Source organism: Hemicordylus capensis, chromosome 2, assembly GCF_027244095.1.
Source record: "Hemicordylus capensis ecotype Gifberg chromosome 2, rHemCap1.1.pri, whole genome shotgun sequence".
Taxonomy (NCBI): domain Eukaryota; kingdom Metazoa; phylum Chordata; class Lepidosauria; order Squamata; family Cordylidae; genus Hemicordylus; species Hemicordylus capensis.
The window spans coordinates 89,774,253-90,062,610 of record NC_069658.1 but is presented as its reverse complement, the minus strand read 5'-3'; the positions used below and the strand labels follow the sequence as shown (position 1 = coordinate 90,062,610).

Sequence of the window (288,358 nt, the reverse complement as noted above, 5' to 3'; positions counted from 1 at the left end):
ATAATGAAACATGCCCAAGCGTATTGTGCCTGCAGATTATTGCTTCTGTTTATTGACAGAAAGCAAGCTGTTACTTTTCCTACCTAACCCATGCCTTTTTAAAACTTAATTTATTAAAGTTTGTGTTTTTCACAAATGATTTTTGTTTGTAGTAACCCAACACTGAAAAGGTAGATTTCAGTTCCATTTTAATTTTTTCCAGCTCAGATTTTAATCTAAGCCAGAGAAGAACTCAGCTCCTTCCCCATCCTCATCCCCTTCCCCAACCCACCCATCATCCCCCAAGCACCCTCCCTCCTATGTAATGACTGCTGCTTCTCCAGCAACCGTGGTGAGCAGAAGGAAAGAAAAAGCTACTAATGACTACAAACATTTATATACTGTTTTTCAACAGTTCTCAAAGCAGTTTACATGGAATAATAAATAAGATGGTTCCCTCATCCAAAAGGGCTTCACAATCTAAAAAGAAACACAAGGTAGACACCAGCAACCGCTACTGGAAAGAAGCTGGCATTGGATAGGAACAGTTGCTCTCTAAATTTATTATCTCTCTCTCTGTCTCTCTCTCTCTCTCTTTTAAAAGTGCCTCTTGGTCAGTGAGCTGGGGTCTCTCCCATGTCTAGAGCCAGCGACCCAGGCATTAGGGAAACTCATTTTGGGGGGCTACTAGTACCTAGGTTATTGGAACAGCAGTGCTCCATGTGCTGGAAGGGAAGAGACCTTTCTTCCTCCTGCCCACCCACCCCCACTGGAGCAGCAACAGCAGTCTGGTAAGCAGGTGAGAGAGGATATTGGGACAGGGTCTGTTGTTCTCCCAAGGATATCATTGTGGGACATAATGGAGTTTGATTTGACTTATTTTTAGGCTCAGAAAGCTATTTCATAATATTTGGGAGAATTTGCCAAGACCAAGACCAAACAGAAGCAGGAAGGGTTCATAACATCTCTAGAAATAACTGATGCAGAGGTTGGGGTAGGAACATTGAAATAACTTGTGGTCCGAGAAGCAGAAAAGGGGGAAAGATACCTATGACTAAGCTCCTTTAGCAAATTGTACAGAAATCTGTCCTCTAGGTAAGCCCTAATTCAAAGAGGAATTGTTTAAGCTGAGGAACAATCCCAGCATTGGTGGCTGGAACCCAGCTTAACTGAAGCAGGGATGCATGCTCGAAGGTTTGGAGAATTTGGTCAGCATCTTGCTCACATGACAGGCTACAGAGGTGAACTACAGTGGAAAAGAATTAAGGGAAGTAGAAAAGGAGGCAACTGAGGTAGGCGTACAGACTGAGCAGTGAACTGAAGTAAGGACACAGTAGATGAGGCTAAGGTCCCAAGGAACTACAAAATGAAGGAAGGAGGAGTCGTCAAGGGAATGAAAGGTGGTCAAAACCAGCAGGTGAGGGAAGCTGGGGTATTTGCTCGCTCCTTTCCCTCAACCTAGCTGCATCAGAGGAAGAGGTGAGACAGCAAGGTCTACTCCCTCAGCTTGGCTAGGATCAACTGCAATTTGGCTTCTCCTCTCCCAGAACTATCTTCCTCAATGACTGTTCCACCTGGCCATGATAACACTTCTGTAACATGATATAAGAACTGATATTTGAATTTGCTTGTTGCTTGTTTTGCTTTTATATCATGTGTATTTCCTTGTAAGTTCCTGGCAGGATCTGTGTTCTGTACCTTCTGTACAAAGTCCAGAGCCTTTAGGCACTTCATTATGATAGGAGCCTCTCTTTATGCACAGATTTCCAGATGCATTCTCGCTATTTGGTGGCATCTCACTATTTTCTAATTATTGTTTTAGAATTAACACTTCAGTGTGCAACACATGAAATGAAGGAATGTTGAATTCTAAATAAACCCATTAGCAAAAAAATTAGGCCAAAATGCTCTTGAAAACAGGGAGTGAAGATGTCTCTGTTCTTCAATTCCTACAGTGGATAGAAAGGGCATAAAAATAAACCTGTCAAGGGCCTTTCAAATCCCTTCATTCATGTGCACTAATATTCACATTCACACACACACTCACACTCCCAGAACTTCAATAGGAATTAGAATAACCTAGACAGCTTTTCAAAATTCAGCTTTCATTTGTGTATTTCCTATGATCAGTCCGAATAAGCAAGTTGGCAAACCTCAATCACTGGTTTAGTCTAAGAAGCAGTTCCAGCTCTATACTAGGGATGTGCACAAACTGGTTCAGAGGCCCTTATACGGACTTCCAAACCGGTTTGAAAATCCGGCAGTTCAGCCAGTTTGAAGTGGAGGGGGATAACTTTAAGGAGAGCTGGTCTTGTGGTAACAAGCATGACTTGTCCTCTTAGCTAAGCAGGGTCTACCCTGGTTGCATATGAATGGGAGACTAGAAGTGTGAGCACTATAAGATATTCCCCTCAGGGGATGGAGCAGCTCTGGGAAGAGCAGAAGGTTTCAAGTTCCCTCCCTGGCACCTCCAAAACAGGACAAGATTTTTTTTTTTTTAAAATAGGACAAGATTTTTTTATTGAACCAACAATCTATCAAAGCATACAGTACATTGCCAAAGCACAATTATATACAAAGTGGTTGTTTGTACATCATATATCTACAAAGATTTACACACAAGGATTTGGAAACCCACAGGGTTATAAAGTATATGCAGGCAGTACTGTAACTCGGGGATGAGGGATTACAAGGCACATCAGGTAATCGGGGGGGGGGGAGGTTACGTCCAACGTCTATTTCCATAATTTGTCCCATTGCTGTTTAGAAGAGATACACTTGTCTTTTTGCACATAACCATACAAACTTTTCCAGAAGAGATTTACTGTCTCATCCACGTGAACCTCTTGGTTGCGTCTTCCCTCCCTATTCCTATGCAGGAGCATTGCATAAATGACATACAGGTTTACTAACCTGATTACGAGAAGGGGAACGTTCCAATTCCCTAGTATGACGGCAACTGTTCCGTCCCATTTCCTTGAAGGTTTCTTTCTGGGACCTCGAAAAGAGGTTCTGTCGCTCAAACCCGAGGTTAGTTCTTCCCAAGTCTGTTTTTCCAAATCAGGCCACTCTAACAGCTTGCTTACTCCCTGCCACACTCTTTTGGCTACCACACACTCTTTTAAGAAATGTGTCCCTGAATGTTTTGCCTAGCTCACTAGCTTTCTGTTTGCAGGTGATTTTAGGACACTCTTGCTGGTCCTCAGGGAGCCATGGCTTAGCCGCATTAAGCGGTAGTGCTTGGTGGTATAAACGCCACCTCGTTTCCCATAAATGGAAAGGGACCTTTTTCTCCTTAAAGAGAGCGATAGGGTGATCGGGTTGCAACCAGTACTGTGAAGTGCGGTGTTTGTAGCGTTTATGTTCTAAATCAGGTTTTAAAAACCCCACTTCTAGAATCTCTCCATAAATTGTTTTCCTTAGCTGCTTAACTGAAGAGGATCCTTTAAATAGATCCGGTTCAACCTTCCATTTTTAAAGTGTGAATAACGAATCTCTCAAGTAGTCCTGGAGTTCTCTTTTTAATACTTGTGTGATATTACCATTGAAAGATCCTTTCCCCCACCATGCTATGCCCCATGCTGACTTGCGCCAACGCAGAGCAAAAAGCGAGACCCAGGTTTTTTGCAGGAGGTTGGACATATTATGGTCATTCACGAAAATCCAGTTTCCAAAATTGTAGGACATGAATTCAGTTACAGGGCAGGTAGTGCCAGGCCTCCCCACTCAACCTGCTTAAATGCTACCGCACGGGCCAAAGGGAAGGACGCTGTGTGCCATACTAGACAGAAGATCTGGCTTTCAATTCTCCAAAGGAGATCGAGCGGAGGAGGGTAGACTACCACCAGGTTATGCACTGGGGGTATCAGGTAAGTCTGGATGTAAACCGCTTTCTGGTACATGGCAAGGCTCCATTTTTTCCACATGGTGATTTTAAGCATTACTTTTTCTTCCCAGTCTGTCCAATTTTGCCCCCAGACTTTTTCCTTAATCCCATATTCAATCCCCAAAATGTTTACTGTATCTACCCACTTCAGTTTGGACTCTGGGGCCCCTTCGTTTTTACATTCAGAGATGGGTAGGCACGAGAGTTGCTGGCGTCCGAGGTCCATTTTAACAAATACACTTTTGTCAGCATTTAATCCTGAGCCCGAGATCTTGCCATATTCCCAGAAGAGGTCTAGTATTACAGAGATTTCATTTTCATTCGATAACAGTAATGTAAGATCATCGCCATGAGCTACAAATTTTACCCTAAACTCAGAATGCAGTTCTGAGTGGACAGGTGGTTCGGCTATCCCATCACTCTCCCTCCTCCTCCCTCCTGAGAAGATCTCACAGGGCGGAGGGATAGAGACCGAGACCCCTCGCAGATGGGGTTCTCTCTGAATCCTGATCAGGATCGGATCGGATCCAGGGCAAAAACATAAAGTAATGGGCTCAGTGGGCATCCTTGGCGGACACCCAAATGCAAAGTGACCGGGTCGCCCCGCCATCCATTAATCTGCGGTGTTACCTTTGCATTCGCATAGAGCAGCTGTATCCAAGTAACGAAGAGGGGTGGTGTACCTTTAGCTTTCAACAATGTCCACAGATAATTGTGGTTCACTTTGTCAAAGGCCTTAACTTGATCCAATAAGAGGAGGTGACCTTTCCAACTTTCATTCTGTATATACATTCTGTATAGAGTAAAAAAGTTCTCTCAGCAGACACAATGAGTCTGTCATATTTCTTCCAATTTAGGGGCCACTTTCACCAATCTATTATTTAGGATTTTGGCAAAGATTCTGTAATCAATATTTGTGAGGGTTATCGGTCTCCAGTTTTGTGGTAAAGTGGTGTCACCTTTCTGGGGGGGGGGATTAAGAGGCCATCCCCAAAAGACCTATTTAAACTCCCATTGTCTAGGACAAAATTAAATAATTTTACTAAGACTGGTAGTAGCTGGTCTGCGTAAAACTTATAGAAAGGCCATGTCAGACCATCAGGCCCCGGGGCCGATGTATTCTTTCCCACTGAGATAACTGCTCTGACCTCTTCTATCATTACAGGATGGGTCAAAGAGCTTTTTCCCCCCTCAGTGAGGGAATAGCCGAGACCATATTCATTCAGACTGCAGAACCTATCTAGATAAGATTGAATGTCCTTCACAGAAATATCCTTCAATGCATACAAGTTTGTATAAAACTGGGCCATGATCTTTAATATATTGTGGGGGGCGGCCTTTATTGGGCTACTTCCATCCAATCGCAGGCCTTGGAATGTCAAACTAGATAGATAGGGCTGAGAGAGATTCTTGCCTGCAACATTGGAGAAGCCGCTGCCAGTCTGTGAAGACAATACTGAGCTAGATAGACCAATAGTCTGACTCAGTATATGGCAGCTTCCTATGTTCCTATGAGCAGGGAGGGTGCTCCTCCCCCACCCCCGCCATGTTTCCCCCACCAGCGCTGTGTTAAAAAATGTTCCCAAGGGGTGGAAGTGTACCTCCTTGCTGCCCCGCTGCACGCTGGACTGGGAGTACCCCTGAAAGTACCCGGTGTGTGTGTGCACGTCATGCTCGCACGCACACATTGCACGCATATGCACCAGGTATTTACGGGGCCCCTTCCAGTCAGTAACTGGATAACCTACTTGGACTTCCAAAAGCCTTTTGACAAATTTCCCCACCAAAGGTTCTTGAGTAAACTTAGCAGTCATGGGATAAAGGAACAAGTTCATGTATGGATCAGTAATTGGTTGAAGTACAGGAAACAGAGGGTGGGAATAAATTGATAGTTTTCACAATGGAGAGAAGTAGGGATGTGCACGGACCTGTTCGGAGGCCCTTTTAAGGGCCTCCGAACAGGTTTGAACACTGGGAGGTTTGAAGGCGGATGTGTGTATCTGACTTTAAGGGCGGGGGAGGGTGCACTTAACCCTCCCTCCGCTTTTCCCCTGCTGGCACTTGGTTTTTGTAAAATCCTTCGTACCTCCCTGCCGCCCCATCCCCTCTTCAGGGGTGGAAGTACCTGGTGCATGTGCACACGCATGTGCACCAGGTACTTCCAGCTGCTTCCGGCCAAAGAGGGGACGGGGAGGCAGGGAGGTACGCTGCCGTCCCGAAGGACTTTACAAAAACCGAGCACAGGTGGGGGGGAAGCGGAGAGAGGGGTAACTGCACCCTCCCCTGCCTTTGAACCACCCGCCACCCAGTTCTGTTTACATCCTCAGAGGGAAGTAGGAACATCCAGCAGGGCTGTTCTCTCTTTGTCCACATAAATCCTGTTGCATTCTTTGGCCAGTTTCTACCCACAAGCTTATAATCTGACGTGCAAGACAGAAAACGAAAAAGGATGAGGAGGAAATAAGAAAATAGCTAAATCGGGTATCAAAACTTGTAAGTTGCATACCGGTAGTGTAGTTAGTTTGGAAAATACCACCCAATTGCTGGCCCAATTATGCAATGATGCTTGTGTGCTCATGTGTCCTACCCCATTCACAAGATGCTGTCTAGCTGTCACGTAATTTTATGGGAGATTGGACCGTCTGAACCTCCCCTCATTGTGCAGGTTGAATATTACTTTTAAGAAGTATTTAAACTACATAGTGAGGAGCAATTTGGATATTCCTCCCTCCTTGTGATTATGTGGCAGCGAAGCAGCCTGCTGGGTGTAGGTGGAGGGATGTGTGTGCATATGTGCAAGTCTGCACACATCCCTTATTGCATCATTGGGTGGACTGGTCAGGTGGTATTGTTCAAATTTGCCCAAGTGGAATGGTCATTGGGGAAGATGTTTGAGCTGATGGAGTGGACCTTCCTCTCACCTCCTGAAGCCTGGTGAAATGGCTGCTAATAGTCCTGGGAAAGGAAAAGCCAAATGGCAGTTAGATCTAAAAGAGGGAAAACCTTTCCCTCTGCTGCATCCAGGTTGAATGGCTGCTAATAGAGAGTTGTGAGAGAAAACTAAATTACTCCTAGATCTTATAAGATGGGTTTGTCTTGCATTCTAGAAGGCTTTTAATCCCATATATTTTGGGTAACTTTGGCTGAGTTCAGCTGATTGATTTCTCTGCCCCCGCCCCCATTTGTTATTTTTGCTGCCACTGTGTTGGGGTTCCATGTAAAGCTTGATCATGCAAATAGGACCAGCATGCAGCTGGTTCTGTTGCTGTAGAGTGGATCTCCTGAATGAATCAGCTTTCCTATATTTTTCTGGGTAACTATGGTAGCTTTGAACCATAAGAGAAATTTGGAGATGCCCATATTGTCTTGCATTCCCAAGTATAAGAAAATGAAACATTTTGTGATGGAAAAAATCGAGCATTGGTCACTGGACACTGAAAGAGGCCATTCTTTTGCTCTATAGCCAGAGCCACGTTTCATTCCCTGATAACATTCACTGCAAACAAAAGGTGTTGCAATATTGAGGCTTCTTTAACTGTTGTCTTAGAACACTGTGTTCCATTCTGTAGTTAAAGAGTTCTCTGAGCTTTACAGCAACATGCCCTGCTGTTAGTTAGTAGTAATATACTCTTTCTTCCTTCCACCCACCCCACCATAGAATGACACTTCTAGGTAACAAAGAAAGCATTACAGAGAACTACATAATTAAACAGAAATTATATTAATTATAATCTGTGGTACAAATGTTTAATAGACTATTAATAATAAGCAAACTTTATTTGTTGCCCTATTTTCTATTAGCAACCTTTCATTCTGTCTCTGCCCTCCTTAATGATAGTGAACTTATTACCTAGTAAGCATCCTACACAGTGATCCTCTTAAATAATTAGCAGTAGCTTGTATCTGAGCCAAATCCAGGGAACCTTGAAAGCTGGGCAGAAGATACTCACCTGATGATTACATCTGTAGCTAAGAATGCAACTCGGAGATAGTTTATAAACCTGCATGTTTTTATTAACATAGCAAATCAACTAGGTGCCTGTCAAATTGGGGCTGACTGCATAGTGTTTTATTTGGGGACAGGATATATAATTTATAACCATATAAATATATGGTTTCTGTTTTAACTGTAAACTGCCCTGAGCCATTTTGGAAGGGTGGTATAAAAATCAATCAATCAATCAAATAAATAAATAACTGTGCACCTATAGTTGACACACCATAGTAGTCGATGTGGCTTTTAGCCTTTCTATGTGGCTGAGAAAGAGCTGATTGCACAGAGTTGCAGTTATTTCTGCAGTATTCCTAAGGTTGGTACAAGAACATAGAATTTTAGAGTTGGAAGGGACCTTGGAAATCATGTAGTCTAACTTCCTGCTCAGTGAAGGAATCAACTACAGCATCTTTGAACATGACAATCAAGCCTCTGTTTGAACAGCTCTAGCCTGAAGGGTTGTCCACCACTGGGCCACTATCAAACAGATCTTACATGAAATGATTCTTAATATCTAGCCTAAATGTGCTTCCCTGTAATTTTCAACCCATTGGTTCTAGTCCTGCCCTAAGAAACAACAGAGAACAATTCTGTTCTATCTTCTGTGTTACAGCACTGCTCATATTTGAAGGTGGCTATCCTATCTCCCCTCGAACTTTTCTTCACTAGGCTAAACAGGTCCAACACTACTTTTGCACAGGACACTATGAAACACATTTCTGGATGGGAGGGCAATGCATTTTTTGGGCCTGTGTAAGAACAGAGCATTGGGACATGATGCTAATATGTTTCACAGAAAAGTGTCTTCTGTTCGTGTGGGTGTGTGATTTGGTAGCCCAACGTTTCTTTCGGGGTGTATAGCACAAGTTCCTTATTCTGTTATTCATCTGATAGACATTTCTGAATTGGGGACAGTCAGCTGAACTTACTTCTGAGTAAGCATGTTTAGGTTACTCATTTGGCCTGGCCTTCCAAGATTTTTAAATTGTTTTTAACTCTTTTAATTGGTTTCAAATGGTTCTGAATTGTGTTTAAATTGTTTTTATATTGTTTTAAGCAGTGTGTATTAAATGGTGTTTGTTTTTATGCTGAGAGCCTTTGGATGGGGAAGTTTAGAAATGTAATAAATAAATAGGTTGACTATACAGTATACCCAAAGGGGGAAAGCATTAGGGCGTTCTGTAAGAATTATTCCAGAGTGAGTTCAAGAGTAGCCTTGTTCAGAGAAGTTGTCTCCTGTGCTCAGTAAACATGGGAGGGGAGACTGATGTGCCCGCTGATTGTGTCTGCTGATGTGCTTATTGGCCATCCCCCACAACCCCAGCACAAGTCAGTGAAGCTCTTCTCACGATCCGTAAGAAGAGCTTCTGTTGGGTCTGCGGGGAGAGTGGGCTTAGCCCGCTCTCCCCACAGACAAGTAGCCACTTGTAGCTGGGTGGCCGGATCAGCCGCCCACACAGCTGCTGGCTCCATCACGGAGTCAGTGGGAGCTGCAGGGATCGGGGGCCATGTGGCCTCTGGAAGGTCCAGGATGCATCACGCAAGCGTGTGGGGCATCCTGGAGAGACACCTGAGCCTAGGAGGCTGCTTGCAGTGTGGGTCCACACGCCACCGCGGCAAACAAGCAAAAAAACAAGGTTAATAGAGCGCTCGCAATTAACCTCATTTAAGGGGAAGGGGGATTAGGCGGGCTAGCTGCCTTGGGAGCAGCGGCTCGCCTGCGAGCCCAGTGGTTCCCACGATCCCTGGAAAGCAACGTGGCTCCTTGCAGACAAAGGCTGTGTGCATAGGTGTTGGGGTTTTGGCCAGTTGGTGCTATCCCACACCTTCCTAAAGTGTTTGGACAGTGCTTAAGGAAAGGATTATCTGAACAAAGCTAATGTGATGGGCTTCAGTATGCCGTTTTATTTTTAAAGAGGCACACTATCAGTTTTGTTTCTCACTTTCACTTCCTTTGTGGATGAAAGTTAGAAAAAAAATGTTAACCCACTGGCAACTGAGATATGCAAGCATGCATGTAAGACCCAGGCCACAGGATGCAACCACAGTGCTGAAGCTAAGCAGGCTTGGTTCTGGCAACTGCCTTGGCACCTGGTGTATTCTGCTTTGAGGTGTATATTAGAAGAAAAGCAGTATATAAATGGGATATAATAAGTGTATTCCAAGTTTTGCATTGGGGAAAGTTTAGATTTGAAATTTGCTTTTGCTACTCTTTCACAATAGTGGGCTTGATAGATTCTTTAACAATTGGAGAAGTAGAAAAATCAATGTATAGCGCAGATTAAGTCTTAGCCTGTCTGTCATTTACGATTTACTTGGTCTCCAGTATAGACTAGGGATGTGCACGGAACCGGCAACTGCCAGTTCAAAGGTGGGGGGATAGCTTTAAAGACTGGGGAAGGTGCTCTTACCCCCACCCCCACCGTTTAGTCTAAGAAGCAGTTGACGTTTAGTCTAAGAAGCAAGTAACTGGATCATCTTCATCCACATGCCAGTTGGCACTCTCAAACAACTCCAAAAGGTTAGTGAGGTAAGACTTGCCCTTGCAGAAGCCATGCTGAGTCTCCTTTTGCAAGGCCTTTTCTTCTATATGTTTAACAATTTCAACCTTTATACTTTCCATCAATTAACTGGCACCGAAATTAAGCTAACTGGCCTATAATTTCCCAGATCACCCCGGATCCCTTTTTGAAAATCGGAGTTACACTGTCTATGTTGGTAGACATAGATCGACGTTGGTCGGTCTATGCTGGTCAACGATGGGGTCCATTTGTTGGCAGACTGGCACGGATCTGAAGTGCTGAATGAACTAATCTAAGCTTCGGGGGGGGGGGACTATGTAGATGCATATCTTCACAGCTGGACATCCTGGAAGTTACACAAACCTGGACATCTGGAACCTTCTTTAATTTGGAAATTCACTCCAGGTGTGTTCTCCATAATAAAGAAAAGAAGCTGGTACTATGTCAGAATGATTTAATTCACCCTGAAGGTCAGGACAATAAAAGCACCTTGCAACCAAGAAAGTGGCATACTGTAAACTCATAAGGTTAGAACATTCTTCCCCTGCTGGACTGGGATCCACAAGTGGGTTGACCTAAGGTGCTACACCAGTGGCTTCGGTACACTTTTTTCTGTTTGTTTCTAACTTTCCTTTAAAAAAAAAAAGAGAGAGAGAGAAATAGAAAGTTAGGGACAGACCAGATGAAAAGGAGTCCAGACATCTTTACCTGTAATAGTTATGTAGAGGAGTACCTATGCCTGTCAATATTCCCTCTACTGTACAACTATTAAAGGTACAGGTCTCTTGTCCTCCTTTGCACATCACCACTCTTAAAGACAGGAGAAAGGATGAATAGGCAAAAAAATTAAATGGCACTCCAGGGTGCAGGTTAGGTAGGTCTTGGGTATGAAAAAGATGAAGACCACTGGACTAGGATGGATACTTCTGTCAAAGGGGAGAGCACAGGTGGCTGCACTCTTCAAAGAGGTAATGATAACAGAAATATGCATTGTAAAATAACAGGCTCCCAATAAGACACTAGCACCCCAGATTGTCTAAAAGCTACATAACATTCCTGCCACCTAGCAACATCAACGCAGAAACAGTGCATTTTAGGCACTCTCTTCAGAGCCACTTTGAGAAAAGTTCTCTTACTTTCTACCCATCCCAAAGCATAAAAGTGTTTATATTGTAACAGTAACCACATAATAAAACCCTTTTATCATGCATTCTTTTTATTGTGGTATAAAATACCATGTAATATTACTCTGCTTTGAGCACACCCATTGTTGATACACAAAGCCTCAACATGAAAGGTGCACTGCATCTTCAGACCACACTACCCCACCCCACCCCGCAAAAAACACAGAAGACAGCAGAGAAGCTTCCAATTTATAACTCGCTTGGAGCGAATTAAGAATGGTCAGACACCTGATGCCATTTCATACATGCCTTGTAACTTCAGCATCACTGCAAAGTATTTATTTTAAAGCCTATTAACATTAAAAGAGAATATATTGCAGCTTTTTAAAAAGCATAAAATGTAGTTTTAAATTAAATACATGTTTAAAAGACACATATACAGAATACAGCTTAAAATTAGAAATAGCCCCATTAAACTCTTTGCAGTTGTATGTTGATCAAAAGGAGGGAGGAAAAGTCAGCTCACATATCTTCTACATGTTTATCCTGGCAATAAGCAGAGCCCAACTCAGGACATAACAGGTGCCGTCTAGTCCTACTCAACATCCTCTTCTCTGTTTGGAATGGCAAATTCCACAACACAGAGGTTGCGGCCTGAAAAATCTACAGAAGACATTCCTTGTCTTAACCCACCTCAGTTCCTGCGGATATTACTCTACTAGTCCAAATATACCTGCTCCCATAGATCAAAATGTACCACATTCTCCTGTCTCAGTGAAGCAGTGCTCCGAGGGAACAGCCAATATGGAGAAGAAACCTGTCAACCACCAATAATTAGTTTATTACTGCCCTCCACAGAATATCCAGAGCAGTGTTAATTATCTCCACTGAAGGAACCCATAGATATTTGAAGCAGTCTAGTTTACACCCATAACTACTGGCTGGTTTTATTCTTTTACCAGTGGTAGGATTTCTAGATCTGCATAAGCACAGGGTGAAGACAGCCAGAATCTGAGTCAGTGAGCAATACTGCATCGCTTTCAAGGGAAGAGAGTTTAATAGGCTTTTGACAGGTTCATTTCCCCCCCTTTCATATATTCATCTGATCACAGCAGTTGCACCATCAAAAGGTCCCTTCCCTCATGTTATACTCTTTATATAAAGTCTCACTGGGGAAGCAGAAAAGGTCTTTGAAACGTCTAAGGGCAGCCATGTGCAGGGTTCAGAAACACAGATAGCCCTTAAATCATGTCAGAGCCAGAGTGGAAACCCACCTCTTCCACTGAAGCTCGCACACAAAGAGGCCGCGTCGTCCAGATTAGAAAAGGGGCCGCAGCGGGGGTGGGGGAGTCGATTGCAGGTTTTCTGGGAGCAGGTGAACATATGCCCACCGGTTGCAAAGGAAGGCAGCTCGGGGCTCTGGAGCAGTGGCGTCCCTTCACAAGCTGTGACTGGGAAGGAGGCGGTGGCCGCTACTCTATTGAGGAGCGTCGTGATATCAACAGTGAAATGCAAAAGGCAAACTCCACAGCAATCAAAGCCGCCCACGAAGGAGCGACACCTACCCACCCCCAACTCTTTTTCTCACCATCAACACCACCCAAATAAATCTGAGGAGAGAGGCTTGTGTAATGGCTATTGCTCTCTCGTATCACAGTCCCCATTTTGAAAGAGAACTCGATTCCAGAATACCACAAGCTGCAAGCCACTCCACCATGGGGGGGGGGGGCACAGACACCCGCTACCACTCCAGTTTTCCTTTATGCTCGTCCCCGATTGCCAGGCGGTCACAGTTCCCTGAAACCCAGCAGACTGCCTTTGGGGAGAACATCGCAAACTAACAGTCGATATCGCGACAAGGTCCTTTTGGAAGCCTTTGATCCGAGAGCCCAGCACGTTATTTTTGATCCCGCGATCCTCCGGGGTGCTAACAGATAAAACCTCCAACACCTATACAGCCTCTACCAGCAGCCGCCACCGCCGTCCATAGATCTCCCTTTAAACACCCTCAGATCCACCAGCCAGCCCACTTCAAATTCCATCAGCTCTCACCACATGAAGCCAGCCGTCCCCTCTCTATTGCACCAACAGCAGCAACAAACCCGTTTCTGCAAATACAAACCTGGAAAGCGTCTCCCAATGCAAAATCCTCCCAAGGAGAGAATGAACTGAAGGGCTTGCAGCCCAAGAGGACTCCTCAGCGGCGCGTCTTCTCCCGCCCCCCCCAAACACAACTAGCTCCGCCGCGCTGCAGCAGGCTGAGCGAGGGAAGGAGGGAGGGTTGCATGGATCATGTGCATGCAAAGGCTCTTACCTGCGGCTATTGCTCTCTCCAGCTTCCCTATGCTTCCCCCCGCTTTCCCTCCTTCTCCAGAAGCAGGTTCACCGGCCCTTGCTGCGTGCTCAGCAGCAGCTGATAGGAATAGAAATGGGGGCGGCAGCAGCAAGAGGAGGAGTTCGTGCCAGTGTGTAACAAGTTTGGGTTGCCCTGCAGTATGGCGGCTGCTAGAGGGGGAGGAGAAAAAACTAGCAATGAATGCAACAGCGAGCTGCACAGAAGCGTTATTGCCCTGCAGCCAGCAGCTCCAGGGGGAGGGGATGCCTGGGCTGTGCTTGGGGGCGGGGAGATTCAAAAACCATCAGAGAGAAAAAATCACAGAGAGGATTTTCCCCCCTCCCTTTTATTAAAAGCCTGGGGTTCTCTCTGTTTGGTTTTTCCTCCTCCAGTTAATACAAAGAAGTCCCAGGAAGGCACTTTGCAAAAACCAACCACTTACCAGGAACGCGTCCAAGCTAGAAAGTACTAGAGGAGGCGCACATTAACTCCCCTGCCCCCCCCCGCCCCGTTTTCTGCTCACCCTAACTGCAGATTGCGCCAGACCTATTTGTACATAGAAACCGTGGAATTTTTCTGTCCATGTACTCCTGCTGCTTGCTGCTCCTTCTCGAAATAGAATGGAGAAATCATTTCTCAATTTCACTGTGCGAACAGTCAGATCTCCAGAATACCTTTTTCCTTTTTAGAGGTATTTTTACCTTTTTTAAAAAAATTGAATAATGGTCACCCATATGAAAAAAATAGTTTAAAAAAACAAAACATTTTGTGCTATTTCAGAAGCAGTACAAATCACTTTAGTTATTTACACTTATAAGAGAGAAGTAGACTTAGTTTAGAAGACATGTATTCTAAAACATCCTAATTTATTCCGCTTCTTGCAAATTGAAGAAAACTTACCACAAGGGGGGCAAGAACCATGGTAAGAGTAGTGAGAGTAGTGAATTAAGGAAATACAGTGAACATATTAATCTAATTTAAAAGAAGCATCTGCTCATTAAACTACCAGCATCAATGATAAGGCCAACTATCCCTTGCACCAGAATTGTGCTTTATGTATTTTTCAAGCTGAACTTAGTAAAAGCTTTATTTACACACAATTAAAGTCAATTACCACCCAGAGAGATAAGTTTTGGTATAAAAATATGTTTAATAATAATAATTACAGACTTGCAGAGTCAGTGGAATCTTGTGCAGACAATACATCATGTAAACCACAGTAATCCCATTAATTTCATCGGGTCTGTTCCACTGTAAGTGCTACAGTGGACTTCATCTTTATCCTTTATATTCTTATAGAGTAACTTTATCCCCTTATATTCAAGTTCTCTACCAAAGGAGAATTAAAGAAATGAAAATTTCACTTGTGAAATCCAAAGTCATTGCCCTTGTGCCATTTCAAATTACTGGAAACCACAAGTGAAATCCGCTATCTACATGACACATAACCTGCTGAGCAAAGATTTCCCCATGTTGTAGTCCAGTTCTTGACACTGCTCCTAAAGTCACTTTTACTTGCAGATTTCACTCTTTTCCTAGGACAAACAAGTTCACATTTGCGGAGGTTTAATGCTGACTATTTAGAAGTCTCCTGACAATTTGTAGTTAAGTTTCTGCCCCCTATGTCTGACACAATTATCATGCCAAGTAAGGCTCGCCATCCCCCTCCCCCACATTTATCTTCTTTTAGCAGCTGATGGGAAGAAATTTAACTGCTAAATCTTTTCCCAGCATGAAGTTGTAGTGATGGTAAGAAAAGTGCTTCACCTGCTGAGTTTTTCAGAGTTGCTGGGCCCAGACCTTGGGAGTTCTATACTTTCACAGTTACATATAAATGTGTATGTACTTAAGTGTGGCTTCCCCCCCCCCCCCATTACTGTATTGCAGTGATACACTACGAAAGGTAAAGTGTGCATTCAAGTCCATTTCGACTCCTGGCGCCCACAGAGCCCTGTGATTTTCTTTGGTTGAATACAGGAGGGGTTTACCATTGCCTCCTCCCGTGCAGTATGAGATGATGCCTTTCAGCATCTTCCTATATCGCTGCTGCTCAATAAAATACCAGCGGGGATTCAAATCAGCAACCTTCTGCTTGTTAGTCAAGCATTTCCCCGCTGCACCACTTAAGGAAATACACTAGGCCTTTATAAACCTATTCAAAGGTACATTGGCCCTGGCCATTCAGCAGTAAAAGGCACAGAAACCCTACTGGGGGGAACATAGGAAGCTGCCATATACTCTGTCAGAGCATAGGTCCATCTAGCTCAGTATTTTCTGCACAGACTGGCAGCAGCTTCTCCAAGGATGCCGGCAGGAATCTCTCTCAGCCCTATCTTGGAGATGCCAGGGAGGGAACTTGGAACCTAGATGCTCCTCAGGGAAATATCTTATAGTGCTCACACATCAAGTCTCCCATACATATACAACCCGGGTGGACCCTGCTTAGCTAAGGGAAGAAGTCATGCTTGCTACCACAAGACCAGCTCTCCTCAGGGAAAGCTGGCAACCCTATGCTGTCCTGGTATCGGCCCAAATTAGCATCTCTCCATTACTAACTCAGTAACTCAAGCCTTTGTTGACTCTCTAGTAATTTTCAATAATCCATCTCTTTTCTGTTCATGTGCTTTTTCCAGGGTAATGCAGAGAAAGGGAATATATCTGTCAAACCCAACTCTCTTTTCTCCCAGCCTAGAAAATAAACAGTTAAATGATGAAGCTAGCAACCTCTCTTGTGTGCAGCTGCTGGTAATTGTGTATATCAGTCAATGAATGATTACATGACTGTGTCAGTTGAGGATAACTGGCCATGCATTTGTATAAGCAGAACAGAGTTGGTGGTATCCTCATAAACTATAAAACCGTACAGATAATTGCCATAATAAATAAATCAGCCTGAGAGTTTATTTTGCTTGTTCCTTAATTTTTTATATCACTTATGACATCTTGTACTAAACTACCTGACTATGATTTGGTAGAAATCAACCGTTCATTTCTTATAGAAGCATAGGAGTGCCACTACACTTAAGGTGTAGAGGCACCTTAAGCTATTTTTACTGAAGTTTTTCACATTTTCTGGCTCATGAAATTGTCTTGAAATGTAGTCAAAATGAAGCTGGTAGGAGTTTTATAATCTTTTCAAAATGGATGGAGATTGTTAAAACAATGGTACAGAAATTTAAAACTTCAAACGATAGCTTAAATATGCAATCTAAAATCTGCCCAATTGTATGAACCCTTGTGGGTCCCCCCCATTTCCTTTATAATCAAAAATTCACATTTATTGTCTACTGCAGTACAGTATATAGGTTTGCTGTAGTAGTAAAATAATTATGTATTTCAACGCTTATTAGGCTTTGAAGTTCCCATTCTAAGTCCTTGTTTCAGTCTGAGCAAAATATTACACTACATAAAGAAAAGAGGTCTGAAGTTCATCTTATCATTGTGCCCATAACATGGTGCCTCTGTGTGTCTCATTGTGATTGGTTATTATGCAGATTTACTGGGAGGAGTTTCCCCTTTCTTATTAGCCCTACTATCATGAGTCTAAACCAAGGCTGCTCAACTTCAGCCCTCCTGCAAATGTTGGCCTACAACCCCCATAACCCCTGGCTATTGGCCACTGTGGCTGGGGATTATGTGAGTTGTAGTCCAAAAACAGCTGGGAGGAGACCAAAGTTGAGCAAGCCTGGTCTAAACTCAGCAATAGTGCTAGAGGAGACTGTGACAGCTGCTACTTACCAGACTCCTGTTGTAGTGGAGCAGCAGGAAGTGTGGAGGACTAATATGTGTTGGGTTTTGGGTTTTGTTTATTTTGTGGGGAAGGGCTGCTGAGACAAATATGAGCAAAAGAGAAAGCAAGAAAGCAAAGCCCAGCTACTTAGATGGTATTTTTAAATGGAAGATAATATGGCAGTGTATGAAGTTTGTCACAGTGATAGGAGGCATAAGTAAAGGTCGGCATCCGAATTCTGAATTTCCATAGCTTTTAGACTATGCTTAGAAGTGGGATTAACTTGTCATCTTAAGTTGAAACTTTTTAGATACTGAATGTCCTACTATGTAAAACAAAACAAAACCACAAGTTGTTCTAGTAAGAACTAATCAGCCTACTTTCCTTTCACTGTCTCTACAACTGGACTAAATTTGGTTCAAATTGGACTAAATCTGGTTCAAGTTAGATCTCTTGCACCTCAAATATTCATGCATCCACCATTTTGGATCAGGATGGATGACATTATTACAAACTATACCATTGAGGTGTCCCTTTGTGTCACTCAGTACAACTGTATCAAATTTGGTTCAAATGGGTTAGACATTCCTCAAGTTAGTGCACTTCTGCCTCAAATGTTTACATGTCCACCATCTTGAATTGGGTTGGATGACATTGTCACAATCTACGCCGTTGAGGTGTCCCTATGTGTCCCTACAGCTGCAGCAAATTTGGTTCAGATCAGTTAAGTGATTCACAAGTTAGCCCACTAGCGCCGCCAAAGTGAATGCATCCGCCATTTTGGAACGGGGTGGATGGCATCATCACAAATTATGCTATTGAGTTGTCCTTGTGTGTCACTCACTGCAACTGTAGGCAATTTGGTTTAAATCGGTTAGACAGTCCACAAATTAGACCTCGGATGTTCATGCAGCCGCCATCTTAAATTGGAGTGGATGACATCATCACACACCACGTCATTTGGGCTTCCCTATGTGTCTCTACGGCTGTAGCAAATTTGGTTCAAATCTGTGAATCAGTTCACAAGTTAGCCCACTTGCACCTCCAAAGTTTATGTGTCCTCCATCTTGGACTGGGGTGGATGACATCACAACAAACTATGCCATTGAGGTGTAACAGTGAGACACTCACTGCAACTGTACCTAATTTGGTTTAAATCATTTAAACAGTCCACAAACTAGCCCACTTGAGCCTCAGATCTCGCAGCTGCCATCTTGAATTGGAGTGGATGACATCATCATTCCTATGTGTCACTACAGCTGTAGCAAATTTGGTTCAAATCAGTTAAGCGGTTCACAAGTTAGCCCACTTGTGCCTCAAAAGTTTACCTGTCCGTCATCTTGGATCAGGGTGGATGACATCACCATAGACTACACTGTTGAGGTGTCCCTATGCGTCCCTACAACTGTACCCGATTTGGTTCAAATTGGTACAGGCATTGCAAAGTTGATAGTGGGGGACACACAGACACACACACAGAATGCCAGGTGATCTCATAAGCCTACTGGAAAGTAGGCTAAAAATAGGATGTGGACACTTACTTCAGACACTTATAAATCTCAATGCAATTTGAAATAATACCTGCTGTGCAAACAATGCCTGCAACTTTCTCCATGTGACGAAGTAGAAAACCAATCAGTAGGTCTTCTCTTCCTTCCCAATTTGCAAGTAGGTCAGAGCAAAGAGCAAACTATTCAGATGTGTCATTTTCTAGTAGAAATACTATCTACAGAACCTGAGTTTCATTTATCAGACAATTTGTAGGATCAGTTTGCATTTATGGCAGTGGTGTGGCAAGTCTAGCCTGCATTTATGACCCAAGGTGCTTTTGCTGTGTCACTGATGAGCTATTGATTACCATCATACTCTCATTGCAAGATTGTGGTGAACACTTACTTGCATTATAGATTACTTATTGGCTAACACACATCTGCACTTTTTTTTAATGAGAGTGGAATAAAATATCAGCATCAGTGATCGGTCTAGACTGACTATAAGAATTGAAGTTAGCATCTTTCAGTAACAGTGGAACCTATCTATCTATCTAATGCTCTAAGGCTTACCCGTGGCTAATCCTGTTTGTGGCAGATCTCACGAGAGTTCGCGAGCAGAAGCACTGTGGTTATTGGGCAGTGGAGATTCCATATGAAGATAGGCAGGAGGAGCCTGTGAGAGCAGAAGCACCATGGTGATTGGGCAGTGGGGAGTCCATATGCAGATAGGGAGGAGAAGCCTGTGATGGTTAAGGTCAGTTGGAATGCAACTGTTACTGGTCAGAAGATGTTCTTGATTGTAGAGGAGCAGAATCTACATATATATGGAGCGTGGGCAGGGGGGTCTGCAAAGAGAGGGGTCACGAGGGAGGAAATAGCCCCTTCAGGAGAAGGAGGTTGCCGTTGTGTGAAGGAAACAAGGTGAACAACATCTGATAAGTCAGGAAGGGAGAGAGAGAGAGCAAGAGAGAGAAAAGAAGGGAGGAGAAGAAAGACAGAGGGAAAGAGTGAGTGGAGGAGAGAGAAAGAGAGAAAAAGAAGGGAGGGGAAGAGAGAAAGGGCGAGGGATGGGCCTGAGCCTGTCACTGGCCTGAGGGGAACGAGCAGCCATGGCGGTGGTGGCAGCGAGGAAGGGCCTGGTCAACTGCTGCTGCTCCTGTGGGGAGGAGCAGGAGCGGGGCTCAGGTGAGGGTGGGGAGGTCTCTGGGGATAGGGGGCTGCAGCTTGACCAGTAGGCGCCAGCAGTGCTAAAGCCATGACCAAGAGGGGTGAAGGGGATGGAAGCAACGGGATGGAGGAGGAGGAGCAGGAGTGTGGCTCAGATGAGGGTGGAGAGATCTCTGAGGTGAGGGGGGCTGTGACGGGGTGAGGGGAGCAATGAAGTACTGGTGCACAGATGCTCTGTGTGGGTTAAGCTAGTTCTATAGAAAGCATGGTGATTATTTTTGCCCCAAATTTGATTTAAAACAGTCAAATGAAAAAGGTAGATCACAAACTGGGGGTAGGAGGCAATAAGAAATGGCTCCTGCCCTTCCACTCCCCCTCCCAGGCCACAAATTCACCCCAAGCAGAATTATTCATTAACTATTTTATTATTCAAATCAGGCAATCAGATGTGGTTTGCAATTTATTTAATTTAGTCCAGGTTACAAGTGGTGTGTTATCCCATTTTACCCTTACAAAAACTCTATGCAACAGTTTATATTGCGAGGGACATGCTCAGGATGAGCTCTTCAACTGAGTGAGGAAATTCTGCTGAGAATCCCATGTCTACTGTTGCACCACACAGGCTAAGAGAAGCACTAACTGGAATCAGCAGTGGTGATAACAGTTTACTTGAGATAACACAGGGCCCAACCTTGCTCATGTCCTTTGACTTAACTACTAAACAATGTTATTAGAGGGGGAAGATGACTAAGATACAGAGTTCCAAAAGAAAAGGGCGATTTGGGAGTGGAGACCATGGGGAGCTGTAAAAAGTGAAAAGGCCTGCCCCTTGGTAACTGCAAGCCTTTCATAAAACACAAAAAAGACAAGTACCTAATAGCTTTTAAAGTATTATAATATAATATAAAGTATTATGATATTATAATATCAATGGTAAGAGAATATATACATAAATAAGAGGCACATTTTTTTCTCACTTAACTCAGTGAGCAGCATTGCCTTGAGAACAAGAAGTTTGGAGATTTACTTAGTTCTTGTAATGGAATCTATCAGACATATGAGAGCTATTGGAGGTGCAAGACATTTCTGAGCTCTGCTCTTTAAATAGATAACAGAAGTCTATTTGAAAGTATTTGGAGATCTAGGGACACATTTCTAACTGAAGAAGCTTTCAAAACCTTGCATAAGTGCGGCAAGTCTCAGCCATTTGTCTCTTGCAGCGTTCTGATAACTGTAACTCATTGGGTTACTTTACATCATTCAGCTGTTGTCTGTTTCAGCACTCTGATTTTTGTGTTATTGCCCATTGGGATATTGTACATTGAATACTTATTCCTCATTTATGTATATATTCTCTTACCATTGGTGTAATAATACTCTTTAACATCTATTAGGTACTTCTCTTTTGTGTGTTTCGCAACTGGAAGGCTTTACCAGACCCTGTCTTATCTCCAGTCTTACTTCTGCAAATGGCTAGAAACTTGTACCATTCAAAAAACTGAAGCTTGAATTTTCAAGAAGTGGATAATGTAATACTATGCTAGAAGCCAAATTCAGCAGTTCAGTATAATGCCATCATGATCATACTGAACTGCTGGATTTGGCTTCTAGCCAAATCTCTTTTCAAGACTTCATGTAGCATTTGAAATAATTAGAGCAACCTCAGGTGGCTCCAACACACACCAGAATGTTGTGGGCAGCTGTTTCTGTTTGGTATGGAAGGGGAGACTCATCAAAGCATATTGTAAGAGCTGGAGTAGCATACAGAATATCTTCCAAGCGCTATTCACTTTGAAATCTGTCTTGATTAATTATTGGATAAGGAATGTGTAAATATGCTAGATAGGGTGTGCACGATCGAAAAATACCAGATAGGGTCAGATCCAGAACCACAGGTGTCAGGTCGGGTCCTTTTGGATCCTTCATAATTTGAGTTGGGAAAATCACCAATTTTTTTAAATTGTCAAGGATCCCCATAAGTCTATGGGGAAAGGAAAAAAATTTCCAGGGGAAAAAAGTGGTTAGCTCAGGATCTCTGAACTTTGGCACACAAGGATGGAGGGACTCACAGAGAACCGTGGAAGAAAAGTGATGTAAAATCAGAGAATCTCATGGGAAGTGATGTGAAATCCAGAAAACCAACTACTTAATTTTTTAAAACTCTGAGTAAAATAACTGGGTAAAACCCAGTTATTGAAGAAATAAGAAGAAATAAATGTGTGGGCAGGCAGGTGGGTGGGCAGATAGATGCCAGAAATGGCTTTTCCCCAGCAACAGTCTTAAGTGTGTGTGGTGGGGGTGAGGGAGGGGGGAATGTGTACTCCTGTCACCATTTGGAGCTCTGAAATGCTTTGAAGTTTCCTGAATGGCATAAGAGAAGTCCGACCCAAACAAGGCTTCCCTAGGTCAGGGTCAAAGTATCCCCAACATCCTCTAGCCTGGCTCTAGTTGGTCCCCGTCTGACTTCCTCAGTCTAACGTTGCACAGACCTAATGCTAGATGAGGTCCTGAGCAATTAATGTTGTACCTTTTATTATCTAGTGGAAGAATTGCATCAACTGATTCTTCAGGAGAAATATTATGACAATGATTCTGTGCTTCTACCCTCCCTCACTGATACAACTGATTCAATACAAACTTCATCTGGACCATTTAAAAGGCTTTCTGTCTATGATACATATTCTATCTATCAATACGTATTCTACTTTTGAACTGTTCAATATTTTAATGTAACAGAATTGTTTGGGGAAGAGAGACAGCTTAGTGAAGAGCACATGTGCATTCAGAAGGTCCCATGTTAAATCCCTGGCTTCTCCACGGAGGACAGGGCAAGATCCCTGCCTGAAACACTAGAAGGCCACTGTGAGGTGACCCAGATCATAAGTAACAGCCAGGACTTGGATCCTGAGGGGGAAGAAACAGGCAAATCCCAAGCAATACCACCAGCTGCTGAGGTGCAGGCCACAGGCCCAATCAGCAAAGATGAACCAGGCAATGAAGAGCCCCGGAAACCTGTGCCTGGACCCCCAGAGATGGTTCACCTATGCTGGATTCACTGGTCTGGTTGGCCCAGATGTATCGGGACCCTCTTGTCTCATCATTCAATGCCTGCTCACCAATGCAGGGAACACATCAAGCAAGAGGTGACTGAGAGACAGCGGAGTATTTGGCTCCAAGCCCAGGGACTTTCCCTTTAAAGATACATACTCTATAGCAGAATGATGGACACTGAGGGAAGTAGTCATGGCCAAGAGACATAACTGGGCTCAGTCTTCTTATGTGCAACCAGGATAGGACACATATTCAGAACAAATACAGAATGCTAGAATCAACTGCATTCAGTATTATTTAAATAATAGTTGGCCATTTCATTGTCGAATCACTGCTGGTATGTTTCCCAGACTATGGGAAATGGGCAGCAGCGATATAGGAAGATGCTGAAAGGCATTATCTCATAGTGCGTGGGAGATGGCAATGGTAAACCCCTCCTGTGTACTACCAAAGAAAAACCATAGGGCTCTGTGGTCTCCAGGAGTCGACACAGACTCGACGGCACACTTTATCTTTATTTCATTGTTGATCTTGCCGAAGATGACACACCATTGATACTAGAAATAATTGCTTCAATTAGACTACTGTATTTCAAGTTGTCCAACAATGTTGTAAAGTTTTCAGACCTGTCTAGAATCAGGAGATTCCGAAAGACTTAGATCCGGTCCAGTTTAGAATAGAAGCCTTTGCCCATCCTGCCTCTTTTATAAAATGTTCATTCAGACTTTGATTCCTAATAAATGGGGGATTGAAGAAGGGGAAACTGTTATATGGCTCTTCCTGGTTTAGACTGATCAGTCAGTGAAACATAGAAGTATTGCTAACAGGATAGTGGAGTTCATGGTGCATGCATGAGAGAAAATGCATGATGGAAATGAATATCATGGCTTAACAGCAGCCCTGCACAACATTCATCCAACATGGAGCCCACCAGCCAAGCACAGTAACTTGCCAGCCGATTTTAGGTTCCTAGACAGGCAGCAAAAACAGGTCTGTGTGCTTGATGCCTCACACTGTACATGGCTGGTGGTCTGCGTTCATCTTGGTGGGTCACAAGTTCTGCAGGCCTGCCTAAGCGACATAACAAGTTGGTATCACCTCAGTAGTAGTATATTAATTACGCTTCATATTTCCATAGCAAGAATTATTGGTCACAGTTAATGAAGGTTTGTATAAGATGCTGGACTCGCAACACACTCAGTCGAGCTCTGCCATTGCAACATCTCCATTCAGTGTCTGGTGAAGTGTGTTCTGAACATTGAACATTTTAACCTGCAAGACACTCTAATGTCAAAGCCAAACAGATTCAGAATTTTGCCCTTAATTCTGTTATAATTTTTTTTTAAAAAATGATTTCCATCTCAAAAGGAAATGGTGAAAGTTGACTTGCCGCACACATCAAATCCAAACATGCCTCTCCAGACCATCATATCCATGATTCAGCCAACCTGTGACTGTCTAGTGATAAGATCACTAATAACGTGTGATGTAGAACTGACTACCAACTTATTCTTTACAAACCACAATCCTTTACAGCATATTGGTGACTGAAGTCTGGACCAGACCAGTCAGACACAGGGAGAAGCAACCATAATTCATTGCTTTTCTGCTGAATCATCCAGACCCATGTTTTGAAAGTTAGCTTGGTTAATTTCAACTCTAGCAAGAGCTGCTATAGTGTGGTTTTCAGTTAGAAGCCTATGAGACATAATTAAGCACCATTATAAGCCATGTACATCCTTTTAAGTAGACATGAATAAGTGCCTCAAAGAAATATTCAAGTCTAGTTCAGTTTGAACATATCTTCTAATCTGATACCAGTTTCAGAGGAGTCTTACACCCCAAGGCATGGCAAAAAAGGTATTTTAATTAAACACTGTTGTTCAACAACATCAGAATGAAAATAAATTGAGTAGCAAACTGAATCAAATGATCTGTAAAGCCTGATTGTACTCTCACACAAAAATACTCACTCCCACTGTAACAACTGTTCAAAAAAAGTGAATAAAAAGGAAAGATTTGAGTGGATTTTGACATGTGGCTGTGAGGTTAAAACAGTGATAAAGTAAAAGGAAGTGCCCTTAACAAATGTAATCACCAGGAAATTTACATCATTATAGTTCTTCATCTTACTGATTTCTTGGAAGATGGTTTCAAAGAAGTTTGCATTTTCACCATTGACACAGATGTAGTAGTGATGGCAGGGTCCTTTCCCCAATAATTGTAAAGGAAAGGTCTGCAATCAATTTGGATTTATTTCAGGTCAAAAAGCACTACCAGAATTATACCTGTGTTGTGCAATTACCTAGGTGGTGAACAACATAAATACCAACAACAATCAATTAAAAAAATTATTAAAGGGCAAATGCCTGGCGAAACAGGTGGGTCTTAAGAAGCAACCAGGGAGGGGGCTAAACAAAGGGGGGGGGGAGAAATCTGGGGTTGAAACCCCTATAACATTTTTTAAAGTTGCTAATCAACCTTAAATTTCCTTGCAGTGTGAATTTCTTTAGCAGAGGCTATCAACCATTATAGATGGGCCATTCAGTCCTCTTAGTTTGAGCACTGATCAGTGTGTAGACTTCAAATGAAAATCATGCATGGCCTCTGATCAGTGCCTATACTAAGCTCTTTTAAAAGCACATAAAACATTTGAAATATGAAAGGACTGCTGCCCAATGACCTGGAGGTTATTTCTTTAGAAAACAGATGCAATAATTACATCATTTCTTGAGAAATCCTGCCAGTTCTTTGGTAGGCATCATTTTATTTTACCAGCCGTGAACCTCCAGAACCTCATATTGCTAGTGTGCTAAATATTGTACTAACTTCATTGCAGGTGTCCTACACAAGGTCTACTATTGGTTTATTTATTTAGTTAGCTTTTTATACTTCCTCACCCAGATGGCTCTAGGTGGTTCACAAATATAAAAAGAGATAAACAAATAACTCATTAAAACAAGTTTAAAATCATTTCAGTACTCACTAAAGGCCAAGCAAAGGCTAAAAAGATTTGTTTTAGGGCTCTTTTAAAGGCTGCTAAAACGCTTAAGCCTCTAATATCCATAGGGAGCACATTCCAGAGCCAAAGAGCAGCTACAGAGAGGCCCGATCCCAAGTTGCTGTTAAGCGACCTGGTGGCAGCCGGAGGTGGACCTCTCCTGGTGACTAAAGTGCAGTGGGGATCATATTGAAGAAGATGTTCTCACAAGTAACTGGTCCCTAAGCAGTTTAGGGCTTTGACGGTAATTACCAGCACTTTGTATCTTGCCCAGAAACACTGGCAGCCAGTGCCACAGTTTTAAAACACACATAATATGGTCTCTCCGAGAAACCTCAGAGACCAATCTGGCTGCTGCATTTTGAACTAACTGAAAAACATATAAAGGCAGTCCCATGTACATGCATTGCAGTAGTCAAGCCAAAAAGTTACCAGTGAGTGCACCAGTTTTTAGATCATTATCTGCAAGGAACAGACGCAGCTATCGTATCAGCTGAAGTTGATTTAAAGCGTTCCTGGCCATAGCCTCAACCCGAGACACCAGGGTGAGGCCTGGGTCCAGAAGCACTCCCAAGCACTGTTCTCTCTAACAGGGATTCCCAGATGTTGTTGACTACAACTCCCAGAATCACCAGTTGCAATGGCTTTTGCTTAGGAATGGGAGTTGTAGTCAACAACATCTGGGAATCCCTGTTAGAGGGAACACTGCTCCCAAGATATATGCCTGTTCCCTTAGGGGGAATGCAACCCCATCCAGAACAGGAAGTTATATTATATCCCTTGAATTATGACTCCTCACCGTTAGTACCTCTGTCTTGTCTGGATTCAGCTTCAGTTTATTATCCCTCTTCTATCCCATTACTGCCTGAAGGCAGGCATTTAGAAAAGCTATGCCATTTCCTGATAATTATGTCATGAAGAGATAGATTTGAGTATCATCAGCATACTGATAACATCCTGCTCCAAATCCCTTTATGATCTCACCCAGTGGTTTCATGTAGATGTTAAAAAGCATCAGGGATAGGATGGAGCCCTGAGGGACACTACAATCACTGTCGTTTCACAGAGCAACTATCCCCAAGTGACACCACCTGAATCTGCCTTAGAGATAGGAACGGAACCACTGCAAAGCAGTACCCCCATTCCCAAATCCCTCAGCCTATTCAGAAGGATACCATGGTAAAAGATATTGAAAGCTGCAGGGAGATCCAATAGAACCAGCAGAGTCGCAATCCCTCTGTTGATTCCTTGGTAGAGATCATCCATCAGGCTGACCAAGGCTGTCTCAACCCCATAGCCCACTCTAAAGCCAGTTTGGGTCTAGATAATTAGTAACCTTCAAAACTACCTGGAGCTGATCAGCCACTGCTCTCTCAATCACCTTGCCCAACCAAGGGAGATTGGAGACTGGCCTATAATCATCCATCACCAAGGGCTCTAGGCAGAATTCTTAAGTAAAGTTCTCACAATTGCTTCCTTCAAACATGGAGGCATCCTGCCCTCCCCCAGTGAGGCTTTATTTATTTATTTATTTATTTACACAGTCAGACAGGTGTTATTGACTGGTTTGTTTGATCCAGACATCGAGTCCTTCCCAAGGACCTGGGATGGCTGAATTTTATTGTCAATGTTGTTGCTGTTATAGATATCGTCACAGAATATAGGCTGTTCCCAGTAAAGTTGCTTTTTGTAATTGGCTGATGGTGATTTCTATGGCCCCTATGGTGTTGAGGTGCTCTTCAAGGTCTTTTGGAACTGCACCCAGAGCGCCAGTTACCACTGGGGTTATTTTGGTCTTTTTCTGCCACAGCCTTTCCATTTCAATTTGTAGATCTTTGTATTTGGTGATTTTTTCTTTTTCTTCTATTCTGCTATCCCCTGGTATTGCTATGTCAATTATTTTAACTTGTTTTTCTTTCTTCTCCACTACAGTTATAACTGGTATATTGTGTGGCAGATGTTTGTCTGTTTGTAGTCGGAAGTCCCATAATAGTTTTACATTTGCATTTTCTTCAATTTTTTCAATTGTATGGTCCCACCAATTCTTGGCTACAGGTAGCTTGTATTTTTTGCAGATGTTCCAGTGTATCATCCCTGCTACCTTGTCATGCCTTTGTTTGTAGTCAGTCTGTGCGATCTTTTTACAACAGCTGATTAGGTGGTCCACGGTTTCATCTGCTTCTTTACAAAGGTGGCACTTGATATTTGTTGTTGACTTTTCTACTTTTGCTCTTATTGCATTTGTTCTTAGTGCCTGTTCTTGTGCAGCCAGTATTAAACCCTCTGTTTCTTTCTTCAAGTTGCCATTCTTAAGCCATTTCCAGGTCTTGGTGATGTCTGATTTTCCACTTATATTGTGCAAATATTGACCATGCAGGGGCTTATTTCTCCATCTTTCTGCTCGGTTCTTGACTTGTTCTTTCTTGTAGACCTGCTTTGTTTCATTGGTGTTGAATAGTTTCGCATTATTGACCATTTGAAGTGCATCTTCTTCACTAGCAATAGCAATAACAATAGCACTTACATTTATATACCGCTTTATAGCCGGAGCTCTCTAAGCGGTTTTACAATGATTTAGCATATTGCCCCCAACATTCTGGGTACTCATTTTACCGACCTCGGAAGGATGGAAGGCTGAGTCAACCTTGAGCCCCTGGTCAGGATCGAACTTGTAACCTTCTGTTTATAGGGCGGCAGTTTTACCACTGCGCCACCAGGGGCTCTTTATATATTCTTCAAGGCCTCTTTTCTCCTCCTCTACTGTTTGATGGACTTGCAGCATTCCTCTTCCACCTGAGCTGCGAGGGAGGTATAGCCTATCTACATCATTGCGGGGGTGCAGAGCATGATTGATGGTCATTATTTCCCTGGTCTTACGATCTAGCATCTCTACCTCTGCCTGGGTCCAGTCTATTATTCCTGCAGTGTATCTGATAACAGGTATAGCCCAGGTGTTTATTGCTTGTATGGTGTTCCTGCCATTGTGTTTGGTCATGAGGATTTTTCTAACTCTCCTGATGTATTCATTTCCAATTTTTCTTTTAACTTCAGTGCGTGCAATGTTATCAGCCTGGAGAATGCCCAAGTATTTGTAACGTTCTTTCTCTTCCAGGTTCTTGATGTTGCTTCCATTGGGCAGTTCTTTTTTTGTTATTTTCCCTCTGTTCATTATTAATGCAGCACACTTGTCTAGTCCAAATTCCATTGCTATATCGCTACTGAATATACAGACAGTGTTTAGCAGTTATTCAATTTCTGACTGGGACTTTCCATATGACTTCAGATCGTCCATGTACAGCAGGTGGTTTATTTTACTTGATATTTTAGTAAACATTTACTTGATGTTTTAGTAAACATGATGTTTTATTATTATTATTTACATTTATATCCCACTCTTCCTCCAAGGAGCCCAGAGCGGTGTACTACATACTTAAGTTTCTCTTTCACAACAACCCTGTGAAGTAGGTTAGGCTGAAAGAGAAGTGACTGACCCAGAGTCACCCAGCTAGTATCATGGCTGAATGGGGATTTGAACTCGGGTCTCTCCGGTCCTAGTCCGGCACTCTAACCACTATACCACATCAACTAGGCCATCTCTAACAGCGTCCCTACTAGATGATATAAACCATGTTGGGCATGGATCCAGTAGGCCAAACACCTCCAAAAACCTGTCCACATTCTCAGGAGTCACAAACTGAAACAGATCAATTCTAATCAAACGACGAGGAATTACACCTCTACCACTGACTCTGCAGTAACGGTAGAGTCAAATTCAGCCCGAATCTGAGAGATTATAGCCTCAAAAAAGCTATTAAATGTATCACAGCAGGATGATGAAGACTCCAAATTCAAGTTCAGAGAGGAAGGGACCTGAATCAATCCCCTCACAATCCCCTCTGAACAACTCCATTGGACATGAACTTTTGGATGCAATACGTGCAGAATAGAATTGCTTCTTTGTTGCATGTATTGCCACAGTATAAGTTTTTAAATGGGTTTTGTGTTGTATCTTGTCAGATTCAAGTTAAGTTCTCCTCCACTTACACTCCAGTTTTCTCCCGTGCTGCTTCAGGTCCTGTAGCCGTACTGTATACCATGGGGCTGATGGGGAGGATGCTTAGGGGCGATTGTGTCTAAAGCCCTGGTAAGTTCCCTATTCCAGGTCTCCACCAGGACATCAGAAGAATCACCAGAAAACCAGCTCTAAAACTTTCCAAGGCCTATGGGATCCAATAGCTTTCTCAGGTGAACAGTCCTAATAGGTCCTGCACCCCTGCAGGGGTGGGTTGTGGCTATAAAACCAACCTTAACCAGATGGTGGTCTGTCCATGAAAATGGAGACACTCTAAGAGTCCCTACCCTTGGAACACCACCCTTTTCTGAGCAAAAATCCAAACTGAAGGTGTTACCAGTGTACCAATGTGTTGGTGCTATGACCAAATGGAATAAGCCCATAGTTGTCATGGCTGCTATGAACTCCTACGCTGCACCAGATAAGCTAGTCTCAAAGTGAACATTGAAGTCCCCCAGCAACAAAAGCCTGGGCAACTCCAACATCAACTCCACAACCAGTTCTGTCAGCTCAGTTCGGGATTATGTTGGGCAGCAGGGTTCTTGATACACCAACAGAATTCCCAGTCTATCTCCGATCCCCAGGCCAAGGTATCCGATCCCTAGGCCAAGGCATACACACTCAATATAGGCCATCTCTTTCACAGGAATACTGGTAAGGGAAGTGTTATTCCTATGGATCACAGCCACTCCATACATACACCCACACACACCACACACTTCACCATACCTGCTCCACAACTGAGTACCCAGCAGGGAGAAGCTGAGCCAAAATTGAGGCACTAGTCTTCCCCAAGCCAGGTATCTGTTATATAAGCCAGGCCAGCTCCCTCATCCATGATTTGACCATGGATTATTTCAATCTTATTTTGAACCGATCCTGCATTGCAGACGAGCAAGGTCAGGCTCTGTGGGTAGCTGGAACAATTCACAGAGGCCTGGAAACTGACAGGACAGCCAGAAGGGGAAACAGCTATTAAATTTCTGATGTCCCTTTCCCTGTAACATCCTGCCAACACCAAATCTTCTATTCCTTGCCACTGCTGAAATAGCTGCTCCTGACACACAGACAAACACATCCCTAGAGCCCAAACACATAATTATAACCAGCCCAGCACCAACCAGTGAGAGCTACAGGCCCTTTTTGCTTTCTACACTGACTGCTGTGTGCCTCCCTGCAAACAGCTGGAGAAAAAGTCACGCCTCACACCCATAGCTTCCTCCAGCAGGTGTAACACATTATCCAGTTAAAGATACGCAGTCAAAAAGGGTAAACTGAAGATAAATCTTCTTCTTCCCACAGCCAGAACAGACAGACGGCCAAATGGGAAAATGTTCAGCCTCACTTCCTCTTGCTCTTTGCAAGTTTCATTGCATGTTAGTTTACATTGGGCAACATCCAGAAGTTAATGAAACTGACCTTAGATAGATAGATAGATAGATAGATAGACAGACATTGTTTCATTGATTTCAATGGTGCTTAGTCTGGATGTTGCCTGGCAGTTCCAACATACTTCTCGAATAAGTTAAACTACTCTGAAAACTTTGCACAGACTTTGATTCCGAGATACAAATAGTCATTGGTCTGTCATATATTATGACATAATACTGACAAAGTTCCCCATGTTGAAAAGGCTCTGTATGGGATGGAGAATTAACTGGATTTAGGTCATTCATGCTCTTCATAGGTGTTGAATCAATTCCTCTTTGTTTTCAGTTTCTGTCTCATCATCCTTAGTTTGTGAAAGGACACAGAGCAGAAAATGTACCTTGTGCACTATGCAAAAGGATGTGTGACTTGTCTAAAAATAATAATAATAATTTTAAAAGAGCTCAGCTGACATATGCTTACTGCAGGTAGCTGGGAAGCGGGGGTGGGGGGACAAAAACAAAATGGTAACTGCACAGGCAGCCATACAGGATTTGGTGGACACTTTGGTTTTCTGTGGAAAAACCTAATTGACTCAATGTGAATTTGAAAGAGGCAGCCAGCATAGCATAGTGGTTAGTGTGTTGGACTAGGACCAGGAAGACCTGAGTTCAAATCCCCATTCAACCATGAAACTCACTGGGTGACTCTGGGCTTGGGATGTGCACGGAACCTGACTGGACCAATTCAGTCCGGCACCCCTTAGAACACCCCCCGGTTCGGTCTGGGGGGGTGTAGTGTTTTTTCTATGTTTTTTTAAACCTTTAGCTCCTTTGGGGGGTTTCCTCTAGGCCATGGGGGGTGTCTGAAAAGGTTCCCCCTCCCCTGCCAGCCTTGTTTATCACTGCTGTGGCCCATATAACCCTCTTTTCCTGCTCCGTAAATCGGTGCGGTGGCCATTTCCCCCACCGCCACACATGCGCAAATGGCCTCTGCGAAGCCTAGCATGGCCCAGGGCCTCGCAGAGGCCATTTGCGCATGCACGGCAGCCATTAATGGCCTCTGTGAGGCCCTGGACCATGCCAGGCTTTGCAGAGGCCATTTGCACATCCGTGGCCCCGGGGAAAATGTGCCAACTTACGGAAGCCTGAATGGGCCGGAAAAGAAGGTTATACGGGCTGTGGCAGTGATAAACAAGGCTGGTGGGGGGAGGGAGAACCTCCGCAGACCCCCGCCACCCCAACGAACTGCCCTAAAGGGGAGAAGGTAATTTAAAAATTAATGTGTTTACAAAATCGCAACCCCCCAAACCGTCAGTGGGGAGGTTTGATCTGAAGTCAGATCGAACTGGGGAGGGTTCAGTTCAACCCCAAAGGGTCGAACTGAACCGGTTCAACCTTGAATAGATTCAGGGTCAAACCTGTTTGCACGTCCCTAATCTGGGCCAGTCATGTATCTTGTTACCAGCTGAGCTTACTCTGCCTGCTCCTAGAAGACTCCCTGGTTGCAACTGCATCTCCAGGCTTGGAGACTGCACTTTTGCTATGCTCAGGAGCTGCACCACAATGTGAACTCCCAGTTTACATGAGGACAAGTCGCTTAGTTGGCAGTGGACTGGTTGCCCCTAGATTTGGGCTGCAAGTAACACAAATTGCAAAGGGGATTAGCTTCACCCTCTCCCTTCATGGGGGCCCAGTTAAGCAGACTTCAGAACTAGCTATTGCGAGTTATCTAGCATCCAATGTCATTTTGGACTTAGGATGAACTCTAAAACTCCCCCCCCCCCCATCTTCTCTCAAGAGAAGTAACACCTGTTGCAAATTGAGCAATTAGGCTAGGAAGGGAAAGCAGATAAAGACAAGTGCAGCAGCAGACTCCATCACAATAGGGATGAGTCAGTGAGGTAACTTTGAAAAGGTGCACATCAAAACCTTTGATAGAACTATTGGGAAGCAAGCTGCCTGGAGGCCCAGGAACAATGTTCCATGCCCCCCTTCATCTGCGAGGTCCCCCTTTGGTTTTTTGTGGGGGTGGTTACTCACTCCACTGCTACCCTCTGTGCCACCACTGCCCACCGCAGCCCCACCGCTCATACTGCCTATAATCTTCACTGCCAGAGGGAGCAGGACACCCACACGGCTGCAGCAGTGGTGGCAGGCGGGCTTCTCCCCCCACCCCGCTCCCTGCTGGCCCACGGCTTCTCTCCGGCCTGTGTGCCTGTGCACTCCAATTATGGATAGTGCCGCGTGTCGTGACGTTGGCGTGGAGGGTAGCAGCGGCGTGCAGGGCAGCAGCGGGCAACAGGGTAGCAAGGGCACCGATGGGGGCCCTTGTGGGCCCCCTGACCAGCCTAGGCCCAGGGACATTTGCACCCCTATGTCCAATGGATGCTACTCCCCTGTTGGGAAGCCCTTCTCAGCACAGGATACTCTTGGATGCTCCTGCACACTCCAATTGTCCTCAAAATCAGCCTTGAATAAAATAGGCAACTCACACCCTTTCCCACCCAGGAAGGACACAATGCATTCCAAAAAAGTCTGTCTAGACCCCCCTATTCAGCAGAGCATGACAACAGCAAAGTGCCCCCACGGCCAAGTATCCTTAACCTCATGACTCAGTGTTCTTCCTCATGTATTATACACCTGGGACTCCACTGCAACAAAAACTCCAGCAGACCACCTTGGTGTGCCCTTCTCTAGTGAGGCCACCTGAGCTGAAATCACTACCTGCATTGATTCGTGTACCAATGCAGCCAGCTTACCTAGCAGGTGCAGGAAGCTGTGTCCACCAAGAAGCCATTCTCGTGGACATCCTTCCAAACTAATTCCTACAACTCTCCTGCTTTCCACTTTACCTCCCTGGAGATATGATAGTCTCCAGCTGCCTGAGTCGGATCTTGGTGAGGACCGGTGATATAGCCGCTTGCCTGGCTTCTTCACGGCTGAATCTATCCCTTTCTCTAATTTCTTAAACCTTATTGCCCTATCTTAAAGTAAATCTCTCTATTCCACCTGGGAATTTACACATAATTTGGAACTTTAAGCTAACTATGCCTTACAATAGACTGTTTTAAAACATATTTGTAGTATATTTATGCTAGGGCCACCTAGTAGCTTAGTCTTATTGCTTTTATTTGTTTTTCTTACAATAAACTTTTGCTAATTAAAACCTCTCTCTCAAGCCAATTTTATTGAGTTCAGAAGCTTGTACAAATTAAGGCTGATTGGAACTGTCTCCCCTTTTGAGCTAAATTCCTCACATTCGCCTGAACTGGGCGTGTTGACCAATAATCCCTGAGGCAGTTCCATCAACAACCTTTCAGCCTAGCCTACCTCACAGGGTTGTTGTGAGGATAACAATAACCATGTACACTGCTCTGAGCTCTTCAGAGGAAGAGCAGGATATAAATGTAATAAATAAATAAATTTCTTCAGTACCATATTACCTATGTTATACTTGTTTTAAACAGTACACATTTCCTTGAGGATGCCACTCAACTATATTGTGTATGTGGCTAGATAAGGAGCTTAACATATAAGCTTCTAACAAGTGCAGAGTTCCAAATTCACCATGTGTTGAAATGCAAGGCTAGCAAAGCACCCTGAGCCATTTTTGGAAGAGCGGTATATGAGAGAGAGAGAGAGAGAGAGAGAGAGAGAGAGAGAGAGAGAGAGAGAGAGAGAGAGAATAAAATCATATGTGGCATGTTAGGTTGATTTCTTAAAAGGGCACAGTGAACTGAGAAGCAGAGTTGTCATTTTTTACCAGAGGATGTTAAGGGGAGAGAATAATACATATAGTTTGAGAATCTATAGTAGAGTTCACCTAGACTGCACCATTAAAAGCTTTGCTGGGGGAAAATCACATTTAAATGTTTGCCTGGATTTACAATGCAGATAGATAACTAGCATGGGTTGGAAGGATCAGCTAAAATTCTTGACCCAGAATATATCTGTGATATATTCAAGGAATATTATAGACATAAATGGTGATTCCCCATTTACAGTTCAAATAGTACAGCTTGCAAAGAGCTGGAGCACCACAACACTTCTGGCTGCTTGTTTTAGTTCTTATTCACATGTTTATATTGCATTTATCTTATATATATATATATATATATATATATATATATATATATATATATATGCCATAAAGGTAAAGTGTACTGTCAAGTCGATTTCAGCTCCTGGTGCCCACAGAGCCCTGTGGTTTTCTTTGGTAGAATACAGGAGGGGTTTGCCATTGCCATCTCCCGCGCAGTATGAGATGATGGCTTTCAGCATCTTCCTATATCACTGCTGCTCGATATAGGTGTTTCCTTTAGTCTGGGAAACATGCCAGTGGGGATTTGAACCAGCAACTTTCTGCTTGTTAGTCAAACATTTCCCCACTACCTGTTGCTAATCCCATGTGTGGCGAGCGTTTGCAATCAGCTGCCTGGATAGCAATTGGGACGGGGGAGAAAACAGCGATGGTGGCTGGCGGCAGGCCGGAGGAAGCGGCCGGGTGGCAGGCCAGCTGAAGGCGGCCAGCAGGAGGAAGTGGACCTGGCTGGCTGGCAGGGAAAATAAGCGAGGGGGAGGGGAGGGGAGAAAATGGCTATGGAAAACTAGAGGCACAGATGTTCTGTGCCCGGCCCAGCTAGTTTAAAATATTTGACCACTTTTTGACCAAGTTCACAAAGCAGCTTACATAGTTTAGAAATGGGGAAAAACTTAAGGTAGCACTGTATATGTATAGGCCAGTCCTATACATGCAGAAAAATGGAGTGGAAGAATTCTGATGGTACCATGTCAGATGGCAGGTAGGGATGCCATTTATGAATGCGTCTCTACATTATGTAGAGCATTATGTAGAGAAGCATTCATAAATGGCATCCCTACCTACCGTCTGACATGGTACCATCAGAATTCTTCCACTCCATTTTTCTGCATGTGTAATAGGACTGGCCTATACATATACATTGCTACCTTAAGTGGCGCAGCGGGGAAAAGCTTGACTAACAAGCAGAAGGTTGCTGGCTTGAATCCCTGCTGGTATGTTTCCCAGAAACAACTATATCAGGCAGCAGCGATATAGGAAGATGCTGAAAGGCATCATCTCACACTGTGTGGGAGGAGGCAATGGTAAACCCCTCCAGAATTCTACCAAAGAAAATCACAGAGCTCTGTGGGCACCAGGTTGATTTTGACAGCATACTTTACCTCTACCTATACAGCAGAATGAGATGGTAAAGTCCTGAATAAGCTGTACTACTTCAGTCTATAGGGGGAGTTCATATATTGGAATACTTGCCTACATTTTAAAGCACCTTGCTTTTCCCCTGATGTGCTTTTCCTTTTTCCTTGCAGGGAGGTTTTTACACAGGGGAATATTCAGAAGTGCTACACCTGACCTGCAGTATAAAATTGTGTAGTCCCCTCTATTGCCTGAGGATTCTAACCATACATTATGTTTTGTGTTGACCAGGCCATAGAAATTGAGTGGGTGGTGGGAGTTCCTGTGGGCATATAGTAAAACTCTTCGATATCATTTTTTCTTGTAGTTGCTTCTCACATGGCAGCAGTGCTTAAGCTGCTGAGTTCCTGTAAAAATCCATTCAGCCAACCACTCACCCACAAAGCAAAAAGTCATGGTCCAAAATAATCCTGTGAATTTAATAAGAAAGGAGACACTTCCTTTTCATCCATCCCCTCCTCTTAACCTGCTTTTGTTTTATTGGCAAGATTTCACTTGCCTGTGATCTTTGTCCTTCTCAGTCTAGAGGCATGCAAAGACCTGATGTAACTTGCTGCTCCATTAATTGAAATCCCTTTTGCCAGAGCAAAACCAGGTCATCATTCCCTGAAGTATGAAGTTACACAGGCTTCCTTTTCTTTCCTTTTTCCTTTTTCTTTTTCTCTCCCATGCAGGGAGATTTCAGTTTCCCTCCCTTTGCTCCTATTGGATTTCTGTTATTTCAAAAGGCAAATAATAGTGGGAGATCTGATTACTTCTCAAGCATCAATTAAACAAAAGGCTACGTGGTCGTGTGGTAAAGGGTGGGTTTTTCGAAGAAACATTTTCAACAAACAAGCCTTTTGGGAACACAGTTCTGCCTTCTAAAGAATGAGACATAGACTCATAAAGAATAGGCTGGGAAGGATAAAGATCAGGGACATCCTTTGATTATTAATCAAAGTCTATTAAAAACCATGAAAGAACATTTTATTGTGGCATAAAACTGAGAAAGGTAAATGTTGACTGAATGTCAGTCATGCATAAGAAATGCAGGGGGAAGAACAGGAGAATATATAGAATTTATGGGGCACATATTTTTATTTGTTCAAGATCACTTGTAGAAACAACATTTACCTTCCTCAGTGTGCCTTCAATTAGATTTGTCAGCTGTGGCAAACTAGGCTCGAATCCTGACCATAACCACTTGCCATTTTGGAGGGGGAATCTGACCAGACCCAAGTTATCTGGCCTGGAAGGGGTAGCATAGTATGTACATTTGGAGCTTTGTGATGCTCCCCTGTTTTCAGTCAGTGAAATGTTTGGATTATTTAGTTAGTTAGTTATTTTTATTTATTTAACATATTTTTATACCGCCCAAAACTTATGTCTCTGGGTGGTTACAACAAAGTCAAAACAGAAAAAGTAAAACATTAGTTAAAACAAAAAACCAAAAAGTTAAAATGTTACAATTAAAAATTTTTAAAATAATATTTTAAAACAGTATTAAAACTATTAAAACAATATTTAATTAAAAGTCTGGGTGAACAGATGTGTCTTTAAAGACTTTTTAAAAGCTATCAAGAGATGGGAGGATCTTATTTCAGTAGGGAGTGCATTCCAAAGCCTCGGGGCAGCAGGGAGAAAGCCTGTCCCCAAGTAGCCACCAGACAAGCTGGTGGCAACTGCAGACAGACCTCTCCTGATTATCTCAATGGGCAGTGGGGTTCATGACAAAGAAGACATTCTCTTAAATACCCAGGGCCCAAGCCGTTTAGGGCTTTATAGGTTATAACCAACACCTTGTATTTTGCCCGGAAACATATTGGCAGCCTAGTGTTGCTCCTTCAATACAGGAGTAATTTGGTCCCTCCTAGATGACCCAGAGACCAACCTGGCTGCCGCATTATGGACTAACTGTAGTTTCCGGACTACATACAAGGGCAGCCCCACATAGAGCACATTGCAGTAATCCAGTCTGGAGGTTACCAGCATATGTACCACTGTTCTGAGGTCGTTTATCTCAAGAAACAGATGCAGCTGGCATATCATCCATAGCTGATAGAAGGCACTTCTGGCCACTCCCTCAACCTGGGACACCAGGGAGAGGCTTGGATCCAGAAGCACCCCTAGACTGAGGAAATTAAAAATTCATTGGTTTGTGATAAAGTTTCCTATTTACTAAAAAACAGCTCCAGTCAATAATAATAATACCTAGCATTTGTATAGTGATTTTTGAGTGTTCAAAACAGATTCATATCTATTAGCTTCTTGTAACCCTTACAATAAGCCTTTTAGGTTAAAAAAAAAAGTGTTGTCACCCTCATATTGCAGCTGAGAACATGAGGCTAAGAGGAAGTTGCTTGCCTTCTGAGTTCATGGCAGATGAGAGATTTTGAACCAAGGGGTTCCTGATTCCGAGGTCACTCTTAACCACTATGCCAGGCTAGCTCTTATTTGTCCCATATTTAATCATTTTAATCAATAGATTATTTAACAAAAGCTTTAGTTGATCCACTGATGGCAGCCAGTTTTAATTGGCAGAGCTGGGAGTATGAACAGCATATTCTGTGTGTAGGCTATTGGCGTTCTATGTGTTGCTCTAGAGGGGAATGTAAATAAAAATACTGAAGATAACCTTTCCATCTAACAATATTTTATTATTTATAGATATTATTATATTATATTGTTACATTGTTACATTATGTTAACACTAATTCCTGTACTGCAAAAAAGGACATATATATTGAGCTTTGGAAATATGCAAATATTATTAGTTGATTATAAGATGGTGATTAAGTAATTAAATGTAATTGATTATAAGGCAATGATTAATCAACTAAAATTACTATTGACACATTTTAATTTGATCCAGGCAGGACACTTAGGTGATGCTCTCCCCAGGAGTACTTTGTATTACCACAACTAAACAATGTGCCAAATCAATTGGGGCACATCCCTACAATATGATAAGCTTCACACAACTATGCAATTCAATCAACCTTTTCTCCTCCTGCTTAGATCACTTAAAAGCTCTACTTGTTCCCAGCAAATTCAGTCAAAATAAAAACAATTACTTAATATATAAAAAAAAATCTCAATATTAAAGCTGAAAAGTCAAGTCTCAGAAGTTAGAGGGGAAAGACAATGAGAGGGAGAGAGGGAGACAAGGAGAGGGAGCAAGCGAGTGAGCGAGAATGCCTCTCAAAGAAGCTTCCCTTCATCCTGAAAAACTATTAGTCAAATACAAACCTAAAGGCCCTAAAAGGATTCCTCAGCATACTCAGCCTCCAGCCTTTATACCTTAGCCAAATTACCCCAACTTTTTCTGGTTGCATTCTCTTGGCAACCTAGCAATATTCATATTGATTAATAAAATCAGTTCTGTATCGAGTAGTGACAACTCAGGGTATTTTCAAATACTATCCTTTTTGTTCTCAAATTTTCCATTGTGGGTACACAAGCAAGCTCAGATCAAGCTCTATCAAGAAAGTTTGTTACCTGAACCCCATGATCCTCTGATGGTAGCTTATGAGGCAACAATGAGAAAGTCAAGGTCTTCCCACTGGCTTCTCTTGAAACATCCAAACACCAAACGTCCATTTGGATGGTGTTGACCCATCCAAAAGCAGCAAACTACTCCATCAAACTGCTTACTTGGCTTAAAAGCAAATAATGGGTGATAACTGTCAATCTTAACTCAGGCTACCTAAGATGGATCCTTGCAGGTCAAGTCTTATTTCAGGCACGCCTGAAATTGACACCTTATCTTCAGGGTCTGACCCTATATGGCATTTTATGCTGAGGGCCTCATAGCTCAGTCATAAGGATCTGTAGGATATTTTCCAGGGGTGGGACAGCATTCTTGGGCAGGAGGTAGGCAATACCTGGGGGAAGTCGCATGGCAATATCTGGGGGAAGGTGCCACAATTTGAATCTGAGGCCATCTGCATGCAAAACTATCTCAGATTAAATCTGTGGCATCTTCAGATGTCTTCAGATATTGGAAAATATCTGCTTGAATCCCTGGAGAATTGCTGCCACTCATTGCAGTCACTGTTGAGCTAGATGGACCAATGGTCTAACTTCGTATAAAGCAGCATCCTATGTAATTTAAAATAGTGAGTAATGTTCAGTTTTTCAGTGACTTCTTTGTACAATCTGCCATTCTCCTTTTGGGAATAAACCGGCCTTGATCTTTATCTTACTAGTTTTAAGTACTTTGGCTTACAAGACAATAAGAATGTAACAGTGCTTCCATCCTGATTAAGAAGGAATATAGGGTGATAGGATGCCACCTGCATCACAGCCTTTCCTGGTTGTGGTAGCACTAATTTGTGGGAGTGTTCCCTTTTTGCAACATCATTTTGAATAAAGTTGCAAGAGGTTGGGCTAGGCTTGTACTACATTTTCTACAGAACTCAACAGGATAGGCATCTCTGCCCAGTGCTGTGTTCATTGCTTTTGTGATGTTTGATGGTATCCTGCACCTCATGTAGTGCAACTGGTTTTTGCAATTATTGTTGTGTTTGTATTTATTTGTGTGGCACAAAACATTTATTGTAACATAGACTAACAAACAAAACTATTGGGATAAGGAAATGGATTAAGACAACAAGGTAGAAAAAAGATATTTATTATTATTATTATTATTATTATTATTATTAAATTTGATTTAAATAATAGAGATAGACTAATACACAAACTAACCAGTCTTGAAGACTACCAAAGAGTAAATACCACCATTTTCATAAGGATTAAAAATAAATGTGTGATTGTCTCCAGTTCTGGGCTTTCATCTATAATAAGTGTGTTTTGTATAACCCAGCTGCACTCTAACTAGCAAGCAACATTTGCCAACAATATAATAGCTGCCAGCCTCCCTTTTTAACTCTATACAAGTGAACAGTTGTTTTGGCTTCTTCAGCTATCTCCACTACTACCCATCCCCCCCCCATATACAAATGTCATTGCTTTTCAAAATGTCAACACAATAAAAACAACAATGGTAAATCTGGTTTCTTTAGCTTTCCCTCTTCCCCATTGTTTCTGGAAACCTAGCAGATCTTGTATTGCTTCCTAGTCCTCCCCTTCTTATTTTAGATTTGTGGCCTTTATAAATACATTGACTAGACAGTGAAACCTGTGGGCATTTTATATAATACCACATGCTGACAGTGGGTGCACTACTGCAATTTTACTCACAAAAAGTGATTTTATTCCTCAAACAAAGGTGCTGGTTAAACGTGGCACATTTCATCATGTTCCAGGGAAAGGCTGTGAATCAGCTGACCAGCTTGTTGCTTCTGTAAACATAAGTTTTGTGGGGTCAGTTTGTGCTTTGTTGAAAGTACTGTTTATCATTTAATGAAGCATCATAGGACCATACAGTCATTAAAATGGCTGGCTCTTGCCCCAAGGTCTATGGTGTGTAATGTCACTATAACATCCCATGTGCATCTGAGCAATTACTGTTTGAACCACATTGCTGGATGCTCAATTTGTTCCTAGCTCACCACAGCAGAGGCTAAACTGGTTGCTGAGGGGACAAAGGGCTGGATCCAAACTGCTAAGTCCTCAAGAGGCCCATCTACTGATCAATATGGTGGTGGGAAATGGAGTATATAGTTTTTCTGCTGTGCAAGCATTTTGCATCTCAGCACTTAAACCTTCATTTCCAAAACATTCTTTCATTTACTTTGGGTTTAGCCTCATACATACACACAAAAAAGCATTTAATTGTTGTTGTTATGTGAAGACAGCATGCTTCTTAAAAGTGTTCTGCATTTTCTTTCCAAAACGGTGTTGATTGACATTGGATCAAAAGAAAGGTTGCTTCTGTGGGTTGGCATCTTGACTGTCAACCAACCCTCACCCAAGCCCACTGGCAACTCCTTGAAAAGCATGCATCTCCAATTGCCTTGGACTATATCACCAACTGCCTTGGGCCAGAAGAGATTGCCATATGCACACCCACATAGGCCTAACATAACCTTTATGATGGATTTGAATTGTAAGCTGCTTTAGGACCCGATCTTGTCTTAAAGGCAAAGTATACATTTCATAAACAAAGAATATAGGAAGTAAAATCACATATTAATATTATCCCCGTAACTGCTAAGACGTTAAGGGTGATCTACTAAGAACCAGGGTAGTCTGAATACACAAAGTGGTTCCAAACGTAGCTCAGTTATAGGCCAGACTTGTAACCACCAAGCTGAATGCAGCTCATCAGCCATGTATGAAGGCTCGCCAGCATCTAGTAAAACTCTTGTTTTTGCTGCCCGCTAGAGAAGCAAAAATTAAAGTACAGTGTGCCATCAAGTTGATTTCGACTCCTGGCACTCAGAGAGCCCTGTGGTTTTCTTTGGTAGAATACAGGAGGGGTTTACCATTGCCTCCTCCTGGGCAGTATGAGATGATGCCTTTCAGCATCTTCCTATATTGCTGCTGCCCAATATAGGTGTTTTCCCATAGTCTGGGAAACATACCAGTGGGGATTTGAACTGGTAACTTTCTGCTTGTTAGTCAGCAAAAATTAGGGGACTGTAAAACTAGGTGTTTGCAAGCTACAATCCAACCCATGCAAGCTACAATCCATGACTGCATTCACATGGTGGGTAACAAATTGCGCAGGCCTGCTATAGATGTTAAGAGGTGGCCTTGGAAAAATTGCTATGTAACAACCACGACAGATATTTATATACCATTTTCCAACAGAAGTTTCTAAAGCAGTTTACATCGAGAAATAATGAATAATTAAATAAGATGGCTCCGTGTCCCCAAAGGGCTCACAATCTAAAAGGAAACATAAGATAGACACCAGCAACAGCTACTAGAGGGATGCTCTGCTGGGGGTGGATAGAGCCAGTTGCTCCCCTGCTGCTCAATTAAAGAGAATCACCACTTTCTTGGAAGGTGGGGAAGGAGAGGTTGCTACTGTGTTTGCTGATGGAGAGTGAGGCGAAGACATCACCACATCTCCTCAATAGAAGCTACCCCCTATGAAAGAGAAGGCCCATAGTTCTTACTAATGCCATGGGTCTCCATAGACCTGGAGGCTCTGATGATACTATCTCTTTAAGAAGGTTGGACTTGAAAGATTATTGCCAAGTAACCCAGCAACCCCTCAGTTAGAATTAAACAGGCAAACAGAGCAGACCTAGAATTTCTCTCTAAGTATAACATGGACTCCTTAACAATGTAAACAGTTAAATAAAGTTGTGTTGTTTATTTCATAACTGAGAAACTGGAAGTTATTCATACTAGGATATCACAGAAGCTAGAATTAGCCCTCCTGTTAACCTCACTTTGCCCATGCATTTCCTTGCACGATGGAAGGAACCCCAGGTTGGTGGAAGAGACCTGAAAGTGAATTTCCAGAGCTGTTCTAGCTCTGTAAAGTAATTGTAGTTTAAAAAGGGGCAAGGGAAAGATAGCTATGCTGTTCTATGAACTGTTAAATTGTGCATACTTTTGTAAATTTTATATTTCTGATAAGTTAAAAAAAAGATTACTAGGACAGCTTTCTTTGCTATAGTATATTTTTAGACACAGTGTCTGGTACTGGCAGAGAACCAAGCTAAATCAATGGACATGGAACCACTGCTCTTAGTCCACACTCTGGCTGCATTAGCACAAAATGTGAAACTGGAGGTTGCCGAACCCGCAGTTAATTTTTCAAACCATGAATCGCATTGCAGATGTCCGTCCAGCCGCAGTCCAGCAACTTCTGTTTTCAGGGCAGGGGCCCCCTCCCTCTTCCTGGTCTGCTGAGGCTGCATCCCAGCAAACTCTGTGGTGCTCGTGTCACAAGACTGTGGGCAAGGTGTCAGCATGTCACCAGGGCTGCAGCCATTGGCCATGATCTTCAAGGGGGCATGCAGAGCATGATATTGCCCTTTCAGAGCGGTCCACCCACCATCAGCAGGGAAAGGGCATTTAAATCTCTTTAAATGTCATGCCATGCCAGCCCATCTTCTGACAGTGATTGCACTGCTGCCCTCGTAAGAGCCCCCGAACAAAACTGTCTCACAGAAGCACAATTTCTGGTGCGTGTGGGGATCTTAGGGGGCACTATTTTCCTGTTTCTCAAGAAATGGAAGGGAACATGATGACTTCCTGGGAAGGGATACGGATATGAGAGAGGACAAACGATCCTGGGGTCTGGTCCACTGTGATCAAGGATGCACTTGTGATGGCTCAGCCTGGCAAAGCAGTCAATGGTGACCAAACTACACTCCCCCCCCCCCGCCCACGGTGGCTTGACAGGGGACCTTTAGTCTTCCATCTGATTGCATGCTCATGAATTGAGCTAACCCCCCAAAGGGGGCCCCACTTGTGTGGGTCCCCTGTTCTCTCTGGCTAATGATATAACTTTTGCACAGCAATCATGTGAGTTATAAATAAGTCAATCAGAACATTTTCAAGGTTTCTGAAGATTTCTAGATTAGCAGAGTACATCAACCAGAAACATAAAATGATTGGTTACAAATAAAATAAACAGTTTAATTGTTTAACAATGATAAAACTAACAAAATATCTAGCAAGATAAGAGATTGATATGCAATTCTGTCAATCAGCGCCAGGTTAATGATTACCCAATGTACAGCCAAGGTTGATGGTACAGGAGTGGTAGTACCATATTTTACGGACTATAAGATGCTACAGATTATAAGACACACCTTAAATTTTCATCCAGTTTTTGAGTTTTCGAGCTTTCCTTCTCCTCTCGCCTCCATCTCCCCTCCAAGCCCTCCCACCGAGCCCCGCTCTGTCCTTTCCCTCCTGCCAGCAGCAGTGAGCCCACGTTGGTGACCCACAGCAGCTGCTGCTAGTTGTTGCTCATCCGGGACCTCCTTCACCTTGTGCCTCCGGCAGCTCCTGCGGGCTGGCGCTCGCCTGCACGGGCTCGTGCCGCCCCTTTCCAGGTTTGGCTGCAAAAGGCTTTAAGAAGGCTTCTTAAAGCCTTTTGCAGCCAAGCCTGGAAAGGGGCGGCAGGGAGGTATCCTGCTGCCCGATTTCTAAAAGGAGCCCAGCGGGGAAGGGGGCGGCAGGGAAGTATCCTGCCGCCTGATTTGAACAGAACAAGGAGAAAGGGGCGGCAGGGAGGTATCCTGCCGCCCGATTTGTAAAGGAAATACGGCGACGGAGTGGGGAAAGCGCGGGAGGGGTAAGTAAACCCTCCCCCACCCTTAATGGAACCCCCCACCCCAATCCTTCCGAACCCTTCCTCCTCCTCCTCCTCCTTCTCCCCCTCTCTTTCCCGACAAGCGCTAAACTTTCAACTTCTCCCCGGCCAATTGGAGTATAAGACACACCTGAATTTGGGGGGATATTTTTCAAGGAAAAAAGTGCATCTTATACTCCATAAAATACGGTAACACAGGAAGCTGCCTTCTACCAAGTCAGACCATTGGTCCATCTAGCACAGTATTGTCTACACTGTCAGAAGCTTCTACAAAACTTTAGGCAGGAGTCTTTCCCAGTCCTACCTGGAGATGCCAGGGGTTGTACCTGGACCTTCTGCTCTGCCATTGAGTTATGGCCCCATCCTCAAAGATAGCATACATGGGCCTCCCATAGCACTGACCATTGGGTAGTTCAGAAATTATTACCTCATTATTATCTCTCCCATTCTTGGAAAGGGCATATCCACTGATTAGGGATTCATACTCTGCATGTAGATTTCACCTGATTTAGAAAATAGCCTTACATGCTTCCTACTCCAGTTCCAGAAGGAGTTCCAGAAGCAGCACCACTCAGATCTGGCTTGCTTGGTAGGAAAGATCACTGAAGACTTCCAGGTAATATTTGGGCTTTTTACAGGTATAAGGTTGAGCATCAGTAAGCAATAGGTACACTCTTATAAGTCAGAAATAGATTACATCAGATCAATAGCAAGACACCCTGAGCCCTACGGTGCCTCCAGCAGCTTTCAGCTCTGCCTCAGCTTCTGCCTCAATTCACGTTTTTGTCTCACACAGATGCTGCTACCAGGGGTGGCCTGAGACATTTTGCTACGTGAGGCAAATACGACCCCCTCCCCTGCAACTGTGGCAGATGTACCCATGATGGTGGGAGGGGCAGTGTTTGCCACTCCTGCACCACACCCATGCCTGAGGTAACTGCTTCACCCTGCCTCATGTATGGGCTGCCCCTGCTTACTTATTACATGTTCTTGGCTGTGGGGAAGGCAGGAAGGTCAAAGAGTTCTCTGCAAACTCTCAACCATTAACTCCCCTAACCCTAACCCTAACCCTAACCCTAACCCTAACCCTAACCCTAACCCTGCACCACACCCATGCCTGAGGTAACTGCTTCACCCTGCCTCATGTATGGGCTGCCCCTGCTTACTATTACACATGTTCTTGGCTGTGGGAAAGGCAGGAAGGTCAAAGAGTTCTCTGCAAACTCTCAACCATTAACTCCCCATTTAGGATACTCCAGAGCCATTTACTGTCCTGTCAGAGGCATCCATTGGCTTTCTGGTCAGCAAGCAATCTGTAAATAAAGAGATGACTAGCTAGCATTCATAGTCATAACCTCTGATTGGTCCAAATAGAGTTCCCCTAACCGGCCAAGGCTGGTTTTGTGGGTTTGATTACACTTGCTGCTTTATCAGCGTTAAACGGGGCTGGTGCTGGGAGTGAGACCAGCGTTTCTGGGGCAGCTATTACTGTTATGGTGGGGAATAGAAGAATTGGTGTTGGAAGAGCAGCTGGCTGTTACAGGGGAAGGGAAATTAGTAATTTAGTAACTGTTTCCACTTCCAACTGTTCTGTCAACTCTCAGGCCTTGGGGAGCTGCCCCAACGACTCACAGAGTCTGGTCTTGCTCCTCTGTAATGCCAGGTCAGTTCAGAATGAGACCGAAATTGTCCATATTTGATCGTGGATGAGGGAGCTGACCTGGCATGTATAACCGAGACCTAGTTGGGGGAGGCGAGTGGTCCTGTGTGGGTTCAGCTTCTCCCACCAGGTTATTCTGTTGTGGAGCAGGCTAGAGGATGTGGGCAGGGGGGGTGGAGTGGCTGTGGTCCATAAGAATACCATTTCCCTTACCAGGGCCCCTGTGAGACAGCTGACTTATATTGAGTGCATATTTTTGTGGATGGGAACTAGGGATAGATTGGGGATTCTGTTGGTGTACCGTCCACCCCGCTGCCCAACCAACTCCCTAACTCAGCTGACGGAGCTGGTCACGGAGTTGGTGTTGGAGTCTCCTAGACTTTTAGTGCTGGAGGACTTCAATATCCACTTTGGGACTGGCTTGTCTGGTGTGGCTCAGGAATTCATAGTGGCCATGACAACTATGGGCCTATCCCAGTTAGTTTCTGAACCAACTCATGTTGCCAGCCACACACTTGATTTGGTCTTTTGTTCAGATCAGGAGGGTGTTCCATGAGTGGGGGATCTTGTCATTTCCCCATTGTCATGGATGGACCACTACCTGGTTAAGGTTGGTCTCACAGCCACAATCCTCCCCTGCAAGGGTGGTGGACCTATTAGGATGGTCCGTCCAAAAAGGCTGCTGGACCCAGTGGGATTTCAAATGGCCTTGGAGGATTTTGACATTGGTGTGGCCGGTGATTCTGTTGATACCCTGGTGGGAACCTGGAACAGGGAACTCATCAGGGCAGTAGACATGATTGCTCCTAAGCATCCCTTTCGACCTGCTGCAAAAATGGCCCCTTGGTATACTGAGGAGTTGCGGGGGCTGCGGTTGGGTTGCGGTTGACTAGAGCTCAAGTGGAGGAGAACTTGGTTCAAATAGGATACAGCATGTGACCCATTTGAAGAGTTATGCGGTCGCAGTGCATGCGGCAAAAAAGAGCTTTTGGTCTGCGCGCATTGCAGCTGCAGGTTCGCACTCAGCAGAGTTATCCCGGGTTGTGAGGAGTTTGATTTCTGCTCCTTTTACTTCAAATTAGTTCCCGGGGTCGTTCTGCTGTGATGTTAATGGGTTTTTTGCAAACAAGATCTCCTGTATTCAGGCTGACATGGACTCCACTGTTTTTGCAGGATCTATGGAGGAGGTGTCCAGCAATTCCTCTTGCAGTATTAAATTGGATCAGTTTCAATCTGTGACTCCTGAGGATGTGGACAAGCTGCTTGGGGTGGTGAGGCCTACCACTTGCTCTCTGGATCCTTGCCCGACTTGGCTGCTTCTATCTAGCAGGGAGATTGTTGGAGATGGCCTAGTTAATATCATAAACACATCACTGAGGGAGGGTAGGGTGCCCCCTTGTTTGAAGGAGGGATTGATTAGACCACTCCTAAAGAAGCCTTCTCTGGATCCCTTAGTGATGGACAGTTACAGGCCAATCTCCAATCTCCCTTGGTTGGGCAAGGTGATTGAGAGGGTGGTGGCTGACCAGCTCCAGGCAGTCTTGGAGGAAACTGATTATCTAGATCCATTTCAAACTGGCTTTAGGGCTGGCTATGGGGTTGAGACAGCCTTGGTCGGCCTAATGGATGACCTTTACCAGGGAATTGACAGAGGGAGTGTGACTCTGCTGGTTCTTCTGGATCTCTTGGCGGTGTTCGATACCATCAACCATGGTATCCTTCTGGATCACCTGGGTGAGTTGGGGATAAGGGGCACTGCTTTGCAATGGTTCTGCTCCTATCTCTCGGGTGGATTCCAGATGGTGGAGCTTGGTGACAGTTGCTCCTCAAAACGGGAGCTGCTATATGGAGTTCCCCAGGGCTCCATTCTGTCACCAATGCTTTTTAATATCTACATGAAACCGCTGGGTGAGGTCATCAGGAGATTTGGTGCTGGGTGTTATCAGTATGCTGATGACACCCAAATCTACTTCTCCTTTTCATCTTCAGGAAATGACACTCATTCTCTAAATGCCTGCCTACAGGCAGTAATGGGCTAGATGAGGGATAACAAATTGAAGCTGAACCCAAGCAAGACAGAGGTGCTCATTGTGGGGGCTCAGAATCGGAGGGATGAGTTAGATCTCCTTGTGCTGGATGTGGTTACACTCCCCCAGAAGGAGCAGGTGCGCAGCTTGGGAGTATTTCTGGACCCAGGCTTCACCCTGGTATCTCAGGTGGAGGCGATGGCCAGGAGTGCTTTCTATCAGCTTTGGCTCATTCGACAGCTGTGCCCATTCCTTGGAGAGGATGACCTCAAAACAGTGGTGCATCAGCTGGTAACCTCCTGGCTTGACTACTGCAATGTGCTCTACGTGGGGCTGCCTTTGTACGTAGTCTGGAAACTTCAGTTAGTTCAGAATGTGGCAGCCAGGTTGGTCTCTGGAGCAACCCGGAGAGACCATATTATGCCTGTTTTGAAACAGTTACACTGGCTGCCGATATGTTTCAGGGGAAAATACAAAGTGCTGGTTATTACCTTTAAAGCCCTGAATGGCTTAGGTCCGAGTTATCTAAAAAAGCACCTTCTTTTACATGATCCCCACCATACCTTAAGATCATCTGAGGAGGTCCGTCTCCAGTTGTCACGGGTTCGTCTGGTGGTGACACAGAGGCGGGCCTTCTCTGTAGCTGCTCCTGGGCTGTGGAATGCACTCCGGGCAGAAATTCATAATTTGAGATCATTGCAGTCCTTCAGGAGAGCCCTTAAAACCTACCTATTTTGTCTGGCCTTCTAGGGTTTTAAATGATTAACTGTTTTAAATTGTTTTAAATTGTTGCCCTGATTTTCAGGGCTTTTAGTTGTTTTATTGGTTTTATTGTGTTTTAATCATTTGATTGTAATTGTTAATTTGTTTTAATTGTTTTTATCATGCTGTGAACTGCCCTGAGCCATTTTGGAAGGGCGGTATATAAATTTAATAAACAAACAAACAAACAAACAAACCTCTGCCCACTATAGATTAAGGCCTCTCTTTCCAATCTGCTGATGGGCATCCTTGACCCTGTTATTGATGTCCTTTCTGTCTGTCTCTCTGCTTGATATCTTGGTGTTGCATATAAGTGTAGATATAACATCACTTTTAACCAAATTTCAGGTAATATGTCAGTAAACTAGCTGTGGAACTTTAGTATGGTGATATTCAAAACCATTTCTCTCTTTTGAAAGGGAGTTGTTTCATATTCTGAAGTTAGATCTTTGTTTCTACCACCTGACTCATCAGCGTACTGTTATCCTCCATTTGAGGGCTAGATCTTTCATCATAGCAAAGCCACATACAGATTGGCAGCAATCAAATCGGCAGCATTGTTCTCCTCAGAATGGCTGAGATATCTCCAAGCAACAATCTGCATTTACACAGGTGTGTGTGTGTCTGTGTCTCTCTCTGTGTGTGTGTGTGTGTGTGTGTATATATATATATTCTATCTTGTGAAGTCTTCACTATACATCTGCAATATATAAGGGGTGAAGTTGAAGGGGGTAATTAAATGATCTATCAAATATAAAATCATATGATATGATTTTATCAATAAAAAAGTAGGTTGAGGCTTATGATGAGAATAAGACTATTTCAACACTCAATAGACAATTGCTGTTGTAATAGGAAGATGATATCTTTTATTGAACCATTGTCTTATATTTGCATTAAGAAATAAACTTGTGGCTGAGGACTGGCTGCTTTCCCATTCTGCCTGAAGAGTTCTGTGTACTTTGAAAGCTTGTATAATCATGTTTGAAAAGTTGCAATACACACACAAAGAAGGGTGCAATTTGAATAAGGGGAACTGGACTGAGTTTTCTTTTATGTTTTTCATCTGAATAACAGTGCTGTGGCTCAAGCCTCCCAGAATGCCGTTGTGAACCTACCCTTGACTCAGAAACCATGTTCTCTTATCACAGATGCTTGAGGATCAGCTGTGTGGTGACTCAGGTTCTTCAGGGAATAGCACACTGTTCTCTTGTCAGTCAAATGTGTGTAAAAAAAACCAGTGTCTGATATTGTTTAAGTATGGGAGAGAGTTGATGGAGAGTGGGTTCACATGTTCCTGGGATATGGACAAAAAAAGCAGTAAAATATAGATTATATTATTTTTTCCTGTATATCCCACTAAAGAATAGAAGGAACCATGAGGAAAAATGTGCTAACTGAGGTTAACATATCTCCTTATGCAATGCATATATGCTTCCATTACTTGGGCTTAAGCCCATTTGCCCTTACTCAGTGTAAGTCCTTTTTATAGAACAGAACCAACCCCTGGAAAATGAAGGGAAAGTTAAATTGTTATATTTGTTTCCTTGCCTTACTGTGAATGTCCACTCATCAGTCTTTGGTATGTATGTATTTCAATTTTATTTATTTATTTATTTATTACATTTTATATCCCGCTCCTCCTCTAAGGAGCCCAAGAGTGGTGTACTACATACTAAGGTTTCTCCTCACAACAACCCTGTGAAGTAGATTAGGCTAAAAGAGAAGTGACTGGCCCAGAGTCACCCAGCAAGTATCATGGCTGAAGGGGGATTTGAACTCTGGCCTCCCCAGTCCTAATCCAGCACTCTAACCACTACACCATGCTGGGTCTCGTAATGTACTTATTTACTTAAATAAATAAAATATAGGCTGCCTTTCCTGTTCTCAAGACAGTGCTCAATCACAAAAGAAAATCAATCAAAAGTCAATCCCACAGCACAAAAGAAAGTCAATCAAAGCAAACAAAACCAACACAATGCAGAAAACAATGTGTCGGCTAAGAACTGAAAAAGCTAGACTGCTGCACCAAATGCCAGTGATAAAGGTCCATTTACACCCCTATATAACAGTTTCAGTTTTCAGTACTGCAGAATTATTTGCATATGGAAACACGCTCGCTCTACTTCCAGCACTATTACTGAACACATGCTTCAGATACAAAGTGCAAAGCTCTAAAAGCATTATGTGAGAAAATAAAAGTCAAGTGAGTAAAATTGCATGTGACAGTGCAGGGAGACTGTAATACCAGAACTGCAGCAAAACAGCACAGAACAATTAAATAGCATTTATGGGAGACTCCCATGAATTCCATTAAAGAGATAGACCTGTTGTTTTGAGAGCTGAATGTTGGTTGTTTTCTTAATCACTGGTAGATATTATCACAGTTGCCAGTGCAAATTGGGAATTTCCATAAGCAGGTGGCTGGCTGTGAATCAAACTGACATGTGAAATGGCTCTGTATATGTTTCTATAGTAAATGATCTTGCAAATGAAGCCATTCACCCTTTTTTCACTAGGATGGTTCTGTTGCACAGAAAGGTCGATTGTCTAAGGGACAGATATGCTGCTACCTGCCTGTTTTGAGAACCTCAGTCTGAAGGCCTCCAGCCACGCTGGATTTATCCAGACAATCAGGGAGTGAGTGCCCCAACTGCATTTCATCCTTCGCCCAACAGTCTGTTCGTTGGAATTTGCAAACAGAAGATCAGTATCCACATAGTTTGTGGGCTGTTATACAATAATACACTGAAGCAAAAACAAAACAAGAGGTTTATGCAATAGCAGGACACCGTGGGGACAGAGTGCAGCTTGCTGGTATTGCCTTACCAAAAAAAAAAAGCTATATGAATGCTCCTACAATAGAGTGGTACAGTAGGAACATTGTTTTGGGATTTTTTAAAGTTACAAAATGGCACAGGTTTGGAGTTGGTGGGCGGAGGTGAGTGTTTACATTGCCTACATTCATGTCACAGACAATATCCGACAATTGCCTGGGACTCTCACACAAGAACACAACAATTACAATAACAGCTGCTACACCTTTTGAGAAAAGAATCAAATTTCCCCAAGAACAAAATATGATGTCCTGAACAAACAGAAAATATGATGTATCCCTGCAATAAAAGGTACCGGCTTTTGAAAGACATCTAGATCCTGTGGAACAAATGAGGGGAAGGGGGGAACCTTGCACATTTGTTATGTTAAAAACAGCACAAAGAAAATGTATACAAAAAGCCATGAAACTCACTGGATGACTCTGGGCCAGTCATGTATCTCTCAACCCAAACTATCTCACAGGGTTGTTGGGAGGATAAACAGAACCATGGGTCTTCCTCTGGACTCCTTGGAGGAAGAGCGGGATATAAAAGTAAAAACAAAACAAAACAAAACAAACAAACAAACCCCACACACAATGGTGCAGAAAGGCCCTTCATCTGACATGACCCAACTGAAATGTAAATAATTGTTCTCCAAATCACTTCAACATAATCAGAAATCTCAAGTTGCTTCTATTTCTGCCTATATTCTCTCTTCCTACTGTTTTGCTCTGCCATGTTGTAGTACAGTGGTTTGAACATTACTAGTATAAACAAAGATTTTGAAAGGAAAAGAAAAATGAATGAGAGAGCGAGAGAGCAAGCGAGCATGCACCCAGAAAAGCATGAGGAAGAAACTGTTTAAAGAAGAGGTCTAGAATATCGCGTATTTTTGTATTGTGTCCTTGAACCAAGGGCTTGCCTGTATGTCATGCAGTTTACCTCATGCCAATGCCAGGTTGAGGCATCTGTAACATGGTTTCTGTCACATACATGAAGAGCATTTGGGAATTGGTCGGACATAATGTTGTGCAGTGTTCCTATGCTGAAAATTGTACTGGTTCAAGAGGAACATGTTTCTCCACTTCATCTTACCATGCTAAAAAGCTATGGTAATGAAATTGCCTCTAATAATCAGACAGGGTCACAGCTATAATTGGTCAGGTGACACTTGCTCTTGCTCTTCACTGTTGATGTTGTGTGAATATATTATTATTATTTCTTGTTTACACAGTCAGACAGGTGTTATTGACTAGTTTGTTTTATCCAGACATCGAGTCCTTCCCAAGGACCTGGGATGGCTGAATTTTATTGTCAATGTTGTTAGATATTATAGATATCATCGCAAAATATAGGCTGTTCCCAGTAAAGTTGCTTTTTGTAATTGGCTGATAGTGATTTCTGTGGCCCCTATGGTGTTGAGGTGCTCTTCAGGTTGTTTTGGAATTGCACCTAGGGCGCCAATTACCACTGGGATTATTTTGGTCTTTTTCTGCCACAGCCTTTCAATTTCAATTTGTAGATCTTTGTATTTGGTGATTTTTTCTGTTTCTTTTTCTTCTCTTCTGCTATCCCCTGGTATTGCTATGTCGATTATTTTAACTTGTTTTTATTTCTTCTTCTTCTTCTTCTTAATAATAATAATAATAATAATAATAATAATTCGATTTCTATACCGCCCTTCCAAAAATGGCTCAGGGTGGTTTACACAGAGAAATAACAAATAAATAAGATGGATCCCTGTCCCCAAAGGGCTCACAATCTAAAAAGAAACATAAGATAGACACCAGCAACAGTCACTGGAGGTACTGTGCTGGGGGTGAATATATGAGCTAACTGTGGTACCTATATATTGTATTCTATCCAGTAATCTTTTGTATTTAGTTGTTTGGACACTTGTCCCAGTGGGGATCATGTAGAGTGTGGGAGAGGAGTCAGAAAGGAAAAAGGAGGGAAAGGAGAAGGAGAAAATGGAATTGTTGCTGAATAAACCGTTAGTTGAATCTACATAAGGACTGCATTTGCGTATAACACAGAACCGAGGTTCCAATGGGACTGTGCTTCCATCCCCATCCCCCCACTCTCCCATCTGAATTCAGACATACTGGAGAACGGTCTCTCTGTAGTCAGCAAGACTGCAGAGAGGAGGTGGAGCTGGCTGTGTGGGCTTCCTTCTTGACTGAAGGAAAGCCCACGTAGCCAATCACGCTTGAACGGCTTTTCAAAGGATTAGACAGAATTAGACAAATTCATTAGACAAATTTAGCCATGATAGCTAAAGGGAAACCCCATGTATGGAAGCAGTATACCATACCTCAAAACAATAGATGCTGGCAACAAACAGGAGAGGGAAGTTATTGCTGTTATTATTCCACTTTTCAACAAAAACCATCACAAAGTGTTTTGCATAGAAAAAGAAATAAGATGGCTCCTTGTTCAAAGAGGACTCACAACCCAAAGAGAAACTTAAGACATATAGGAGCAACTACCACTGGAAGGAGCCATCTAATGGTGCAATGGGGAAATGACTTGACTAGCAAGCCAGAGGTTGCTGGTTCAAATCCCCACTTGTATGTTTCCCAGACTATGGGAAACACCTCTATCGGCAGCAGCAATATAGGAAGGTTCTGAAAGGCATCATCTCATACTGTGTGGGAGATGGCAATGGTAAACTCCTCCTGTATTCTACTGTGGGCTCTGTGGTTGCCAGGAGTCAACATCGACTTGACGGCACACTTTACCTTACCACTGGAAGGATGCAGTGCTGGGGTTGGATAGGGACAGTTGCTCTCCTCCTGATAAATATAAGAGAGAGCCAACATGTTAAAAGGTGCGGCAACATTTCTAATTATAGATTTTGCTGAATTTGGGAGTTTTAAAAAGGTGTAAATGTATTTGGCAAGCTGGTAATACTATTGCCTTAAATTTCAGCAGCAACATGAAGATCTAAGGCATCCTTCAAAGTAAAATTTAAAAAGTGAAAAGAAAAATGTTGAGGATTAAAAAAGAACAATTTGAATTCTGAGATTGTACAAGATTGTAACTTTGCCCAAGATTCCATTTCAGCTCTGCTCTGGAAGGATTTGAACTTTAGGAAATACTAGAAGCCCAGTTAGATTGTATACCCAAAAGGAGGAAAGGTACCACTAAGTCCAGGAGAAGCCCAGTTAGATTGTATACCCAAAAGGAGGAAAGGTACCACTAAGTCCAGGAGGATGCCAGTATGTCTAACAGGTACCATCAAAGAAGCCGTAAAAGGGAAGAAGACTTCCTTCCGAAATTGGAAGGCCTGTCCAAACGAAGAGAACAGAAAGAAACACAAATTCTGGCAAAAGAAATGCAAGGTGACAATAAGGGAGGCAAAAAGAGAGATTGAGGAACATTAAGCCAAAAGTATCAAGGGGAATAACAAAAACTTCTTTAAATACATCAGAAGCAGGAAACCTGCCAGGGAGGCGGTTGGACCATTAGACAATGAGGGAGTGAAAGGGATTATTAAGGAGGATATGGAGGTTGTAGAGAAGCTGAATGAGTTCTTTGCGTCCGTCTTCATGGCAGAGGATACTGAGCATATACCTGTTCCTGAACCAGGCTTTTTAGGGATGGAGGCTAAAGAACTGAGACAGATAGAAGTGACAAGAGATGATGTTCTAAACTGTCTGGAAAAATTGACAACTAACAAATCACCAGGGCCGGAAGGCATCCATCCAAGAGTCCTCAAAGAACTCAAATGTGAAATTGCCAACCTCCTTGCTAAAATATATAACTTATCCCTGAAACTAGGCTCTGTACCAGAGGACTGGAGAGTAGCAAATGTAACACCAATTTTCAAAAAGGGATCCAGGGGTGATCCGGGAAATTACAGGCCGGTTAGCTTAACGTCCATTCCAGGCAAATTGATGGAAAGCATCCTCAAGGATAAAATTGTAAAGCACAAAGAAGAATAGGCCCTGTTGGAAGTGAACCAGCATGGCTTCTGCAAAGGTATATATTGTCTCACCAACCTTTTGGAGTTCTTTGAGAGTGTCAACAAGTGTGTGGATCAAGGTGATCCAGTTGACATAATATACCTGGACTTCCAAAAAACTTTTGACAAAGTTCCTCATCAAAGACTCCTGAGAAAACTTAGCAGTAATGGGATAAGGGGACAAGTACATGTGTGGATTGCTAACTGGTTGAAAGACAGGAAACAGAGAGTAGGTATAAATAGAGAGTTTTTGCAACTGAGGGAAGTAAGAAGTGGGGTCCCCCAGGGATCTGTACTAGGACCGGTGCTTTTTAATTTATTCATAAATGTTCTAGAACCAGGGGTAAGCAGTGAGGTGGCCAAATTTGCAGATGATACCAAACTCTTCCAGGTAGTGAAATCCAAAACGGATTGTGAGGAGCTCCAAAAGGATCTCTCCAAACTGAGGGAGTGGGCGACAAAGTGGCAAATACGGTTCAATGTTGGCAAGTGTAAAGTGATGCACATTAGGATGAAAAAACCCAACTTCAAGTATATGCTGATGGGATCCGAGCTGTCGGTGACTGACCAGCAGAAGGATCTTGGGGTCATGGTGGACAGCTCGTTGAAAGTGTCGACTCAATGTGCGGCAGTTGTGAAAAAGGCCAATTCCATGCTAGGGATCATTAGGAAGGGGAGTGAAAATAAAACTGCTAATATTATAATGCCCTTATACAAAACTATGGTGCGACCACACTTGGAGTACTGCGTACAGTTCTGGTCAGCACATCTAAAAAATGACATTGTAGAACTGGAAAAGGTGCAGAAGAGGGCAACCAAGAAGATCAGGGGCCTAGAGGACCTTTCTTATGAGGCAAGATTACAACACATGGGGCTATTTAGTTTAGAAAAAATACAACTGCGGGGAGACATGATAGAGGTCTATAAAATCATGCATGATGTGGAGTAAGTGAATAGAGATAAATTCTTCTCCCTCTCACATAACACTAGAACCAGGGGTCATCCCATGAAACTGATTGCCAGGAAATCTAGGACCAACAAATAGAAGTACTTTTTCACACAATGCATAATCTACTTGTGGAATTCTCTGCCACAAGATGTGGTGACAGCCAACAACATGGATGGCTTTAAGAAGGGTTTGGATAACTTCATGGAAGAGAGTTCTGTCAACGGCTACCAGTCAGAGGGCTGTGGACCACCCCCAGCCTCAAAGGCAGGATGCCTCTGAGTCCCAGTTGCAGGGGAGTAATGGCAGGAGAGAGGGCACACCCTCAACTTCTGCCTGTTTTCTTCCAGCAGCATCTGGTGGGCCACTGTGCGAAACAGGATGCTGGACTAGATGGGCCTTGGGCCTGATCCAGCAGGGCTGTTCTTATGTTTTCATGTTCTTAAAACATGCATAGGATGGCGCTATAAGGCAGTTTCCAGCTCCTGTGTTGCTGCAGGATACCTGGGGGCCAGTAAAATAGTCCTTGTGGGCCGAATCCAGCCCCAGGGCCTTATGTTGTGCAGGCCTGCTATAGATGCTGAAGCCTCCTCCTGTCCATCGGTCTTATGACCCAGGCAATCCCGCCATCACTCCCCACCACCCGCCTGCAGTTGGGTCCCAATCTAATTGGAAAGGTAAATCCAAATCTTATTTGCTGGGAGAAAAACTCCTAGAAAAGTGGCTGTGGTATCATCCACAGGGAGGCGGGGGAATGGTAGGCAGAGGAGGGTTCTACACACCAGGGCTGTTGTTAGAGAGCTCTGGCAGGGTGCAGGGCCCGGGACAAATCAGCCACTGCAGGGCCTCTTCCAGTTAATTTTAATGGGGTGTCAAAGAGTGGGGCCTGGGACAGTCACCCTTGCGTTAAGGACAGCCCTGCTACACATTCACCCCTTTGGTAGTTTAAATTGCATGCTCATATTGTCCCCTTTAGATGAGATTAGAGAAGATGCACATTTAAAGAAATGGATCTAGTTTGGCTTATAGGGAAGCACACATTCTTGGTGGAATTCTCTGAGGATTTCTTGAAGTAAACTACATATTTAAGTAAACTACATATTTCTACAGAAAATTAAACCAAATATCCCAAGGCTAGGGAAGCAACTGGATAAAGTCTGTAAGCAAGCCCTGGGTTAGCTTTTGTAATAAATAAAACAGAGGAGAAGAAACATTGCCTGTAAGTAAAAGACAAATATTAGATGTACAAGCCTTTGGGGGACAGTTAATGATCAGTTGTGGAACATACTCTCAGAGGAGTCCTGAAGAAGCATTAAAACTTAGGAAATCTGCATGTATTTGTCTCTTCTTCACAATCCATAGGAGGTACAGAATGGGTTGTGGTTGGTTTGCTTGCTATTATTTTGCAAACGCTCCTAATTTTATGGAGCTCTTGATTTTCCCCTGCCATCTAGAGTCTGCTACAGAAATCCATACATCTGCTAGATCAAGGGGTGGAGGGAATAACAGTATAGCTTGGAGAATGCCTTGTTTAGCATGAACATAGGAGGTAGTGAATTTTGGCTTGTGTTTCCCATGCTACTCACTCCATTTTTATCTCAGGCTAGAAATACTGGAACCTGTGAAACAGGAGCTGCAGCTGGGTGAGGAAAATTTGCAAACCCCATCATAGGCAGTGATGTCTTTGGATTAAAGCCAGTTAAAATATGTAAAATCAAAATTATTGAAATTAGGCAGCCAAATTGTATTGAAATGTACAGCAAAACACTTAGGAGCAAAATTTACAGGTAACTTCTCCAGCAAACCCCACCCTGCTCTTATTCATTCTAATGCTACCTGTGCAGGATAAGTTCTCTGTGTTTTAAACTCAACATTAACACAAAAGCCAAATGAGGGAGCCTCCCTTCAAGTGAGGAAGATCAGGATGGCTTGTAATTAAGGTTTTGTGTTGCTAAAATCCCAGTCCCCTTAGTCTGAAAAGGAATATCACACACAACAGATAACACTACAAAGGAACTTGGAAAGCAATTGACAAGTATTTGCTGAAAAATTCACTTCCTTTTCAGGTCCCCAGAGTTACAGAAGTGTTATCTTCAAAGCAATGGAGATAAACCAACACCTTCCTTAAAAGTCTATAAACATGTAGGAAAAGTGGGTGCTTACTCTTTATTCTGGTATCGTTTGTGGAATAGTCCTTTTAACCAAAATCTCTCTCTCTCTCTCTCACCAAAATATATGGTTCACTGTTGCAAACTGACAGCCTGAGGATAGATGGGCTCCCTTAGCCCCGTTTGTCTCCATTGTGAGGACAGCCTCAACGGCTGCCAACTTTTTTCCAGCCATTGTTCTCATGCCATTAACAGCAGCTTGATCTGCAGACATTAGCAGATTATAATGCTTACCTCTATGCCATGAAAAAATTTACCTGCTGATTTCTGCAGATCAAGCTGTTGTTAGGAGGACAGGATTAAGCCAAGCTTCCGCCACCCTCACCAATTGTTGACAACCTTAATCTCAATAGCATCCTTTATTTCTTCTCTGGTCCAGAGGTAACAGTCGGGGCTTTACAATTGAAACAATTCCCTCATTACCTCTGAGGGAATGTAAGCATAATTCAATGTTCTTCTTGTGGTATGCAAGGAAATGAGCTTGGTATTGTTAGCTCAGCCCCTGCGGATTTCACCAGATGGCACCAAGCACAGATTAGAAGCAGGAATGGGAGTGCCACTACAGCAAGCAGTTGTCTTTGCTGGGACTACATCATCTTTTTAAACATGATTATAAGCTGCACATGGGACCAAAATATATGCTAGGGGAGATAGTTGGTACTTTACAATGTTAAACAACTATGCTTTAACTCAGTCACTTCAGGGCTGTCATCTGGTCTGTAATAAGCACTTTGCTTTCCCCAGGGGAGGATGCAGTATTGGAAGGGAGGGATAGAGACCATCAGGTCTCTGGCAGTGCAGTAATTGGAGGAAGGGATAGAGGATGACCCATGGCTGCTCTCACTGCTGATGTGAAGCTTGCACAGACTGCAAATTCAGTAAATGGGGGATTTCAGCCCCTGCATTCTTTAAATATCACAAGCATAAATTATTCATTCAGAGGACATTAATCAAATAATAGATGTAATAGCAGATCAAAAGTGGGATGTCTGGAACTGCTAGAAATTAGCTGGTTGAAGCACAAAGCACTCGAGTGATACACTGGCCCCCGGGGATGGACCAGATGACCTAAGAGTCTATTAGTGTTCCTCTGATTCTATTAGCTTAATTGCAAGAAGGCAGATCTTTTGCTAATGGAAATCCATGTGACTCCATGCAAGCAAATCTGCAGTTATGTCAGCCAAGGCTCTGACCTTCAATCACACCTTAGTTTTTAGGAAATAAGCAGTTTTCCAGAAAGAGATTACCCTACACCTGCATTTCTTTCATACAGTATTCAAGGGTTGAAAGAAGCAGACAAAAGAAAAGAAAATGGAAATAAAATAAAAGAATTCATCAGCTACAAGACGGCTCTAAAATAACAACAGGATCCAGTACTCTATAATATAAAAGTTGTTGTTGGCTTCAGAGAAAACCTCCTTAGGCATTATAGTGCCCAAACATGGTCTTTAACTTTGTGGAATGAGGAAACAAAAGGCTGGATCAGAGGCTAAAAACAGGAGAGCAGTTGGGTTGTCTGGCTGAACTTGTCAATATTCTCCCATCTGACGGATAGCCCTTCTGGCCAAGTGTTAAAAACGGAAATATCAAAAGAGCTGAGCAATTCTATAGCGGATCACAAGGATGAGAGTTTTGCCACTAATTTCAATGGGACAACGATTTGACAGGGGGAACATTATGCTGAATGCACATAGAGCAGTACACATCTGATCTGTATCTGCGTTTAAGGGGGTTCGTACTCAGGTGCACTTTTAAAATGAACACATGTACAGTCATTCGCGGGGGGAGGAAATATTCATATGTGTACAAACATCTAGAGGCACATAAAACACAATGAGGCACTTCACAGAATTAGTGTGAAGCGCTGTCAGGGTTGGTGCAGGGAGAAACCCGCTCTTAATATTTTTCTTGCAACAGACTACCATGGCTACCTCTCTGGAGGTTTAACTTGGGTTTGAACCAGGCAGGCCTCTAAAACACAGGCCTCGTAGTACTCCAAGAGAAGGTGGAAGGAGAAAGAGTCTGGCGGTTGGGCTATACTTAAGGGGACAGGGCACAGTTAATCAGCTGTGCCTGAATACAACATACACCGATGCAATGCCTGTGGGAATCATGGTAAGTAATTTTCAAAAAAGTCTTTCTCAGTTTAGGAATCAGGCAGTGATCAGGAGGTGCAGTGAGGTCAAAGGCAGCTCTGGGATGAGATTTGGGGATGGCTGCCTGCCCTTGCAGCCCTGCAGCCAGCTCCTGCCACTTGCCTTCATGGCCCTGTGGTCCCCTCCCACCACCTGGCATCATGGTGCCACAGCTGCTGCCACCTACCCAGAAGCCACTGGCAACAATGTCTACCTTTGGGGGCTGAGCAGCACATTTGCCCCACCTTTGTGCCAGCTGCGCCAGTACAGTCGGATGATGTCGGCATGACCATGCTGCCACGGATTAAGTGCAGTGTGACAAAATCTGCTGGCCAGTGTCTCAGGGGTGCCACGGAAGGACACACAATGCAGCATGGGCCACAGGCAACCCCAGAATCTGGCAGCTGAGGGACATCTGCCTACAACCCATTCAGTTATACCTGCATGCCTGGAATACAAGTCTTGAGTGGAGCATGTAGCAGTAGTAGTAAGCTCTTATAAACTCCCCAAGTCCTTTATCTGACTTTGTTATGGCTCTGCCTGGGTGAGCAATTATAATGATTTTTTTTAGTTGCTAAAGAAGCATATACTAAAATAGGGAGCAGACAACTCATGTCCTGAATGCACACATTTTATCCTCTTGCTATGTAAACCTGTTTCTTTTCACTGTTGATGCACTTCTGCGCGGGGTGGGGTGGAATTAGCCCCTAACTTACTTTTAGTGCTCCCCTCTGCAAGGATGGATAAGCAACGGTCATGGAATATTCAAAGGAAATGCTTTTATTACATTGAACACCTCGGCTTTAAACCAGCACACAGTTATGTGTGAGTTTGAAGTCTAATCGATTTCAATAGCGCTGCTGTGTGCTGGTTTGTGGCTCTTCATTGTTGTTGTCCTTCTTTCCTAAGAACATCTATTGGGGCTATTCTCACGACCAACAAAAATCGGGCTAGCAGAGGCTAGCCCAATTTTTGTTGGTCGTCAGAACCACTGGCGCTTGTGCAGGGCATACTGGGGCTTGCGGGGGCCACACGGCCCCCTCTCCCCCCACCCCCACCGGCTCCGTCTCAGAGCCGGCCATCGTGTGGGCGGCCAATCCAGCCGCCCAGGGCTCCCTTCCCGCTCACTGGACAAAACCGGGTCTCACTGATCGTGAGACCCGGTCCATTTTTTATGAGAGCAGAAGTGTATATTGAGTTCAAAAATCAGCTTAAAATATATTGAAGTATTTCAAAAATCATGTATGCAGGTCGGCTCCACATTTTGCATATACAGTTATCCAGGTATTTCTTCTTTTTTAATCCCTAATGGACAGCAACAATAAAACAGAGTCACCAAAAAGGAGGAGATGGAAAATGCCCATTAAAGAATTTTCTTGATCCTCTGCCATTATGGGATTATTTTTACAGCATAATGCTGAGAGCTTTGTCTAGACTAGATTTACAGAACCCTATTAAAAATGGTGAGAGCTTGCATTTCAACCCATGATACATTTTCTCCTGTTCTGTTCAAGCTCTTCACTCCTTACTGTACTCACTTGTTCCACTAGACTCATTTCTCCCCGTTTCTCCTTCATAGTTGCCACATATTTCGTAAGGAGTCATTATACCCATTCTTTAATTACCACCCCACCAAATGATATCTGTGATGAAAGATGAGAACCTATTTCTGCTATATATTTGTGTACTGGCAGAATTGCTGTTAAGTTCAAAGAAAGCAGGACCAGTTTATTTGTTCCTATAACCTTTCCTCGTATATTATTTATTTAAGACACTTTAAGGCTTTATATCTTTTTTAAAAATATGCAAATTGGTGCACAATAAAAGCAAGACGGGGCAGAATCCCAACTAGCACTTCAACTTGTGGAAGATATTCTGCTCATGCAAGTGATTTTCACTGACCCCCCCTTCTCTTGGCAACCTGCTGTGACCCCAGAAAATGTATCCCTGAGGGTTGCGGGGAGGCTCGAGGCTAGAGAGCTCAGCAGAGAAAGTGGGAATCTGCAAATATTGCCCCTCTTTGTACAAATGGAAGTACTAGCTGGGATCCTGTCCATCAGTAGTTAAAATAACAAAAACACCAATATTAGACACAACAGTTTAAAACAGCACTAAAAACAACTGTTTCAAAAAGGCCTGGAACAACAGAAAGGTTTTAGCTTAGTAGTACCAGGAAGAATGAAGGTGCAGGGGCGTAGGGTGCAGGGGCGTAGGGTGCAGGGGCATAGCAAGGTTGGAGGCCCAGAGACAAGATTTTAAAATGCCCCCCCCCCCCACTGAAGCCCAGCTCATGAAGTAAAGACATCTTAAATGAGGCTGAATAGTGGTGATATGACTTCATGCTTTCTCATAAACTTTTGCACAAGTACTAGTGGAAGGCTACTTTCTAAGTTTGGCATTTTAATTCTCATAATGTTTTCAATTACTTCACTCATACAAAAATGATGGGGAGTTTATTTTTATTTCCAAAGATACATTTGAGCTGAACTTTAGTCTTGGGAGAAGTTTATATATTGGTCTAAGCCTCAATTAACATTCTTGCTTTGGATTTATCGAAATATTGAAAAATTTGTGAAAATAGTGAAAATTTTGGTCTGGTGCAGGTTTCGTACTCCCGTCATATCAGGGAGAGTGCTTTTTCATACCCTCATAAGAACATAAGACCAGCCCTGCTGGATCAGGCACAAGGCCCATCCACTCCAGCATCCTGTTTCACACAGTGGTCCACCAGATGCCTCTAGGGAGCCCACAGGCAAGAAGTATGTGCATGCCCTCTCTCCTCCAGTTGTTCCCCCACAACTGTATTGAGAGGCATTGTGCCTCTGAGGCTGGGGGAGGCTGGAAGTGGTGATGACCACCAGACTGGATGGCATTAAAAGAGGCTTAGACAGATTCATGGAGGAGAAGTCTACTATTGGTAGCCATTGATAGACTTCTCCTCCATGAATCTGTCTAAGCCTCTTTTAAAGCCATCCAAGATGGTGGCCATCTCCACACCCCATGGCAAAGAATTCCATAGATTAATTGTGCGCTGTGTGAAGAAGTACTTCCTCTAAATTTTCCGATATCGCTAACCAATATCACTAGTTAAAATAGGCACATGCCCCATATATACGGGGTGTAGCCAAGCAGCCTGGAAGGCACAGCATACAATACTGACCACAAGCATGCCACAAATGCAAGAAGGTGATACATTGCATGCAGAGCACATTATTTCAGATTGCCAAAGCCAAGCCCATACCCTCCACCATTTTGCAGATGAGCATAGGAATACACTTGGAACAACTACTTTACTAGTCCTCTACCCATTATTACACATTGCTAGAGACGAGAGTCCACCTGCTATATCCTGTGCACTGCGTAGTTCTGTACTGTTGTGCACCCATTTACATGCAGGTGAACTGGAGACATGATGTAGTCACCCACTCACTTGGAGATTTCATTTCTCGAGATTCTGGGGACAGAGCTATATCCTCAAGAATGACAACCCTAGCAACTCATTTGGGGTGGGGGCGGGGGCGGGAATGAACAAGGCATCCCTGAGAGGCGAAGCCAGGGACAAAACACAGGGAGAGTGGTATGCCAGGGACCGATTCCAGAAAACAGGACTGTCTGTGGTAAATAGGACAGTCTCTAAGCTTTTTAATGATCCCTGTGTTTTTAACTGATATTATTTATATGCCCTTTCAGTGGTTAAGACTGGGCAGCCAAAACAGTTTTAAGTTTAGAGATTCCTGGAAGACCTCCCCTCCATAGATACAATACACTTCAAGCTATGTGCATGCACTGACACACAAAACTCCAGTTGACTTAGCCAAGGTGTGGCTAACACTGCAGGCAATAAAAATTTTTAATTGCATACCGTCTAGCTATAAAACCAAGGACACCAAATGGGCGAGGTAGGAAATGATTTTAATGATAGAATTTGGTTTCTAGCTGACTTGGAACTAAAACACTTTGTTGCTTCCAATAAATTGTGTGCCTGCCTTAGCAAGTGTGTACTTGCTCCCACTCCAGCCTCTTGCTTTTACTGAGGGCATGCTTCAACTATTACGAGGTGTTTCAGGCTGCATTCTGCACTGGTTTGCTAGTGCAACTGTCAACATACAGCCCCAATAATATTTACTCAAAGCCACAAGCTTTCAAACTATGTTCTTGGGGTTCTTCCATTTGAAGGTTGGTAATGGCCAACTAGCTTCCCTCAAAGATAGTGTGCTCAGTTCTGCTGATCTCCCTAGAAGTGGACAGCCATAAGAGAGCAGTGGGTGTTTTTAAAGCAACTTCATTTCGCATGGGGAGTGGCTCTCTCTTTGAATGTAGCACGTGCTTTGAATGCAGAAGGTTCCAGGTTCAAACTTGGCATCAGATAGGGGAGTGAAAGCTTCATCTGAAACCCCTGGCCAGCTGCATGCATGGCAGGCTCCAAAATGGCCACTGCCATGTCAGATAAGGCTGGAGTTTCCATGCCCCCCAAAATTCCGAGTTTAACCCGGATTTTAAGCATTCAACCCAGATTGCTTAGCCCACCCAGATTTGCCCGGATTTCAACTTTCATTAAAAAAGAAAACAAAACAAAAAACTAAGCTCTCGCCCTTGTAGAAGTGATGGAGCAAAACATGTGGTCATTATTCTGCTCAAAAATTATTTTCAAGCCAATTTACATAATATGCAAATTAGGCCCCCGGATTTGGAAAGCCAGGAATTGGCAACCTTACAGCCTAAAAATGGCCCCAAACAGCCCTTTGCCACCCCACCCCCCCATTCAGGGGGAAAAACCGAACATGCCCAGTCTGGTTTGGACTCAAACCAAACTGGGCAAACCAGTTTTGTGCACCCCCCCCCAATTATTATTATTTATTCAATGTTATTTATTGATTGAAGTGGATCTAGATAATCCATTTCCTCCAAGAGTGTCTGGAGTTGGTCAGCCACTACATGCTCAAGCACCTTGCCCAGGAAGGGAATATTGGCCTATTCGGTAGTTTACATTCTCTGGGTTCAGACTAGGTTTCTTTAGTAGTGGTCAAATAATAGCTTTCTTTAACAAAGTTGGTTTCACTCCCTCTCTCAATGAGGCATTTAGAACCTGCTGGATACAGTTAAAAATTCCCTCTCTACTAGATTTAATAAGTCATGAAGGGCAAGGGTCAAGCATGCACATGGTTGGCTGAACTCAACTGAACACCTTATCCACATCTTCGGGCACCAATCATTGATTTGAAACTCTTTAAAAAAAACTGGAACAGGTGGTATTCTGGACACCTCTCCCAATGACACTGCAACAGCTGTAGAGTCTGTTGTGAACTACACCTGATTTCGCACTCTGTACATGCTCAGAGGGAAAGAGGCAAAGTCACATCATACACACACTGAGTTGGTTCTTGGAGATGATGACCATGTAGGATCTGGGCGTGCAGACAGAGAGAGACACACTCAGAAAGTTCAATGGGCTTTATTATAGAAAGTTGCATCAGGATAAAATAATCCACATTAAAAACATGTTTCCGATTCAAAGTATAGTGTAATGTGCCTAACTAACATATGTGTGTGCAATCAGTAATTACAGCTATCTAATAATCTAACAAATCCTAATAAAACATTTAGAGAGAAGCAGAGAAAGAAGGAAGAAGGGAGGGCTTAGGATAGGGATGGCAGTGATTAGTAGGGAAGAAGGAAGAGGGATCCAAGGCTTGTGGAGCAGCATATTACCAGGTTCAGAGGCTTGAGAGCAGTGGGGCTTACAGCTGAAGAAGAGAGGCTGTAGCTGGGAACAGCAGCTTGGGAGAGATGCAATCTTCTAGCAGTCAAGCAGCCTGGTCAAGCAGGCAATTTGCTCAGAGCAAGGCAGAGAGTGAGAGTACCATGGCTAGGGAAGTCTTGACTTCTTACTGCGTAGCAGTTGGCAGCAAACTCTGAGATGGCTCTTGAGCAAGTATGCTTATTAGGCAAGGTTGCTAGGAAGTATCATGGCTGGGTAGTCTTGACTTCTCACTGTGTAGCAGAAGTCACAAATAGTTCCTTCTCCCTGGAAAGAGTTCCTGCCCCTAGCCCCGCGGCCAACAAACCTTTGGATTGCTCATGAGCAAGTCTTGCTTGTAGGCAAAAAACTGCTTGTAGGCAAAAAAAACTGCTTGTAGGCAAAAGACTGCTAATCTGCCATGTCCGGAGACTCCTTCTTATATTGGTTCAATCCTTTGATGTCCATTTGAGTTTTCTGGTTCACAAAAGGCATCCATTCCTGTTATCCTCTGGATATTGTCTTTTAATTATAGCTCAGGATATTTGGTCAGTCCAGGGTAATCTCAATCCCATCTTCTGTTATCTGTTATCTTGGGGAGGGGACATTCTATTTTGCCCAAAGCAAATCTGCATCTCTGAGCTGCAAATGGGCATCTTCTCTTGTTCCCAGATTTGGGGCCTGGTGCTTGGTCCCAGTAGGTATTAAAAGGTGTTAGTAAAGTAAGAACTAAAATCTATAGGTGTTTTCTTTGTGTGCATTTACCTAGAGTGGAATTTCTATAGACAGCAATTGAGTATTCTCTTTGGGCATAGCAGAGCAATCATTGACAAGGATTAACATAGACCTTGCAGGAGGAAGTGAGAGCTCAGCTTCTCACTTCTTCCAGACATTATCTGATAATGGGTTAGATTTTAGCATTTGGATCTCTCTGGCCTGGCCTTTGTGTTTCTTTGAGTATCCATTTCACAATACAATGCTGGATTGCCTCTTCCTTCACAGAGCAGGAAGCAGAGGCAGTCATGAGACCTGGGTGTCAGTTCACCTTGAGTTCAGGCATTTAATTGAACTTTTAATAAAATGGAATCAGACACAGGCCTGAATCCTACAGAATTCTGGGTTGGTATTCTGGGTTTAATGTTGGGGGGGGGGGTCCACAACAAGTCGAACTCCTGGCGAATGTGAGTGACTTTACCCTCAAAGTGCTGTGCAAATGTGTCACAGTATGCTACTAAGGGCTCTAACATATCTTGCTTGGGGCCAGAGTTCAAGAGGCCATGCACCACCCAGAAAAAGCCTGCAGGACGACACTGAGAGGATGCAATTGTGGATGAAAAAAACCCCATTTCTTCCGTCACTTCCACAGAATAGGCTTGATAATGAGCTCTAAGCTGTGTTTGCTCAGACTCACCCCAAATTTTCCTCCACTTGCATTCCAGCTGTCTCCCAGTTTGCTTCATCACCCTCAGCTCAGGTGTATACCAAGGTGCTGCATGGGCTCTGCTTTGTGGGAGAGAGCACTTGGAAGTGATTGTGTCAACCGGCCAAGCTATCTCTCCATTCCAGAGAGCAACTAGAGCTTCGACAAGTGTGCATGCCATACTGGCTGGAAAATCCCCCAGGGCCCTGAGGAATCCATTGGAGTCCATCGGTCTCTGCTGGCAGACCATTTTGATAGGTCCCCCACCCTTGTAGAGTGGTATAGCTGCTGAAACTCTAATCCTTAGAAGGAAGTGATTTGATCATGACAAGGGCACAGATAACACATTCCCCACTTTCAAATCACCATCCTCCTGCAAAGTCGGGGTGGGTGGGAACAGATCCAGAGTGTGCCCCAATTCATGTGTTGGGCCAACATGTTGGGACAGCCCCATGGTTGTCATGGTGGCCATGAGGTCCTGAGCAGCCCCAGACAAGGCAGCCTCAGCATGGATGTTGAAATCACCCAGAACAATCATTCTGAGGGTCCTCGACAACAAATCTGAGACTACCTCCATGAACTCAGGCATGGAGACAGCTGGGCAGTGGGGTGGGAACCCCTACTCTGTCCTGAGAGCCCAACCCCAGGTACAAACACTCTGAACCAGCACTCACTTGGACAGGGGGCCTAGAGAAGAACATAGAGCTTTTATAAATTACAATGGCCACTGAAAGGTGTACCATATTTCAGGAGGGATCCACTTAGTACCATCCTCTTGCCAGCTTTTCTTCATTGTCTTTGCTTGCCCATCAGAATCACTGATTTGAAAGCATCACCATATCAGAGGATTCCTGAGAGGATGCTAAGCTAGAAGATTTCTTCCTGAGCAGCTTTCCACATTTGAGATATTTTGCATTCTCAGCTCATAGTCCCAAAACATATGCCCTTGAATAGGAGAATGAGCTCTGTGATGATTTTCACCTTTCAGGGCAGTCCTTGGGTTCCATTACAATGGTGGATGCTATGTCAAGACTGACATTGGTGTAACACAGTTGTACCCTGTGCTCAAAATCAGTAGCAAGATAATAGCTGCAATTACCCCAGGAGGGTAATTACCCCTATGAGGGATGTTGTTTGAGGACACAAAATCCCTCATAGTCCCACTACACCCATCAGCCTCAATGTTGTGCATCAGTAATGCACCCTCGGTTGCTACAGAGGTACTGGTAGGAGAGGGGCTGGCTAGGTGCAAGGGATCAGGACCTTGGTTAGTTCCCAGTGAACACAGCAGCAGAGGCTGACTTCAGAGCAGCAGCTAAAGATGATGCTCCAGCAGTTATCAGGAGCAGAGTGAGAGCTTTGATTGTTGTACAGTTAAAAGTGTTGTCTCTAGGATTGTGGAAATGTTGATGAAAGTTGTTACAATTTAAATGGCCTCATGTGTCAACTCTAGTGAGGCTAGGGAGCTTCTTGCTGGTATCAGCTGGCAGTATGGGGTGTTCTCCAAGAAGGTTTCAAGGAGGAGGAACCGTCAGAGTCCTAGGAAGGGGGCAGGGTAACATTCTAAGGTAAAGCAGGTACTGGCAGTACTGGCTCCTGATACTTCTTTCCAGTGGGAATCTCTGGGAGGTAAGTATATGATAAGGGCCCTATATGATGGGGGCCCTCCTCATAGACCCAGCACATGATATGCCCCTTCCAATCAATCAATCAATCAATCAATCAATCAATCAATCAATCATCTTAATTACAGTCAAAGACCAGCACAGATCCTTCCCCTCATCCTCAGCCCCATTGCAGCAGACTCAGGGAGCAGAACCACATCCATATCTACTGCAATACACTCTACATGGAGCTGCCCTTGAAGATGGTTTGGACGCTTCAGCAGGCCCAGAACACAGCTGCAAAGATGCTTGTGGGCACAAGTCGCTTCATGAATGTCGCATGAACGCCCTCCCCCAAGAGCTTCTCCTTGCTCTCTCCTTTAGTGTTTTTAAAATATAATTTAAAATACATCTTTTTCAATAGGCTTTTTTATGCTTTATCTGCTGCTTATATCTGGTAGGTTTTTTAGTTTTTATAGTTCTTAGTTTTTTAATTAATTAATAACTTTAAATTTCAACCTCCTTTTTTGTTGTTGAAAAAATTGTAATTTTAAATGTGGTTTTAGCCTGGTCCCTTAACTTGTTTAACTTTATTAATCTTTTCTTTTACATTGTATCTATTTTATTAATGTTGTGAGCCGCCCCAAAGCAGTAGTGTATTGGAGAGTCGGGGTAAAAATATTTTAAACAAACAAACAAATAAAATGATTGCAGTACCTGTTTCCCGCAAAGCACCTCATTATCAAGTCCCAGAAGCAGCAATTTGTCTGAGCTGCCCTGCCTAAATGTGTGGGTAGTGGGGTGATGGTATGAAAAGCCTCCCTACTTGATTTGGAGGAGCCAAATTATGCACCAGGACATGCACATTCATGTCCCTTGTTTCATCGTCTGATATAATAACCAGCCTGTTGCTTGGTTATTACCAGCTGAGGGGGAGAGCAGTCAGGAGGATTTTGGGCTGCTAACACTTCTCCCCTTGCCCTTATTTGTGCTCTACATAGCAATTCCTTGTAGGACCTTGACCCTGATGCAATGCTGTGCTGAACCCTCTTCCCCACCCGCTAGCCACCGGCAATGCCTGTGCCTTTTTGGGAAGGCTGCTGAGGAAAGCATCAAACCTGGAGCTGCTACCTCTACAAAAACTGAGTCATCACTGACACAATGGGCTTGAGAGCCCTGGTTTCAGACGTGGTCTCCTCTCCCTTGATAACCTGTGTCGCGTGCTTGGTCCTCGAAGCCCCAGTTGTAATTGTAGAGCAGGGTTTCCTGGTGGGCCTTTGTATCCATAGTCTCAAGACCCCAAGTAGCAGGACCCCAAGCTCTGCTACCCCAAGCTGGGGTATTGCCACCGGTAAGGGTTTGAAAGTGACAGGTTAGCACTATCCCCTTCCCACTTTGTTGTGGGCCTTGACTGTTTGTTATTTGTGCAAAGTGTCCTTTTACTAATGTACTCATCACCAAGTTTCCACTTGTGTGTGCTCCATGTTCTATAAGGGAAAGAGTGATGGAGCCCCATGACGAGCCCTTGGTATACAGAATCAGAGTTTTCTATCTGCACCTTGTATATTCCACGTGCTAGGCCACTTGCCTATAGAATGATTCTGTGGTACTAGTGGTGCAGTGGTGGTGCTTCATCACTAGATGCCTTATGTTGACATGTCCTTGGGCTCTGCAGGCACCGGAGGACTTAGGAACAGTCCCATCTTGGAGTGAAAGTCAAGTTAGGAGTGCTCAGTAGGCCTTGCAAAGAAGCCATACTTTGCTTCAGAGACCATCATGGAGTTTTGGAAGGGACCCTTATTTGCTTCAAACCCACTGGTGGGGGGGGCACCCTTCAGAAAAAAGCATTGGTACTTTGACTCCACACCCTAAGCTACTTAGGAGGATCAAGAAGGGGGCAGGAGTCAAGCTACTTTTCTGCACCTTTGCTTTCAGCCACGAGGGAGCAGGCAGCCGTTCCTTTCTTGACTTTTAAACTGACTTATTTCCTTCTCCAGGAGCCCTGGGAATGATGTGGGTGCTCCTGGGATTTGTAGTATTTTTGGAGGCAGAAGCAACAACCTGGTTTCTGTAAGTGGTTCTAGGGGTGGTAGGTTAATGGGGTAGGGTACGGAGAGGCCAAAGCAAAGATTTAGAGGGCTGTAGGGTTTGACCTGATTTGCTTCATTATAGTTCTACATTGACACTAACCAGATGGTGCTGTACTTCAGGCCAAAGCCACATAAGTCCTGAAAGCTTTGTACAGCCTTATTGCCCAGCTTTATCCTACAATGTCAATAATCAAGATTGTTTCAGACCTACTGTATAAAGGAAAGCAGTAGCTGAAGGTGGAAGACTAGGCTATATGGATAGTTGGGTGACGGATTGTGGCATTTCTCTGGGGGACTGGTTGTTTCAAAGGTGAGTTCATTAAACTGCAAACATGAACAGGAGAGCCCTAGTAGCACTTAGCACAGAAACAAAAAGCCATGAAAAACTAGCCAGGTGACATGTATCTTGTCTGTTAAGGATGTTTTCTATGAAAGCCATAAAATAAAAAGGCGGTTATTTAGTAGGATATTTTCACCCTTAAACAATACCTATGTTTTAAAAATGTGCAATTCTGCTACTACTACGACTACAAATATTTATATACCACTTTTCAACAAAAGTTCCCAAAGCGATTTACATAGATATAAATGAATAAATATGACTCCCTGTCCCCAAAGGGCTCACAATCTAAAAAGAAACAAAGTTAGATGCCAACAACAGCCACTAGGGGTGTGCACAAAACCACCTGGCCTGGTTCTGTTTGAGTTCGAACTGGACCTGAACCAGACCGGGCCAGTTTGGTTTTGCTCCCCATCGAACTGCCCCCTGTTTGGTTTGGTTCAGGGGGGGTTGTCAAACTGTTTTTTCATCCCCCCCTTTTTAACATACCCCCTCTGGGGGGCTTCTGCAAGGTGGTGGTGGAGGATCTGTGGAGGTCCTCCCCCCACTGGCCTTCCTTTATGTAAAAATCACCCAGTTCAGGCGTCTTTGGCCCTTGTCAGGCCTATTCCTGGGTGCGGTGGCCATTTTGGAGGCTGCCGTGCACGCGCAGTGGGACCCTGAAGAGCCCCAACCTCCAAAATGGTTCAGTTTGAACTGTGCATGTGCAGCAGCCTCCAAAATGGCCACCGTGTCAGGGAATAGGCCCAGAAAGGGCCAATGACTACCAAAACCAGGTGATTTTTGCATAAAAGAAGCCCGGCGGGGGGAGGGGGAACATTCACGGACCCCCCCACCTCAGAGAAGCCCCCCCGGGGGGGGTAAGTTAAAAAAGAGATTTTTTAAAAAAAATTGCTTGATGAACACCCAAACTGGGGGTTGGTGTTCGGTCTGTGGTTGAGCCGAAATCGAGGTGGTTTGGCTTGATCCCAAACCTTCAAAATAAACCGGTTCAATATCATACCGGTTTGGATTCGAACCTGTTTGCACACCCCTAACAGCCACTGGAGGGATGCTGTGCTGGGGTTGAATATGGCCAGTTGCTCTGCCCCTGCTCAATAAAGAGAATCACTACTTTAAAAAGGTACCTCTTTGCTCACTTAGCAGGGGATTCTGCTAACCTTTCTAACAATTGTGACTTATTAAAAGAATTTAAAACTAGCTGCTGAAAGATGTTAAAACCTTTCCAAGTTCATTTATAACCCTGTAACAAAGTATAATTTAAAACTGCATTTATAAGAACAAAAGATGAAATCATAGAATCTTTCAGACATTTTATTAATGAAACTTGATGGTTAACACCTAATTGCAGGTATCTGAGACTCTCTGACTGCTCTTGGGATGTGAATAACCTGCTAATGGCTTTGGTGGGATGTGTCAGAAAATTGCCCAAATTTTCTTTCAAATAAAACTCTGGGAAGAAGCAAGGTTTTGGTCCTGATCCTGATAATGTGAACACTTACCTGATCTCATGCCTTTGAGCAATGACATAGAGGTCAATTTTCACAAGCCATAATGTTTCACTATTGCTAAGTCAGCAGGATTTCAAAGCCTTACAGTGTGTAGGAAGTTTGATACATTTGACTAATTCTAAAACATACGTTTAGACAGAGGTGGCTCAAGGTACTGTGGTGCCTGAGGCAATACACAAAATGGTGCCTTGCCCCATATCCCTAATGGAGGACAGCCCCCTCTCAAAACTGACATTTGCAAGCTTTGAAATTGCATGGGGGGCGGGGCAGGATGAAAGGAAGGCTGCCAACAGCTATCTCTTCTTTCCTTGTGTTTCTTGCAAGTTTTGCAAAGAGTGTAAGGAGGGGCACTCCTGGCAAAGTTTGCAAGGGTCAGATTGGTCCCAAAGAGCTGTCTTGATGGTGGCAGCTGAGACACCTTACCATCATTCTGGTGAACATAAGAACAGCCCTGTTGGATCAGGCCCAAGGGCCATTAGTTCCAGCATCCTGTTTCACACAGTGGCCTACCAAATGCCTCTGGGAAGCCCACAGGGAAGAAGTGAGGTCATGCCCTCTCCCCTGCAACCGGTATTTAGAGGCATCATGCCTTTGAGGCTGAAGGTGGCCTATAGTCACCGGTCTAGGAGCTATTGATAGACCTGTCCTCCATGAAATTGCCTACACCCCTTTTAAAGCCATCCAACCTAGTGGCCATCACCACATCCAGTGGCAGAGAATTCCATAGATTCATTATGCATTGTGTGAAAAAGTACGTCCTTTTGCTGGTCCTAAATTTCCTGGCTTTCACTTTCATGGGATGACCCCTAGGTTTAGTGTTGTGAGAGCAGGAGAAAAAATGCTCTCTGTCTACTCTCTCTACTCCTTGAATAATTTTATACACCTCAGTCATACCTCTGATTGATTGATTGCTGTCAAGTCGGTGTCGACTCTTAGTGAACACATAGATAGATTCTTTCCAGGATGATCTGTCTTCAACTTGGCCTTTAAGGTCTCTCAGAGGTGAATTCATTGCTGTCGTAATCAAGTCCATCTACCTTGCTGCTGATCATCCTCTTCTTCTCTTTCCTTCAACTTTCCCCAGCATTATGTACTTAAGGGAGCTTGATCTTCGCATAATGTGTCTGAAGTATGATTGTTTGAGCCTGGTCATTTGTGCCTCGAGTGAAAATTCTGGATTGATTTGTTCTATGATCCATTTGTTTGTTTTCCTGGCTGTCCATGGTATCTTCAAAAGTTTTCTGCAGCACCAAAGTTCCAAATCATCAATGCTTTTCCTATCTTGCTTCTTCAAAGTCCAGCTTTCGCATCCATAGAGTGTTATGAGAAAAACCATTGTCCAAATGATTCTAATCTTTGTAGGTATTGACATGTTGCAGCATATAAATATCCTTTCCAAGGCCTTCATTGCAACCCTACCAAGTGCTGGTCTGTGGCGTATTTCTTGATTGCTGTGTCCTTTACTGCTGATGGTTGATCTTAAAAGGCCGAAGCTATCCACCACTTTAGTGTCTTCATTGTCAATTCTGAGGCTGGTTGCTGTACCCAGTGTCATTAGTTTAGTCTTCTTTACATTTAGTTGTAGTCCCATTTTTTCACTGTGCTCCTTGACTTTCATTACTAGAGCTTGCAGGTCATCCACATTCTCAGCTATCAGAGTGATGTCATCAGCGTAGCACAGGTTACTGATGTTTCATCCTCCAACTTTAAAGCCACGCTCATCAAGTTCCTTCCTGAGGTCTTTATCTTTCTTGACTTTGGCTTCTCTCCTCTTCTTGGCAATTTCCACCATCTGTTCTGACATCCATTTTGCTTTCTTCTGTTTCTTGGTCTTTGGCAGTCTCTTCTCACATTCGTCCTTAACAACTTCTTTGATTTCATTCCACAGTTCCTCTAGTTCCCTATCAATGAGGTTCAGAACTTCAAAGCGGTTCCTGATGTTCTCCTTGAAAATGGTGGGTACATTCTCAAGATCATGTCATGGAAGCTGGATAGCTTTGTTTTTCTTCTTTATTTTGACTTGGAATTTGTACATGAGCAATTTGTGATCTGTTCCACAATCGGCCCCCAGCCACGTTTTTGCTGTTATAACTGAGCTCTTCCACCTCCTTGCTCCAATAATGTAATCAATTTGATTTCTATGTACTCCATCTGGTGATGTGCATGAGTATAGGTGCTGCTTTGGTTGTTTGAAGAATGTGTTAGCAATGAAGATATCATTATCTTGACAGAAACTAATAAGTCGTTCTCCTGCTTCATTTCTGTTTCCAAGGCCAGATAGGCCAACTGTGTTTTCCTCCTTCCCTTTTCCAACTTTGGCATTCCAGTCTCCAACCACCAGCATCACATCTTGCTTGCATGTTCTGTCAATTTCAGACTGAACTTGAGCATAAAACTCATCAATATCCTCTTCTTCTGCATCAGTTGTTGGGGCATAGACTTGAAGATCTGTCATGTTAAAGGGTCTTCCACAAAATCTAATTGATATTAGTTGGTCACTGACCGCATTGTACCCAAGTACTGTCATTGCTATATCCTTCCTGTGAAAGCAACACCGTTCCTCCTTTGGTTTTCGTTTCCCGAGTAGTAAACGGTATGATTTTCTGACTGAAAGTGTCCCATTCCAGTCCATTTTAATCCACTGATGCCCAAGATGTCAATCTGTAGTGAATTCATTTCATCTTTCACTGTGTCAGGCTTTCCCATATTCATGCTTCTTACATTCTACGTTCCCACTGTAATTCTGTCTTTGCAGCTTTGGATTTTCTTTTCCAGCACGACAACATCAGCTGCTAGACATCCAAAAGGCTTTAGTCTAACTGTGTCATAAACACCATCAGTTCTCTGAGAGATCCTTAGCTCTTCCTCAGTAGCATGTTGAATACCATCTGACCTGAGGGGCCCATCATCCGGCACTACATCAACCATAATTCAATTTTTTCTAACCATGTGATTTTCTTGGTAAAATACAGGAATGGTTTACCATTGCCTTCTCCCGTGCAGTGTGAAATGATGCCTTTGTCGTTGTCACTGAAGTGATCATCCACCTCCAGCACCTTCCTGTGTCACTGCTGCCCAATATAGGTAACTGCTTGCTTTAGCTGGGCAGCTGGGATGACCTTCACGCTTTGGGTGATCCTACTGGGAGAATACCTCCTGGTGTACTTCACTCATCCCTAAGCCTCCCCTTAGTCACCTCTTCCATACTAAAAAGCATCAGATGCTGTAGCCTAGCCTCATAAGGAAGGAACTCCAGGCCCCTGATCACTTTGCTTACCCTCTTCTGCACCTTGTCCAGTTCTACAATGTCCTTCTTAAGATATGGTGACCAGAACTGTACGCAGTACTCCAAATGTGGCCGCACCAAGTTTTGTATAAGGGCATTATAATATTAGCAGTTTTATTTTCAATCCCCCTCCTAATGATCCCTAGCATGGAAATGGCTCTTTTGCGCTGAGTCAAGACTTTCAATGAGCTGTCCACCACGACCCCAAGATCTCTCTCCTGGTCATAGACAGCTCAGACCCCATCAGTGTATATGTGAAGTTGATGTTTTTTGCCCCAATGTACATCACTTTACACTTGTTTACATTGAACCACATTTGCCATTTTGTCGCCCAGTCCCCCTCACAAAAATGAGGAAATTCCTTACAATTTCCTTTCAATTTCCTACCCTATTCCTTATTCCTTACAATAAATTCCTTAAATTCCTTACAATTTCCTACCCTAAATAGTTTGGTGTCATCTGCAGATTTGGCCACCTCACTGCTTACCCCAACTTTTAGATCATTTATGAATAAATTAAAAAGCACTGGTCCCAGTACAGATCCCTGGGGGACCCCACTTCTATCTTCCCTCCATTTAGATAATTGTCTATTTATACCTACCCTCTGTTTCCTGCCCTTCAACCAGTTACCAATCCACACATGAACCTGTCCCCTTATCCCATGACTGCTAAGTTTACTCAAGAGCCTTTGGTGGGGAACTTTGTCGAAAGCTTTTTGGAAGTCCAAGTATACTATATCAACTGGTTTTGTATTGATTGTTTTAAAATTACCAATTCGTGGGTTTTGTTTTATTGCTGTGCCCAGAGCCTTTTGGGTAGGGCGGTATAAAAGTGTAACAAAGAAACAACAAACTAACAGGATAATCTATAGCCACATGCCTGTTGACATTCTCAAAGAACTCCTAAAAGTTAATGAGGAAAGGCTTTCCTTCCAGAAGAAGTGCTGGTTCTCCTTTAGTGAGGCTATTTTTCTATATGTTTAACAATTTTGTCCTTGAGTATGCTTTCCATCAGCAGCTGAGGTGGCACAGTGGGGAAGCAGCTTGCCTAGAGTGCAAGAGGCTGTTAATTCAAATCCCCGCTGGTGTGCTTCCCAGACTGTGCCTAGTAAATACATTTGTAGTCACCTATATTGGACAGCAGCGATATAGGGAGTTGCTGAAATGCATCATCTCATACTGCACCAGAGGAGACACTGGTAAACCACTCCTGTATTCTGCCAAGAACATCACATGAAATGTGATCGCTAGGAGTCAACACCGACTTGACGGCACAATGCTTTCCATCAACTTACAAGTTAAGCTAACTGACCTGTAGTTTCCCATATTTCCCCCAGATCCTCTTTTGAAAACCGGAGTTACAGTAGCTACTTTCTAGTCCTCTCTCTGGTACAGAGCCTAATTGTTGGGACAAGTTACATATTTTTGCTAAGAGATCAGCAATTTCATATTTGAGTTCTTTTAGAACTCTTGGGGGAATGCCATCTGGCCTTGGTGATTGGTTAATTTTTAGTTTTTCAAGACAGTTTAGAACAGGCTTGCATAACATGTGGCCTGCAGTGCCTTTTTTCTTGGCCAGCAGGGCCATTCCGTTTACCCCCACTGCCTCCCTCCTGACCCGAACATCTATGTATTAATTTTTAAACTTTTCTTTAAATTTCTCCTGTGGTATGGCCGAGGGATGGCTGCTGGGGGTTGAGTCAAGAGTAGTCCTTCTCCCCCTGCCTCGGTGGCGGCAGCTCCTCCTGCCCTAGCCATTCCCTCTTTCTCCCCCCTCTCGCCAAGCCTCCTGCCCCATCCTTTCCCTCTTTCTTTCCCCCACTCCTTGCTGCTCAAAGTATAATATTCTTATGCAAAATTATGTGGAAAACTTCTCTAATTCTTTTCCTTACAAGAGTTCCATGTTAAGTGTGATGATTTGGCAGAGGTGGAAAGGAAGAACAATGCATTTTATTATGTATTTTGTACAGATTGTATTGTATTTATTTTATTAGAATGATTTTTAATTCAATTTATATTAATTTAAATTAATCTTGGCCTGCCAGAACTTCAAAAGTTAAATTTTTATTAAATTCATTTGAATTAATTTCACTTTAATTTGATTTAATTAATTGATTAATTGATAGTAAGTGTTACTTTAATAATCAGCACCCTAAAAATTGACCTTGGCACCCATGAACCAAGTCACGGTTGGTTTTGGCCCACCAGGTCATTTGAGTTGTGCATACCTAGTTTAGAACAAACTCTCTCATCACCTCAAATTAGAGAAGCTCAGTTCTGGAGTGGATATATGGTCAGTATCCTCCTCTATGAAGATAGATGTAAATAACTCATTCAGCTTCTCTGTAATCTCCGTATCCTCCTTAATAATCCCTTTCACACCGTCGTCCTCTAAAGGTCCAACTGTCTTCCTGGCAGGTTTTCTGCTTCTGGTATATCTAAAGAAGTTTTTGTTATTCTCCTTGACACTTGTAGATATATGCTCCTCAAACTCTCTTTTTGCATCCCTTATTTTTTCCTTGCATTTCTTTTGCCAGAGTTTACGTTCTTTTCTGTTCTCTTCATTCCTTCTGGGCAGGACTTCTATTTTTCTGAAGAAAATCTTCTTCCCTTTTATAGCTTCCCTGACTCTACTTGTGAGTCAGGCTGGCATCCTCCTGAACCTGGTGGTACCTTTCCTCCTTCTTTATGTACATTTCAACTGAACTTCTATTATTGTGGTTTTGAATAAATTCCATGCTCTCTGGAGTAATTTGACTTTCCTGACTTTTCCTTTCAATTTTATTTTTACCAGTCCCTTCATTTTTGAGAAGTTTCCTCTTCTGGACTTGGTTAGCAATGTCCCATTCATATATAAGAGAATGGGTATTTAAGAGAGAGTCTTCTTCACTATGAGCCCCACCGCCTATTGAGGTCATCTGAGCAGGTCTGTCTCCAGTTACCGCCAACTTGTTTGGTGGCTACACAGAGATGGGCCTTCTCGGTCACTGCCCCGAGATTGTGGAATGCGCTCCCTTCTGAGATACGATCCTCCCCATCTCTGGCAATTTTCAAAAAACACCTGAAAACCCATCTTTTCACCCAAGCTTTCTCAGCTTCCTAAATGGGGAGGGGGCGGGGTTAATCTCTGGTTTATTTTTAAATTGTTAAATTGTTTTAAAGTTTTTTGTATATGTTTTTAACTGGTTTTATGCTATTGTTAACCGCCCAGAGACGAAAGTTTGGGGCGGTGTACAAATATGATAAATAAATAAAAATAAATAAAATAAAATTAATAAGCTGAATTGAATCACACAATGGTTACTGTTCCTCAATGGTTCTGCAACTCTGACATCTTGCACCAGGTCTTGGGCACCACTCAGGATTAAGTCTCAGGTCGCCTTCTCTCCGATTGGTTCCATGACTAACTGTTCTAAGGCACAGTCATTTAGCATGTCTAGAAATCTGGCCTCTCTGCCAGTACCTCCACATGAATTTGCCCAGTCTATGTGAGGGTAATTGGAATCACCCACTATTACAGCTCTGTCTCTCTTTGATGCCTCTCTGATTTAAGTACATAGGAACATAGGAAGCTGCCTTACACCAAGTCAGACCATTGGTCCATCTAGCTCAGCAATGTCTACACAGACTGGCAGAGGCTTCTCCAAGGTTGCAGGCAGGAGTCTCTCTCTCAGCCCTATCTTGGAGATGCCAGGGAGGGAACTTGGAACCTTCTGCATGCAAGGATGCAGGTGCTCTCCCCAGAGTGAACCCATCCCCTAAGGGGAATATCGTACAGTGCTTACATGTCTTCCATTCAAATGCAAACCAAAGTGGACCCTGCTTAGCAAAGGGGGCAATTCATGCCTGCTACCACAAGATCAGCTCTCCCAGATTTGCTTCTCCAACCCCAGATCACTCCCAGCATTTTGACCTGGAGGGCAATAGCACATCCATAGTAACACAGTTCCTTTCAGTCACTTGTCACTGTGGAGGACTCTGGTCCTCCTAGGTTTTCTAGCTTGTTGGATTCTATCCCTTCTTTAACATACAGTGCTACTTCACTCCCAATCCTCCCCTCTCTGTCCTTTCTGTAGAGTTTGTATCCAGGAACAACAGTGTCCCGCTGATTCTAAGCATTCCACCAGGTTTCTGCTATGCCCACTATCTCTATGTTTTCATTAGCAAACAAGCACTCGAACTCACCCATCTTGGCTTGGAGGCTTCTGGCATTGGTCTATAACCACCTATAAGCCGAGTCTTACTGTCATTTGACCTTTTTGGCCCACTGTCATGTGCTTCCATTTGTTCTACTCCTAGTTCTACTCTGTCCCCTTCTGGTTTATCTGATAAGTTTGCACCCTTGTACCTTAGGGGATTTTGCTGGCCGAACCAGATACTACCCAGTTCCTGTCAGTAATCAACCAGGTGCCCCACTAATCCACCGCCGAAGGTAACTGTCTCTCATCTTGCCTCATGAAAGGCTCTGTGTTTAGATATGGAAGCATAAATTATATTTATCTTCATGCTTTTGAACCAGCACCATATAATTTAACTGCTCACTACATTTTTAATTCTTAGAGCACTGGTTTATAATCTTTTGCCTAAAGGGACTCACTATTATCATCCACTATTAGAAACCTGTTTGTTGCACCTTTTAACTCAGAACTATCCCCTCTCAGTTGTTCCTGATGGAGGACTCTTAACATCTACTTCTGCAGCCAAACATCTCATCTAAAATGGTCTCCTAACCCTTGGCCATTTAGCCGAGGAAGAGATAATTCACACAGGGTTTGGGAGGGACTCTCTGTTTATGTATAAACAGTTTGATCCAGATGGTAAGCAGATTGCAGATGTTATAGACTGCTGCATTTTTTGCAGTCTCCAGATGGGAACCATAATGTTTAGGTGACCCTACGATCAAATGTTTTTTGGGGGTGGGGTGGGGTGGGGATGGGGGACATGAGCCTCCAAGAGCTGAAGAATGAATCTGCTCCACATCAAAGTGTTACAATGCAGAGGAAATTTAATATACTCAACTAAAAACAACTGCCGTATTTTTAGATATATGGGAGCACCAACACTGTATTGTTTCTTTGTTCCACAGCTTTAATTCAGTCCTGTGAGACCAGGAAAGGAGCCAGGAGTGGGGACCTCAATATTTGGGAAATGGACCTTGGATTGCTTGTCTCCGTTTCCCTGTCTTGGTGTGACTAACTGGGCTCAGGTTGGAAGCAGATTTCAACCTGATGGTGTTTGAAGCCTCTGGAAATAAAATGCTGCATTGTGGAGCGAGGGAATGATAATGGATACAGGCATGTTATATTCTGTAGATTAAATGTAATAACCTCATGTATGCTGTTAATGGAACTATTCTGGAATGCTGGTGGAACATCCTGAGACTACTTTTGGGCTTGTGTGGGGAATTAGCGAAACTAGAATGAACAGTCCATTACAGTATCAATTTGTGCAAAGCTTTGGTCTGGAAATAAGGATTTGAGAGAGGAAAATGGTACAATCAGATATATTCAAGAATTAGTGGGGTATAGGAAATGAAAAATAGTTAGGTTGATGGCAAAAGGCGATAAAAACTTGACTAGCAATATCAATTAGAGACTCACAGAGAGGCGTTTTAGCATAAAGATCCAAATTGCAATTAAATCAGCTTAAGGCTTGCCAGAAAGAGGGGACCTGAGTGCAGAGTTCAGATTTAGGAGGAACAGGAGAGAGACTAGAGAGAGGGAGAGATTATTAGCAATACCTCCTCAGAGGAGTCCCTCAAGGGCCCACCAGCCCAAGTAGGTCCTCCAGTGCCATTGAAGCCAGTGCTTAAAAACTTGGGCACACCCCTTTAAACAGCAGAGCTTTCCTCAGGGGAGGGGTGTGGCCAATCCACTCTACTTAGGTAGCAGCCATGAAATCCAGCAATCAGCTCCAAGTGTCTGCTGGAGCAACATCTATCTCATGCCTCTTGTACCCAGCTCTTTTGACTTCCTGCTTGGAGCTATATAAGGTCCAGATTATCTTTTCCCTTGGAACTATCCCAGATCCTTGTTTGGGTGGAGGCACAAGGCTAGGCCTGCAACAGAATACTGAGCAGAGTTTGGAACCTGGGTTTCTGTCATGCTCTCCCTGCCTCAAGGCCCTGCACATTGCTGCCCCTTCTGGCAGCTCGCTACATTGCAGCAAATTCGGAGGCTTCTGAAGCTCCGAGAAAGCCCTGCACTAGGGAATCATTCATTGATCATCTGCTGTTGCAGGAAGTATAAAAGGCTTCTGAAAATAAGACCATAACAAGAACAACCCTGCTGGATCAGGCCCAAGGCCTATCTAGTCTAGCATCCTTTTTCACACAGTGGTCCACCAGATGCCTCTGGGAAGCCCACAGGCAAGAAGTGAGGGCATGCCTTCTCTCTTGCTGTTGCTCCCCTGCAACTGGTATTGAGAGGCATCTTGCCTCTGAAGCTGGAGGTGGCCTATAGCCACCATTGATAGACCTGTCCTCCATGAATTTATCTAAACCCCTCTTGAAGCCATCCATGCTGTTGGCTGTCACCACATCTTGTGGCAGAGAATTCTGGGCCAAGTGAGGCAGGCTTTACCTCAGTAGCAAGGTCCTCTTACACTGGTATGTTGTTTCTGCTGCTTCTCCTGACTGTCTGCTTGATGTGACTCTTGACTCACAGCTTCTTGTTGGATGGTTTGGAGGTGCCAAGGAGGGAATTTGGAGGTGCCAAGGAGGGAACTTGGAGCCTTCTGCATGCAAGCATGCAGGTGCTCTTCCCAGAGTGGCGCCATTAACATCAACATCTTGATTAACATCTTGATTAACATCTTGATTAACATCTTGGTGTGACCTCTCAGATGCTGGATCCACCCTTTGGCTCTAGACTGTTTGTTTGGCTTGACCCTCCATATGTTTATGAATCTCTGGCTTGACCTTTGGTGTGTTCCTGGCTCTTGATCGTATGACACATCACTAACTTGCCCAGTTGTGGCCCCCCCCCCAATACTGAATATTGTGGAGTATTTGGCCACTTAAGAAGGATCTCCTGTTGTGCAAGAAAGATTTCAAAACCAAGCCTTTAGGTGGTGTGCAGCTGCACAGTCTTAGGCAAGGCTAGAGTTGGGTAGGGAGAGTTCTCTGATCAAACAAGATATGATTTGTCTAATTAGAGGCTGTGGCTGAATGCACAAAAACAGGGTGACCTGATCTAACCAAAGAATGTGCTTAAATGCTGCACTGTTGAGTTTGGTGGTTTTGATATTAAATATCTTGTTTATAAAGAGTGTTCTGAAAGAAAAGAAGCATTAAATATTAATCTGATCTGTCAGTGTTTTAGGCCTGGAACAGTAAACAATGGTTGTGCATTATGTTTCTGATGAAAGAACAATCCTAGGTGTGTTGTGCCACCTAATGGTGAAAAGTATACTGAAGGCATTTATGTTTCCAGAGGAAGAACATCCATTGCTCTTTTTTGTATTGCTCTATTTTGTATCATCTGTTCTAATGGTCAGCTGCACAACTTTAGCCCTCTGCAGATGTTGGACTACAACTCCCATTATCCCTAACTATTGGCCATAGTGGCTGAGGATGATTTTTTAAATTTTAATTTATTTTTACATTTTATATCCCGCTCAAGGAGCCCAGAGTACTACATACTTAGTTTCTCCTCACAACAACAACCCTGTGAAATAGGTTAGGCTGAGAGAGAGTGACTGGCCCAGAGTCATCCAGCTAGTTTCATGGCTGAATGGAGATTTGAACTCGGGTCTCCCCGGTCCTAGTCCGGCACTCTAGCCACTACACCACGCTGGCTCCCATGATGGAATGATGGTTGATGATGGAATGATGGATGATGGAAGTTGTAGTCCAAAAATAACTGGAGGGCCAAAGTTGTGCAGTCCCAATCTAATGAATGTTTACTGGGGAATTAATCCCACTGAGCTAATGGAGCTCACTCCCAAGTGTGCATTGGATTGCAGCCTTAGTCTGCAAAACTCCTCACCCATTCCAGCTTAAGAAGACTGTTAATTTGCATATTGGGAGTTTCCTATCTTACCATCAATATCTCCCCTGCTTTGTGGGTTTTTTGTTTGGAACATAGGAAGTTGCCTTATATCAGACCCTCGGTCCATCTAGCTCAGTATTGTCTACACCGACTGGCAGCAGCTTCTCCAAGGTTACAGGCAGAAGTCTCTCTCTCGGCCCTATCTTGGAGATGTCAGGGAGGGAACTTGGAACCTTCTGATGCTCTTCCCAGAGCGGCCCCATCTCCCATAAGGGGAATATCTCACAGTCAGAGGCACTCTTACCCCTGGACCTTGGGGCCCCATCCATGCCGCCACCCCACACCCGCCCTGCAGCTGCCCTGCCATGCCGAGCCGCCAATCTTTCCCATAATTTTAGCCCCCATATGCGTTGCTGGGGGTGGCAGTGAGCCAAGCAGGCCTCCCCCCACTGTGGCAGAAGCAGCAGCGGGCAGAGTGGCCACTGGGCCTCTCTGTCTGGCCCAACAGCCCTTCAGAACTGCGAGGGGCTCCAGCGCACCTGCGCAGTTGGAATAGATCATCACAAGCCCATGATGTCAGCCCCCAACCCCCAAGCATGCACATGGTGGCTAAAATTATGGAAAAGGTCAGCAGTTAGGCACGGTGGGGCAGTGACGGCACAGACCCCCCCAATGCAGGGTTCTTTTTGATGGGGGGGGCCTCATGGCGGGGGGGGGCTCACGGCAGGGGCAGTCCGGGCGCCAAAATTACCTAGGTGTGCCACTGCTCACAGTGCTCACATGTAGTCTCCCATTCAAATGCAAACCTGGGTGGACTCTGCTTAGCAAAGGGGACAATTCATGCCTGCTACCACAAGACTAGCTCTTGTTGTCTGCAGACGTCTTGGTCTGAGGACTTGTAAGCAGCCCTGACCAGTGGCGGCCAGTGAAGGCAGCACGGCGGGGGGGGGGCGGTCGGCAAGAGGTACCTTTAAAACTCCTTACCAGCCATACCACTGGCACTTGAAAGCCGCGGGGAGCTATGGTGTGCCATCCGCCATCCCGAGTGGTAGCTGCCCCACCTACAGCACTCACCTGGCATGGGTGGCAACCATTTGCGTAGTTAGCAACACCATGCTGACCACCCAAATGGCCTCTGCACATGCACAGAGGACAGGTGAGTGAGTCAGGGCAGCTGCTGCTCGGGCTGCCAGACGGTGCACTGCTGCTCCCTGCGGCTTGCAGGTGCCAGTGGTATGGATGGTAAGGAGTTTTAAAGGTACCTCTTGCCACACCCACGCCACCGCACCACTTTCACTGGCCGCCAATGGAAGCCACCATTGTGCAAACGGGTTCAAAGAACCCGGGCCACCAATGGTAGGAGCTGCCAAAGCCCCTGGGGGAAGCATGGCTTGGGTTCTGGAAGAGCCCCAAATGAACCCCCCCTCCGCGTGGCCTACCAGGAGCCCCGAGTAAGCACTTGCCTATCCTTTTTCAGGCAGCATTTGATGCCTGAAAGCATCTATTTCCCAAGAGAAAGGGGAACAGATGCTTTTAGGCAGCAAACGCTGCCTGAAAAGGATAGGCAAGCATTCGCTCGGGGCTCCCAGTAGCCTGGGTGGGGGTGGGGTTCATTTGGGGCACACGCCATGTGTGTGACGTCACACGCATGGGATGCCTTCAGAGGGGCTGCTGGGCGGGGCTGGACCCAGGCTGCCGCTCGGCTGGCTCCACGCCTGCCACTGTTTCATGCACTGTGCTGCGCTGCTTACAAGTGTGCTGCACCCCTGGGGTGGAGAGTTATGGCTTCTTACAACTGCGCATCATGTAAGTCATTACCCTTAACAGGCAATTTCAGCCCTTTCTTTCCTAACTCCTTTCCAGTGCTTTCTAGTCTATCAATATATGTGTAACCAAATAGGAGAGTTAACGGAAGCAGAGTGTGGAGACTAGTATAGAGAGGCAGAGGGAGCACTCTGAATGAAGGGGCAGCGGATAGAAAGTGGCTCAGCCCAGCAGCAAGGAAAGAGTGCTGGAGTGACACTGAGTGGAAGAGAAGCTAAGCCGGATTCTTCACTAAGAAACTTCATCCCTTTTCTCCAATCGGATACTTTACCGCATTACTACTACTATTTATATACCACTTTTCAACAGAAGTTCTCAAAGTTCTTACATAGAAAAATAAAGGAAATTTGTGAGCTCACAATCTAAAAAGAAACCCCAAAGGGCTCACAATCTAAAAAGAAACATAAGGTAGACATCAGCAACAGCCACTGGAGGGATGCCGTTCTGGAGTTGGATAGGGCCAGTTGCTCTCCCCCTACTAAATATAAGAGGCTCACCACTTTAAAAGGCACGGGACTTTGCTCAGTTTGCAGGGGATTATAAATACCACTTGGAAATATTCAATTGGCTGACCTGGACAATATGTCTCCTTGCACATCCTGAACATGTGGGGGAGATTCATGGATACAGACATCTCCCCCCACCCCCGCTCCAGTGTGCCATTCTGCTTTTCCCTAATTGTGCAGAGGGGAAGGGGGAGGTTTGTTCAAACTAAATGCCAAAGTAATATTACATTAGTGTAGTATTTGATGTGCACATTTAGAACTACTATTTTGTCAGCGGAAGAATGCCCCAGAGGGAGATGTGTATGCCCATGCTCCTCTTTGTGTGTTTAGGATGGACTGGGAGATATAACATCTGAACCAGCCCTGAGTTTTCTTTTCTTTTCAAAAGAAAAAAGAGAAACACGTTATTGAAAATAAAAAAAGTGGTGTGCAGCTAATAATCTCATTCATTTTCTGCTTTCCCTCAGCTTGCTAGATGTAGTACCAAAATGTCTGCCGGCTGCTTTAACAACTTGTAATCACTAGAGGTCCTCAGTCATACCCACAAGCGCACCACAAAGTTCCTGAGTTTAACTTTCGCCAAGGTTAGTTGAGCAAGCATATAAACAAAGCCTGGGACCAGGCCCTTTCAGAGCTCCAGAGAGGCCTGGGCCACTTTCAGCGTTTGAGGCCCCCAGGCTATAATAAAAACTAAAAATGATGACACATGAAAACAAAACAAGGTACCAAAACCACCACCACGACAAAATGAGACATAATTTGATTATTTTTTAATTTAACAAATGCTTTTTTAGCCTTTTCTTGTACAAATGCACTAATTATTGGTGAAAAATCTAGCTTTTGTGCAATGTCACAATTGATTTAAGCATGGTAAGTCCATTCAAAGCTTCTTGTCTCACAGCTGAATAGTGATAGTTCTTTCCCTGCTTCAGCATGTTGAAGGTGTGTTCACCAGAAGCCAAAGATGTAGGCAAACTGACAAAAATATACAATGCAATTGTGATATTAAGGAACACCCCAGACAGTCCAAGTATGAATATTCCTTGAAGCAATTCCTTTGGCTTGCTATCCAATTTAAAGCTCATGGAATATATATTCATCTAGGCTGACATTGTATGTCACATTGAGGTCCAATAGGGATGCACATAAAAACAAGTTGAGGAACTTATCAAATACTAGAAAAATGAACATGTGTCTAAATCTGAGGCCCGCTTTAAGCTTGGGGCCCAAGCCAAATGGCCCTCCTGCTCCACCTCCCACTCCCACCCCGCAATTGGCAGGAACTGGGGCAAGGATTGATTCTGCCCCAGGCAGCTCCCCTGTAGATTGCATTGTGAGGCAAAGATAGGTTTTGATATAGGACTGAGCAGCAGTGCCTGAAAGGTAACCATAGGCAATGACACCAGGGAAAACTGCTTCTTGCCTCTGTCTGGCTTGCCTCTGAGACCTCACAGTGGCTAAATAAGCCTCTGCCTTCTAATTCTGTTATCAGCCTTCCAGAGGTCCTCTTGTGAATCATCTTCATCTTGCTTATCTGGAAGTTGCAAATAGAGATCCAAAATTAGTGGGTGGCATCCTTTTTCTCCAGGAAGTGAGATCCTTATGATATTTTGAGAAAAACAAATGAAAGTGGGAACCCCTTGTACATTTCAGCTCTGCCTTATTCATATGTCACCTTCTCTTTCTTTTTGCTAGGATCCTTTTGTTGTTGCTAAGACACCAACTACAGAACCAGAGGCAAATAAGAAAAAAGATATATGCACATTATACTACCAATAATTACAGGTGAAACTCGGAAAATTAGAATATCGTGCAAAAGTCCATTAATTTCAGTAATGCAAATTAAAAGGTGAAACTGATATATGAGATAGAAGCATTACATGCAAAGTGAGATAAGTCAAGCCTTAATTTGTTATAATTGTGATGATCATGGCGTACAGCTCATGAAAACCCCAAATCCACAATCTCAGAAAATTAGAATATTACATGGAACCAAGAAGACAAGGATTGCAGAATAGAACAATATCGGACCTCTGAAAAGTATAAGCATGAATATGTATTCAGTACTTGGTTTGGGCCCCTTTTGCAGCAATTACTGCCTCAATGCGGCGTGGCATGGATGCTATCAGCCTGTGGTACTGATGAGGTATTATGGAAGACCAGGATGCTTCATTAGCGGCCTTCAGCACTTCTGCATTGTTTGGTCTCGTGTCTCATCCTTCTCTCGGCAATGCCCCATAGATTCTCTATAGGGTCAGGTCAGGTGAGTTTGCTGGCCAATCAAGCACAGTACACTGTATACTTTTCAGAGGTCCGATATTGTTCTATTCTACAATCCTTGTCTTCTTGGTTCCATGTAATATTCTAATTTTCTGGGATGGTGGATTTGGGGTTTTCATGAGCTGTACGCCATGATCATCACAATTATAACAAATTAAGGCTTGACTTATCTCGCTTTGCATGTAATGCGTCTGTCTCATATATCAGTTTCACCTTTTAATTTGCATTACTGAAATTAATGGACTTTTGCACAATATTCTAATTTTCCAAGTTTCACCTGTAAATAACATTGTCTTGACTGCAAAACCTCTTGTAGGTATACACACCAGAACTACAAAATACAACTCAGTTTGCAAATCCCAAAGGTCTCACTGCTGTATTATTCCTCTTCTTTAGATCCTCAACAAGTACTAATGAGTATTCTTGCAACCACTGTCCAGATCTGCATCGCTTTCTGTCCATATCCTCTGCACTGGGAATGGCACCGAAAGGTAAATTCTAAATAACTGAAACAACAAATCAAAATGAAATTCTAAATAACTGAAATAACAAATCAAGTTTGTATTAAAACCAGAGGTGCTCATTATGTGGCCCATGAATGGCTTCTAGTCCATATGCTGTTTTCATGCAGTCAGCTGACCATATACTGAATGATGCTGTTTTAGACTGGTGGCATTAAATCCAATAAACTGAAATGCACCACTATAAAGAAACAGAGCAACAACGGCTTTCTTTTCTACTTTATGGACTAAAATGATTAAATGAAGGCTTTTATTACATCTGAATAATACCAATATGACGAATATTTATATACCACTTTTCAACAAAAGTTCCCAAAGTGGTTTACATTGATATAAATAAATAAATAAAATTTATTTGAATATTGGTCTGAATAACAATCCAATATTTATTTCTAAGAAAAAGCTGAAATATAGGAAGATGCAAAGTAAATGGAAAAAAAATTCCCTGTGTGGCCACGAGATGTCTCTTTCATACAATTTTTTCTTTTCACAAATCAAGGAAGTGATAGGGTCTGAATTCCAACCACTTGGTTATCAAGCTCTATTTAAGCGCTGTATCAGTAGTTCTAGCATTTACATTGTGGTACACATCAAATACTCAAAAAAATTCTTAAATTTCTGAATCAGGATTCCATGTAAGTATTATTGAGTTGTAGCTTGGTTTGTTCCAAATAATTTGATAAACCTAGTGAAATTATTTTTCTTTCTCTGGATCTTCCAATCAAGAATGGGGAGGCACAAAATTCCACCTCACCCCAGCTAACTGAGTAAAAAGGCACCTTTTAAAGTGGCGAATCTCTTCTATTTATCATGGGGAGAGCAACTGGCCCTATCCCACCCCAGCATAGCCTCCCTTCACTGGCTGACGCTGGTGTTATCTTGCATTTCTTTTTAGATTGTGAGCCCTTTGGAGACAGGGAAGCATCTTATTATTTATTTTTCTTTGAAAACCACTGTGAAACCTTCTGTTGAAAAGCGTTATATAAATGCTTGTAGTCATAGAGAACAGCAAGCGAGTGGGAGACCAGGCACACACCACTGTGCCAGCATGCACAGCTAGTTGTCCGCCCTGCCTTGAGCCAAGTTGCTGGCCTGGCTGGGGAGAGCAGGCTGGGTGAGCTGGGTGGGAGGTGGACTGTGAAAACCTCACCAGGACATGAATTTACGGTGAAGAAGCAGAGGCCTCGAGAACTCAGCACCTAGACAGCAGACCCAGCAGACATACAGCTCACCTAGTCATCAGCTTCACAGTGGTGAGCTGTATTTATTCTCAATATTATCCAGTTTTTAAAATCAAAAATATGCATATATAATGCCAATAAACACATGCAAATTTTATGCAAAGTGGAGACTTCCGGGAGACTTTTTTGGCGCAAAGCGTCCTCTATTCCCACGTCTTTGGTGATGGACTTTTTTCAACATCTGGATCTGGCAACCCTACGAGAAAAAGCTGCCAGCAGGCAGACTCTGTCTAGCTGTCTGTTCCTCCTTCATTCCTCCTTGCATGCTGCTGACTTCGGTGAGCACTGCCTGGGCCTGAGCCAGAGCCGGAACCAGGGCTGGGAGCCACAATTTGCAGTGCATCAGCTGGGAGGGAGGAAGGATGGGCAGGGGGATACCACCAGAGAGGGAGGCTGCAGCACAGTAGGACCAGCTTGGGCACTGCATGAGTTGACAAGCTGCTGGCCACATCCCCTCTTCATGCAGAGCCCTTGTAGAACCTCCTGATGTGATGCTTGCAAAGGCCATCAGGTGTGAAGGGAGGGACCCCTCCTCCCACAATGCCTTTGCATAGGTTGGTCAGTCAAAGGTCAAATGGGAAGCTCCCACTCCAACCCTTGCAAAGCTCATAAGGATGCTGCATGAGGGTTGCTAGCAGCACCCCCCCAATACTTATATTGAATTATAGGCTTACTAATCTACTTCACTGCGGGGCCCCGTTTCATTGTCTACCTGGAGTGACTTAGTTGCCATTGTTCCATGGTTGCTCTTGTGCCAGTTTGCATCTTCTGCCCACATAATTAGGGTGGATCATATGGTTACATACCATTCTAGATAGATCAGCTAATGAGGCAGGCATCACTGTTGTGATACATAGTCATGTGATCTGTGGTGAGAGCAACCACCATGCCTCTCCTGGTAAAGCATGACTATATGGCAGGTCTAGGCTATCAAACAGACTGAGCTACACCCCATTTAAACCAGAATGCTTTTAATTTAACCCTATTCTTGACCACTATCAATGGGAGTAGAGCCCATTTACACAACTATGTTTTCTCTCTGTGTGTGTGTGTGTGTTTTAAAGGGGGGGGGGATTAGCACATATCATCTGGCCCTTTAAAGGGATGTACCCATAAATTAATGTTTTGTGCAGGAAGAAATTTTAGTCTAATTAGATACAAACATTGATATATGGAATATTAAGCTACTGCTACTTTCCATAAGCATCAGAGAAAGAAAATACTACAAAACAATTAAGAATTGATTGTGTCATTGCATTTTCAGAGGCTCAGTGATGCTTGCTCTTTTAGCAGAATTTCCTTATGATTTTCCTCCCCTTCCAGGAAGAATTATTTGAACTCTGACATGTAAACCTTGTTTAGCGGCAGTGATATTCCATGAAGAATTTCTTCTAGGAAAGGAAAAAACATTCCCTCCCCCCTTACCCCAAAGAAGGTAAGGATTCATGATCCACCCTTCAGATGGATTGTTTGCAAACTAGCAGGTACAGTAACTGAAGCTAGTTGAAAAGAAACATATTATTGGAATATTGCCACAGGCGCAGTGGCGGAGTGAGGACGCCGGTGGCCTTTGTCCATTCCTTCACTGCCGGCCCCCACTGCCTAAGCCACATCCCCTGTCTGATGGCAAATGCAGGGGGCGTGGCCTCATTAACAAAAGGGGCTGCACACACCATTTGCAAATAAACTTCGGCTGGCACCATGTTTGCAGTGAGTCCAGGAGTGCCTCTCCCTTCTTGCAAAAGCAGAGAGACGCATTCCCAGCCAAGCTGGGAGCCCAGTGTTGGCTGAAGCCTTTCCGAAATGGAGCTGTGCAGCATTCTAATGGAGCTGCATGCTGGAGCTGCATTCTGATGGAGCCACAAAAACAATCCGCATTCTGCCGTGGCCCCTAAGCACAGCAGCCTGGGTTCTTTGACACACACACATACACACACCCCTGTGCAATGGTGGCTCCGCCCCTGCACAGGCCAGAAACCTTTGCAATCAAGAAGGCATTTAAGGAATGCAGATCTCTCTACATCAGGGGTGCATAACTCAAATACCTCGGTGGGCTGGAACCAACCATGACTTGGTATTTGGGGCTGTGGTCAATTTTCAACACTTTAATTGTTACATTAAGATTAATTATTAAAAATATTAATGAAAGTGAGGGGACATAGGTGAGGGGAAAGAAGGATGGTATCAGTGGACTCTGGCCCAGGTATAGGGGACATCTGGTCTCAAGCAGCCAATGGCATTAAGCTGTCAGCAGGACAGGCCAAGAACTCTTTATGGTTCTTGCTGTTGCTGCAGGATATTCCTACCTGCAGGCCAGCAAAAAAGTCCCCGTGAGTCAGATCTGGCTCCCAGGTCTTGTGTTGTGAAGTCCTGCTCTACATAGTGCTCAAGTATCACCACTCTCAATGGATCCTTTAGAGATGAGCAATTACAGGCTCATCTCCAACCTCCCATGGCTGGACAAGGTGACTGAGATGGTGGTGGCTTCTTAGCTCCAGGTAGACTTATCTATACCCATTACAAACTGGCTTTCAGGAGGACTATGGGGTTGAGACTGGCTTGGGCAACCTGATGGATGATATTCAATTAGGAATTGACAGGAGGGTGATTTTGTTGGTTTTTGGGGGGCTCTTGGCAGCTTTCAGTGGCAAAGACCATGGTATCCTTCTGAGTCATCTGGAGTGGTTGGGAGTGAGAGCCATTGCTTTGCAGTGCATCTGCTCCTGTCTCTCAGGTAGATTCCAAATGGGGTTGCTTGGAGATTGTTGCTCCTCACAATGGGAACTAAAAGCCTGGGTTCCTCAGGGCTTCAATTTGTCTCCAATGCTTTTTAACATCTCCATGAAATACTGGGCAAAGATCATCAGGAGATTTGGTGCAGGGAGTTATTAGTAAGCTGATGACTGTCAAATCTATTTCTTTATGACAACATCATCAGGAAATGGCATAGCTTCCCTTAAAGGCAAACAGGCATTTGGTGCTGGATTGTTTTAACTGACTTAACTGTTTTGTTTGTTTAACTATTTTTAAAGTTTTTCTTTTTTTAAAAAAAATGTGCAGAATGCTTTGCGACATGTTGAATGGGAGGTATTAAAATGAATGAATAATTAAAATATTTCAAAAGGCCATGATTCTGCCTTTTGTGCAGAGAGCAGGAGGCAATCATTTCTCCAACTCTTACCATGTCACAGCTTTCTTGGATGCACTGCAATACACTAGATCACAGTACTGCAATCCAAGCCTATTAGGAGCCAGTGTGGTGTAGTGGTTAGAGTGCTGGACTAGGACCGGGTAGACCCGAGTTCAAATCCCCATTCAGCCATGAAACTAGCTGGGTGACTCTGGGCCAGTCACTCTCTCTCAGCCTAACCTATTTCACAGGGTTGTTGTGAAAGAGAAACTCAAGTATGTAGTACACTGCTCTGGGCTCCTTGGAGGAAGAGCGGGATATAAATGTAATAATAATAATAATAATAATAATATTAGGGCATCCAACTTATGCCCAAAAGATCTTACTAGACCCAGTTACTTTGGTATCTAGTCAGTTCTTGACTTTGCTCCATTGTGGCATCTTGGACTAGCACTGTACCATAGTGTTGAAAAGGTTGCATAGTATTAAAAGGGTTGTAGACTAGCATTACTTAGGAACATAGGAAGCTGCCACATACTGAGTCAGACCATTGGTCCATCTAGCTCAGTATTGTATACACAGACTGGCAGCAGCTTCTCCAAGGTTGCAGGCAGGAATCTCTCTCAGCCCTATCCTGGAGATGCCAGGGAGTGTACTTGGAACCTAGATGCTCTTCCCAGAGTGGCTCCATTCCCTAAGGGGAATACCTTACAGTGCTCACATGCAGTCTCTCATTCAAATGCAACCAGGGTGGACCCTGCTTAGTTAAGGGGACAAGTCATGCTTGCTACCACAAGACCAGACCTAGCTATTTAACATGATGGCTGTAACCTCCTATTTTATCATTTAGCCATTTACACTAGGATGTCACCTTAAGTGGCACAGCAGGGAAATGCTTGAATAACAAGCAGAAGGTTGCCAGTTTGAATCCCTACTGGTACTATATCAGGCAGCAGAGAAATAGGAAGATGCTGAAAGGCATCATCTCACACTCTGTGGGAGGAGGCAATGGCAAGCCCTTCCTGTATTCTACCAAAGAAAACCACAGGGCTCTGTGGGCGCCATGGACTTGAAGGCACACTTTACTCACTTACTTAAAAACAAACAAACAAACAAACAAACAAACAAAAAACTCAGGCTCAAACAAGACAAGTGCAAATTAGCTATTAGAACTAGTGCAGACCAGGAAAGGATTTTAGACTGTCTGTGAGCTTGTCCCACTGCATTTTCCAGACCTTCATAGCCACTTGCCTATAAGTAAAAAACACTCTGGTGTTGTCAGCATTACTCTCAGTCAGACTAAAAGTGAGTCTCTGCGTTAATATGGAATAATGAGAACATTTGTCCTGAAGCCACAAAAAAGTGGCTTCATGATAAAAGTGATAGGAGGTCCTGTGTGCTGAACTGCTCCAGATGAATGGCTTCTCCTGTGGAGGCAGCTGCCAAAGGATTGGTTTGAAATGGGCGCTATGGAACCTACTTGGTCATATGCATTGGCCTTCATTTTTCTGATGCAAATGTGGGAAGAAGCCACTTACATTAAGCATTTAGCAGTAAGCTCTGACCCAGTCAGCAGCACTGATGATGTTAGTAGTGAATTATGCCACATGGCACCATGCCCAACCAGTAGTTAAGCTGAATCAATCCTGGCTCACTCTGTTATAACTGTTAAAAGATGCAATTAGTTAGAATCCCCCCCTCCCCCAGTTGTAAAAAATAACGGCGGCAACTTAGATTAAAAGACACACTTAGATTTAGGTTGAGCAGCTGGCAGATTGCTCCAAGATTGTGTGCTTTGTCTGACCTAAAAGAGATGACACAAAAGAGAGCCTGCAAAGGTCACCAGATTATGTTTGCTCAGTTGGGCACATCTCTTGCTACACAAGTTCCATTAGAGAACATATTCTGGAGATATGAGAGAGGCTATAGATTTAGACAGGGCCACACATCTTCTTTCTCTGTGTAATACGATGCACTCTTGAGCATTTAGGTTTAAAAACAGAGTGAGTTCTTGTTTCACTATAACAGAATGTTTTGTTGAAAAATCGAGGGTCTCATCCTACAAATGCTTGAAAAGTTAATTGTGCTGGATTACTTTCATAACTTAATATGCAAGGATCTTTATGTTCTGATGATTAGTTTGTAAACTGACATTTTGTTTTTAGGGGAAGTGGAATGCAAATTTAACATTGTGCTAATTTAACATTTTTATTTACCACTTAATCACCTGTTAAAAATAATTCAAATAACTGCAGAAACACGGGAAATCACCCATATAAGTTTATTTTATTGTTTCCAGTCTCTTCCAAAAACATTCAGAATACAGGAAAAAATCTGCTCCATTACAACCATAACCCCATAAACACATTTCTACAATTCAATAAACATGACAAATTAATAAAAGAAAAGATGTCAAATTACTGGCTGCGTAATTGTAGGACAGTATGATGTAGTGGGCAGAGTACTGGACTTGGGCAGGAAGTTCTAGGATTGCATTCCCATTCTGGCACAAAGCTCAGTGGTTGGCCATTGTTGTCTGACCCAACTCGCAGGGGTGCTGTGAGAATAAGCATGGGATAGCCACTAGAACCAGCGGTCACCCCATGAAACTGATTGCCAGGAAATTTTGGATTGACAAAATAAAATACCTTTTCACACAGTGCATAATTAATCCATGAATTCTCTGCCATGGGATGTGATGATGGCCATCAACTTGGATGACTTGAAAAGGGGCTTAGACTCATTCATGGAGGTCAGGTTTATCAATGGCTACTAGTCTTGATGGTTATAGAGCCCCTGGTGGCGCAGAGGTAAAACTGCCGCCCTGTAACCAGAAGTTTACAAGTTCGATCCTGACCAGGGGCTCAAGGTTGACTCAGCCTTCCATCCTTCCGAGGTCGGTAAAATGAGTACCCAGAATGTTGGGGGCAATATGCTAAATCATTGTAAACCGCTTAGAGAGCTTCGGCTATAGAGCGGTATATAAATGTAAGTGCTATTGCTATTGCTATTGCTATTATAGGCTACTTACTTCCAGCCTCAGAGGCTGGATACCTCTAGATACCAGTTGCAGGAGAGCAACAGCATGAGAGAGGGCATGCCTTCATCTCTTGCCTGTGGGCTTCCCAGAGGAATGGGCCATCTGGTGGGCCACTGTGTGAAATATGATGCTGAACTAGATAGGCCTTGGGCCTGATCCAGCAGGGCTGTTCTTATGCTGTTCTGAGCTTTTTGTTGGAATGGGATGCAAAAGTTTGGCTTCTCTGGCTTCTTTTTCCTCTGACATTCAACTTTTCCTAAAACAAAGTGTCCCCAGTACATATGACACATCATTCATATAGTTGTTCTTCAGAGGTCCAAAAGTTTCATGTTAAGAGTTGAACAGCCCATTCCATTCATATAGCTAAGCAAGCATTAGGAAGCAAGCATCACCTAATACACATAAATGATTTTTCCCCTGAAAGCTGGTGTATACAGGAGAAGAAGCTCTCTGTACTAGAACATACTTGAACTGTGAGTAAAGGAAGAACTATTAACCATGGACCAAATTTTAAATGGAAAAGAGAGAGAACTTTTAAAGCAGGACATTTAGTCCCCTAAACTGGAGCGTGAGGATCATTCTTTGCCAAGCTGCTCATGTGCTGGCCTCTCCCTTACCAGATTTGCAACGTATGACTATATTGACTAGCTTGGTTGGCTTTGAGTGACTACCCAGGGAGGATAAGGACTTCCTGCTTGTGCAAGGACAGAAGTACAGTAGTGTGTTCATGTGCAAATGCATGTGCTCTATAGAGCAGGGATTCTCAACGTTGGGTCCCCAGATGTTTTTGCACTTCAACTCCCATAATCCCCAGTCCCAGTGGCCTTTGGTTGGGGGATTATGGGAGTTGAAGTCCAAAAACATCTGGGGACTCAACATTGAGAATCCCTGCTCTGTAGTATAGTGGGGAAGGGTTTCAGGAGGGTGGGAGAGAAAAAAAGGTGTATTTCTTCCCCTCCCTTTTCCTGAAAACTTCCTTTACCCAAGAAGCTCCAAATAGCACTACAAAACTTCTGTTCCAATCTGGCAGGAGTCCTGGCAAGAACACTTCTGTAAATAGCTGAGTGGGGATTCACAACAACATTTTGTTGCAGTCTCTACTTGCAATTTGTAACATCAGTTCTTGCCTGTTATATATTTAGTGCCTAGAAGTTATAACCGATCACAGAAGACATTGTACTTAGATGCCACTCATTGAAGGAGCATATTGTCTTTTAATATACCCAGGCAAAAGATTAGCACAAGAGAATGGGAGACATCAAGTTCAATACTATGCTGAAAGTCACCAAAGAAATATGTGGAAGAGGTCAAACTAGAAGGACATTAAGAGGTCATTACAGATTTGGATGTCCTTATATACTTAGTAGAAGAACTAAAAGAGCTGTCTTGATTTAAAATGGCACTTATAATTTAGCTAATAAACCTAAGGCATTGCCAGGCCAAAGTTATGCACTTTTAAGTATGATTTCAGAGGGGGGAATATTAAACATACACTTAATTCTTCTTTAAATAAATGGGACTTCAGCATCCAGATTCCCATCCCAACCCCAGTCACAGAAATGGGCTGTAGCATATACTTCCTAAGTGATTTCTGTTCTTAACATTCTGAACATCCTGAGCATTCAATTATATATATATATATAATTATATATATATATATAGGCATTCAATAGTACCATAAAATGCCACTTCATTTTCTTCATACAGTATTCTGGGGGCAATGGGCATGCATGCTTTTAAGGTCATGATGCAGCAACCTTGATAAGGCTGAACAAGGCTGGTCAGGTGCTTGGATGGAAGGCTACCTGGGAACCCCATCTAAAACTTGATGGGAAAAAGGCAAGATACAAATGAAATAAATAAACATGACCCTAGAATACACAATAGTCTAAATTTGCTTACCTCTATGCAAGAAATGTATAGAGTTTTCTCCAGAGGCATAACTATAGGGGGGGCAGGGGGGGCACGTGCCCCGGGTGCCATCTTTTCTGGTCACGTGGGGGGCGCCGCCATGACAAAAAATTAGTTTTTATTTTTTTTAATTTTTTTTTAATTTTTTGTTAATACAAATGTTTCCTGCTCAGTGCAGCAGCGCTGCAGCAGTCAAGGGAGCGCGTCGGCGCCCCCTCCCCCACGAGCGGGCCCTTCCACACCGCCCGTGCCCCCCCCATTGCTTTGCTGGCGCCTGGCGGCCAGTCAGTGGCCTGGCTTGGCGGCGGCGGGCGCTTGTGAGGAAAAACCTATGTATAATGTAGTATGTGGGGGGGGGCAGGGGGGGGCGCCATTTCAGTGCTTGCCCCGGGCGCCGTTTTCCCTAGTTACGCCTCTGGTTTTCTCGGTAGCTACAAGTTAAACTTTTATGTTTTAGAACTTGTTCTCTCCCCCCACCCACTTCACTAAAAGCACTTTCCCCTTTGTCCTCATAAGGGGGTGTCTTGAAGTTGGAAACGCTACTATGGCAAAATCAGAAACAGTGTTTTGATTTTAAAAAATCAAATCATTGTAGATTTAACAGGTTTTGGATTAGGAGCAAATGGTTTTAAATGGCTAATGCTATAAGTAAAATCCATGCACATTAAAAATCCCTAGCTTAGTGCTTGCTTCACAGATGTGCTATTGACGAAAAGAGCAAAGGGCAACATGCCGCCTGTGTTAGGTTCTCTTTAGGAACAGATGTGTTTCTGCTTTATGAACAGCCATTATGAAAAAATAACATAGAGAGAATGGACTGTGGGCCTGTCCAGGGGTGGAGCTGCAATTGTGTGCATGGGTTCCAAGGACCGTGCTGGCTGCGATGGCCATCCAGTAGCAGGACCTCTTTTCTCCCTCCTGTGCACGCAGCGGCAGCAACCTCCCTGAGGGAGCAGCCTGCCATTCAGCCACCACCACGGCCACGTGCGGCGGAGAGAGAAGGGGCTTTCATAAGAACAGAAGAACAGCCCTGCTGGATCAGGCCCAAGGCCTATCTAGTCCAGCATCCTGTTTCACACAGTGGCCCACCAGATGCCTCTGAGAAGCCCACAGGCAGTGGGTGAGGGCTTGCCCTCTCCCCTGACGTTGCTCCCCCGCAACTGGTATTTAGCGGCATCTTGCCTCTGAAGCTAGAGGTGGCCTATAGCCACCAGACTAGAAGCCATTGATAGACCTGCCCTCCATGACTTAGCATGCACAGAAGAAATAGAAGGGGTGCACGGTAGACATAGAAGGGGTGCTGCAGGCAAGGGGCACCTCAGAGGGAGGGCTGCTGCCAGATTAGGGGGACAGGCAGCCAAACACTCTACTATGCCCTCCCTACGCTACTGCTCTTGTCTACCTGACAAGTTTATTACAGGTCAATGCTGGACTGAAGCTGGTTTAACCAGCAGTTACCCTGCAGCATCAATACTGAAAGCTTCTGGGCTGGGCCGGACTGAGGGCACTGAGAGGGCGGTGGAATGTATGTGTGGAGGGCGATGGGTTTTGAGCAGAATGAGTACTTAAGGGTGGGAGTATTCACTGCTACCAAGTGCAGTGGGGTGCAGGGGCGCCCCGTGGATGAGGCGCACTGGGAATATGCCCTGTTGCCCTGTGGGCTAGTCCGAACCTGCTTCTGGGAATTAATGAAAGTGCAACCAGAATCTGGGTTTATATGAGTCTTAGCCAGCCCTTGTCAGTCTGCTTGCAAAAGCTTGTACTTTTGTAGAAGCTCCTGCAATGGCTGGGTACTGGCCACCAGTTCAGTAGAAGAAAGCAAAAAGGGCTATTGCATCAAACAGAATAATTTTCTCTCAAAGGTGGTATCATCAAAATGTACCATCTCATTGGTTCAGGCAACTAGTTGCGACATCGGGTAAAAATAGAGTACAACTCATGCAAGTAAGAGTCACCACCAGGGAGGGCAGCTTTTCTGATCTTGGGGAGAGTTTATTATGTTAGGGCCAGATTCAGGAGTGTAGCGAGGTTGGAGTGGGTCAAGTTGGGACAAAAAGTGAAGATGGAGCCCTGCCCCTCCCACCTCTCTGCCTTCTTCTTCAGAAAGGCAAGAGGGGCAGAGCAAAGAGCTGGCAGGTCCCGTCTCCCTCAAGAGCCCAGGACATTTATCCTCCCTTGTTGGATTACAACTACACCCCTGGCCAAATTTATTAGCTCTGATGGACTTCATTTTTCTTTAGTCAATAGCCAGATTGGGACCACATCAGGGAGTTAAGGGGCTTTTGCCTATCCCTCTACCACTGCCCTAATGTGCATGTATCCCAGTCTGGTTGCTGGATGCCACAGGAAAAAAGGAGCTCCCACTGATGACAGAATTAGTACTTTGTGCTGGAACAGCAGTTCATTTTTATCTATATCCCTCTGTGGCTCAAGTCAGCATCCAGTGGAGCATATGGGAGAGCAATGTTCTTCATTAAGTGTGAACAGGTGTGAATCCCTTTGGGGTTTAACAGTTTCATGGCAGTTGATTGGGATGTGTTCATTTCAAATCCTGGGCTGAAAGATACTTTGGGAAATCTACATTATAAAATGTGTTTTAGGAAGTGGTCTGTTTTGAAATGTGGCATCATTAAAATAGAAATGTGTTAGTTTAATTAATTAATTAATTAATTAATTAATTAATTACATTTGTACACCGCCCCAAACTTTAGTCTCTGGGCGGTTTACAATAGTATAAAACAAGTTAAAATATATACAAAAATTTAAAATTGAACAATTTAAAATCAGCCATGAATTACAACCTTAATATTTTAAAGAACAGAAAAGGCTTGGGTGAAGAGGTGGGTTTTCAAATGCTTTCTAAAAATGGTCAGAGATGGGGAGGATCGTATCTCAGTAGGGAGCGCATTCTACAGTCTTCCACAGTCTTGGGGCAGCAACCGAGAAAGCCCGTCCCCCGTGTGGCCAGCAGCTGAGCTGGTGGCAACTGGAGACGGACCTCTCCAGATGACCTCAATTGGCGATGGGGATCATAATGAAGAAGACGTTCTCTTAGTTCCTAATCCTGATCATGTTTACTCAAAAAGGAAATCTCATAGATTCCAATTGGATTTATCTTCAAGTACTGTATGTTTAGATTGCACTTTGATGGTCCAAGTAAAGCTCCATAATATACTCCCTTCAGTCCTGCAAATATCAAGTATGGTTTGTGTCAAACCAGGATCACAGAGAGGGAATCACAGCAGAGGAGAGGAGGGGTATGGTTCTGAGATGCCTCAGTGCTCATTTGCATAATGCCAAACAAACCATGCTTTGGGGTTCCATCTAAACCACTCCTTAAAGGCATCGTGTATGGGAGGGGAGCACAGCTCTCATATGTAGCAGCAACTGCCTTCCAATTCGGCTGGCCCTGCAATGCACTCTGCTTGGCAAACCAGAGCACACTGTAGTATGGATGTGCAAACCAGTTCAATACTGACAGCTCAATATCAAGCTGACCCCCCCCACCTTTTTGGGTTTTAAAACAAGTTTTAAAACAACAATAATAATAATAATTAAAAAACACTTACCCCCACTGGTGGGTGCCACCACAGCCGCAAGGGGGTATCCAAAGGCTTCACCTCTCCCTGCCGGACTCCATTACAAACCCCAATCATCTGGACACACTGAGGCCCATTGGGCATGTGTGGCAGCCTCCAAAGTGGCCACCGCGTAGGAGGACAGACCCGGAACGGGCTGAGGAGTGCCCGAACCAGGCAATTTGGAGCTGTAATGGAGGCCGGTGGGGGGAGGGGGAGCCTCCAGAGACCCTCCCCCATGCCCCCTGATGATAAAATTCAGCCATCCCAGGTCCTTGGGAAAGACTCGATGTCTGGATAAAACAAACCAGTCAATAACACCTGTCTGACTGTGTAAACAAGAAATAATAACTGAATAAGTGGACATCATTTGAATGTACAAGCATTTGTTCCTAGCATCTCTCATTAAAGAGATCTCAGGGAGTAGGGCAGGGAAGGACCTCTGTTTTTGGAAAGTCAGAAAAGATAGTTCTTGACTAAACATAAAACAGCTGATCAGCAGTTTTTATGCAATTAGCTACATGATACTTATTGAAGTATTACAATCCTACCTCCACAACTGATTCAGGTTTTTTTGTGGTGGTGTTTTTTTGCGGGGGGACAATTTCAGTTTACTCCAGTAACAGTAAAATATAACATGTCATATCTTGTTGTACAGATTTGGATTAAGCATAGTTTAATAGTGATGGAAAATTCCAAAGCTGATTAATATGAATCTGATAATGATGGATTTCGTTCGTATGGATGGTTTGCTCTCAGTCTACAGGCTCCTTGAAGTGTGGTACCTCTGAATCCTTGTCTCTTGATTGGTGCATGTGGCTGATGTGGACTATGTACCTCTTGGGTGGGGATGAAAGATGTAGTATCAATGGCCTGGTTTTGCAAGGTTTCATGTGTACAACACAGGCAAGTTGACAGTATCTGATTCTTTAGCTTCTTGGAATAGGAACTGCATTCCTACGTCAAGATTCAAATGGATTATCTCGAGACATATTTTGAAATCTGGCTGAAATATATTTTAGTTAGCTAAATATTAGATTTTGTTTTTTAAGTTAGTTAAACTTGTAAGATTACGGTATTGCATAGTGCAATCTTAACCCTCCGTTTTGATTAGGAGCCTATCAAGTAGCCACGAGGTGGCGCAAATCTACTGGTAACATCCAGGGCCACTCTCCTTGTTTCAGAGGAACCAATAAAATATGCAGAGAAACAGCGTCCTCTGTATGCCAGAAGAAGCCGACTTCAGAAGCCGAGAGGAAGAGAATTTGCAAAAGGATTAACGCATAGCACATGCCTCTTACTTGATTTGCAAGCATGTTCTGGAAGGATCTCTCCCCCCACGCGGTCCTTAGATCTTTGTAATGTTTCTGCACAGTAACTTTTAATGGGGGAAATGCACGCTAGCATCCAGTAGGTAGCGCTGCTAATCAATAATTGCTCACTTGAAATGGGACGAGTTTTTCGTGATAGGCAGTGGCTTGACTTTTAACATGGGATTCTTTTAGGCAGCAAAGGCCCCTCTTAATTCACAATATATACTAGTGTCGGTGTCCACACGTTTCCGTTTCTACTGAAGTTCTGGAAAACAGAGGGAGAAATGGGAATCTCTCTATTGCCTAAGAAGAATTAGCTGCATGCTTCCTAACGTGCTCTGCTCATTAATCACCCAAGCAGGCTAAACTTTATGACTCCCGATTCGCCTGGAGAAGTTGGCCACATGCCAAGTCTGCCCAAGTACTGTCCTGCAATGTATTAAAGCGTGGCAGAAGGGTTAAAACAAAGAATGAAGAATAGAGTCTTTTAAGAAGGAGACGATCGCGTGCTCCAAAAGCCTTCAAATTCAATTGCACTTTGGAAGCGTGCGCGAGTGGAGACATTCATCAGCAATAACAGATTGGCCGACACAAGAGTAATGCAATTGTTCCCCCCGGCCCCCCCTCCGGCCTAGAGCAAATCCGCACCCCAGTGGCAGGTGGACAGTGCTGCTATGAAGAGAAAGAATCGATTGTCTGAGCTCCAAACTGCCACACGCCAGACCTCCGCTATTGTGCGCTCTCCATAGAAATGCAAACTAGCAGCGTGTGCCATCCACAATCTGCTCCACGCAGCAGCTCATTACGCATGCAGGACTTGTGCCCTCGTTCTGGGGAACTTTGCCGGGACATTTTTTGCAGCAAGGCACACGTTGGGGTGCTTCTACTGCCAACCCCAAGTCACTCTCTCTCTTTGTGTGTGTGTGTGTGTGTGTGCGCGCATGTGTGTGCATATATATGCGGGGGCGCGCACGCCGCACACACAGGTTGCAAAAGTAGAAATGGGGCCATACAGTCATGCATAAAACTATTTCGTATTTATGATGCACACATCAGTGATTTTACAATAAAGCCCATTACAATGGGGTAAGGGGAGAGGAAACGTTTTCACAAAGTTCATTTAAAAACACGCTGTTCCAGCGCAGTTCGCAACACATACGCCGAAAAACCACAAGTTGCCCATCTCAAACAGCATTACCTCTTTGATTTCCCCCCTTCCCCTTAAAGATCAAATATTCAGGCTACAGTCTGCCTAGTAACATCACAACAAAGTAGCAGATCTAAGGCATTGTAATCCCCCGTCCCCCTCCTTCCTACTACGAGCCCCCCCCCCGCTTCCCCCACGTGGCCTCCTGGCACGAGCCGGCTCTACCTACTGTCTCCTTAGCATAAGAATACACTCCTAGCCTGGCCAATCAGAGCAGCAGAGATTCCAGCAGCTGCCGGCACGGTAGGTCCTCAGACTATAAATACCGCGAGCGAGTCTCTGTACAGCTCATACTTCGCTGGGCACTTTCGAGAGAACGGAGCAGAGCTGAGTTACGGTTTTCCGGGGATTTTTAACGGCTGAGCAAGCTCTGTGTGTGGATAACCCTCGTAATTTTGTTTTCTTTGCCTCTTGTCTCTTTGGAGCATTATGACTCTGGAGGAAATCCACAGCCAGGAACCAATGCCTGAAACTAGCGACAGGTAACTATCTGCCGGCGGCGGCGGCGCCTTAACCCTGGGAGCGAAGCCTGGGGGAGGACTGCTCGAGAGTGGATTTTGTCGGGGAGCTTGACTGCCTTGCGCTCGCGGGGAGGGTGTCGCGCGAAGGAAGCCGCTCCTTACTTCGGAGCCTAATAGACTGGAGGGGAGAAATCGAGGAGGCGCGGGCGCTGCGGGGCTCGGGGCCGGGGGACAGCAGGGGGAAGGGCTCGAGGCAGGCAGCAGGGAGTGAGGCGCGCGCGCGCCTGGTTGGGGCGGCGCTTGGTTCGGGACTGTCTGCTTTGAAGTCTGTCTTGGTGGCTCTCGCGACTAACCCGCCCCCCCCTTTCTCGCTTGCAGCACTGCTAGCAGCGCCACGAGTGGCAGCAGGATGCAGAGCGCCGGCAAAGCCCTCCAGGAGCTGCTCGTCTCTTCGCAGCGCCGCGGCTGCCTTACCGCTGGCGTCTACGAATCTGCCAAACTGATGAATGTGTAAGTATCCGGACCTCTGTGTGTGTGTTGCGTTTTTTTGTTTGTTTTTGGGTGGGTCGCGGTGAGGGTCGAGTTGCAGAGTCTCTGCCCCGCCCATCCCCAAATATGTGAGATCCCACTTCTCCTTACTGTAGCTGCAACCTTCCTGGGTGACTAATAACCGGCGTTTTCTTCTTTGTCTCTCTGCAGAGATCCTGATATTGTTGCTTTCTGCGTGCTGGCGGCAGATGAAGAGGATGAAGGGGACATTGCCCTCCAGATCCACTTCACCCTCATCCAGGCTTTCTGCTGCGAAAATGACATTGACATTGTGAGAGTGAACGACACCCAGAAGCTGGCTGCTATTGTGGGGACCAGCGAGGAGGCCGGGGAGCCCAGAGACCTACATTGCATCCTCATAACGGTGAGTGTCTACTTCTTTGTATTGGATGAGGTCGAAGTAGCAAATATTGGGTTCAGGTGTCTCTCCCCCCACCCCCACGGGGTTATTCTTCCTCACTACACAAAGCCTCCAGTGTCTCTCCTGGTATTTGGGCAGAGGGCTTTGCAAAGTGTGGGGTTTTCCTGGCTTGCCATTATCAAGATCACACTTGATATAATATGTGTAGTGCTATGCTGGAATCTTTTCTGACAAGATACTGGCTGGAGCAACCAGAAGCTGCCAAATAGTTCTCATGACATAATTTTAAAAGTGCTTTTGCTAGTGGCTCATTTTCCATGGGAGCAGCTCCCATAAGCATATTGGCAGCTCTGGGAAGGTTATATAAATTATAAACTTACTTCTACTGCTCTTATGAGAGTAGTTGGGGTTTGTTCTTAGCAATGATGAACACAGTAGCTTGCTGTCATAAGGGGGAAAGTATTGATGCTGTTTTGACTCTGGCTCTGCAATGTTCACTCATGAATTTTTGCTCTTCTTTCCATTGTAGAATCCCAATGAGGATGCCTGGAAAGATCCAGCCTTGGAAAAGCTGAATTTGTTTTGTGAGGAAAGTCGAAATGTCAACGACTGGGTGCCCAATATTACCCTGCCTGAGTGATGATGAAAATCCATGCATAGGAGAGGCTGAAACCTTTTGTTGCATTCTCATCGTGGAGTTCCACACCTGGGCAACCCAGCAAGTGGCTGATTCTGGGGATTAGCCTGGTCAACAGCTTGGATTAAGTCGCTCAGACAGCACGTGGTGGGTTCTTGTGGAGAAAACAGAAGCAAAGGAGGAAAGGGGAATGGGTTATGCCAATTCTGAATCCCCACTATGGTGCAGCACTGGAGAAGCTGGCATAGCTATGGAGCTGAAGAAGTACTGCAAGTTTTTTAGGAGCAGAAGGGGGAAAAAACTGTTGCAGGTTTCCAGGTCAGGTGGAATGTTTGTGCTAAAAAGCAGAGGAGAAAGTTGAAAAACTGGACACAGATGGTGGCATAGGAAAGTATGGACATCGTTGTAACCAAGAACTGTTGGTGGGGGGTGCAAAGCTCCCCCCTGCCCAAGAGACTGGAAGCTTAATAGACATTGGTACTATGATATTTCTACAATATTTTGATGCTGCCTGACTTATCAGAGGCCTTTGGACTATATTCTGCATTGATAACCAATGTTGCAATAATCCTTTTTAATTGAAATTCATGCTGCTATTTAAGATCTTCTACATTTTTTAATAAAAAAATTGACAACTAACTTTCATGTGGTGATGGTCTTGCTTGTGAAGTGATAGTGTGGGGAGAAGTTGAAGCAAAGCATGTGAATCGGCAATAAACTTCAGGCTGAAGATCTACAGGTTTTAAACTTAATTACTGTTAATGAGGTGCTACAAGTAGGCAATGCTTGTGCCAAAATCCATTAAATGTGCTTAAAGGTGAAGTTTGCCTTTGAGTCAGTGTCGACTCCTGGAGATCACAGAGCCCTGTGGTTCTTTGGTAGAATACAGGAGGGGTTTGCCATTGTCATCCCCCACACAGTATGAGCCAAAGTACGTTGAATTCAGTGGGCTTCATGAAGCAATTGTAAGGTTGCAGTCATGTTCAGATTTGAACAGTTTATCTAAACCATATATCTGCTGTCTGAAGCGTCTAATGGTTGAATCCATACATGTCATTGCACACCACAAAAACAAGAGTCAGAGGTAATTGCAGCTTACAAGTTGGGGGGGGGGGGGGAGATTAGCAGGTCTCTACAGTGTTGTTAAAAACTGTGGTGGCCCCACAGATGGGGACCCTTGCATTGTATATATTCAACCACAGGGTGATGGTGGCTGGACAACGGGTATGCCTTCCATTTGAAATGACTTGACCTTTCACCCGTTCCACTGCAACAGCTGCTTATCGCAACAGCTTGCAAGACTGAAGAGCTGCATGCCTAATGAGCTCTGTTATAGTAGGTGGCCTTTGTCATGCACTAACAGGATGTTGTACATGTTCCTCACCAGCTGAATTTCCAGAACTGAAGGAATAAAAACTACAAAAATGATCTTACAGTTTTAGGTGCCTGGCACTAATATTGAATGCTACACAGTATTGAATTGGTAGTTAAAGGTTTTGCAAAAACACACTTTACAGTATATTTCATATGCATCTCCTTTTCATTCTGTTCAGTAATTATTCCATTCTGTGTAACTACAGATTTCATTTTTGCTAGGGATACAACCAGACTTTCAGCCTCACATCAGACACAATTGTATTGGAAATATGCAGATGGAGTGCCAATAGCTTGCATTTGCTTCAAGCTGCCGGCTTGTTGTCTGTCTGCCATATGCTGGAACAATAGAAGCTGTCTTTGCAGTCTCTCAATTGTCTACAAGCACTAATTCAATGAATAAAAGAGCATTTAAAGGTGGGGGGTATTTTTAAAAAAGTAGTCCATGTGGACAATTTTACCTGGCTTCTAGAAAAAGTGGTCCTTTTACCTTGGCATGGGGTTTTGAATTCAATGCCACTACATCCATTCTAATTTAGTAGACCAATTTCTATGACAATCTCAACCTTATTTTCTAACCACAAAGAATCCTGTTGAAGACACCAAACATTTGCACACAATCTGCATTTTTTTATTTTAAGTGTCAACAGGAATAGAACATTCTGTAGCAGGATGAAGATGACATTACAAATGGTTTTAGATGCCTTTAGGAGAAGAACCATTTATCTCAGTTTCTAGTCTCCCCCCACTCCTGACAGTGCTATGATACAGACACTGAGGCTTTGTGCCTTTGCCACCTATGTCTTGTCTAATATTTGAAAGTCTGTTGGGTCTTGAACATAAATGAATCATTTGCTGCCCAGACAATGGAATTTGAAGTTCTGTTTCTGTCGTGGTCCTGTGGGATACATTTCACACATGCTATTTGCTCCAGCTGTATAAGGAATGTTAGGGCAACACTGACTATGCAGAACAACTACATTAGTGATGCAGTTGACATAAGAAGCAGCAAAGGCCTTGGGTCTTATAGGACAACCTTTAGCCAGAAGTTGTGGTGTAAACACATGCTGGTGTACTTACTGTAGCTATGCTATATGAAATTACTTTGTGATGGCAACTGGAGTTATTTACATCAGTTAAATAACATCATTGTAATTAAATCCCTGTTGATTATTGACACACATTCTCAAGTGAAACTGTTATCAGCTATTATTGAATCGAATATTCTATGCAGTGCCAATGGCTCATGTCTACAATGAAGAGTGCTGAGACTCAAACCCACCTGGAAGCTTTCTCTGCTAATACTAGAGATACAGGGATTGTGGTTACTCATTGGTGAACTTGTGAGTAAAGCATACCTAAGGCTACTGTGAATGCCCCACAGAACACAGCTTAAACCATGATCTAGGATCACATTATAGTTCAGGCATTAACCACACAGGGAAAGAGGGAATGGGAACATGCCAACTGTCCCTGCTCGCTTTGCTGATGCATTCTGTGGCCATGACCCCCTCCTCATTTACTTTTTTAACTTACGTACTTATTTGTTAGTACTTGTTTTTGGAATCCTGCAATGCTGGCCATTCGGGGTTCCAAGATGTGAGGAGAGCAGGGGCTTGGGCATGACCACGGAATGCATCACCACTGGGGGACATGACCAGCTGGTGCACTCCCATCTCCACACTTTCATCTGAAGAAGGCTTCAGTGTAACATTAAGCAGGTGCTTAAACTAAATGAAGCCGGGTCAGCCCCTGGCAGGACTCAAGACCGTAGTATACGAGAGTGGGGATTCAAACCTACACTCCACCAGCGTTCTGGACCTCAGGTCTCCCACTACTTCCTGCCTATAGTTGCTTTTTGTCATGGAAAAAAGCCAATGAGAGTTTTATTTTCTCATGCCAAAAAGCCATTTCTGTCTAGACTGGAAACATTAATGTCCCCTCCCCACATATCACTTTTAGAAATCATGTTAAGCATGAGCTTAACACAATGTCTGGTTAGAGTAAACATGGTAGTCATGTTTAGTCATATGTAGATAAATTCTTTGGAAGAGCAAATAGGCATTCCTGCATTTTCAAGGAACTTGAGAATTTCTATAAGCTTCCCGGGAACCTTGCATATTTCACCTGATCAGTTTTTAAGGCAAGAAACACTCAAGAACAAAAAAACAACTCTCTTGGAATAAGCTTTTTTTTTTTTTTGGCAAAGCATGAACTGTGTGCTATGGCCTTGAATGACTTAATAAACTGTTGAGCCGATAAAATGGGAGCAAACAGGTCCTTAGAACAAGCATACCTATTGTATTATAACTGGAGAACTAACTTGGCCAGTTCATCCAAAATGATGCATACACGTTACAGTTGTCAAGAGAAAAGTTACACTTTATTCTTCTAAGCAGGAAAGCAAAACAACATTCCAAGGAGCACTAATTGCCATGAAGTGACTCTGCTTCAACCACATAGCAAAATGTACTGTAAAACAGGTCAGTGAATGAAGAAAGATCAAAACAATGCTTGTTTTTCTAGATGACACATTCCCAAATGTTGTATTCACGTGCTAATCACTGAATACATTTACTTGGTAGGAAATCCAGGGAATAGTACAAAGATGCCTTATTGGTGTTGGTTGGTTAGTTTATAAAAACATTATTTACAGTATAGGCGGCTTTTCCACAGTTAAATGGCTCAGAGCAACTTGCAACTTAAAAGCAAATAAGGCAAAAACAGAGCACTGGTCAGTAGAGTCCAGAATGGGAGAGTCTATGAAAGGCCCCAAAACCAGTTGAAAAATAAACATCTTCACTGCATTGTGGATAACAAGGGGGCTGCGTATCTTAGGGTGGAGGGTGGGCAGAGGAAGCTCATGCTGTCACCAAAAAGGCCCGATCCTGAATCACATCAACTGAACTTCTGTAGGAGGTGGAACACAGAGCAGAGTTATCTAAGATATCTCTGAAGTTCATCAGATCTAAGTTCTACATGGATGAGACACCTCTTTGGAGCCCTTGAAGAAAGGGCATCATACAAAATAAAACAAGACAACGTAAGTCCTATTGGCTGTTTAGGATTATAAACCAGCTCCATGGTCTTTGGAACACAGGATGCTGCCTTATATGGAACCAGACCATTGGTACATCTAGCTTAGTATTGTCTGCACTGATTGACACCAACTCTCCAGGGTTTCAGGCAGAAGTCCTTGCCAGCCCTTCCTGGAGATGCCAAGGCTTGAACTTGGAACCTTCTGCAGGCAAAGCAGATAGATGCTCTGTCACTGAGCTATGGCCCCATGCCCAACACATGTGTATTCCAGACACATGTAACTATAACAATGTGCAAAATATCATGTGAAGTGTGTTCTAGTGACACTCCTTGCATGAACTTTGTGTGAGTGTGTGTATGTGTGTGTGTCTGCTTGCTTTGGTGATGGTGGTTGTTGCTGCTGCAGCAATGCCAACTGAAATCCTTTGTCAGTGCAAAATCCTAGCTCACTGTGGGCACTTCAGGATGGGGTGTTTAGTCTGGGATTGTTCACTCACTCTTTACAGGATACGGGTTGTTCACACAATATTGTCATCCATTCATTGTCCACCTGTATTTTCCCTTTGCTTAGTTTGGCATGTTTATTAAAACCTGTTTATTAAAACCTGCATTAATAAACATAACATGCTGTGCAACATAAAATATAATAAACATTATATGCATTTTGCAACATAACATCGGCAAAGATGCATAAGTGCACTCTTGTGCAAGTGCAAAACTTGTGCAGAGATGCAGAGGTGTGCATCGATATGGCTATTTGAAATGGCCATACAATTGTGCAACTGCATTTGTGCATTTTTATTTCCCTTGCTCAAGAGTGCACTTGCTCACTTATGCAAATTTTATGTCGCAATGCACATGTAATGTTGCCCAGCTATTGGCCAGCACTACAAAAGCATGTCTGGAAGGGTCCAGAGTCATGGATTGTGATCTATCTTCCTTGCCTTTGAACCAATGCGTCATCCTTTGGGAAACCCTTCTTTTATTTGCAAATGGTTTTTTGATATTCAGGTACTGGGGGAATCTTTTGATATTAGCTAAAGGCAAAATTCAAATAATCTTATCAACAATCATCTTCCACTTCTGCATTCTATTCTGTACTGTGACATGACAAATCCATACACCCTTTTCTTACAACAATGCAACTGTTTCAAATCACAGGACAGAGTGCAAGCATTCCTGTAGCTTAAGCAGATCTATAGGACAGGTGTTTTGGTGTTAAGTTAGCATATGCATGCTAAAGCCCAGGCTGGTTGCTCTGCAACCTCACATTTTGGGGAAATAATCTAGATGGGAGGGCCAAGTCAACCAACAAGTCTGACACAGTGATGGCATGGCAAAACAACGATAGGTTGCCATGTTGTGGCGTGGCTATTGGTTCTGCAAATGCTGTGACTTTTGTTGAAATTGCAGCAGCACATCTGTTCAACCCATCTTTCTAATATTTTTTTTTTTTTTGAGATGAGCTATGATCTCTGCATATGGTGGAACATTAACAACACCCAAATGACAATTCGTGATGGTTTCACTTTGTTGAACTGATTGATTGAAGAGCCCCTTTCTGTCCATCAAAATATGTTCTGAAGAAGACCAGTTGTAAATATGGGGGTGGGGAGCGGCGAGGATTGTTTAAAGAACATGGGGCCCCAAGACAGTCATGGCTTTTTTGCACCAGTTTTTATCCATTTGCCACTACTGTGTAGAGATGTGCTGAAGCTGCTCCTCAAAATGGAACCTGAATTGTGGTCAGTCCTGTAGGATATGATGGAGGGATTACAATGAGACCATTGCAGGAAACAGACTAGACTCCCTCCATGCCAAGGAATTTGCAGGCAATGGAATTCCTCTAGCTATACTTGTGCACAAACAAATTAAATGCACAGATATGTATCAGAATGCACACTGGCATTCAAAACCCTGCAATAGAGACAGACTGTTTCCTTATTTGCATTTGAATAGAATGTGCATCCAACTTAAGTGTGTTGTTCCCAGTTCCCCTTCATACATCCAAGTAATCCTATTTGTGCATGCTGATCTCCTTACATGTGGATTTGGGTGACTTTGGATTTGGAGCCAGGCCACCACCAGCCCACACTGCTGTGGTGGGTGCTGGTGGGGCCTAGAGGGGCCGCCGCCACTGGTGTCAAGGAGCTGTTGGTGCCACCGTCATGCCGACACCATGCCACCATTGGTAAGGTGCCTTCTCACCCTACCACTCTTTGAACTCCTTTAGAGGTAGGGATCCCCTTTGCTTGGGGGAATCCTCACTGGATTCCCCTTTAAAAGTATAGCCCCTCAGGCCAGGTCTAACCGGGCCTAACCGGTTCGACCCAGTTCGACTGCACGAACTAAACTGCCAGCGAGTTCTAACGAACCGGTCTGCAGACTGGCAGTTCAGTTCAAACTCAGTTTGAATTCGAACCAAACTGCCAAGCACTATTCCATGCACACCCATATAGGTCTGCACATGAAAGGATATGAAATCAAGCCTCAAACTTGCACTATGTAGAATGTGACCTGGGGGGCCAATGTGTGTAGATCTGGATGTGTAATGCAAATGTGCCCCAAAGAAGTGGCTAGATTGCATTAGTGGGCATATGTGCGTACAGATTTGTCTGTGTAAGTTCTGTGCCACACACAATGTTCTTCAGCCACTGATCTGTGTGCATGCCTATGTGCAAACACAGTTCAATGTCTTATAACCCACTTATATCCTACTACATTAAGATCTGCATACTAGGTCAAGGTGTCTCTTAGTATAATGGCTAATTCCACTATGATGTATTCTAGAGACCTGTGCTCATGTAGATGAAAGAGATGATGTTAGGTTCACCAGGTTCATTGCTTACCAGTTCTCAAATCCCCTGATCATCGGATGTCAGCAGCAAAGTGCAGTCAGATTACATGCTGTCTCCGGTTCGAAATATATAACATAACTGGAAGCTTGTCAAATGACATGTGCAATCAGGAATGAGATGGGCTGGATTATATCTGTGCATTGTACTCTTTGCATGGATACATTCATGCAAAGATCAGTCACATGCATGCTAATGGAAATGCCTCCTCCCTTACCGCCCTCCTGCACCTATTCAGGCACACCTTTGGAAAACAGGTCTTCTCTATGTGTGTGTGATGGATTTTTAAATAGTATTTTAATTGTTTTTGCATTTGAAATAAATTTTATACTGGATTGCTTAATTGGGTTAATGTTTTCATATATTGCAAAGCGGTTTGAGATTTTTTTCAGCAAAAGGTGGCATGAAAAATAATGACTGACATGCTGCGCAATGCAGCATTGGCATTTCTGATCAGTCAGGGCTGTTCTGAACTTAAAAGGCAATCCCAGCAGTGTTGTGCAAGAGTGAGCATGAACAATGATACAAAATAGCATGTGCACAGTTGTGCAGTGATACTTCTATGGGAAACAATGGAAGCAGTTGCCTAAGTGCGCCCTTGCACACAGCCTTTTACATGCACAGCAGCCCCAATGGGTCAGAAATGCTGACTCAGTGTGCAGCACGGTGGCCACATGTGCTTTGTCTCTTCATCTTAGCTGGAGATAATAGCTGACTGAGGCTGTTCTCACAGCAGCCAAGCCCTATGAGAATCGCCAGGATCTGCACAGATCCCAGCCATGCTGTGGCATCAAACCTAGTGACGAAACCTGCCGCTTAGCCAAGGTTAAGGACACATACGCGCCCTTAACTCAGCCCCTGAGATAGTGTGCCAGTGCAAGCTGCTTGCAGCTCATGCTGACACAGAGATGAGTACCTAGAGTGTCCGTCCCCTGGGGGAATCCCCCAGTGCACTGCACTTAGTGCGCGATGCACTGTGGGATATCGGAAGCCAGGATAATGAATCTGTGCTGCTCTGCGCTGCACAGAGCAGCACTGCTTGTGTGGAAACTCACTCCGCTCTCCCCCCAGTCTAAGAATGCTCACCTGGGGGGAAGGCAAGGTTTGCTAAGCCTCCCCCCCACCTGCCTCCCCCCCCACCTTCCAGGTAGGTTATGAGAACAGCCTCATCATGTAGTATTGTATGATGTACTATGAATATATTGTCTATATCTGTATCTATCTATAGGCTTAATAATGGCTGTTTTGCAATTTGGCAAACGACAAAAGTATGCTGTGGTAAAGAATTACAAGCTCCTCCTACAGGCACATGTCTGTTTTATCCACCCACATATATTTCATACTTTGGGATTGGAAAAGAATGGCATACTCATCGTGTAATAATGCCTCTTCAGATGCTTGCTGTCAAATGTGTGCAGTACACTCCTACTGTCCCACAAATAAGGGCAGTGTGCAGACCAGACAAAAACTATAATGAAAACTCCTTTTTATACTATGCATCTCTTTCCTGCCTTTACTAAGACAATGCACGGAAGCATTAATAGTCAGTCTACCACAGATGATGCTGTTATTTAGCAGTAGCAACACCTACCCTGCCAGACAGAAGTGGTGCCAGCCACAGGAGTGCCTTGAACAGGCATTTCAGGCTCCAACTGCTATCTGCTTACTCTACTGAGTCATCAGGAACTTCAGGTCTTTCACAGCAGAAGGCTTTGTTTATGCTCACAAACCTTCCTGGTTAGCTCCAGGTATGGCTCCCCTGATTGGACATCTGAGACAATCTTTTGCATGAACAACAGTCCATCTACCTCTGACTCAAGCAATTGGCGGGCCTGCCTGCCTCCAGCATTGTGATTCTCCCAGTTACTTGCTTTCTGGTCTCCCTAGGCTGTCTAGCTGGTTGTTCTCCTAGGTATGCTATCTCTGGGCTCCTATTCCTCTTTTCATCACTTAGATTGGACTACTGATTTGGTTCTTTACAGTGAACGTCTATTGACTGCACTCTGCTATGATCACAGAGACTTTTCATCTGTGGTTCACCAGAGCTCTCTGGTTGGTGGAAATTGTCTACCACAACACAGATTCTGTAAGGAATTTCAGGTGTGGGAGGGGGGCCTAAACTTGACAGATTTGGGGGCTGACGATGCTTTCCCAGTCCACATTCCCTTTATCTCTGCCAAAAGTGTATGGGCTAACCAACACTAGGAGCAAACCAAGGGATACAAAAAGGTTCTCCATATCCATGCACAAGAGATAATATTTGAGCTGGTTTTCTGTTCTCTCTGCTGGTCATTTAATTAAAAATACCAGCTAACACTTTGAGCAACATACCATCACTGGAACATTCTGTCCCAAGACTGCTGTGGACTCATAAGCAGCCCTGATGCTGTTGAGAACCAGCAGTTGCGCAAACAGTGCCACTGCAGTGTTTCCCGTTACAGAAAATAGGAGAAGCTGTGGTAGCACTGCTTGCCCAAATACTGGTTCTCAACAGCATCAGCACTGTTTATGAGTCCAGAGCAGCCTTGGGGTGGAGTGTTCCAGTGGGAGGTCCTTAGAGATCCCTGAGAGAGTGTGGGGCCTAGGGCAAATCAGCCAGTGCAGTGGCCCCTTCCAGTTAATTTTAATGGCAGCAACAGGGGTGGGGTCCAGGCAATTGGCCTGCTTGCCCTGCCCTAAGGCCAGCTCTCCAGACTAAATTAGTCCTGAGCAGGGCTTTTGAAATTAGGTAGTCCTTCAACCCCGCCTGTATTTTACCAAAGACAGGCACAGGGCTCTGTGGTCGCCAGGAGTTGACACAGATGATGGTACACTTTACTTTACTTTCATTCAGAGCAACTCCTGAGTAGTACTGTTGAGTAGCTTAGTCTGGATGTCAGCCATTATTCACATTTTGCTCTGGAAAGCTATCTGCAGCAACTCTGTAAAAGTTTCTGTAACTTTACTAATGCGCCATATGAAGGTACATTCAGGACATCTGGGAGAATATAACTATCCTTTTGCTGTTTGGACCAGTATCTTTACATTAGTTATAATAACTGACATGATGAGGAAACTTATACAAAGTAGTCCCATGGAAATTAAAAGAACAAGTTAAACATTGCCTCACATCCTTTAAGTTTCAATGGCACTACTCTGAATAAGGTTTTCTCATTGTGTCAGCCACTATTTACAGAATATAATTATGTTTGGGTGTATGTCTGTGATGGGCACTGCATAAAATGGAACTTCAAAAGAAAAAACTGGCATGGCTTTCCCCTCCCCTCTGGACATTAGTAATAATAATTCCAGTGAATAGAATTGATTTATGTCTTTCACATCTGCAATGTTACACATTACTTCAAATAACTAAAACCATCAATGGGCCAGTTCAAATTGCATAGTCAGCAGCATACATGAACAGGAAGGATATGTGCCAAGAGTGCACCTGTCAGAAACATCCTCTCTGGACACCCCAATGAGATCATTCACATGACTGGGAGGGTGGGGTGGCAGGTGGGCAAGCGGGGGGGGAGGCTTGTTAAACTCGCCTTCCCCCGCAGACAACCAAATCCACGTTGCTGGGAGCGCGGACTATGCTCCCAGATGATCTGCCCTGCGTGCCTGCAGTGCAGAGCTCCAGAGGCCGGGACACACACAATGCACCACAATGCACCTGTGACCTGAGATTCCCCCAGGAGATGGGCACTCGATGGGCTAAACATAGCCCCAGCGAACACAGGATCCCGAAGCCTGATTGAGCTCTAAACCCTGGTTAAGAGTCAGGCTACAAAGCAGGGCTAGGCGGTTCTCATGTGCAGCCTAACCCAGGGCTGGGCTTTCCTAGCCTGGGTTAAGCTGCATGTGAGAACAGCCTCAATGAGGCTATTCACACGATTGTAGAAAATCGGGCTAGCCTCCGCTAGCCCAATTTCCTACAATCGTGTGAACCACTGGGCTGAGCTGCAAGCCTGGTGGTTCTTGAGCAGGTAACCTGCTCGTGTAGCCCGCCCCTTAAACCGGGTTTGCCGAGCGAGTGCTCTGCAAACCTGGTTTTTGGGATCTTGAGTAGCCACGGTGTGGCTCCACACCACAGATACTCATGAGTAGACCCCCTGCGGGAGGCTGAAAAGCAGCCTTCCGGCTCGAGGGTCTCCCCAGTATGCCTTGCGCGCTCATGCAGGGCATACTGGAGCTTCCGGGGGCTGCGCGGCCCCCGAACTCCCCAGCCCCCACCAGCTTCGTCACTGAGCTGGCAGTCATGTGGGCAGCCCATCCGGCCGCCCAGGGCTCCCGCCCTGCTCGTCTGCGGGGAAAGCGGGCTTAGCCTGCTCTCTCCGCAAAACTGGCAAAAGCGGGTCTCACTGATTGTGAGACCCGCCTCAGTGTCTTCCTGATGAATCCCGTAATTGCATGCAGGGCTATTGTTTAAACAAGTACTGGGTGTGCATCTTTAAGTGCCATTCAGGTGCAGTCCACACACACAATTAAGGGATGCACCAGGAGGGCATCAGGACATCCACAGAGGACTTCCTGATGGGCAAACTCTCAGCACACCCACTTCCTGTTCTTGTGTGCTGCTAGCCATATCATTGGAACTGGCCCAGTATAAGAAAGGCAATTATTGCATGGTTTGTACTAACTTATTAAATGAAAGGACATGTTATGTAGGTTAGTAAATGTACTGCTCTCTTCTGATGTGGTAGCAAGCATTAATTGCCCCCTTTGCTAATCAGGGTCCACCCTGGTTTGCATTTGAATGGGAGACATGTGTGAGCAGTATAAAATAATCCAGGGGATGTAGTTGCTGTGGGAAGAGCATCTGCATGCTTGCATGTATAAGGTTCCAAGTTCCCTCCCTGGCAGCATCTCCAAGATAGGGCTGAGAGAGAGACTCCTGCCTGCAACCTTGGAGAAGCTGCTGCTAGCCTCTGTAGGTTATACTGAGCTAGATGGACCAATGGTCTGACTCAGAGGAAGGCAGCTTCCTATGTTCCTAATTTAGAATCAGTTGCTTTTATTCATGTAGGTTGCAAAGTCACAGGCTGGAAACTTGACTTTAACACATATCATGCTTTGTGCTTTGTAATAAAATCTTGCCAGGGACTCTGATCTCCAAGTGATTGATCACTGATTAAGTGCCATCAAGTCTGTGTTAACTCTTAGCAACCACACAGATAAATTCTCTCCAGGATGATCTGTCTTTAACCTGGTCTTTAAGGTCTCTCAGTGGTGCATTCATTGCTGTCGTAATTGAGTCCATCCACCTTGCTGCTGGTCGTCCTCTTATCTTTCCTTCAACTTTCCCCAGCATTATAACCTTTTCAAGGGAGCTGGGTCTTTGTATAATGTGTCCAAAGTAGGTAATGCATCAACGTCTTTGAGAAGACCACTAGTGATGGTATTAGCTGGGATGGATGTGATATATTTGCATCCACATGTGGAAATGGAGAGGAGAGCTGGTCTTGTGTTGGCAAGCATGACTTGTCCCCTTAGCTAAGCAGGGTCCACCCTGGTTGCATATGAATGGGAGACTAGACGCGTGAGCACTGTAAGATATTCCCTTCAGGGAATGGAGCCACTCTGGGAAAAGCAGAGGGTTTCAAGTTCCCTCCCTGGCATCTCCAAGATAGGACTGAGAAAGATTCCTGCCTGCAACCTTGGAGAAGCCGCTGCCAGTCTGTGAAGACAATACCGAGCTAGATAGACCAGTGGACTGACTTGGTATATGGCAGCTTCCTATGTTCCTATGTTCTATGGTATCCACGTGTGCAATAGTTTTTTTCACTTGTTTAAAACTTACACAAGTGGCATGTGCAAAGGTGATCAAGCCACATCTAAAGATCCTCTTTGGCATGCGGATTCCCCAACCTCTTTAGAAGCTGGAAAAGCTAGAATTCATTCTATCTGAGGGGAAAATGCAGGGAAAGTGCTGTGTTATAATTTTAACTGACCCAAAGCCATTTGATCCAGCTTTTGCAGCAAGGTTTTAATAGTCTTCGACCACCTTGTTTACTGAAATGAAAACAGACTGAGCCACAAATTCAAATTACCAAGTGCACTTATGTAACCACTGGGAAAGCTTTTCCGTGCCCTTCTATGTCTTTCCTTGAGCTGGTACTAAGGTTTCTTTGTTTCTCAGCAGCAGATGATTTTCCTCTCTTGGGGCAATAGTGAGGCATAATTGCCTTTAAGAATAAACTCCTTTCCAAGTGGGCTTCTGCCAGCATGTCTATTTGTTAAGGGACCATTTATATTTTATATTTCCAAATATAAAAATATATGCTACCATCAGAGAAAAATGCAAGTAATTCTAAGAGCATCGGATTTACCATCCCATGATTTACCATCCCATGATTACTGTTACAATTATTTCAGCCAGTTCCTGGAAGTAGTGAAAATGGCATTACAGCATCACATTGGTAAGCAATGGTAGCAAGCACAAATTTCCCCCTTTGCTAAGCAGGGTCTGTCCTGTTTTGCTTTTGAATTGGAGACTACATGTGAGCACTGTAAAATCCCAGGGGATGGGGCTGCTCTGGGAAGAGTACCTGCATACTTGCATGCAGAAGGTTCCAAGTTCTCTCCTTGGCATCTCTAATTAGAGTTGAGAGAGACCCCTGCCTGTAACCTTGGAGAAGCCTCTGCCAGTCTGTGTAGACAATACTGAGCTAGATGGATAAATAGTCTGACTCAGTATATGGCAGCTTCCTATGTTCCTATCACTGATTCATAGGATTATCTCCTTTCTCTTAGCAAAGCTTTAGTACCTTTAACAGCTGCAAAACAGGCAGACATTCAACAAGCAAACCCTTTCTTAGCAAGGAGAAGGGAAAGGCATTACCAGATAAATGGCTACTGTTAAAGATGCAGGGCTCTGCCAGAATAAACTGATGGTGGTTATATATGTGTAAAGAAGAAAAGAAAGCATAGTTAATGTGCCGCTGAGGTGATTATGGGCCACAATGTAGATCATGTGACTTTTTACTACACTATGATAGCACATCTCCAAATGTGTGGGCACGGTGAAGATCAGCTGACCTGCATGACGAATGGTTACACATGACCTAGGACTGCCAGTTTGAAAATCCACTGATTTGCATGTTACTTTTATATCCAGCAAGGAAATGGAGTGGCGATTTCTCTGCCATGCCCCTTCTGTCTCCTTTTTATCCTTTTCTCCCTGGCTTGCTGCCTCTTTGCTATAGCAAGTGAGAGAAGTAAAAGACAGAACTGAGTGCTTTCCAGATTAGACCCTGCAATGGGATCACGTCGTATCTTGGAAGTGTGCTTCAACATTTCCTGTGTTGTGATACCACAGTCCCTACGCGCACAGCAGGGTTCCGTTCACATTTCCAATGCCTTGTTTTGAATTTAATTACTGCGATATAGAGCCAGGACGTTGTATATCTGGCGTAAGAAAGTTGCTGTTTTGGGGGGTTGTTAGTTTCCACAAGACTGCTCCCCCTGCTGTTTACGTTTCGAAGGCAACTTGCCTGAATGGAGGCATTTTGCTGCTGTTGAGCAGCTAGTCTGGAAAGTGCCCTGGGTTGCAGAAACACAAAGGAGGAGAAGCTGCCATGTTTTCCCCATCATTGATGATTTAAAGATAAAACAAGCATATCTCTGCATTGCAACCCGGTGACACTGCTATGAATGATTTACCATATTGTAACAGCTACTACATGGAATAATTTAAAGCTGCTTCCATGTGGTGGCTATAATGAATACACCCAACCTAAGTGGACAAAGTTTAAGTAAATAGGCCAGAGGGAACAATTATGAAGTGCAAACAGGTATTTATTGCCGCAATAGTTGCTTTAAAAAAATAATCCCCATCCCCTATAACCTTGATTCATGGTCAACTTCTTTTGCGGGGGGAGGGGGCCTGGTATAGAAACCAATTCATTTCAATACTGGCAAAAACATGGACTTACAGACTTACATAATTTTGTGAACTGCTGCAGTTTTGATCTGATAGTTCTCCTCCTAGAAGACTTGTTAGGAATGTAGGCATGGCACTAGTTACAAGTTACTTCCTCCAGTGACATTTAGCAGGAGTTGTCCTACATGCCTATCTGAATAAAGTGGCAACATATCAAGCTAGAATTCCCTCCTGGTGGAGTTCAGCTGAATTTATTGGGATTAGTTTGCGTGAGCCTTTAAATAGCATTATTCTTCATTGGTATGTGATGCATTGTTGCAACGGCTTAAAAGGAAACCAACCACTCCCTTGTTCATTTGCCTTTGGAGTCATCCATTACATTCCTCCTCTGACTATTATAAGCAATGTTTATTTTAAAATCCATTTAATATGATTTAAAATATAAACAATGTTTAGATAAAATGGCTGCAGCAGAAACTGTAGCTTGGTGGTAGAACACAGTGCCTTGCATGCAGAGGGTCCCAGGTTCAATGCTTTAGCATCTCTAGATGGGGGGGGGGCTGGGAAAAGACCCTGGAAAACCAACGCCAGCCACTGGAGATGATACTAACCTAGCTGGACCAATAGTCTGACTCAGTACAAGGCAGCTTCGTATAAATGATATGCATAATATGGTTGCAATGATGATTTCAATGGAAACAAATCATCCTTGTCCTTGGGGGCAACTGGTCTGTTCCAAACCTGTTTGTTTGCAGGTAGTGCATCCACCTCATACTTTGTGGGAGATGGCAATGGTAAACCCCTCCTGTATTCTACCAAAGAAAAATACAGGTCTCTGTGGGCGCCAGGCACAGCTTTACTTTAGTGCATCTAATATCAATGGGCCTAATTAAGAAGTCACCATAGATAGTATAACTGCACAATGCACATGGATTCCTATGTGCAATACAATCAGTTTTACTGAGTAAAGATTGGAAGTAACGTGCATAGAAAGACCATGCATTTCCCAACCAGGTCCTTTAGTGATTCCATGTGGAAGGGGCATTAATTTTACAGATAACAGAAATGGTTGGCACATTGCCACAAGCCATTTCAGAGGACAGTTGTGGAAGGACTAAAACCCTAAATTAGATTGTTTCAACTATCTGATGGTTTCAGGGTGGAGACAGCAGCATTCTTGTGGTGGCCAGTCAACTAGAGATTCCTTGTGCCTAGGCGAGGTAGCCATGTTACTTCCCCACCAACCCCCAGATAATGTTAGAGCAGTGCTTTGTGCTGTGAGCATGAACAATAAAGCATGGCCATCACTGGAACTCCTGCAATTGGTTGTCACTAAGGTTTACGTATGAAGCAACAGCATGGAAATATTAGGGGAAAGTGCCTCTCACTCAACTATTTTGTTTCAAAGTGGGGAGCACATTGAAAATAACAGTGCTCTCTGTTCAATCAAGTGTATGTAAACATACTGCAGGGGATGTCTACTGGAAATTTCAACAGAAAGCAGCTGATAAAGCTACCACAACATCAAGTTTCCACTCTCTTAAAACATACTAGAAGACTCAAGGTTATCCAAGGCCCTATCACTTTACAGAGCTCCATGGACACTGGCACCATTAGTCATCATCACATGAGTCCTACAGATCAACAAACAAAACTGCACAGAATGGACTCCAAGGGGCTATTATTGCGGTCTGAGAGCAATAGGCAGAAGTCGAGACTTCCCTGCTAGGTTGTTATATTCTACACTGAAACCAGTTCTGTGCTATTCATTTTCTTATGTATTACTACTACTACAAATATTTATATTCTGCTTTCCAACAAAAGTTCTCAAAGAAATTTATATAGATATGATATATGATATGATGACTATTTATATACTGCTTTTCAACAAAAAGTTCCCAAAGTGAACATAGATATAAATAAATTTTAAAAATGGCTCCCTGTCCCCAAAGGGCTCACAATCTAAAAAACAAACCTAAGGCAGACACCAGCAACAGCCACTGGAGGGATGCTGTGCTGGGGACGGATAGGGCCATTTGCTCTCCCCCTGCTAAATAAAGAGAATCACCACCACTTTTAAAAGGTGCCTCTTTGCTCAGTTAGCAGGGGGAACATAAATATATAAATAAATAAATACATAACACACATACATACGTAATAGAAAAATAGTAATGAAAGATGGCTTCCTTTCCCCAAAGGGCTCACAATCTAAAAAGAAACATCAGTTAGGCACTAGCAACAGCCACTGGTGGAATGCTGTGCTTGGGCTGGATAGGAACAGTTGCTCTTTCTCTGCTAAATATAAGAGAATCACCACTTTAAAAGGTGCCTCTTTGCTCAGTCAGGAGTCTTCTCAGTTAGCATATATGTGTATTTATTGCACTGCAGAAGCTGACCATATTGGATCTCTATGTGGGTGGCAAGCATGCCCAATAACTAGATTGGAAAAGCCAGGTGATTTCTGCCCCCCACCCCACCCCCAGATTATTTTCCAGGTCTGTTCATTAAGGAATACACAAGTGGAGATGAAGAAATATTAAGTTTTGCAGAGCTGAAGGAACCTTGGCGCCTTGGTTAGAAATTCCATCATGGCTGTATTTATACAGTGAGATACTGTTTCTTGAGACAAAGAGAAAGGAGCTATTGAATGAAAAATTTCAGATTTTGACTATTTAAGATGCAAGTCTGTGATTGGAAAAAAGGAAAAGCATTGTAGTAAACCTCAACCTGCTAGCTGTAGGCACTAGCTCAATCAATTAATACCCTATTGCCCTAAATAATATCTAGGGAGTTACACTAGTTACATGACACTTAAATATTGTAATATCTATAGGAGAGGAAACACAAAATGGCTAGAAAATTCTATAGAGTGACAAGGTACACTAAAAAAATTATAGAACCTCGGTCTCTTTGTCCCATTCAATGTCCAGGTATCTGTGCACACAATGGAATGTGTACCAGGCCAGAGGGATAGAGAACATACATTGCCTACTCTAATAGCTCCCTAGGCATGGCTTTCCTAAGTTCATGGGGGGAAAAAAGAGTTAAGGTGCCATAAACCTGCCCCCCCGCATTATAATATACTAAAAAGTCTACTTTTCTGGAATTTATACATTCCCAGTACATGTCTACAGAATGAATGAAGGTAATGCTGTTTTATGCAGACTTTTACCCAATCCTGGAGGCATTAAAGCACTCCGACAACACTGCAATGTTGCTTGGGGCTGTTGTGAGAACAGAGGGCTCCTTGGATGAGACTTGCCAGTTTGTGGCCATGGAGAATTCAGTGCAAGCCCTTTAAAACAATATGGGTCACAGCCTGGCAGTGAACCATATTGGCCACACTGGGTCTGGAAGGAGGCATCCTACAGCCTGTGGAGGACAGAAGCACCTCCTACTTTTGCCTGAAGCCTACCTCAAAGTAATGCAAGTGGCCATTCTACACCATACTGGAAGAATGCAGTACTAGTCACATGTTATATTGTGCTGGGAGAGATCATCAGGAGATTTGGTGCAGGGTATGCTGATGTCACTCAAATCTATTTCTCCATGTCAATATGGAGAAATAGAAGAAGAAGGCATAACCTCCCGAAATGCCCGCCTGGAGGTAAGGATGGGCTGGATGAGGGATAACAAACTGAGACTGATTCCAGATAAGACGGAGGTATTTATTGTATGGGGTTGGAACTTGGGAAACAATTTTGATCTGCCTATTCTGGACACTTCCCCAGAAGGAACAGGTATGGAGTCTGGGAGTGCTTCTGGATCCAAACCTCTCCCTGTCATCTCAGGTTAAGGCAGTGGCCAGAGATGCTTTCTATCAGCTTTGGCTGATGCCCCAGCTGCATCCGTTTCTTGAGATAAATGATCTCAGAGCAGTGGTACGTATGCTGGTAACCTACAGACTTGTCTACTGCAATGCTCTCTATGTGGGGTTGCCTTCAAGAGTGGAGGGAAGACAGAGGCGTCCGGGGTTCTGCTGCCGCCGTGGCCCCTTAGCCCCGCCCCCTGCATCTGACATCAGATGCAGGGAGTGTTTGGCCATGTCCACCGTGTCTGATGTCAGATGCGGGGGCAGCTCTCCCTGCCTTTTAAAGGCAGGGAGGCCCACTCCGGCCACATGGCGAATGCAGCGCTGGCCAATCTAACTCCCAAATGGGGCAATGCGAACCCATTTGGGAGCTAAATTGGCCAGTGCTGCATTTGCAGCATGGCCAGGAGTGGTTCATCCTGCCTTTAAAAGCAGCACTGGCCAATTTAGCTCAAAAATGTGGCCATGTGGCCCCATTTGGGAGCTAAATCAGGCCCCCCCACATCTGACATCAGATGCAGAAGGTGCTTCTGGGGCACGAGGCGTGGCCCCTGAGGGGTGGTGGCCCAGGTTCTTTGAACCCGTCCGCTCAATGTAACTCCGCCCCTGCTTGCCTTTGTATGTAGTCTGGAAACTTCAGCTAGTACAGAATGAGGCAGTAAGATTGGTCTCTGGGTCATCTCAGATAGACCATATTACTCCTGCATTGAAAGAGCTACATCGGCTGTCAAGGAGTTTCTGGGCAAAATACAAGGCCCTGGTTATAACCTATAAAGCCCTCAACAGCTTAAGGTCTGTAATTAAGAAAACTTCTTCTTCACCTTGAACCCCACTGCCCATTGAGATCATCTGGAGAGTTTCATCTGCAGTTGCCACCGGCTTGTCTGCTGGCTACTCAGGGATGGGTCTTCTCTGTTGCTGCTCTGAGGTTTTGGAATGTGCTCCCTGCAGAAATAAGAGCCTCCCCATTATTGGTTCACCCAGGCTTTTAATTAGATGTACAGTTTTAATCATTTTTAAAATATTGTGTTAAATTTTAAAATAATTTTAATGTATTAACTTTTTAAATTTTGTTTTAATTTGTAGTGTTTTATTACAAACTGCTCAGAGATGTGTGATTTGGGTGGTATGCAAATGTGTTGAATAAAATAAAATAAAATAAATATTCAACATTTGTACCATCTAGCTCTACAGCACACACAGGTACAGATCTGTATGCAGGTACACAGTTATCCACAGGTTATGTCCAACACAGGAACAGCAGCACACTTCCTATCAGTCCCATGCATTTGAAGGCCCTTTGCTCAGGTTCTCTTTTAAAATGAACACAGATGCAGTCATTCACACAAAACATGTATGTGTGCACACTCAGTACAACCTAGTGACTGGACAGTGCCTGAGTGTAAGAAGTGTAAGAAGGGGAAAGCCACAGTGAGATATGCTTGGTTGGTGGTACTAGGGATTTTTTTAAAAAAAAATATAGGTCATAGTTCACTGTAAGAGCCTGTTGGGATTGAAGAATTTGACCTCAGCTGAGTGATGAAACAGCCTGAGACAACAGAAAGGAGGGAGGTTGTGGTGGGCAACTGTTTTCTGGTTTCTCAAGTCATTTTTCCACAGCATATGCCATCTTCAGATATGTGCTATTCTAAGGGCACAGGGTTTACATGTAGTTGTGAAATATGTGTAAAATGACCAATTAAAATGGAAACCCCCCAGCAAATGTCATGTGTCAGTTTTGAGGTGATTCTTATTAGCCTCTTCTGTTGGTATGAGTGAGAGCACCACTGAGAGTCATAGTTCTGAAGCTTGTTCCTTTAGGCCTAGTCCCCACTCATACAGAACTCAAAGGCTGTGTGAAGTCATGTGAGAGAATGGCTGTGAAAGAATATATTGAGCCTGGGCTTGGCTGCCCGTGCGAACTGCCAGGCTCCACAAGGCACTGTACCCCGTCTCTTCTCTCCGAGACTGTGTGTCAGCATGAGCAGCTTGCAGCTAGTGCTGACACAGAGATGGGTGGTCTAGGTGGGGGAATCCCCCAATGCAGGAGAATCCTCTTGGGGATTCCCCAATGCATTGTGCGGCGGGTTGCATGATGCATTGTGGGATCTCCAGAGGCTGGGATGTGTCATCCCAGCCTCCGGAGCTCTGCACTGCAGGCACACAGCATGGTCCATCTGGGAGCGCAGACTGTCCTCCCAGAAACAGGCAGCAGTCGTCTGGGTGGGGGGAGGTGAGTTAAACCCGCCTTCGCCGCCACCCACTCACCCATGACCCTGCCTGCCCGGTTGTGTGAACAATCTCATTATCTTGTGATACATGCGCTGGTTTCTTAATGTGTGGATCAAAACCAACATTTCATTATACGTAAACAAGGATCTCTATGAAGCAAAAGTAATATGGAAATTATCCTTAAGGAGACGCCATCAATCCCCCGATGGTAATGTTATGGTTTGCTTCATTTCAGCCCCCTTTTCTAAAGCCCTTAGGAGCCCTTTCTAAGCCCTTTTCAGACATCATGTCGTGCGTATGTAAAAATGTTTGTACACAGGTATGTGTTTTTGCATGAATGACTAGAGCTGCAGTCATTTCAGATTTCAGCCTGGGTACAAATGCATGGTACATATAGGAAGTGTACTGCTGTACCTGAGTTCAACATAATGTGTGAATAACTGTGCCTGTGTACAGATCTGTACCATTGCACACTGTACACTCATAGGATTGTTGAACATAATGTGTGCATAGGGTTCTAGCCTACTTCAGCTGCAACAACATTCTAAAATGGAACTGTGCAGGAATTAGTGTGCAGTCGCTATGTATGATGACTACACCTATGTTAATGCAGTGACACACATGCTTGTGTGATTGTCATGTGTAAACTTCTACATATCTCTCTCTTTTTGTCCTTCTCTCATTTAACACTGCCTTAACACAGGAGAGAGGTCAAGCTGACTCAGGATACTGAGAAAACATCCTAGTCAACATTTCCTAAAAACCCCAAGTCACTAAAAGTACCTAGACATGTAAATTCTAAAAACAACCAATCCCAGTTATTTCTGTCTTGTGAGCTGAGGAATGTTTGAATACTGTGAGGTCCTCTGTGGAAATCTATTACCAGTAGTTACCATAAGAAAGTGAAGTATGCTATGCTGTGAGGCATGAAGGAAAGGCATATTTATTTCCATCTTCATATTCCCCATGCCATTCTCATTCCAATGTGCAGCAAGTGATCTGAGGATTTAGCAAGAGGCCATAACTTTAGAAATGTGGAGCATGGAGTTTAGATTCCCTCAGAAAAGCTGACTGCTCAGGTTTGTTTTGGAAGGCCAGAGTAAGAATATTGTCACCACATTGTATGAAGTATACTAGGGAATACAGGCACATTATTCCAGCAATGGGTGGCTAAAATGAGTTTTTATGAGAGGCCAAATTTACTTCAGGGGTTGCCTGAGGTCAGCCCACTGGCTAAATATTTCATTTGTACATGCTGGCTAAATATTTCAGAATCACATGGGTGACTTAGCAGCCAAAGCCCCATTTCTTGAAGTGCATTGGATTCAGCCACAAATAACAGTGATGCTAAGGTAAAGTGTCAGAAATCTTCTGAACGGAAGTTCCTCTTCTACACTACACTGTATTCTACTGCACTATATTATGCTTCCGGCCCAGCACTACCATCTCACCCACAGTTACATGTGCAGAGATACTGGGTTCAGTCTTGTGCCTACAGCCTGATGCTGTGTGCAAGGGTCTGTGGAATGGGTCGTAATCCCAACTGGCATTACAGGAGGGATAGAGCAGGATATCTCTGACCTCTTCCAAAAGTCACATACAGGGAAACAAAAGCAAACACCACACCATTTCGTTCTGAACTCCTTTCTTACCAAAGGATATTGGGGCGATGTAAGAGTAAGAGTAATAGAACCTCAGAGTTAGAAGGGACTTGGGAGGTCTTTGATTATCATCCCTGCTTAGTGCTGGAATCTGCGATTGTATACCTAACAGATGCCTGTCTACTCTCTGCTTGAAAATCCCCCTAGTGAAGGAGAGCCCACCATTGCACAAGGCCGGCTGTTGTTGAACAGCTCTTATTATAGCTGATGAATCCTTCCTACTGTCTAGCCTAAATCTACTTCCTTGTAATTTCAACTCACTGGATCTAGTCCTGCTCTCAGGAGTAGCAGAGAACAAGCCCACTCCTTCTTAAGGATGATCTGGCCAACTCCTATCTACCTGGCCAAGCCCTTATCTTGATAGTGACCTCTTTTCCTCCCTCACTCTTTCCTGCAACATGGTCTTGAACAGGAAGAGAAAACAAGGCTAGAAAGCAAACTGGAAGCGTTGGCATCATACAAAAAGATGGCGAGGGGCTTCACATGACATGTGCGAAGTGTCTGACGGGGTTTTGCAGGGAGAGTGGGCTTAGCCACTTGTAGCAGCCACTCATAGCTGGGCGGCTGGATCGGCCACCCACACAGCTGCCAGCTCCGTCATGGAGCTGGTGGAGGCTGTGGGGATCGGGGGCCCCGCGGGCCCCAGAAGTTACAGGATGCCCCACGTGAATACGCAGGGCATCCTGGAGAGACCCATCATAGACTTTTAATCCTTGGAATGTAAAAGCGACATATAAAAAGGAGTGAGAGACTAGAGTCTTTCATTATCTTCATTTATTGACTTCATTGCATTTCCAAACATCTACATCAAAAGTCAAAATGTGTTTGTTAGCTCTGTACATGATCCCCCTCCCCACCACCTGAGGAGAATTCTGTTCTTCAGTGGGAGGCAAGTGAAACATCTTGGCAAACATAAGAACAATTCAGACACTTTTACTTCCTGCAGTGCATTTACTCACTGAGAATTCAGTGCTGCTGTTCTTTAAAGACCACACTGAACACCATGTATTTTTCAGGGCCTCCAAGGGAAACTTTAATGATACATTCGATGTGAAACTTGTTCAGAAAAGTGTGTGTGTGTGTGGAGGGGGAGGCCAGAGAAATGATGCACTGAGAACACATAAGGAGTTTAGGTTGACTTTGGCTTGTTAATAGTTTTGGCAAGTTCCTGGGTTATCACAACCTTTACTTTGTTCATCTGTTTGTAGACCTAAAGTGCTTTCTTTCCCTCCCTCCCTCTAGGCTGAACTGAAGGCAAAGTTAGGATTACCTTTCTCACTCATTACCCCCTAACCATCTCTGGAATAAATGTTGTCTACCAAGTGGGGTGTCTATATGTTCTTTGGGGGCAACCATATAGAGGGGGATAGTTCTTGCTGAGTAGTACTGAGCAGAGGTGCACTTAGGTAATTTTGGAGCTTGGACCTTAAGGCCTTTGGAGCCCCCCCCCCCCGCGAGTTAAGCATACATTTACCATGACAAACCCAGTATTTTTTAATGTGTGGGTTCTTGAGGGCACAAACAGCAACTGAACTCACAAGAATGGAAGAATATAAAGCAGGCATATTTATGCAAATTGGCAGTAGCAGAAACATTTCACCATACAACGTAATCTGTTCCCATCCCATATAGTTCTTTCCCCACTCCTGCCTCTGTCTCTAAAGCACCCGGCACAGGTCATAAATACACTCGACCACCGGGAGCAGTGTGGGTCAGTGGCAACCACAACACCACCAGGACAGACTGAAGAGCATTAAGGAACCCGAGGGGGTGTGGAGGCCCTGAACTTCAGCCCCAAAGCCCAGGGGTAAAAGCGTCACTGGTACTGAGTATTGAACACAGTGGCGGCCTGAGCTTATGGAAGTTTACTACTACTACTACTACTACTACTACTTCTGCTACTTCTGCTACTACAAATAATTATATACCACTTTTCAACAAAAATTCCCTAAACGGTTTGCATAGAGAAATAAAACTAAATAAATAAAGATGGATCCTTGTCCCCAACGGGCTCACAGTCTAAAAAAAAACCATAAGATAGACACCAGCAGCAGCCACTGGAGGGATGCTGTGCTGGGGTTGGATAGGGCCAGTTGCTCTCCCCCTGTTCAATAAAGAAAACCACCACTCTAAAAAGGCGCCTCTTTGCTCAATTAGTAGGGACTCTAACTGAGCAAAATGGTTACTAATACAGTGAGTTCTATTTGGATTACTCCCATGTAAATACCCACTGGTTTGCAGCAAAGCAATTCACAGAAGTTACGGATGGAGCAGGGAGAAAGCTATTGTAGTGGGAGGTTCTGTCCCCTCTGTGTATGTGGTGATCGTGATCTTTGTACAGGGGACAAAGCTCCCCCTGAAGCTCCAATAATGCACAGTGCTCGTGCATTAATGCAGTGGATTATGGGGATCCCTCTCCCTGAGTCTTCTAGCCACAGCTGCTTGAAACTATGGCTGACAGATGATCGTAAAAATAAATTTAAGGGAGCACTCACTCACTCAAACTCATTTTAAAGGGAGGCTTCACAGAAGGGTTTGCTGCCGTGGTGCTGCTGCGATTGGCTCAATCTCAGTGGTACACACGCATGTGAATAGCCTCACTGTCTTTTTTTGTTCAAACCTTCCTTCCATTCTTCTCACATGGAGCCCATTTAACTGCACTCACCTGGTTGTCTGTTAAGTGCCTTATGAGTTCGCGAATATTCCACTCCATTGAGTTACATTGGGACAGGGGGTTTTGTATGTCGGGTTTTCCCCTCTCCAGATTTTTGTGAAACCAATTGTATCTGCAGGTTACCCTGGGTACCTTCTTCTTGCCTGCAGATGCTCCATTTATGTGTCCATAAGGATAATAACATTTCCAACTCTTTCAGAAATAGATATAAGATGATGAAGTTGCCATTGGAGGACATCTTGCCTTTGAAATGGACTTCAGCTCTGCCAGACTCTTCTGGGCCCATATACATGTAAATCAAGGTCCAAAAAATACAACCTAACATTCATGATGGAAATTAATTAACCTACTATGGAATTAACTAGGGATGTGCAGACCAGTCCAGCTGTCCAGCGGTCCGGAGGTTCAGTGCAGAGGTTCGGGGGTTCGGGATTGAACCAAACTCCTCCCAGTTCTGTCCGGACAGAAACCAAACCTCCAGACAGTTAGCAGGGTTTTAATTTTTTTTTTTTTAAAACAAATTAATATAAAAGTACCTTTAGCCCCTTTGGGGTGCTTCCTGTATGCCGCCCGGGGCGGGGGGGGGGGTCCGCAAGGGTTCCCCTACCCCCTGCTGGCCTCTGAAATCAGCGCCGCGGCCCTGGAATCCGAGCATTTTTTTTTTTGCCCATTTGGGCCTCTGTAGTAAGTGGCAGTGGTCATTCTGGCCACTGCCGTGCATGCATAAATGGCCTCTGCGAGGCCTGGCATGGCCCACAGCCTCGCAGAGGTCATTTGCACATGCACGGTGGCCATTTTGTTTTGGGAATCCAAGCATTTTGGGCCCTGGAATCTGAGCATTTTTGGCCCATTCGGGCCTCCATAGTAAGTGGTGGTTGCCCTTTTGGCCACCACCATGCATGCATGAATGGCCTCTGCGAGGCCTGGCATGGCCCACAGCCTTGCAGAGGTAATTTGCACTTGTGCAGTGGCCATTTTGTTTTTTTCATTTATGAATGCCAGGCCTCGCAGAGGCCATTTACGCATGCGTGGCGGTGGCCAAAACAGCCACCACCGCTTACTACAGAGGCACGAATGGGCCAAAAATGCTCAGATTCCCAGGCTGCAGCAGTGATTTCAGAGGCCGGCAGGGGGGAGAGGAACCCTCGCAGACCCCCCCTCCCCGCACCATACAGGAAGCCCCCTGAAAGGGCTAAAGGTACTTTTATATTAATTTTTATATATATTTTTTAAAAATCCACAATTTGTCCAGACCCGGACTGGGGTGGGGGGTGGGTTTTGATGGGGGCCGGACCAGACTTGGACTCAAATCGGACCGGGCCAGCCAGTTCTATGCACACCCCTAGAATTAACTTATGGAATTTACCATCACAAAATTAGCCTGAATTGTTTTAAAAGAAGTATACGATTTAACAGAGGATGTCTATCAATGGTGATTAATCAGCTATCTAAATAGGGCCTCCTGGTTCAGAGACAGTAAGGGTAAAGTGTGCCGTTGAGTTGGTGTCGACTCCTGGTGACCACAGAGCCCTGTGGTTGTCTTTGGTAGAAAACAGGAGGGGTTTACCATTGCCATCTCCTGCGCAGTATGAGATGATGCCTTTCAGCATCTTCCTATATCGCCGCTGCCCGATATAGGTGTTTCCCATAGTCTGGGCAACATACTAGCGGGGATTCGAACTGGCAACCTCTGGTTTGCTAGTCAAGTCATTTGCCTGCTGCACCATTAGGTGGCTTCCAGAGACAGTAAGGCAATGAATATCAGTTGCTGGGATAACTGCAAGGGAGATTTGTTGCATTCAGGCCCTGCACTGTGGGCTTTCCAGGAGCATCTGGTGGGCCACTGTAGAAAACAGTATACTGAATAAGATGGACCTTTGGTCTGATTTAGCAGGACACGTCTACTCTTAGCAGACAGAGGCTAGGACTTGAGACTGACTTGTCAGTGACTGACCAGGAATTGTCAATGACTGACCAGGAGAGGGATCTTAGGGTTGTGGTGGACAGCTCGTTGAAAGTGTCGACTCAATGTGCGGCAGCTGTGAAAAAGACCAATTCCATGCTAGGGATCATTAGGAAGGGGATTGAAAATAAAACGGCTAATATTATCATGCCCTTATACAAAACTATGGTGCAGTCACACCTAGAGTACTGCGTAGAATTCTGGTCACCACATCTAAAAAAGGACATTGTAGAACTGGAAAAGGTGCAAAAGAGGGCAACCAAGATGATCAGGGGCCTAGAGCACCTTTCTTATGAGGCAAGGCTACAACATCTGGTGCTTTTTAGTTTAGAAAAAAGATGACTGCGGGGAGACATGATAGAGATCTATAAAATCATGCATGGTGTGGAGAAAGTAGATAAAGAGAAATTCTTCTCTCTCACACATAACACTAGAACCAGAGGTCATCCCATGAAATTGATTGCCAGGAAATCTAGGACCAACAAATGGAAGTACTTTGTCACACAACACATAATCAATTTGTAGAATTCTCTGCCACGAGATGTGGTGACGGCCAACAACCTGGATGGCTTTAAGAAGGGTTTGGATAACTTTATGGAGGAGAGGTCTATCACATCGGCTACTAGTTGGAGGGCTGTGGGCCACCTCCAGTCTCAAAAGGCAGGATGCCTCTGAGTACCAGTTGCAGGGGAGTAACAGCAGGAGAGAGGGCATGCCCTCAACTCCTGCCTGTGGCTTCCAGCAGCATCTGGTGGGCCACTGTGTGAAACAGGATGCTGGACTAGATGGGTCTTGGGCCTGATCCAGCTGGGCTGTTCTTATGTTCTTATGAGAATAGTTTTTCTTCTTATCCTGGTGACGAGAACCTTGACACTGGACCCTATGAACTGATGCTTCAGTTCATCTGCCAATAGGATCTGGCTTTAAATTGCTTTTAGTGAAGTAGGCTAGCTCAGGGTTTGTCATTTGTGTATCACAGCCTGGTCTACACAAACAGCAGAAAGAGGTGATAGAGACTTGTGAATGGATTGTCCCATTTCAAAGTGCAGGAGGGGGTTTCATTTTTTTAATGCCTTCCTGAGGGTCAGACCAGATGTGTTGCTAAATGCATAATAATTTAAGCTATATTTACACGTTATGTTCATATTATGTATGATTGCACATGCAATCTCTTGGAGTTCCAGTGCATCGACCTTTTGCACCAACTATCCGAATGACCACTAGGGGCATTGAGATTAGAGCTAGTGAGTAAGGGTCTCCCTAGCTGTTCTACCGGTGTCTACTCTATGACCCCTGATATGACTCTTCAGGTATTTCCTGCACTGAGTCAGAATCCCTTCCTTCCCTCTTAGAGAGCAGAGGGAAACATCTCTCTCCCCACCCTACCTATTCATTCTGTAGTTCTTTAGATTAAGGATTAGGTTTTTCCTTATTTGTACTTCACAAATAAATCTATTTAGTATTTTATTCTACAAGGATCTCCATGTGTCTTCTCTAAATAGCTGCAACAACTAAACTCTGCAATCTACACCATAACTGAAGTGGGTAGCTTCTTTAGTGCTCTGCTAATTAACTGGGGGATAAAAATTACAACCCCCAACACAATCTGTGCATAGAGTACAGATGGCCCTCGTCACCCACGGTTCTAACAATCATGGTTTCTCATATAGGTGGGTGGGTCTTAGAGACCTGGTTTCTTTATCCACTGTGCAAAAACGGTAAAAATTTGCCTATTTGCAGTTGCGGAGTGGCCAGAAATGACTTCTGGTGTCATTTCCCACTGCCATTTTAGAGACCAGAGCCTTTTTGAGGCTTTCTTTAAAAAACATTTTTATGTTGAAAATTTGTCTGATTTGGGCTTGGGGGCAGAGGTACACCTAGGTAATTTTGGAGCCTGGACCGAAAGGCCTTTGGAGGCCCCCCCTTGCTGGAGGATCCTCCTCTGCGAATTAAGCATCATCCCCCTAAGCACATACACACAGATTGTGACACATGCTGTATTTTTAACACATGAGTTCTTGAGGGCACAAGCAGCTATTGGACTCACAAGAATGTAATCATATAAAACAGGTATATTTATGCAAATATGTACTGTATTAGCAGAAACATTTATTCCCATCATACATATTTCTTTCCCCACTTTCCCCCCTCTCTCTAAAGCGGCACAGGTCATAATCACACTCGGCTGCCCAGCACAGTGCAGGCTAGCGGTGACCACACCACCCAGGACAGACTAAAGAGGATTTGGGGGCCCCAGGGGGTAATGAGGCCTTGGACTTCGGCCCTGAAGTCCAGGGGTAAGAGCGATACTGTTTGGTGGGGGCATTTCTGCAGCCCTGGAGAGCAAGGTACTGTCAGTTCTATTTATATTTCTCCCAGCTTCTCAGTTTTTAGCCATTTTAAGGCATTTCCCCCAGAACCTAACTCCTCAGTCCCCAAAGAGTTAAGGTTTCATTATTCACAATTTCCCTATTTGCGCTAATTGGCAGGAATGGAACCCACACGAATACCAAGGGACACCTGTATGCATGAACTATAGATCTGCACAGTTATTCACACATGTTCAACATATGTACAGTACAGTATCTGTACCCTGCATTTGAGGGAGACTGTACACAGACCATTTTTTAATTAATGCATGTACAGTCACTCACACAAAAGCATGTACACACCTGTACACACATGCAACATAGCATCTGAATAGGGTTCTATTTTGGGGTTACTTTCACCTTTAGGGGCCTGATCCAGATTAGAACTATGGCATGGAGGTAGAGGGTGTTTAACCCTTTAATTCTGCATTGCTTTCCCAGGAAAAAATACCCCCTCAAAGCTTGCCTGAGCCCTTGAATGTGTCACTGCAATATATGGCACCTTTGGTAGCCCATAGCAGTTGTGTGTCTGTGTCTGTGTGTGTGTGTATGAATTTCGTTGGGGAAATGGTATGGAATTAAAGGTAAAGGGTTCAACACCCTTTACTTTCATGCCATATTTCCTGCTATTTGAAAGTGAATGCTATTTGAAAGTGGAAAGAGGGCCCCATGACACATTTAAGGTTATATCTAGGTTGGCACTATGTAAAACAACAAACAAACAACAACAACAACAGTTCAGACTCTGCAAGCAGAATACGAATATGAATACGAACACGAACATGAACACGAATATGAATACGAATACAAATAATACTAGGTTTTTAAGTGACCTCTGAAAACGCACCTATTTTATCAGGCTTTAGGTTCATAATGTTTTAAAAGTTTTCTTGATGGCTTTAAAAAATTGTTTTACATGCTTTAATGTCTTAATCATTGTTGGTGTTTTTAATTTGTAAACCATCCTGAGATTTTAAATGGGATGGTATATATATTTGATTGATTAATTGAATGAATGAATGAATGAATGAATGAATGAATAAATAAATAAATAAATAAAACAAGCAGTGAGTAGGCTAGGCTAGAAACTTTCTCCCTGATATGCTAGGTTTTGTTTTTGCTTTTAATTTGCAGGGAGTTTTTACCTGGGACAACATCATTCAGAAATGTGAGTCCCCACCTGCAGTCTGAAGCAGTGCCACCTGAGATACCACCACAATTGCCTCCCACCCATTCTGCTGCATATTTGAGGCATTTAGCTCACAATATGATTAATCTATGCTTAGAAAGTCAAGGTTGCCTCAGTCAAGCTCCCATTCAGCACAGCAAAATATTCTGGATGATTATGTAGTGAATCTCTGCAAGAAATATTTGAACTATATGGACTAATGAAAACACACACTTAGCTGCCTGGAAATGCCATTAGAGCGGGCGTATCTCCTCTTCACACTTCCTTCTGGGGCATAGCTACCTGGTTCTTCAGTGAACTCAGCCCTCAGGATTAAAAGGATGGGCCTGGTACTGTTTCATCAGGGATTACTTTCCTGGGTTTGTTCCAGGCTACTGTATTGGTACACACCTTCGGTGTTTACCAGCTTATCCTGTCCTTGTTGCTGAAAGTGGCTTGTAGTGCTGGAAGCACTCAAGAATTGTGTGGGGGAGGTAATATTCAATGCATTTTCACTGGGAAAAGTGTGTGTGGTGTGTGTGTGTGGGGGGGGTAGTATTCTGCTGTTACAGTTAGGCATTGTGTATACTCTGCATAATATTTCCAAAATCTGCTTTAAAAAAGTGCAGGATTCCACATGCTGAATCAGTTGTGCCAGCCAAGCAAATGTGCATATATTTGCTTAATTTGGACCATACATGCTCTTTTTGTCTGCAATGGAAGTGCGGGGGTGGGGGGCAAGGGCCTGGAGTTGTGACCCACCCTACTGACATTTTGCTAGATTCTGCCCATTTGCTGGGAGCCTGCCTCAGTAGCCACAGAGGCTGGATGCTTGCTAGAAGCTGCAGAGCTATGTTACCTGGGAATAAGCCCTATTGAATACAGCATGACTTATTAATTAATTAATTAACATATTTTATACCGCCCAAAACATACGTCTCTGGGCAGTTTACAACAAAGCTTTTGAGTAAACTTGTATAGAGTTGTGCTGTGTTGGGCCAGTTCAGATGAAGCTTTCAATGCATGATTTGATTCCTCTACTCATTAACAAATGATCTTCCAATTGGAAAATCATACATTTCTAACCTGGATTTAAATACTAGATGTAATGTAGGATTTAGAATGTGGGGTATTCACTATCATGTGATTAGATGATCGTCTGAATTGCAATGTGGTCTTTCTCCCGCTTAACCATAGAGTTCAAATTGCAAACACGACAGACCCCAGCACTGGATCATCCAGAGTTATGTAGGTGGGACTTACTTCTGGCACAATTTTTTTCTCCCCACTTGAGGTGGAGAGTTGTGAGAGAGTACTTTTAATCTCTACCACACTAACTGACATAAGTGCTGCTTACAAGACAAGCTTTCTGTTTATAAGTTTCACCCACTTTCTGGTATAAAATAAATGTGAAAAACTGTGTGTGTGCACCTATGTGTTTGAGATTCAAACATTCAAACATGGGTTGTTTTTTTTTTGCTCTGACAATTACCCACCAAGCCTTAAGGATGACCCCTGGTCCCTTGTTTTCACTCCCCTGTCTTCCAAAGCCCCACTTACAGCCTCTTCGGTCACTTCCTTCCCCCTGCTTTTCTTCCTGTTGGGATCCGACAGAACATTTTGCCCAAGAAGACCCCAGTCAGGTTTGTGAAGGAGAGGATGCAAGAGGAGAGAGCCCAAGTTGGGTGGGGGGAACCAGACCACCAGGCCTGTCCCTTAATGCATAGAGGTCATATGCCTGTCAACACACCCCTATTTTTCCATTCAGGTGAATGGGAAAATAGGGACATGGGAGGTATGGGGTCACCCCTGGTCCCTTGCGGTCTCTTCCCCACCTTCCAGCATCCCACTTACAGTTGCAAAACAGTTGTTGTTTGTTTATTAGATTTCTATCCCGCCCTTCCAAAAATGGCTCAAGATGGTTTACACAGAGAATAATAAATCAATAAGATGGATCCCTGTCCCCAAAGGGCTCACAACCTAAAAAGAACCATAAGATAGACACCAGCAACAGTCACTGGAGGTACTGTGCTGGGGGTGGATAGGGCCAGTTACTCTCCCCCTGCTAAATAAAGAGAATCACCATGTTAAAAGGTGCCTCTTTGCCAAGTTAGCGGGGACTAACAGTGTCTTTTTATTCTCCAACAGATATTGGAGATTGTGGGCTTGCAAATTGTGAGGATCCTTTCTTACAAAATGGCTTTCCCCAGTTTTGAGCCCACTATATGGCCATCCATCCATCCATGATATTTAGATCTTTCTATCTAAAGCTGCTTGGGCCTGACTTACTCACTGACATGAAATTCCCAGTCCAATGTCCAACCCCCCCCCCCCAACACTACCTAGTTTTTGCAGATATGTTCCAGACCTTAGTGCATGGTCAATGAAAAACATGGACAATGAAACCTCATAGAAACAGGAAAGCCTAGAGTCACACACACACAGAGAAGAAGTTGATAATTGAAGAATGCTTGCACGCTGCGAGTGCCTTAACTAATATATATATACCTAGAGTTCACCCTGAGATCTCCAAACATGCCCATTTAATCTGTGTACTTCAAACTAGCAGGTAGTTAAGCATGTCTCCATAGAATACAAAGGAGCCAAAGCTCTCAGTTCTGCCTTGGAAAACAATTGCATCTCAACAGCTGATCACTGTGCATATCTCTGTCATTTTTAATGTAATTATATCTATGAGAAGGTGCTGTGTTTGAAGCAGGAAATACAACAAAGGAAGCCTGGAAGTTATCCAGATATGGCTTCATGCCACAGGTTATCTGAAGAGCGAATCGGCTTTGCAGCAGATTCACAGCTGTTTAATTCAGGGGATTAAATGGACTGTTCACATAGGGTCGGCTCCTCTCCGCATTCCCCGCAGATCTTTTTCTTGTGTGCTTTCCCACAGTGTGCTCCAGTTCTTTTCTCCAACGAATCACATCCCCCAGAGGAGGAGGCGAGAGACCTTTTTTGTTGTTAGTTTGACAGTCGGCGTTCGCAGGATTGACTAGTCAAAACAACAGAACGCTTAACCTGAAGTGTTATGTCAGCGAATGTATCTGTATGGATGTTTATAGAAACCACTCCCAATTTGTGGGGGTGTGTGTGTGTCATTTTTATCCTTCCAGCATGCATAACAACTGAGGGATCTTCTAGGATAATTTATTCGTGTGAACAAAATCAATGGGCCCCACCACACACTCTCAACAAATGGTGGCGGCAGCAGGCGGGCAGGGAGGGAAAGAAAACAGTGGCAGTGGGCAGGCGGGCAAGAAAATGACAGCGGCAGTGGGTGGTGGGTGGGTGGCACGAAGAAAATGGCGGTGGTGGGCGGGAAGTGGGGGGACTAGAGGCGCAGATGCTCTACTCCCAGGGTAGCCCAGCTAGTCCTCAATAATGGCTGAGGGGGCTAGAGATACTTTTCATTTATTATTCAGTCTTTTCTCCCTACTTATATATTGCCTCCTGCATTGTGACTGCAGTGGGGCTTATTGGGTGCAGGAGTACAAATGTCACATTAGCAGGGTGTTACAGTCTGCATTCATGATATTCATTTGGAGGACTCTGTGTGTGTGTGTGTGTGTGTGTGTGTGTGTGTTTGCACGTGCGCTGCATGTGACATCCAAACTTTGTGTCTTCTTGATTTGGGTTAGCCAAATTGCCTGCTAGCAGTTATTTTAAAAGAGGGGAAACCTCTGGCAGGTATTTCTTCAATTAAGTGTAGTGAGAGTGGGCTCCAAAAAGGATGTGTGCATGAAGCTAATTCAGATCTACTTCCCCACTCTTGATATTGATGCTCCCTTGACCATGGGGATACCCAATATATTATGCATATTGATATCCATCTCAGAAGCTTTCCACCCATGAAAAGAGTGATTATTTTCCTCATTACACAGCATGTGCTTGTTCTGTTTATCAAAGCACCTGCAGCTCTCCACAGCTCAGGGCATTCTGTACCTGTTCTATGCTTGGGCTGGTTATGTATGTGAAAGTCACTGAAACAGAGCAGAGAACAGTAAGCAGTTTTGCCCTGAGTTCCCTGATGATAAACTGCCAAAATCCGAGTCCTTGGTGTTTGCAATTCACCTGATATGCATTTCCACTGTACATCTCCATTTGTTTCCCTGGAGAGACTCAGATGGCAGACTGTGCAGTGGTGTCCTCTTAAAAACACAACAGAGTGAGTGACTCTGTGCAGCATCTGGCCATGGTATGACTCAGATTTTAAGTTGTCTCTGTGAGCCCACATTTCCGACTGCTTGCAGAGGCATGGTAAAATTGGCCTCACTTCCTTGCCAGATGCTGCAGCCAACTGCACCTCCATGCAGCTGCAGGCAACATGTTAGGAGTTTATAGGCTATCATTACAGATCTGCCACAAACCTTTGGCTTCTATTAGTACCTGCTGTTCTCAAGGAACTGATATTAGCTGCAGACTATTAGGTGTCCTGTCACTTTCTCATTTAGGATTCTTCAGTCCTTAACTGCTCCCTCTTCCCATTCTTACATCACAGGATTAAGCAAGCACTCACAACTCCACATTGCTGTTGTCAAACCTAAGAGACTACAAATATTTCATTCACTCACTTTAATGGCATTGTTTCTCCTCAAGAAACCTTAGGACTCACAGTTACATTGGGACACAGGAAGCTGCCTTATACCAAGTCAGACTACGGTCATCCCTTGCCAACCGCAAGGGTTCTGTTCCAGGGAAACCTCACGGCTGGCAAATTCACAGTAGATGAGCCATTGAAACCAATGGCAAACAGGGGGTTAGGGGGATCACAGTCATTAAAGGACTGGCTCACTGAGCAGCAGGGCATTTTCCCGGTGCACCCTCGCCTGGTGTGCCCTGCTGCGCTCGCTGGGCTCTCCCCGCGCCAGCTGCCTGGATCCCCTTTCCCCCTCTCCCTGTCCGGAAAGCCCCACCTCCTCTCCTTCTGATTGGTTGTGAGAAGTAGGCTCAGACTGCCCTTAGGGCAACAGGGCATATTCCCGGTGTGCCCCACCCACCCCACCCCACCCCACCTATTGTGCCCCACCCCATCCCTGCGCCCCAACTCCCACCCTTAATTACCCATTCTGCTCAAAACCTGGCCCCTCCCCACATACATTCCACCACCCTCTCAGGGCCCCCAGTCTGGCCCTGATGCAAGGGTTCTGTTCTGGGGAAACCTCACAGTTGGCGAATTCACAGTAGATGAGCCATTGAAACCAATGGCAAACAGGGGGTTAGGGGAATCACAGTCATTAAAGGATCACAAAATACAGTTAAAAATAGAAATAACATCCCCCCTCTTACTCACCAAGAGTGAGTAAGAGGAGTGAAGGGGACTTCCGAAAACAACCCCCGATCCCTGAAAATGACCCCCGGAGGCCCCCCAAATCACAACCCCCCACAATTAAAAAAACTTTGCTGAACTGCAGATACTCAGGTTGTGGTTGGCAGAACTGGTCACAATTTCCCAGTTGCGGATACTCAAATCCCACTGTTGGCAAGGTATGACTGTATTGGTCCATCTATCTTATAATTGTCTGTACTAACTTTAGTAGATCAGATTGTCTGCACTTTCCAGGATTTAAAACAAGGGTCTTTCCCCACCCTAGCCCTAGCCCCATACCTGGGTCCTTCTGCATGCAAAGCAGATGCTCTACCACTGAGGAACAGCCCCAGTTCTGTAAGGCGACTCACTCAAAATATTGAACTGTTCAGTGTTTTGAGTGAGTCGCCTTACAGAACTGGGGCTGTACCTCAGTGGTAGTTGATTCCTAGCACTCAGTTGGCTCCTAGCTCCCTGACAAATAAAACTAGAAGTTTTGGAGGTTCCTTGAGGGGACACCATGTCAAATCAGCCAGTTCAAAACTGGTTTGTTTTTTCAGTAAATGTGCTCTTTGATTTCAGAGATGTTCCTGCCAGGATTAACAGACAATACAAACTCTCCCAAGTGATCTTAACAGCCCTTGCTGGCCAGTGGAACAAGATGACCTTAACATAGGGCTAGGCATTGGCAGAGAGACAATACCTAAAGGCTAGGTATTGGCAAACTGACAGTGATATGTCTCTGTGCCTTTGCTGCTGAGGCTTGCACAACAAATGCAGGCAACAGCAGGCCAAATGAGAGGGAAAGTGCATGAGTAATTTTGTCAGTGAAGCTAATGATTGCAGACTATAATTGCAAAAGTCCCTGAGTAGCCTTGCATATAGCTGACAGCATTTTAAATCCATCCTTGTTTCCTTAATGCCATTTATAGAGTCTTAGAGTAAAACTTCTGTGTAAAAAGTACAGATTCAGATGGGGTTCTTTAAGGAGCTGCATTGGATGTGTGCTACTGAACTAATTTGGAACTCATCCACAGTCAGCAGTGATTTGGGACCTGCCAGATTATTCAGGTTTATGAAATTCAGAGCAGACTGTGAAGAATGCCACTCCCCGCTGCTGCACCGGCATGATGAAGCAGGGTGCAGGGTTGTGCCCCCATCACATGAGGCAGGTATGGGCACCATTTTCCTTCCCCCTCCACGTGACAGGGGTTTGCCAATTAGGCAAGGAGGTGGGCCGATTGGGACCTGGCCACTTCCATTCTGAGCAGTTGCTCTGCAGCTTGACACCCTCCCACCCACTCTGTACTCAGTGAGGGATAGCCGGTTGCCTGTGGGGGCCAAGTAGGAATTTTTGGGTCACACTGGATTGGCAATAGGTGTGGCCTTTTTTCATCTACTTCTCACTGAGTCCTTTGGGTTTGGGTCATAGACAGGCACTGAAGGAACCAGCCACTTGGCAGAAGAGGGCGGGTGCTGGGGTAGGTAGATTGATTAATGGTGTTCGGCTGGAGGGCCATTTGGGGTGAGGGTGGCCAAGGAACAGCCCTTCCGGGTTTTTGCGGCCTGAAGGGTTGGGCCCCGCTGAATGGGCCCCGCTCAGGGGTGGTGCTGGTGGCTCGACTCACCAGCTTAGAGTTTGGTGGCTCGAGTTGGGGGTGGGTTGTGTTTGCCCCCCCTCAGTGGGGGAAAGCCTTGCGGTGAGAGGAAGTCATGACCTGGCGCCTGACCGAATCTGTACCAGGCCCTTTGCCTTGGTGTGGGATGGCCCTCCCTAGGAGGTGGTCCCACACGGAAGGATTACCCACACTCTGGTTAGTTCAGTACATTGTTGCAGGTCTTATTCTGCTGTACATCAATAAAGTGGCCTTATTTTACTCCAACTAAGCATGTCCTGTCTCCCTCGGGGCTGGGGGTGCAATCAGAGGCGTAACTATAGGGGGGGCAGGGGGGGCACGTGCCCCGGGCGCCATCTTTTCTGGTCACGTGGGGGGCGCCGCCATGACCAAATTTTTTAAAAAATTTTTTTAAATTTTATGTTAATACAAATGTTTCCTGCTCAGTGCAGCAGCGCTGCAGCAGTCAAGGGATCACATCGGTGCCCCCTTCCCCACGAGCGGTCCCTTCCACGCCGCCTGCGCCCCCCCCCCCATTGCTTTGCTGGCGCCTGGCGGCCAGTCAGTGGCCTGGCTTGGCGGCGGCGGCGGGCACTTGTAAGGAAAAACCTAAGTATAATGTAGTATGTTGGGGGGCTGGCGGGGGGGGGCACGGTGGGGGGGGCACCATTTCAGTGCTTGCCCCGGGCGCCGTTTTCCCTAGTTACGCCTCTGGGTGCAATGGCACATGGATCTTTCAGAGGGAGATTGACAGCTCTCTCCTCTTGCCTCCCATTTGCTGCTACATGAGTAGCAGCCACATAAATGGAGTAAGTGGGAAGGATAGAGGGACTGGTGGATGGGATTTTTGATGCAGATACACATTATACACAAGACTCTTGATGCAGATACACATTAGCAGAAACATTTCAACATGCAACTTAACATATTCCCATCCCACATATTTCTTTCCCCATGAACCTCCAATTCTGCTGGGGTCTCCCAGTTAAAATTGTGTTCTCCCTGTGCATCACCTGCACAGCAGCTTCCCATGTTTCTAGTTGCATGCTTTTGGGTAAAAATTAACAAATTCACTTTTGGACCACTCCTCAATCAAATGGAACATTACTGCACATTAAAAAAAATAATCAAAACAAAACAAAAAATACCAAACAACCTCCCATGGATTCACACAGTGTTCTTGGGCACACAAACCCCACTGGAAGATATTAGTGCATGTGTGAAAACACAGCACAACCCCCATGCTCGCTCTCTCTCTCTCTCTCTCTCACACACACACACACACACACACACACACACACACACACACACTTAGCTGGAGTGGAGAGCAACAGCAGAAGCGAATGGTCCCTTGAAGAGGGCAAGAGGAGGACTCTCAAGGCAACAGGCCAGCATGGAGGTGTAGCATGGAGGGGTAGCAGAAAGGCCGGCAAAGAGGGAGAAGCGCATGTGCACAGTGCTCTGCCTCAGCCAGTCCGCCCCCACCCACCTGCCAAACTGCCCATCATTGGTGGGGGAGGGGTGGAGCATCAGCCTGGCTGTGCATGCACTCGGGAGAGCTTCCCATGGTGCAGAATTGGCAGCTCACCGGATGCGATCTCTAAGTTGTTGCCTGGCCCATGCCAGGGGAAAATTTACCTGGCACTGGCAGGCTGCAGATCTGCTGATGGGGACACCCATGCAGCACAGTTGTGTGCTTACCCAGCTGCCTGGCACAATACAGGCTGGCGGTGTGGCCACCACAGGGATATTTTTGAGATAATTTGCCCCCCCCCCAGTAATGTTGCCAACATTTCATTGCCAGAATGAGGGACACATGTTTGTGGGGGCTGGGGGGGGCGGGCTGGGGGGGGGCTGGCTGGGGGGACCGGGAGGTGTATGCCATGGTAATCAAGAGCCTGAGTATCATTGATGTATATTTAATTAAATTAAATGCTATTGAATAATGTCAGCATTGTTATTATTTAGAACATATTCAAGTTATAGCACTTTTCAACCAAAGACTTCTCAAAATAAAAAGCTGCTCACCCTGCTACCAAAATGAGGGACAAATGCTGTCCCTATAGGGACCAACATTTCATCCCTGAAATTAGGAATGTCCCACATAATGAGGGACAGTTGGCAACCCTAGCCCCGAGGGAGTGTTGAGGACTGGATGTCCACCCAGAAGTCTGGTCCAAAGGGCACCTCTGCCCAGAAATACAAATCATCAGCATACACCAGTTAAAGTTAGCAGGGGTGCAGCAAGGTTGGAGTGGGCCCTGGGACAAAACATGAAGATGGATCCCTGCCCCATCCATTTCCTTGCCTTCTTCCTTGGAGAGGTGGGAAGGGAAGAGCAAAGAGCAAGCTGTCACCTCAGGGGCCCAGGGACATTCCCCACCCCGTTGAATCATATCATGCTCCTGGAGGTTAGGTGTATCAACAGCAATTAACCTGGATAGACAAACAGACAAATGAAACCTCCATGGCCAGAGGCAGTATACTGCTGAATACCAAATGCAGGAGACATATAATGGGGGAGAGGTGTTACTTTCAGGCTTTAAGAGGTCTCCAGCTGACCTGCTGTAAACTGGACTAGATAGACTTTTAGTGTGATCCAATAAGGTTTTTCTAATGTATGTTTAAATCCAGTTGAAATAATTCTATGAAATTTTATTCAGGAGTAAGTCCCATTTGAGTTCTGTGGGGCGACTCCGAGGAAGGGTGCATAGAAGTAAGATGCTGATCTGCACTAAGCTTCTACAGTGAAATCAAGAGTGCAATTCAGAGAAAGTCAAGATTCTACTATTTGGATGTTGACTTAGTTTCCATAAAATGCTTGACAACCTTCACAAAGCTCATTGTTTATATTTTTATATGGCCACCTGCTAGTTCACACCTGATATACAACCCTTATTTTGGATGGCTATTTTAGCCCTGCTCTTCAAAACATGCTCTCTAATCAAAGAATGAAGAAGACAATCCTGGCTTAGGTGCTCTACGTCAACAACTATAACAAAAATAGTGAGAAGCTGGAGAGCATGGAGCACAACCCATCCCTGGGCTCATGTTTTGTTCACGTGTGAGCCTACTGAGCAAAAATAATGCTTGAAAAGGAAAGACATTTGTAGAAAGTGATATCAATTCATGGATGAGATAAAGAGCTAAATTTGCATCATATGTTATTTACAATGAATCAATTGGCCTCCTCTAATCGGAGGGTATTTGTAAGGCAGAACAAATACATGAAACAATCATTTGTGTTTTCCCCTCTGTAGCACATCAGGCTTGTTTTGCTCTTAGCTGCTCATAGGAGGGGGAATTTCCCCTCCCCTTTGTAGTTTATTTTGCCATTGAATGCCAAAATGATCCTCCACAGGTGTGTTTGGGTCCTTGGAGGTGTTTGCTTTGCTATCCAGCAAACACTGTCGTGCAGGCAGCTTTGAATCTCTGACTTCTTCCATCAGTGAAGAAGTTGCTTTCAGTAGGCACGGTGTATTAAAGAGCATTGGACAGAAATTCACAGTGCTGAGACTTCCTGGGAAGTTGCCCCCCAAACAAGCCAGTGGCAACCATAGACAGAGCTCCCCAGACCATCTCAATTGTCTGAGGAGAAGTTGGCTCCTGTCCACAAAGTCGGTTTCAGTTCTTCACTTGTTTCAAGGATTCCGGCTGATGTAGTGGCGGCCGATGAGGGCGGTACCTGTACGGGGTGGTGGGATGGTGGGGTGGTGAGAGGTACCTTTAAAACTCCTGACTGGCCATACTGTCGGTACCTGCAAGCCGTGGGGAGCAGCACTGCACTGCCCTGCCTATGGCACTCGTCTGACCTCTGTGCATGTGCGGCAGCCATTTGCGCGGTCAGCATGGTGTTACTGAACACACAAATGGCTGCCACACATGTGCAGAGGCCAGGTGAGTGCCATTCAGGGCAGCCACTACTAGGGATGCTGGCCAGCACACTGCTAGTTCCCGCAGCTTGCAGGTGACAGCAGTATGGCTGTTAAGGAGTTTTAAAGGTAACTCTCACTGACCCCCACCCACTGTCCTCACTGGCCACCACTGGGCTGATGACTGACAATGAGAATATGGAGAATGCCAGACAATCTCATGACAAAGATGGCATTTGGTGACTTGCCTCAGGTGCAAAAAAGTCTGGCTCCTCTGGCCACCTGTTACCTTGGCCACCCTGGCCACCCTGGCACCTCTGAGTACCAGTTGCAGGGGAGTAACAGCAGGAGAGAGGGCATGCCCTCAACTCCTGCCTACGGCTTCCAGTGGCATCTGGTGGGCCACTGTACGAAACAGGATGCTGGACTAGATGGGTCTTGGGCCTGATCCAGCAGGGCTGTTCTTATGTTCTTACATTCACAGAACTGCAACCTGGAAATGTTGCATTTCCCTTTAAAAGCTAGAACGTGGTGGGAGATGATGCAGCTGTAGTTTCACCTGCCCTGGTTTCCGCTTGATCCTGTATGGAGCTACCATATACTATGAGGTGAGTCTCACGATCACTGGGAAGGGGTTTGCAGGGAGAGTGGGCTTAGCCCACTCTCCCCGCAGACAAGCAGGAAAGCAGCCCTGGGTGGCTGGATCAGCCGCCCATACGACTGCTGGCTCCGACACGGAGCCGGTGGGGGCTGCGGGGATCGGAGGCCATGCGGCCCCTGGAAGTTCCAGGATGCCCCGCACAAGTGCACGGGGCATCCCGGAGAGACCCCCCCCAGGGCCGGGAGGCTTGTTTCAGCCTCCTGATGGGGGTCTTCTTGTGTGTTGCTGCGGCGCGGATCTGCACACAACTCACAATCGAAAAGATGGGGTTAGCAGAGCGCTCGCTCCGCTAACCTCATCTAAGGGGAGGGGGAATTAGGAGGGTTTGCTGCTGGGAGCCACACAGCTCCTGTGACAGCAGACAACCAGGCAAAAGTGGGCTAGGCTCCCTTAGCCCACTTTTGCCGGATCATGAGAATCCCCTCTATCATTGGTCCATCTAGCTCAGAACTGCCTGCTGTGATAGACAGCTGCTCTCCAGGCAGAGGTCTTTCCCACCCTGAGATCCTTGAAACTGGAGATGCTAGGACTTGAACCTAGGGCCTTGTTGTGCACAGAAGGCATTTGCCCAGCCAATGAGCTATAAGCTTTCCCCTCTCCCATCCTCCTTTGCCTTTGCTGGGCAGAACTGAAAGCGTGCTTGCTTTGGCAATGCACATGTATTGCTAAGCACTATAATTGGGCTCTAAACTGAAAGGCTTGCCATATTCAGTGGTAAACTAGGCCGAGAGAGACAGAGCTATCCTGATATGCACATACCAGTGTGTTATGTCCTGTAACAGAAATCAGGCAACGTCTTAGGAAGACACAGTTCGGGTTGTTTTTTGATTCCAGGCACAAAGGCTTCTACTTGGTGCAATTACAAAAAGAGAGGAACTCATAAGTTCAGTTAATCTCGTCTGATAATAGCAACAAAGGCAGGAAAATGTGCTATTCCTGAGACAAGACTGATAGCTCTTTGCTCCCTCCACCCCAGTCTCTTTATTAGTGACAGCAGTTCTGTATGCAGGCCACATTCTCTGCATTCCCATCATCAGCCATCAGGCAGAGTTCTTGGAACAAGTGGGGAGCTGAAACTGACTTTGTGGACACCGGCCAGCTTCTTCTCCTCAGACTTGCCAGTTCAATGCAGGCAGCACTCCATTAGGATTGGAAGTCTCTTTCTGAGGAGAGGCGGTAATCACATCAGCCCATAATTCTCCGGCTGCATATTGAACCAATAAACTACATGCTGCTTCTCAGCCATTGCTGTCCATATGGGGCTTTATTAAGTGATTTTATGTCAATATTTGCTACAGCAGTGAGCTATCTCGAGCCTCTGTTAGAAGGTACGAGCATGGAGTTTTCCTTCCTTCTCATTATGTGGGGGGTAAGCAGCACAGTGTACTTGCCATTGACTTGTCACTGTTCTAGTTTGGGTTTTTTTAATTACCTTGAAGCTGGAGTTGAACAAAACCTTCTGTAGTTTCAAAGAAATGTTGATAAAGCACACAAAGAGTGCCTAACCTAGTTTCAGATTCCTTGGTGGGAGGTTAGGGAAGAAAATATGGATCCACAGAGCCACTTTCCTGTCAGGATATAGCAATATTTGCAAACACCCTTCCGTTTGATGACCCAGCTAGCCCAAGTCTGACTTCCAGTCGGTCTCAAAACTAGCTGCCCGGATCTTTACTAGGGCTGCCAGCACCTTATGTGGATATTGTGCTGCCAATCCCCTTCTCGAGCAGGTGAGAAGTTCCAGAGGGTGCAGTTCTCCAAGGCTTCTCTGGGAGAAGAGATTGCTGGAGACTTCTGGAGTCTTTGCAATGTTTTGTTTATTTACAAAGACACACCATAAGCATGGAGTTGGAATAGCGGAGCGTTACTGTTAAGTCAGCAACAGGTTACATCAGATCCCAGAGAACAACCCGTACCCCCAGGGTGCTTCAGCTTTCTGCCCAGCTGTGTTCCTCCTCCAGAACTTCTTTGCCCCCTCCCAGTGTTTCCCACAGAATGATCCCCATCATACTATCACAACTGTTCCCCCACTCCCTCATCTTCCTGGTGACTTGAACCCTGGGTGAGTGCATTATTGGAGGTCCATGGAAAAATGCATCTGGCTTCTACGTCTGGGTGCTGGCTCCTAGAGCCAAAGAAAAATGGTCAAGGCCTGCAGTAGAGTAACTCTTGTGTAATACTATTGACTGCAAGGCTCAACGTCACCCCTGATAATTCCTAAGGTGCATCCTCAAACTATTTATTTACACATCCTTATAGTTCTTCTGCAGTAAAGGCATAGTGGGTGGAAGAAGCAGGGGAAGGGGGGCATTTTTACTTCTTTTCCAGGGCCCATTTCACCCTTGGGCTGAGGATGCTGAAATAGATAGGCCTTGGGACTGCTGTTCTCCTGCTTACAAAGGGCCTCTTGTTCCATGGCCTTGCAACGGTCAAGAGAGTGCCTGATTTGACCTGTACCATCTTTGGAGTGCAAAGCCCCACCTTCCTGTGTTCCCTCTAACAGGGATTCCCAGAGGTTGTTGACTACAACTCCCAGAATCCCCAGCTGCAATGGCTTTTGCTTGGAGATTATGGGAGCTGTGGTCAACAGTATCTGGGAATCCCTGTTAGAGGGAACACTGCCCCCTTCCCCTGGCAGCTGCTGGTGTGATGATGATGGTGTGCTTTGCCACTGTCACTATCTTTGTTTCCTTCTACTGTTCCTCGCTGTTTCTTGCCCTCTCCCTTTTCAAAGCTGTGCAGCTCCTGAGTGCTGTGCAATGCCCAGGAACAGAATTATACAAGTGGAAAGGGCTTTTGGAGAGAGAGAGGAGAGATGTGCCAATCAAGAGCCTCCCCATCTCTTACAACTTTTAAAAGGGCAGTCAAGACGCATTTGTTCACCCAGGCTTTTAATTAGATACGGTTTTAATTGTGTTTTAATAGTTTTAACTGTTTAATTCTAATTGTTGAAATGTTTAATTCTTTTATTGCCTGTTTTTATTGTTTTGTAAACCAACCAGAGAACTTGTGTTTTGGGCGGTACAGAAATGCATTAAATGAATGAATGAATGAATCACTCCGCCGATTCCTTCTGCATCTGGTCTGCTGAGCCAAGCAGTCTTCAGTGAAGTATGTGGAAGGCTGCTTATGGACCTGCAACCCTCTGCAGCCCTCCTTCGGGCAACAGAGGGGCTGTGGATCATGCCACCGTGTGTGTGTGTGTGTATGTATAGTGTAGCAGATCTTATGACCTGGTTCATTACACCATATATATATATATATATATATATAGAGAGAGAGAGAGAGAGAGAGAGAGAGAGAGAGAGAGAGAGAGAGAGAGAGTAGCAGATCTTAAGACCTGGTTCTGGGATTTTTACAGGACATTAGTGAGGAAAATGTCCTCACTATTTTAGTGTGCAGTGAAGTCTTGTGGTAGCTGGTCTTGCGGGAGCAAGCATGACTTGTCCCCTTAGCTAAGCAGGCTCCACCCTGGTTGCATATGAATGGGAGACTAGAAGTATGAGCACTGTAAGATATTCCCCTTAGGGGATGGAGCTGCTTTGGGAAGAGCATCTAGGTTCCAAGTTCCCTCTCTGGCTTCTCCAAGATAGGGCTGAGAGAGATTCCTGCCTGCAACCTTGGAGAAGCTGCTGCCAGTCTGTGAAGACAATACTGACCTAGATGGGCCAATGGTCTGACAGTATATGGCAGCTTCCTATGTTCCTATGTTCCTAAACTGAGTGTGTAACACTCGCTATTCTTAGGGCCTAGGGGTGGTGCACAGACATGTATAAATCGGTTCTAAGACAGGAGATTTACACTTTCAGAATAAGACAAATAGTGAATGAGTCATATATTTGATGTCCAGAAATGGCTGTTAATTTTGTGGTCCAGATGAAACACAACTGCTTATTCTGAGCATTTGTGTTGTGGGAAATTCAACAAACTCCATATTTTGCTAGGAAATACAAACAATAAGTGAGTCACAGAACTTGCAGTAAGTGTGGGAAAGTGACTGCAGGAGGTGCTTAGTCCTTTTCAGGTTATGTCATTATTAGCATTCTCCAGTATATTCTGGTTGACTTGAATGTTCTAAAAGATACTAGTGCCAAATCAGTCATTTGCAATGAGCCAACTTGAGTTGTCTCTCCGTTGCTGAATTGCTGCCTGCTTCCTGAATAAATAGACTAGAAGAGTGGGGAGGAAGCCTAGTGTACTGGCATACCTACTGACATGGGTACTAGAATGGCCCTGTAATAGTAGCAGTGTGATTCCACCTTGTAATTCCCTGTTGATCATTGATGTGGACAATAATAAGGTAATACGCATGCACTTCAAATTTAGCCCCTTCCTTCCTTCCTTCCTTCCTTCCTTCCTTCACAAACATAACAGCATTCAGTGGAAATAAGGAATATCTTTATATTTAATGTCCAAAACTAGGGATTGTTTGCCAGAAACGTCTGACAATTCAAAATCTCGTGGGTTCTTCTGTTGATTTAAATCCCAAGTCCCTTCAGAATAGTGTTGAGATATGAGCCCTATTCGTACAGTATATTATGTCCAATGCAATACAATTCATGCACACTGTATGCATGTACAGATCGGTACACATGTGCAGTTATTCACACATTAAGTTAAATGCACCTTTCTCCACTTGTGTGCTCCCCTGATGTACCTGCTTGGCCACTACATGAAGGATACTGGATTAGATGGGCCTTTGGCCTGATCTAGCAGGGCTTTTCTTAAGTTCTTACATTAGTACACTCCCTATGTATAGCCTGCATTTGGGGGACCTGTATACAGTTTACTTTATAAATGAACATATAGATAGTCATTCCCATGTAATATGTACATGTGTACAGACTGTATGCATGTACAGTGTAATGTCTGAACAGGGCTATAGGAACATAGGAAGCTGCTTTATACTGAGTCAGACCACTGGGCCACGTAGCTCCTTATTGTCTACACTGGCTTGCAGAGGCTTGCAGAGGTTTCAGGCAGGAGTCTTTCCCAGATTTCCCCAGCATCAGGAGATGCCAGGGATTGAACCTGGGACCTTCAGCATGCAAAACAGATGCTCTGCCATTAGCCATGGCCCCATTCTGCGGCTAAGGTCTTTTGCTGCTGTCTCCTTTTCTGTTGCAGACTACAGACCCCTGAAATAATCAAATCAGTTTGCAGGCTTAACTATAGACCTTAAACCATGGGCCTTGTCTCTGAAGTTCTCCTGAGATAACCTGGCACTTAGAGCACAGCACAGCCTTGGGGGAAATCTCCTGCACACCCCACCCCCAGTGTTTGCAGTAGATAACAATAGTAATTTTTCGACACAAGGTATTGGAGGCTGTCAGCCTTGCGGCTTGCCCCCTCTGCCCCTTTCCTCTGCACTCCTGCACCTCATGCAAGCTGTATATTCTTCAGAGAGCTGTGCTTTTCCACCCAGCTTTCCAGCCCCCTAGAGGAAAAGTCTGAAAGGTGTTGAGTGGATGTTATGCAACACATGAACCCACCAATTCAGGGGCCTGCAAGCTTTCAAAGAAGTGTTGTTTTTATATTTTGCAAAATATTTTGAGAGCCACTTCACACACATATTAGACACGCACACACGACTGATATTAATTGTGACTGATAAAGGAACAAGAGGGGGAAAATGTATGCGAGCTCACAATAAGCCCCTTTGATTCTGTTTATTACACATTACCAAAAGAGTTGAATAACTACACACAATATTATTTTTGTGTTTTGTGTTCCAACCCCTTTCGCTAGCAGCAACTTCCCAGCTGCCTCCCTCTTAAAGCAGCACTACTTCTTTTCTGCTTTCACTTTCTCTCCCGATGTTTCTTTTACAGTGCTCTCTGCAGCTCTGGCTGGCTTCCAGCTAGGCAGATACCTGTCTCTCTCACACTCAGGGGCATAGCCACCATTGGGTGACAGGGTTCAAAGAACCCAGGCCATCACCCCTCAGGGTCCGCACCTCACAGCCCCGACACGCCCCCCACCTCTGATGTCAGGCACGTGTGTGTGTGTGTGTGGTTTAGCTCGTGAATGGCACCGTGCCCTGATGTCAGATGCGGGAGGCATTGCTTACCACTCACATCTGATGTCAGACTTAGGGGGTGGGGTGAGGGGAGCCGCCACTGACCTCCTGCCACTAGTACTCACACTGTATGTAGAAAGTAAAGATGTGCATGAAATGGATTTTGCATTTAGTTTCTAGGTCAAAACATAACGCAGATGGCTGAATCACTTCATCAGTGATAAAACCAGTTGTTTTGATGGAACAAAACATGAAATGTTTCGAGTGTTTCAGCCATAGGGAACAATGGGGAAATTTGAAAAACCCCATTGTTTCTCATTGGTAGTTCCCAGGGTCACCAAAGTGGGTTGTGTGGTAGGGCATGATGCGTGCTACCTACCACCCAACCCACAAAAAAAGTTGTCAAGTGGGCAATTTTGAACAAAATTTTAACCATACCCCCAAACTCCCATAGTATCCTATGGGGTTTTTGGAGAAAGGTTGAACATTTGTTTAAAATCGCCTGCTCATCCATTTCTTTTGTGGGTTGGGTGGTAGGTAGCACCTATCATGTCCTACCACCCAACCCACTTTGGTGTCCCTGGGAACTACCAATGAGAAACAGTGGGGTTTTTTCAAGTTTCTCAATTGTTCCTTATGACTGGAATAAGTGGCACTCACAGAGTATGCACACAAGTTTTGCATTGCCATTTGCAATGCATTTTGCAACCCTGCCTTGAAAAACACTGCAGAAAACACTGCAGTGAAAGGGAATCTGTCCCTCCCAAAACAGAACACACATTTCAAACACAGTCCAAATATGGCCAAAAAAGACACACTGCCCCAGAATCCACTGCCAGTCACAGTGCCTTCACTGCAGTAACATCATTGGCACAAGTTGCTGTCTCACACATAATTATGGCTTCTTACATTCCAAGCATTGCAACAGCTGCCACAGCAGCACCCTTAGCAGCAAGCATAGCCATAAGTGCAACTAGAGCAGCTTCAGCCACATTTTGATTGTGTGTACCTTGCAATGAAGGCTGCAGAGCAGACCACAGCAGTGAGTGAAGCACAAGTTAGTCTCAAGACCAGACATGGAGCTCATCACAACAATCACCAAGAAATATTACACAGAGAGAGTAAGAGAGCTGACACTGTCCATTTCTTGCCGCGACACTATCTTACAAGCAAACCAAACCACAACCCAAGGAAGGCAGGAACCCAAGTTCTGCCTTTGTCAATCTGAGATCTAGCAAAACCAGGTAGTTACAGCAGCAATAGCACAGCATATTCATGCTGAGAAAGCCAAAAAATTTAAAAAATGAGCTTCCTTCCATCCTGCCTGCCATAGAAAGACAGGAGGACAGAGCAATCATGGCCTGGGCAACTCAGCTCTGAGTTCAGCTGTCTAAAATTCTGACCAGGATGGAAGGAGCAGGAAGAAATATGAGCAAGAAATATGAGCAGATATTCCCCTGGGGGAAGGTGCCACTCTGGGAAGAGCATCTCCATGCTTGTGTGTGTGCAGAAGGTTCCAGGTTCCCTCCCTGGCATCTCCAGATATAGGGCTGAGGGAGAGACTCCTGCCTGTAACCTGGGAGAAGTATGACTCTGTGTGCTGTAGACATAGACAATACTGAGCTAGATGGACCAATGATCCGACAAGAAACAAAGCTTCTGGACTCTTACAATGAGAAGAACTCTTCTTTCTTCTCTTCTTTTCCAGCGAATGTATATCCCATGACACTGCTGCCTGCCTGCTTACCTGTGTCTGAATAACATCATGGCCACAGGTGGGTGCTGGGCTCTGACTGAGAAACTGACAAATGGGTCAGGCCACCAGTCCATCTCATAATGGGCCATAGCGGTGGTGTGCATGCGTGTCTGTTTGTGTTAGCAGCAGTAACGGGCACATTGTGACACATCTAGTATTGGGGTTGGCCAGGGTGGGGCAAACTGCCAGTGCTGTTACAGTGGGTGGGGTTCTCTACGAGTCACTCACCCTCCATGGTCAAGAGTAGGATAGCCCAACAGGGGTAGGTTGGCCTTCAGGAAGACCAGCCACTCCACCAAGTCAGCCTCCAAGCATGAGCAATGGGATGTCACCACATCCCCAGCCATGGAGAACACCCTCTTGTTCTGGATGCTGCTTGGTGGTCATGAGAGGAACTATCCAGCAACAGTTGCCAAGCCTGGCCAGACTTGGTGATGTGTTAACCCATACTGGATTGGCTCCATCTCCTGCCTGCCACCAGCTCTTGTAGGTACTGCAGCACCCACTGCTCAGCACTGCTGAGTGGGCTTTTCCCTTACCCGTGGCAAGGCACCAAGGAAGTCGTCCATGAACCACCAGGTGGAATGCGGAGGTGGGACTTCTGGCTCACTTGGCCCTGCCAGGGACACCACACAGCTGGACCGGGAAGCAGTGGTGATGCTGCTGCTAGGGGTGGACTGCACACTAGCAATAGGCACTCCAGCACCCTCCTCCTGGCCACTCCCCAGCCTCCTCTCCTCAGCTTCCCTAACATCTGCAACCAGGAGGTCCCTCCACTTGGGCAGCTAATCGGAGTGACCGCTTTGCCCTTCATCCTTGGTTCACATAGGCAGGACAAAACATGCTCTGCCAATGCACCCAAGGGTGTCCTGAGCCAATCCACCACTCCAGTCCTCAGCTGACCTGCCAAGGCAATTGCTTCCTCAGTGTTCAGCCTGGATTGGAACTTACCCATCATCTTCTCATGGAGAGGAGCAGTGGACAAAGCCTGACTCAGTGTTGCTGTCTCAGCACACAAGCCATTTGTGGCTACACATCTCGAGTGTCAAGACAACCTCGGAAAGGAGTGCCCAGTCCTGGTTGGACTGGTTGCACACTTCTAAGCCACGCCTCCTTGCCAGGGCATGGATGGTCGGCTCTTGCTCCTGCAGGTGCTGGAGCAAGAGAAATGTGGAGTTTCACTGTATGACAACACTTGATTTGTTTCATAACAAGCCAACCAAGAAGCAAGAATATTGTAAGCCAAACAGAAGAGCCAGTGTGAGAAAACTAATCAGCAAGGGGGAAAGAGGCCTCCTAAATGGCACTTGAAACATAGAAATGTTTCAAATCGAAATGGGGTTTTGTTTCGAGCTTGAAACAGGCCCTTTATTTAAAGGATGTTTTGTTTCGAGCTCAAAACACTCGAAACAGCCCATTTCGAGTCAAAATGTTTCAATGTTGAAACCTGTTGCACATCCCTAGTAGAAAGTAGTGTATTTAATAGTGTAAAGAAGTAAAGTACAAATGCTTGATGATATTATTAAGTCAAGATGACTTTTTATTACCCCTTTCTAGGCTGAGATGGAGCTTTTGCTGAGGCAGGAATCCAGAAGTGATACAAACCTCATGCAGCTCTGAGGGCAAAGGAGTCAGCATGTGCACACATGAGCTAGGTTTAGCAACATGCAAGAGATGTTGCTCCAGCTACTTCTTGGAGCAGACTGCTGGTTGTTATGACTGCTGACCGAGCAGAGTGAGCTGGGCTCAGCTCTTCCCCAGGGAAGGCTCTGTTTCTTAAAGGGGCCTTTCCTGTTTTCTTAAGCTCTAGCTCCACTGGTGCCAAGGGGTTCTACTAGGATTGGCAGGTCCTGGGGATCCCTCTGAGTCCAAGGATTTAGGCACTGCTGTGTCCTCAAGTTGTGACAGAGGTACTTGCTCAAGTTCCTCTGGTTCTCCTATTGTGGGGGGTCCCAGCAGCATGGGGTTTTTGGGGTTTAGGTCATAGGGTCTTCCCAACCCCCTTCACTCCCTGAATTGTGTGCCTTACCCCCCAATTGGGGGGAGGCATCCTGGATCCAAGGTCATGACATTTATTTACTAGGAGTCATATTAACAAAGAGACTCATATATGTACTCAAAAAGCCCCATACAGCTCCAGAGCTGCAGGTTGCAGATCCCTGCACTAGGCCATAAAGCATTTACTGTAGTTATGCTTTATGTTTCATACTAAGGGGAGCTGTGCTGCAGAAGAGCCCGCCATCTTTTCAGAAGTTATGTACCAGGTACAGGGCTAATGCGAGTGTGCCAGCTAGCCCCATCCACATACCCTCTGCTCTCCCTGAATACAGCAGTGGCTCATCCACTGCAGTGGCAAATGTTGTTTTCAGGAAGAGTTACATGGAATGCTATGCCCAGGGTTCCAGATCATGAGTAGAAACACTGTACTGGGGTACATAACTTCTGAAGAGGGGCTGACATACTGCACAAAGGAACAAGGGCAGCTTGTGTACCACCCATGCCCCTGGGTGCATGTAAGCACTGCTGATAGGGTTGTGATGCAGAGCATCAGCACTCCATTGTAGACCCTCTGTGCACAGTTATGTCGTGCAATTGTGCAATGCGGCACCCATTCTTTCCAATGAGCGTTGTGTCACAGATCTGCGTACACAGAGCACTTACAAGGGAGAGCTGCTGTCCTGTAGGGCAACTCCATCAGTGGTGTTTACATGAATGCCGGGGTGTGGGCCGTGCTAAAGCTGCCCACGTTCCCTTGTGAGGTATGTCAGCCAGAGTTATTTTCTGGATAATTTCACAATTACTCATCTGTGAGTTCTCATCATTGCTAACAGTTGTGAGAAGAATTCTGGATGGTTTCAGTTTCTTGTGGCTCTACACAACCACAGCAGCAAATACATAAACAAACATCCCCATATGTTCTCAAGGCAAAATTAAATTTCTTTCTCTGTTGGGGATGCACTTGTCTATCCAAGAGAAGAGGAAGTTGGCTTCTTCCAAGTTCTTCTGGAGCATGTTCTTCCACACGTTGTGCAGGCCAATCAGCTTCCTGCTAACCCCATCAGAAGTCCTTTATGACTACTCTGCTATTGAATAACTACTGATTTAAATTAGTGCACTGTTGATCTAACTCGACAACTGAATTGATAGAGCACATATTAACACCGGTACTGGTGAGCTGCTGGCACACATCTCTGTAATGTCAGATGCCAGACACAAATTCAGCTGTGATCATGGAGATGGCTGCCGATTCTCCCATGCCCAGCCTATTTCACACACACTATTGCCCATGCAGTCCACACTCACAGGGGGAAATTCACTCACGAGACCTGAACCTACACTTCCTAATTGTTCCTTTAAAGAATCCTTTAAAAGCCTTTGATCCTGTAAACTCTGCCTACAAGTGTCCTTGGGGTTACAGACACAGTGACTAGTAGTACTGTGAGGGGCCATTAAGAACAGCCCGTTCTTTGGGGATTTTCTGTTTACTTTCAATGTGATTGTGCAACTCAGAAGCCAAGATATGGTCAACTGCTTGTTTATACTTTGTTTCTGAGCTGGTGCCTTGGATCCTGCTGCTAGCTTACAGCTCAGCTACGGAGACAGACACTGAAGGAGCCTGGCACAGCAAACTTGACTTTTAACTAACGTAATATTTGACACTGAGCCTGCTGTGCAGAAGATGCATGTTGATCTGGAGCAAAAGAAGAAATACATACTGTACAGTACAAGCCGAGTTCATGAGGGAGCCTGATAAGTAATGGGAGTAGCCAACAGCGGATTCTCCTCAAGGCAATGAAGGCAAATCACTGCTCTCAGTGACTAAACACCACAATGTGTTCTCGGCACTCAGGATGGGCGATGGAGGTGGTAGGGCCACCTTCTTCTTCTTAAGGAAAAAACAACCATGTAGCTTCAACCTAGTCTAGAGGCTGCATGTTCATTTTTCTTCGGGAGAAAATCCCCAGCCAATGATGGTTATGGTTTTAAGTAAGTACAGAGGTCATTCATATGACCAGGTAGGTGGGGCAGGGGTGGGTGAGGAAGGCTGGGTGAATTCACACACCCCACCCGAGGAGCGCCAGACTCTTGCTGGGAGTACAGACTGTGCTTCCAGGTGATCTGCACTGCGTGCCATCCCAGCCTCCAGAGATCCCACAATACACTGCGTGACATGTGCAATGCACTGGGGGATTCCCCCAGGAGGTGGGTGATCCAGGTGCCTGTCTCTGTGTCCATTGTGGCTGAACATAGCACCAGTGAACATATGATCACACACACACACACACACACACACACACACACACACACACACCTATGTGCCACAATAGAACATCATCCTAAATTATTTTTTTAAAGGTTTTGTAAATTGTGGATGATGCAAGTCATTTAATGGCACTAGAGAAAGACCTGCTGTTCTGGTAGCTCCAGGTCTCAACACTCACACCAATTTCGGAGGATGGATATAACTGAAGGAAGCCCGGACAGGTGTGCAGCTGGGGGAGTCAGTCATCTGATTTGCCTCTGGGGGCAAGGCAGTGGGCCCCCAGACAACTGTCTCCCCTTGCCCTAGTATAGTTACGCCCCTGATGTTAGTATATAATTCCAGGCAAGGATGAAATATATCTTGACCCTCTTTGACTTTTGTGTATTACAAACCTACTGTCAGAGCCCCCACCGCCAATATCACTGTAAATGAACCCAAACATGTTTGCTCCCTGGGTGGTGAAAAGCCTAGAGATAAAGCAAATAAAGGCTTCTGCATTGACATTTGAGAAAATATTTGTCTCTCCCTTCTTCTGAACAGTGGACACAGAAGAAAAACAATCTCCCGGAATAACTCTGACATGGGGCACAATAAGGCCTAGGCTTAAAGCCTTTGGTTAAATCTGGGCTAGTTTGCAATGTCAGCAGCTAGCTGTGGATGTGGTTCAGCTGAGTCATGCATCAAAAGCATGACTCTGTAGATCTGCAGGGCAAATGCTTTCCACTGGCAGTTGAAGCCTGCTGTTGTATTATCTGAGAAGCAGCCCTCCTATGATATGATGGGCCTAGGCAAGGATTTCCTTGCTCATTTTTCTGCATCATACAATTCGTTGTGTGCATCTGGAATGATAGTTGACTTATCATAGATTTGGCACTCATGTCATGGTGCCGTTGTAAAAGATGCTGAAAATTTTGCTGTGCCTCTGAGCTTGACTTAAAATAGATCAGGGATTCTCAAACATGCTCATTATATGTCAACTCCTGATCCAGGACTCTTCACCTTTGGGAGATGAGACAGACAGTTCAGGGTGGGCAGGTAGGCAGACCCAGATCTAGGGTGACCCTTTGCCATTGGGTGCCCTCACATCAGGAGACCCAGGGGCTCCTGAGCCAGCACCTTCATCACAACCCAAGGACACAATCCTATACTCATCATCTGACTCTAAGGAATCACCTGAGGACCTGCTAGCCCTAGTAGAGGTCTCCCTGTAGCACCAGAACCAGAAAATAAGGCAAGGTCGCTAAACAACAGAGTTTTCTCTAGGGAAGGGGTGTGGTGAATAGCTTAGTCAGCAGCCATAAAAGCTGCTCCAAGCAACTGCTGGAACAACATCCCTCCTATGTTGTTAGACCCAAACCTGTGGATTGCTGCTCATAGTTAGTCAAGATCCCGACCCCTTCCCTCTCAGAGCTGCCCAAGGTACATGTCCCTCCCAGAACCCAGATTCCACCAGATTGGTGGAAACCCAGCTTGGCCTTGAACAGAATACTAGAATACTGTTCCAGGGGTTCTCAAACTTGTGTCCCCAGATGTTCTTGGCTGTGTTCTCTCTAATTTCCCCCCCATCTGTGTGCAGAATGAGTTTTGTTCCGGGTGGCAGTATCAAGGTAGTGGGGCGATTTTCACGATCAACAAAAATTGGGCTAGCAGAGGCTAGCCCGGTTTTTGTTGACTGTAAGAACCACCGGGCTCGCAAACAAGCCCGGTGGTTCTTGAGTGGGTAACCCGCTTGAGAACCCCTGGTAAAAAGCAGGTTTGCGGAGCAAGCGCTCCAGCAAACCTGCCTTTTAGGATCGTGAGTAGCCGTGCTGCACCTTCACGCCACACCTACTCATGGGTAGACCTCCGGCCGGGAGGCGAAAAGCCACCTCCTGGCTCTGGGGGTCTCCCTAGTATGCCCTGCACACTCACTCAGGGCATACTGGGGCTTGTGGGGGCCGCGCGGCCCCTGCTCCCCCCACCCCCTGCTGGCTCCGTCACAGAGCCGGCCATCGTGTGGGCAGCCGATCCGGCCACCCAGGGCTCCCTGCCCGCTCGTGAGTGGGGAGAGCAGGCTTAGCCCGCTCTTCCTGCTCACTGCCCAAAACCCGGTCTCACTGATCGTGAGACCCGGTCCAGTGTGTGCGCACTTGCATTCAAAGTGGGGCCTTCCTGATTCAATCTGAGCAAGATCTAAAATTATCTGAGTAGACATCAAAAACCTTGTGTGAGGACACACATGCACATGCCTTAAAGGGAACATTGGTTGTTAAACCAATTCCCAGAATCCCCAGCTACAATGGCCATTTTGGCTCAGGATTCTGCGAGTTGGTCCAGCAACCAGTGTTCATGGCCATTGTGGCTGGGGATTATGGGAGCCAAAGTCCAACAACATCTGGGGACCCAAGTCTGAGAACCCCTGCCACAAGACTTTCTAAGTAATGACTAGACTATCTGAATCTCCATCAGTAACCAAAACAAGATGGTTCCATTGTAGAACTGACTCTTGTCCATGATTAACTAGCAGGAAAATAAAAGACCAAGGACCTTTCCAGAGGGCAATAAACTGTGGGATGTTCAAAGCTTTTATGCAAGTTCCAACTTACTCCCTGTGTATACACACACACACACACACACACACACACACACACTGCAGCTACTTCCTAGTGCAATGCTACCTTCTGGGAACTTGTGCAATTTTCATGAGCAGGGAACTTGTGCGATTTTCACGGCATCACCTTCTGGCCAGTTCTTACATTCTGGAAACTCACCCTTTTCCTCAGTCGCTACAAGGGTGGGTTCTTATTGGAATGGAAGAGTTGGACAGCAGGTGGTGCTGCAAAAATCATGTGAGGTCCCTGATTGGCATGTGCACAGAAAGTAAGATGGTGCTAGGAAGTAGCCTGGAAGTCTGTGCGTATGGAGAGTAAGATTGTGCTTGCAACTTGGGCAAAAACTTTATAAACTCCAGTTTTTTGTCATCTTGAAAGGTGCTGGGTTTTGCAGAATGGTTGCATAAGAATTAGAGCCATAACATTCCAATAGAATGGCCTGCCAATTTACAATTATAAAAACTCAAAACACATTTCAGTTACTAAATGCACAACACTTTTAATGGGAATGTTCAGTCTTGGATATGTCATTTGAGCTCTATGGCAATTTGCCTCCCTCTGCATCCTGTAGACTGATGAACCAATGAGAGAATCCTTGTCTCCCTGCCCCCTTTCACCCTTTCACTTAACCTTAAGGCTAGGAAGATAACTCTGCTTTTCGTACCTAGCAGCTTTCTCCTCTGTCAGAGCACACACACATTGCAGTTGCTGCTGCCTTTGGCAGAACATTATGTTATGACGGCAGATCAAATGCAAACCTTTTGACGCTGTCATTATAGTTATTCAGTCACATGATAGTCACTGTTAGTTATCCAGGGAAGGGCCCTGGAGAGAATATGTGCCCTTCTTAAAATTGGAATTTGGAAAATTCCAAATTTGGAGAAGACTTTTGAGCAGAATCTATTGGTTTGCATTCAAACAAGTAATGCCATTCTGCATGGCTTCTGTGCAAAATCTTAACTAGGTCCTCCCTGGGCTGCAGCCAAAGAAGCTCTTGGCAAAACGTTACAGACGGTGACAAAGGTGGCAGGGAGGAGAAATCTAAGTTAGGAAAGTCCCCTGAGAACTGCATGACACTGAAGGTTAATTTAGCTGCTTCTTTCCCAGTACAATGTAAGAGTCAACAAAAAACATTATTTCCACATAGAGAAAAACAGATTCTCCACCTCTCTCCACCCTCCAGGCTCCCTCCTGTATTTCATGGGTGATATTTAGTGGCGAAATTCATCCCTGTATCTGCTTCTGTGGAGCTACACAGATCTGTTTACGTACTATTTGTCACAGTCATTTAAAAAAAAAGGGGGGGGGGTAGGTCCCTGAATCAAAGATGGAAGAAATACTTTGAAAATTACACAATGTGCAAACCGTGTTTGTCCTTGCAGTTGGAATTCCTGTGAAAACAGTGTCTGCTGACAGTCACAAGAGAGGGGAGGAAAATAAGCATAGGTTTGCAAGATCTCCATGGGCTTCTCTTGAAGCCAGGGCTTGTTTTGGAACAAAAACAGCCCTCTGTAATTACTTGCAGGCCTGAGCTCTGCCAGTGTGCAGCTCTCAGACTTTGGCTGCGATGACCACTGCCACACTGAGTGCAGCTTGAGAATTGTGTTTACATGGCTGAGACGCCAGGCACAGAATGCCCTGCAAAATGCAAGGCAGAGAGCCTGTCCCCTTATGTTTCCTTAGGCAAGCATTTGCTGGTTAGTGCCCCAATGTTGTTTACCAGGTAAGGACTGCATTATGTAAGTGGGCATGATTATCCCGTGCTCAGGAGCTATTTGTAAATCGGAACTTGGCAGCAAATCCCCCAAAGGCTCAGTGCACCTCTCCACTTGATAAAAGTTATGAGGGAGATTTAACTGGAGCGTTGCCACTGTGTCAAGTCTAGAAACGTGGTTGGGGTCCTTTCATTTTTGTTTCTGCATAGAATTCAATAGCAGGTAGAGGACTATGTGAATTCAGGCTGTGCTTCTTTTGCACTCAGCTCAAGCACTTTAATTTTTTCCTTCCACAGGGAAAATTAATCTGACTCCTAAAAGAATATTCTAGGCTCCTCTCCAGCAAGTCTCACTTTGAACTCAGGAAGCTAATAAAGGCTGACACTCTTGAAAGTGCATCCAGCCAAGTTCAGCACAGGAAGAGGAGGTTTGGAACACAGGAAGCTACTCTATATCTAGTCAGGTAAGTATTGTCTTCACCAGGGCTGCACACTTCAGCCCTCCTGAAGATGTTGGACTACAACTCCCATAATTCCTATTGGACACTGTGGCTGGGGATGATGGGAGCTGTAGTCTAAAACCAGCTGGAGGACCGAAGTTACATAGCCCTGGCTATGCTATAGCTGCAGCTCTCTAGGGTTTTAGATGGGGATATTTCTTTGTTCTACCTGGTGATGCCAAGGACTGAACCTGGGTCCTTCTGCATGCAAAGCATATGCTCTACCACTGTGTGACAGTCCCTCTATGGTTTATGGGTCTCTCCTTGAATGTCTTGAACTAATTGCAGGAAAATGTGCCCTATGTTTCAAATGCTAATCTGCTTTTGGTCTAAGTGTAAGTATGAGCATTTAACATCTAGGCAATTTACTCTATCCATCAACATGTATCTGTTCATTGCAGACACAACACTCCTTATGAATGACACTATTCTACATTCTGTGCATGCAAATTTGCACATGTGCAGTGCACACAAAGCACAAGGGCTTACATTTGGAAAACTGACAAGATGCAAGAGATTTGGCAAAAGCTGTGAAGCATTTTCTGCCTGAAAATGTGCTCATTTATATTCACCCTCTGGCTGCACTTGCATGTAACATGAAACCAGAGTTGAAGGGGCCAGAGGTTGCCAAACCTGAATGTCCAAATGCAGGACAGCCCCTCTGAACTTTGGCTTTGCATGGAGAATGACCTGAGGTTTCACTCTCCAGGTTGAACTCTCGGATTGTAATGAGTTTCGCCACCCCAACCCAAGGTTTAATGCAGCCTGCCTTATATCCAAATGCAGAACTGCAAGCTGTGTTCCTTGAAACCAGAGTTGAGGGAGGAAGCTCCTCCCTCTTTCCAGCTGCAATTGGTTGTGCAGGCTGTCCTTCATGCAAGAAGGAAGCCCACACAGCCAGTTCCCCCTCCTCTTTGCAGTCTTGCTGACTGAAGAAAGACAGCTCTCCGTTATGTCCAAATTCGGAAAGGAGAGAGGGGTGGGGGTGAGAAGCAGAACCGTTGGCCCATTGAAATACAGCCTCTGTCTTTTCATCAGCCTGTGCTCCATGTGTCGATGTTGAGAGAAGCTAGATTGTTGTGCATATGGGACAGGGCCTTCTCTGTTGTTGCCCCCAGATTCTGCAATGCTCTCCCAGTAAACATTCACTCTGTGACAGGTGTGGCTGCTTTTAAAAAAACAACTACAGACTTTTTTTTTAATTTACTCAGGCTTTCCCCCCCTAGAGGCTCCAGGTTTCTCAGCTTTCTTGTGTTTGTTTATTTTTAATTGTTTCTTGGCGTTTTATGGTTTTAATGTTTAATTGATTTTAAGGTTTTAAATATAACTTTTATGGAATTTTATTGTATTTTACCTTAAAAAAAAAAACTTTTGTAAACTGCCTTGAGATGCATTATGAAAGGCAGTATAAAAATTGAACAATCAATCAAGCAAGCAAGCAAGCAAGCAAGCAAGCAAGCAAGCAAATCTGGCCAAACTCTGATCTCTGAGTTAAGCTAATGTAAATTCAGGGTCCCCCACCACCATCACCAGAATTCCTTTCCTTTTATATCAGTATCTTAGCCAGGAGCATGGTTGAACATTTTGTATGCATTTCTTTCAATAGATGATTCTTACAGTTCATGAAATGGCAGACCATATACTAAAGATCATTTTGATAATAATGTAAAAAACTATAGTTGCACATAATTTTATTTATTTATCATATTTTTATACTGCCTGATTGATATGTGTGTCTCTATAAATTGTACACAATTTAAAACAACAAATAAAAACAGAGTCAAAAGTAAAAAAGAGATTAAAATTTTTAAAAAGAGATCTCATGTGATCCTGCTGTTTGGAAACCTACTAGGTATGGTCTTGAAACTGTGTCAGATGCATATAACCTTCCTGGCTCCATTTGATATTTCTCTCTAGGAAACTAGCTGTTGACTTCTAGGAACTGAGTTGAGTGTTTACAACCTTCCAGCTACGAATCCTTGGCTTGTCTAAGTGGAAAATAGGTAAGGATGACCATTTAACATCCATTCATTTATGTATCCGCTAGTGCATGACTACCCATTGCTTTTCTCTCTCCATACCCAAAGTTTGCTTTTGCTCTTTAGAAAATGGTTAACTCTTTACTGAATCTCTAATGGATGCAATCTATTAAGATATATTCTGCATCAGAGACAGCCCAAGGAATTGTGGTACCAGGAGGCAAAGAGCCAAATGCTGCCTCACCTCACACCCCTGTTGGGGACCAGCCCCCGCTTTTGAAACCAGCCCTTGCAAGCTTTGAACATGGCGCAGGGGGCAGCATGGAGGGAAGGTTGCCAGCAGCCTCCTCTTCTCTCCTTATGCATCTTGCAAGCTTTGCAAGGAGTGTGAGGAGAGGTGGTCCTCACAAAGCTTGCAAGGGTCAGATTGGACCCCAAGAGCCATTCAAATGGCAGAACCATCTTCCTGCCCTGCTGGTGCCCCAATCATCTGCTGCCTGAGGTGAAGGCTCAGCTCCTTGAGGAACCAGCCCCATCCCGGGGTGGATTAAGTGATTTGCTGCCCATAGGTGACCGGAGATTTGCTGCCCTAGCAAGGGTTCCTCTTTACAAGTAAAGGGCTTGTGGGGGGATTAAATCTACTTTTAAAATGTTTTCAGCCCATTTTGGGCCTAGCATGCATGTGTGCCGAGGCCCAAAAACCCGACCTGCCATCCAGGCCACTGTCCAGGGGCGTAACTATAATAGGGCAAGGGGAGACAGTTGTCTGGGGGCCCACTGCCTTGGGGGCCCCCCAAGGCAAGTCACATGACTGGCTCCCCCAGCTGCACACCCGTCCGGGCTTTCTTCAGTTGTATTCATCCTCCAAAACTGATGTGAGTGTTAAGACCTGGAGCTACCAGAACAGCATGTCTTTCTCTAGTGCCATTAAATGACTTGCGTCGTCCACAATTTACAAAATCTTTTAAAAAATAATTTAGGATGATGCTCTATTGTGGCACATAGGTGTTATATATATAACACACACACATACATATGCATATACATATACAAAAATTTTTTACTATGTTTTTTGTTACCACTATTCAGCCTCATTTAAGATTTCTTTACTTCATGAGCTGAGCTTCAGTGGGGAGGGAGCATTTTAAAATCTTGTCTCTGGGCCCACTCCAACCTTGCTATGTGCCTGCCACTGTCTCTGCCACCATCCTGCCACATGCATGTACAAAGATGGCCTGACGACCTGTCATGATTTGGGAGGCAGGCGGGCCCACTAGGAGCTCTCACCACCTTTGCACAGTGGTGGTTTAAAAATTTTTCAAAGAAGATCTAACTTTCCCCTGCCCCCCAAGTGCAAGTGACGGATTAACGTATAGGCAATTTTGCCGCTCCTCAAAATTTGCCGCAGTAGGCAAGTGCCTACTTTGCCTGTGCGTTAATCCAGCACTGGCCCTGTCCACACCACGTATCTCATACTTCTCCAAGCCTGCACACCAGCTCTGGTAAGAGGGCAGCATGGACTTGATGGAGTGGAGGAAACGTCAGGCTCGAGGGCTGCCTTCTCCTCTCCAGGCAGGCAGGTGGAGTCTGGGAGGGGTAGTCTGAGCCCAGGCGTTTAAGATCTCATTTGAGCTCTGGCTTATAGACAGAGCAAGTTGCTCACTTGAAGCTCTCTGGGATTCTGCAACCCTGACCTCCTCATCTTCCCTTGCAGGTTTTTGATTGCAGGATAGGACAGCCATGATTCACCAATGCTGGATCTTCAGCAACTGGTATAGTGGAGTGGGTTTCTGATAAGAACTGCTGACTGCCACTAAAGGAATTTCTACCTTTGCCAAAAAGAAACCAACAAGAGGCAGCAGTACACATGGCAGGCTGTGTGTGTGGTGGTGGTGGTGGTGGTGCAAATGTGTGGTTTCTGGCTGGCTTGTCACCCTCACTAATCAGCCGGGCCACCCACCAAGCAAGGCCTCAGGACCTTGGAGAAGATGAAGTGAGCAAATTGACTCCAGGCTCCTTCCTGGGCTCCAGGCTGGCTTTCTAGTGGGCGTGGATTCCAGGGGTGCTCCCCAGGGACCTCAGACCCGAGAGGAGCCGTCTTGGGGGACCCCAGCCCTGGGACACCCCCCCCCCGGCTCCAGTCACAATTTGGGGTTGGGCCCAGTGCAGGTCCTGCTTCCTCAGATTCTAGCCTGGTGTCACAATCCAGACTTGGGGTTGGTGCTGGTCCTACCTCCTCAGCATCCACTTATAGTCACTACTGTGAGTGGGGGCTGCAACAGCCTGGGCCATGGCAGGGGCAGCTAAACAGTAAACAGTTGTGCACTTGCGTGGTGCTGCCTATGGTGCCCCCCTCCTTGATCATTTCCTCGATTCAACTGCAATCAACTCCCCTTTACCCTCAGTCACTCTGCTATGATGGCTAGCAGTTCCTACTAGAGAGCCTCTTCACTAGCCACATACCAGTGACTGAAGAACTAGTGCACGAGGCCCTTGGATAATGTATTTGTTTGAAACATTTCTTTACAGTTGCAAAGGAAGGAGGCCTGAGCCTCCTCCTGTTGTGATACCGATTTCTATATTGCATATGCATTTGCTTACTCCCTGTGTTCAGTGTTAAAAAGCTGTGCGGGGGGTCAAAAGTACACAGCTCCTGTTCTGCAGTTTGGTTTAGGAGGTTAAAGAGTTTTACTGGTTCACCTCTGGAGGGAAGAGAGGGTTTGATTTAATTGGGTATATTTTAAAATAATGGAGGGAAATTGAGTTGACCTGAATGGTTTGTTTAGAAAAAAAATGGAGGGGGAGTGGAATAAAAGGAGGCTTGCCTGCAGCAGAGGAAGTTGCAGTGGCAGTTGGAGTCAGAGTTGAAGTCAGAGTGGAAATTCGTTGAAAAATTGGAGAGCTGAAGAGTTGGTCAGCTTCAGGTTGGAGCTGGAATCTTGGAGAGCCAGGAGAGAAGAGCTGAGAAGAGCTGCTGAAACTAAAGCTGAAAGATCACTGGGAGAGTTAAGCTGGAAACTCTCTTGAGACCTGAATAACCCTCCAAGCAGGTAAAGGACCAGTCTGGAATTGAACCTCCAGAACTGTAAAGAAAGATCAGGACCTGAAGCTGAGAAAAAGAAAAAGCCAGGTTCGCTGCAGAAGCTGATAAGAAAACTCCTGGTTAGGTTAGGGCACAGTATCAGGTGCAGGTTAGATTTATTTTATTTTATTATTTTATTTATTTAACTTGTATACCGCCCAAACTTTCATCTCTGTGTGGTTAACAACAACATAAAAACAATTAAAACAAATATAAAAGGTTAAGAACGTTTAACAATTTAAAAACAATATAACATTAAAACAGTAAAATTAAAACAGTATAAAATCAAAACTACAAATTAAAAAAGCTGAAAAAGCTTGTGTGAAGAGATGGGTCTTCAGATGTTTTTTAAAAATAATCAGGAATGGGGAGGATCGCATCTCAACAGGGAGCGCATTCCAAAATCTCGGGGCAGCAATCAAGAAGGCCTGTCTCCATGTGGCCACCAGACGAGCTGGAGACAGACCTCCTCAAGTGACCTCAATGGGCGGTGGGGCTCATAACGAAGAAGGCGTTCTCTCAAATACCCAGGGCCTACGCCGTTTAGGGCTTTATAAGTTATAACTAGCACTTTGTATTCTGCCCAGAAACCAATTGGCAGCCAGTGTAGCTCCCTCAGCAAGGGGGTAATATGGTCTCTCCGAGATGACCCAGAGACCAACCTGGCTGCCGCATTCTGAACCAACTGAAGTTTCCGGACTACGTACAAAGGCGGCCCCACGTAGAGTGCATTACAGAAGTCAAGTCTGGAGGTTACCATCAGATGTACCACTGTTTTGAGGTCATTGATCTCGAGAAACGGCGCAGCTGGCGTATCAGCCGGAGCTGATAGAAAGCACCCCTGGCCACTGCCTTTGGTGACTGGAGGCATTTCCTCATATTTTAGTTGTTCCTTATGCTCATATGGTTGTTGTTTTGTACTAAATGTTCCAAAAGAACTATTATTCTTTGCAACTGAACTCTTTCAAAGTAAAAAGTATCTCTTTGAATTTAACATGCTGTAGGCATAATCTCATACTGTGCGGGAGGAGGCAATGGTGAACCCCTCCAGTATTCTACCAAAAAACCCCACAGGGCTCTGTGGGTGCCAGGAGTTGAAATCGACTTGATGGCACACTTTACCTTTACCTAACCTCTGTCTGTTTTCTCCACCCCATTCTTAGAAGCCTTTCTACCCTACCTAGCTTTGAAGGAAACAGAGATTTGGAAGGCTGTTTCAGTAGATTCAGCCAGATAAAATATAAAAGTCTACTTAGTGGCAGCGGTGAAGCTTATATTCACAGGGTGAGATTTTAGTTGAGACTGGCTGTGACAACAGTCTTTCAGATAAATGTTTTTTAAAGTGGATAGCAAAGAAAAGCGCACTTAGGAAATCCAGATTAAGTTAGTCATAACTAAATCCCATTGAAATTAATGGGATTTAAGTTGGCCATGTCTGCTGGCCAACGGCCGTAATAAAATTGATGATGAAGTTAGCCATGGTGTACTTGTCTTATTGATCTCACTAGTGCATTGTCATGACTATCTTGTCTGGATGCTGCCCATTCAGTGTACAACTGCAAAAACATCACAGAAATTAAAACCGGCGATTAAAGATTACAGCCCTTAAAAGTCCTGAAAAATTTTAAAATGTAAGACAGCCACCAGCAATAGCCACTGGACGGATGCTGTGCTGGGGCTGGATAGGGCCAGTTGCTCTCCCCCTGCTCAATAAAGAGGATCACCACTTTAAAAAGGTGCATTTTTGCCCAGTTAGCAGGGGCCCAATTCCCAAGCCTATAGGACTTTTCAGAAGTCAGCACCAGCACTTTGAATTGTGCTATGAAATTGATTGGGAACAAGTGATGTACTTTAAACATTGGCAAAATGTGTTCCCAGTGTCTAGTTCCAGTCAGTACTCTAGCAGATGTAATTTGGCATTTCGAAACAGTCTTCAAAGGCAGCCGCACTTACAGAATGAACAAGCTCAATAAGCACTAGCAGTTCCTGAAAGAGTCCAGCACAGATGTGACCACCAGAAAACTTTCCTGGGGGCAGAGGAGTGCATGCTGCTTGCTACAATTTAACCTAGCAAAACCATACCTTCCCCCTCTCTCCACCCAAGCCTTCTGATAGAAGTGTGACAGGAAGGCATCCACTCATGTGGTTTGACTTTGCCCCTTCATCCTCTGTGTCTGTTGCCATGTTTGGCATATTCAGAGCTAGGTCAGAGAGCTAAACCTCCATGCTCCTGATTCATGAACTCAACCAGCAGGGAGTTTCAGGGAGGCCAATGCAGAGAATGAGGAGTCCTGGCGAGAGATTTTGTTTGTATCTCGTGTGTTGCAAGCCTACCAGCAAGTGGTGGGCTTTCAGGAAATTCTTGCTTACGTGGTAGGAAAAAACGGGGACAGCAACAGTTTTGCCAAGGGGGGCTTCTATAAAAAAGTTGCCTTCCTTTGCAGAGGGTGGGTTTGATCTGGGGATTATCACAACTGGGAGCAAACAGTTCCTGGATTCTCAAAACAGACACAGTTAGGAAGGGTGCTGGAAACTGGCCAATTGGCTGGCTGGTTGGAGGCTGCTGCTGCTGCTGCTGCTACAATGAATCCAAGACAAAGTGTGTGGAAAGGGTGCCAATTTTAAAAACTTAAAATTATTAATCATGGCAGGTTTCTTCTCCACTTAGCAAACTGCAAGTACCAATGGGGTACCCATTGATTAGAATGAGGGTTGTTATTCTTTTTATAAATGACTGATCTACTTACTACACACTGATGGAACGGACTGTTCGTGCAATTGCCCAAAAGTGCTGTTTATTATTTATTTATTTGACTTCTGTACCGCCCAAACTTTCGTCTCTGGGCGGTTAACATGCACAAATTGTACAAATGGAGTTACGTGACAGTACAGTGCAACCATTCTATACAGCATATATAAATTGTATATAATGCCCCCCTGCCCCCTCCCTAGGGTTCACAACCCTCCAAGGATTGGACTGTGGAGATATTGGCTGACATGATGCACAGCACTGTGGAGACCGTGAACTGTGCCGGGGCTGTTCCACACTCCTAAGGCAGTCCCAGCACTGCAGGAAGCAAGCAGGTGTGCAATCAATGCTACCAGAATCACGCCCATTGTTGTGAATGGCGGTAACTGTGGTAGGACCAGTTGCACAGCCTCTTGTTTCCTTCAGCTGAGGAGTCCACGGTAGCCCCAACATAGTTCACAGAGTCTCCATAATGCTGTGCATCGTGTCAGTGACTGTGAAAAATACTGACAAATATTGGAGGAAAGAAACCTCCATGAATAGCTCTAATCAGAATTGGCACTCTCACCCCTGCCACAGCCCAGATCTAGATCCATTGCAGCCCCACAGCTGCATTTGGTTAAGGAACCAAGTTCCATGGTGCCAATGAAAATGTTTATTCCTTGAAAAATGATGGGAGTTGTAGTCCCATAGCATCTGGGGACCCAAGGTTATAGGAACCCTTGCCCTAGTGCAAAGGGTGGAAACAAAATGCCTCCATGGTTTTCTTCTCAAAGTAGCTCTTTTTAGGAATACTCCCCTTCCCCCCATCCAGGACTGCAGAATTCTGCCCAGCAACCAGGCCACACTCCATCTGCCGCCTCACATAATGAGCTAAGCCAGGATCTCTGGCACAAGCCAACTTTCATTCTTCTATTCACTAGGCTTTATCCTTTCAGCTTCCCATTGTTCTTTGCTAATGGCCTTACAATGGGCCTCCCTGTTGCCTTTACAGCCACAGGGAGGCCAAACTGGGGGTGGGGAGCAGAAGAGCCCTAATCTCCGCTTCAAATTAAAGGGACTCCTCCTAATGAATAATGCAAAGGGAAAGGCTGCCAGGAATGTCCTGCCTGCCTGGAGAGGATGTATAGCACTCTCCAGCCATCAGCTGCTGTGATTAGCTGGGCCTCTGAGTGTCATGTCCCAATATTTCATCCGGAGCCTCCTCCCCCCCCCACCCCTTGCAGGGTTGCCACATGGCCCATCTTGCGTCACCTTTTCAAGCCTAGTGCCAATCATGCGGCAAAGATGGCCCAGATAGGGTGACAGATGGAACTAGGTTAGTTTAAGGCTAGACTGAGGCCTGAGGGCATGCACTGATAGCTCAGTTCTGGCCTGGAGAGTAAGAGAAGGGGGTGGAGGGCAGGGGTGGGGTGGGGTGGGGTGGGGGAGGGAGGGAGGGAGGGGAGAAGCTTAAAGAGGCTCTGTTTCAACAGACTGCTTGTGCAGAGAGAAGAACCCACCTGTGCCTCTGGTTTATCTGTTCTCCTGCCAGATGCTCCAAATGTACTCAAGGAGTGTGCGGCTTGAAGGCAAGGTGCACTGAGCTTGTATTTACAGCCAGCTTTAACCACACAGGCAAAGAAAAGGGAGTTTGTAGAAGGGAGGAAAGACATTAACAACAAGGGAAACGTGCTTCAAAAGAGCAGCTTGAAAGGCAGCCTTAGAAGAGCGGCCTCAAAACATGATTCAAGAGGCTTCATCATACTGTTGTTTTGTCCTTGAAATGGGAAAGTCTTTGGTAAATGGTTATCTTTTAAGGCAATAGTACTAAATCAGTATCAATGGTTAGGATGCACTCCAGTGAAGGACTGTTGGAGAGAGTGACTTGTGTGATGCAGTCAGTGGGCAGGATCCAGGATACGTTAGTCACAACTAAGTAGTGAGACATGACTAACTTGGGACTTAGTCATAACTGACTTAGCCTGGATCCTGCTCATTATTTGTAACATGACTGCAAAAATGTCCTTTTTGTAAAAAGCCTATTTATCTGTTACCTTAGATTGTTTGTCAGTCTTTCCCCTCATGACTTTTCTTGTGCATTACGGCCTTGAATCCTGCAAACCTACCCACATGACCAGCTCTGGGAAATGTAATCATGAGCATAAATGTTTGCAAAGATAGAATGCAAATTATTTCACTTCACGCCCTACTTATCATGATCTATCTACATCAGGACAAGAAAAAACAAAACATAACAAAACATATATATATTGTGTGTGTTTGTGTGCGCACACACACACACACACACACACCCCTACACCTTACATCTAGACTACTCTGTGGTGCAACTATTATTTGTGTTGTATGTAAAGAAATGAAATGGCTATTAGGCACTATTGGCTAATAGCATCCGATTACAGTTTCTCAAGTCCACTAGCTTCCTTGGGACTGAGCATGCATAAGCATAAATGGGAACAAGACTAGAACAAGAGTCTGTATTAGATGGTTCTTAGAAGCTATTTGCAATAAGGTTGCATAGTTGAAGGCTGAACCATGAAGTGTAGAACTATATTACAAAAACCCTAAATTTGCTTAAAAATGCAGATTCTGAGGGCTCAATACATTATCAAAACAAAGCTATCCATATTTTTTCTTAATGTTGATGTTTCACTCTAGTTGTGCCATTTCACAGCTGGCACAGTTTCACAACTGAAATCACTGGACAGGTTCAGACATCATGCAGAGCTATGATTTATTTTTTCTGTTATTAGTTTGTATATCTAAACTGGTGCAAGTCAACAAATTGTGATTTATTACTGGCAGTCATACCACAATCGGAATCCAAGGTTTGAAGTTTGTTTGTTTGTTTATCCTAACCGTGATGACCCATTTTGGGGAAGAGAGCTGGTCTTGTGGTAGCAAGCATGAAACGGCCCCTTTGCTAAGCAGGGTCCACCCTGGTTTGCATTTGAATGGGAGACTGTGTGAGCACTGTAACATATTCCCCTTAGGGGATATTCCCCTTACGGGCTGCTCTGGGATATTCCCCTTAGGGGATGGGGCTGCTCTGGGAAACACACCTGCATGCTTGCATGCAGAAGGTTCCAAGTTCCCTCCCTGACATCTCCAAGATAGGGGTGACAGACACTCCTGCCTGAAACTTGGAGAAGTTGCTGCCAGTCTGTATAGACAATACTGAGCTAGATGGACCAAAGGTCTAACTCGGTATAAGGCAGCTTCCTATGTTCCTATGTGTTGTGGGTTCAGACTCATGTGATGTCTGAACCTGCAATTGTGTTTTAATTTCGGTTCACACTGACAAATACAAATCTAGATCATGAGTGGTAAGAAGAAGAGGTGAGACCGGAACCATGGTATGATGAAACAAACCAAGATTTGGGGATAGTCTGTGGTGCCAAGCCAGGTTTATTAAATAAACCTTAGTTAAAGTAAACTGTGTTTCTGTGTGATGTCTAAACCTACCCACTAAATCTGTGGCCTACCCCAATCTAGCCATGTTTACCCTGAAGTTAATTAAATCTCGCTGGTTTCAATGGGATTTACTTCCAGGATGATGTAATGTATGGACAGAGGAGCAAGTAATGATGAGAAGAAAGCCACTGGGACGCATGATGAGGGAAGAATCTGCTTCCCATCCATCTCTGGTTGGGTTGAAAGTTTCAGCATTTGTCTCTCAGTATAATATAATAAGCATATTGCCTAGAATTTTGACCATGAGGCTGTGGCTTGTATTTCTGTATCACAATTTCCACCATGCCCAATCCTAGAGAGGAACTTGAACTTTTCATAACAACAGGGATCAAAGCCTATTTACAGTGTGATCCTTAATTATGGGGAAATGCTTGACTAACAAGCAGAAGGTTGCCAGTTTGAATCCCCGCTAATATGTTTCCCAGACTATGGGAAACACCTATATCGGGCAGCAGCGATATAGGAAGATGCTGAAAGGCATCATCTCACACTGCGTGGAAGAGGGCAATGGTAAACCCCTCCTGTATTCTACCAAAGAAAGCCACAGGCTCTGTGGGCACCAGGAGTCGAAATCGACTTGACAGCACACCTTACACTTTAAGAAAACTGAAGGCCTGGGCAACTCTAGTTTTGGCAACTCTAACCTCATAGCAGAATTCATTTTTCCTGCACTGGCTGTAGTGCTGATAACTGATTGCTCTTAAGCAATTAATGCTGATATTCCATGTCTAAAGCAAAACAGGATTTATTGACATTTCTGGCTCAAAAACAGAGTATGCATGCACACAGGAGTCTGCTCTATCAGCAAATGTGTCTGTGTGATGGATGGTCTTTCTTGTCAGGGAAGGCCATTCCTCTCTGCAGGTTTGCTAATCTCGAAATCCCTGCTACAGGGCTGGGTTAGGTCTGCCCACAGTCTAGGCGCGTGGCTGCAGTCCGGCATGCAAATGAGGTGAAATTTTTTTGCCCTCTGGCCCTCAAAAGCTGCAGCTAGCAGCCTGACTCCCGCAGAGCCATTCAGCAGGTGCTAAGCAAGCCCAGGGCAGGTGTACCATTCACCATATGTTGCACTTAGTATAGTGTTTCATCAGAGTTCTTTAAATTACAAGCCAGGTGAGAGGAAGCAAGTCAAAACATGTGCCCTCACAGAGTAGAGCAACATGCGTGCTTTATATGCTGGTAAGACGTGACTATTATGAGCAGTGATTATGACCGCTTCTACAGCATTCATCTAGGTACTGAAATGCACTTGATTTCCACAAAAGAATATCAAGGAAATGATTATTTGCTTGTTCCCTTATCTAGCATGTACATAAAGATAGAACTATCCCCTTACCTTAGTCTCTTTACTGTAAAGGATTTACATATTCCCTCGAGTTACAGTTTCACAAGCTACAGCACAGCTTTTCCGTGCAGCAGGGAATCTAGAGCTTGCTCCATAACAACGTTGAATATATTTGACTGGTCACCACCCTTATGTAAGATCTCAGCACTTCTGTGCAAGGGAGAGTCTGCACTGCAGTGTGAAGTCACCTCCATGCAAAGGAGAGTCTGCAGGATTGATCAAATGCCAGGTTTAAAATCTAGGGAATGTCTTGGTTGCCGAATGGTGCATGTCTGATCTTTTCTTCACCGAGCAAAAACACCAAGGCAAATGTGTCGGGTTTTGCATGCTTTCCCCACCCTGCAAACTGAACTGTCCCAAATGCTCAGGGGAGCTGACTTTGATCTTCGTGCAGCTGCTCTGTGTTGCTGCCAACACAGAGCTGGAGAGAGACAGATTTCAGAAAAGGCATAGCGTGCAGCAGCAGTAACAACAACAAAAGCATATTGAAAGGCCTAATTTGAATCTTTGGGCCTTGCTTTAGTTTCTTTCTTGCTGCAGTTTTCAGAAGTTTAACCATTTATTTGCAGAAAGGGGAGTTTAAATGCCATGGATAGCAGTGGTGCTTGCCAGCAGACACATGCCATATAGCAAAGGGATGTGCAGGTCTCCAAAGCTGAGGCCATCAGAGAGTCATTTCTCTCAAATATATAAAGGACTTGTGAAGTACATGGAGGGCTGCCTCACAAAGAACATATTAAGGACATGCATGTTATAGACAGGTGATATGAACTTGCTAAACAAAGAGTGATGACTGAAACTGCTTAAAGTCTTTAAGTCACATTTGCACATTTTGTGTGTGAATAGTAGTCTGGGAAGAGGCATGGAACAAGCCTGCATAGTAAGATGGCCAGCTATGACCGAAGCTATTCCAATTTCTTTTCACTTGCTTTTCAGAATATGAAGCATTAAGATGTCCAGGATCGCTTAGAACAGTTTCCTGGGACTTTTACACACAGCTGGCTTTACCGCGAGTTTACTGGGAGGCTTTACTGCGAACTCAAAGTTGTCCCCCCAAAATAATGCAAACAGTGGATTTTTTAAACCAGGATATAAATCAGGCTGCACTCTAATGCACAGTGAAAAACCCAAATTGTGTGTGAACTGCTCCCTCATAACCCGCAGGAACTTTGGGGTAAATCTGGCTGATATGTGAACACATTCCAGAGGAGATGCAAGTTAAAGGGCTTTAAAAGCCCCATGTCAATAACTTCCAGGAGATTGATGCTGATTGCTGGAGACTCCAGACCAATTCTGGAGGATTGGCAACCCTAGGAATTCACATGCACTAGGAATTCCTATTCTGCACAGGCCCACTTCACTCTCTGCAAGTGTCACATGTGAAACCGACACAAGGGTTTCATGGCTTTCCCTATGAAGAAGTGCTTTCCATGCAGGAAATGAATGCTTCCCTCACATTAGAACATTTTGCACATACAACAGATGTTGCTGATGCTTCCTTCCCTCTGCTGCCCTGATGGAGTCCTCAGGGCCATATTTTTTTGGGGGGGGGAGCATTTGGAAGGGGTGGGTCAGCAAAAATTATTGTGCATGCAAAACATTTTACCATGAGGGCAGTGTTAGTCTGGATGCTGCCCAATGTTTTCAGAATTCGCAAGCTCCCACTTGATAATTCTATAGGGGTGCCTGCTATGCTACTTTCAGCTTGCCTCTGCCCTAGCCTGTAATTTGCCATTGATCATTTCAGCAGCAAGGCTATAATAGAGCCAGCCCTGCCCTTTGAAGCCGACTGTTTTCGTCTCGAAACAAAGTCCAGGCAAACGTGCCTGTGTGTGGCAAGGGCCGAAAGAAGCCGAGCACGGTGGGGGCGGCATTGCTGGACAATGGCGCGTTGCAGAGCACGTGCTGCCAACTGTTGAAAATATACATATATGTGTATATATTACTTCTCCCTGGCTCGGCTTCTTCTTCCTTCCCCATTGTGCAGGCTGAGGAGGCAGCAGGCCACAGCTGACAGCTGTGGCCTGCACGGCTCATGAACAGCTGCTTTTTCCTGAGGTGAAATTAAAAGCTTAGGGGGAGGTGGGCACGTGCTGGCTTCTGGAGCCTGAGACAATGCTTGATTTAGGGTGGAACTTGTCTGCAGCGGCTGACAAAAGGGCTAGGCTTGCGCTCGCCGAGGGGTCAAAGGGGGAGCGCGCTTTGACAGAGACAAAAAGAGTGGAGAGAGGCAGAGCGGGCTGCGCCTCTGAAAAGGCCGCTTCAGCTCCAGCAACAGCTGCTCCTGCACACGAAATCGGAGACCCTCCTTTCACAAACACAAGAGGCTCGACAAAGAAAAGAAGCAGAGGCCACACTTGGCTCCCAATGCAATTGTTTGCCATTGACAAGGGGGGAATGGAGAGCTCCTCGCGGTTTTCAGAGTTTGCACCTAGAGATGACTAAAGTGGGGGGGGGGGAGTCGAGCAAATACAAACTGCATAACAGGGGAAAAGTGTGCCACAAACTACACTGCAGGAGGTGAACCTCTCACCTCTGCAGTGAAATAGGTGCACGACAGTTGTTGTACAGTACTGTGATTATCTTTCTATCTGTCTGTCTGTCTATTTAATTTGACCAACATGCATGGTCATTACTTTTTTCCAAGTTTAGTTCATTATACTGTAGCATGACTAATTAGAATGATCTGTGAATGAAATTGACAAAGCAATACAAACATATTTGCTTGTATTAGCTTCCCCAAGCTATAGTTAGGGAATATTCTTACTCTTCTCCTCTAATTGCAGTCTTGTAGAAAAGAAGACGTTCAAAATCTGCTCCTTGGTCAAAGGCTACCCTCTGAGGATGTTTCTAATGGAAAGGTGAGGTGAGATTACAGCAGTAAAAACAAATGCCTAAATGCACAAAATCAGGAGATATAGTTTATGCATAGTGCCTAGGCAATACTAGGAAGTTACTGAAGTAGAGCTTGGTAGTGTACAGAAATAGAAACAGGATCAAGACACAGCTTGGCAGATGAATCTAAGGTTAAAGAAGATGCTCAGGGCATCTTTCCTTTTGCTAAAGATGTCTCCAAATGCTTCACTGATATTCTTCACAGTCCAAATGAATCACCGTCAGTGATTAGAGGGTGTTGTCATCGTCGTCATCAATCATCATCATCATCATCATCATCCTAAACTGGCCTTATCAGATCCAGGATACTGATTCAAACATTTCTCCCCTACTCAGCTCTTCACAGCTTTGTATACCAGGCAAAGAAAAAGAAAAAGTAGCACGTGAAGTAAGAACCAGTGGATTTCACGTATGATCAGATCTGCATACTTTGGATTGTTTTATTACATGGGCTTGATTGCAGATGAGAATGTTTGCTTTGTGCAGACTGATTTTTCTGATTGTAGAGAGGGGCTCAAGTGTTAGCAACAAGTCGTGTGTTACTTGTTGCTGTGACCCTGTGATGCAGAGATCATTGATTGATCATATCTAGGGAGGTTGCTGTTATATTGGGCAAACTACTTCAAACTAGGACAAAACTCTATAAACAAACAATGATATTTATTGCAATAGTAATCTTAAAATATCAAAAAGCTATCAAATATCCTCAAATTTACAAAAAAAGTGGTTAAAACAATATAATTCACAATATCCAATATGGAATGTGAACATGAGACCTGGAGATTAACATTAAACACAGAAAAGTCGTAAGTTCCAATCAAAGACACAACTAGGCAGTTTGCCAGAAATAAACGATTGGCCAGATGCCAACTATTGTTCACATTTCATATTGGATATTGTGTATTATACTAAGAAAATGTTTTTGTAAAGTTGGAGAGATTTTATTTTATTGCTTTTGAATATTTTCAGATTACTATGTAAACAAATATTTTGTCCTGGGTTGAAGTAGTTTGTTTATTGTGTTGGGCCAGTCTATAATTGCTGTTGGTTTTCCACTGTTATACTGAACCTGATATAAAGCAGCCATGAGCCTATACATATCTACCCTGAAAAAAGCCCCACTGATTCCAATAGGACTTACCTTCATGAAAGCATACATAGGATCATGGCCTTAGCGCTAAACAATTTCACTGTATTTCTTCACTGCTGGATTGGATTATTTGGGTGTGAAGTTGGACATGTCTCTAATCTGGCACAAAGATGCATAAATCAAGAAATACAAATCTCAGAGGTGTTTGTATATCATGTCTGTGGTACATTCAGCAGAAGGGTCCCAGATTTTTCTACTTGGAATCTAACTGCTGAAATATAAATGAATCTAATGTTCCTGATTTCCATGAATCGACTGACATGAGCCCTAACACTGGTTTTGGCAAAACAATCAGACACACGGAGGGAGGGAGATACCCTGCCCCCACCAGATATGTTGCCCTCAACATTGCTTATCTGAAATGGAGCCAGCAGAGGGAGCATTTTTAGGCAATAAAGAGATTTGTTTTGCACCCACTGGAATGCTGATCATCAATTCTGGTAAATATAGATGTTCAGTTTCACTTGGTTTGGCCAAGAGGTTTTTTTAAAAAAATACTGCTTGCCCAGTCTTCCACTAGTTTTGTGTTAATGTTAGTTAATTAATTCACCAGCATTTCATCGTCATTATATCATCTTATTCGAAGTTAATTAATTAATTAATCATCAGTTGATTGATTAATGTTAAGTATTCATGATATAAACTGTGAATGCCAGTGAATGAGAAGAATAAAATTGCAAGATCTTATGTTTAAGCAAAAAGGAAGGAGGAGGAGGAGGAGGAGGAGGAGGAGAGAGAAATGGTCAGATACCATGCTTTTTGTAAGTTCCTACTATGTCTTCATAGTTGCTGAGTAAAAATTAAAAATCTAATAACAATGGTTTACATTCTGCACAATGTCCCACCAGTCCAAAAGTGGGACATTTGATGGTTCTGTGTGACTCAACAGCTCATTATCACTGCTAGTAAAGGCAGAGAGGCTTTGTGGCTATTAAGGACTGCATTCTTGCTGTGGAGACAATTCTCCCACCATTCCCAATGGAAGAATAATCACTACTAGGGGTGTACACAAAACTGGTTTGCCCGGTTTGCCCAGTTAGGTCCAAGTTCGGTTCCCCCCCTGAACAGAACTCCCTGGCTTGGCTCAAGTTTGATGAGGTGCTGCCATGGCCACGGGTGTGTGTATCTCCAGCAGTTCCCCTCCTCCTGTCAGCTTCCCTCCGCCGGTCTCTCCAGGACGCTTTGGCCCATGTTCGGGCCATTCCGACTCTTTCTGATGTGGCAGTGGCTATTTAGAGGCCACCATGCATGTGCCCTGGCCATTTGTGTGGCCATGCAAATGGCCAGGGAACATGCACCTGAATTTCCAAAATGGCCACCACTATGTCAGAAAGGGCTGGAACAGCACCCAAACACCCCCAAATGGACCAAAATGGCCTGGGGAAGACCGGGGGGAGGCTGGCAGGGGAGGGGGAACCGCTGGAGACCCCCCGCAGCCACGGCAGTACCCCTCAGTTGCAGTGAGTTGGGTTTTTTTTAAAAAGTTTTTTTAAAAAACTATAGAACCTCCAAACTGGTCCTGAGCCTTCCCAGAGGTTCAGATTGACCTCGAGCCTGATCAGTTTGATGGTGAACCAGCTTGAGGTCTAGCCAGTTTGTACATCCCTAATCACAACAGCAATGACCCAATTATTAGTAACCACAGAGCCTCCTCGCCTTCACTAGCAGCGAGGAAGGGCTGTTGGGTCACACATAACAAGCATATGGGCCCTTCTCTTGGACTGGTGCAGTACTGCACAGGATGTAAAGTTGAGAGTTTGAGATTTTGGCTGCAAGTTCTTTCATCTTAACAGTATTACATAATCTTGCAACTTAACCCTGATTGCAGATCACATTTAATATGAGGTGTATTTTAAAAGTAAAAATGCAGTGTCAGGTTGCTTTAACCTTGGCATTCATCGTACCTGTGACCAGAGGCATGGGGAATACGATAGCGGAAATGAAAAGGTGCTTTGAGTAAACAATTCACATAGTATTGAGAATACCGGATTTATTTTCAGTGTTCATGCGTGTCAGTTCTAAAGATTATTCAGTGCTAAACCTTAGCAACAGCAAAATCATATGCATGGACTCTGCATAATACAAATACAGGACAATAATAGAAACATTTTATTGTGGCAAAGCCATGGGATGTAATCTAGAGAAGGGCATGAAAACATGGCGTTTAATGATTCTGACCTAAGGAAGAAGGTTTCTTAGAGGCTCTCCACATGAGCTCTCCACCCTAACCAGGCTCTGCAGGGAGAGCAGGCTTAGCTGAGCAGGGAGCTGTCCCTAGGTTGCCATATCAGCTGCCCACACAATTACCGGCTCCTCACGATTACTGGCTCTGTCATGGAGCTGGTAGGGCTGGTGGGGCTCGGGGGCCGCCTGGCCCCTGGAAGTCCCAGGATGCCCTGCATGACTGCATGGGGCATCCTGGGGAGACCCTCAAGGCTGGGAGGCTTGTTTTAGCCTCCTGGCAGGCTAAAGTTTTAGCCTCCTGGCAGGTCTCCTCGTGTCGCCATGGTGTGGAGTCATGCCACAGCAAGCATCTTGCGATTGGGTAAACGGGGTAAGTGGGGTGTACGCTCCGGCTGACCTTGTTTAAGGGAAGGAGTATTTTTGGAGGCTTGCTACTGGGAGCTGAGCGGCTCCCATTGTAGCACACGGCCGGGAGAAACCGGGCTAGGCCTCCTTAGCCCTATTTCTCCTGGTCGTGGGAATAGCCTCTTAGGTTTCTTATCTCCCAGCTGGAAAATTTGTTTGCTCAAAGGAACAGGGCTGTAGCTACAATCCTCAAATCCAGGGGCGTAGCTATAATTGAGCGAAAGGGTTCAAAGAAAACGGGGCCCCCGCTCCAGAGGGCCCTCCAGCTCCACCCCTCCCTATTTTCTGCATTATCTCCCTCACACTGGGGGGCGCCAGAGAGAGTGCTGAACACGGGCCTCCTCTCCCCTAGCTACGCCCCTGCTCAAATCATCTAGTCGTTGCCATTTCCATAGGTTTTACTGAGATCAGTTCAGACTGAATGGCACCAAGGGCTGCAGCCAAACAGGAGGGATTTTATGAGGACATCTCAAAAGGTGGAAAACTTGTTGGAATGCTGAGAGGTTCTCAATGAACAAAAATGATAGGGTGTCGGCTCCTAAATGTGGATAAGCAAGGGTGAAGCTGGATAATGAAGCAACATCCTTATCTGCTGCATATATAGTGAATGTAGTGACCCAAGTAGGGATGTGCATGGAACCAGTATGGAGGCCCTTCATGGGCCTCTGAACCAGTTTGAAGAACCGGCGGTTCTGCCAGTTCGAAGGCAGCAGGGGTCTGTCTCTAAGAGTGGGGGAGGGTGCACTTAGCCTTCCTGCTGCTTTCCCCCTGCCAGCGTCTGTATTTTGCAAAGCCGATCGGGGCGGCAGCGTACCTCCCTGCCGCCTCGTTGCCCTCGTCTTCCGGATATGACTGGCAACTTCCAGTCACACACACACACACACACACACACACACACACACACACACACACACACTTTTAAATGTTACAGTTATGAGACAGGCTACTACAGTCACCAACTTACATCCAGACTAATTTATTCATAAGTAATCATTAATTTCAATTTAAGTACTCAGTTCTGAAGCCTGTCAGTCAGGCGGAGGGGAGAGATACTCTGAGATTCAGCACATAGCTAGGTGCAAAGGAAGAGGGTCTTGTTCTTCAGATGTGGAACAAATAGCATGGCTGCTGCATAGTAAGCCAGGAGGGCTCTGGGTACCCCTTGAGAGTCCTTCAAGTATCCCTCAGAGTACTTGGTTGGCTACCCCTGTATTAGATGATCAAGGTAAAGCAAGACAGCTCTGTTCAATTAGTAGCTGGCATATTAGTTTGTTTACTACTACTACTACTACTACTACTACTATACTGCTTTTCAACATAAGTTCTCAAAGTGGTTTACATAGGAAAAGTAAATAAAATAAGATGACCCCCTGTCCCCAAAAGGCTCGCAATCTAAAAATAATTAATTAATTAATAGCCTTAATTATGAAATAAACGTTAAGTCTAAGCAGACACTTACAAAGTTATTTTGCCTTATCTTGATACATAAGGAAGGACAATCACCATTCTCAAAAGATACCCAAGTACAGATCTGAAGTAGCCTTGAGTTGAGACATTCTATTTATTATTAGGATTTCTCTCATTGTATCAACCTTTGATTGTTGGAGGCTTTCTTCACCTCCATCTGGCAGCCACCTGAAAACTAGAATAACATTAATGGTTTAGATCTAGACTTGATGCTACATTAAAACTGGCATTTATATTTTACATCTGCAATAAAATTGGGATAGAATTTGGGGTCTGAACACATCACATAATGCTGGAGCTGAACTTTGTGTTCTGCCATTGCAGTAATAATGCATAAGAAACAGCACCAGTGAGCTGGAAGGCTTGTACTGTGTACAGGCACTCTTTAATTGTAGATTCATTATCCGGGTACACAGGCTTTTGAGGATAGCTGGTGTTTTTGCATTACTGCCTGAAGAAGCCAAATCCACACTGGTAATTAAGAACAGGGAGTCCTTTACAATGTGGTAGGAGGACAGAAGCAATTCATCACTGACACTTGCAAATTGTGGCACTCTTCCCTTCCTGCACAAAGGCACAGCTGCCTACTGATAGCATCGGTTCATCCATGTGGGAATCCCATTTGTTTCAGCCTGCCTCTTGTGTTTCTCACTGAGGGAGCAGGTGAGTACCAGCTGACTGGATCAGCTTGACCCTCATGGCTGGTCTCCAGGGAGGCCCAATGCAGAAGGGCCTACCAGCAAAGTTACCTGTTTGCAAGCAGATGTAGGTGAATTAAAACTGGAAGGTATTCCTTTGCTCCTGTGTGTGGATTCGGCTGTGTTTTGAAGCATCCAGAGAGACAAATGAATATGGCTTCAGCCATCATGTTAGTGCAATAAAGCATCTTAAGCAATCAGCTGAAACAATTGTCTCCTGTTGTTTCAGAAAGAAAAAGGGACATTACTAAAGCCAGATCAAGAAAAGTTTGATGGTTTCATTTCTGGTCACCCCCTGACCCCCACAAGTATGTAAGGTGATATTCATAGACCAGCATGATAATGTTTTATGTGGTGGACTAGGATTGCTGCACTATAGGATTGAGCAGCACTATAGGATGGGGATTCGGCTGAACATCTTGAACCATATATCACACCTTACATTAAAAGAGTTCTGCACCAATCCATTTGGCTTAAAGAAAGCATTGTAGACTTCTACAGAACTACTACTGCCACTAAAAAGAGAATGATGAAGATGGCTCAAAAGACCCTATACTTGACATATGAATCCTATTCGTATCTATTTTATTTTAAATATAGATGATTCCTTTTGCCTTTGCAGCTGATGCTTGAAACAGCTTTGTGTCCAAGCCTGGAATGCAGGAACAGTTTTAATGGTGGAACGGCTTGGGTCTAGGGATGTGCACGGAACCGTGGTGGGGAGACTTGAATGCGGTGGGGGTCTCTCTTTAAGAATGGGGGAGGGTATACACACACACACACACACACACACACACACACACACACACACCTCTGTTGCCAGATTTGGCTTTTTAAGGCCAAATTTTGGGTTGCGGCCCATTTGACTTACGAGTATACCCCTGAGGTTCTGGACACACACACACACACACACACACACACCATCTTTATGGGGTACCTGAGCTGAAGGCTTGCCACAGAAGGGATACACTTGTTTAAAAAGATTGGGAACCTCTGGTCTAATATATCTTGAGGCTGTTAACATGAGGATCCCAACCCAGGCTAGGGCAGCTCAGCCTGGGATGGGCTGCTTGTGTGGAGCACGCTGTGGCAGTTGGTGAAGGTGCCGCTGGGGGGTGGCGGTGGCGGCGGGAGGCCCCTTTAAGGGTAAATGAATTGGTGCTTGCCTCTGCTCTCCCTGCACTTGAACATTGCTCGGAGAAGCAGTGTGCAGCCCCTGCGGCAGGAGATCGCCTCCGCCACTCGCCTGGCTTCCACCAAGCCGACCCCCCGCCAGTGGCCAGGTGATTGGCAGCAGCGATCCCCTGCCGCAGGGGCTGCTGGGTGGCATACTGCCTCTTTGAGCAGCGTTCAGGTGTGGGGAGAGGGGAAGTAAGCACCAATTCATTTACTCTTAAAGGTTCCTCCCGCTGCCCCCCCCCCAGCGGCACCTTCACCAGCCGCCACTGGGAGCACTGAGATCACTCCCGATCCTGGAACTTCTGCCCCCCCTGACTTTTAACTTGGTGTTTACCTGTGGTCCGTTAAACCCTGGCAGGTGTCAGTGAGAACCATCACTGCCCCCCGCCCAGCTCGCCACTATTTCCGGCTGCGAGCTGGAGGGAAGGAGTGGCTGTGCCGAGCATGTATCTAAAGGCCATTTAGTCAAACCTTCAAGCATGATATGAACTCCATTACTATTGCATTCAGCCATCTAATGGTACAGCGAGGAAATGACTTGACTAGCAAGCCGGAGGTTGCCGGTTCAAGTCCCTCCTGGTATGTTTCTATGGGACTAGGGTAAACATCTATATTGGGCAGCAGCAACATAGGAAGATGCTGAAAGGCATCGTCTCATACTGTGTGGGAGATGGCAATAGTAAACCTCTCCTGTATTCTGCCAAAGACAACTACAGGGCTCTGTGGTCGACAGGAGTCAACACCGACTAGACGGCACATACTAATATTGCATTATCTAGATTCATTTCAGTCAGGCTTCAGGCTTGGCTTTGGAACAGAAACTGCTTTGGTCATCCTATGGGATGACCTGTGCAGAGAGAGAAATGGGGAATGCAACCTTGTTAATTCTCTTGGGTCTTTCAGAGGCTTTCAATACCATAGGCTGGCTGAGTTGGATGTGGGAAGCACTGCTTGGAAGTGGTTCAACTCCTACCTTGAGGCCCATTTCCAAAAGGTAGTGCTGGGGAATTACTTCTCAACCCTTTGGAAGTTATGCTTTGGGTTCCATCCTTTCCCTTATGCTATTTAACATCTACATGAAACCACTGGGAGAAGTCATCTGGAGATTTGGCCTGATGTGTCATCAATATGCAGATGGCAGTTAGTTGTATCTCTTGTTTTCATCAGACACAAGTGAGGCAGTGCCTGTCCTGAATCAATGCCTGGATGCAGTAATGGACTGGATGAGGGTGAACAAGCTGAGACTCAATTCAGACAAGACAGAAGTGCTGCTGGTTGGTGGTTCAAGTCAGAAGTGCTGCCTGGGTGAAAGATGTTCTGCTTGTTTTAGATGGGATTGCACTCCCTGTGAAGGACCAGGTTTGCAGTTTGGAGGTGCTCATTGATCCAGCACTGTCACTAGAGGCTCAAGCGGCCTCTATGGCTTGGAGCACCTTTTATCAGCTTTGACTGATACACCAACTGTGACCTTACCTGGATAGAGATAACTTGGCCACAGTTACTCATGCTCTGGTAACCTCACGCTTAGATTACTGCAATGCATTGTACGTGGGGCTGCCTTTGAAACCAGTCAGGAAACTGAAGCTGGTACAAAATAGGGCTGCAAGATTATTAACTGGGACTGGACGTTTTGAGCATATTACGCCAGCACTTCATCAACAGCACTGGCTCCCTGTCTGTTTCTGGACCCAATTCAAAGTGTTGGGTTTTAACCTTTAAAGCCCTAAATAACTTGGGACCAGGTTACCCGAGAGAATCCCCTGCCCCATATGTCCCGACCCAGACCTTAAGATCTTCGTCAGAGGCCCTGCTCTGATTACTCCTGCCAAACAAGGTGAGGCTGGTGGCTACAAGGGAGAGGGCCTTTCAGGGGTTGCACCCCATTTATGGAATAGCCTCCCCAGTAATGAAGCCCACCTGGCTTCATCACTTTGTTCTCTTAGATGCCAGGTAAAGACCTGTTCACGTGGGCCTTTCAAATTTTGATTTTTAGAACTGATTTTTAAAAAGTTTTAAAATTGCTTTGTATTGTATTTTGTATTCCCCCCTTTTGTTTTGGTCTGTTGTGATTTAATGTATTATGTGTTTTTATTTGATGTTTTAATGCTGTGTTGTGAGCCGCCCAGAGAACAATTTGTTATGGGGCAGCTAACAAACAAAGTTGTATTATTATTTCTTGTTTACACAGTCAGACAGGTGTTATTAACTGGTTTGTTTTATCCAGACATTGAGTCATTCCCAAGGACCTGGGATGGCTGAATTTTATTATCAATGTTGTTGCTGTTATTATAGATATCGTCGCAGAATATAGGCTATTCCCAGTAAAGCTGCTTTTTGTAATTGGCTGATGGTGATTTCTGTGGCCCCTATGGTGTTGAGGTGCTCTTCAAGGTGTTTTGGAACTTCACCCAGGGTGCCAATTACCACTGGGATTATGTTGGTCTTTTTCTGCCACAGCCTTTCAATTTCAATTTGTAGATCTTTGTATTTGGTGATTTTTTCTCTTTCTTTTTCTTCTCTTCTGCTATTCCCTGGTATTGCTATGTCAATTATTTTAACTTGTTTTTTCTTCTTCTCGACTACAGTTATATCTGGTGTATTGTTTGGAAGATGTTTGTCTGTTTGTAGTTGGAAGTCCCATAATATTTTTGCATCTTCATTTTTGACAACTTTTTCAGTTTTATGGTCCCACCAATCTTTGGCCGCAGGTAGCTTGTATTTTTTGCAGATGTTCCAGTGTATCATCCCTGCTACCTTGTCATGCCTTTGTTTGTAGTCAGTCTGTGTGATCTTTTTACAACAGCTGATTAGGTGGTCCACGGTTTCATCTGCTTCTTTACAAAGATGGCACTTGCTGTTTGTTCTTGATTTTTCTACTTTTGCTCTTATTGTATTTGTTCTTAGTGCCTGTTCTTGTGCAGCCAGTATTAGACCCTCTGTTTCTTTCTTCAAGTAACCATTCTTAAGCTATTGCCAGGTCTTGGTGATGGCTGATTTTCCATTTATATTGTGCAAATATCGACCATGCAGTGGCTTCTTTTTCCATTTTTCTGCTCAGTTCTTGACTTGTTCTTTCTTGTAGGCCTGCTTTGTTTCATTGGTGACGAATAGTTTCTCGGTACTGACCATTTTAAGTGAATCTTCTTCACTGTCCTTGATATATTCTTCAAGGCCTCTTTTCTCCTCCTCTACTGTTTGATGGACTTGCAGCATTCCTCTTCCACCTGAGCTGTGTGGGAGGTATAGCCTATCTACATCACTGCGGGGGTGCAGAGCATGATTGATGGTCATGATTTTCCTGGTCTTACGATCTAGCGTCTCTAGCTCTGCCTGGGTCCAGTCTATTATTCCTGCAGTGTATCTGATAACAGGTATAGCCCAGGTGTTTATGGCTTGTATGGTGCTCCCACCATTGAGTTTGGACTTTAGGATTTTTCTAAATCTCTTGATGTATTCATTTCCAATTTTTCTTTTAACTTCAGCGTGTGCAATGTTATCAGCCTGGAGAATGCCCAAATATTTGTAATGTTCTTTCCCTTCCAGGTTCTTGATGTTGCTTCTACTGGGCAGTTCTATTCCCTCTGTTTTTTGTTGTTTTTCCTCTGTTCATTCTTAATGCAGCACACTTGTCTAGTCCAAACTCTATTGCTATATCGCTACTGAATATATGGACAGTGTTTAGCAGTGATTCAATTTCTGAATGGGACTTTCCATACAACTTCAGACCGTCCATGTACAGCAGATGGTTTATTTGACTTGATGTTTTAGATGTTTGGTCTCCGAGGCCTGTTTTGTTTAGCATTTGTGAAAGTGGAGTCATGGGGATTACAAACAACAGAGGGGATAGTGAGTCCCCTTGGAAAATGCCTCTTCTAATGCTAACCTGTCCAAGTGTCTCGCCATTGATTGTTAACTGTGTACTCCACATGCTCATTGCTTTTTTAAAATAAATATCTGAATGTTTTTGCTGACACCAGTTGTTTCTAAACATTTTAGTATCCATGTGTGAGGCAATGAGTCGAAGGCTTTCTTGTAGTCAATCCATGCAACACTTAGATTTGTTTTTCTTCTCTTGCCATTTTCTAAAATCATTCTGTCAATCAGCAGATGGTCATTTGTGCCTCTGGTGTTTGGGCAATTTCCTTTCTGTTCAACTGGAAGCTGTTTGTTAGTTGCATTATTTCATCTGCTATTATTCCAGTTAATAATTTGAACATAGTTGGCAGGCAGGTTATCGGTCTATAACTACTTGGAACCGCACCTTTTGCTGGGTCTTTCATTATGAGATGAGTTTTCCCAGTTGTGAGCCATTGTTCAATATCACCTCCTTGAAAAATGTGATTGAACTGTTTTGATAGTTGTTTATGAAGGCTTGTTAGGTGTTTAAGCCAAAAGCCATGCAGTTCATCGTCGCCTGGTACAGTCCAATTTTTAATTTTCTTTGCTCTTTCACTTATTAATTCTGGTGTTATTATTAGATCTTGCATTTGTTGCTTACATTTTTCGACCTCTTTCACCCAGCCTGCTTTTTTATTATAATCTATTTGATTGTCCCATAATTTCCCCCAGAATTGCACTGTTGCTTCTTTATTTGGTGTTTCTATGTTTCTTGCAGTTTCTCCTTCTATGCTTTGGTAGAAACGTCTCTGATTTGACTGGAATTGGAGATTCTGCCTGTGTTGTATAATTCTAGCTTCGTATCTGCTAATCTTCTTTAACACTGCTGTTATTTGCTGCTTTATTATTTCCAGGACTTCTGTAATTTTCCTTGAATCTAGGTGGTATTTTTGGATCAGATACTGTTTGGTGTTTTCATTCTTCAGCTTCTTGTCTTTCATATCTTTCAGTTTACTAGCATCTGATCGAAGCCTGGCAATTTTATTTTCTAATCTAATCTTCCATTTAGGTGATGTACTGCTTTCTTTTTTTACAGGTCCACTGATCTTATATCCGAGCTCTTGTGTTGTTCTTGTTGCTGCACTGTACATTAGTTGGTTTGTTTCTTGCAAATTATTGGTTGTTATTTCTGCAAGTGCTTTTCTGCTTTTCTTGGCAGCTCTTGTTGCTTTTCTGTTAAACGGCATTCGGGTTTTTGAGGTGAAGGCAAAGAGGAGGTTGCCTGGTTTTGATTTTTAAAAGTTCAGCAACAGTGGCATCCTCTATTTCCAACACCTCCTCCACCTGCGCCTGAGCAACTTCATCAGTTGGTGGTAATTCTTCTTCCATATCTTGAGCCTGTGTTGCTCTTTGCAGTTCTTCCAGCTCAACTTCTGTCAATACTTTATTTCTTATTACTATCTCTGGTCTGCTAGCCTTTGTTCTGTTATTTCTGTATCTGGATGCTTCTCTTTCCAAATTTGGTACATTCTTTTTAAATAACCTCTTCTAGTTGGACTAGACTTGTAATAGCAGATCATTATTTCCTTCTTGGCATTTTTCATATATTTTTTCCAGTTAAGCGACGTTTCTTCCAGTAACCCTGCAGTCTCCAGTCCTGGTTGCTCAACTGAATTTCCTGAGTCCTGTAGCCTACTTGCCACCAGATTTTCAGAGACTCCAGCACCTGGCGCGGTCCTTGTTGACCCGGGCGATGACTGATTCGGTATAGATTTACGTCTCACCATATTGTTGATGGGAGAGGCACTCTTCGTCTGGCTCCTCTGGTGCGACATGTCCAGTATGGTTGGACCTCTGGCATACCTCTCACCTTTCTCAGAGCACGCAGCCCCACAACCACGCCAAGGTAGTGCCTCACTGGGGGGTGGTATTATTATTATTATTACCATCATCATCACAGATCAATCCATGCCATTTGGATCTATTTGTTCTACAAACACTGTGGTAAACTGCCCTGACTGCAGAAAAATTTAAGCAAGCACACTGGGCTCCAGACAGGGGCGGAGCCACCATTGGGCCAACAGGTTCAAAGAACCCGGGCCGGTGGCCAATCAGGAGCCGCGAGAGTGGCCCCGACACGCCCCCTGCATCTGACGTCAGACGCGGGGGCGGTAGTTTAGCTCCCGAGCGGGGGCCGTGCGGCCCCTTCAGGAGCTAAACAAAGGCTGGTGCTGTGAACGCAGCAGCAGCCTAACTAGCTCCTGAAGGGGCCGCGCGGTCCCTTCAGGAGCTAAGACTGGTGCTGCATTCCAGAAGAGCCAGGAAGAGGGAAGAGCTGCTTCTGGGCTGTGCTGTGAACGCAGCACCAGGCTTCATCTACAGTAACTGCCGAAGGGGCCGCGCGGCCCCTTCAGCAGTTAAACTGCTGCAGTGATCCCGAACGGAGCCTCAAGGCTCCGTTTGGGAGCCAGACCATGCCCCCGCGTCTGATGTCAGACGCGGGGGTGTGGCTATCCCCTGTGTGTGACATCAGATGCAGGGGGCGGGGCTATCGGGGATCCCGCCGCGGCCGCACACAGGCCGCTGGCAGGCTAGCTATGCCCCTGGCTCCAGTTAATTCCCAGCCAAGTGTAAAGGTGAATGCAGTAGAGTGCAGGTCTCAAATTGTGGCTTTCTTGCAGATGTTGGCTTACCATTTTTTTTATCTCCGGCTACTGGCCAAATAAACAAACAAACAAGCCCACTCCCAGTACTGGCCATGCCTGCTGTGTCTGATGTCCACGCAGGAGGCATGGCCACTGCTGCTGCTGCTGCTGCTGCTGCTGCTGCCACTGCTACTGCTACCACTACTACTACTATTACTACTGATTCACTGTATATACCACTTTTCAACAAAAGTTCCAAAGCGGTTTACATAGATAAATAAATAGATAAAGATGGATCCCTGTCCCCAAAGGGCTCACAATCTTAAAAGAAAACACCAGCAACAGTCACTGGAGGGGTACTGTGGTGGGGGTGGATAGGGCCAGTTGCTCTCTCCCTGATAAGTAAAAAGAGAATCATCACTTTAAAAAGATGCCTCTTTGCACTATCTGGAGGAGGGTGAATTCAGACTCTCTCCCAATCCTCTCTTGTCAGCACTTTGTTTCAGTGCTGAGTGATGGGAGGTTCCTTTTCTCCCTTGCTGGGAATGAGTCAGGGAAAGAAGCCCCTGACCAGCCAGCGCTGGAATGAAGCACCAGCTGGGCAGCCAGAAAGTTCAGTGAGGGATGGAGCAAGGCCCTGCAGGAGGGGCAGGTGGTTGCCTTGGTGGCTCTCCCTTGCTCCATTGTCCCCATGCCACTGCAATCACCCCATTGCCCAACAGAATCCTTAACTGAGCTGATGGTGACAGAGTTGGCATTGGCATCTCCCAGGCTTATGGTGCTGGGGGACTTCAATGTTCACTTTGGCACCAGTCTGTCCATGGCTGCTCAGGGGATCATAGCAGCCACAACAATCAATATGGGCTTATCCTGAGTGATCTGGGGACTGATGCATGTTTCTGGTCACATGCTCAATCTGGTCTTTTACTCTGATCAAGGTGGTGTTCTGTGGGGACCCATGAGATTTCCCCATTGTCATGGATACCATCTGGTTATGGCTGGACTTACAAACACATCCTACCTCCGCAGGGGTAATGGATCTATTAGGATGGACTGCCCAAGAAAGTTATTGGATCCAATAGGAGTCTAAGAAGGCTTGGAAGGCTTTAGAGTTGGCTCTGCCAGGGATTCTGTTGATGCCTGTGGAATTCTGTTGATGCCCATGCTTTCTGTGGAATGCTGGAATAGCGAACTCACCAGGGCAGTAGACATAATAAGTCCTAAGCGTCCTCTCCAACTTGCTTCAAAACTGGCCCCATTGTATACAGAAGAACTAAAGGGGCTGAAGTAGCAAGGTAGATGAGTGAAGCATAAGAAAGACTTGACTCGAACCCAACAGATTTCAACATAGAGAACATCTGAAGATTTATCCTCTAATCAAAATATTCTGCTGCCAAATAAGGATAATGAATAGGAACAAACTATTATATCAGAGAAAGAGAGTTCCAGCTCACCTAGATGGAATTCATGTCACAAAATCTGCAGGGTTAAGGAGCCCAGCAGAGCCATCACCCCCACCCTCGTCCTCCCACAGAGGTCTTCTGAGGTCCAGCTGCCTGCTCTCTTTCCTTCTTTTCTCAGAAATTTGGGATGGCTTGAGCCCTTAGTCACTTTTCTGTTTCACTTGTTGAGCTTTTGGGAAACAGTGACTGACATCCAGACTAACACTGCACTAGTACAGACATGTTGCACTAATGCAAAGACATTGTGCTAGCTGGTTCTGCTAAGTCAGGAGCTTGTGTTCCAGGCTAGTGTTGCACCAGTGCAACAGGGTGTGCTTTTGCAACCTGTGGTGTACCCCCTGCTGTGAAACCCTCCTCCTCCTCCATCCATCTATGTGGCAGGGCATGATACAAAGTGATCTGCTCTCCTTGTTGCACAAGTGGAGTGCTTGCAGAAGTGAATGGAGAGTGCAAGAGACTGCGCAACTTTGAGCATCTGCTCAGCAACGTGACGACCTTGTGTGGGTGCATCTATGTTCATCACACGAGTGCAGTGTTAGTCTGGATGTCAGCCAGTACTCTTCATAAATGCACCAGGAAGAAAGCCAGAGCTGCTGTGGTGTGAAGGAGAAGGCTTCAGACACGGTGGTAATACTCACCTGTGAGTTACTGCAACAAAGTAGCCTGTCAGTAATGCCTCAACAATTTGACTAAGTGTCTTAACAATCTGACAGCAGGGTAGTGAGGGAACCAGCCATAATTCATCAGCAGCTCTTTAAAGCTGTGATGTTATCTTTGCCCAGCACAAAAGTCACAGCTGTCTGGCGACAACATCAGAGAGAGGGGAGTCCCATCTGTTTTCACCTTCCGTGCTCGGGAAGCAGGTGACTGCCAGCTGACTGAATCTGCTTGACCCTCTGTGGCTGGTGGTCCCCGGAGAGGCACAACTCACAGAACCAAACAATTCAGCTCCTGCCACCAAGATGTGCCTGGACGGCCAGGCTTTTACTAGCCCAGAGACCGTGAACAGTAAGAGGGTTGGCAATTTCTGTTCAAAAGAGGGCTCCTCTGCTATCAGTAACTGTGTGACAGGAGAGGTTCAGCAGGTGCTTCCCATTCAAAACATTGCAGCAATGATAAAAACAACATCAAAACGTTTCTAAAACCTACTGCACATCACAGTAATTTAAGAATACAATAACAATTGGTGTCAATGTGATATTTACCTTTCATGAAACGTATGAATGGGTCCATCGATTGTCAAAGATCTCTATATTTTTCTCTCCAGTCCTTCAAAGAGATGTCTTTTGTCATTTCCATCACTCCCACTGTTCTCCATATTTTACTTTTTACACGGGCTGGGTTCACACAAACTCAAGGATCCTGGTTATCTATCCTGGTTAAATGCTTAAATGCCCTGAAATTCTGGGTTCAGACAATCAGTTTCACAGGGCTCACTAATCCTGATTAACTTTGCCTAACTTGTCCTTCTAACTTTAGTGGGACTACTTTGAGTAACTTTCCTCATCATGTCAGCCAATGTATACAAAATACTCTGCTGAACGACCAATTCTTATAGAATATACCCCACATATATACTTCAAGCAATGGAATTCTGATTTAGCCAAGCTTCCAGTTAGACTGCATGTCCCTTGGTGGGACTGTGCCACATGAATGCTGCATATGGTGGCTAGCTGCTAAAGAATGCTACATAGTGGCAGAGCTATTCATCTGCTAAGAACACCATTTGTCATTCCAGAGGCAAGAGAGGTATAATGAAAAATGCTTCAGTCATCAGATTCAGACAAGAGCTACAGGTTCTCCGGACTAGCTCTGTCAAATATAATTTCTACAGCAGTAACTTGACGTTGCTGTTTTTAAAAACAAGACTGTGGGTGTTTTTCTCTTTTCCCTTTCTTCCCTTGGTTAAGCAGGAGAAGAAAGAGATGCTTCACCAGCATAACTATCCTGCCTTCAATTGATATAATAGTGATGTGGTAGCAACATTCTGCCTTTAGAATCTGTTAGCATTGATTTTATGAGGGTCTTAGGCCATAATTGAACATAGAAGCTAATCCAGTTTGTGAACTGAGATGTGTCAGCGTAAATCCACTGATTTTATGACTGAAGCAAGTATCTTAATATGAGGCAAATACTGGCGAGGCTCGACACAACCAGCCACGTTAGGCAACAAAATGACCCATTGTCCTCAGTAATGAAGGCCCCCAGCTCAGCACTGCAAGGTTTTCGAGATGCGCTGAAAGGTATTTAAGAGCAGCTTTGTTGGAGAGTCCTCTTTACGTCAAAGCATTCTTTGCTGAGGAAGGTTGAGTTGTCATTGTGAAAGGAAAACCAATAAAAATTCTTAAGCCAATCCAGCCCATGGGTGGTGACTTAGGGAGACCAATAAATATGTCTTTACTATTAATAAAGGGCATGCTTCATCAAAGGAGGAAGAACCAATGAACACTTTCATTAAGAAGCCTTTAATACACATGACCTTTGAGAATAACAGTATCTATTGTGTGGATGGGAGTCTCTACCATGCAGCAACCATATCAGAGCTGCTGCCATTTTTAGCCTGCTTCCAATGGGAAGAAGGCGCATGAGACCACGAGATCTGTGTTTGTATATCTTTTGCATTTACAGTCCAATACAAACCAAATTCACAGCAAATGAGAGGGTCCTGGGTCACCTTAATGTTTCTCTCTCTCTCTTTTTGGTTAATCTGCCATCTTATTTCAAGATGGTGGCCACTCAATCTATAGGCAACTTCCCTTTGTTACCCAAGTGCTGGTAACTGGGTACAGACCAAATGCACCACACATGACAATGGGTCTTTGGTAAGTCACGAGCTGACATGATGTATTGCGTTATGGAGTTGTAAGAACCTCTACAAAGCAAACCACAGATGATGTTCTGAATCAGTGACACTGGGGGAACCTGAGCTTCAGAACACTGTGGGGGTTTACTTTGAAATCCAGACTCTGCAGTCAGGGAAATGCTGGCTGATGCTCCATGACAGCACAGCATGAGGGAGGGTGGGCTGAGCCTAAGCACCTAGGCAGCTGGCTATTGGGACAGGAGGGAAGGATGCTGCCTGACACTCCACCACCTTCCTTCTTGTAGGGGACCCATAGGCTCAGAGGCATAACTAGGGAAAATAGCGCCTCGGGCAAGCACTGAAATTGGGCCCCTGTCCAAACAGGAATAATGGGACTTGTAGTCAACAATATCTGGAAATCCTTGTTAAAAGGAACACTGTACCATCTAGACATGGTTGTTGATCAAAACCTGAAAACATGAGCCATCTCTGTAAAAGACTTAGAACAACAGTCAGGAGTTTTGCGAGGATTCCAAGTGTCATTTTCTCTGTCTCAGCTCATTCTTTTTAAAAAACATGACTTTGGCCTAGAGGATCACCTGCCCAAAAAGCCACTAGCAAAATAGGGGAAAAAGAAGGTGGTGGTGGGGTCTATAAACCAGTGAATGATTCCTGCCAGCCTTTGTCTTATGATGACTGTTGGCTCATGATGGGGTATATGTGCATTCACCACACCAGTGCTTACTTTTGACACCAAGAGGGAGGAGGATACATTACTTTGTCACACTAGACAGAGGCATTTGCAACAGGAGCAGACAGCCAAGTTCTGCCAGGGCCAAAACAAGCCCCTGCCAGACTAAGAAATCATTGTAATTTGCCTCTTCTTGTCACAAGCAGTGTGCTGTTCTTTTATTATTGACTCTAACTCTCAAATATCCCAGTCATGGAAGGAAAATTCAGGGTCAATTTACAAGAGACACATTTTCTACATGGAAGTTTCTTCCGTGCAGGTGTTGTGCAGAAACCCATGTGTAGTGACCTCCAGGGGCATAGCAAGGTTGGAATGGGCCAAGATGAGATTTTAAAATGGGCCCCCAGCCCCTCAAAGTCCAGGGCCTCCACACATTCCAGGCCCCCAAGGATTTAAGTCTGATATTTCAAAATAAGTATGCTGCCTGGAAATACATTTCACTGAATACACACATGCACACTTCACAGTATATAGTGATATACATTGAGTACTATATATTTGTGCTAATTTTACTGCCTAGAACACACTAGCAATGCTAATTATTAAAATGGCCCCCTCGCTGCAGATTAGCAAAGGAGACTTTCAACCATGCAGGGTGAGCCTATGTTTGTATTCTCAGAATTCTGAACAAATTCAGTAAAGTTTGATTCCAGGAGGTTTTTCACACGAGGCTTTTAAAGCGCTTTAACACACATCTCCTCTGGAATGGAGGTGCTGCATTCACATGTTGGCCAGATTTACCCTGAAGTCCCTGCAAGTTATTGGAGAGCAGTTCACACACAAGAAAAATAAAATAAAATAAAAGCACAACACATGCTTCACAGTTCTCACTCAGACCTTCAGGGTTGCAAAACAACTTGAACATAAGTGCATTTATAAATGAATGAATGAAAGAATGAATAAATAAATATTTGTTCCAGAAGCTTTTGTAATTTTCTGACATGAAACAAGCCACTTATAGGCCTTAGATAGTTTTTGTTTCTAAAGCCAGCACATTTTTCAGTCTGTTTTAAATTAAATATTCAGAGACTTCTCAGTCTCGCCCCACCACCCATATCAAAGCCCTATGGCAAGCAGATCCCTATATACGGGGGTAACCACAAAAAGGAATTCACAGCCTACCTTGCAAAGGCTGTGCTGGATGGTCTGGTCTGCTGCAAGGAGGGTCTGCTGCAGGGAGCTCTGCCAGCCTCCTTCCTGGCTTGCTGGGGCCTGCTGAGTTCAGGCTTCAGGGAGGCCTACTTGGAGGCCTCTCTGGAAGCCCCGCCCACCCGCCGATCAGCTGAGAGGCTGCTCCGATCCTAGGCCAGATCTGGAGGCAAGTGGCTGAGGGGCCCTGGGGCTGGACAGGTGGGCAATGGGGTGGGAGTGGTAGGACTTGGCATGGCGCCCCCACCTCAGTGGCGCCTAGGGCACCTGCCCTGCCTGCCACCCCCCAGTTCCGCCTATGCATAGGCTTGAAGCCAGGATGAATCTTGGGATTGAGAGCCCAGTATGCCCAGTATGTGAGTTGGGGAGGCAGAAGTGGGAGAACAAAGAGTGAACTATTGGCAAGCTGTTGGTGCCGCCCTCAGCAGCTCTGGGACAAATGTCCCACCTTGTTCTATTGTAACAATGCCCCTACATAGAAGTACAATATGTTAAGAATAAGGCAAAAGTCTCTGCTGTTCCTGGAACAGGGCTTCCTAAACTTGAGTCCCAGATGTTGCTGGAGTACAATTCCCACTATCTCCAGCCACAATGGATTCCACCCCCTTGGGAGGAAGCTGCCATTACCTAGCCAGTGGCAGCTTCTCTCCTGGGGCAAATAGCAGCCACAGGAGGCTTATCTGGAGGGGACAAAAAAAATTCAAGCTCCTTTAACCCAACACTGTGGTATGGATCTGGATCAGACCCGCCAGCTTCGGGGGGGGGGTGCATAATCCTATCCACACTAGGGCCAAGTTCATGCTTGATGCAGTGTGCAGTTTGGCCTTTCTTTGAGTAGGAATTGCTGCAGCAACAATAGTGAGCAATGCATTGGCTGCACTCATAATTCTCTCTCTCCTGGGCATGTCTCTTGTTTGGAATCCAGACTGTAGCCTCATCCAGATGTTATCCAAAACAAAGCCCCACTGTAGCCATGTACATTGGGGCAAAGGGGAAGGATATTCCACCCCCAGCACATCAATCACCCGCACACCCTACTACTCACGATTATGATGGGGCTTACCTGAAGAGGGACAGGCCCTGCCACTGATGGTGGGCACATCCACGATGGTGAAGGTGGATTGATCCACCCTCATAATCATGGATGTACCTGACATCTCGGGGAGGGATCTACCTGCTTCAGACAAGCCCTGCCATAATGATGAGTGGTGGGGTGTGCAGGTGAGTGATGTGGAAGGGGTTGGACTTCCTCCCCCTTCACTCCAATGTACATGGCTACAGCAGGGCTTTTGGATAATGTCTGAAGGAGGCTTGTGTTATTTGGTAATTTCAATCAAACCAAGCCATGCTGTATTTTTATAATGAGTTTCCCTCCATCTGTATGGATACCTGTGATAATATTATGTAACAATTTAAACACATCATAGCATAAACTGCTTCCCAGATTGTTGAATAAATGGACAGATCCCCCAGATGACTATTATATAATTAACTCTCACTGGTATTATAATTAACATTAAGGAAATGATAGCCTGGCTTTCCAACAGATTGTTGATGGCTTAAAAAAAAAAGTATCGAAAGAAATATTGTGTGGTCGCAGTATCAACCTGCCATCTGTGCTGGATTGAAAAATTAAGAGAGCTTTATGAGGAATCTTATTCTGTGTCTCCAGTCCTCTAGGACCAAATATTGTTTTTAATGGGAGACCCAGCAGCTTTTCTACTGCTTGTAACTTCATTGTTTCCCATACTATTGGCAGAAAATAGTGTAGCCGAAAATAGTGTAGCTGAACATTAGTTATCCTACCACTTTTACATGGCATTGTGCTTGCCAAATACCATAAAGACTGTATGAAGGATTTTTGTAATAGAGGCAATTAAAAAAGATGTGCAATAATTTAAGATTCTATTGCCTTCAATGGAAGTTTTCTGCTACATGTAACTTCTGTATTGATTGATGGATCAATTAAGTGCCGTAAAGTCGGTGTCGACTATTAGCGACCACATAGATAGATTCTCTCCAGGATGATCTGTTTTCAACTTCTGTATTATCTAGCCTTTAAAAAGTATTCTGCAACCCTCCCAAAAGATCAGACCCTGCAAGCTTCAGATTGATAGGATGAAAGGTCCTCATTTTTTGGCAATGACAAAAAGCATATTTAGGTGCCAGATTTACAGTAAGAGAACACTATCAAAGTGGTATCAAAGTGGTAAAAGAGCAGTCCTAAGAAGCACGAGACACACAATGTATGCATTCAGAGGGACTGAGAGCTGCAGAGCAGGCTTGAGTGCTAGCCAGCCATGAGGAGAGGAGGAGCAGGAGACAATGTGCCATGCTGTAGTTTGATCTTAGCTGTTAGTTAGGTACAACTAGGCTGTACCTGTGTGTCTGCTTTGAAGACTTTTCCATATCCTGGTAGTTGAAACCTGGCAGTTGGGTCAGCATAGGGTAGTGATTATGATTAGAGTGTTGGACTAGGATTGGGGAGACCAGTGGCATAGCCAGCGGAAGAGCGGCCCATGTTTCTCCTGCTGGAAGCCTCCATGCATGACGCCTGTGCGCGTAATGTCATGCACAAAGGGGGCATGGCCTGATTGCCGGAGGGCCCACCCCAGCCCTCCTGATCGCATTTTCAGCCAGCATTTCCTGGCTGGCTGCATTTATTTCCCTTCCTCTCTCTTGCTGGAGGGAGGGAAAGGGAAATAAATGCAGCCAGCCAGCAAATACTGGCTACAAATGAGCTTGGTAGAGTTTGCATGGACTCTTCCGAGCTTAGGCCATGCCCCCTTTGTGCATGCACCAGTGGTGCACCCGGAGTGCACCAGTGGTGCTTTTCATTGGCTGTTCAGGTTCTTTGAACCCTACCATGCAGTGGTGGCTCTGGCCACATCATGCACCAGGAGTGCACCAGTGGTGCTTTTCATTGGCTGTTCAGGTTCTTTGAACCCTACCATGCAGTGGTGGCTCTGGCCACATCATGCACCAGGAGTGCACCAGTGGTGCTTTTCATTGGCTGTTCAGGTTCTTTGAACCCTACCATGCAGTGGTGGCTCTGGCCCTCAGGGAGACCCAAGTTCACATCCCCATTCAGCCATGATACTTCCTGGGTGATTCTGGGCCAGTCACTTCTCTCTCCGCCTAGCCTACCTCATAGTTGTTGTGAGGATAAACATAATCCTGTATATCACTCGGGACTCTTTGGATTAAGGGTAAGTAAGTAAGTACTGCTCTGATGTCTAGTACGTAAGTAATTAAGTAAGTACTGTTTTGAGAGTCACTTCATACATGACATTTTTTTTCTATATGGAAGTAAAAATAATGCATTCTGTCCCTTGCAAAGTATTTCCTGAATGCTTATTTTGCTTCTTGTACATGAGCTGATTTTTTGTTTATTTAATTTACACCCTTCATCAGTTTCCTATATTATCTGTATGTTCCCACATCTAAAGAGCTACTTAGCCATGTCCTGACTCAGTTGGAAGTAACAATTTCCACCCTTACATCAAAGATGAAATGTTTAGGCTGAGTCTTTTTCAGAGTGCTGGCCTATAGGACCATCCCATCAGGGCAGGCGCTCAGGAAGTGTTTTTAAAGTTATTTGGCTCAAGGCAGTCAACATGTAATTAATGCTGTGCAACCATGCATCAAGAAATGGTCTTTTTTGGGAAACTGTTCTGAAGCTAATCAAATTCTCCCCCTCCCTCCCCCTCCCTCTCATGCACACACACACATCCTGTGGTGTGGTGGTGACCACCTGGCAGCGCACAGGAAATGGGGAGGGAGAGAGGTGGGTGTCTGTCTCAAGCAGGCCAGCACTGAGACTGTGGATGGAGCATCCGGGCAATATTTTATTTATTTTATTTCTGTACCGCCCACACTTGTGTAGCTGGCTTTTGCCCTGCTGCTCTCTACCTAACCACCCAGTGGTAAGTGAGCTAGCCAGTCCCCTCCTCTTCTTCCTCACACAAGGAAGAGGGAGAGCACACCAGCTGATTTGCTCATCCCTCCTTTTGCCAGCTGGAGAATTAGAGGCGGGGGCAACAGATTGAGGGTGAGCACAGGCCAAATACTGCTCCCCCAAATATGCTGTCTGAGGTGACCATATCAACCTGTTTCATGGTAGGACAGATGGGGATTTCTGAGGCATGTTTTCATGCCAGCGTGGTGTAGTGGTTAGAGTGCTGGACTAGGACCGGGGAGACCTGAGTTCAAATCCCCATTCAGCCATGAGACTAGCTGGGTGACTCTGGGCCAGTCACTTCTCTCTCAGCCTAACCTACTTCACAGGGTTCTTGTGAGGAGAAACTCAGGTATGTAGTACACCGCTCTGGGCTCCTTGGAGGAAGAGCGGGATAGAAAATGTAAAATAATAATAACAACAATAATAACTCTCATCTGCAGACACAGCACAATTTACTAGGGATGTGCAAATTGATTCTTGGCTGAATTGATTCAGCTAGAATATGGTCGATTTGACTGATTTGACATTGAATCACTCTTGGGGACACTGACCAGATTCGAGGTTAAATCGAATTGATTTGGCAATCTGAGCTGCCATTTTGTGTCCCCGCAAATTGCCAGTCCTCTGAACTTCTCCGCCACCGTGCTGTTTGGTTCTTTTGCTTTATCTTCTGATTGGCGGGCGATCTCCCTTGCTTCTTGGTTGGCTTGTTGGCATTCAAATGCTGTGTTGCCAGGGGGAACTGTGCCACCTTTGGCTGGGGAGAAGGACAAAGGAGGGGGTGAGGCAGATGGAGGGACTTTCAAAATGTACTTAAGGGGACAGAGTCCCTGAGGCAGCCATTGCTTCTGCCTCATGGAGAAGAGAGAAGAACTGCGGCTGGCTGCTGCTGTGCAGGAATGGGTTCTTCTTGGAGGACTGCTGAGAAGAAGATTCTTTGCTTGATGCTGGATCCAGCCTGAAGAAGATTCTTCTGCTTTTTGCTTTTTGCTCCCCCCACTCGGAGCTGAGAGAAATCACCACAGCACTGCCAGTGGCTGGCCTGCCTGGTCTGTGACTGCTGGTGGAGAGAAGGAGCCTGTGTGACTATCTCTACCCCCACCCCTTAAAAAAAAAATTAAATTATTTTTCTTAACAGTGTTTTAAAAAAATATATATTTTCTGCTGGCTGGCTTGCTTCCAGGCTCCAGCTTTTAATATATTTTTTAAAATCATTGTTTGGGTGGCTGGGTGCCCACCCTGTGGTACCCAGCCACCCTCCGCCGGCCCTGGCTGTTGTTGAGTTGTGCTGTTGGGCTGCTTGGCAGGAGGCAGCTTCCTGGAGACTCCAGTTGAAGAGAGGAGGAGAGGACTGAGACTCCACACTGCCAGAGCAGACTTGGGAGGGGGAGTAGTCCATTTTGTTTTACACATGCACTCACTCACACGTCGTTTTGTGTTTGCCTTGGATTTAAAGGTTTAATCCTTAAAAAGGATTTTAATTTTTTAAGATTTCCAATAGGGGTTTTGTGGGCGGGATCCCCGTTAGGAAGGTATCAGGAAAGTTTGGTTAGCATTGGTCCCCAACCTCCCCTTCACTTTTTGCATTTTAAATTCTTGCAGCTCATGTGTGCCTGCCCCACAGAGCGGGCACACACCGCTGAAATCAGCCCTTGGACCTTCTGGTGCTCGGCCCCCTAACCAACACCCCCCTTTGCTTGTTGCATTTTAAATTCTTACAGCTCATGTGTGCCCCTCCCACTGTGGCTGCAGTCAGTCCTTGGTCCTTTTTTCTGCTTGGCCCCCAACCCCCCTTCACTTTTTGCATTTTAAATACTTGCAGCTTGTGTGGGCTGAGCCCACTGTGCATGGCACAAACAGCTGAAGTCAACTCTCCCACCTTCTAAACCAGACCTTTAGAAACTAGGTCATTTTGGAGCCTGGACCTAAAGGCCTTTGGAGGCCCCGCTGCTGCAAGTTAAGCATCATTCTTTTTCTTGAGGACACAAACCACAACATCCAGGACAGACTAAAGAGGATTTGGGGCCCCCCAGGCTGTGTGGAGGCCCTGGACTTTGGCCCCGAAGATTGCCGCTGAGCTAAACACCCAACTTCTACCCTCACTTGAGACACTCACCCCACTTGGGCCCATCTGTTCTCGCTCCCCATAAACTCCTTTTAGTTGAGGTTTAAATTTAAAAAAACAAACCTAAAAAGAGATGTCTTGGAGGGTTAGAGGCAGGGTAGAGGAAGAGTGGCAGGGAGAATGGCACATTGGATGGGGAGAAATGCGCATGCCCATGCTTCTCTCCCATGCATTTGAGAAGGCTGGCAAACATATTGTTATCTGATAGTTACACTGAGGTGTAACTATGCCATATTGCATTTCACACAATATGCAATATGGCATAGAGTTTGCAATTATGTCTCCATCTTTGCAGTGGTGGAGATAAACAAAAAACAAAAAAGTGGGAGGTTCTTAATGCTTTATATACATCCTCCTCTTTATATTGTTAATTTGTCACCTGAAGGGGTGAAGCTGACATCCTGAAAACACAAGGCCAGCCCAACCCAAGGCCTTTTTCTGCACCAGCAACAGAATGTACTGTGCAGAACATTCTGTGAAATGCCCTTCCTAGAAGAACCTCAGCCAGGTGTCCATCTAAAAGACACTCGCTCTGCAGTCGCTTCCACATGCCTTTTGAACTCTTATCTGCCAGTACACACAGGTTCATCCTGGATGGACCTATTGCAAAAACAGGAGTCAGCTGCCTGGTCCTCCCAGACCAAGGATTTATCAGTGCAAGGGACAGGCACACGAAGAACTGTGAAGGTGCTTCTAAATAGGACTATGAACTGTTGAGAAACAAAAAGAATTTTGCTTCCATCTGAGTGAAGCATCACACTTTCCCTGCATGGCTGTCTTAGGCACTGAAACCTACAAAGACAGAGACAACCTTTGGAATTAAGTTTTTAACTAAGATGTACCATTAGAACATGCAAATGTTTGTAATGTATAAGCAACTATACTCAGGAATGGTAAGAATAGTTGCAGCACAAAATCACAAAATGCCAAATAATGAATAGATCTGGAAGTACACAGAATCTAGTGAAGATCGAACCCAATGATACTGAAGTTGTTTCTATACATCATTATCAGGAACCAAGCAACAGCAATCTATGGCCGAGTTCAGATGTAGCACAAAAAAGGAGGTTGGTGAATCCATGGTTTCAATTTCAAACTGTGAATTGCACCGCAGATGTTCATCCAACCGCAGCCCACCAACCTCCAGTTGCAGGAGAGGGGAGTGACTCCCTGCTGCCTGGCCACCCAGGCCAATTTCAGCAAGCTCCATGGCCAGACTGTGGGCAAAGTGACACCATGTCAGTGGAGCAGCCACATTTGGCCATGATCTCGAAGGGGGCATGCTGAGTGCAATTGTGCATTTTTGGAGTGCTCCCCCCTACCCTTGGAATGGCAAGGGCATTTTAACCCCTTTAAATGCCATGCCATGCCAGTGCCTCTTCAGACAGAGATGGCACTGCCCCCACAAAGAGCCCTGCAAGGGACCACCCCATCAAAGCAGTCCCTGCAGACCCAAACAGCATCCAGCTCCACTGGCAGCTTGCTGCTGAAGGGCTTGCCCTCTTATGAGAGGGCCATTCTACTAGGGAGGACCATGCAGGTGTGAGGGCACTGGTCTACCCTCAGACTGCGTATTCATGAGTTGAGCGAACCCACCTAAGGGGCCCCCGCTTGTGTGGGGCCCCCAACTCTCCATGGTTAAAGATAGCACAAAATCACTGCAAAACACACAAGCCCCCCCCCCGCCTGTTAAGCCTTGCATGCACCCAAAGGAGTTTTTGACACTCCACATGCCATGGACTATCCATGTGCATGCATGGGGGAGTCACTGGGATAGACCTTTAAACCCATTCAAAATTCCTGGATTCAGTCCAGAATTGCATTGTGTGCAGATCTGCCGGTGTGGGGATTTGTAGGAGAGGGGAGACCCCACTTTCCAGCAACCCCGGGGCAGTGGGATTGCCTTTTTGGGGTATGGGCAAAGTTATCCCGAAAAGTGAATGGGCTAGCATGGGGCATGCTTTGACAGCAACTTGGCCACAGTCACCAAGACTCAAAGAATAGTCTCTGGGGTACCCGTCCCCACCACTTTCTTCCACACAGAAACCTGGCTTGATATTGAGCCCCAATGGCCTGTCACTCTTGCAAGAGTGTGGTCCGTGGGAGAAGGGGATGTTTTGCTGTCGGGCATCATTAGAGATCTTGCTTAGCAATTCTTTCCCCTCCCTTCTGATGGTTTTTCTCATGATTTGTGTGGGGGTGTCCCCAAGTCCTTACACTCTCATGATTGAGTTTTGCAACCCCAACTGGGGAGACTCTGTCTTCACAGTAGTGGGGCACTCTCTTAAGACTGGAGCACTACTGGCCCTGGTGACCAGCCTTGCTCATGAGTAAACCTAGGGAGCGCAAACCCCCCCAAGGAGCGCAAACCCCCCTTCCCCAACCTTTCAGTGAAAAAAATAGAACTTGGCCTCTTGAAAATCTCTGCTTGAGACTGCCTTTTAACACACACCCCCAGTTTGCTCCCCTCCCGGCACTGCAATGGGGTGCCCCACTCATGTTGCTTGCTGATGGCTGGCTAGTCCTCTCATACAATGCAAATACTTGCCTCCTTTCCCTCCTGCTTTCCCAGTGGGGGAGGGGAGCAAGTAACAGAGTGGGAAGAGGGAATGCCCCTGTGTGTCTGTGCTGTTTGAGAGGATGACAAGCCTGCAATGGGATGTGGCGGCATCTCTGTTGCTGGGCAACTCTATAGCTACATAGGTGACAGGAGGGGCGGGGCTGGTTCTCCAAGAGGCATCCAGCGAGAAGCGCTGCTGGAATAGAGCTGCCATGTCCCTGGGTGCGTCTGTGCTGCCTCCTCTATGATTGTGGTTTGAAAATCGGCATGAAACTGCAGTTATGGCGGCATCCGGAGTTGGATTTAACTTTTTGGTGGCCAAACCAGAGGTCTTGGCAGCAAACCTTTGTGCAAACCAAAGGTCCAAACTGGAGTTTGGTGAGGCAAATAGCAGGTTGCTTTCATGAATTCGGATGTACTGGTTTGCCAACTTCTGGCCCATTTAACTCCAGTTTCATGCTATGTCTGAACTCGACCTGTAGGAATCCTCCACATTTCAATATGTGTTTAAATAAATACAATAATAATTGCAGAAACAATTTCAGTGCTAGTAACGGTATCAAGCCTTTAGGTTGCCAACATTCAAGATCTGTAATCTATAGCACTCTTCAAATATGTGAAGGGCTGGCCCAGCCATAAAATGAATTCTGCTGCCTCTCCTAGGCAGCTGCAGCAGAATGAAGAAGAGGTGGCAGTGCAGGTGGCTTGGATGATAGGAAGGAGACAGAGATGGGTTGAAAAGGGAGGAGTAGGAAGTTCCGAACCCCAAGAAAAACTTTCTCCTGAACTCAGGAGGAAGAGATCCATGGCCAGGGTCTGTCAGTTCATTTTGATAACTAGGAGTCCCTGCTAACTGGGCAAAAGGACACCTTTTAAAGATCAAAAGAGTTTACATAGCAAAAGGAATGAGGAAATGTTTATCTGTCGCAAAAGGGGTATCCTCTCTCTCTCTCTCTCTCTCTCTCTCTCTCTCTCTCACACACACACACACACACACACACACACACACACACACCCCCAACAGAATAGCCAGTCCTCATCTTACTTTCATTTTTGTTTTTGAGTGTGCAGTTCTTAGCTGAGCAGTGCAGGAGTTTTCTTGCCCTGTCAGTATTAGCTCACCTCCTGCATATTCACTCATTGTCACAGTAACCTGCTATCTGACAGAAGGCATATGACGTAAGACAGGAAACTCTGCGATACGGAAAGGAAATGTTTTGTTGATAGGCCAGCCAGGCATGCAGCCCCTACATGGTACGGCATGCTTGGTGGCTGGTGCTGAGAATGGAATGTTCCAGCTCAGTAAATTTCTTCTCTCTCAATTGAATTGTATTTTTACTTGTTTATTTACTGAAAATATGTCTAGGCCACTTTCCCACAAATATTCAAAGGGACTTACCCCAAATATACAACTAAAGAAAACATTACAGAACAATTATATATATATATAAAAGCATCCACCACACTCACCAAAATAAGCTGTGGTTGTTGTAATAAGAATAAGAATTATTATCCCACTATTCAACAACAAAGTTCTCAGAGTGGTTTACATAGAAGAAGAAGAAGATGGTTCTTGTCCCCCAAAGGCTAAAATGAAACACCATGTAGACACTAGAGCAGCCACTAGAGTAGGGCTGCACAACTTCAGCCCTCCAGCTGTTGTTGGACTGCAACTCCCATCATCCCCACCACAGTCGGGGATGTAGTCAAGGATGATAGGTGTTGTAGTCCAACAGCATCTGAAGGGCCAAATTCGTTTAATCCTGCACTAGAAGGATGTTGGCTAGAGACAGCTGCTAAATATAATCACCACTTTGAAAGATGCCTCTTTGCCTAGTAAGCAGGTATTTGAAGCCTAGGAGCTACAGCAGTGAAGACCATGCTCCCAGCTGTTGCTCTTCTGATCTGACACCTAAAAGATACAGCAGAGCCTCATTTCTTGATTGCAGCTGGTGTGCAGGCTGTTATCGGGAGAGGCAGTCTTTCAGGTCTAGGGGCCCCAGGCCATTTAGGTCTTCTTTAAAAAGCAGGGAGAAGGCTGGGAGTTAGGTGTAGTTGTTCTGACGCACAGAGGCTATTCTCATGAGCAGCTTAACCCAGGCCTGGGTTGGGCTGCTTCTGGCGCTGCTGCCCTGCCAGGGGCGTAGCTATAATTGAGCGAAAGGGTTCAAAGAACACGGGCCCCCAGCTCCTGAGGGCCCTCCAGCTCCAGCCCTCCCTATTTTCTTCATTATCTCCCTCACTCTGGGGGGGGGGGCTGCCAGAGATAGGGATGAACACGGCCCCGCTGCCCTAGCTATGCCCCTGTGCCCCGCCTAACTCACCTTTTAACCCTGGCCTTTAGCCAGAGTTGAGGGCACCCTTAGCCAGTTGTTGGCACTGTTGTTGTGTGTGTGCTTGGGCTGCAGGATCCCTCAATGCACTGCGCTCCTGCCGCAGTTCATGGAGGGATGCCAGAGGACTTCCTTCTCCGGCTCCCTGCTCTGCCGCTGGCTGCTGCAAGCAAACACTGTAAACAAAAACTCGCCGTGTGCAGGAAGGCTGCAGGCAGAAGCCTGCCTTCCAGCCAGCATTTTTGGACACGTGCACTGTGGTGTTTGGGTCTGATTCTGCTGTGTGTATTCGGTTTATTTCTAGATGTTTTTCACCTTTAAGGTTACCGAGGCTGGTTCACTTCACCTATATCTCTGCTGCCACCATTGGTTTGTTATGAAGCTGCACTTTTTTATCCTGGTAACGTGCCTTTGCAGATGTGGGGAAGTTTGTTGACAGGAATCACTCAGTCAGAAATGTTTCAAACAAAACCAAGAATAATCCCCCACCCCCACCCCTGATTAAAGCTGCTTTCTGAGGTTTCTGTACACTACTATTAAGTAGGTCTGTTAACTTGCTTGATAACAACAAAAAATCCACTCCTTCTCTCTCCACTACTCCCAACTCTCAACTGTCACACTCTAACTGCCACTTGTGATTGACATTTTCACTGTATTCCAGGCTAATTTACATAAAAATCGTTCTGCTCCGTGCATCATTGTATCGTTTCATCATATGCATGACCTTACAGTGTCGTTTGCACAGAACCTCACCTGTGGAGTGATGATGGGCTGGTAAGTGCCATGCAGACAGTGAGTCATCTCTCTTAGGCGTGTACAGTGTCAGCTCTAGGGGGGGGGGGAATGAGGGGGACACAGAAGGGGTAAGGTGCATTTCAGGGTGGTCAGCTATGACCCACATATTAGATTTCTGAACAACAAAAAAGGGGCAGGTGGGGAGCAAGCTATTTGTCTACTGAGGCATCCCCCCCCCCCAGTCCCCTCAGGCACCTTTGGGTATGTGGCTAACTGCAGAGAATCTAAGCTACTGATACAGAGTATCTAAGCATCAACATGATGTAGAATGGGTGAGATCCAAATAGATAAAACTGGTTGCATATTATTATTATTATTGTTGGTTTTGTTTGTTGTTTACACACAGTCTACCAGATGTTATTGACTGGATTTGGTACTTTAATTATTGGGCCCTTTCCAAGGGTCTAGGATAACTAAAGAAAAATTAAAGAAAGTGTCATATTATTCGTGCTGTCCCGAGCAATGTGACCTCCTGGAGTTGATGTGTTGTAATTGTATTGATGCCCAGGGTGTCAAGATGGTGTTCAAGTTCTTTTGGTACTGTACAAAAAAGTGAAAATAAAACAGACTGTGCTCACAGGGTTACAATTTTCAACAAGTTGCCATATTATTAAGACATCACATTTAACTCACTTATCACAAGAAGCAAAGTAAGAGCAAATGAATACAATCCTAGCTCATAAGCTTCAGCTCAGTATTCACAAGCTCTGATTCTCTGTACATAGTGCCAAACTGAATATGTGTACAGTGACTTATATTATATTAATTTTTTTTAACCAGTAGCCCCTTAGGGGGCTTCCTAAAGGCAATGGAGGGTCTGCAAAGGTTCCCCCTCCCCCCCACTGGCCTCAAGGGCCTTGCAGGGACCATTTGAGCATTGCAGTGGCTATTTAAAAATTTTTTTTAAAAAAAATGGCAGCTGAAAACAAAATGGCCACCGTGCATGCTCTAATGGCCTCTGCAAGGCATGGCCTGGCCTAGGGCCTCACAGAGGCCATTTGAGTATGCACGGTGACCATTTTGTTTTCAGTGGCCATTTTTAATTTTTTTAAAATTTTTTAAAATGGTGCCCCCTTCAAGTGGTGCCCAGGTCACATGCCCTGCCTGACCTACCCTAGATATGCCCCTGCTGTACCAAATTGGGTTCAAATCAGTTAGACGGTCCACAAGTTATCCCACTTGTGCCTCAAACATTCATGTGCCTGCCATCTTGAATTGGGGTGGATGTCATAATCACAAACTATGCTGTTGAGGTATCTCTATGTGTCCCTACAACTGTACCCAATTTGGTTCATATTGGTCCAGGCATCGTGAAGTTAATAGCATGGAGGGGCGCGCACACAGACACACACACAGAATGCCGGGTGATCTCATAAGCTTATTTTCCTTAAGGAAAGTAAGTAAAGTGTGCCGTCGAGTTGGTGTCAACTCCTGGTGACCACAGAGCCCTGTGGTTGTCTTTGGTAGAATACAGGAGGGGTTTACCATTGCCTCTTCCTGCACAGTTTGAGATGATGCCTTTTGGCATCTTCCTATATCACTGCTGCCCAATATAGGTGTTCATACCAGTGGGGATTCGGACCGGCAACCTCTGGCATGCTAGTCAAGTCATTTCCCTGCTGCACCATTAGGTGGGTTAAGGAAAGTAGGCTAAACAAATTCTGTGTCAGGGCTGGCAGTCTAGAATCAAACTGAGAAGGCTTCCAAACTATTTATTTATTCATTTAATTAAAAACTCACAATTTTTCATCAGGTGAATTCATGGCCACTTATGAAAAGTGAATTAAAACCACAGTAAACTGTAATCAAATGGCAAGAGCAAGCTAGACATGACGTCAAACACCTATTTGTAGCTCTTCTCCTTTTAAAATATAAAAGCAGCCACAGGGCTGGAGGAGGAAATCTGAATTGGGACTGTGGTGCAGGGGTAGATTTTCTAAACCCTTCCTCCTGCTAAGTTGCTTTTTGCTCCTCAAGTTGCTATTTGCAGCAAATAACAGTTCTGAAAGGGGAGGGGATCTTTGATGAGGGAAATGGCACAAGAGAAAGGTTCACACTGCACCCCATGGCTGCAATCTCAATCAGAGTTCCACAGCTGCTTTGAGGTTAAAAAGGGGAGGAGCCTTCAAAGATGTGTTTGAATTCATGTCTCATCTGGCTTGCCTGTAGCTTGCTCAGACTAAGGAAACAGGCCAGAGTCAACAGCTTTGTAGGGATGCTCTATTGGCATTCTATTGGCTTTTTGTGTTACATGGTCTTGGGTGAACTGCTAGCTAAGAGGGTAAGTAGGTGATGTTCTGGCCATGTGTAGTGGAGGTGCTGAAGCACAGCATAGTGGCACTGGCCAGCTGTTCCCTTCTTTGCAAAGCTACCGATGTGTAGAAAGGAAGGTGGCACTACAAGAAGCTGCCTTGCTTTCTTCATCAGCCATTGCCTCATTGGTCTTCTCAAGCTGTTGCCACTTTTCCTTTCACAAAGTGAACAAGAGAGACAGCCGCCTAGAGCCTTTTGGAGTCAGGTGGTATATAAAATAAAATAAAATAAAATAAGTGAAATCCCTCTGATGAGTAGCAGTAGCAGTCTAGTATTAGCAAAGGGCATCACAAAGTTGAAAGCCTTCCTGGGAACCCTTGTTTATACCTTGTTTGTTTCTTAATAATGGATTGCTGCATAAATATAGGCTTCAAAGGTCTTGTCAACCTGGTCCAGTTAAAAGGTACAACTACCATGTCCATCTATTCCTGGAACGCAGATATGACAACATTGTCTTCAATAAAACAGGTTAAAGGACAAACACAAATAAAATTTGAACAGTAAATTTCATGTTGCTAATCAGTGGGGGAAGCCATGCTATGCAAAATCCTCTTTGTAAATGAAAACAACTCATCTCCTTTCTTTTTAAAAATTGTTAAAACAGTTGAAAAGTGTAATTACTTTATTAGGAGAGATTCCACAGGGATTTACTCATCACTCACTAAAAGCTTTTGAGCTTCCCATGTTATATTTGCACTTAGTATTTTTAACTCTTTTCCCTATTTCTGTAGCACCAGTTATTCAAAACAGTCTCCATCATGAGACACCTGGAGGAATCCATGAGGCAGTTGCTGACATGGGCAATGGAAAACCCACCTTTCTACATTGTTTATCCTGGTTGCATCACTACCATGTCTAAACAGACCTTTCCTCCATGGCTGGAGTTTTGCCCTTTTCTGTTCTTTTAAAGAAACTCTTTTTGATAACTTGCAAGTGTACAAATGAGGTCTATGGGTGGGAGAGCCTGTAATGAACTGTCATGGACAAATTGCTCTTTGGACCACAGCTGCTTTAGATTACTGCAAGGTCGGGGAGAAGATCTTCCCACATAAGCATATTGATCCTGATAGATTCCTGATGTCTCTGGGTGAGTTTCCCACTGAAGTGGCTGACAGTCCTGCTGAAGCCCCAGTCTTTCTCTGGAATGGAGAAATGGCCTTGGTAATCAATATGATTGCTTCAAAATGTGCTTCTGCTGAACTGTAGAGCTCATTGAGCTCCTGGTACACTGAACTCATGACAATGAAGCATTTAGACTGATGGCTAAAATGCAAACAATGGACGACTTGTGATGAATCCATCTGAACACAGACTAGCATCCATATTAAGACCCTGATGGCAGCAAAGAAAGATGGTGGTGAAAATGGTGGCCATTGGATCTGTACAATGTCAGCTTGTGGAACTTTTCCAAGTGGTATGAGGCCTCTTGGAATTGGCCCTGAGAAGCAGCTCTCTGGACACTTGGTAACCTCATGTGAGCAATTTGTGATACATTTTGCAGATAAAATGGCTCACATCTATTCCAGTTTAAGGGCTTCCAGTTTAAGGGCTATGGTAGATGTGAACCATTTTACTTATAACTCTATAGTTATGGTAGAATCTGAATGTAGCCAGTGTGCCATCTGTATATTATTGTTCAACCTGAAGACATGGACTGTCTGCCTGGAGGTTTAAGGCCTACTATTTGTGCTTTGGACCCCTGCCCTTCCTAGTAATTACTGCTCTGAGCCTTTCCTACTAATTACCGCCCTGAGCCTTTCTGGAAGAGTGGTATAAAAATTGAATGAATGAATGAATGAATGAATACATAAATAAAATGACTAGATTAAATGACCGAGCCCTCCTGACCCACCCGACGGCCCCGTGCCCGGCCAGGAGAGCCCCCTGTCGGACCCAGATGGCGCGGCGACCCCCTCCCCCCACCCAGTTCTCTCCGAACAGCGGCGGGCAACCCCTGGACACCCCCACCGGCAGATTTATCTGTCCTTTTGAATGTCAAAGATAGCTAGACTTCAGAAGATATTTTCCCTTCTACTCTGAAGCAGGCTCCACTTGAAGAAAACTCCTCTTACAGCTCCTCTTGAAGAAAAGTACTTTGGACCTAGCTGATTTGAACAATTTACTGGCCAGTATCAAATCTGCCATTTGGGGAAAAGATAGTGGAGTTGCAGTGGCATCTCAGTTCCCAGTAGTTCTGGATGATGCCAATTATTTGTATCTCTTATAATCTGAGGTCTGGCCTGATTTCAGGACAGAAACTGCCTTGATGGCCCTGGTGAATAACCTATGCTAGGATTTATATGGGGGAGGTATGCCACCCTGTTGATTTTCCTGGACCTCTCAGTGGCTTTGATACAATCAACTATGGTATCGTTCTGGTACCAGTTATGACAGTTATGGTATCTGTCTTGCTGGGATGGGGTTTGGAAGCATCATGTTATGCTTGATTTTGCCCTGACAAACTCCATTCAGGACCTGAGATTCTATCTATCTATCTATCTATCTATCTATCTATCTATCTATCTATTTGATTTCTGTACCGCTCTTCCAAAAATGGCCCAGGGCGGTTTACACAGAGAAATAAATAAATAAGATGGATCCCTGTCCCCAAAGGCCTCACAATCTAAAAAGAAACATAAGAGACACCAGCAACAGTCACTGGAGGTACTGTGCTGGGATGGATAGGGCCAGTTACTCTCCTCCTGCTAAATAAAGAGAATCACCAAGTTAAAAGGTACCTCTTTGCCAAGTTAGCAGGGGTCTTCTCAATGGTTCACACAGTTATGCCACCAAAGTGTTCTGCCTGAAGCCAGACTCACCGTGGTTGAACACCCATTTCCTAACTCTATTCATAGAGGCGGTGGCGCAGACCCACCTGAGGATGCGGCTGCTCCATGCTTTTGGCACTTCTTGCTGGTAGCCAGAAAAACCTGCCCTACCACTCCTGTCAGCCATGTAGCTCTGAAGTTGCCAGGCTACAGAGACACCAACACGCTCCATACCAGACTGGCCATCTTGTTAAGATGCTCAGGGAGAGCAGTCCTGGGTGTACACAGGCACAAACACACCAAGTGGAAACACAATCAGGGGAACAAGAGTGGGGAGATGAGAGGTAGACCCAAGCAGGGGAGGTAGAGGACCCACGTTCTATTGGGCACAAAGAAAGGGTGGGTAGGGGGGAATTTGCTCCCTAAGTCTTCCGGGGGGGGTGCTCCCTGAGTCTTACTCATGAGAAGAACCATTCAGGGATCAGAATTCTCATGTGATGCACATGTGGCATCTAGAGATTGAGACTAGGATTGCTCTCTCAAGAGAGTGACTATGGTGGTACATTTGCAGGCCAGAGGGCTGCAGACGCCCAGTTGGAATACAGTGTCCCTGCAAGCCCCAGGGAAGGGTACCCAAGCAACACCTTTCCTGGTCTTGGTGGATGGTGGACTGCAGGATTACAAGCACTCACCTGACAGTCAGGTTGCCCCACAGAACATATGCATGGAATGCTCTGCCCACCACACCCATGTGGCTTGGCAGGGATAGCTGGAAATGCCATCTCCACTTGCCTGGGATTCCCCACAATGGCTCATCTTCATACACTGCGACGATGGCCCTGGCCCAGGAATTTTGATTGATTGGAAGGGTCCGAAAGGCAGACCCGCAGAAGGGATTCCAGAGCAGTCAAGTTCTATTTTTCACCATGTAATGGTGGGGAAGGGAGGGCCCAGCCCCTTCCCCAAGGAGATGATGTTTGCTCCCTAAGTCTTACTCATGAGAAGAACCATCTGGTAGGGGTGGTCAGAGAACTGGCTGGTCCGGTCCAGTTTGGTTCGAGTCTGGACCGGACCCGGACTTGACAGGCCAGTTTGGTCCTGCACCCCGTCGAACCCCCACCCCCAGTCTGGTCGGAGGGGGGGTGTTTCATGAGCATTATTTATTTATTTTGTAAGTATTTTTTTTACTTACCCCTTTGGGAGAGTTGGAGGTGGTGGTGGCGGGGTGGGGGGGGGGGGTCCACAGAGGTTCACCTCTCCCTGCCAGCCTCCTTACATGCCCTCGTTCAGGCCTTCCCCCTCTGGCATGGTGGCCATTTTGGAGGCTGCCATGCCTGTGCAATTGGCCTCTGCATGGCCTGGGTAATCCAAAATGGCAGCCGCGCCAGAGGGAGGTGGCCTGAGTGGGCCGAAGAGCCAGCTGAATGGCCAGTATGGGCATGAAGGGAGGGTGGCAGGGGAAAACTCCATGGACCACCCCCCCCACTGCCTCCAACAATGCCCCCGGAGAGGGTAAGTAAAAAAAAAAGTCCTAACCCTCCATTGACTGCTTCCTTTTGACCACCAGCACAACATGAGAAGTCCATGCTGTGATTCCACCCCATGCCAGCATAACTTGAGTTTCCAGGAGCAGCACTGGTTTGGGAAGAAACGGAATCATGGGATCTTATGCTGCAGTCCAGAATTTATCACGTCACTGGCAGTGCTGGAAGGAGCCACACTGCAGTGGCTTCTATGTGTCATACAGAGTCCTGCTGCACAAACACTGCTTGGCCTCAAGCTCTGAGCATTCTCAGAGTCCTTACATGGGATGGCAGCTCATGCCCTCAGGCCCAGGGTTACTGCCTAGTCTTCCTTCTTTTGATTTGTTTATGCTTATTTTAAGAAGTTTTTTCTATGAATTATGGTATAAAACTGCTAATAATGTTAGAGCAAACAATGGTTGTCCTCTTGTTATTTGTTTGTTATTATTTTCCTCGTGTTTCCTCATTTCTTCCTCTAAAACTAAGGCATTATAAATGAACAAGGAGAGACAAATGTCCCTGGGTCACAGGTACTCTGGCTGGGCAACAGCTTGCTCTTCACTCGCCCCATCCTGCCTCTCTGAAGAAGTGGGATGCGGAGACTTATCTTGAGATTTTGTCACAGGGCCCATTCCTTTCCTGTGGATAGCTCAGTTCAGTATTGCATAGTGAGGAATGTGAAGGATCGGGAGGGTGTGCGTATGTGAGCAGGAGCTGTATCAAAATAATGTAAAAAAAATGTTATTATTAAATTCTGTATTAAACAGGGAATTCTAGACTAATGATCTTTGTGTCACTTTGCTAAAATTCTAGGCAGCCAATTCAAATGGCAAGAGATTATAAGAATCCTGCTGTGAGAAATGGCTAGGGATATGCAAATCGATTCAGGTACAAAATGATTTGTACCCGAATCTAGCTGGTTGTAGACAGAACAAACCACCCCCCTGTGCTCAATTGTCTAGAATTGGGTACAAAACAAATCACCCCCCAAAATTTGGGGATTTGGACCTCCATTTTGTGGCCAAAGTGGGTTGGGTGGTAGTTCCCAAGGAGTGGAAGCTACCACCCAAATGCAAAAGAAATTGGGCAAAGGGGTGATTTTAAACAATTTTTTGAAGTTCACGCATCTTTAAGCTTTCCCCCATAGGGAATAATGGGTATTTCAGTGGCCTTATAACTCCACGTGGGGAGCACCAGGGTGGCCCAGAGTGGGTTGTGGTGGGTGGTAGTGCCCAGAGGATGGAAGGAAGCTACCACTAAAATTTCAAAGAAATTGGGCAAAGGGGTGATTTTTAAACAATTTTTTGGTGTGACTTTGTGGAAGGTTCAGGGCAGAAAAGGGGTTCCGGGGGAAGAAGAATGGGTTGGGTGGTAGTAATTCAATGGGTGCCTGCTATCACCTAGATTTCAAAGCAATTGGTGAAAGTGGTGATTTTTTTTTTTTAAGTTTGTGTGTCTTTAAGCTTTCCCCCCAGAGGGAATAATAGGGATTTCAGCAGCCCCATAACTCCACTTGTGGGTGGCACCAGGGTGGCGCAGAGTGGGTTGTGGTGTAGTGCAAATAGGGTGCCAACTATCCCCCAAACCACAAGCCCATGGGGTACTGGGCTTTGCTGTTTTCAATGTTTGAGGTGTTCTGAGAGTAGATTCTTTGGTGGAAATGAGAGTGGATTCTAAGTTCATTCATCATTTTGCTCCGAAGAAGATTATGAGTGAACAAAAATGAGCAGTGATAGTGGATTCTAAGTTCATTCATCATTTTGCACCAAAGGTGATGAATGAACATCTTTGGCTCATTAAGCAATGTTACTCCAACCAGAAAAAATATGTGTGGCTTATTGTCAACAGTAGGGTGTCCATGAATCAAAAAAGTGGTTTGGTTCAAATTTGAATGAATTTGAACTGAACCACATTGCTCTGAACTGGTTCGGTCAAACCGACCGGCTGGTCTAGTCCGTCTGACCGAACTGTTCAGTGGTTTGGGCGGCCAATATACTTATAAATGGGAAACCAGCAAAGATTCCCCTTTTACAAGCACAGGGGTAGGGGACTCTGCTAAAGATAGGGGGCGGCCAAGCGGAGGCAGCAAGAGAGATAAAAAACTCCTTACCCAGCTGGCATGGCTGCTGCGCTGCCACTCCCCACGGCTCACCCTCTTGGTGTGCCCCCAAGCATGCTCCCCCCTCCTTTACCAAACGGCTGGCTTGGCAGCTGCTTGGTTCTGGCTTCCATGCATACACAGAGTTAATACACAGAAGCACATGCGTGGAAGCCAGAACAAAGCTGCTGCTGAGCAGGCAGCTTTGTAAAGGAGGGGGGAGCTTGTGTGAGGCAGCTTTTTATCTCTCTCCACACCCCCACCTGGCCACTCCTTGCTGTTGTGGAGCTGGTTTGCCTGAACCAGGCCTGGTTCGGTCTATGATCGAATCTATGAACCGGCCCAATTTGATGCGAACCGGTTCTGCAATGAACCATTCGTGCACACCCCTAGTGAAAAGTTCCATTAAACTCTTTGATTGAATTTGTATTAATGAATCTCCGCAACCCTTCCTACTTTCAATAAGCAGAGTGGCAGAAGGCAGGGAAAAGAAGGGAAAGGAAATAGCATGAGTGGGCGGAATACTAAAAACAAAATAAATTTTCAAAAAGGTACTCACTTCCTGTCATAACAAACTGCTGTGTACACATCCTACTTAAAGACAAGATTTTATAGACTGGAAAAGACTTTGAAGAAAACATGTTTCCCCTAAATGTTGTTTGCTTTCTTGTCCCCCAAGTAGTAACCACATCCTCTCTCTCTCTCTTTTTCTTTTCCTGTAGCTGCTTTCCTTCATCTGCGTATCCATGATGGTTCATATGGGTTATGCTGGTATTCAGGATGGCAATCTGTCATTTGAAAGTTAAGAGGAAGTACTTTCTGATGACCTTACTATCAGTACATGTGGACTAATTTATTATTTTTTTAAAAGTTTGCTCAGCTGTTAGCTTTCAGCATATGCATGACTTCTTTCAGCCTAAATATTAGACACTTTCTTTTTGGCTCTTCATGATTCCCTGTCAATCAATTATTCATATTTTATTTATTTTTCACATTTGTATCTTCATCGTTCCTTAAGGCAGGGGTTTCTCAACCTGTGGTACTCCAGATGTTGCTGAACTACAACTCCCACCATCCCCTTGTGGCTGGGGATGATGGGAGTTGTAGTTCAGCAACATCCTGGAGTACCACAGGTTGGGAAGCCCTGCTTTAAGGAGATTAGGACAGCATACATGGGGTTTTCCATGTTTTTCCTCACAACAACCATGTGAGACAGGTTAAGCTGAGTGGCTAGACCAAGAACATTCTTGACTGAGCATAAATCTGAACTCAAGCCTTTCTGGTCCAGGTCCAGCACTACAAAGTGGCTCTCATAGTGGTCATTGGGAGAAATCCAGGCCAAATGCTCTACAGCACAGCCATGACCTGACCTATCCATGGCCAGCACTATCCATGGCCAGCACTATCTATGGCCAGCACTGCCATGACCTGACCTATCCATGGCCATTGTGTACTAATAACTAGCCAACCCGCACAGAGCATCTGTGCGCTCTTTGGGGCCAGCTGTTTTCCCCTTCCTCTCGCCCCACTCTCTCTTGCCCTCCCTCCCCCTCCCACCCCACTCTCTCCTCCCCTCCCTCCCCTCCCTCCTGCCCCACTCTCTCTTGCTCTCCCGTTCCCGCCCTCCCCCCTGAGCATTTTTACCTCACCGGGCGGCCATTTTCGGCCAGACCTCACTGTTGCCACAGGCCCTCCTTACTGGGCGGCCAAAAAGGGCCCTGCTGCCACCGTTCCTCTCCTGGGCGGCGAACAGGGAAGTCCTACCACCTGTTTCCCTCCTGCCCAGCCTCCAATGACCACGTGCCTCAGCGACCGGGTGTACCGCAGCCACCATCTGACCACCGCGACCGGGCCCGCCACTGACCAATCCTCCTGGGTATGCCTCAGCCAATCAGACACCTCCGCTGCCCAGCCAATCAGCTGGGCGCTGGGACACACATTCTAAGGCACACCCAGGAGACTTATAGTTAGATAGATAGATGTACTACGAATGTGTGAACACTACTTACCCCTTTGTTATGAACAATGGCAAGTTACCAAATATGCTTAGAATAATCAGAAGGATCTTGACATGATCGTTGTTTATGCTGGCTCATAAACACACACACAAATTGGTTTTGGCAAGATATGAGGCCTGTCTAAAGACAGGTGCAAAGTTCTTTTCTCCGCACATTTATTGGTGGGAGAAAGGAAAGGAAAGAGTGGATTCTGTATGGAGGTCTGCATGTGACAAGTTGTAGGTTGAGCTCTCCTTATCCAAGCTGACTGCACTGCCACGTCAGCAGTTGTGTGGAGACTCCATCAGCTCCCTTGTTGCTGCACAAAACATATGTGGACAGGTGATGGAGCAAGCCAATAAGCACCTCTCCATGTGGCCACCTTGCATTAGGATTGACCCAAGTTGCATTTGCTCATGCAAACTGGCACATCATTAAGGTGCTGCAGCATCACTGACAATTCATCAAGGGAATATTCATTTTAGGTTTGCTAGTTTGAGATGATTTTGTGGTTGAGTTGGATAGAAACACCACTCTTGGTTGTGTGGGTTTAGTAGCTGACAGTACATCTCTGTGAGGGGCATTGTCCTCTTTTCAATGTATATTGGCTTATATACTGTACAGTACCTCGCTGATGGAAAAGCAGGGTGTGCATGCTGGCTCCGTGTGATTCTAAACCATGGCCTTGCTGCTACTGAGCTCGAAGAACCTCCATCGCTCCTAAGAATTGCACTGCAGCTGTAGCAATGCTGCTTCCATAGATGGACCAATGGTCTGCCTCTGAATATTGCAGCTTTCTATGTTCCTAAATTCCTATGTCATGCTTTGTATTCACATGGAGCCAGTGTGTACATCCTGCTCTTCCATTGGTTGGGTACTGCATGGTATGTAAGCCTTTGTATCTCTCATAGGAATAAGTTGTAATCCCCCCCCGCCCCCCCTGTTTTCAGTTGAATTTTTCTAGAATCAGTAGGAATTCCACACTGCTGAGACTGAAATTCCACATTCTCCTGGAGAAATCAGCATACATCTGGGAGACTATTGGATGCAATCTAGGAGATTTGAATGATTTAATATTGTGAAAAATATTACAGGCACCTGAGTTCCCGTGCTTCTGCCATATGAACAGGCCTCCTTTTCACTAGTCTCTGCTTAGTGGTAGCGGCAGTTGGAATGTATACAGGCTTTCCTCCCTTCTCTTTGATTGCTGCCTAGCTGTGGTAGGCAGGATGTACTGACTTTACTGGTGTCTTTAAACAAATCAAATAACTTATGAAAGCAAGCTTGATTCCCTTCCATCCCAGACACCATATATGTCCCAGATAGCATAGTAGTAGCACCATGTAAGAATAATTATGCATAGAAGAAAAAGAAAGGAGTTTGACATTTCAGTCTTGCCATATGTCATGTTATATTGAATGTTATGAAGCGTGTGGTCACTTTGAGTCTTGTCATCAGCTACCATGGTGCTATAGGAATGGCTAGTTGTAAGACCGTTGCATGAGATGTAAAAGAGAAGCTGACCGGATGTGTGGTGTGCACATACTTATAAGAAATAAGTGGATTGCAAACACATTTTTCTAAGCTGATCATGATACATTTGGAATGTCAGATTTTTTTTGTGGGGGTGGGGGGGTGGCGGCGGGAAGAGGGCTTTTCTTAAAGCTGTGCAGATTTGTAGTGCTTGGGTGTTTTCTTCTCCAGAGAGCAGGCAATGTACAACTACAGGCTGCATATGGTTCCCAAGACATTTCAATGCTGTCTGCCACTCTTCTTAGGAAATCTCACCCCCAAGGATTATGTTGCTAGTCCTTAAGGTTGCAGAGATATTGGTAGCAATGCAATGCGAAAACCGTGTAGGAAATAAAAAAGATACCTCAGATAATTGTTAACTACAATCATTTCTTTTCGTGATAATACTTCTGTCTTTTATTTTAAAATTAATTATCTTTTTTCATTTATTTTAATTTGTATCCCACCTTCCCAGCCAAGATGGCTAACAAGAGTGTTTTAACTCATTAAAAAAACATTAACCTAATAAACATTAACACATGGGCCGATATGATACCATGGGTTCTGAATAGAAGATGACTGAATTTAAGATGACCCCCTTAAAATATAGGTTAAATATAAATATATTTAAATATAGGTTAGGTAATACCCGTATTTACCTGAAAGGAACAGGGTTCTGAATTTAAGATCTCTGATTTCTAACACCAAATAACTTAGAAAAAACCTAGATTCTGGTAAATAGAGCAATACACTGTAAACCACATTGCAGCATCTACAAACCCATATGGCAGCTCCAATGGTGTAGAGAAGACGCAGTTGTGCAAGCAGTGCTGCTGCAGTTTCTTCCATTCATGTCAATGGGAGAAAAGACAGCAGTGCTTCTTGCCCAACCATACATTTTCCATAGTGTTAGGGCTGCCTTACAGTTCTGCAGCAGCCCTGAGCAGATTGCAAAGGCACCATACCACTGTGCCTCATGTCAGCCACTAAATACTAAAGTAGCACGTCAATTCCTAAAGCAGATCAACAGTGTTCTATCTTATTAATAGCTTATTAATTTTATCCTGATTGAGGGAGGTAGGCAGGCAGGCAGGCATGCAGGTGGGTGTCAGGGCTGTCCATGAGCAGTGGCCAGGATGAAGCCAGAACCAGAGAATCTTAGAATGGAAGTGACCTCAGAGATCTTCTGTCTCAATCCTCTGCTCAGTACAGGAACCTGCAGCAGTAACCCTGTGCGCAGTTGGGAAGCGACGCCGGGCCAGGCGGCAGGCCTCGGTGTCGCTCTGCCTGCACTCCTCGGCGGGCGATCTGCTGCCACTCGGGCCGCTACACTACAGCCAATCGCCGCCAGCCACCAGTCACCGCCGCACTCAGCGGGCGACCCGCCGGCGCCCGCCATCGCCGAATTGCCGCCGCACGCACGCCGCTACACTTGGCAGGCGATCCAGGGGGGGGCGAATTGCTGAATTGCCACCACCACCGCCTCACTCAGCGGGTGACCCGCCACCGCCGCTGATCTGCCACCTGGGGCGCCGCCGTGCTGGCGGCACAGGTATGTGGGGGCCGGGGGGTGGGGGGGCCGGGGGGGCGCCATTTCAGGGCCAGAGTTTGCCCTGGGCGCCGTTTCCCCCGATACGCCATTGCTACTGGTTCCACTAGCCCCTGAAATATAGCCTTCTCTCTCTCCCCCACCAGAGTCTTACAATGCAACCAGGCAAATTAGAATGATATGTATTATGGAAATTATATGCAATTAAAATATGACATTATAACTGATATATTTACAATGTGACTCTTAGAGGAGATTCTCATGATCAGCAAAAAGCCAGCTTTTTGCAGATTGTCGGCTGCCACGGGAGCCGTGCAGCTCCCGGCAGCAAACTCTCTTAATTCCCCCTCCCCTTAGCCGAGGTTTTTGATAATGTATTGCCGTGGCGCGGCTCCAGGCCACAGCAGCACATGAAGAGACCCCTGCCGGGAGGCTGAAACAAGCCTCCTGACCCTAGGGGTCTCTCCAGGATGCCCCATGCGTTTGCGAGGGGCATCCTGGAACTTCAAGGGGCTGCACGGCCCCTGATCCACACAGCCCCCACCAGCTCCGTGATGGAGCCAGCAGTCGTATAAGCAGCTGATCCAGCTGCCCAGGATTTCCCTTCCAATCGTCTGTGAGGAGAGTGGACTAAGCCCGCTTTCCCCGCAAACCCCCTAAAGGCGAGTCTCACTGATCGGGAGACCCGCCCCCTGTCTTTAACAAAATGCCCATCCATGCTCTACCAGGAAGTGGAAATGGGTCTGAATCTAAACCTTCAATATGCCCCAGGTCTTGGCATGCTAAATGTAGTATTAGATATAGAGAATCTGAACTCTAAGCTTTATAAATAAAAAACATCCTGCAATTTTCTGCTTCTGAGTCATGTTGGACTCTCTTTTTCTGAAAGGAAACTCCTGCTTTGAAATCTGTTGTTAAAAAGAACAACACACCTCTGTGAAGCTTATTTGCATAGCTGCCATCTCTTGTGAGTAATCCCCCCACATTAGAAGGGAAATTATTCTTGTGGTGATTCAAAAGATATTCTGTCTGTTTTGGTTAAGCACCTCGGTGTGTTTTTCCTTTCAAGTCTGAGGCTTTTTCATGAGCTCACAGGTGGTTTCAAAAATGTAGCACTTTGCTTTTAACTTTTTCCCCTCTGGTCTGTGATAAAAGGGAACCTAGCAGAATCTTTTCCAACTAGCAGTTCAGTGTGTGTGGGTGGGAACTCCATGGAAGAGAAATTTGATTTTGTCTGAAAAACATAATCAAAGACGTTTGGGGTATATTTTTGGGAATTTATCTTCCAGCTGGAAATTCCAAATGTTGCTGAACACTGATAATATTTCTCTGGAGTTGTGTTTACATGCTACATTTCACAATGACCTTGAGGTCAGAGGCAACCAGAAGGTTAATGGTTAATACCTCTAGTTTTCCCTTGGGTGCTTCTGCACCTATGGTTGGGTAAGACGATACCTGGGCAACTGGCAGGAATCTTTTCCAACTTTTGGCACATGTTGGCACCTTTTCCTAATTGTGTTTGGATGTTGTCTGAACCTCTCCTCTATATACACTGCAAATACTAACTTATGCTAGTATTCAGGCCATGTAGAGAGGAATGGTTTGGCCAAACTGCCCTCCATGCAATTAGGTAAGAAAGATGTGCATGTGCATGACACACACACATCCATATTGTGTGTGGTCAGGCTGGTGGAGGTACAGTCCAAACCGGCTCTCTGTGTCTAGCAGAGGCATTTAAGAGCCTACAGCTTTTCTTCAAGTGAGTATAGAGAAATGTTCTTGGGTAGAGGATGTTAGGGGGTGCAAATACTTCTTGTGAATGCTTTGGGTTTTTTAAAGTATAAACAAGTCATTTTGGCTTGAGTCAGTACACTTCAACCACTTCAGACTTGGCATCAACTTTTAACCCAAACCTGGAAAATGGGATCCATTTTTTTTTACTCCCTCCCTCTCAGTTTTTCCTTGTATCTGTCCTTCCCCACTTGCCCCTCTTTCTTCTTTACTGGCTCTTACTATGGTGAAAGAACATTGTGGTTCTTCCATTGGTGTGACCCATATTAGGCTGGTCCTCCATGACCCAGACTGGGATCTTCTTGACCATTTGTTTGAGTGACCCTTCACTGAAAACAACTGAGGTGTACTAGGGTTCATATGAAGACTGCCTGTTGACAACTTCAATGTGAGGACAAGCTGTACTTTTCAATGCCTTTTATATCTTTTACATACAAAGATGTTGCATACTATCTCTAGCTTACTGGTGATTTGAATCAATGGACATAATCCTGTGAAAAAGCCGTCTGTGTAAGATTAAGCCCTGTTTACATGTACAGGAACAGCACTCTTGCACAGCTGCATTTCATTGCAATGGGGCTTTCCTTGAGGAACTTCCCAATGGACTAAGCCAAATATCTCTAACTTGCTATCAGAGAGAGAGAGTAGAAAGGAGGACCAGGGATGTGGATCAATTTCAGTGTTTTCTAAAGGTTCCTGGAATTTGGAAATATTTTGATACTAAATGCCATAAAATATGGAGAAATCAAAATCAGCAGTGAGTTGGCTTGATACAGATCTCCCCAAAGTTACAGAATACACCTCTTATATTGATCCTATAATCATCGGCAACATCAACAGATCTTCATGGGGACTCAGCTAGAATTCTGTGTGGTCTGCCAAACAGATGTTCAGTGCTATCAGCACTGCTAGTGCTAATCACCTGCAGGTGAAGAGTACATGAAGCTGCCTTCTATGAAGAAGAAGTAGGCAAATGCATGTGAAGCTGCCTTATACTAAATCAGACTATCAAACTGTACTATAGTTACAGCTCAGTACTGTCTATGTTGACTGGCTGCAGCTTTCTAGGATTCATACAGGAGTTTCTCCCTTCCCTGCATGGCATTGAACATTATGCATGCAAAACATGTGCTCTATCTCTGACATACAACATGTCCCAAGTCTGGGACTCCCACTCACCAGCCAATCAATTTATTGCCACTATATTTCTCTATGTATTGATTTCCTTGACTAGAAAATGGCATGCCTTCATGAACAGTCATGCTTGGCCTTCTCTGTGCACCCACGGCTACACTTTTCTAGACCTGAATCGAGTACTAGCTCAACCAGTTTCTCTTCGTATACTTGCTTGCATTCAGAGTTGCCTCCACAGCACTGAGGCCCAGACGATAGTCATTTTAAATTGAAAATATAGATTTGTAGGATTTTGTGGAAATGACCAGGTTCCAGGTTAGAAGTTATGGTCCTGTCCCATCACAACAATGTGGGTGACTAGACATCTAGTTCACAGATAGCTCATTTACAGCAAATAGATATGTTAAATTGTGCCAGAGGCAGAGAAAATGAGGACCTTGAATTGGCTGAAGATAATTAAATTTACTAAAAATGATTGTATTTTATAGTTTGGAGTGTGTGGCTGCTGAAAGGTGATGTTGTAAACCTCAAATCTTCCACAACTAAGTTATTCCACTGATGGAACATCATAAAAAGATGCTTTAACATGATGCTTGCATCATCACCAGCTGCTCATGTCTCCTTGGCTCTTCTGTGTACTATTGATTCCCTTGGTAACATGTGTACTAATTTAATTTTTTTTAAAAGACCTCAAAAGGTATAATTTTTTACCTTTAACAGTCAAGCACTCTGAGAGACTTCTCGGTGTGCAGCTGCTGAACAAAGAATTGTGAATCGTGCAACTTCTAAGGGCAAGATACCCCTGAGCAGGTGCAATGGCTTTCAGTGGGGTGGGGTTGGGAAGCTGCTGGGAGATCCACAAATGATGCCTACAGTGAATAGCAGCTGCAAGAGAAAGTTGATGCTGGAGACCATTCAAATATGAGAAGAATGTCAATGAGGAAAAAGCCCTTGCTCTTTTCCAGCTAATTTGTGGAAAGGGCATTTTCGGCACCTCACCCAGGAGTCTTTTGCTGCATACTCTGGCAGCCTTAAATGGTTTCCTGGCATCCATCCAGGGCCAAGCAGTTCAAATTGGCCACCTGCATTCTTTCTTCAAGGGTAAGTTGCGTAGTATTGTCAGCTTACGCAGAACTGAAAAGAGTTTCGTTTGTAGCATTTCCCTCCTTTGCTCTGGCAAATGAAAGGCTGCATGGCTGAGATGCAGCTGCCCCAGGGAGTGGAATGTCTGCAGATATAGCTATGAATTCTGTTCTAAGGGTCTATGTGAAAACTACCTTTTTATGCTTCCAGAAGCACATGCCCATTAACAAAATCTGTGCTGCATCCTGTGTTGGAAAGGTTATAAGGTATAGTCAGTGGATCTGTTTGGACTGGACTTCCAGACGGAGATCCAGTCCTCCACAGGCCTGTGGGGGGCTCCAAATGCTGGCCGGGGGGGCCCTCTCCAAATGCTGAGCAGCCTGTTAATTTAAGTGGCAGGATTGTCCATGCAAAATGTGGTAACTCTCTGCAAGTAAGTGGGAAGGATCTTATTCAGAATCTCTTCTAAAAATATAAAGCGAGAGGGGGGGAGGGAAAGGGAGAGTTCAATCCAGCTTTCCCTGAGCACATTCTGGTGTAAAACATAATGTGTTGCAGCTTATCTGGCAGCAGGGGTAGGGGAGATGCCCCCCCTCCCAGGGCCTTTAGATCCAGGCTCCAAAATTACCTAGGTGTGCCTCTGGTAATAGGAATATAGGAAGCTGCCACCTATTGAGTAAGAGACTTGGTCCATCTAATCAGTTGTCTGCTTTCACTGGCAGCAGCTTCCCCAAAGTTTCAGGCAGGAGTCTTTCCCAACCCTATCTGAAAATGCCAGGGATTGAACTGGGACCATATGGATTGGGAAGTGGTGGTGATGCTGCTGCTAGGGGTGGAATGTGTGCTAGCAGTATGCACTCCAACACCCTCCTCCTGGTTATGCTCCAGCATCCTCTCCTCTGTTTGCCTGTCATCTGCAACAGGAGGTCTCTTCACCTGGGTAGCTTGTCAGGGGTGACAACTTCATCTTTTAGTCAAACAGGCAGGACAAAACATGTACTGTTGATGCACCCATGGGCATCCTGAGCCAATCCATCACTCCAGCCCACAGCCAACCTGCTAAGGCTATTGTTTCCTTAGTGGTCGGCATGGTCTGGAGCTCACCCATTATCTTCTTGAGAAGAACAGTGGGCAAAGCCTGGCTCAGTACTGCTGTATGGGCACACAAGGAGGCGGTTCCCACGATCAGTGGGATCTGCCTAGGGAGGGTTAGTGGGGAGAGCAGGCTTGGCCCGCTCTCCCCGCAGACGACCGAGTAGTCTGCTCTGGGAGGCCGAGACGGCCACCCACACAACTGCTGGCTCCATTATGGAGCCAGTGGGGGCTGGGAGGCTTGGGGGCCACTCAGCCCCCAGAAGCTCCATCATGCCCTGCGCGAGCACGCAGAGGATGCTGGAGAGACCCCCAAGCCAGGAGGCTGCTTTTCAGCCTCCCGGTCGGGGGTCTACTCGTGAGTTGCCGGAGCATGGAGCCATGCCATGGCAACTCACAATTGGAAAACCTGGGTTAGCGGAGCGCTCACTCTAACCCGGGCTTAGGGGAGGGCTACTTAAGCAGGTGACCCGCTTTGACTGAACTGGGATCAATTGTGAGCCCGGTGAGTCTCATGATCAGTGGGAAGCGGGCTAAGCACCTTTAGCCCACTTTCCACTGATTTTCAGAATAGCTTCAATGTGTTTGTGACAACAAAGAATGGCTTGATTGCCAAGACAACCTTAGAAATTAGCGCCCAGTCCTGTTAGGATAGGTCACACATTTCCAAGCCATGCCTCCTTGCCAGGGCATGGATGGCCAGCTCTTGCTCCTGCAGGCACTGGAGCAAGAAAAAGCTGGTTTGGAACATCCTGAGGGATCAGGTGTTCAGGTAGGCTGATCTCAAGGTGCCTCTCCTTGAGCATCCACCTACCCTTTTCACTCTGATGGAAGCAAGTTGCTATCTTGTGGCTGAAGAGCAGCAGTGGCAGCAGCAGGATGGCACCCATCACCTGCCAAAGGGTTTCCCCATCTGACCACAGCCACAGAACGACCAAGCGCATCCCACACGACCAGGTTCAGAGTGTGTACCACTGTTGCTGTTTGCTCTCAAGCTGAATCTGCTTGGCTCCCCTAGTTATGTTCATAGCTTTGTGGGTGACCATGAACCCTTGGCAAAGGTTTGCCTGCCTGAACAGCCATCCCTCCACCTGGTGATCCATGACCCCAAACAACTCCTTTGCTATGTGGTCAGTGGTCAGCACCTGTCCATGCAGCCCAGCCCACCTGTGCTTTGCTGTATGGGAGGGACTGGCCATGCCACCAGAAGCCAATGTCCCCTCATTCTCCTGCTCCCACCAGTGCACTGTGCAGGACAGGAAAACAGCATATCTTCCACTGCAGCTGGTCCACAGATCTGCAGTGAAGTGCATCCTGCTGTCAGGAGTTGCTGTGCACAGCAGCCCCGGCATGGCCTCCATTCATGGGAGAGTTCAGGGAGAGCACAAGCCACCCTGTGTGAGGTGGTGTGTGAGGGGATGTTGTAGTCAGGGGCAAACGGTCGGAGCAGTTGGTGGAAGTGATTGCTCTCCACCACTTGGAATGGCTGGTTGTCCAAATTGATCATCTCAGCAATGGCTCAGGTGATGGGATGAGGCTCTGGGTGACCATACCGCTTGTCCACCAACTGCACCCACTGCGTAGGCAACTTCCCCTGCTCTGGAGCAGGAGCAGGTGCCTTGCCGCTACTTGAGGACATACCAGGCCTATTGCTGCCAGTAGGACCAGAGACTCCTGGGTGACGTTGTCGCAGGTGCTGCAGCATCCTTGTCATAAGACAATTAGGGTCCTTACCTCTGCTGTCCTGTGTCCCACAGTGCATGTAGGCAGTATGGTGTGGGTCACCATGGTGGAGCTCAAAGTGGTGCCACACCATGCTGCTATTAGTATGGAATCATTTTGGTGGTTAATGGTACTGCTGGTTCATTCTGGGGGCCACCACCAGCACCACCACCACCCTTTGTCTGGGGCTGAGAAGCTCCAGGAAGTGGAAGTACTTCCTGTTCCTCTCAGTCTCAGATGGGGTGTGTGTGTCGCACTGCCAGTGAGGATTGGGGAGGAGGATGGAGAGAGCAATCTGGCTGGAATAGGAGCCGATGACACCTCATTCTTCACTGCCATAGGAAGAGCTTCTTCCCTGACAGGGGAGCCCCCCCCCAATTCTATCTCAGTCACCCCAGGTGGATGCATTGCTGGACCAGCCGCCTCTGGAAAGGAGAGCCTGTGCCCAATGAACCAGTGAGGATGAGGATGACTCAGGAAATAGGCCCCTCTTGTCATCGCCCACCAGATCAGCAGCTTCACCCCTCTCTCTGCCTGGCACTCTGTTCCTGGCTCTGCCTTGCAACCTCCTGGACATCTTGGGTTTTTAAAAATAATTGAAGCCATAACACTGATGGAGGAAGGATATGCCTTTAAGGGTGTGTGTGGTTGGGGTGGACTGTTTATGCTAAGTGTTCCACACACACAGTGCTATCTATAGCACGGTAGTGCACATACAGAATCTAGAACAATTAAATTCCCTCCAATGAAGAAGCAGGCTTTATGGGGGTGTGTGTCTTTTTGGAGGAGAGTGAGCAACAGTGATTAAGTTGAGGGAAGGGAAAGGAAAGGGCAACCTGCTCATCCTAGTGAGGTTTTCTCTCATTGTGCCATTTAAAATGGCATTGCTGCTCTTGTCTCATGTGACAGCACTATAAATAAAAATAATAAAATGAACTGGTTCCCACCACTGCCCAGCAGCCCCCTGCATAGTTCCCTAGTAAGCTTACTGGGTCAGCTTTGGTGGACAGCAATAGTGGTTGTAGGTCCCTGCTGGAGTGGTGATGCCATTTTAGATTTCTCAAATGACTTTGCAGGCAGTGGCAACTTGTAGGTAGTGGTGGTGAGAAGGGGGTATAGGTGGTAGCAAGATATTGTGGAAGCTGCAGGTGGTGGAAGTGAGAAGAAGGACTTGACACCTCTGATGCTGTTCACCGTTGCTGCCTAGGAAGCTTGCCAGGGGCCCAGCAGCCACGGGGAGGATGCAGTAGGCCTGGCAGCCACTGGGAGTTGTGGGCCTCGCAGTAGCCATCAAAATACAGAACACTGGCTTACTCCGAGTGTCTGGCAGAACCTGGTGCCTGTCCTGTTTATTATTTATTTTATTTTATTTTATTTTATTTATTTGATTTCTATACAGCCCTTCCAAAAATGGCTCAGAGTGGTTTACACAGAGAAATAACAAATAAACAAGATAAACAAAATGGATCCCTGTCCCCGAAGGGCTCACAATCTAAAAAGAAACATAAGATAGACACCAGCAACAGTCACTGGAGGTACTGTGCTGGGGGTGGATAGGGCCAGTTACTCTCCCCCTGCTAAATAAAGAGAATCACCAAGTTAAAAGGTGCCTTTTTGCCAAGTTAGCAGTTTCCAATCAGATACATCCATGTAATGATGTCACAAAGCCAAATCAGACTGAGGACAGGAAGTATTGCATTTACTCAGGATAGGCATTTTGATGACATCACGGAGCCTAATCAGAGTGAGAGAAGTTCTACCTTCTCACACGAACCTGGTTGCCCAATGGGCAAACATGGTTGTCTGATTTTGTAGGGCTCCCTGAAAAATCCCCCAAATGGATTTATGTATACATTTCACAGGCGTAAAGATTTACATTGATACTCTCCCTTTGGGCACAGACCTAATAACTGCAGAGCTGTAAGCATTAATCAAGTAATAAAATAGACCAGGAAATACCACATTGGTTTTTATGTCCACCACTATGGATATAAAAATACTTGATTTCAGGTTTGTCCAAGCAATATAAATGTTCCAAATGACTACCCACAGACGCTTGTTTGAATCAGTAAAAAGAACTTGCGTGCCACATGGCATAACATGGTTTGCACAGTTTAATGAATTTAAGTGCTCTGGAAAGGTTGGTTTTTAATGGATTCACTTGCTGCCCCTGCACTATGACTCAAAAGTAGGGTATGGAAGAATTATTGTCCACATTGATCATAGATCAATGTTAGCAAATGTTAATGACTATCCAGCCCTTATTCAACCCACCATGGTGACCCATAGTAATTCTTCTTAATGAATGCAAGTAGGGATCATTGATTAAATATATGTGGGAGTTCTTTCCATGCAGCTACGTTTCATTAGAGACCTAGAGAAGTAATTTTCTTACTTGAAACTCTGGCTAATCTTTTAATTTATTAGCTGCCTTTCTTGCCATTGGGGAAAATGCAAGAATATCTGCTCTCTGCTCTACTAACTTATTGCAGTTTTAAAGCTGTCCTCTTGATTGCTGTTTGCTGCCTGCAGAGAATGCTCAGGAGAGATTGCAAGCTTAGAAGTAAGTGTACATTGCTACTCAGAGGGATGTAACAGACTGGCCACTTCCAATTTCCATCTATTTTAAACTGGCCAATGTTATGTGTTTGGCCACAGTTACCACAAGATCAGGAGAGCTGGTCTTGTGGAGAGAGCTGGTCCTGTGGTAGCAAGCATGACTTGTCCCCTTAGCTAAGCAGGGTCCGCCCTGGTTGCATATGAAAAGGGAGACTAGAAGTGTGAGCACTGTAAGATATTCCCCTTAGGGGATGGAGCGGCTTTGGGAAGAGCACCTAGGTTCCAAGTTCCCTCCCTGGCATCTCCAAGATAGGGCTGAGAGAGATTCCCGCCTGCAACCTTGGAGAAGTAGCTGCCAATCTGTGTAGACAATACTGTGCTAGATAGACCTATGGTCTAACTCAGTAAATGGCAGCTTCCTATGTTCCTGTGTTCCCAGTGCATGCAAATGCAGTGAAACAGATGCATTTGTTATTGTCACATATGGAGGCTGTTCACATAACTGAAAACTGTGTTTTTCTCATAGCTTTCCACATAACCAAAAGTGGGTTTGGGAGTTGGGTGCGCTCCCAATTTTGGTTGTGTGGGAGCAAGCAACTATGTAGGAGGAGGGAGAAGTGATTGTGTGGGAGACAGGAGCTGGGTAGGACAGTGCCTTCCTACCCAGCTTTCATACCCAGCATTTGACCAAGGTAAGAGAAAAAGCTGATCTACCCAGCTCCTGTCTCTCACACAGTCACTTCTCCTTCCTCCTAGATAGTTATTTGCTCCCACATAACTGAAAACTGGGAGTGTGTACAGCTCCCCAACCTGGGTGGGACACTTGTCTTACCCAGTTTTTGGCTGTGTAAACAGCTTCATGATGTTCTACATGCAATTTGCCTACTTTCCCCCAGAGATGTAATAACATTGGCGGCAACCTGTGATCAAATCCTGCGGCTGCCACCACAGCCATACATCCAACTCACCTGCTGCCTCCCTCACGCACTGCACAGGTCCCACAGCCACTTCCTCACCAGAGGTCTCCAAGGTGGGTCACCTCTTTCTCCACCACCACTGGGCTTCCTCCTGTTACTGGGTTGTGACATTGTAGTGGTTGGGCAAAGCTTAGGAAGCTGCAGAGGCAGTGGAAGCAGTTGCCTACGGAGGGAGGCGAGGGGCGACAGCACTGGAGTGGGAGGTGGGGATGGGGAGAGGCATCAGGTGAGTGGCCTCTGTCAAGGAGTGGCCCATGTTTATGGAACATATCTATTAATGGAACTGCTCCCAGGAAATTGGTGGGGACACTGAGCTGTGTTTTAGGCTTGGGCAGATTTAGCTAGCTTGGAATGGAGCAGTTCTTAGGCTTGTGCCCGAAACGTTTCGGAGGCCATTGTAAAGGCCTCCGAAATGTTTTGGTGCTGGGGTGCTTTGGCACCTGCGGGGGTAGTACTTTAAGGGCGGGGGAGGGTGTACTCAACGCCCCCCGCCACGTTTCCCCCACCGGCGCTCTGCAAATTTCAAGCCCCTCAGGGCGGCAGCGTTCCTCCCTGCCGCCCAAATCCCCCCGGTGGCCGGAAGTGGCCAGAAGTTGCGTGCGTGTGCCCATCATGCGTGCGCACGCCCGTCCGTCTGCCATGCACGCGCACGATGTGCGCACGTGCGCTCGCAACTTCTGGCCACTTCCAGCCGACGGGGGGAACGTGGCGGCAGGGAGGAATGCTGCTGCCCCAAGGGGCTTGAAATTTCCAGAGCACCGGCGGGGGAAACGCGCCGGGGGGGGGGTGAGTACACCCTCCCCCACTCTTAAAGTACTACCCCCGCCGGTGCCGAAGGCCATTCGGGCACATCCCATTTGGGCACATCCCTAGCAGTTCTACCTTCCGAATAAATTTGTCTAAAGCTTCGGACATGGAAAGAACTGAATTGAGATGTTCAAGTTCAAAATAAAATGAGGTTTATTAAAGGGTTTTTAGGGGTACAGGAATAGAAAACAATGGTTAAGACTAGAGCAATAATATTTAACTTGCAAGAATAGCAAGACCAACAAGTTGCAACAGACTATGTTACAGCTCACAAGGAGATGACCTGTTGCTTCCTGAAGTGGTGCTATCTTGACCTCATCTGCTGTTCCAACATAGGGAGAATACTTGGCTTATTCTTTCAAGAGTAGCTCTTGATTAAATCACATCTACTCTAGCTTCCCACCTGTGAGTAATCAGGAGGTGACTGCATGGGGAGGTCCTCCTGTAGTCCTGTGCTTTAACTTGACTTAAGAGTTCCTTCTCCCAGGCTACGTGCCAAAGTGACATGCCCTTTGAGTTAGCTGCAGGCGAAACAAAGTTAGGAATATTGAAGTGTTTAGATTCTTTGCTGTCTAATAACCTTTCCCCATAATAAATCCCTATGAGGATTCATTATATGCCTTCATTTCTTCTCTTCATTTTGGTTGTCATTGGCCAGTGCCAACTGTCAATTGCCATGTGTCAACTACAACTTCCCCCACCCTGCCCCCACTGGGGTAATCAGTTCCTTTTTAAAGGAATTTTTGAAGTGTTTTGATTCTTTGGTGTCTTCATTATACACCGTCATTTCTTCTGTTCATTTTGATGCCACTGCTTTGAAGGTGGAGGTGGGGAATTAGTGGCATCCCATGTGCCAACTACCCCTCCCCTCAACCCGCAAGCCACTGGGTACTCAGTTTATATTTTAGGAATTTTTAAGGGGTTTAGACTCTTTGGTGTGTAATGAATCCTCATAAGGATTCATTATGAGGAAAGGTTATTAGACGCCAAAGAGCCAAAACACTTGGGGAAAAAAATCCTATAACATAAACTGAGTAGTACCCCACTGCCTTGCGGGTGGGAGGGGAGTATAGTTGTCACATGACAGTTTACAGTTGGCACTGTCCAAAGACAGTCAAAATGAATAGATGAAATGAAGATGTGTAATTAATCCTCATAGGGAGTCATTGAGGAAGAGTTATTATACACCAAAGAATCCAAACGCTTGAAAACTAGTGACCACACATTTTGCTCCATAACTCCACTTTTACAAGGGCTAGAGCTTAGCTTGTTTTTAAAAAAATGAAGCTGGGAACCTGGGGAAATTGATAGGAGTAATCCAAATCTCAAATCAATTCGAATTGAATCTGGCATGATTTGATTTGGACCCAGATCTAGCCAATGGACCACAGGGGCGATTTGTTCTGTCTCCAAATCACCTGAATTAGCTAGATTCAGGTACAAATTGATTTGTACCCAAATCAGTTCTCACAACCCTAGTAACTACAGGCTTGTAGTTCCAAACATAGAGGGGTGCTCCTCGGAGGAGTCCCCAATCAGGCTCTCTTTGTAATATAGCCACTCAATTGTAGTTTCACCAGTGTGCCCCCCACAAAATTATTTCTGTTTAAAGAGATTTTCAGTGCATTAATTTAGAATGCTATCTTATATTTCTTATATTCTTTTATATGCCTGATTGTGCAGTTTTACCGTTTGAATTTTTATTTTTCTGTCAAGAAACCTTAATTTTCTTCAAGTGTGAACTTTGTTTCGGCCTGGGAGATTTAAAAGTTCTGTAATCTATCAAACCCTCTCCTTCTCGCTATAAAGGCATATTTGTGAGTTACTTTGGGGAATACAAAGGAAGACTTTCCAGATAGTCGTCTGGAAAGGCCACCAGGGTATTGTATGAAACTAGGAGTGTATGGAAGTAGGTGAATTATACTCCTGACTCTTTTTGGAGTCCCAAGAATTCCTATTGCCTTTTTCTATATAAAAGAAGCGGGTGAGGCGTCTACCTCCACTTCAGTGCCAGCATATCTGAGCATATGGGGCAAGTATTTCTGTGATACAATGAAGCATTCAGCTATATATTTGCACATACAGTCAGTCAACACCATTCATAGAAATTACTGTAGACTATGAAATCGCAAAATATGACCAAGCCAAGAAAGTACAGTGAATAAGAGCTTTTGCCAAATTGCCTGGTACAGCTTTCCAGGAATACAGTCGGCTGGGAAGTTCTCCTGCCCCATTAAAATGAGCTGTGGAAGAACACTTCTCAGTGGATTCCCAGTGGAACTGGGAAGTTCTCCTGTGCGTACCCCATTAAAATGCGATGTACAGGAGCACTTCCCAAAGGATTATGCTCATATTGGTTAGAATTTCCTCTGCATCATCATCTTCTATTCAGTATGCCATTTTCATTTGTTTTAGCTATGATTTTCAAACCATCCAGTCATTCATTGTGAAACCAAATAGTGAGAACATAAACACCCATTTAATTTGCATTCTGATAAACACCACACAACCTAATTGGGAATAAATGCTGTGAGATAAATTCAGTGCAGGAGATTTCATTACTCTGAATCAAGAGCTGTTGTCAGCTAATTTATTTTGTACAATAGCAGCCTGGTTTATCTGTAGAACTCACTGAAAATTGGTGTGGATTAATTGATATTTGCTCTCCATGCTCATTCTGTGACCATTTGCATCCTGCTGCATTTCTGCTATTGCATTCACTGGAAATTGGCCCGATGTACACTTGCATTGCCATTGTTTTTTGCAGACTGCTTCTTTATATCTGCTCAATTCTTGACCGCCATCTTTAATACATATCCACATAATATCAACTTAGTCCACATAGAATCTGTTGGGACAGTTCTGCCAATTGTGCCCAGAAATCTTTTATTTTCTGAATCAAGTTTAGCCCACTGGACAATTAAAATGTTCCTTTCCTTAAAGACTAGGCTCTTGTGACCATAGAAACTGTACTTGTGACATCAGCAAGAGTAAAAGAGGCACTGGAAAAGTACATCCTTTGTATCCTCTTGTACTTTTAATTCTGATTAGATTGACAGCCCCAGATAATTACGAAATAGCAACTCCCTTTATTTTGCACATGTATTAAGATTAGAGCCCATGGGCACCAATTTATAAACTAGAAGCTCACCCTATTCTCACCATTCTGCCAATACTGCTCCCTTACATTAGCAAGGACTACAGAGCCACGTGTGTCATAGACCCCTTAAAAATAGCAGCTGGGCACAAAAATATCGCCTTTACTAGAATGATGATTGTTATGCTTCTTTTGCTATTAGGTACTCTGTTTGGATACAAATATTTAAAAAGGAAATGGCTACATCTTTCAGCAAAAACTCAGGTGCAGAAGTGAGTCTTCTCTCAGTGAAGGGAAGAGATTTGGCCATAGCACTCACACATGAATTCAGGGGCAGCTCCCTCATAATAAGGTGAACTGAGGCAGGGATGTGCCTCAGGAAGCACATGGGGGGGCCCTTTTTGGGGTGGCAGAATGCAGCCCCACCACCCCAACTTGTCTCCCACTGCCATGTGCCTTCAGACCCAGATGCTGGTTGGGTGGAAGCCAGTGCTGACATGGCCCCACCCCTCTTTGGCCTTGCCCTGTCTCCACCTCTCACACCCAGGTGCTGCCCTTTCTCACATGGTGCTTCTCTGATGCTGGCTGTGTGCAGATGTGTCCAGTGAGAGGAAGTGTGGAGTGACAGCTCCACTCCCCAGGCAGCTACTCTACACTTCCTCCCCTTGGGACGGCCGTGCTCTCTGTGAGGGAGGTGTGGAGTGGCTGCCGGGGTTCTCCACGGCCCAAGCACCCCGCTCCATGGTTCTTCCTACTGGGTGTGTAATGCAAAAACAGCTGGTGGCAGCGATGCGCCCTGTGAGGAAGAGGGCAGGAGCTAGGCATGAGAGGTGAGGATGGGGCAGGGCAACAGTGCTGGCTCTTGCCAAGGGGCAGCTTCATGCCATCACTTCTAGTGACAGATGCCATCAAGCTGGCACTGCATGGATGCATGTAGATGTTCCTAGCAGCAGCTCTTTTAAAAATTCTGTTGCTGGACATACAATTCCTTAATTAGGCTAAAAAATGAATTGCTCTTTTGTTCATACAAAAGGATGGCTTGAAGGCCATGGAATGAGTATTCTAAGATGCACTGGTATTCATGCAGGTATGCGTGACTGGTTAATCTTGAGTAGATTTATTTTGAATAGGAAAACACAGGTGGATATAGGATTACTTGACTTGTCTCAAATCTGCCTTTATTCAATGTACTCTCTTTGTTGCTGTGTAATAAAACAACTGTTCAACCAAATTCAATTTTAGATCATACTGGGAATGTTCCCTGGGCCAGTTGGAGCTTCCTTTTCGGAAGAAATAGCCATGGAATGGGTGCTGATCCAGATTGGAACTGTAGAAGGGTAAAGGGTTAAAATTCCTTGTCCAGATCAGCCCCCAAGTATGTAATTGACTGAGGAGACAAGAAATGCTTTAGCCCTAAAAACCAAACCAAACCAAGGCTGAATATAATGTGTGGATTGGCCCTAAGAGGAAGAGTGGCTGGCATCCTGACTAAGGAAGCCTCAGGGCACCGAGAGGAACAGAATAGGGACACTTCCAGACTAAATTTATTGTTAAATAATTAAATATTATTTATTTATTTATTTATTTATTATTTCTCTGTGTAAACTGCTCTGAGCCATTTTTGGAAGGGCGGTATAGAAATTGAAATAATAATAATAATAATAATAATAATAATAATAATAATAATAATAATAAAATAAAAAAATAAATAAATAAATAAACCCAAGCACTGGGGAAAGGGCAATTTTGACATCCTCCCCTTTCCTGAGAAGTCTTCTCTGCCACTCCAAAACAGGACTGAGCAGTGTGCAGAGACAGGAGGCTCCCAGGAGCTGGGCGGCATGGGTTCTTTGAACCTGTCTCCTCCATTATAGCTCCACCCCTGTGCAGAGACATGTTACAGTAAGTATTTATTACAAATGAATTAATGTTAATTGAATTAATTTGAATGAATTAATTGGAGTGGTTTTAAGAAATATACCCACCTCATTGGATAGAAGTATGCTTATCCAGTGTCCACAAATGGTTTAAATGACATCTTTTATTGGTGACAAATTCCAAAGAGTAGCTGTGTTATCCTGTTAAATGCAAAGAAGAGTCTTATGGCACCTTAAGACTAACAGATTGATTATGGTATACACTTTTATGGACTGGAGTCCAGTTTATCAGATGCAGAACCCATTTGTCTATGATGAAATGGGCTACAGACCATGGAAGCTTATGCCATAAAAAGTCTGTTAATCTTGCCTATCTCTCTTGTTATCTTTTATTGGACTGCCTATAGTGGTAGGGTGGCCAGAACAAGTGCCTTCTTCTGAAGAAGACTGCTATTCTCCTTGAAACTTGTATAAAGGGGCCATGAAACAACATCATGATGTTAGAAAAAAAAAAGATTGAATCGTATTGGATCTTCATTTTTAGTAATAAATACCAAGAAATTTGCCTTCCTCTGTGATTGTGATTGAAAGTTCAGTGGAGTGTAATTTACACCTTATTTTGCTTACCCCAGTGAATATAACCTGCTACATAACTGTAACTTTTCTTCATATTCATAAACCTATCTTCTAAGAAATACTATTATCTGTATGTTTCCTGGGCTATTTTCCCACTGCTTTAATGAAAGAGAGCAATTAGGTTCTTACAGGAAGTACAAATTGCTCAGTCAGAGCAACATTTTCTTAGCTAGTGTTCAGTCAATACTTAAATGAAAGATGCCTGGACCGTTTCACTGTAGGAGGAAGAGCACATAATTTCAGACGTGATAATGAATTGGGATAGGGGCGAAGCTAGGGGAGAGGGGGCCCATGTTCGCCCCTCTCTCTGGCGGGCTCTCGGAGTGAGGGAAATAATGAAGAAAATAAGGAGGGGTGGATCTGGGGGGCTCTCAGGAGCTGGGAGGACCAGGTTCTTTGAACCCATTTGCTCAATTATAGCTACACCTCTGAATTTCGACAAAATAAGAGGGAGGAAATATATGTTGGAAACCACCGCTGTGAGAGAAAAAAGACAGATGTTAAAACATCCAGCATTCTTATATCAGGGCTGCAATATTAATTGTCGAGTATTAGGTCATTAGCTGGCTTTTTGAGGGGGAAAGTTATCTGTATATACTTTATAAAATATATAAAGAGGCAAGTAATCTATGACACACCTCCTGGGCATGTGACAGGATAAGAATGTTATATAATTGTATCATGCTGTGCTGTGTTGGACAGAGTGATCCAGCCTTGTTATCATAGAGGCTTATCAGCAGCTTCCTCAGTTCTGTTAGCTAATTAGAGAAATGGCCAGCATGTAAGTAAAGTTTGCTTTACTACTGTAAAGAATTAATTGTGCAGGGCCAATACTAGTAAAGCTGCAACACTGGGATGCTGGGGCGTGTGGAATTTCCCTTGAGAAATATTGCTAGTCTTATTGAAACTCCTAAGTTCTTGGAAAGTTTCCTCTAAGCAGGAATCTCAAAAGGTACCACAACATTTTTACTGGAAGCTTATCTTGGTTGTAACTTGGGGGTATAAAGAACTCTTCGGGAGTGGGGCAGAATCACTAGTTTTCACAACTTTTTAAAAAAAAAAGTTCCAAAGAATTTATCAGGGTGAGCTAAACGTGATGGCAACAGCAGGAGTGTAGCAAGGTTGGAGTGGGTCCAGGGACAAAGGGTGAAGATGAGCTCCTGCCCCCTACCCAACCTTTATCTCTTCTTCTTCAGAAGGTGGGAGGGGGAGAGTGAAGAGCAAGCTTCTGCTCAGGGGTCTAGGGCCATTCCGCCCCCACCCGCCACCATTCAATTATAATTGCTAGGCTTGTGCACATTTAGAAAATTTGGATTTGGATTTGGATTTGGATTTGGATGCTCCAAATTTGAAAAGGTCACATTTAGATTCTATGGGCTCTTGCAATATTGGAAATCAGATTGGGTTAGAATTCAAATTTGAATTCTGACCTAAATTCGGACACCCCCACCCCAAATTGTCAAAGGGGGAATTTTTTTAAAAAATGACCAAAACCACTAATTGGTTCTAGCAGCTTGAACCTTGCCACACATGTGGTGAAGGGGGTCAGAGCCCCCTGTAGCGAATTTGAAGAGAATAGGTTAATTCTCTGATTTTTGGTGGATTTTTGTTAAATTTCTAATGAAAAATAGTGAAAACTGGCTTGTTTCAAACCAGAACTTTACAAAAACATCTGAAACTGAACACCCTCCTTGGACTATTATTGCACCCCTATGTGGAGGAATCTACTCTTTCCTTTTATGAAATGCGGCAGATTCATGAATTGAAGATGTATATGAATCTGGCCCAGAGGAAAATGGCCTGGGGGAAAGGTTGTGGAGGGGAGATGTTGTGGAAGTAAAGTGGTGGTCGGGTGAAGGGTTTAGTACTTCCTCCTACATGCTGCTTGTGCACTAGAACTCAATCCCTTGTGTTGCTTTGAGCTGGGCTTGACATTGAGCCAACCCGATTCAGGCGGTCTGAGTTCGAAACAGATTGACCCCCGAAGGCGGAAAGTGCTGCTGCTCCAAGTTTGAACTGGACTGGCACCTGGTTTGAAGATATATATCTTCTATATATATATATATCTTCAATATATATATATATATATCTTCAATATATATATATCTTCAAACCAGGTGTCAGTCCAGTTTTGGTTCTTCAATATATGTATTTGAAGAACCACTGGGGATCCAGTGATGATTCCCCTTTACAAGTAAAGGGCGTTCTCTACAGTAAATGGGGAGTGGAGAGAAAAAAGATAGTCTTTACCTTTAAAATTAAGGTGGCGGTGGTGGCGGCAGCCGCAGCAGTGGTGGAGACATCAGAGGTGGGACCAGGAGCTCCTCCAACACCCCCGCCATGGCCTCGCAAATGACAGCCCAAGCCGGCTAATGTTCGGGCCTCTGCTTATTCCATTCATGCCTCTGTGCACGTGCAGAGGCCATTAGAGTGGCCTCTGTGCACACACATGGATGGCAATTTAATGGCCTCACATATGTGCGGAGGCCCAAACTGGGCCACAGCCAGTCCAGGCTGTCATTTGGAAGGCTGGTAGGGGTGGTTATTTGGAGGAGTCTCCACCGCTGCCTCCGATGACTCCGCTGTGGCTGCTGCCATGGCTGCCACCATGGCTGCCTCTGCCTCTGCCATCCTTGCCACCCTCGGTGCCTTAATTTTAAAGTTAAAGACTACCTTTTATCTTGCCCCTCCCCTCCATTTACTGTAGGGAATGCCTTTACTTGTAAAACAGAATCCTCACGGATTCCCCTTTACGAGTATCCCCCCAGAGCCTGCCCGCGAGCCATTCTGGATTTGAGCCAAACCCACAAAACTGGTTCCATGAACATCCCTACCCCTCGCTGCTTTACTGCTAGTTTACTAATGCATGAATCTTTAAAGTTAACTCAAAATTTGGTGGTAGGTGCAAGCCAAGTAGGTCAAAACTTCATGCCATAATCAATGCCACCCACCATCCTCCATAATGTTTGAGTGACCCAATACTGGGTCATGCTTCACACAATAGTAGCAGTGCTTATGATGACCACCTTGATGCTTCAGAAGAATAATTGCTTATGTGCAAATTTTTCTTCAGTGATGGAGAGAAGGCATTTCCATATGAAAGAAGGCATCATATCAGAGGCATTATGTCAATATGTTCCAGATATAGAAAAGAGATTATAAAGTCAGCCCCTCCTCAAATTAAATTCAGTGTACAATCCTTTCCTTATTCTGAGAATCCTTTAATCTTGCAAGGTAAATGTTTCAGAATTGCTCTCGGTTTTTTCATCCCCCGCCCCCACAGTAGAAAAACCTATTCAGTGGCTTGGATCCAAAGGTTCCCTTTACTACCAGAAAGTTTCTTCCATTCATGGAAGGGTTGTTTCTGACCTAGTGGCAAAATGTTGCATGAGAGAGTTATCTTCAAATCCAAAAATATTCTTCTGTTATAAACTCTTGTGGAAGAATTTACAGAAGTTTTTTTCAAGACTTTTCTATAGTCCACTAGAATGCATCCTGCAACCCCGGAGACACTGTGGCTTAGAGCTATGAGTAGTTTACCGCTAGTGCTTGCACAGGGCTTCACAGAATGTCAGTAATGCATTTTCTGCTGCTGCTCATCCTTCTTTGGATTCAAGCCTGTGTGTTTTCTTTGCATGATGAAGGATGTCATGATAAATCTTCTGCAAAGAAATGTTTCATGTGTGTTCCATGATGTAAGAAATTAGGGAATAGGTTTGCAAGACAAACAAAATGTTTACAGCATTTAAACAAGAAACAGGCATCTGTCAGTCATCAAATTCAGGGCATGCAAATGTACAGGCTGACATCCAGATTAATTAAGCACTGGTGCTTCTGAAAGGTTCAACTAATTCAGCTTCACTGCTCATGCAGCAGCAGAGAGAATTTTCTCTCTCCCCCCAGAAGCACTCTGTGCCACCCAGAAATATGTCCCTAAGGGTTCCTCAGTCCTCAGGGACATATTTTCAGATGGCATAGAGTGCTCCCAGGGGTAGAAGAGGTTGCTGAAATTTGCCCCTGCCCCCCCAACCACAAGCATTGGTGCAGCATTGATCTGGAACTTTTCAGAAGATTGGCACTGAAGCTTTGTTAGACTGGCTGTTAGCCATGGACTTTTAAAGCCCATTGATTTAAAGGGGAGAAATCATAGCAGAATTATGGTTGGCTATTGAAATAAACAGGACTAAAATTGTCACTGACATACCACATGTGCACCTTGCAATGTAACATTTGCACAATTGTGCACGAGTGTTATCGCACAAATTGCAAGAATCATGAAACAGCGTTGTTCAATTTTGTGATTAGTGCAACAGTGCTTTTGTGTAACTGTGCAAATATAATGTTGCAAGCTGCATTGCATATAGCTTTGTGCAGTATGTGAGCCAGTTAACTTTGGCTAGATCCTGACTTTCAATCTCCATTTCAAGTTAATTTTCTGGTGAGCTGTTGTATATGTGATTTTTGTTCAAAATGCTAAAAGTTAAATGTCATGGGCCATTTTGAGAATGTGCATGCTAGTTTTAAGAATGTGTGTGCTTTGATGCAGAACTCTCTTGAAAATTGCACAGAAATTAATACTGGGAGAGTTATATATATAGAGAGAGAGCTTATAAAAAGAAAATAAAACATTTAAAAACCACAAGGAAGTCAGATTTTCTTCTCATCCCTTTGACAAGAATCAAGTGGAATGGAATTTTTTTTTATTCCCATAATCATAATGGACAGGGCCTAACTGAAGCAGCATCTAAGAGTCACAACTGTATAAGCAACTAAGAATCATGATGACAGTGATGAAGCCAGAAGAATGGTGGCCTCTGTTCCACCCTGCTACCGCGGCACCACCATGCACGCATACTGCGCACACAATGCATGTGAAGTCATGCGTAAACAGGGATTGTCCAGGGCTTCAAAGAGCCCATGCAAGCTCTCCGCTCTGGAGCTCATTTGCAGCCAGTAATGCAGGCAGCAGGGGCATAGCTTCCATTGGACAAGGGGGGATGATTACACCTGGACCCACAGGGTTTGAGTGGCCCCCAAGCATGGGTGTAGGATCCATTGGACAAGGGTGCCCTGCAGCTGGGATGCACAATTTCTGAGCTTGATGGGAAGAGAAGAAGCGTGCTGGGGCTGGGCTTCCTCCCCCCTCCCTCCACTCTTCCTCCTCCCAGGCAGTGGATCGCCCCTTGCTGCCCTCAATGCCCCTGGCCACTGCGGTCATGCTGCCTGGCCCCAATCTGCTGCTGCCACCCCGGCAGAGGACAGTGATCCCTGGTGGCCCCGCGCCTGGCCCAGCTCCAAGCTGTTGAGCTGGCTTGCATGGGGAGGGTTAGGTTGGCCTGCCCCACACACCTGACATCAGATACAGGGGGCATGGCTTGGGCACTGAGACATGCACATGATAGCTCTGATTTGCCCCCGGCCACTGGGAACCTTACTACTCCCCTGGCAGGCAGCCAGCAAACACTGTCTGGAAATGAGCTCTGAAGAGCTTGCTCGGAGCTCTCTGGACCCCTAGGCACGCCCCATTTGTGCATGTTGTCACAAACAAAAGAGATGTGTCCGGGCTCCAGTGAGCCGATGCGAACTCTCCAGAGCTCATTTCCAGCCAGTGTTTGCTGCCTGCCTGCATTATTTCCCTTTTTCTTCCTCACTGGAGGGAGAGGAATGGAAACAATGCAACCAGCCAGCAAACACTGGCTACAAATGAGCTCCGGAGGGCTGGGGCATGCCCTCCAGCAATCGGGTCACACCCCCTTGCATGTGATGTCATGCACATGGGACATCTTGTGTGGCCCTTTCCATTGGTGGCCTAGGTTCTTAGAACCCTATTGCTCAATGGTGGCTTTGCCCCTGCATGATAGAATCCTAAGTATGTCCAGAAATAAATCCTACTAAGTTCAATGGAGCTTACTTCCAGGTGAATGTGCTTCGGTGTGTTGCACTAAAACAAAATGCCTGGTATAATGTGCAGCAGTATGGCACCACTGCGTACCATGTCGGGGTGGCTGCTGACTTGCAAGGCAGCTCCAAAACAGTGAAGAATGAGCAGTTGTGCAAATGGCTGTGGTAGTGCTGCTTGTGCAGCCACTTTTGGTCTGCCGTATGAGTCCATAGCAGCCCTGACATTGTGCACAGTAATTCCATACCACTGCACATTGTTTCTTCCAATTTGTTTTGACCAAACTAACTGTGCTGTATGTGAATGTCTGTCCCCAACAAACCTCTTCAACCAGTTATTTCAGAGAAGTGACTGGGGGAAAAAATTTCTCTGTATTGCAGCTAATGAACACATAGAATTCTATGAAACTCGGAGAGCGTAGGCAAATATGAAATGACTAAATGACAATTAAAACTGTACAAGACACACTTCCCAATTAGAGGCAGTTTCCAGGTACTCAGTTTGTAGGGGGAGCTTACTGGGACCTGAGGATCTGGCGATGAAAAACTCTCATGTTACTTGGTTCTAAAGTTGGTGTGGTGCTTGCCTAGTATCAGGGATTGAAGGCACTGCTTCACTCCTTTTCGTGAGGAGATAGCCGCCCAGAAGGTGCTGCTGCTGGGGGACTACTGCTTGACTCCTTGGCCACTGGCCTCTGGGGTCCTGCAGGGTTCGGTTTTGTCCCCTGTGCTGTTTAACATCTACATGAAACTGCTGGGAGATTTGGACTGAGCCATCAGCAATATGCGGACAGCACTCAGCTCTCTCTCTCCTTATCATCTGATCCAGGGGTGGGTGGGTGTTGGATATCCTGAACCGGAGGTGGTTGGAGGCAGTGATGGGCTGGATGTGAGCTAGTAAACTGAGACTGAGACAAGACAGAGGTCTTGTTGGTCATCCCATTTGGGATGAAGGGATTTGACCTACTCTGGAGGAGGCTGCACTCTCCTTGAAAGAACAGTTGCACAGTTTGTTTGTTTGTTTGTTTGTTTATTTATTTGATTTATATACCGCCTTTCCAAAAATGGCTCAGGGCGGTTTACAATTAAAACAAACTTGTAAAACAATGAAAAGCTAAAACAAATTAAAAACAATAACACAACAATTAACAATTTAAAAACATTTTAAAACAAGAATTAAACATTGTCCCCAGACCCCAGCTCAAGAAGACACGTAGACTTAATATGGATGAAAAGGGCCACAACTTTATTAACTATTACACAGGCATGGCAGACTGGAACACCAGGTGATTAATCACCCTTAGAGAACAGTGCGGGCCAATAGAAGCAGGTCAGAACTCTGAAGTCCTACCCAGCGCCCTACTGGGCGACACACCCTGGCTCGGGAATGGGCAGGTACGCCCCACTCAATTCCTTCAAAGCCAACCCCCCCCTTCTGTAAGAGGATACTTCTAGGCATTTCTCCACCCCGGACTGCGTAGCCCAAAGGTTGGAGAAGTCCTGAAGCAGGTTTCATGGCAATCATTTTCCCCGTGCCGCACAGGCCACAAAGGAGCAATTAACCAATCACCCTTTTACATATCCAAGGGTGCTCACCGATATTCTAACCCTCAAATTACCACCCCGTCCGCACTGTTACTGCCATTGTGGCCAACCTAACTCTAACTACGCACCCAGGACACAGAACGGAGTAGGCGGAAAAAACCCCAACAGTGGCCAATGCGTTGGGAGCAAAAAATTCCTACTCGGACCCTTCAGGCGACCAGTCGCTAGACCCGCTCTGTACCGGGGAGGGAGGGAGGGATACTCCAGTTTGGGGATACTCCTAAACCCAGCTCCGTATTTGGATACCCAGGTGGAGGTGGTGGCCAGGAGTGCCTTTGCACAGCTTTGGCTAGTGTGCCGGCTATGTGCCTTTCTCAAGAAAGCAGATATAGCCATGACTACCCTGCCTTAGTGGCATCATGGCTGGATTACTATAATGCACTCTCTGTGGGGCTGCCCTTGAAGAAATATTCGGAAACTGCAGCTAGTGCAAATTGCAGCAGCTAAGATTCTGTCCAGAGCTGCCCGCTGGGACCACATCATGCCTATTCTGAAAGAACTACAATGGGTGCTAATTTGTTAATCTTTCCAATTCAAGATGCTCTTTCAGACCTTTAAAGCCCCTGACAGTTTGGGCTTTAGATATCGGAAGAACCGCTTGCTCCCAAAGGTTTCTCCCTCCTGACAAGGTCACCAGAGGGGGCTTGGCTCCGTGTGCTGACAATGAGGGAGACCCGTTTGTCATACAAGCCTTGGTAATGACCCCCCAGGATTTGGGCCAGTCTCCCAGTAGGCACCTGTTCCTCAGTCTCCATCACAGTTTTGAGAAGGCAGGTAGATATGTGGATTTTTACACCAGCTTTTATATAAGAATATTGTTCTCTGTTGTTGCTGTTGCTTCTGTGTGCTGAGTTTTACTGTTCTGTTGGGTATATGTTTTCTATTTTTTCAAATAGTTTTGTATGCTCTTTAACATTCCAATTTAATATTTGGACTCTTTTAATCATTTAATAGATTTGTACTGTTTTAAAATGTGCTGTGAACTGCTTTGGGATTAATTTTAATGAAAGGCAGCATATAAATCTAACAATCAGTCAATCAGTCAGTCAATCAATGGTATTACTTCCCGCAGCTCTGCATTTTAGTCACATTTTACAGTGTGTAAGATTCCACTAACCTTTACACAATTACCCCATGATGCTCTAATGCCCCGAGAGAGCTTTGGCCATAGTTTAACAAGCACCTGGAAGCTTCCCAAATGTCCAGTGAACCCAAAGTCTCATCAGCTGATTGTCAGCAGCTCTTAGTTCTCACACTGACCTCCTCTTCTTAGTGTAGTTCATTCCAATTTATATATGCTATTAAACTGGGAAAATATTCCATGATTCTCTGCCCCCAGTTTTTCCTGAAGAGCTGATAAGGGTGTTGTTTATATCTGATGCAGCCAGATAGATCTAAACAGGTGGGGCTGTAGTTCAGTGATAGAGCATCTGCTTTTCATGCAAAAGGTCCCCGTTTCAGTCCCTGGAATCCACAGGAAGGGCTGGGGAAAATTCCTGCCTGAAATCTTGGAGAGCTGCTGCCAGTCGGTGCAGACAATACTGAGTCACATGAGCAAGGGCAGGCCAGTGTCAGCAGCAGCAGCTTCCAGTGTTCCTGCGTTGTTTCAGGCACATCACTGGTGAAAGTTAAATAAATACAAGCTTTTGCACACAAGTTGCCTAGTTCTTCTTGAATGGTGGTTTTAAAACCCCACAGCTCTATATTGGGATAAATGAATTTGCAATTATGCTACAACAATTCTGGAGGCAATCCTGTTGCAATTTTTTCTTCCGGACAATAATACTCATGGAAGATGATATTGTGCAAAGTGTCTCAATTGACTGGAACACAGAGCCGATGTAGCCTTTGTAGGGAATATGCATGAAGAAAAGTAAAAGAAGTCTCTTCTATTGCCTATCCCCTGGCTATTCCCTGAGTATTTCCCCTCTATGGAAAAATTATGTTGCATAATATTGGGAATCAAGTAGGATTTCCAGAAGCTGAATATTAAACTAGTCTAATTCTCTAAATTTTTCTGACCATCAGAATTTTTTTTTTTAGATTAGTCTGACTAGTGGCAATTACATTCATTCAAATTAATGCTGTCTTTCCTTCCACTCTGGGAAAACCTCCATACCAGTAATGGTTAACTAGAAAAATGCAAATAACTGTATGTTGATCTTCATCACTGCATATACTTTTCTCTCCTTCTTTCCACCGCTGCTGCAAAATATAAACATCCTTCCAAACAGGGTGCAGATAATGACAACATCCTCTGACTTGTTAGTTTTGTGATGAGGCCAAAAGGGCTGGAGTAAATTAGGCATCTCTCCCGATACAAACCACTTCAGTCGAATCGTTCATCAGGCAGCTTCACAGGCCTTGGATCTGAGAGGGTTTCATATTTTTGTTGTTGCTGCTCATTTCACTTTCCCACTATCCAGCTGTCAACATGGACAAAACAGCAGCCTCAGCCTCTGTCGGTGCTGACATCAGGCTTGGCAACAGGAGTATAGCTTAGTATTTGTCTCATGTCCAACATGTGTCTCCGTCTGCTAAGCTGAAGCCAGGCGATGCTGGTGAGCAGCAAGAGGCTTAGTTATTAGAGGCTCCAGAGAGATCCTGTTCTCTGACAACAGAAGACGGGAACACTTGCTGCACTTTTGCCATCCCACATGATGGGGGAAAAAGACTCATTTTGAAAGTGCTTTCAGAACCAGTGACTGCCTTCTGCTACTACTGTGCCTTAACATTACTCCCCCACCCCCAGCGCTTGCAGCTGCTGTGCACTTTACAGTGACACATGGCCTTCCACCAGAGTTGAAGTTGGTATGGCAACGAAATACAGCATCACTGTTTGATACTAGTACAAACAGGATGAAAACTTTTGCTAACCCATTTTACAAGAAAAGGCTAGCTTATTTGTTTCCAATGCCACCTCCCACCATGAAATCATTTTATACATTATGATCTTTGCAGCAGGATACTGGATGCCATGGAGATGAGTCCAATTACAATTTTTTAAGAAGATATTATGGTGGATTATTTTAGCTCTGTTTAGGATCAGCCTGATAGACGTATTTGGTACTGGGAATATATTTTCACGTAAACAGCTCAGCACCAGTGGTTATTAATGATGGGAAGCAAAACCTTAAGAGTCTTCTGAGGAATTCTGAACAATAGGTCTCACATTCTGGGGAAAGAAAAGTATTTCCAAACAATATATCAATCTAGTCACAAGTAAGATAACAACTTTAAATTAGCATAGAAATAATACTGTATATAGAAACGATGGATGGTATTCACTACTGCTCTCTGGTGATGAACATAAGAACATGTGAAGAGCCCTGCTGGATCTGGTCCAAGGCCCATCTAGTCCAGCATCCTGTTTCTCACAGTGGCCAACCAGATCCCTCTGGGAAGTCCAAAAGCAGGAGATGAAGGCATGCCCTCTCTCCTGCTGTTGTTCCCCGCAACTAGTATCTAACATCCTGGACCAAGACAAGGAGCCACCGACAGATTGGTCTATCAGTGAACTTGTCCAAGCTCTCTTTAAAGTCATATAAGCTGGTGGCCATCACCACAATCTGTGGCAAAAACAATGACAGAGAACCGGTTAATATCCACTACCTCAGCACAGTGGCTAGAAGAAAATATGTTGGAGGCCCATACTGTGGGCAAAAAGTCTCACTTTTTGCCCACAAGGAGAGCGGCAAATTCACAAAGAGCCTTCAACGTCCATGTGTTGGACGTTGTGCAGCATGTGCAGCAGACTGGAGATGGAGGGGCAGAGTGGAGTGATTTTTTTTGCATCTCTCCCCTCTTTCCAAAAGCCCTTTCCAATGCTTTAACTCTCAGGATCGCATAACCCACAGGAAGGAACAGATTTATACAACTGGAATGGGCTACTGGAAGAAGAGAAAAGACATAAAAATAGCTCCCCTCCTCCTCTGTGCCCAGTCCACTGTGCAAGAAGCCTTCAGTGCAGGGATGCTGAAGCCTTCTTGAGAAGGCTTCTCCCAGCCCTCCTTCCATTGATAGAGGGCTATAGCTAATGTCAGCCATTAAATTATTTCTATACATATAGAACATTATTTCTATACTGTATGTAGAAATAATATATTGGATTCTGTCTCAGGTTAAACCTTGCTCTTTTTCTAGTGGCCAATGTTCTGCAACACTCCACACCTCTGCAGCCTTCACAAACGTATTTCTGTCAGTGAATCATGCTTTCGCAGGGAGGGGAGAAAACTGAAAACCACTTCCCAATCTCCCACCCCGTGTACTGCCCTGCAAATAGAAATGTTGCAAATCTACCTGGTTAGGAGGTAAAATTTACCCAGCTCAGATGTCAGATCTAGTTATGGATTATTATTTTTTACACCACATTACTGTATTTACCTGAATCCCACACTAGGTTTTCTTCCAAGTTCTTTCATGTTAGAAATCAGGGGGTCCTATTAAATTCAGTGTCCTCTTCCTTTTGGGCAAATAAGGGTATAACCTGTATTTAACCTCCATTTTTAAGGGGCTCATCTTAAATCATCTTGTATTCGGGTAAATAGGGTAATAAGCTGACAGGAGTGTTGACAAAATTCAAGAGGCGAGTGTAGGTGCACACACTCATTAGGAGAGGATCTAGGCCAGGCTTCCCCAGCCTGCAGCTCTCCAGATGTTGCTGAACTACAATTCCCATCATTCCAGCCACAATAAGTTGTAGCTGGGAGTGATGGGATTTGTAGTTCAGCAACATCTGGAGGGCTGCAGGTTGGGGAAGCCTGATCTAGGCAAATCACTGGCAGCCCTTCTCATCAGGCCTGTAGGGCAACTACTCTGGATGAAGCTCTGATTGTGTTAAGGGATTATTGCATGGAATGTTCGCCAGTGACTCTTAGGAGGAATGTTCAAAAAGTGCAAGACATCCAAGCAAAGTAGAAATCTGAAAGAGTGTGCATGTTCTTGGAAATCCTACAACACAGCCTGCACTTGGGGGGACAAAGTATTCTCAGAAGGGACTAAATGCCCCCTAGGAACCAAGCAAAGCAAGGATCCAGGCATCTAAGCAAAACAGACATGTGAAAGGGTGATCAGAACTGGATGAGTTTTGATCCATGTGCAGCCCCACTCTGCAGTTTTGATCCATGTGCAGCCCCACTCTGCAGTTATTCCACTAGTAGTTTGCATGGGTATCCTGTGCACAGAGGATAATTATGAGCTACTTTGAGGGCCCCTGAGGGGCTGAAAAGGTGAGATAAGCTATATCTCCACTTCCCTTACTCACTTTTCCAGACCACTTGCTATATTTCTGCCATCAGTTTGATCAAATTTTGTACTTTAAATGCAACCTTTGGACAATTTAATGAATTCACACTGGCAGCAGCTATTCCTCTGATGGAGAAGACATGCTAAGCAATAAGCAACTCCTGCTATCTGAGCAAAGAAATGCCTTTTTAAAATGGTGATTCTTTTTATTTAGCAGGGAGAAAGCAACTGGTCTATCCATCCCCAGCACAGCATCCCTCCAGTGGCTGTTGCTGATATTTACCTTGTGTTTCTTTTTAGATTGGGAGCCTTTGGGAACAGGAAACCATATATCTATATCTATATCTATATCTATATCTATATCTATATCTATATCTATATCTATATCTATATCTATATCTATATCTATATCTATGTAAACCGCTTTGGGAACTTTTGTTGAAAAGCGGTATATAAATATTAATCATATTAGTATTTGTAAGACAGCTTTTAAGATCTCAACTGTCGTGATCTGAAACATATGATCAGGGAGTGTCTTAATTGTTCCACAAAAATCAACCAGTCAAGTGTGTGCGGCTATCCTTTTCCTCCCCCACATGAGCTCCATGGAATATCTGGCTGTTTCTTGTTTAGGGATTGAAAAACTCAGAAAGCAAGGCTTTGTTTGTAGGACTTCAGAAATAATAATCTGAATGAATCACACAAAGTAGCTTTTGGCTGTTTTTTGCACACAGGTTGATCAACCCCTTTTCTTACAGTGTGCACCTTAGTCATGCTGTGGAGCGACTGGGCAGAATGGAGGCAGGCTGGTGCTGTAGCTGGCCACGCCCCCTTCCCTGATTGGCTGATCCCAGCCACGCGGAGGGGGAGGCAAGATGGTGCCTCATGTGCCCCCCTCCACATTTCCCTGGCACATCGATGGGCACATCAATTCCTTTTGATGTGACATTAATGTCTTGGTCAGCTTGATGGGTGATCTGCAATTGGTGATTGACAGAGGGAGTGTGACACTGCTGATTCTTTTGGATCTCTCGGTGGCTTTCGATACCATTGACCATGGTATCCTGCTGGGTCGCTTGATGGAGGTGGGATTGGGTGGCACTGTTTTATAGTGGTTCCGCTCCTACCTATCTGGCAGATTCCAGATGGTGTCACTTGGAGACTGTTCTGAAAAATGAGAGTTAAAGTGTGGGGTTCCACAAGGCTCCATACTGTTTCCAGTGCTTTTTAACATCTACATGAAATGGCTGGGAGAGATCATCAGGAAGTTTGGTCTGGGATGCTATCAATATGCTGATGACACCTAGATCTGTTTCTCCATACCAACTTCATCAGGAAATAGCATGACCTCCCTAAGTGCCTGCCTGGAGGTGATATTGGGCTGGATGAGAGATAACAAGCTGAAGTTGAATCCTAACAAGACGGAGGTACTGTCTGTAGGGGGTCGGGATCCAAGAGATGGTTTAGATCTGCCTGTTTTGGATGGGATTGCACTCCCCCTAAATGATCAGGTTCATAGTCTGGGAGTGCTCCTGGATCCCAAACTCTCCCTGGTTTCTCAGGTTGAGGGCCAGGAGTGCTTTTTATCAGCTTTGGCTGATACGCCAGATATGTCCATTTCTGGAGACAAATGACCTTAAAACAGTGGTACATCTGCTGGTAACCTCTAGGCTTGACTACTGTAATGCACTCTAGGTGGTGCTGCCTTTGTTTGTAGTTCAGAAACTACAATTGGTACAGAATGTGGCAGCCAGATTGGTCCCTGAGTTTACCTGAAGGGACCATATAACACTGATTGTAGAAGAACTGCACTGGCTGCTGATATGTTTCCGAATGAAATATAAAGTGCTGGTTATTACCTATAAGGCCTTCAATGGCTTATGTCCAGGGTACTTAAGAGAGCTCCTTCTCTGTCGTGAACCCTATTAAGATCATCTGGAGAGGTCCAATTATGGTTGCCAACTCATTTGGTGGCAACTTGGGACTGGGCCTTCTCTGTGGCTGCCCCAGGAGGGCTTTGGAACTTGGTCCCTGCTGAAATAAGAGCATCTGTTTGCTTTTAGGAGGACCCTGAAGACATACCTGTTTTCCTAGGCTTTTAACTGAAATTTTAATTTTAAATTTTAATGTGTGCTTTTATCTACTGTGATTTTTATCTGTTTAATGAATTTTAAATGTTTTAATATTATGTTTTAATTTGTACACCGCTTAGAGATTTCTATACTAGGCGGTATATAAATGCAATCAATCAATCAATCAATCAATCAGTCAATAAAGAGGAAATGTCAGGTGACTGGAAAAGGAAGCAGTAGGCCCTGTCTAGCTTCCATGCCCACTAATTTCAGCAGCAGTGGGGGCTTCTGTTCTTGTTCTGGCTAATCCAGTTAAGCAATATCTAATGTTCTGTTTTGCCTTTTTTGAGGCTGAAAAGTGGCACCCACTCAAATGTTTGTATCACAAGCCAGAAAGTAAAAGGTTTTGTTTAGAAGAGTCCCACCCCGAAGTATTTGGGAAGTGTGGAAGAACAGTCAAGCAGATGGAGAATCACAGAATGAAAATAAAGCTATCAAAGCAAAGAGCCTCAGGCAGATTCACCTGCTGTGTGACATGAGCCTTGTTATACATAAAATGGGCCCCTTTGAGGTGGTAGGAAGCAAGCAAGCATGAGGGAGGGCTGAAAGGGGCATGCAATATGACACCTGCAATGTGTACAGGTACAGGCCTCAACAGCTGGCTTCTTAGCCTTATTTCAGCTTCCCATCTGGTCAAAAACCGTCAGAGAGCTTGACATGAAAGGTAGATTTGAACAAAACACACAACAGTTTTTATTTCTGATTCATAACAGGGGAGGACTGAAAAACAATCTAAGGAGAACAGAAGGTAAATTAATCGCCTCAGAATAAGTTCAGAGTTAATGGACACAATTTCTAAAAATAATTAAGAAGCAAAAGAAAAACAACAGGTCACACTGACATGATTCAGGATTATTGTCACCTAGTGGGCTACACAGAAGGGGAAACCCCTTTGCAAACATAAAGATGTCATAACTTATGACCGCAGGCGTGTCCGCAGGTACAATAGACAGCTGCCTACTTTAAATCTGCGAACAATATATCTAGACTTACCAGATTCCATTTTGGAAAGAACCTCTCTGCTTTCAAGAGTAGTGATGAAGAGAGGATTGTGCTAGCTGCAGTTCCCCCCATGATAGGGCTACAGTGATGGGAGAAGTCATGCTAGCCAATAAATATTGATCTTCTGTACAACTGTTAAAGGCAATAAATGTGTTAGTAATCCAACAGAAATCTTCAAAACTAAATATTTGTAGTGATGGAGCAGCAATGTGTATATTCTGAAGTCTTCTTGCACAATATGCATGCAGAAGGTTCCAAGTTCCCTCTCTGGCATCTCCAAGATAGGGCTGAGAGAGACTCCTGCCTGCAACCTTGGAGAAGCTGCTGCCAGTCTGTGTAGACATTACTGAGCTAGATGGACCAATAGTCTGACTTGGTACCAGGCAGCTTCCTAAGTTCCTAATATAGATTGTGAATGAAATTGTAAGCATAACATGCCATTTTTGTTTAATGAGAGCATTTTCAGACTGTGTCTTAAATATTTCTGCCTTGCAGAAGAAATCATGCTTGGGAAATCATGGGTTAAGGGAAAAGAGTTTCTTCCACTACCTAGAGTCTGAATATTCCAGTAGTGTAATTCATCTTCCATCAGGTGCACAAGACTGATGTCCCCAGGCCATTGTCAAGCAGAAGATCATATTTTCAACCGGGGGCCAGTTTGGATGATACCTTGACTCCATGGGATAAAGACATTTTTGCACCATATTCATGTGTCCTTTCCCCCTCCCAGAGTGCAGGGGCTACATTTGTTAATTCATGGGGTTGGTTTGTCAAACCGCTCCTATACATATGGCCCAAATTATTTCAGTCATGTGTAGAGCAGCAGTTCAAATGAACACTCCTCCATGAAATTAACAAATGGCACCATTGTCCATCAGGAGGGGGAAAGACTTGTGTGCTCACAGTGTGCACATATCTTTATCCTAAGAAGATGGGTAGGCAGATGAAGATCTGAACAAGTCCTTATTACAGTCCTAGTGATCTGGGAGCGTCTGTCTATTCTAGAGGAGAAGAGTTGGACCTTACTTTTAAAGGATGTATCTTTTGTATCCATACAATCATAGAAATTTTGATTTGCAGGTGACCTGGGAGGTTTTCTAGTCTAACCTTCCATGTCAATTAGAAATCTGTTTCCTTTACAAATGAAAGCTGGGATTCCCAGGAATCTGGTGGAGAAACTGGCAAAACCATGGGAAGTCAAATCCAGTTATTTCTAGGGACGTGTGAGCTGGCTTGCTTTGAGCTGGGCTCAACATTGAGCTGGCCTAGTATGAGTGGTCCGAGTTCCAACCAGCCCGCCCCCCCCCCAAAGGGTTCTAAGAACTGGCTCATGGACTGGCTCATGGACTGGTTTGTAAAGGAGAATCTGGCCACAAGTCCCTTTTACAAGTAAAGGGGGATTCCCTAGCCTAATGGGGGTGGCGGCAAAAAGGGAATCGTTACCGTTAGTTTTCCGCTGGCGGGGATGGTGGAGGCAGCAGCAGTGATATCAGAGGCTGGGCCTCCTCCCTCATACTGACTTCCCAAATCACAGGTCGGCCTGGCTGTGGCCTGGTTCAAGCCTCCGTGCATGCGTGGAGGCCATGAGAGTGGCCTCTGCATGTGTGCAGAGGTTTTAACCAGGCTGCAGCCAACCTGGCTTGTCATTTGGGAGGCTGGCAGGGTGTTGGAGGAGCTCCCGCCACCCCCTCCTATGTTGGCACCGCCACCACAGCTGCCTCCGCTGTCCCCGCTGGCAGGAAACTAACAGTAAAGAGTCCCTGTTCACCGTCCACCCTCATTAGGCCAGGGAATCCTCCTATTGGAATCCTAGCTGGATTCTCCTTTACAAGTATTACCCCTGAGCCAGCCTGACATGTCAATTTAGATCTTAATGCTGTCTGTATTTTACTTTTCTTCATGATATCTTAGGTTGTATACCTAACCTGTACATGATAATCCCCATTCTTTCCTGCTCTCTTATATTGTGGTATGTTCATGAAAAGGGGATAGGTAGTGGATGGAAGAGGATGGATGGAAAATGGGCTGGGCAAGGGTCTATTCAAGTTACAATTTTATATACCAAATATTTTGTTAAATCACATATTAAAATAAGAAGTTCTGGTAAGAACTAATCTGACTACTTTCCTTCCACTATAATCTTAATTGATAACTACCACCCTCACAAGTTAGCCCACTTGTGCCTCTAATGTTCATGCATACAGCATCTTGAAATGGGGTGGACGACATCATCACAAACTACACCTTTGAGGTGTTCCTATGTGTCACTACAAGTGTACCAAATTTGGACTAAATTGGGTAGGTAAATCAGCCCACATCCACTTCCAATATTCATGCATCCACCATTGAGAAGTTGATAGGGATACACACCTAGGTTTGGAAAATAATATTTGCCAATGCATTAATTATAATTGAAGAGAATATTTTGGAAAACTATTCAATTAAGCGCATTGGTGAATATTCTTAAACACACACACACAGAGCGAGCGAGCTGGGTGATCTCATAAACTTACTTTCTTTAAGGAAAGTAGGCTAAAATACAATTTCATTAAAATGGAAATGTAGCTGGTCAATTTTCCCCCTTGAAGTTAATTATGAGGAATTTTTCATCTGCTAAATGTCTGTCACAGGCTGCTGTAAAAAACAGAAGTGCAGGATTAATAAAAAGGTAGCACCCTAAGGAGCAAATTAGAAAGTATCCTCTGCCCCTAACAAGGAAACAGGGTATGTGAAGGTAGCTAAAGTGACATCTGGTGGGCCACTGTGTGAAACAGGATGCTGGACTAGATAGGCCTTGAGCCTGATACAGCAGGGCTTTTTAATATTCTTATGCCCTTCTGTAAAGGATGGGGAAGAGAGTCAGCTGGTGTTTTAAAGCTTTCCTTATTGCAAATACTAGCGTAATAATTCCCATCACTTCAGTCATGAATGTACCTACTGAGGGACATATTATTTAGAAATAAACACCAAATCTTTGCACATTGCACCTTCTCTTTCTAGGTTAAAAGCACAAACAAGAGCTCTGTCTCATGATACTGATGCAATTCTGATTATGTCATATGTTTCTTCATCTTGCTATCTAGAAGCACCTGACTGACACCTAGTTAAAGTAGCAGTGGAAGTGGACAAAGCCATAAAACAAATGAATTTTATTCCCAGCTAATTATCTATGCATTGTTTGTTGTCAGCTGTAACCTGAACATGTAGTTCAGCAAATGGTGGTTCAAAGAATTTATAGAGATTGTCTGAGTTTAGCAGCAGTGCAAATGTTTATTTTAGCAAGGTAAGTCAATATAAATGCGTTCATTTAAGATTGTAGGTTTATTTCATTTTAATCATGAGGGTATATGTGCAGATTTCACTTGGACAAACCACATGAGTAAAACAAATGAGACCACCTGTCCATATATTGGGAAACATGTATTTGACAGTTTATACCTGTGGCCCAGTGAACAGCCTAATGAAATGCAATTGTAATATTGCCATTAGTATCTTAGGTACCTAGCTGTGGATTAAACAAGGCATTTTCAATATCCTTTTTCCTGTACCTCTATATAGATCTAATCCCATATAGTAATTTACAGCTAAAGAATCCACAATCCAGTCAAAAAAATCAGTATCTTTTGCCGACTCATCCTTGCTTGCAGTTTTACTAAGGCAAGCCACCTCCAGTAATGCTTTCCTCAGCTCCAGCTCTCTGCTGCTTATTAATTACACTGGAAATACTAATTCCTCTGCAGATTTTCTAATTAAATCTGCAGCTGCTTGAAGGAAAATTAATTAGCACAGCAAGATATTTCCTCTGGGAAACTATCAAGCTATGACCTTCTCCAAGAACTTAGTTGAACCCAGTACTGTCCAACAGATGTTGTAAGTTGGGACAAATCATATTTATCACTGATTGTGGAGTCGTTCCCTCCCTGTTCAGGGCAAAAGTCAAGAGAAATGTACTTGTTTGTGGTTATTCAGTAATAAAGGCTCTGAAGGTTTAAGAGAGCATGACATGCTTTTTTGACTCTTATGTTTGGATTGTACCTTCTAAATATACATAATTCTCCCGATGAATTGCTATCTATGGCTTGAATTGCTATCTATGGTTTTCCTAGGCAATGCTGAAAATTATAGTTCTGTGAAGGGAAGTACTGATTTCTAACAGGGAATTTTCAGCCCCCTCATCAAACCAAAATTCTCCTTTAGGGCCAGCCATATAAATCTAGGATACATTTGTACTGTTGGAAGTGGCTAAAATGTGTGCACTGCTGTTATAGTGTCTCTTGACAGAATAGTTTTATTGGAGCATTTTATTGGAGCTAATCACATGAGTCAAGTGTTGAAATACTAAGAAACATTGTTTCCAACAAGTTATACCTGTTGTGGAAAATTCTAATGAAATGCTTTAAGAAGGTGTTTTCTGGCCCATTATAAACCAAGATAAATTACAGCAACTGCCTTCAGCAGTGATAGGTTTCATCAATATTGGACGATAAGGAGTTTATAAGATGAGTCTCCAAGATCCCATTAAAACTAGTGGGATGTCTGAGCATGAAAGTGGATTGAAGATTAGGGCCTCAGTACTGCAACCAGCATTTTCCAGTCATTTCACTGGGACCTTATTGAGAGATTGGTATGGCCAAAATGTGTTTACACTGCTTACTTGGTTTCTAAATCAGATGATTCCAGATGGTGAAATTCTACTGAAATTGCTATCCGTTATTGCAGCAATAAGGAGACCCAGCCATTCACAATTTGGTGGTAATAGTAATTTGATGAGCATAAAGGAAAAGAAAGACCCTTTAGTTTAGAAAAAAGATGACTGCGGGGAGACATGATAGAGGTCTATAAAATCATGCATGGTGTGGAGAAAGTGGATGGAGAGAAATTCTTCCTTTCACATAACACTAGAACCAGGGGTCATCCCATGAAATTGATTGCCAGGAAATTTAGGACCAGCAAATGGAGGTACTTTTTCACACAATGCATAATCAACTTGTAGAATTCTCTGCCACAAGATGTGGTGACAGCCCACAACCTGGATGGTTTTAAGAGGGGTTTGGATAACTTCATGGAGGAGAGGTCTATCAAAGGCTACTAGTTGGAAGACTATAGTCCACCTCCAGCCTCAAAGGCAGAATGCCACTGAGTACCAGTGGCCTCTGAGAGCCAGCTTGGTGTAGTGGTTAGAGTGCTGGACTAGGACCGGAGAGACCTGAGTTCAAATCCCCATTCAGCCATGATATTTGCTGGGTGTCTCTGGGCCAGTTACTTCTCTCTCAACCTAACCTATTTCACAGGGTTGTTATGAGGAGAAACCTAAGTATGTAGTACACTGTTCTGGGATCCTTGGAGGAAGAGCAGGATAGAAAATGTAAATAATAATAATAATAATATTTACTGGGAACAGCCTATATTTTGTGATGATATCTATAATAACCAACAGTATTGATGATAAAATTCAGCCATCCCAGGTCCTTGGGAAGGACTCGATGTCTGGATAAAACAAACCAGTCAATAACACCTGTCTGACTGTGTAAACAAGAAATAATAATAATTCCAGTTGTCGGAAAGTAACAGCAGGAGAGAGGGCATGCCCTCAACTCCTGTCTGTAGGCTTCCAGCGGCATCTGGTGAGCCTTTGTCCAAAACAGGATGCTGGACTAGATGGGCCTTGGGCCTGATACAGCAGGACTGTTCTTATTTTCCTGACTGTAATACCTTTGTAGCAAAAGGACAGGTCAAAAAACCCAACTAGACAAGTTTCATTTCTATTGTTTTCCTTCCCAAGATATTAATTTCCAGCCAGCAGCCAAGAAATCCCAATCAACTTGTAAGACATTTTCCAGTTATTCATGAAGAGAAAAATGGCATGGTCCACCTCCAGGTACCAAAGCCAATCAGCATTTTCAGTTCATCCTGATGAGCAATCCACAGTGGGAACAACTCTGGGAATTGACTGAATCTGAATTGACTCTGGGAAATGGGGATGGACCAGAGGGAGGCATATGAAGCATTACTGGATTAAAAAGGATTTCCCACCCTGAAACTGGGTGGGGTGGGGCAAGACCATCTCAACAGGATCAGCAAAATAAGATGGTAAAAAGGAAAACTTAAGGATGTCATTTGGAGATCTGGGATTTAGGGAAACCAGGTGACCCATAAACAGGTTATGTGCTGATGATAATAGTCACTATTTAAAATGGTGATGACAGTTGATTGTTGCTGTGCCAGTTACTGTGGTGTAACTTTTGCCAACCTAGCATCACCCATCCTATTTATTTCCATTATTGCTATTGGCTGGCATCCAAACTAAGGGGGCACTGGTGCAGCAAACATGCAGCATGCATAAGAGGGAAGAGGGGATTTTCATCAATCTCTCCTCCCCTCTGAAGCCCACTGTATACTCTACAATATGTGCCTGAGGGTCATACAAACCTTAGGGACATATTGTGGGAGGCCACAGTATGCTTTGGAGGGCAGGGGAAATTGATGAAACTTGCTCCTGCCTGCTAACTCATGCTGCGTGTTAGCAACACTGATGCTTTCTTAGTCTGGATGTCAGCAATTGGGGCCATTCATATGATCAGGCAGGCAGGGGAATGGGTGGGTGGGGGTGGATGACTGGTTCAACTCACTTTCCCCACATATGAGTGCTTGAATTGTGCTGGGAGTGTGAGCCACACTCCCAGATGATCCATGCTGAGTGGTGCAGAGTGGAACTCCACAGCTGGGACAACACATTCTGGCCTCCGTATACCACAATGCACTGCATGACATGCACAGTGCATTGAGGAATTCCTCAAGGAGACAGGCACTCTAGGTGCCTATCTCTGTGTCTTCTGGGGCTGAACGCAGCCCCAGCGAACACACAAGCCCGGGGTAAGGGCTCACTTAAACTTTTAACCCCAGCTAAGAGCCAGGTTGAAAAGCTGGGCTAGCCAACACTGCCCCACCAGGATTGGGCCCAATCCTGGAAGTCCTCACGCACAGCTAAACCCAGGTTGGGCTTCCCTAGCCTGGGTTAGGATGTGCATGAGAACAGCCTCATTGTGGTTTCCAGGGGATGAATGGTTTGTTGACCTCTCACTATTAAAGGCCAAATGAAATTAGGGGAAAGGATGGATGATACTTCCACTGAATTTTGGATTGTTGGTTTGTCATCATCTACTCAGGAGCTGCTGAAATGTATACATTAGCTACATTGATTCATCTGGACTCCACATTCAGTTTGCATTACAGTGGTTTGAAATAAGTGTCACTTGTATGTCACATCCTGTGCTAGTGCTTTTGAAAAGTGTTGCACAATATTTATTCCAGAGAATATTTTGATATATGCTTGTTTTCACCTCTTTAGGCCTTTTTGAAATTGTGGGGAAGGTGAAAAACTTGGGGCTTAGGTTGACAAATTACCTTTTCTTCAAACTGTAGGAGTAGACTTTCAGCTGATGAAAATGCTGTATGGAAACATTTTGTCTCACTATTATTTTGCAGTTCCTAATTCCACTTCTCCAAGCAGTGAAAAGTTCAAAGAGTGTAGTACTTGAGTTCCCTTGGAGGAGATATCATTAGAGGCTTATGGTTTATTTCTAATACCTGGTTTATCTACAAAAATACAACGTGAGCAAAAATGGAGTTGAAATAACAAAGCACTCTCACAAGCAGGCAGTTGGTTACATCCAATCCCCCAAAGAAAAAATCCTGCATCCTAAGGTGCTTCGGCTTTTTCCTCAGCTTGTCCATTCTAGCCTTTTCAAAATTCAGTCTATGTCTGCTTCACACCTAGCCTGAAGCCTGCTGTTTCTGTTCACTGACCTGCCGTGGGGAGAAGTAGGAGAGGGGAGTCACCTTACTAGGGGCATAGAGAGCTCTCTGGTGGCTGCAGGACAATCTCAGCTGGTGGATCCCTGCCCCTGTGGTGATCTGCATGTGCACTAGTGTGCGTTCGCCTCACACCCTGTTTATTACATCATACACAAGGGCCATGGTCACCAGTGGCAAGATAGGTGAGCTGCCCAAGAAAAACTCAAATGCAGCTACCTGCTGCACTCGGTGCTTCATTTGGATGCCATTGGGGTTGGGGCTAATGTGTTCTTTTGCTACCCAAATGAACTCAATGGTGAGTGAATGAAGCTCCCAGTGCAGCGTGCGTGGGGATGGACAATCGACTCTGGAGGCCCCCTGAAGGTGTGGGTGAAAGTGTGGGCAAGCCTCTGGTGGCTGGGGGACACTCATCCCCCCATGCTCAATGGTGGCCCTGTGCCTGCACTTTACATTTTCACATCACCTCCACTCCTCAGGTGAAAGATATGTGCCCACTTACAAGGGTCTTGATGGTTTTTCTCCTCGTGGGAGTTATTTGCACATGGCTTCATGCTATGAGGTAAATGTTGAGCAAGCCACATCGAATTACACTCGTGCCATTGAGGGAAGCAGCCCCTCCCCTCTGCTCTCGGTTTTTGTTTTTGCAAGTTCACATCATATCTATGTATTTATTTAACACATTTATATACCGCCCAAAGCACAAGTCTCATCATATGCCTCCGTGTTTTCCTTCTAGCCAATGTGGGTGGGTGGGGGGGTAGATTACTAAAGCTGCAATATCTGCATTTCTATAGAGAGTATCCCTCTTATCATGCTAATGATTCTATGTCAGGGCCTCTCCCTATTTGCTCTGGTGTTTTCAGAAAAAGTAGCTTAAAACCAGCATTTTAAAAACCTGGAAATACATCAAGATAAGCTAGAATTCGCAAGACAAAGCCCAATTTGTGTGTGGAGTGGGTCCAAGGTTCTCGAAGGGACTTTGGGGTAAGTTTGGCTGGTGTGTGAATGCACACGCTCTTTTCTCATATTTAAATCAGGCTGCCAAGTTCTATGTGTGCAGCATTTAAACACCAGCATCATGTGCACCTGGGCCATGATTTCTGGCATGCTAATGATGCAATGCTAACACAAACACTTGTTAATAGCTGGAACAGTGGTGGCTGGTGAGGCTGGGGTGCCATGGGGACAGAGTGGAAGGTGAAGTAAACCTTTAATGGCAGGTAAATACTTCCACTGCCACCTAGCATCTTGAGAAGATGAGCCTTTGGGGACAGGGATCCATCTTATTTATTATTTATTATTCCTCTGTGTAAACCACCCTGAGCCATTTTTGGAAGGGCAGTATAGAAATCAATCAATCAATCAATCATCAATCAATCATTTGAGGGGTCAGCATGGCAAACATTTCCTGTGTTGACCCTCAAATTGCTGCCGTGCAAGTGCATCAGCCTGCTAAGCAACAGGGGTGGGGCAAGTGGTTCATTGGCTACCTGGGATGCTGGACAATGGTGGGAGCATTTACTTGCCATCAAAGGCATACTCTGCTTTTGATTCACCCTGCCCCAGCCTCCACCACAGCTGTCATTGAGCTATAATACATCTGCCACATAGGCCATATTTTCCTGTTCCTTCCATGGGTGGCAGTGGAAAATGTATTTTATACATTTTAAAAAATGTTTCAAATTTAAATAATGCTAGCCAAGAAGAGGTCATAGAAAATGCAACAGGAATTCGCAAGGTATACATGAAAAATTAGATACTGTTTTAATTGTGTTTTAATAGTTTTTAACTTTTTAATTTTAATTGTTGAAATGTTTCAATCTCTTATTGGCTGTTTTTATTGTTTTGTAAACTGCCCAGAGAACTTGCGTTTTGGGTGGTATAGAAATGTATTTCAAAAATTAAATAAATAAATAAATAAATAAATAAATAAATAAATAAATAAGAAAGAATTTGGCCAGACAACATATATAATTTGCCATTTTAAAACTGTGTCCAGTATGATCGTTTTAAAATGTAACATAAAATAGAAATATACACGTTCACAGAAACGTTTGTTGACTTAAGTGTAAAATTCAAACTAATCAGCACCAGTACAAATCTGTATGTACTGTAATGGCTGGAGCCTGTGTGTACATATATTTCCTTTCCCTCTGATGTGGTTACGGCCTGAAATGCTATGTTCTCTAACAGTCTCTTTAAAGTATTAGTCAATTGCAAACAGGCCTGACACTGCAAATTGTGTTTTCAACTAGAAGCCCAGTTGGATTTGGCTTGCTTAAGACTTTGCTGAATAGATATTAAACAGAGCTCCAAGCAGCTTCAGCTGACTTCAGAAGGAAAGGCACACTGAAATCTCATGCCTTCCAGCAAATTATGAACTAAAAGTTGTGGTAACTGAAATTATGAATTACAAATGCTGCGGTGAGACTTCAAGGGGAAAACCAGTAGGGCAATTTCTCTGTGTGTAAAAGGTGGTCTGTCTTTGGCTACAGATGAAAAAAACATTGGCTTTCTGCAGGGTTGGAGAGGGTATTCCAGCCCCTAGATGCTCATTGATTTATGACCTCTAGTTCACAGCCATTCTATATCTAACCATCTTCAACCATTATAAATATTTTCACAAACAGACCAACACAATTCCAGCCCTTTATTAAACCCACATTCCTTTTATCACCCAGTCACAGTGTAGGATCCATTTTGACTAAGAATGAGCTGGCAAGAGTCTATTTGGATTTTGATAGTATTATTTCTGTTAATTGAAACAATGAAGAAGATTGCAGGGTGGGAACTTCCTGAAATGTGGAATTCCAGTCAGTTCTTACACAAGATCATCTACACGGTTTCCTTTAGGACGGCATGTAAAATATGCCTCACTTTATAAGACCTTAAGGCTATTCACATGACCGAAAGCGGGGCAGGCTAGAGGGTGGAGGAGAAGGCTGTGCTGAATTTATCTTCCCCCAAAACTATCTCCTAGCCTTCCCCACCGTTCTTGGCTGTGCAGCTCAGCCACACACATGAGTGGCTCTCCCAGCAGCCGGGCGTCCCAGCCTCCAGGAATCCCACAAGGCAACATGCGATGAATGCGATTCTCCCATCAGACGGGCACTCTAGGAGCCTGTCATTGTGTCGGGAACACACATTACCAACTGCCATTTAAGGGTGCACTCGCCCTTATGGCTGGGTCAAAAGGGCGAGTTAGGTGCTCTGGCAGCACTGGGAACCACCTCAATCTCCGTGCTGCACACGAGCAGCTTAACCCGGCTGAGTTGCCCTAGACTGGATTAGGCTGCTCATGAGAACAGCCTTCTTGTCTGCTCAGGCTGCAAGCAGCCTATGCAAACATACAATCCTGGCTGCCAGGTTAAGGCTAAAGGCTGGGTCAAAAAGGCAGGTTAGGTGCCATGGCAGTGCCGGGATGCACCTCGATCCTGATGTTGCACATGAGCAGCCTAACCCAGGCTGTGGTGCCCTAGCCTGGATTAAGCTGCTCGTGAGAACAGCTTAATTCTTGTTTAATCCAGTCCCCAGTCACACTGTACCCAATTTTCTTTTCACATCAGATGCATCAGAAGAGAAATGTTGGGGATGAAAAAGGCCCAGACAAGGCCAGCCCAGCCATGAGGTTGATTGAGGCAGCTGCCTCAAGTGGCAGATTGGTGGAAGTGGTAGGTGGGTGGAGAGCCCTGTGCTTGCCCCATGGCCACTGGCTGCCTCTGTTTGCCATTTCAGCTCATCTCCAGATGTCCCCATTTACTTTGCAGTGGATGTGTACAAGAGAGGCATGGTGGTGTATAGCATCTCATGGGAGGCACTCAGAGGCGTATCTAGGGAAAATAGTGCCAAGGGCAAGCACTGAAATTGCGCCCCCTGTCCAAACATCTGACACCCACCTTTCAGATAACTTTTCCATAAAATCAGCTCAAAAGTACAAGTCAAGCTCGTTAATCTTTTAATATTTCAAAAACTATTTAGCAGTGGATGTAGCCAGACCAAAAAATGCTGGAAAATTACAAATTTCAGTGTGCTGGGGCTCATGAAGTACCCAAATACTATGTGGAGGTATACTTGGAAAACTAAACAGAAGTGCCTGTCTAATTCTCTACTGTGCATTGTAGCATCACTATTATATAAGTTTAAAAAATAAATGGAGAATTTGACTTTTCCCAGATACTCTGAAAATAATTAAAGGATATGCAGAGTAAACTGTGTCACCGCTTGGAATATATTCTAGTCTTTCAGAAAGACAGTTAAAATGAGAGAAAGAGAGCAAGAAATTTCCAGTGGCCTTAATACTAAGGATTTCACATTGATTCAAAGACAAACTCACCATTAATAGCCATATTATTAAGACATCACATTTAAGTCACTTATCACAAGAAGCAAAGTAAGAGCAAATGAATCCAATTCTAGCTCATAAGCTTCAGCTCAGTATTCACAAGCCCTGATTCTCTGTACATAGTGCCAATCTGAATATGTGTACAGTGACTTATATTATATTAATTTTTTAAAAAAATTACCGATAGCCCCTTTGGGGTGCTTCCTAAAGACCATGGGGGGGGGGTCTGCAAAGGTAACCCTCCCCCCCCGCTGGCCTCTAGAGCCTCACAGAGGCCATTTGAGCATACATGGTGGTTATTTTGTTTTCGGCAGCCATTTTTTTAATTTTTAAAAATGGCCCCTTCAAGTGGCGCCCGGGGCACGTGCCCTGCCTGCCCCACACTAGATACGCCCCTGGAGGCACTCTGACAACCCTGGTCCCTGCCAGGCCACCACCCACTTTTCTCTACAGTTCCTCGTCTACTCTGCTCCTTCTTTCTTTTGAAAATCCAGGAAGCACGAGGAGTATTCATGCTGCTACAGGATAAGAGAAGGTAAGTGGATGGGAAGAAAGGATGCCCATATACTGAGTGGCATTTTGTCAAGACATTTCCTGTTCCTCCTCAGGTGGAGCAGCCCTGGACCAGAAGGGGGGGAAAGAAGACCCCACACAAGAAAAGCACATTTGAATATGGCCGTTTTTGCACTTGAGAGTCTAGGAGTTCTGCATTTGTTTGGGAAGACTGATATTGCTTCAGGACCAGCTCTGCCTGCTTTCTACCTGCTCAATCTCTATATTTCTGAATACATAGATATGAGAAAACACCACAGAAATCCAGCACTCGCCTCCAAGGGAAACTGACCCTGTAAAGCCATCCTGGACCTTTCCACTACTCAGGAAAATTCAGAATGTGAAACAATACTTATGAAATAAATTAAAGGACATTCAAGAAGGTTTGGGTAAAGGTTGGATAAAATACAGGGACTGGAAATTCACATTTTATATAAATTATTGAGGAAATCTGTGGAGAGAATAAAAAGGATTGATGTGCATCCACAAATTATGAATAGCGGAATTTCTGTGTGGGTTCACTTATTGTATGGAATCCATATACAGATTTGTATTTCAGAATCACATCTCATTTGGTTAAGCATTCCATTTGGTCTTAATGAATGTATAAGAGCATATCTTTAAGGAGGAAGACCTCTAGAGTTCAATTATCCTCAGGATACTTTTCAGAATCATAGTCCAAAACAGGTGGAGTAATGTGAGAACTCAGCCAGCCAGATTTGGCATTTGAGAGTGAGTGTCCATTGCTCTTTCCTCACAGGCTGACTTCCCCCCCACAATTGATTTAGTTTTAAAGAAAAGACCTGATTTATTACATTAACATAACATCATCTTGTGGGAGGAGAGCCATTGCACTACTACTTGAAGGAGAAACACTGGAAATGGCTTGTATTTCAAATATAGTCTTCTAGTGCCAATATTCTCTGTGCTCAGAATGATATCAAACAAGAGGGATTTCCTTGGAGTGTGTCTTGGAAATCTGAGCAGCTCTCTGAGGCATCTGATATCACATTTGCCCTGACATCCTTTATAGTGTTTTATGACATCTTTCAAGGCTATACCTTCATATGGTCATAAACCCTGGATTTTAAGGCCTTTGAAAGACATTAAACTAGTTTCCAACCAGCTGCTGCAGATTGATGTCTGGCATATGGACAATGGACAGAGCTGACAGTTTGCAAAAGTTGGAAAGCCAGCAAATACCCTCCAGCCATGAGGATACAAGGAGAGAGATTCTGAACAAAAAGATGTTTTTAGTCCTGGAATTACCCAGTGCTTTAGCTCATTTTGAGATTTTGGAAACCCTGTGAATACAGCTGCTTAATTCTTAATATATTACTCTTGAGTGAGAATATGAAAAACAAAATCCATCACATCTGGGTAACCCAAAGTATGAACAATTTACCCATATGGGACTGCTTCTCAGATATGGGAGTGTGTGGCCTAACAGAGACCTAGTGTGCTCAATGGGTGAGGAGGTTATGTGAGTGGTTGTGATAGAAAGTGGCGAAGAAAGCAGACAACCGCTGTAAAATAAGTGTACCAGGCTCTTAACAAAGGCAGAGGATGTACCAGATGGGGGCTGTAGCCTCCAAGCAGAGAATGGTAGCAAGGAAAGTGGGCAGGAATGGCCAGGTTCAGGAAAGAGCGTTTAGGAAAACAATACCCTATCCTCTTGCATTGTTCATTGTTCATTGTATAGTATCAGTCAAATAATATGGAAGTTTGTGTGTGCGTGTGTGTGATCCTCTTTCATAATTGGATGAGCATTAGTTCTAAAGCATAAACAATTACTCCAGAGAAGCACATTGTAGCAATGCTGCTCCATGCACTCGCATCTGCGTTGTGAGGTGGTGGTGGGGTTGTGCCTCCAGCCTCTGAGGCAGGCACAGCGGCCACCATCTTGGCCCCCTCCACATGGCCAGGGCTGGCCAATCAGGAGAAGGGGCAGGGAGGAGCTTGCCCAGCAGTCACCATCTTCTTCGGTCTCTCGGGAGGAGTACCCACACTCTGATTAGTTAGGGACCTTGTTGCAAGTTTGTTATCGCTGCACAATAATAAAGGGGCCTTTATTTACTCCAACTAAGCATGTCCTGTCTTCATTGGGGCCTGGGGGGTGCAAAGGACTGAACTATAGCCTAGGGTACATAGGAACTAACAGCAGGGATCAGGAGGTGAAGGACAGTAGCAGCCAGGTAGCAGACAGACTGTCTGTGGCAAATATTTTACCTTTAAAAACACAGATTTACATAAGCTCTATTCAGACATTATTTTGTCTGAGTATATAGCTGTTTGTAACTTGTCAAACTAATCATTTTTTGTATGATTAGCTGTACCTGCATTCATTTTAAAAGTGAACCTGGCTACAGGCCTCTCGAATGCATGGTACGGATAGGAAGTGTCCTGCTACTTGTTTACAAATCTGTACTAATGTATTTTATTTATTATCATTTATTATTATTATTATTATTATTATTATTATTATTATTATTATTATTATTTCTTGTATACCGCCTCCACCAAAGACTAGGTGGTGAACAATAACAATAGCAATATTTTTTTAAAAAACTAAACAGCAAAAAATCTGGTGAAAAGGTAGGTCTTGAAAAGCACCTTAAAAGCAGCCAGGGAGGGGGCTGAACAAATCGGGGGGTGGGGGGAGAGTGTTCCAAAGAGGGGCAGCCACAGTGAATGCCCTCCTATGGGTCCAGGCACCACACACTACACCAAGGCCCAGGACACTAAGAAGAGCCGAATGAGAAGACCTCACAGGACGGGATATAACTGGCTAAGAGAGGTGATCTTGGAGATATACAGGTGCTAAGCCTATAAGGGTTTTGTAGGTGAGAACCAGTACTTTAAATTGGACCTGGAAGAGAACAGGCAACCAGTGCAGCAACCATAAAAGAGGCATGACACTATGAAATCTATGGCCACCCATGAGGAGGCGGGCCGCTGCATTCTGGACTTTATAGGGCAATAAATAGGTTACTGCTATATTCTGTTACTGGTTGCCTTGTGCATTCTTTGAATGGAAGATAGGATACACACATTTTAAAATATGTATTATTGGCTGCCATCCTGACAAAATTTACTCAAGGAAGTCCCATTGGAATTAAAAGGACAAGTTAGGCATGCCAAACTTGTCCTCTTAATTTCAATGGGACTTCCTTGAGTAAATAGGATGTCAGCCAGGATAAATTACACATACATATATAAAGTGTCTGTCTGAACAGCCTTCTTGATATTTGCCCTTTTCACCTATGAGTTTTAGAAATATTTCAGCTGTTCTGCAGTTACCTCATGCTTCTGAGTTTGTCTTGGACAAGCTCAGAGAATGGATAAATTGTTCTCAGGATAATATGCTGTGTTGTGAGATACTGAATTTAAAATATTCCTAAGGGAGGCTGCATGAGTGGCATTTGCTTTGTACAAATAGAGAGAGGAGAGGGAGGATGCTGTAGTGACAGATTTTTTTAAAAAAATATATATATTGTCAAAATGGATCCAGAATTGAGAGAGTGCCTTTTCTTTTTTTTTAGTCTTTCAAAGCTAAAATAAGCAAGTTGTTAAAGACTAGGATCTTGCTTTTGTATGGCTTGTGTGTAGAATCTTTCTATTAATAAGGTTTATAATTTTCAAAATGACATAACTGGATTGGTTCAGGCCCTTTCATGTTCCATATTGGAACAAGAGCAAGCCTTAAAAAAGGATGTGATAGACGAGAATTTAATAATGGTCTGAAGTGCCTTTTGAAATGTACAGGTTTTTAAATGATAGCAGATCTCACTTCACAATGTTAATTTTTATGGCAATTTGACCCTATTCAGTCTTTCACTTTCCTTTTTGCATCATTGAGTCTCCGATAAAAAGGCTTCAGACACTCCTATTTATATTTGCAATCATATTATTCTAGGTGTACATCCTTTAAGTTATCATGGTGACAAATGTTTGAAACAGTGTGGGAATATGAAGGCTGGAATTCACATAATGATCGGCAATTAATTCATTAGTTTGTAGTTTCTAGCTTTTTTGATGGGAGAGCTAATGTTATTATCTATTGATCGATCAATTGATCAATCTATCATACACCCCCCCCCGATATTTACATCTCTAGGCTATTTAAATCAATTGTACATACAGGACAATCCTATGCATGTCTATTTAGAAGAAACTCCTGCTAAGTTCAATGGGACTCACTCCTACATAGGAACACAGGAAACTGCCTTATTCGGAGTCAGACCATTGGTCCATTTAGCTCAGTACTGTTCACACTGATAGGCAGCAGCTTTACAAGGTTTCTGGCACAAGACTTTCCTAGCCCTACCTGGAGATGCCAAGGAATGAACTTGGGACCTTCTGCATGCAAAACAGATGCTCTGCCACTGAGCTACGGCCCCATTCCTGAAATAATTTTCTCCCACTTGAGCATTCTGTTTTAATCACTGGGCTGAATTCCTATGCATATTTTTCTGATATAAAGCCACTAGACATTGTAGAATTTATTTCTGAGTAAACCTGCTCACATTGTGCTGTTGAGATCACCTTTAAAAGGAGATTCCTCCTTAAAAAAATTAAATTGTCACACTTTTAAAATTACTGTGAGTAGGGTAGTACAAATACTGTTTAAATTTTTTTTTAAAAATGCTTGTGGAGGAAACACAAGAGGAGGAGGCGGAGGAGGAGGAGGCGGAGGACTGGTCCGCTCTTGCAGCCTGAGGGGAGGGCACAGAGGGAGTGATCAGTGGCTATTGCACACTTTAATTTTTCAGGCTTGACTTCTTGTCATTTAAATCATTATATCTGGAACTGCTGGGATGGGAACAGTGGTTTGTTTGTTTTTTAAAAAAATATTTAAAAAGCCTGTCCATCTCAATCAGTGTACAACCCAACTTCTTTCCTCTAACTCATGTTTTCCTTCTCTTTCCTCTGCTTGACAGGAAGTACTTCACTTCAACAGTAGTGAAGCTTACATCTGAGTAAAAAAGAACAGGAGCTTTTATTTTTAAAGATAAAAATTGGGGGGATGATCGCAATAGCAGTAATACAGGTCTCCGATCTGAAAAACAAAAACAAGAACTACAAAGGGCCATGAGTGGAAGTAAAATGACGTAGCTGCAAATATGCCCTCAGGCGCAGGGGGTGGGAGGGCCTTCCCTTGTGATCCAACGCACTGATCTATCACTGCCTGCACAGAAAACCTCTCCTGCTCAGACCCATTGGAGTTGCACTATGCTCTGTGCACACCTATCATTCTGCACATCATACAAGTTGTTCCACCACTTTGAAACCACTAGTGTTTTCAAATCAGAATAAATTCTAACCTGAAAAGAAGTGGGTGTTTGACGGGAGTAGAATGTATTTGTCATCAGATGTGGAGAAGGTCAACTGGAAGCCTCACCTATTACCGTGATTTTTCATGATGGTGTAAGCTTCTGTCTGGAAAGGCCCCAACACTGGTGGAAGCCCCTCCCATCAATGTTGAGGCAAAACATATCTGCTGGATAGAGAAGTTTTTAAAAGGAGCATATAGAAACAAGATAATAGAATGCAGAGATGAATCAGAGAAAAAGCTCTTTTGATAGGCCGATGGTAACATTAATCTTATTCGCAATTTTGAATGTGTGTGTGATCTTCTCGTTCATCACACTCAATACAACTATTAAATGGTACAAAGACACCACTCGTCATGTACAATACATACTCATCGTCAGCAAAATCATTATGTTGGGGGAAAAAGAAAGTAGAATCCATTCAAGAATGAGTGTACACCATTTATAATGCCCTCCAGATGACTCTCTCTTCTGGAATTTGGTATGTTTTTTGAGATCTTCCCACCAACAATGACTGCTGTTGCCAGAATTTTCTGGCAACTTTACAGTTCCCATCTTTGAAGCTCTGCAAGAAGGACCCTCAACTTCCTTGCATATGAGCATGAAGGATGCAGCATTGTCCTAGAATGTGATATCCTGTTATAGTTAGCTATATAACAGAGGTTCTTAAACTTGGGTCCCCCAGATGTTGTTGGACTTTAACCCCACAGTATCTAGCCACAATGGCCAAAGGTGATGGACTGAGTGGCTATCCTGTGGCAATGGATATATGTTAGGTGACATTGGTTGATCAGATCAGTTTGCTATTGTGCTTACTTTCCAAAGAGAAGTACAACATTTTCCCTTTCACAGGGGAAGTACTGAATTATAACTAGGGATAGACCTCCCATGAACTGAGATGATATGGTTGCCTCAATGGGCAGATTGTTTGGTATCCAGTGGCAAGATGTCCCTGCCTGTCTCCCTTTGCTCCTTGACACCCATTGTTGTCACAGCCGCTGAGTGGTGAGTCAAGCACTGTGACACAGCCACTCTGAGGTGGTCCTCTGCTCCCTCCTCCTCCTCTTCCTAGCCTGACATGCATCTTTCTACCTTCCTTGCCAGGCTAGTAGAGGAAGGAATGAAGCAGGAAAAGATGAAAGGGCAATCTAGTACAGGAGGCACTCTATAGAGCATGCAGTCCTTTCCATACAGTACAGCAAGGGCTCGGTAGAGCCCTTCCTGTACGCTACTGTTACTCTTTCATAATTTCATTTGCTGCTTCCTTGCCTTCTCCTTTTCCTACTAGCCTTTGAGAAGCACATTTCTTTAATTATTCTTAAAAAAAACATTTATATCCTGCTCTTCCTCCAAGGAGCCCATGGTTATGTTTATCCTCAGGCACTAGTAACATAAGCAAGTGTTGCTGCTGTAGAGGAGGAGAAAGGTGGGAGAAAGGTGGAGGGTGAGGATGAGGATGTTTGTGTGTGCACCTAGGGAAGTGGCTTTGGCTGTTGCAGCCAAAGTAAACAAACAAACAAAAAATGTGGGTGGAGGCAGAGAGGCAGCATTTAGTACCCCATCTCAGGCACACTGGGGTCTTGGGTTGCTACTGAACTTGGCCGCAAGAACAGATAGGAATTATCATGTAATATGGGTGGTCTCTACAATCTGTAGATGAATTAATAGGTTTTCATGTCTGTAATTTAATTAATCTGCAGCCAGAAAATTTTCTATGTTTCTTGACACATTAGCAATAGGGATGTGCATGAAGTGTTTTGTGTACTTCCTGGAAGGCAGTTATCAGGTGCTTTAAATGGAAGGAGGAATGTCTACCTGTCCCTCCAATGCTCCTCCACTGCCCCCTTATGCCCCAGCTTGGCGCTGTCCATAACAAACAGCTCCACTGTCTGTTCTTATGACACCATGTGGGGGCTTCTTGTTTGGGAACAGGAAGTTCCCTGTCGCAGCTTCCTACAGGCATTGTTGTCATGTAAATAGCATCTGCACAGAGGCAGATGTCATCTTGAGTGCTCAGAAGTGTTGCCGAGCACTCAAGGTGGCATCTGCGTACACGCAAACAGGAAGCTTCCATACGGTGGTGCGTGTAAGAACGGACAGCAGGGCTATTTGTTATGGACAGTGCTGAGGTGGTGGGGGTGGTGGAGAAGTGATGGAGGGGCAGGTAATACCTGCCTCCCTCTATTTAAAGCACCTGCTGCCTGCCCCCTCACCAAAACATTTTGGCTGGGGAACTCAAATTGTTTTGGCGCCTCAAATCAGAGGCACCAAAACACTGTGTGCATATAACTAGATAGCAATGCCAAACGTCCCCAAATGAAATGGCCTAAATAACATGGCATAAACTGCGAATAACCTGCCAAAGTACAAAACTGATTCTGAGTTTCAAAAACATTACATCATCTACATTAAAACAGACGACTGTTGTGACTTTCAGTGTCAAGAAGTATGAAGTGTGTGTCCTATTTTTTAATAAGTACACACTTTGGTAATAAGTACACACTAAGGCTCTCCACACAAGCAGTGTGTGCCTTTTTTCACTGATTGTTGTTAAACGCCCCTGTACTCAAATGTCACATAGAAGCATTGTTACATTTTAAAAATAATTTACAGGATCACATTCTGATTACTTTAAACAAAATATTGGAAAGGTTTTAGATGGCATAAAAGCAAGAAAATGCAGTTACCATTGGAAAAGAGTGCAGATCTACAAAAGTCCCACTGAGAATAGTGCCCCACATGTTTAGCAGCATAAAGCATGTGGTTCTGAACCACTCACACCATTGCGGGCTCCTAAGGAACTGCCAGCAGTCTTGTTCATGAAGTCTTGTTCAAAGATTCACATATTACTCTGCAAGTGACAGGTGTACTTGCTGTTTCTGTTACACTTTAAACCCTGCCAGGGAGTTTAAAGGCAGGGAGGCCCCAAGCCTACTAAGAACTGTGTCTTCACTTACTTCCATTGGGAATAATGGGAGTGGTAGTGGTAGTGTGAGGATGCACTTTTTCATGGGCACAGAGCTTCCCTGCCTTTGCATGCCACATCAGCTAGGGATGTGCACAAAACTGGTTTGCCCGGTTCGGTTCAAATTCGAACCAGGCTTGAACCAGGGTCGGGAGGTTTGATTTTGCTTTTGTTTGAACCCCCCTTTGGTTCAGTTCAAATATGAATCTGGTTTGAACTAGTTCAAACCATTTTGAATTGGTTTGAACTGGTTTGAGTCTCCAAAATTGGGTTGGGTGGTAGGCACCCATGTGTGCCAACTACCACCCAAACCCCAAAGTAATCGGACACTCCTATGATTCTTAATGAATTTTTGATTTTTAAAAAATTATTACCCATTATTCCCTATGTGGAGTACCTAGGGGCAGAAAACTAGGGTAGGTGGTAGGCACCTAGGGGTGCCTACCACCCACCAAACCCCAAGGCAGTCGAACACTTCTCTGATAATTGGTGAATTGTTGAAGTATTTTTCAATTTTTGTATTTCTCCCATAGGGAATAATGGTGATTTCAGGATGCCCCATTCCCCACTTTTGGGGGCTTCCAGAGCACCCCAAAGTGGGTCAGGGGCACAGCAGGGCCGGCCTCCACCACCCCCGGCACCCCCAAGTTGATAGGATTTATTGTTGATTAATCAGGAATTTTTAAATAATTAATTTTCACCCAGGCTTTTAACTGATACTGTTTTGATTTTTTTAATGTTGTTTTAGAATATTGTTTTAAACATTTTAAATTGTTGTGTTTTAAATTTCTTGTTTTTGTTTTAAACTAATGTTTTAATGTTGTTTTTATCTTGTTGCAAACCGCCCAGAGACGTAGGTTTGGGGTGGTATTAAAATATGTTAATCAATCAATCAATTAATTTTTGGCTCCATAGACATGCATTGGCTCAATAGGAAACCGTTGCCTGAGCCTTTCCATTCAGTAAGAGCACTGTGTCCCCCTTTCACTTTAATAGGTTAATTGCTTTGACCAGAACTCAGAGTTCAGAAAAATAAGCAATTAAGGTCAGTAGGTCAAAAGGCACTCTGTTATTTCCTATGGAGCCAATGAATGTCTATTGAGCCAAAAATTAATTCTTTAAAAATTCATATATAAATAACAATAATTCCTAACATCTCAGGGGTGCCTGGGGGGAGTTGAGGCCAGCCATGCTGTGCCCCCAGACCCACTTTGGGGCTCTCTGGCACCCCACCAAGGGTGGAGAATGGGGCATCCTCAAATCCCCATTATTCCTTATGGGAGGAATACAAAAATTAAACAATACTTCAACAATTCACCAATAATCAGAGAAGTGTCTGATTGCCTTGGGGTTTGGTGGGTTGGACACCCCTGTGTGCCAACCACCCACCCACCTCAGGTTTTTTTGCCCCTAGGTACTCCACATAGGGAATAATGAGCAATAATTTAAAAAATCAAAAATTCATTAAGTATCATAGGAGTGTCCAGTTGCTTTGGGGTTTGGGTGGTAGTTGGCACCCATGGATGCCTACCACCCAACCCAGTTTTGGAGACTCGAACTGGTTCAAACCAGTTTGAATTGGTTCAAATCAAACCAGGATAAGTTTGGTTTGAATTTGAACTGGCAGGTCGAACCAATGCCTGGTTTGGTTTGAATTTGAACCATAGAACCAAACCTATTCAAATTTGAACCAGTTTGAATTTGACCCGGTTTGCACATCCCTAACATCAGCAAGGTTAAAGTGTAGCAGAAGCAGTGAGCACACCTGCCACTTAGAGAGGCAGCTTGCTGTGTGGTATGTGAGCCATCTTTTAGGAACATAGGAAGCTGCTACATACCGAGTCAGACCATTGATCCATCTAGCTCAATATTGTCTACACAGACTGGCAGTGGCTTCTCCAGGATTGCAGGCAGGAATCTCTCTCAGCCCTATCTTGGAGATGCCAGGGAGGGAACTTGGACCCTCCTACATGCAAGCATGCAGATGCTCTTCCCAGATCCCCTACGTGGAATATATTACAGTGCTCACACATGTAGTCTCCCATTCATATGCAACCAGGGTGGACCTTGCTTTGCAAAAGTGACAAGTCATGCTTGCTACCACAAGACCAGCTCTCCTCCCATTCTCTCTGACTACAATAAAAAAGTATATTGTAGTTGCTAACATCTAACTGAAAATATTTCTTCACAAAAATAGTTAACTCTCAACGTGCAGGAACAATAAAAATGGCAAAGAGCATGCTAATAAAGCAAAATAGCAGTTGGTTGGTGGGCACAGTGCAGTTGTGATTACTGTACTGTCTATTTTTGACTAGTATATTTTGAAGTGTGAGAACATCGACTGAAAACATACAATGAGACATTGCAAAATGACAGTAATATATACCCTTTCCATATACTGCTCTTCTGTTCTAGATCCAGTCATTCATGTTTTGAGCCAATCATAGGATTATCTGAGCCCTGATCACATGTCATATTAAGTTCACATTATATGCAGTGCACAATCTGTGTACAGTGGATGCTCATGCAATCTGTGTGCATGAGCATCCGTGTTTGTACAGATTAGTACAGATATTCATACATGATGTGATGCAGAACTGCGGTTCAATGGACCCAAAGTTCTGCTCCTCCCCACTCTCCTGTCTGAATTCTGCAGTCAGAAAAACTGCAGAAAGGAGGGGGAACTGGCTGTGTGGGCAATCTTCTTGCATGAAGAACAGCCTGCACAGCCAATCATGACTGAAGTTGAGGGAGGAGTTTCCTCCCTCAACTCCAGTTGAAGGGGATGCAGCCTGCAGTTCCAAATTCAGATGCAATGCAGGCTGCGTATAACCTCAGGTTGTGGTGATGAAACTTACTACAACCTGAGGGTTCAGTCTGGAGTTTGAAAAACAGAACCTCATATCAGTTGCCACATGAAACCGAAGTTGCATGCATTCACATGTAACAGTAGGACAACCTCTGTCCCCGTTCTGTGTTACGTGCAAATACGGCCTCTGTATGTACCCTGTGACAGAGGGCCTGTACAGGGTATGCTAAATAAATGCATGTACAAAAAACATGTACAAATCTACAACAATTTGTATATATGTGCAACATAATGTCCAAATAGAGTTCTGATGTCTTATAGCTGTAGTTTTAGTTAGCTTTGTTTCATGCAAGTGAACCACGCTCTGCATGTTATAGCATTATCTTTTAATGTAAACTTTCTATAACCTTTGTATTACTTTGATGCACATCATATTGTTCTACAAAAACAACATAATGACATATCTTTCCTATTGTGAGAGAGGGAAGAGAGAATATTTAGAAGCACTCTTCTCATCCTAATAATATACGACAGCCTTTTCCTGGGCTCCTTTTGAGAAATTGGTATCTTATGGAGGATTGTTAAGTAAGTGTTCCTGGAAAGCATGAGCAGATATTTTATTGTCTGAGAGATTCAATCATGAACTTAAATCTCATTTTCCTTGAGCTGTAATTGCTCATTATGTACCAAATAGGCATTTGTTACATAAGATTCCTTCTTGTTATCAAATGTTTATCGGAAGGACTAAACTAATGAAATCTAAGACCATAATTGGTGTGGTCATGGAAATGACCTCTGCACATGCGTGGAGACCATTTTAGTGACTTCTGCACCTGCACAGAGGCCCAAACTGGCCCCAAACCATTCCTGGCTACACAGGGGGAGGCTGGCAGGGGTTGAGGGAGCTGCTGCCCCCTTGCTGTGGCTGTGGCACTTTTAAGGTACTTTTTGACTCACCTCCTGCCAGATCTACCTTTAGAGAAGCCCCCCGCCCCCCCTTCACTTTTCTTTTTCTATATTGCAAAAGATGTCAACTGAATACTTTAATTATATAAGAAAAGAATCTATGCTGTTCATAGAATCAGAATGGCATACATGAAGGTAACAGATTAAATTTAAAAAGTAAATCTTATTATCTTATTAAATGATGGTATAGAATTTGCCTCAAGGTGATGAACTAGGACTGAAAGGCCAAGGGAAAGGGGCTGCACGAAGGTGAAATTGTAAGAGATCGCAATATTTGAGCTTGTGTTTACTGACTGCATGGCACAGAAGTTAAGCTAGGCACACCTTAACTTACAGTTTCATGGGGGGGGGAGCATGTGTGCATTTGTTAGCACCATAAGCCTCCTCTTAAATGGAAACTTTTTAAAAAAAAGAATAATAATAAGTATAATGGCCAACATCCAGACTAATCCTCAATGAGGTAGTTTAGGGAGCCACAGGTGGTTTAAGAATGATGGTGGGGGAATTGCCCCTCACCCTTTTGTGCAACAGAAAAGCCTGACATGTTGATAGAGGGTTAGTCACAGTTCACGATTCACAGTTCAGTTTATTTACAGTTGCTGACCAGAGAAATATATACATACAGCTCAAACAGTAACAATAGCTAATCTAGCTATTTGTATACCTTATGGAGTCCAGCTATACAGATACACTCTTACTTCGAATTTTAATGGCAATGAGACAGAACATAGCAACTGCATAAGTAATTTTGTCATCGCTATCAGATAAAAGATAGCTAACATCGAATTCATCCGGGTGGCCAGGCTAATTTGCTAGGAGGGGCACTTAGTTCATATTTAATTAAATTAATTAATTAATTTGTTTATGTATTTATTTATTTAACATATTTGTATACCTCCCAAAACTTATGTCTCTGGGCGGTTTACAACATACTCATAGTGAGTCTCCCTGTAGAAACTACAGTATAGTAGCACATGCTGTAGTGTCTCAATAGCAGCAGACTTGCAAGGACAAAACCACTCTGCATAAGGAACTTTTAAAAAATGCTGCCTTCAAACACAGCAGAAGGTAAAACATCAAATCATGCTAATGTGAAGGCTCTATGGTATTTTGCTACTGTAAGCTTATCTAGGTAATTAGCAGGTTTCATATTCAATAGTTGGTTACCCACCATTAATTTCCTTGATAAAAAAAACTTCTATCGGATTGCCATGCTATGCCACAAATTCTTTGGGAGAGTGCCAGGCTAGCTTGATCAAGATTCAAAGCCAACAATGACTGTGGAGCAAACCCATAGGAAAACAATTTCATTTTAAATTCCATTTCCCATATGGAAGTGAACTTATCTGCTAACATGAGCGGTAACAATCCAATGGGATTAAGGTTTATTTTGAACCAAAATTTAAACATTAAAAGCCAGATTTCAGACTCAACATTTATCCGACCTGCCTCCACTCTCTGAGCTGTGTTAGAGACACCTCGTGGTACTTGCAATAGCTTTCTAAGAAATTTAGATTGGACAGCTTCTACGGCTTGGATGTTAAGATAAAGGCTGAGCTGTGCTCCATAGAGCAGTGCTAACACCTTCAGCTTGAAAACTCTTATGGCTGCCGGAATAAAAAGTCTGCCTCTAGAGTAGAAAAACGCCAATACTGACGATGACG

General features: G+C 44.6%; 2 protein-coding genes and 2 long non-coding RNA genes across 12 annotated transcripts in view; 2 read left to right on the top strand and 2 right to left on the bottom strand.

Annotated features, from left to right (window-relative positions):
- The window catches only part of SEMA4D (semaphorin 4D), a 171,715-nt gene extending 157,639 nt beyond the window's left edge, over positions 1 to 14,076 (bottom strand). For 4 of the 9 annotated variants that reach the window (XM_053295117.1, XM_053295124.1, XM_053295121.1 and 1 more), the window contains exon 1: positions 13,820 to 14,067. The gene's annotated coding sequence lies outside the window, so the exon portion shown is untranslated. Of the gene's footprint in view, positions 1 to 13,627; positions 13,749 to 13,819 lie in introns of those variants that run through there. The other 5 variants (XM_053295126.1, XM_053295125.1, XM_053295119.1 and 2 more) reach the window with 3 other exon arrangements.
- A 74,303-nt stretch (positions 14,077 to 88,379) lies between these two features.
- Positions 88,380 to 94,666, top strand: LOC128347116 (uncharacterized). The gene is made up of 3 exons (XR_008317398.1): positions 88,380 to 88,397; positions 91,598 to 91,692; positions 94,287 to 94,666. It is a non-coding gene; the product is annotated as an uncharacterized LOC128347116 (long non-coding RNA).
- LOC128347115 (uncharacterized) lies at positions 89,754 to 203,774 on the bottom strand. Its single transcript, XR_008317397.1, has 3 exons — positions 203,696 to 203,774; positions 91,528 to 91,707; positions 89,754 to 90,455 (listed from the first exon to the last, which is right to left on the bottom strand). It is a non-coding gene; the product is annotated as an uncharacterized LOC128347115 (long non-coding RNA).
- On the top strand, positions 107,405 to 109,789 carry GADD45G (growth arrest and DNA damage inducible gamma). Its single transcript, XM_053301250.1, has 4 exons — positions 107,405 to 107,624; positions 107,982 to 108,113; positions 108,303 to 108,516; positions 109,043 to 109,789. The coding sequence occupies exons 1-4, from the start codon at positions 107,572 to 107,574 to the stop codon at positions 109,151 to 109,153; spliced, it is 510 nt and encodes a 169-aa protein (XP_053157225.1). The 5' UTR covers positions 107,405 to 107,571; the 3' UTR covers positions 109,154 to 109,789.
- Positions 203,775 to 288,358: the final 84,584 nt, after the last annotated feature.

Bases quoted from the DNA above. Each gene is read 5' to 3' on its own strand.
- GADD45G (XM_053301250.1), top strand. From the start codon at position 107,572: ATGACTCTGGAGGAAATCCACAGCCAGGAACCAATGCCTGAAACTAGC. The intron at 108,114-108,302 runs GTAAGTATCCGG...GTCTCTCTGCAG, and splicing joins TCTGCCAAACTGATGAATGT to AGATCCTGATATTGTTGCTT. The intron at 108,517-109,042 runs GTGAGTGTCTAC...TTTCCATTGTAG, and splicing joins TACATTGCATCCTCATAACG to AATCCCAATGAGGATGCCTG.